The sequence below is a fragment of the Mobula hypostoma genome, chromosome 13 (assembly GCF_963921235.1).
Source record: "Mobula hypostoma chromosome 13, sMobHyp1.1, whole genome shotgun sequence".
NCBI classification, from domain to species: domain Eukaryota; kingdom Metazoa; phylum Chordata; class Chondrichthyes; order Myliobatiformes; family Myliobatidae; genus Mobula; species Mobula hypostoma.
The window spans coordinates 44,948,457-45,172,855 of NC_086109.1; the positions used below are offsets into that span (position 1 = coordinate 44,948,457).

Sequence of the window (224,399 nt, forward strand, 5' to 3'; positions counted from 1 at the left end):
CCTGAAGCCCATTACATTTATGTGATGTATTGTCAGCTTTCACACTATGATATGCTCTCTTGTGGCAGTTTGTACATTCCCCTTGTGACTGTATGGGATTCCACTGGGTGCTGCAGTTTCCTCCCACAGTCCAAAGTTGGTAGGCAAATTGGTCATTGTAAATTGTCCTGTGATTAGGCTAGGGTTAAATCAGGGGATTGCTTGGCAGAACGGCTTATTCCACGCTTTATCTCTAAATAAATAAATAATAAAATTTCAGGACTTCATATTCAATTTGATTTCTCCTACTTTGTGACATTCATTTTAAATGAGAGGTTAAAACATATTCTTTGGTCTTTGGCACATTTAGAGTCCTGTAATATATAGAAAACACTGCTGAATACCTTCATTGACAGCAGGAATTAGGTAAAGAATGCTGCATAGTCACACAGCCTTAACAATGAAAATATATATGTTCCACTTAAGGTAAGAGATGATGTGGTAGATGGAAGAATGTGCAGCTGACAAGAAAATGAATCTCAGGAGTCATATATGGTGATATTTACATATTTTGATAATAAATTTACTCTGATTAAACATCCTAACAGATTCAAGAATCCATGCCAGAGAACCCTCAACTGTCCAACCATTCCACTTTTAGTTCATCTCTAGCAAGTCTCCAAAATCACAAAGCTCTTATAATTGCAAGAAACAGCTTGTGAACACTTTGAAATTACCTGGTTTTCTGCATTAATTACTCACAAAATGTGATCTGATCTTTGTCCCCATAATAATAGACAAACACAATCTGCCTAAATAACACAAACAATTGTACTTCTCATGTATTTAGTGAACACATTGTTTAATTATTCCCTGTCGAGGCTGGAAAAAGTACATGAACCCTTGTATTTAATAACTGGTAGAACCGCCTTTAGCAGAAATAACCTCTACCAATTGTTTTCTGTAGCTGCTGATCAGACTTGCACAGCAGCAAGGAGGAGTTTTAGACCATTCTTCATACACAACTGTTTCAGTTCATCAATATTTTTGGGATGCCTTGCATGAACAACCCTCTTCTGCTAATGCCACAGCATCTCGGCTTGGTGAAGGTCTGGACTGTGACTTGGCCAATCCAAACCATGAATTTTCTTCTTTTTAAACCATTCTATTGATTCACTCTTGTGTTTTGTTTCATTGTCATGTTGCATCATCCAACTTCTATTAAGCTTCAGGTGTTAGACCGTTACCTTGACATTCTCCTGTAAAATGTCTTAATACAATTTTGAATTCATTGTCCCCTCAATGATAGCAAGCTGTCCAGGCCCTAAGGCAGCTAGCAGCCCCAAATCATGATGCTTCATCCACCATGGTTCACAGTTGGTATGAGGTTTTTTGGTGTTTTTCCTCCAAACATAGCAGTATGCATTTCCGCCAAAATGTTCAACTTTAGTCTCATATGTCCACAGAATATTGTCCCAGAACATCCAAGTGGTCTTTTGCAAACATTAGACATGCGGCATTCTTTTATTTTTTAAAGAGTAGTGATTTCCTCCATAGTGTCCTTCCATGAACATTCTTGTTCAGTGTTTTTGTTATAGTGGTTGCGTCATCAGAAACTTCAGCAAATTCTGGAGAATTCTGCAGGTCTTTTGCTGTTATCCTGGGTTCTTTTTCACCTCATCCAGCATTGCCTGTTGTGCTCTTGGTGCGACCTTTGCAGGATGCCCACTCCTAGGGAGAGTAGAAACAGCACCTGACCTTACACTCAGATCTGTGTCAAGCGTTCAAAAGCAGAGCTTAGAGCCAGTTTTCTCTGAGTTGGATAGTCCCCATAAGGGATGTATGAAAAGAGCTACTTTTTAATCAGGGCAGCGATCAAAATTTTGAAGGCAGTTTTTCTGAGTTGAGTGACAATCAGAAAGAGAGATTTGTTAGAAAGGGCCAATAAGAATAATTCAAGTGCAAGCAGAGCAGCCATTCTTGTGAGTGTGCCAGTGTTTAGAGTGGCTTTGGCTCATCAGGCCCAGGCAAGGTAGATTGCCTTATAAGTTAGTCTGTCTTAGTCATTATTTGTTCATTCTTCATCTGTTAGGGCATAGTAGATTAGTGAGAATTGCTCCAGGGGTAGTGTTTTATACACTGTGTGGGATGTGAGAAGTCTGGAGACCTTCAGTCTCCCAGATAACCACATCTGCACCAGGTGCACTGAGTTGCAGTGTGTAGTGGGACACAAGGAAAGGCTGATGATAGGGCGAAATTACAGTCAACAGAATGAGGTGCAATGTAAAGGTAGATAAAATCGTAAAGGGTAAATACGGGACTGAAGGTGCTTTATTTGAATGCACACAGTATACAGAATAAGGTAGATGAACTCGTAGCACAGTTACAGATTGGCACGTAAAATGTTGCAGGTCAGCGGTCCCCAACCACCGGGCCGCGAGGAAACGATATGATTTGGTGATATGAGTCAGCTGCACCTTTCCTCATTCCCTGTCATGCACTGTTGAGCTTGAACGCACGCGAGGTCATTACCCACGCGTCATCCGTGTCAGCGCGGGAAGGAGATCAACTCCTTAAATTTGCAAATGACAGCGGGCTAAAAAGTGTGTTTGACATAACATCTCTGCCGGCGTTCTGGATCAAAGTTAAGGCTAAATATCCTGAGATAGCCACGAAAGCACTGAAAACGTTGCTTCCATTTTCAACATATCTCTGCAATGAATGCAACGAAAACTAAATTGCGGAATAGACTGGACAAAAGGAACCCCCTTCGAATATCGCTGTCTCCCATCACCCCTCGATGGGACCGTCTTGTTGCAGGAAAACAAGCCCAGGGCTCCCACTGATTCAGCGATATTGGTGTGTTGCAATGATTTTATATGTTCATACGGGGAAATTATGTGCTGTGTGTTTAATATCCAAACGTTACTTAAAATGTTATGATGCTATTGACTTATGAGTGACTTATATAACCATATAACAATTACAGCACGGAAACAGGCCATCTCGGCCCTTCTAGTCCGTGCCGAACGCTACTCTCACCTAGTCCCACCGACCTGCACTCAGCCCATAACCCTCCATTCCTTTCCTGTCCATATACCTATCCAATTTTTCTTTAAATGATAATATGGAACCTGCCTGTACCACTTCCACTGGAAGTTCGTTCAACACTTACTTCAGGCTCCCCTGTCCTCCCCTGATAATTGACATCGCTATATTCATGCGAGGAAAATATGCGCTGTGTGTTTAATATTAAATTCGTTAGATACACCCTTTTAGAAACGAAATTGAGTGTATTAGCCACTTATCACCTATATTCCGGTAGTGATTAACAGCCCCCCCCCGAACAGAATCGCCAAAAAGGGTGTGTGTGTGTGTGTGTGTGTGTGTGTGGGGGGGGGGGGAAGAGGGGGATTGGCACGTACACGCATGCGCACTGGTGCCCGCGCAAGGCTTCATGGTCATTGTAGTCTTTCTCGGAGTAAACAACGAATGTGACTGCTACTCTTGTCCGTTGGCAATCCTACCTTGCCCCCGATCGGCCGGTCCGCAGTTCAAAAAAGGTTAGGGATCCCTGTTGCAGGTATCTCTGAATCATGGCTGAAAGAAGATTATAGCTGGGAGTTTAGTATCCCAGGATAAACATTGTATCAAAAGGACATGCAGGAAAGCAGAAGGGGTGCTGTTACTATGTTGGTAAAAAATTAAATCAAATAATTAGAGGCGACATCGGGTTGGGAATAATTGTGGATAGAGCTAAGAAACTGCAAAGGGAGGAGGGGGAGACCCTGATGGGAGTTGCATACAGACCCCCAAATAGTGTAAGGATATAGTTTATAAGTTACAATGGGAGATAGAAAATGCATGCCTAAATGTTACAATAGTCATGGGGGATTTCAATATACAGGTAAATCGGGAAAATCAGGTTGGGCTGGATTCTAAGGAAGGTAATTTCTAGATTGCCCAGTGGTTGAGTCCACTCGGGGATCAACTATTCTGTATTGGGTGTTGTGCAATGATCCAGAATTGATTAGACAGCTTAGAGTAAAAGAACCCTTAGGGGCAAGTGATCATAATATGATCAAATTTACCATGAAATTTGAAACGGAGAAGCTAAAATCGGCAGCATCGGTATTACAGTAGAGTAAAAAGAATCACAGAGGAGTTGGCCAGAATTGATTGAGAAAGAACACTGGCAGAATTGACAGTAAAGCAGCAATGGCTGGAGTTTCTGGAGGCAATTCAGAAGGCACAGGATATGTACATCCCAAAGAGGAGGAAGTATTTTGAAGGAAAGATGACTCAATCATAGCTAACAAGAGAAGTCAAAGCCAACATAAAAGCCAAAGAGAGAGCATATAATAGGGCAAAAACATAGTGGGAAGTGAGAGGATTGGGAAGCTTTTAAAACCAACTGAAGAAAACTAAAAAAGTCATTAAGAAGGTAAAGGTGGAATACAGAGGTAAGCCAAGAATATTGGAGAGGATACCAAAAATTACTTCAGATACCTAAAGTGTAAAAGAGAGGTGAGAATGGATATCGGACCACTAGAAAACAATGCTGGAGAGGTAGTAATGGGGGAACTAGGAAATGGTGGATGAATTGAATAAGTATTTCGCATCAGTCTTCACTGTGGAAGATGTTAGAATTATGGTGGAAGTTACAGGTGTCAGGTCTTGAAGCATGTGAAGTTACCATCACTCAGGAGAAGGTTCTTGTGTAACTGAAAGCTCTGAAGGTAGACAAGTCACCTGGATTAGATGGAGATGGTGTACATCGTCGGGTTCTGAAAGAGGCGGCTGAAGAGATTGTGGAGACATTAGTAATGATCTTTCAAGAATCACTGGACTATAGAATGGTGCCAGAAGACTGGAAAATTGCAAATGTCACTCCACTCTACAGGAAGGGAGAGATGCCACGCGTGAGACTGCTTAATATGCTAATAGTATTACAAGGGAAACTCTAGCATGGATAAAGCAGTGGCTGATTGGCAGGAGGCAAAGCATGGGAATAAAGGAAGGCTTTTCTAGTTGTCTGTTGGTAACTAGTGGTGTTCCATGGGGTTCTGTGTTGGGAATCATTATTTTTCTGTTATAGGTTAATGATTTGGATGATGGAATTGATGGCTTTGTTGCAAAGGTTGCAGATGATAGGTGGAGGGGCCCATAGTTTTGAGAAGTAGAGAGGCTACAGAAGAACCAAGACAGATTTGGAGAATGGGCAAAGCAGTGGCAGATGGAATACTGTGTCAAGAAGTGTATAGTCATGCACTTTGGCAGAAGTAATGAAAGGGTTGACTATTTTCTAAATGGAGAGAAAATACAACAAAGTGAATTGTAAAGGGACTCGAGAGTGTTTGTGCATGATTCTCTAAAAGTTAATTTGCGGATTGAGTCTGGTGAGGAAGTAAATGCGATATTTGCATTCATTTGAAGAGGACTAGAATATAAAAGCAAGGATTCAGACTTTATAAAGCACTGGCAAAGCCTCATTTGGTGTAATGTGAGCAGTTTTGGGCCCCTTATCTTAAAAAGAATGTGCTGAAACTGGAGAGGGTTCAAAGGAAGTTCATGAAAATGATTTCAAGTTGGAAAGGCTTGTCATATGAGGAGCATTTGATAGCTCTGGGCCTGATCACTGGAATTCAGAAGAATGAAGGATGAAGTGAGAGAAGAAATCGCTGGAGCAGTAGCTATGATCTTTGAATCCTCTTTGGCTGCAGGGGAGGTGCCGGAGGATTGGATAATGGCAAATGTAGTTCCCTTGTTTAAAAAAGGTAATAGGGAGAATCCTGGGAACTATAGACCAGTGGGGCTTACGTCGGTGGTCGCAAACTATTGGAAAGGATTCTTAAGAATAGGATCTACGAGCACTTGGAGAAGTACAGGCTACTCAAGGATAGTCAACATGGCTTTGTGAAGGAAAGGTCGTGCCTCACGAGCCTAATTGAGTTTTTTGAAGAGGTAACAAAAGAAATTGATGAGGGTAGGGTGGTAGATGTGGTCTACATGGATTTTAGCAAGGCATTTGACAAGGTCCCCCATGAGAGACTCATCCAGAAAGTCATGAGGCATAGGATCAGTGGAACCTTGGCTATTTGGGTAAAAAATTGGCTTAAAGGAGGAAAGCAGAGGGTAGCAGTGGAAGGAAGGTATTCTGCCTGGAGGTCAGTGACTAGTGGAGTGCCGCAAGGATCTGTCCTGGGACCCCTGCTCTTAGTGATTTTTATAAATGACATGGATAAAGAGGTGGAAGGATGGGTAAGTAAGTTTGCGGATGACACGAAGATTGGAGGAGTTGTGGATGGAGTTGTAGGTGGTTGAAGGTTACAAGGGGGTATAGACAGGATGCAGAGTTGGGCAGAAAAGTGGCAGATGGAGTTCAATCCGGATAAGTATGAGGTGATGCATTTTGGAAGGACAAACCAGAAGGCTGAGTACAGGGTTAATGGTTGGTTACTTAAGAGTATGGATGAACAGAGGGACCTTGGGGTTCAAATCCATACATCCTTCAAGGTCGCTGCACAGGTTGATAGGATAGTTAAGGCCTATGGAATGCTAGGCTTCATTAATGGGGGATTGAGTTCAAGAGTAGAGAGGTCATGTTGCAACTCTACAAATCTCAGGTGAGTCCACACTTAGAGTATTGTGTTCAGTTCTGGTCACCTCATTATAGGAAGGATGTGGAAGCTGTGGCAAGGGTGCAGAGGAGATTTACCAGGATGTTGCCTGGATTGGAAAACAAGTCTTATGAGGCAAGGTTACCAGAGCTGGGACTTTTCTCTTTGGAGCATAGAAGGTTGAGAGGGGACTTAATAGAGGTCTACAAGATTATGAGAGGCGTAGATAGGGTGGATAGCCAGTACCTGTTTCCCAGGGCATGAATAGCAAACACCAGAGGGCATATGTACAAAATTAAGGGAGGGAAGTTTAGGAGAGACATCAGGGGTAAGTTTTTTTACACAGAGGGTACAACATCGAGGGCTGAAAGGCCTGTACTGTGCAGTGATATTCTAGTGTCTAGTGAACTCATTGAAACCTATTGCATCGTGAAAAGGCCTGATGGAGTGGACTTGGAGAGGATGTTTTCTATGGTGGGAGAGTCCAAAACCACAGCCTCAGAATAGAGGGAATTCCTTTTAGAATAGAGATGAGAGAAAGTTATTTAGCCAGAGGGTGGTGAATCTGTGGAATTCTTTGCCACAGTCAGCTGTGGAGGCTATGTCTTTATAAATATTTAAGGCAGAGTTTGATAGATTCTTGATTGGTCAGGGCATGAAGGGATATGGGGTGAAGGCAGGAGGATGGGGCTGAGAGGAAAAATGGATCTGCCATAATGAAGTAACAGAGCAGACTTAATGGGCCAGGTGGCTTAATTCTGCTCCCATGTCTTAATTTCCTTCTTTTGTAGACAACTTTTCTTACTGTGAACTGATGCACACTCAGGTCTTTAGAAATACTTTTGTAGCCTTTTCCACCTTCATGAAGCTACAGTTCTTCCAACATGGTCCTTGGAAAGTGGTTTTGATTGAGGCATGGTGTACATAAACATCTTTCTTGAGAAGAACAGGCTCTGTTAGTAACCGGCACCTCCAATCTCATCTCATTGATTGGAACACCTGAGGTTCATATACTTTTTTAAACCTAAATAATTGTTTAAATGATGTACTCAGTATTGACAAGAAATATTACAATTGTTCATGTGTTATTAGTTTAGTCTATTATTGTGACTTAGATGAAGATCAGACCACATTTTATGAGTAATACAGAAAACCAGGTAATCACAAAGGTTTCACAAACTTTTTCTTGCAACTGTATATTACACTCCATAGATGTTAATGAACAGAGAAAATTTCTTCCCTTCACTAAATACTACAAATCAACATGATCACTTACTTCAAAGTGAGCTTCAGACTTAAGAATAGAAGATAAGATGAACACTGAGCTTCACATGACACCAACAAAGGACAACTAAATGACACTAATCATTTGAAACATATGACTGGCATCAGTCACATTTGAGAAACAATAATTTTAAAATAGGTAATTTTGTTTTTAAAGTCCAAGCTCTTGTAATATTATGCAACAATAGTCATCCAATCAAAAGAAAGAAGAAAAGGCTACAAGTGCTTGGGATTGTTATTGTTGTGTGTCTGGACAACAGTCCTTCCCTCCACTATTCAAAATGTGAACTTTTTAGGTAGTTCCAAGAGTATGCATTTCTTAGCTGAAAGACCCATTCATATATCCATGTGAATTCAACTAGCTATAAAAATGCCTGTAGGGACTAATCTCTATATAAACAAATATTCCCACCTGAATCAATGAAATACATCAGCTGGTTATTAAACCAGAACTAAGTTCATTTTGAATAACTTCTTAAAAGACCCTTTCCTTCAGATTCAGTGTTTGCATCAAATGAGTTTCTGAAATGTTTTTAAATGTTTCTACCTTTCTAGTAAAAAAAACTTACTCCAAACAAAGACAAAACATTCCAACCACATTTTATTTTGGTTAATCTTTATTTCAATTGCCTGGTCTTTTGAGGTAAGAGGCGTCATAAATGATCTTTATCATAAAGGTACAGGCCAAGAGACCCGACTTATCCACAAGTCACAGCGCCAGTTATTAATTTCACATATTACAAAAAAAGTTTTATTTCCACAAGTTTCTAAAAATAGTTATTTTGGCCACATGAGCCTGAACTATTTAATTATATTGGCTGGTTTTCAATAAAAATAACCATGTAGAAAAGAAAACTTAAGGAGCAAAAATAAATGATGAATGTGTTAACAGTGAAAGGTGTACTCTATGAGACAAAAGTAACAATACATCAAAGGATTGGCCCCTAGTGGTTGATAATCTGCAGAATTTCAGCAATTCTAGTGGGATTCTGAAAGAAACATTTGGAGACGTTAGAAACCTCTTCAAGTTCCATGCAAGTGACAACATTAAAATAATTCTGAAATTGTAGCTGTCAAAATTGTAACTGAATATAGAATACACACTGCAGAACTAAATAGCTATTTATGTCGTCTTTGAATATTTGTTGAAAGTCAGAAATGACACCACAAAAAATACCATTTTCCTACTTAATGTTATGCAATTTACAGAAGTTCATTTTTCCCAGCTTTCATGTGGAAGCTCAGTAGCAAGCTACCCTGCAAAATACTGAATCAAAAAACTCATTGTCCTGCAACTCCTGAGACATAACCAAAATGGTACCCATAACTCTGATTCAGTATGATTAACTAGAATATGAATGAAGTACCCTGCATGGGTAAGCATAACTGTTTCTGTTCCACTATAACGGGATCCTTTCCTATGGACATCATTACTAAATTGGATTCTTACTACTGAACACACACACACACACACCCACCCCTTGTAACTAACGTGGTAAACAAGGAAGATAGTCAGGGATGTTAAAGTTTTCAAAAAATTATCGTGGTGAAATTCTTCAATTAAATGGCACAGTTTCAAAGTCCTGAGTAGACACTTGTCAAGTTTCTGTAGATACTTTATTGAGAACACTATCGTGTTCAACCAGATTTAAAACAGGAAGTGCAAAGTATTTTCATTCGTCCATAGGACAGGTAGAGTTTTTCATGACCAGAACTCCAGTTAAATGAAAACAGTGAATATTAATGTAATTACTAATGTTCAGCTCCATTTTTACATCATAGTACAATTTATTTAAATTGTGAAACTTCATGTAGACAAGAGGGCAAGACGACCAGAGGCCACAGCCTCGGAATAAAATGACATCCCTTTAGGAAAGACATGAAGGGGAACTTATTTAGCCAGAGACTGGTAAATCTGTGGAATTCACTGCCACAGACAGCTGTGGAGGCCAAGTTACTGGGTATACTTAAAGCAAAGGTTGATAGCTGTTAGATTAGTAAGGGTGTCAAAGGTTATGGGGAAAAGGCAGGAGAATGGAGTTGACGTGGAATAATAAATCAGCCATGATCAATGGACTAAATGGTCTAATTTTGCTTCTACATCTTATGGTCTCATGAACATGCAGCAGAAACCCTATTTGTCTGGTTTGGAAGCATTGAGTTCAAGGGAATCCATTTCTATTTTATAAAACATTAATGGGAAACCTAGATAACCAGGAGTGTAAAGTTAATACACCAGAAGAATTCCATGTGTGAGAAAATGATTGAATGATGCAACGCTCTTTCAAATTAGAGGGTTTGGTCCCCGTATCGCTGAAAAATTAATGAGTTTGTTCTGCTACTATTAAACCAAATATCTGACAACACTCATTTTAAATCATCTACCACCAACTCCACTAAGAGAAAGCTCTATTGATTGTAGACAGTTCTAACATAAAACACATGCTTACAATGGGTTTTTTAAAAAAAACTTTTAGTACAAAATCAGTGCAAGCAGCATGTTAGAACCACATTTCGCAGGTAGTGCATAGCCTCATAAAATAAAGGGAACATACTTTTCTAACCCAAAAAAAACATATCAACCATACAACAGGCTTCTGTTTAGATAACAAACACAGTTTTAAAAACAAGAGACGCATAGCCTGAAAAAAAGTTTAGCAAAACATACATAATAAAGCATATTTATTGCATCTCCCACAGACATAATAACCTAATAATACTAAACAAGTAATTTCAAAAGGTTATTAACAATTTGGTTCCAAAACTAAATAAACCAATATTTATACTTAAATTAGTATTAGAGTCCATTAGACTAAAAACTTAAATCAATTTTCCAGGTTCCTTTTGCAATCATTGCATTAGGCTCATTACAAATATAAAGCTGATACATAGCTAGTTGGTGGAAGATCTCTTAAGAATGTAACAGTCAATTGAACAAATACAGTTGGTAATGAACCTGGAGAGCACTAATGTACAAATAAAACCATTTAGAGTCTGAAGTAAATCGTCAAAAAGTGCACAAATCAATTTCAGACTTTGTTCTATGTTTACATACTTCTACCATCAATCATCAATTACAGTTATTGTCAATGTGTAATTGTTTATCAATTGCAGTTTTTGATGAAAATAACTAGACAATAGGTAACATCTTATGGGAAGCAGTGGTATTGCAATAGGTATCCTAAGAATGATATTAGAATAGTACAAAAATACCAATATTACATGAATAAATCACCTTGCTTAAAAAAAAGTCCGAATATATTATCTGAATCCATTGGGGTCATCAATGAATGCTTAATGTTTCCAGTTAGTAACTCAGATGGGCATAAATGAAGAAATAAATGTCCTTGGCACTTCTTTCTGAATGCAGTCCTTCAGAAAAAAGATTTGTGGTTTGAGCAGACAAGTTATTTTATCTTTATTTTTCATTTTTCAGTCATTCAATCCTGCATTATCTTTTAGTACATGAAGATCAACCAGGGCAATATTTTGTGCTGGTGTGACTCAATATGACTCCAGGAAAACTAATGAGTGATATTTAAAAAATAAAATCTGGCAAAAGATTTGAACTGTTTTAGTAGTGAGCATATGCATCCATATTTTCCAACAGAATGTGCTTGTCCTGAATACATATTGATTTTTAGAGGTAAAGAGGTCTCAAATAACTTATGAGTGTGAAGTGCATCAGGGTATCATATCATATACAGTGAGCATAGGGCCCTCAACTCCTATTATATTTAATGAGGGTATACTCAAAAATGTCAAGTTTTGTATTGAATGGAGAAAACTACATCCCTATTGTGAAGTATGTATTTAGGGTCCTACAAATGTGAAGGATGATAGCAAAAGCATATAATTTAAGTTGCCCATTCCATTCTCCCACCCTACTCAGTAGCCCCCTTTAATACATTTTGTGATTCACGTTGCAAACAGCTGAATCACACAGCCCACCCACCCTCCCACGAAAAAAAACAATACACACACACACACACACACCAGATCCAATCTGAAGTGCACAATTTACGATTCTCAAGTTAAGTCATTTGGCAACTAAGTTTAATGGGGCTGATGGGATTAACAAGCTATATTTTCCACTTCTGATCTAACACCTCTGCTGAGTAATGATAGAAAATCCTTCAGCTTCAATATCTTCTACATTCAAGCCTTCCCAACTTTTAGGATGCATCCCAGCATCAGTGTTTTTGTCATGGTAACATAACCCAGAGTGAACATCTCTGGCAGAATAATTCTAAAGGAAGAAATCAAACAAACTGATGTGGAATTGAGAGCAAAATGGAATTTAAAAAAAAAACAGAAGAAAAAATGCAAGATTTTAGTCACTTGAAAGAGACAAAACTTAAATGGATTCAGACGGCATGATTTAATCATGAGTCATTATTACAAGCTCCTCAATCACTGTTCTTCTTCCCAATGTTAAAATCCTGAATTAGCACTTCTCTGTCTTCACTATGCTCTGCACCATATTGAATTGAACAAATAATTGGCTCTTACCCACACAATACTGCAAAACCATGCCAACTCCAGAGGGCATCCTCAACTTGGAAGATAACACAGACTTCAGAAATCCTTTTGAATTCTAGTCAGCAGACCCAGCCATAAAATTATATTAAAGCTGTAGCGATTAAATAAACAACAGAACAAAATACAAACATGGTAAATATTAACACTGGAATTTATTGTGGCTTTATGGAAAAATGTCCATTTATGGCTTAAACCACATTACGCTGGCTGATATTTAGGCTATTTATGATTCCCACTGTCAAATTTACACTGAATTTAAATTTAGTATGGGCTCTACTTTGGAACAAGTTTAAGGGTGTCAATTTCTGTGGCATCATGCAACAGCAAACATCAGCTTGAAAGCTGGATACATTAATCAAATCAGAAAATGTTGGGAATGAATCAGATCCAATAGGATCTGAAAAATCACACTAACTTTGAGGGACAACTAGAACTTAAATGTTTTGCATTTCAAATATTCATAGGTTTAAATTCTTAGTATTATCCATCAGTGAACTAATTCATTTTTTAATTGATGTATAAGATTCCAGTGTTGTAGCTTAAGACAGTCTGTCAACCAGTCAAGAAATTGGGAGATCTGCCTTAAGTCTTGCTTTACTAGCTTATTGAAGCAGTCCTCATTAAAATCATTTATGGAGCAAACTGCAGTATTTTCAGGTCCATTAGAATTCCACACATTCCAAAAATATTACAAGATTTCAAAGATTGCTTCAACATACAATGCAATAGAGAATACTGATGTATCCTTGTGCTAATGAACCACACAACAGAACACTAAACAGCACTAACAGAACATGTCAATTTTCCAAACTAGTAATTTTAATGAAAAGGCCAAATATAAATTTGTCAATTAATGTAGAACAATTTTAACCAAATATTTCATAACTAATTTATAAATTCATTGTTTTCATGTAAGCTATTTTTCCACTTAAAAAGCTTACGGCTATATTATTTCCCTAGAAGAGTCTTCATTATATAAATAGGGAGCTTTATTAAAATATGTAAATATCTTGCACTTTAACCACAGTGAGGAAGGAATGCTCATTAAAAAAAAATTATAAGCATATTAGATAGAATGTATGTAAATACAGACTGGGAGCCAAGTTCAATAAGGGGTCAGTTTTTCCCCAATCAAAGAATTTACAAACTTGCCCTCAATTGAATTTGGTCAGTGTGTATGGCTGTCATACAGAAATTTGAATAAAGTGACTTGTCAATTTAAATGAAATTCTTCCTCACTAAAGAATGAATTACATTTATCTAAGCACCTCATCACATTTCTGAGAAAATTCAAAGTGCTGCACACAAAGTCTTCTTGAAATTTTTTGTCTCTCCCCTCCCCCTCCCAACAAATGCTACAAGTCTATGTCTAGCTCTATAAATGTATGCACATTCTTACCCAAGCACTTCTTGGAGCAAGTCATTCTCTACAATAGACTGTTATACAATATAAGCTACACTTATTGTAGCAATTTTATAATAATTTCCATACCCTCTAATTATATAAAAATTAAGACTGACCAAACAGATTATGCTGTTAGGCTCAGCAAGCACAGTACCATTGGATAGTTCTATAAAATTTGCTTTTGACAATAGTTGTGTCTACTAAGCAGAGGTATTAATACTGTAACCAAGTTCAAATTACAACACATCATATTTATTGCAGTATGTCAGTAGTGTTGTAAATATACAGATTTTCATAATTCTTCAGCTGTAATCACAAAGTCTGTTCAGCTGATTTCAAATGAATCAGCTGCAACCATCCAACTGAAGAACAAATGAGGAGTACCTAGTTACAGATCTATTATGTATCTCAAGAAGACCTTTGATAAGAATCAATTGGCGTCATGAAGGTTAGTTGTGGGAATGGGGTGTCTGGGAGCACTATATTAAGCTGAATATAGAATGTGCAATGTTTGTCAATACATGTCCTTGTATATCTCTTGTAGCAGCGGATGCAATGAAGTGTCTGCTTCAGTTTTCTTAATCTTCTGAACAAGCTGTGCGTGCTCAGTGACCAGCTGGCGCAGGTCAGCCATTTTCTGGAGGAGCTTTGGAAAGAGGTATTGAGAGTCTGGATGGTTGGCTTGCAAGTGTAGGCTCAATGCTTGGAGAATGCTGTCCTGCATTTCTTCAATCTGCTTCACACTCATTAACCCAGGACGGTCTACATTAAAAGAGGAAAAATAAAACTTAAGACTAGTTTGTTCTCATTTTGTTTTGATCTGGATTGATTGTTCAGCTGAGTAGTGCCATATCACTCTGCTCCTTTCATAAGTCTTAAACTCTAATAAAAGGAGCCAAAAGGGATCAAGAATCTTAACACAATTTCCCGAAGCTGGAAACCAAGATAGAAATTAGAGGTGCAGCAAGTGCAGAGCAACCTTTTTTAAACAGATTTTGGCATTTGCTATTGAGAATTAAAAGGTCTCTAAAGGCATGCTATTGTTTGAATATAACAAGGAGGAGCATCCTATGCAGGCAGGTCAAAGGTATAGCTGGGAAATTAACCAGAGAAAAGAATGGTGCCGAAACCTCAGTGGAAGGCTAAAGAGTGAAAATAATGGATGGAGTAGAAATTCATAAGGAAGTACTAGAAAAGTTCACTATGCATAAAATAACTTAGTCTGGCTAGATGGACTGCAGAAGTCAAAACTGAATAGTATAGAAAATTTTATTAGTTTTTTTTAAGTTACACCCTTTTTATACATTTTCTTCCCTTATTTATGCCAACTTGAAAAATAAAGGTTTACAATGGAGAATAAACATATTACTTATTGTGGTGAATCTCTATAATTCTCCACTCTGAGGCTCCTACATGAAAATAAGAACAAAATGCAGAGTTTAACATTAAAAAATCTGTTAATGTCTTAATGAGGAATTGGCAGTAGACTGAACAACCTACAACTGCTTGCTTTTCCAATGTACTAAGATCATTAACCAGGAGCCACAGATTCCAGGTAAGGGATTAAAAAAAGGGATAGTTCTTAAGAGATTCTGCACATGCTGGAAATCTTGAGCAAAACACTCAAAATGTTGGAAGACCTCTGCAAGTCAGACCATGTTCGTAGAAGAATAGAAGAGAATAAATAGTTGACATTTTGGGCTGAGACCCTTCATCAGGACTGGACAGGCAGGGAGAAAGAAGCCCGAATAAGGTGGTGGTAGGGGAAGGAGCACAAGCTGGTAGGGCATTGGTGACACCAGCCGAGGGGAAGGTGGGGCGGGGGGGGGGTAGAATGAAGTGAGAAGCTGGTAGGTGATAGGTACAATAGGGAAAGGTCTGAAAAAGGAATCTGATATGAGAGGTGAGTGGACTATGAAAGAAAGGAAAGGAAGAGCGACACCAGAGAAGATGATGGGCAGGTGATGATAAGAGGGGCATCAGAAAGATAAACCTATTTAAGCAATGACCTGTTAGCATTTGGTTCATATTATTTGATGGTGCACTGCATAAAGATTCAGTTGTAGCCTTCAAAATTAATTAAGTGCTTAAAGGACAAAAACAACTGCAGAGATATGAGAAAAGTGTGGTAAATAATGGCTAACTTTCTTTTCAGAAGAACTGGTACAAGTTCAAAGGATGAAAGCTTCCTACTCAGCTGCTCTGTCAATAATTTTATGATGTGAAGGCTGTCACAGTTGCAGATCCAAAAGTTATTTCCTTACCTCCACATAATATAATGGTGGCTACAAACAGAGCCAAGTCACTATCATCCAGTTCCAAGGCATTGAACTTCACTGCGAACTCAAATTTGGGTTCCATAATTTCACTAAATGGCTTGCGCAGGCTCCTCAGGAATTCCCGAGTAACAAATCCATTTCCATTAGCCACAAGAAGACCATCTTTATTCATAATCGATGCCAACATGGCAAAAATGGCTTCATGAACACCATATTTTAGTAATGTCACCTGGTCATTTAGGTAAAGGTTTAAAAATTCAGGGATGCACTTGGCAAATTCAGTCAGTTCTCTTACTGTTTCAACAGTTGTACACTGGCAACGGTGGAAGACGTGAACTGCAATTTCTTTGTTCGGAATTCCATTTACTGATTGCTTCCAAACTAAATTTTTTTCAGCCTGCCAAAGAGTTTCCATATCATGAATAACAAAAGGCTGCATTCAGGAGAGAAAAATAAGAATTATATTTTAAATTTTAAGGAATTGAATAGAACTGAAAATACAAAACTGATGTTTCTATACAGGTCTGTTTCTATATATTTATTAATCAGTTCATGAGTGCTGTAGTATTAAAACAGTCATATTTTACTCAGGTTGGCACATGTAGCAGCAAATATCTACTGGGCATTAGAAGCATTACCAACACAAGAAACTACAGAAGAATTTTTAAAAAATAAAATAGGTACAAATTAAAAAGAATATTTAAGCAGCAAGTTATTTTCTGCAGCATGCATCTGTTTTTAATTAAAGTGAACATAATCCAATGAAACAATTTATTCAAATTGTGAAGTAAACTGGTTAAGAATAAAGAGGAAGGAAGCAATTCATAAACCTTCAAAGACCAATCAAAAGAGGCATGTCACTGACAACCATCAAAAAGTTAAGAAGAAAGAAGACACTGCATAGAAGACTGAATGGTGAGAAATGTTGAAGATGGTCAAATTGGCTTTCCTGCTCTTATTTTTAAAAAAAGCCACATCACTCTTTGTCTGTTTTCTGGCCACATGGTTTAACGTCTACTTCTCCCAAAAACAACTAGACCATCTTCAGAAATTCCACTGCTCTCTACACCTCTATCTACTGGCAACTTTCCTCCACTTTGTTTACATTGACAATAATGAAGCAACAGGTGAGCTCCCACATGCACAGAATGTAACCCTGATCCAGTTTCCACTGCTGTTGATCATCGTCACTGATAACTACAAGCTGAGTTCAAACTGATGCAAGAAGTAAGAAAGTTAAACATACTAACCTATATTCCTCATGTGTTGGCATTTGAGTACTGGTGCTGTGATGAAACAGTGTTGTAAATATCATTATTGCAAATAAAACATGTATTAAGTGGCATCAATTCTCAAAGCATAATTGCCAGTTATGTTGAAAACAACACAAACTGCAAAGAATATCCTAAAAAATTGTATTTAAAACTTACTAACTACGAAGGCCAATGTGCTAACATGTAGTGTTGAAGGCAAGACTACAAATTGGTACGGTATGGTATGGTGGTTGTCTCTCGGGGTCCGAGGAAGACTAAACATTGTGCAGTCATCTATGGATACGCATGTGGCTTTGAAGGCCGAAGCAAATGCGGTTACAGGTTGGACATGGAATGGCGATTGTTAGAACAGGTGCATGCGACAGCTTTGTGGCGTCAGTCTTGTGCTGCTGCAAGGCGCCGATTTCGGTCATCCTCCAAGTCAGATGCAGCTTTTCTGGTCAGGGCGTGCCACGCAGCCCTGTTGGCTGCGGACTCCTCAGGCTGTTGAGGCTGGAGGTCTGCCCATTTGATGTACGATTTCAGATTGTCTTTGCAACTTTTTTTGGGGCGGCCCTAATTGCAACTGCCATGCTCAAGCTCACCGTAGAGCAGCTGCCTAGGGATTCTTGTTTCACCCATGCAGATTACATGGCCAGTCCAGCATAGCTGGGCCTGGAGGATCCCTGCTTCAATGCTTGTGCTGTTGGCTCTGTCAAGGACTTCCTGGTTGGTGATTCGGTCCTGCCATCGAATCCTCATTATCGACCTCAGAGAGCACATGTGAAACTGCTCCATCTGTTTGATGTGCCTGCGGTATAGGGCGCAGGTTTCGCAACCGTACAGGAGATAGGTGAGGACCACAGCCTTGTACACCTTCAGCTTGGTTGAAAGCTGAATGTCTTTGTACTCCAGAACTTTGACACGGAGTTTCCCGAGTGCCTGGCTGGCTTTCTGGATCCTTGCTATGATCTCTTTGTCAAGGGATCTGTCACTGGAGATGGTGCTTCCTAGATACTTGAAGCTCTCCACATTCTTCAGGATAGTGCCATCGATGGTGATGCATGGCTGAGGAGAGTGACTGTTTGGTGCAGGTTGTAGGAGAACTTCTGTCTTACTGACGCTGATTGTCAGGCTGAACAGCTTTGAGGCTGTGGAGAACTTGTCGCAATCGTCTGCAGGTGATTCTCCTGGTGGGCCATGAGGGCACAGTTATCAGCAAACAGGGCTTCAGTGATGAGCCTCCTCAAAGCTTTGTCTTTGCAGCAAGGCGTCTCAGGTCAAACATTGATCTGTCTAGGCGATATCTTATATAAATACCCAGGTCTAGGTCCTTAACAACGTGCTTCAGCATTTGGGTGAAGAAGAGGTTGAAGAGCACTGGTGCTAGAATGCACCCTTGCTTCACGCCATTTGAGATGTTGAAAGTCTCAGATGGGGAACCATCTGAGAACACTTCTCCTGTCATGCCATCGTGGAGCAGGCAAATGAGTGTAGTGAATTTCTGTGGGCAGCCAAGCTTTCTAAGGATGATCCACAGCAAGTTTCTGTTGACCGTGTCAAACACCTTCATCAGATCAATGAAGACAGAATATAATGTCATGTTTTGCTCCAGGCACTTCTCCTGTATCTGTCTCACTGCGAAGATCATGTCGACAGTGCTGCGTTCGGGACGAAAGCCGCATTGCGACTTGGGAAGGTCCTCTTCTGACACTGCTGGAATCAGTCTGTTGAGGATGATACGGGCGAGGATTTTTCCAGCAATGGAAAGTAGTGAGATGCCTCTGTAGTTCCTGTAGTCGGTCCTTGAACCTTTATTTTTGTAGAGGGTGATTATTGTTGTGTCTCTGAGGTCAGGAGGCATCTCTTCTTCTTCCCAAATGCTAGTCAGGGCGCTGTGGAAAGCATCAAGTGATTCCTTGCTGAGTGCCTTGTACAGTTCAGCAGGTATTGCATCCTTGCCACTGCTCATCTACATGATAGCTTTCTTGACTTCATCTATCGAGGGAGGACCATCTAGTTCCTCATGAATAGGCTGTTGGAGATTTGGTCCAGAGCAGACTGGTCGACCGATGAAGGGCGGTTCAGGAGCTGGCTGAAATGCTCTTTCCATCTGTGTTGGATGCTCTCTTTGTCCTTTAGCAGTGTGGTTCTATCAGCGGACAACGGTGGAGATGAGCCAGATCTTGAGGGGCCGAAGGTCATCTTGATGGAGTTGAACAGCAGCTTTCAGTTGTTGATGTCGGCGAAACGTTGCATCTCTTCAGCTTTCCTATCCCACTACAGGTCGTGCATCTTGTGAATTTCCTGTTGGCATGGGCCTGAAGGGACTTGAACTGCTCTTTTTTGGGAATGGAGTTTGGGTCGTTTTGCCACTCCATGAATGCTTCGTTCTTCCTGGCCAGGAGATCTTTGATGGCACTGTCATTCTCTTCGAACCAATCTTGGCGGTTCTGGTCCTTGGGGCCGAGGACTGATTTTGCTGTCTGTCACCATCTCTCTAAACTGATTCCACTTCTGGGTTGGCCCACCAGTTAGTGGTCCGTTGGCAGACAGCTTCTCATCAAGGGTGGCCTGGAACTTGCAAAGATACAGCGGTTCTTGGAGTCTGGCGGTGTTAAAAGCTGTTCTGATGAACTTAGGGTGCTTGGGATGGTGGGGAGCAATACATAGCTTCAATGTGGTGCAGACAAGCCTGTGGTCAGTCCAGCACTCTGCTCCTCACATGCCTCTGGCGATGAGGACATCCGGATGTCTCAGCGACGTACCATATTGTAGTCGATCATGTGCCAATGTTTGGATATTGGGTGCATCCATGTTGTCTTGTACTTGTTCGCCAGCCTGAACACTGTGTTTGTGATGAGGAGGTTGTATTCTGCACGTTTGCTAAGGAGCAAGAGGCCATTGCTGTTCATGGTCCATATATGGTTATATTGCCAATACCATGTTTGCCTAGAGCCCCTTCCCAGCGACTGTGACTGCAGCCTACTCGGGCATTGAAGTCACCAAGCAGGATTAGTTTGTCGTTGGCAGGGACTGAGCAAAGAACAGAACTAAGGTCGGTGTAGAACTGTTCAGTGGTCTCGAATTTGCTGGTCACGGTGGGGGCATAAGTGCTGTTGCGTGACGTTTGTGGCTGAGGGGCAGACATAGCCACATAAGCCTTTCATTGATTCCCACGGGCAGGTTGGAGAGTTGTTTCAGGAAGCTGGGCTTGACTGCAAATCCAACTCCATGAATCCTCTCTTCATCTTGCGCTTTTCCTTTCCAAAAGAAAGCTGGTGGTTTTAGTCAGGGATCCTTCCTCCGCAAGCCTGGTTTCACTGAGGGCTGCAATGTCGATGTTGTAGCATGAAAGTTCCTTGGCAACGAGGGCTATTCTTCTTTGGGGTCTTGCTGTGTTCTCTCTGTCCAAGAGTGTGCAGACATTCCATGATCCTAACAGAAGTTTCTTTCTTCCCCTTTGAGTGTAACCACATTGGCGGATGAACTGCCAGCCGCGACAAACTGGCCTGTTATCTGTCTGTAGGGCAGGCAACGTTTAAGCCACCTTTTCTAGGCCTCGCCCTATCAAAGGGTGAGCAGTGTTGTCCTGAAAAGGGCTGCTCAGTCACCATTGGTGCTGCCGGACTCCCCTGCTGCCCTGGGTACAGAGAAGAACGACCACTTGTCCAAAGGCCGCCTACGTGGGGGTTTGTGACTACAACTCCCAGTTGTCACCTCCACCTGTTGCTTCGCCACTCCCCCATCGCCGTAGGATTTGTAGAAGACTAGTAGGAATTGGAATCTGGGAGATGAATGTTGCACAATGTAACCAGTGCGTGAAAGATATTAATGTGGAAAAGCCTTGCACAGAGACGATCCCACTCTCTCAGCCTCAGAAGTCAGGATCCAGTGGCACGAAGAATCGTTACGTCTGGCAACTTCCTTGGCTGCATTGGATGGCCGCGTCTTCTTAAGTGACCTGCCGCGCCCTACGCACTCCACAATGCACTGCTGCAATGCCTTCTCAGCCGTTGAACCCCCGGGGTTTCCTCTGCCTGATCCACCAAAGCAGCCTTTGCGTGCTGAGATGAGCAAATTCCTATCTCACCAAGGGTTTCCTATCTCACCAAAGGTACCCGTTGGCTACCTTCACCTGGTTTAGCTAGCCTGTCAAAGCCGTTGCCCAGGGTGTGGCCACTGTCGCATGCAAACAGCTAGGAGGAGCCACAGGTGAGAGCTGGGCATTGGTGGGGACCAATAGATGACAAGCCACTCCAAGGAGTGTGACAAGCCCCCATCTAGAGGTGCTACCCCTCCCATGCACCCCATGCACCTAGTGTTGAAGGCAGGACTGCAAATTGGAGGCTAAACAAATACTTTAAATTTACCAACATGTTAACAAAATATGGTACTGAAACACATAAATTAGTAGTTGAAAATTGATTAAGAGATAGGAACAGAGCAGCCAATGACCAGGTAGCTGAAAAGATTCAGGAAAGTTCTCTGCAAGCATATTGGCCGCCCAGAGTTGAAAGAGATAGGTCTGTTAAACAGAGCAGAATAACTGATCCCTTCCCAACTGCAGGTTTGGGCTGAGGATTACAATCCACACTACTTCTCACAAGATTTGTTGAGGGTGAGAGGGACTATTTCGGGTATTTGGTGAGTTTGAAAGGTTTAGATGTCCAAAGTTGTGCCACCAAATTAATTGATTTTTTAAGTTTGCAGTGAAGGCTTTGGGCACAGTGTGAGAAGACGGTTTAGAGACAGGGATGAGGGAAAGTTAGAGGCTGGGGCAGTAGAGGCAGTAAATAAAGAGTCAGGGGCAGGATTCAGTGGTTCTATGGTCAACAGCCAACAATCCCCATGAATGGGTGACAGGTCAGCAGGCACTGAGAATGAAGACGAGCAATCCCCATAGTCACTGACTAAGGTTAGCTAGCCCTGTGCACAAGGGTTGGTACCTTTCATTCCCCAGGTCTGCATGTACCAGGATCAGAGTTCCATACGGGCAGGAGGCGCAAGGGCTGGTGAGCCCCCCCGCCCCCCAATCCAGATTAGTGAGTCCTGGGGTGAGCCAGGAGGTCGAGGCACAGAGGTCAAAATTCCATGATCTAGGGACTGATAATCCACTGAGTCCTGGGGTTGATACCCTGAGGTCAGCAAAATGCAGAGGCTGAAGCCGGAAGTGGGCAAGTTCAGAGGTTGAGGTCCAAGAGTCAAAGCCCCTGGGTCAACACGTCTAGAGGTTGGAAGTCTGTGAGTCTGGGCCAAGGACTGGAGGTTGGGTGCCATGTCTGTGAGCCTGAAAATCCAGAAGCAAGAACTAGTAGTCGGTGGCCTGGAGGCAACCTGTCCTGTGAATGTGAGTGGGTAGGCAAGGATCTTGTTTTGTTGTTTTGTTCTGTTGATCTGCTGAATATGGTGGGCATAATATTGGCACTGGAATGTGCTACAACACATTTACGTTAATGCAAATGACATGTTTGTCTGTATGTTTTGATGTACATCTACTAAATAAATATACATAACTGAACCTGGTTGAAGCAAAATATTTTTGTAAAAAGAATGTAAGACCATTATTGCATCAGCAGCACCATTCAAGGAGGAGCCATGGATAACATAGAACATACAGCAGTACAGCACAGTACAGGTCCTTCGGTTTACGATGTTGTGATGACCTTTTAATCCACTCCAGGATCAATCTAAATCTTCCCTCCCACATAACCCTCCATTTTTCTTTCATCCATGTGTCTATCTAAAAGTCCCTTAAATGTCCCTAATGTATATTTCTCTACCACCATACCTGGCAGTGAGTTCCACTCACCTACCATTCCATATAAGAAACCTGCTTCTGACATACCTGCTATATTCCCTTATTGCCCTAAAATTATGCCTTTTGCATTTGTCATTTCTGCTCTAGGAAAAAGGTGCTGTCTTTCCACTCTATCCATGCCTCTTATCATCTTATACAAATAGATCACAATCTGCAAAAGCATTGCTGAAATAACAAGGAATAGGGTCACCTGAGAGACTGACATTTACTGTGTAAGACCACAGAGATACAGAGCAATTCCAATGAGCAACAACGGAACCCACAGCCAACTTGTCAGAGCAAGGGTAAGAGACCATATCACATGCAGAGGGCAAGCCTCAAAGGAATAAATTGTGTCTCATCATTTTTGTTAGGTATTACAGTGGATGTAGATTACTTAACAAGCCTGTTGTGATTATACCCAATACACCCATAATCTGTAGCTATTGTTATGGTCAAGCAAATGCCATCACTTACATTAAATGGAGTACCTTCAATGTACATGGATGTACACCTCCAAAAGTAGTAGGATTACAGATTCCTTGCAACCTTAATGTCTTATTCAATCTGAAACACAACTTCAGACTACATACAGTCTTCATCACAGGTACAGACTTCCAACTTTACCTTTGCTCCCAAGAAATTCCATTGTTTTTGAAGCCAACATATGTGCATTTTAATCCCCAAAATTAATAATCCAATTATTTCATTTTCAACTTATGATTTCCATTATATTCAATGTATCTAAAACTTTGCTGCAAATTTGCTGGCCCATTTATTTTCACTTTCATTCTTCACTAACCAAACTGCATCTGCAATTTTCTCAAGTTACCCGAAGCTCTCATTCCTGTCTCCAGTTTATCGTGCAATTACCACTTCACTTTACAGAAACAGCATGAGTTCGGAACTCAGAATTATACTTGCACATAAAGCAGCTGCTAAAGAAATGGACGAATTCTAGATATTTAATATTGATTTGAATTTAAGTAGACTAAAAGTTTATAGTAAATTCAAATAGCATTTGACAGTTTTTTTACCCCAGCCATTGCCACTAGTTAAAGATTTATTCTAATCTATTACAAAATCATGTTCTGAAGATAAAAATAATAAAGGATATACTTAATGCTACTAATCTTCTTCCAAAATTTTTTCAGGATTCAACAAAACCTCAACCATTCAATTTGGGTAGATGGCATACACATTTATATTGTTGAAAAACAGAAGCTAATTCTGGAATTCAGATGCTGGGAATGCTTTAGATCCAACTAAATTTTTCGTAAAACATAATCCCAACTTTTACTTCAGAAGAACACTTTTGGGAAATGTACACCTACTTACTAGCTTGAATTCTGACAATGGTCTTTCCTCACATTTAGAAGATTGTGGGTCCAAGTTCAAAACATCAGCACAAAATGTCATTTGATCCACTGGGGTAATGTTGACTCCTTGTAGAGTAATTCAAAAACTCATATTTCCTTGTTCTTTCCCCATCACCCTTCAAAAGACTCCCTCTCAAGTGATAACCCACTGATTCCCTCTCATTTCCTTTTGAAGGTGCTGATTGTACCACACTTAAAAAGTTCAAAGTGAATTTATTATCTAAGTACATATATGTCACCATACACTAGCTTCATTTTCTTGTGGGTATTCACAGTAACTACAAAGAAATACAATAGAATCAATGAAAACCACACACAACACAGACAGGCAAACAACCAATGTGCAAGACAACAAACTGCAAATATCATAAAAAGAGAGAAAGTAGTAACAGTAATAATAATAATATTAAATAAGCAACAAATATCAAGAACACGAGTTGTAGAGTCCTTGAAATTGAGTCCACAGGTTTGGGTGAGTGAAGTCATCCCCTCAGGTTCAAAGGCTCGACAATTGAGGGCTAATAACTGTTCCTGAACCTGGTGATGTGGGACCTGAGGCTCCTGTACCTTCTTTCCAATGGCAGCAGCAGCAAGACAGCATGGCCAGAATGGTGGGGTCCATGATGATGGACATCATTTGCTACAGGTGAATGAAATTATTCACACTGTTCAAGAGGGTACACGTATGTCACCATATACTATAGGGTAACAGATGTTTCTGAACCTAGTAATGTGAGACCCAAGAAAACATAGCTTGGATGGTGGAGGGGTGGGGGGGGGGGGGTCCATGAAAGCAGCATCCATCATATTGGGGCAGAACTCCACGTAAAAGTGCTCAATGGGTGGGGAGAGCTTTTCCTGTAATGGGCTGAGCTGTATCCACTGTGTAGGATTTTCCATTTCCGGGCATTGGTGTTTCCATGCTATGATACAACCAGTTAGGATACTCTCCACTGTGCCTCTATAGAAGTTTGTCAAACCTTTTGGTAACATGTTAAGTCTACACAAACCTCTAAGAAAGTAAAGGCACTGCTGTGCCTTCTTTGTGATGGCAGTTACGTGCTGAAACCAGGATAGATCTTCTGATATAATGCCAAGGAATTTAAAACTACTGACCCTTTCCACTTCTGATGTCCTAATGGGCCCCTTGCCTCTTCCTCCTGTAGTCAATAATTAGCTCTTTGGATTTGCTTATGTTCAGTGAGAAGTTGTTGTGGCACCATTCAAACAGATCTTCATCCTCCCTTCTATATGCTGATTTATTACCTTTGATTAGGCCAACAGTAGTGATGTCATCAGCAAACTTAAATACAGCACTAGAGCTGCATTTAGCCACACATCATAGGTGTAAAATGAGTAAAGCAGTGGGCTAAGCGCACAGCCTTGAGGTGCACTTGTGCTGAGGGTGAGTGCAGAGGAAATGTTGCCAATCCATACTGAATTGGGGTCTTTATGTGATAAAATTGAGGATCCAGTTGCATAGGGAGGTATTGAGGCCCAGTCTTGGAGCTTTGTGAAGAGTTGAGGGGATGATAGTGTTGAATGCTAAGCTGTGGTTAATGAAGAGAATCCTAATATTTGTACCTTCATTGTCCAGATGTTCCACAACTGAGTGAAGAGCCAATAAAATGCATTTGCTGTTGATCTGCTGTGCCAGTGGGCGAACTGAAGTGGATCCAGGTCACTCCTCAGGTAGGATATGGCCAACCTCACAAAGCACATCATCATAGTGTACGCAAACGCTTCTGGGTACGTTACCACATTCTTCTTGGGCACCGGTATGACATAAGCCTGTTTGAAGCAGGTGGATACCTCAGACTACTGAAGCAAAAGATTGGAAATATCCGTAAACACTCCAGCCAGTGATTAACACAGGTCTTCATTACTCGGTCAGGTATGCCGTCTGGGCCAGATGCTTTGTGGTTTCACTCTCTTGAAGGATGCTCTCATATCAGTTTTAGAGGCTGAGATCACAGAGTCACCAGGGACAGTGGGGATTCATGAAGGTGCCACAAAGGCACTGAGCTTATCTGGGAATTAAACCCTGTTGCTAAGTTGTCAAGGATTCCTCTGTGATTCAGTTTAGCCTGGAATTGCTAATTTGCTTGTGAGATAGCTTTCTGGAAGTCTTAACTATACATCTTGTACTTTTCTGGATCACCAGTTCTGAATGCCACTGATCTAACCCTTAGCAGATTTCGAATTTCTTGGTTCGTCCAGGGTTTCTGGTTGGGGAAGACGCGGAGTGATTTTGTTGGGACACATCTGTTCATGAGTGACTTTATAAAGTTCGTGACAGCTTTGGCATATTCATTCAGGTCCTTCGATGAGCCAGTCCTTGATCGTGGCACAGTACACTGACTCGAAGCAGTCCCATAGCCACTCCCGCCTCCCATGATCACCACTTTGTTGTCCTTACCTCTGGGGCCTTAATCTTTAGTCTCTGCTTATATACAGGTAGGAGGTCAGCCAGGTGATCAGATTTCCCAAAATGAAGTTGAGGTATGGGACTGTAGGCATTCTACCTATCATTCTAAGTGTGTTGGGTCCTCTGGTACTGCAGGTAATGTGCTAATGGTAGTTAGGCAGAGATTTCTTCAAGCTATCCCAGCTTAAGTCATTGGCAAGGATGAGAAATGTTTCAGGGTAGGCTGTTTCTTGTTTGTTAATCATGGCACTCAACACATGGAGTGCTTGCTTAATATCTGCCTGTGGCAGTATGTAAACTGTGGTCAGGATCACAGTGGAGAATTTTCTCATTAAGTAGAATGGTCGGCACTTAATCATTAGGTGTTTCAGGTCAGGAGAACAAGAATGCTTGGTATAATTGCAAGCAGTGGTTGGTCACCACCGCCCACCCCAATGACTCCAGATTAGCCAGGACTTCTTGGTGTCATACCTATATTTCATCAAATGCTGCTTTGATGTTTATTTTTTTATTCCATTCCTAACTCTTGACAACTTTGCACCTACATTTGTATAATGGCTATTAGATTGTACCCATTTATTTCTACTAGTGCCATTATTTTACCTATCTGGTTCGAATTACTCCTATTCCTCGCACACCTTATTCCTCTTGCATGCATCCTTTAACATAGAAACATAGAAAATAGGTGCAGTAGGCCATTCGGCCCTTCGAGCCTGCACCACCATTTATTATGATCATGGCTGATCATCCAACTCAGAACCCCGCCCCAGCCTTCCCTCCATACCCCCTGATCCCCGTAGCCACATTTTGTTTTACAAAATCCTGGTTAACCCCTTCCGTGCCAGATGCAGAGATTTGAACAGACGGATTCACAATACATCATCAAGATAGATCAGTCAAGTCTCTCAAAAGCAGAGCTGGAGGTGTATGCCTCATGATTAATTCCTCGTGGTGTACTAATGTGTTAGTGACGTCCCAATATTGCTCACCAGACCTGGAATATCTCGCAATCAAGTGCCGGACATTTTACCTGCCATAGGAGATTTAAGTGATCATTTTGGTAGCAGTGTACATTCCACCTCAGGCCAATGTCAAACGAACTCTAGACAAACTGAGCAATGTGATCAACAGGCATGAAACAGCACATCCTGATGGCTTCCCCATCATTTCAGGGGACTTTAACCAGGCCAGCTTGATAAAGTCACTAAATAATTATTGTCAACAAATCGTCTGTAGCACCAGAGGAAACAACACAATGGATCACTGTTACACCATCATCAAGAATGCCCACCATGCTATTCCACACCCTCACCTCAAAGTCTGATCATCTGGTTGTACATCTATTCCCTGATATAGGCAGAGACTGAAGACTGCAGCAGCAGTAATGAGAACCAAGAAGGTAGGGACTAGGGAGGCACAGAAGTGCTTACAGGACTGTGTTCGGGGAGCCACCTTCAAATCTGGATGAGTATGCCACAGTCGTTACCGACCTCATTAAAATCTGTGTGGATGAGTGTGTGCCTATGAGAACTTACTGTACATTCCCAAACCAAAAGCCGTGGATGAACCATGAGGTTTATCGTCTGCTGAGGGCTAGATCTGTGGCATTTAAGTCTGGCGATCCAGGTCTGTATTAAGAAAACCAGGTATGACTTGCAGAGGGATATTTCAAGAGCCAAAACATAAATCTGGGAGAGGTGAGAGACGATATTGGATACACGTCAACCCTGGCAGGGTTTGCAAGCCATTACTTCCTACAAAGCAAATCACACCATGAACGGCACTTCACTACCAGACGCCTCAACGCCTTTTATACTCACTTTGAAAGGGAGAATAATACCACAGCTATAATGTTCCCTGCAGCATCCGATGACCCTGTGATCTCATCTCAGAGGCTGACCTCAGGCTGTCTTTCAAGAGACTGAAGATTCGCAAGGCGGCAGGGCCCAATGAAGTATGTGGTAAGGCGCTGAAAATCTGTGCCAACCAACTGGTAGGGGTATTCAAAGACATTTTCAATCTCTCACTGATACAGCTGGAAGTTCTCATCTGCTTCAAAAGGGCAACAATTATATCAGTGCCTAAGAAGAGCAGTGTGAGCTGCCTTAATGACTATCATCCAGTAGCACTCACATCTACAGTGATCAAACGCTTTGAAATTGGTCATGACTACTTATACTCTATTCTTGGTTTGTGCAACTGTAATGAAACCCAATTTCCCTTGGGATCAATAAAGTATGACTATGACTAGATTCAACACCCATCTCAGGAAGGACCTGGATCCACTGCAATTTGCTTATCACAATAGGTCTACAGTAGACACGATTACAATGGCTCTGCACACAGCCTTGGAACACCTGGACAATCCAAATACCTATGCCAGGATGGTATTTATTGACTATAGCTCAGCATTTAACACCATCATTCCTACAGTCCTGATTGAAAAAGCTACAAAACCTAGGCCTCTGTAGCTTCCTCTGCAACTGATCCTCAACTTCCTAACCGGAAGACCACAACCTGTCTGGATTGGTAATAACATCTCCATCTCACTGACACACCTCGGGTGTGTGCTTAGCCCATTGCTCTACTCTCTCTACACCCATGATCATGTGGCTAGGCACAGCTCAAAAGCCATCTATAAATTTGTTGATGATACAACCACTGTTGGCAGAATTTCAGATGGTGACGAGAGGGTGTACAGGAGCGAGATATACCAGTTAGTTGAGTGGTATTGCAACAACAACCTGGCACTCAACGTCAGCAAGACCAAAGAGCTGATTGTGGACTTCAGAAAATGTAGGCTGAGGGAACATAAACTAATCCTCATAGATGGATCAGAAGTGGAAAGAGTGAGCAATTTCAAGATCCTGGGTGTCAATCTCTGAGCACCTAACCTGGACACAACATACTGATGCAGCTATAAAGGAGGCAAGACAGCAGCTATATTTCTGTGAGATTTGTTACAATATGATGCATCTTCAGATCGCAAATGGACTAGGGAACCCTGAAGGTACTGTGTCTCAAGGCAAATGCATCATCATGCAACTTTGAAACAACAGCTGCTCCAGACAGAAAGCGGAAAGATAACTTTTCTTATCAAAATCCAAGGACCTTTCCTGCCTCTGCAGGAAAAAGGACTATGTATTTATACTTGTTTACTGTAACAAGTAGTATCTCCCTTTCTCTATAATCACCCATCTCCTCTACCTTGTATGTTCCCAATTTGTGTAAGGAACTCAGACCGTCTGCTCAACTGTTTCTTCTAAAATCTACTTTTCAAGACAAACTTTCTCATTCTATCCATCATTTTCCTTCGTCCTTCACAGGCCAGGCTATTTTCAATTTCTTCTTGGCCGATTTCTGATATGTCTTCCTACACAAAATTATGTTCATCCAAAACTTCGCAGGTCCACATTCTAACATGCACTAACCCCTTCTTTATTAACTTATATTAACTCCCAAACCCTCTCAAAATTTACAGCTAGTTTTAATCCTTTTATAGCCTCATTCATCTATCTCTTTGTAATCTCCCCTAACATAGTGCCAACTCTGAACTCTCTCCTCCATCTTTGCTTCTGGCTTGTCATCACTCACCACAGTTCAGTCAGCCATCCCGGTGGAGTGTTCAATCATTTCCATCCTATTTTTCCCCCACATCTCCACCTCCAAGTGCCTCTTTAAAAGTGCTTCCATGGCCAAATCTTTACACCCTGTTCCAATGCAACTTTGTATCTATTTTCATTTGCCTAACCTTAAACACACAGGGCAAGTGCAAAACATGCAGGCTGGTGGACTGGTGTGAGAAAAACAACCTAAGCCTGAACATGGAGAAGACAAAGGAAATCATTGTGAACTTCAGGAAGGTGCAGATGAACCATTTCTCTCTGTGAATACATGGCTTCTCTATAGTGGGAGTTAAGTGCACCAAGTTCCTGGGAGTTCACATCATGGATGACTTCACCTGGTCCCTTAATATCGCCTCCCTGAACAAGGTGGCATAGCAGCACCTTCACTTCCTGAGATGATTGAGGCAAGCAAGGCTCCCACACCCCACACATCTTAACTGCGTTTTACAGGAGCACCATTGAGAGACTATGATACATCAAAACAAGAACGGTCAGGATCAGGAACAATTTCTTCCCACAGACCATTAGGCTTCTGAACTCCCAGCCATATCAGATTTGAAATGTCACTGATTAATCTGATCCGTACCTTACAATGTTTAATATTAATGCACTTTAGTTTGTTATTTACGTGTGATTCATCTGTAGATTTTATCTGTTTCTTCATAAGTTATTGTGTGTTATGTGTGGCATGTGTACTACTGTGCTTTACACCCTGGTTCAGAGAAACCTTGTCTTGTTTCTATATACATTATATATGTTATATAAATGTATATTGTTAAATGACAATAAACTTGGTTTCATTTGACTCAAGTACAAATACCTATCATAAAATTCAGGATGTAATCATCACATGGTCTGTACACACCAGCTGTGTGGTGAAAAAGGCATAACACAGCCTCTTTCGCTTCAGATGGCTGAGGAAGTTTGGTATGTGCCTTCAATTCCTAAGAACTTCCTACCGGAGCATAATTGAGAGCATCCTGACTGGCTGCATCACTGCCTGGAATGGGAAATGTACTTTCCTTAATCGCACTATTCTGCAGAAAGTGGCGTGAACAGCCTAGCGCGTCTGTGGTTGTGAACTTCCCGTGAGTCAGGACATTTACAAAGACAGGTGTGAAAAAGGGCCCGAAAGATCACTGGGGACCCGAGTCACCCCAACCACAATCTACTCCAGCTGCTACCATTCGGGAAACGGTACTACAGCATAAAAGCCAGGACCAACAGGCTCCGGGACAGCTTCTTCCACCAGGCCATCAGACTGATTAACTCACGCTGCTTTGAGTGTATTCTATGTTACATTGACTGTTCTATTTATTATAAATTATATGATACTATGATAGCACATTGCACATTTAGATGGAGACGTAACGTAAAGATTTTTACTCCTCATGTATATGAAGGATGCAAGAAATAAAGTCAATTAAATTCAGTTCTCTCCATTTACTTACAGGGTCTTTGGTAGCCTTTCCACTTAGGATATCTCGTGCTTTTTTCTTAGTCATATTGAAGTTCTTTAGATATGCATTATAAACATGCTTTGCCAGTGACTTTAAGTCAGCTATCTGTGGATTTTGAACTGCTGCTTCACCAGCTAGAAGTCCCGCAACTAGCTTTTTCTTCTCTGCTTCAGGCATTCGGCCAAAACGAATGGCTGTTACCAGAGAAAAGCAAACATTAGATTTGGCAAATAATTGACTTTGCTTTATTAAACTTGTATTCCTAATGATCCGGCTGGTCAGGAAAACAAAGTCTGTTTTCAACAAAGGGCAGGAATTGCATGCTCTGCTGCTATAGGATATTTCAACACAAAGTCATCAGCACAAAATGAAAACAGGCAGTCCTCCACACCGATATACCTTTCATTTTTGCAGGGACCAGTCATAATGGTTTACTGACAATGTCAGAGACAACACCAAAAATTATCAATGTACAGAAACTGGCTGATGGGACATATATTTAGAGATCCAGAGGATTAGAAAACTTATCCTCTAGAGGACTATAGAAAAGGCAGACGGACAAGGACTTAAGCATCTTAAGTATTCTGTCTTTCACAGACTAGTGGCAGCTAACTTTCAAATAATGAGAACCTTTACTGTGAAAAATCAGAAAATACAAAAAGCATACAGCATATCAGGCAGTACCAGTGGCAAGCAAAAAGTTTTGGATCAAGAGCCCTCCTTTTCAGAGCTAGATACTTGAAAGAACAAGTATATTTTATGCTTCAGGAAGGGTTCAGTGAATAGGAAAAATGGCTGTGATGGGACATAGATCAAAACTGTCAAAGTAACAACTACTTTTAAAAAAAAACAGCAGGTAGAAAATAACAATAAAAATAAAAAAGTGAAACGGAGGATGAGCCACCAGAAGTGGCGGAAATGAAGGATGATCCTTTGAAAGTGGAGGCTGGTGGGCCGAAAGGTGACAGCAAAGGAAATTCTCTACTTGTTCCTGCTCAGAGAAGTGGGTAACTAGAGTAAAGGCAGAAGAAATGCAATTGAGAGCCCCATCAACTAAAAAAGAGGGAAAGTCACAGTTACAGGGGGAAAAAGATCTTAAAAGGCTCTAGGGTGGATAGTCTCATCAGAGCAAATATGTTAAGAGTGAAATTCTTAGAGCAGAATGGGAGGAGATGAAAATGAAATATTAGGTTTTTATGGTAATTAATACCTAGATAACTTTGGACTGTACCCTGTCCTCTCCACACAGTTCTCTGCACTTTTCCAGTTCCAATGACACATTGGCTCATCACCTCTTACCACTATGCTGCGCTCTTCCAGTATTTTCGGTTTTTGTTTTAGATTTCCAGTGAGGCAAGGGGAGAAAGAAACCAGAGGACATGGGTTAAGGGTGAGGGGGGAAAAGTTTAAAGTGAACATTGGGGGGGCTTCTTCACACAGACAGTGGTGGGAGTATGGAATGAGCTGCCAGATGAGGTGGTAAATGCGGGTTCTTTTTTAACATTTAAGAATAAATTGGACAGATACATGGATGGGAGGTGTATGGAGGGATATGGTCCTTGTGCAGGTCAGTGGGACTAGGCAGAAAATGGTTCGGCACAGCCAAGAAGGGCCAAAAGGCCTGTTTCTGTGCTGTAGTTTTCTATGGTTTCTATGGTTTTTCTATTTCCAGTATCTACTCCAATGATCATATATGTCAACTCTGTTTCATCTTCAACTTGTATAGAACAATTTTCAAAACGCTAAGAATTGACCCCGTCTAAAGAAATTTGCACGTGACTCAAAAGTAAATTTTAAAACATAACATTAACAAATCAAAGGCATAAAATATTTAAGTTTTTTTAAACCATCTTACTGAATTTTAAAAAGTGCCATTATTTGTTAAATTAATCTATCCAGTGCACTACTAAGAACTAAAAAAATTGCAATTTGAAGAATGCTGGTTAATTGCTAGTTAATTGTACCATTAAACAAGAATAGACATGGCTTCTTTGAGAAGTTCAAAGGAAAACCTTTAATAATAGGTTAAAATTGTTAGTGTTCAAATCCATTGTGGACTTGCTCATATTTCTGTAATCTCTATCAGTCCCATTGACTCCCGATATCTGCATTTCTTCAAAACTGCTCACTTGTGCATCCCAATTTCCATTGTCTCATGACTAGAGGTTTGGATGACAATAGTTTAGTTAAACTTACTGTGTTTTTTTTTTAAGGTGAGAAATTACAAGGAATGAGGAGGAAGGAGCGAAGAACCAGTCAGGCATATTTGCTCCAGGCTAGGCTATCAAGGGAAGGCTGTGATAGACAGAGGTGAGTGGGTGAGGCCAAAGGAGGCAGGAAAGACAGAGGAGAGCACAGAGAAAGTGCCATCAGTCCTGGTGCTAGTTTGCTCTCCCACTCTCAGTCTTTCTACTGCTCCCCACACTGTGACTCTCAGGTGCTCTTGCTCTTCACCAAATTGATTGGATTAGGTGGCAGAGCTATTACTTTCAATCCTGGACCTTGGCAGGACAGTTAGGGTGAGTATAAGCTTTGCCCCCATCATGGGGTGGGGGGTAGTTGGTGAAAAGGGTGCATGGGAGATGAAGGTGTTGTCTGGGAATATGAATTTGATGCAAAGTATGTAGAAACATAGAAAACCTACAACACAATACAGGCCCTTCAGCCCACAAAGCTGTGCCAAATATGTCCTCACCTTAGAAATTACCTAGGGTTACCCATAGCCATCTATTTTTCTAAGCTCCAAGTACCTATCCAGGAGTCTCTTAAAAGAACCTATCATATCTGCCTCCACCACTGTCACCAGCATGTCAGAAGGGCAATGTCATAATAATCATTGAGGATTTTAACATGAAACTGGATTGGGAAAACCAGGCCAGTACTGGACCTCAAGAGAGAATTTGTAGAATGTCTAAGGGATGGCTTTTTAGAACAGTTTGTTGTTGAGCCCACTAGGGGATCGGCTGTGCTGGACTGGATGTTGTGCAATGATCCAGAGGCGATAACAGAGCTTAAGATTAACGAATCCTTAGGGAACAGCGATCACAATACAATCGAGTTCACAATGAAATGTGAGAGAAAAAAATAAAATCCAATGTGTCAGTATTTCAGTGAAATAAGGAAATTACAATGGCATGAGAGAGGAACTGGCCAAAATTGACTGGAAAGGGACAGTAGCAAGAAGGACAGCAGAGCAGCAATGGCTGGAGTTTCTACAAAAAAATGAGGGAAGTGCTGACAAGTGAAATCAGAGCCAAAGTAAATGCAAAAGAAAGGGCATACAAGGAAGCCAGAGCTAGTGGGAAGATAAAAGATTGGGAAGCTTTTAAAAACTTGCAGAAGGAAACTAAGAAGTCATTAGGAAGGAAAAGATGAATTATGACAGGAAGCTGGCGACTGATATCAAAGAAGATACTCAAAGTATATAAAGGGTAAAAGAGAGTCAAGGGTAGACATAGGACCAATACAAAATGACGCTGGAGATATTGTAATAAGAGATGCAGAGACGGCAGAGGATTTGATTGCGTATTTTGTATCGGTATTCACAGTGGAAGATGTCTGCAGTATACTGGACATTCAAGAGTGTCAGGGAAGTGAAGTTTGTGCAGTGAAAATTACGACTGAGAAGGTGCTCAGGAAGCTTAATGGTTTGAGGGTGGATAAATCTCCTGAATGTGATGGAATGCACCCTCGGGTTCTGTAGGAAATAACTGGAGAGGTTGCAGAGGTATTAACAATAATCTTTCAAGAATCGATAGGTTCTGGCATTGTACCGGATGACTGAAAAATTGCAAATGTTATTCCGCTATTTAAGAAGGGTGGGAGGCAGCAGAAAGGAAACTATAGACCTGTCAGCCTGACATCAGTGGTTGGGAAGTTGTTGGAATTGATTGTTAGGGATGAGATTATGAAGTACCTGGAAGCACATGACAAGATAGGTCAAAGCCAGCATGGTTTCCTGATAGGAAAATCCTGCCTGACTAACCTACTGCAATTAGACAAAGGAGATGCAGTAGACATGGTGTACTTGGATTTTCAGAAGGCCTTTGACAAGGTGCCGCACATGAGGCTGCTTAGCAAGAGAAGAGCCCATGGAATTACAGGGAGGTTACTAGCGCGGGTGGAGCATTGGCTGGTCAACAGAAAACAGAGTGGGAATAAAGGGATCCTATTCTGGCCGGCTGCTGGTTACCCGTGGAGTTCCACAGGGGTCGGTGTTGGGACCGCTGCTTTTTATGATGTATTCAATGATTTGGACTATGGGATTAATGGATTTGTGGCTAAATTTGCCAATGATACAAAGATAGGTGGAGGAGCAGGTAGTGTTCAGGAAACAGAGAGCCTGCAGAGAGACTTAGATAGTTTACGGGAATGGGCAAAGAAGTGGCAAACGAAATACAATGTTGGAAAGTGTATGGTCATGCACTTTAGTGGAAGAAATAAATGGGCAGACTATTATTTAGATGAGGAGAGAATTCAAAATGCAGAGGTGCAAAGGGACTTGGGAGTCCTTGTGCAAGATACCATAAAGGTTAACCTCCAATTTGAGTGGCTGCTGAAGAAGGTGAATACAATGTTGGCATTCATTTCTAGAGGTATAGAATATAAGAGCAGGGATGTGATGTTGAGGCTCTATAAGGCACTCGTGAGACCACACTTGGAGTATTGTGTGCAGTTTTGGGCTCTTTATTTTAGAAAGGATATACTGACATTGGAGAGGGTTCAGACAAGATTCACAAGAATGATTCCAGGAATGAAGGGGTTACTGTATGAGGAACATCTGGCAGCTCTTGGGCTGTATTCCCTGGAGTTCAGGAGAATGAGGGGGGCTCTCAAAGAAACATTCCGAATGTTAAAAGGCCTGAACAGATTAGATATGGCAACGTTATTTCCCATGGTAGGGGATTCTAGGACAAGGGGGCACAACTTCAGGATTGAAGGACGTCGTTTTAGAAGTGAGATGCGGAGAAATTACTTTAGTCAGAGGGTGGTAAATCTGTGGAATTTTTTGCCACGAACAGCTATGGAGGCCAAGTCACTGGGTGTATTTAAGACAGAGATAGAAAGGTCCTTGATTAGCCAGGGCATCAAATGGTATGGGGTGAAGGCAGGGAAATGGGGATGACTGGAAGAATTGAATCAGCCCATGATTGAATGGCAGAGCAGACTCGATGGGCCAAATGGCCTACTTCTGCTCCTATATCTTATGGTCTTATAATGATTTGTTTCCACTATAGTTTTGTGGATTCTTAAATAGCTGACAAACCAATGTGGGAACCACAGATTCTTCCACTGTCAGGGAAGGTGGTTTCTCTTTAATGCATTTGTGTAGATTTACTCTAAATCAAAAATTGCTTCCTCTTTTTACATTTTTTTTCTTTCTCTTCTGACAGCACAAGTTAATCAAGTTTCCACTCTCTTGAGCTTGTGAACCCAACTCTTACTTGCATTAATCAGAACCAGATAAAGCAAGAGAGATCATTTAAACCGCGGTCTTTCTGCTTCCAAATTCTTGATTTGAAAATCTGTTGAGATATTGTTGTGTCTTATATTTCTCTCTGCTCTTTGTAAAAATGTCTACTGACCATTGTGTGACATCCCTAATGCCAGGCACTTCTGGAAGCGACAATACTGGCACTTATTCCTGTTCTTTTTCTGAATCTTACAGTTGCGATCACATTTCTCATATTCCAGCTTCATGCGAATCGTTCTTCGGAAGAAACCCTGCAAGCCAAGTTTTAGTTCAAGTTTAAATTAAATCATTAGGATTTTAAGAGTAAACACATGATTATAAATACAGCAAATTATTAGATTATATTTAATGCATACTTAGACAACATTTTACTTTTTGTCTAACCAAACTGTCAGGTTATTCTTTTAAGTTAACTGTTTCCTGTTATCACCTGTAGAGAAAAATCCCACTTTGAAACATGTCTCTATACAAGGAACACATGACAACACTCGACAGTATTTTTTGTGATAATGCCTGAACTGTATCCATACAAACTTACAAAATTAGTGAGTTTACAAGCTTATCAGGCAATTTGTTGGAACCTACTGAAAAACTAGTGTATATCAACCACCTTTCTCATCTTATTGCTGTCATCTTTCATATATAAACCAAAGCCTCACTGGACTATTCTAGCTCAAACCCTAATACCCATACTAAAAACCTAGACTCTTGCCTCCATGAAAGAGATTCACATTTAGTTTACAGATTCACATTTAGTTTACAAACTAATTAACAACAAATGGTCTTCTCAGATTGAAGAAGGAATATGTATGCTTTTTCAAACTTGGATGCAGAAAATAATTCTTCATCTTATTTCTCTTGTCAAGTACTCAGATGCCACACTCCACCCCATTCCTTCTTGCTGTTATACTATAATTCCTCTCTTCATCATGTACAGCCCTAACTGGTACTCCTGTTTGCATTGTTTACTATTTCTGTTCCATTTCATCCTCCCAGTTGTCTCCTTTCCTATCTAACTGATCTCAACTCCTTGTTAGTCAGTAGATGCATTTTAATACTGAACAAGGTATTTGCATGGTGAATTAATTAGGGAATTAATTAACGGAGACAAAATTCACCAGTAATTGTACAGCATTAAACATGTCCATACAGTTAACATTCACCTCCAAATCACTTTGAAATTAAGTTCCTGTATGCTTTTGTATTGACCCACAACATAGTTTTCAGTCCTTCTGGGAAGGGAGGAGGAGAAACTGGCACTGGCTACCTCACTGAATAAACCACGAACAGGAATTGAGTAAACTGGGTCAAGGTTACTAGCCTTCACTCTACTGCTCACAAACTGTGTTTCTACATTGCTGTGTATGCAAGTCTGGCTGTGCCTGCATCATCATTCCCAAAAACAGTGAACAAACACAATAAAAAGACCAAGCTTTCAATTTAAGAGAGCTGTATTTGGGAACAATTAGAGTAAGACGCATGATCATTCATATGCAAGAAATTACCTTAAGGCTAATCTTTGGAAAGTTTGTGATTAAAGAAAAATACAGAAGAATAAATTGCAATATATTAATGTCCTCCTTTCATTGATGGCTACCAACAAGTAGAGTTTCTTTCTAGCAAGGTTAGAAAATATTAGCCACCATACAAACTTAATGTGTTCTCTGTACAAAAACTGATTGATCCGCTGTTTCCAGCTCTTTTTGTTTGTGGTTTAGACAGCTGAAACAAGGAAAGAGTCAAACAGCACTGAAACAGGCCCTTCAGCTCACTATGTTCAGATAATCTGTACTCATCTAAACCAATCCCAGTTACCAATATTAGGCCTGTTTGCAGAATGGAGAAGTGCAGCTAAATGAGGTAAGACCACCAAAGATCAGTTACTGCATTTACATGGGTTTCAAAATGAAGATATAATTAAAACCTAAAATGCTTTGAAATAAATACAAATTATTGCATATGCCTAAAAGAAATCACAGTGCTCTTGAAATTGTGTTAATCTTAGTAACGTGTGTATTAGATTAATTGTATCAGTTTTATAGGGCATTAGTGGTCACATCTAGAGTACCATAGATAGTATTTAACGTTATAATATTTGGTGCAGTTCTGAGAAAGTTCTAGTAATAACTCAAATGGATGTTGAACAGACTGGGCTATTGATTGATTCAGATAGGAATATTCCAATTGAGATTCCAGCCCCTCAAACCATGCCGGCAGCACCACTCCCGCCCACCAACCCTGCCCGCCCCACCATTTAACCCTAGCCTAATCACAGGACAATTTACCAATTAACCCTACCATTCCGTACATCTTTGGACTGTGTGAGTAAACCGGAGCACCCGGAAGAAACCCACGCGGTCACAGGGAGAATTTACAAACTCCTTACAGACGTGGCTTGTGTCCTCTAGACTTTGAACGAGCAAAAAAAAAGTCTTAACTGAAGATTCAGAGGTTTTGACAGGGCAGATCAAAATAAAGAAAACTTTATTTGTTACATGTACATCAAAATACAGAGTGAAATGTGTCGTTTGCATCAAATTAGATCAGTGAGATTGTGCTGGGCAGCCCCCAGGTGTCACCACAGTTCTAGTGCCAACATCGCATGCCCACAACTCAGTAACTCTAACCATACATCTCTGGACTGAAGCACCTGGAAGAAACTCACACGGTCACGGGCAGAACGTGCAGTCTCCTTACAGACAGTGGTGGGAAGTGAGCCCTGATCTTACAGTTGGTGCTACAATAACATTACACAAACAGCTAATGCTGTCCTCTACACTGCCCTGCCACCTCACGTAGAGAGGCTTCCTCTTGTGAGGCAACTAGGATCAGAGTCTTAAGATGCAATGAGGAACAGTGCGAAAGGTTAACAGAGATATGGAATCAAGAGCACAATTAGCTCAGTCATGCTATTAAATAAGGGAGCACACTTAAGGAACCTAGTGACCGTCTCATGCTCCCATTTCAATCATTTGCAAGTTCATAAAGGCACTCTGCAATTTCAATAGATGGGAAATCAATTGAAGAATTTATTAGATAGTATAGCTGCATGCGGCAAAAACAAAAGTCATATAGAATTTATAGAACAAAAACAAATTATCGGCCCAATTGGTTTCTGGCATTTTATAGTCCATGACAACCTTCCCCCACCTTAATTCATATAATCTATATAACACAGAACAAGAAATAAAAAGAAATCATACAATAAGCTAGCTTTTCTTTAATGTTATAGCTTTCACATCCTCAACGTGATAGCAAGTTCTACATTCAAACATCTGTGCAATTTCTCCCAAGTTCTCTGTTGGATAGCAATCTTTATCTAATATTTTAACCTCTACATTTGGACTTGCATTGATTTATCAATAAGCAGTATTAGAGGTATAATGTAGACACTAGGTGCTGCAGTAGGCATAACAGTGCCACAGTTAATTTTGATCGCTCAGTGCTGTGGTCCCAAGCTCAATGCTGACCTCAGGCGCAGTCTATGTGGAGTTTGCATATTCACAACTACACCATGTAGGGTTTCCATTGGATGATTCCATTTTCTCACTCATTCTAAAGGCAGGCTGGTTGGTTAACTGCCTTCAGTAAATTATCTCTTTGTATATTTTAACACTAAAAGGAATCAAAGTTCTAAAGACATAGTTCAAAGAAAATGTATTATCATATACAACCCTGAGATTTATTTTCTTGCAGGCAATCATAGTAAATACAAGAAACACAAATAGAATCTATGAAAGACTGCACCCAACAGAACGGACAGCAACCAGTGTGAAAAAAAGCAAACTGTAAAAATACAAAGAGAAAAAAGAAATAACAATAATAATAAATCAGCAATAAATATCAAGAACATGAGATGAAGAGTCCTTGAAAGTGAGTCCATGCGATGTGGAAACAGTTCAGTGATGGGGAGTTGATGGGTGTGTTAGGAAGAACAAGTTTCAGGGTTACAGGAAAATAACGAAAGTGAAAGAGTCTAATAAGATTGTTCCCTTGGGAGCTGGTAAAGATGTGATGGGGTAAATAGCTTCCTTCACCATGAGATACGATTGCCTTGTCCTCAGTTTGTGGTATTCATGTTTCTTCCTGACAGCTGATTCACAATTTGATGGTGTTTTGCGGTTTACCATTTAGCCTGTAGGCAACCAGTCCTGTTGTCTTTAAGTGGAAAATGCAAGAATCCCCACACTGCATGTGCAGCGAAGTTCAAAGTATCCCACATTACACCTAAATGGGAAAGATCTTTTCTTCTCCTCTGGACTTGGAATAACTTGCGGCCACTCCAGTTTGGTGGATTCCAATGAGGCTATTATGGGACCTGCAGTCTCTGTCATGGCTGAGACACGATGTGCTCATCAGGGCAGGGTGGCCATATGGGGCTACGTTTTCTAATATAATTTTATTGTAACATAGTATTTTTTTAAAATGTATTGCACTGTCCTGCTGCCGCAAAACAACAAATAATACACCTGATTCTGATTGGGTGATGTCTGTACTACCTGCAATTTACACTACTACACTAGACTTGTATGTGCTCCAAAGAACACACTGCAGGTTCTGAGTGCCATCCTAAGTGTAGTTTCTTCATTAAGAGTGGCCACCATCCAGGGATGCCCTCAAGTTGCTCGGGTTGCTACACTTTTTCCAAGGAGTCATTGAGAGCATCCTCCAATCATTCCCTCTATCAGATGGGGATTACTTGTCATACTAGAACCCAAAAAAGACTATATCTATTTCCAAGTGTCTAGCACTGAGCACGTGAATGATTGTTCTGCCCAAGAAGAGCCAAATGAAGGCAAGTAAGGCCTTAACATTAGGGATTTTGAGCTAGGAGTAAATGCTGATCTTAGTTTGCTCACCTTTCCAGTGAAATTGTAGAATTGTGCAGGGGTTACATCTCTCAAACACTTTGAGATGGCTACGCTAGATGGTCTATGTTTCAGAAGCATACATATAGACAAAGATCACTGCTGCACAGTAGACCATGATGAGCCTTTTCCATAGAAGACTAAGGCCTATGTGGGCACACTGAAGGTGATGAATAAATGTTCATCATTGTCTACCTTTGCTGTAAATAGCTCCCAAGACATGGGAAGCGGATTGCATTTTTCAGACTCTGTATCACTCTTGTTAAAGAGCAATGTAGTATAGCAGGGGCAGATTGGTAGACAACCTTTGTAGAAGTACAAAACCCCATTATTTTGTATGCTTCAAAAAAAAAGTCAATGATAACTTAAAGCTCAGTTTCTTAACCAGTATTTGTGTCAGTACTGCCTTTAGTTCACTACAAAAGTTGGGATGACCTTGGTTCTTAAGTAGAGACAGTGTTGGGTTCAACAGCTTCCCAGTGATCCTGTAGAGGAGATCCTGCATTGTGGTGAGAAAGTTTAGAAAGTATCCAAGGCAATATAACTGCATTCCAATATTTATGAAAGTGTCGTCATTTGGATACATAATATAACACACCTGCTTTAATTTCCTGACACTTTGTTATAACATCTTATTGCGTGGCATAGTAGAGAAACATTATTCATTGTTGCTACAGAATAACATCTATTCAACAACAGTAGTGTCTCTCTGCATTCCCAGTGGAAAATTAATGGAACAAGAACACAGGTACTCAAATACATGTTCAAGTAGTACTTACAGGGCTGCAATTTTTGTCAGTTTCTACCAAGACTAGTCAAGAATTCCAATGAACGCCACAGTACAAAGTATTTAATTGGCAATCTGTCACATATATGCAAGTTAAGACAGCAAGCATTGATGATACCACAAATAAACTAAGCCAGGTTTTGCCGCAAGAATTACTCTAACGAGGAGTGATAACTTTGAAACGTTTACATTTAGCTGATCCAGACTGTTTAGGTTTGAGGGTCCAACTGAGCACACACATTACCTTGAGTATGCATATGTGGTTTTGATTGTCAGACCATGTTCAGACTCCATGAACACACGTAAAAGACTCCTCCTCCTCTCCTCTCCCCACCCCACCCAATCCTGTGAGGGCCTCATATTCATACAACTTTAGGTTCATTGACACCAAAAACCTGTTGAAAATGGTAAGTACATTTACCAAATTTACCTGCTGTCAAACACCTAATGTCTAAACATTAGAATATTATAAAGTTTTTAACAAGAACAGGCAATTCAGCCCAACAAAGCTTGCCAAATTCCTACTAATTTGAAAGCCTCTAAGGTACTACTCTCAACTAGATAGTTTGCTCCATGTGCCCACACCTTGCTGTGCAAAGAAATGCTTCCTGATGTTGGCCTGAAATCTCCACTTAACTATGGCCCCATATCCTTGATGATGGATTAGTTTTGAAGTAGCAGCTGGCATCCTCTTTACTTATACTCTTTAATGATTTTGAACACTTCTATTACATCTCCTCTCATTGTACGGCTACCTAGACTAGAGATTTAATTCTTTCAATCTTTCTTCATAGCTCATGCCCTGCAGACCTAGAAGGAGTTTAGTCGCTCTTCTCTGGACTCTCTCCAGCGCCTTCACATCCCTCACACAATATGGAGCACAAGCTGAACACAGTATTCAAGGTGTGGCCTCACAAGCACATTATACAGCTTAAGGAGAACATCTCTTGAATTGAACTCCACTGAGTGCATTATATAACCCAACATTCTATCAGCCTTCCTAATTACTTCTGTACATTGTCTAGAGTTTGATGGTGATGAGTCTACCAGGATACCCAAATCCTTCTCATACAGTGCACGTTCTAACTCAAGACATCCCATTGTATATTTATATCTAATATTTCTACTTCCTATATGTAACACTTGAAATTTACTTACATTAATTTTCATCCGCTATTTATCTGCCCACATCCGAATTTTAGATCTAACTGTATTGATTCTGCCACCTGAATGTTATCAGCCCATCCCACTAATTTTGTGTCATCGGCAAACTTAACTAGTTCATTTGTTGTATGCTTATCCAAATTGTTAACACAAATTAAAAACAGCAATACCCCCAAAACCAATCCCTGTGGAACCCCACTTTTAACATCTTCTGAAATTCCAAGTAAATGATATCAACCACTCTATAGTTACCATAAATTTTAGTTGCCTCTTCATAGAACTCCAGCACATTAGTAAAACATGATTTCCCCTTTCTGAACCCATGCTGGCTTTCTGTTAACATGCCTGTCCTTATCAGCTGATTTTCCATCTGATTCTTTATTATTGGTTCCATTATTTTGCCTGTGATACATGTTAAGCTTACTGGGCTAGAGTTACCTGGGTCAGTGCAGTCACCCTTATTATACACTGCAACAACATTAGCCCACTTCCAGTCCTTAAGGATTTCACCAGTCTTCACTGACTTTTGAAAAATACATGTTGGGGGTCTGTATATATAAACACAGACCTCCTTAATTACCCTCGGATACTCTTGGCCCTGGAGATCTATTAACTTTCAGCCTTTTCAGCTGGAGCAGGACCTCACTTTCTAAGATCTCTAAGTCACTTAAAACAACTTTATTTTTCTCTACACTTACTGACATTTTGCAAACCCCTTTGCAGGTGAGTACTTCAGCAAAACACGAGTTAAGAGTATCTGCTATGTCCTTCTCTGCATAATTCAACACTGCACTATTATTTCTAATACACATAATTTCCTCCTTGACTTTTCTTTAAATATTGAAAAAAATCTCTTGGGATCAATCTTAGCATTATCAGCAATATCCTTTTCAACCTGCCTTTTGGCAATCTGAATTTCCCTCTTGACTATAGCTCTCATACTTTCATAGGCCCTATGGTTATCATCATTATTAATATTTTCTGTATTCCTTACATAGTTGTCTTTATTTCAATAGTTTTTATGTATACCTTTATTCATCCATGCCATTGATCTAGGTAGTGTCACCTAAATGACTCAATGGGATTTTCCTTATTACACCCAAGAAACTGCAGACGCTAGAACTTGGAGCAACTGTGTTGGTTGAGCAGCACCCATGGGAGGAAAGGAATTATCAAAGTTTTCCTCCAGCAGATTGTGTGTTCCTTCAGTCAGTCCTGATACAATAATTCCCAAGTCCCCGTTTCACTGGAGCTTTACAAATTACTAGATTTTCTGGGGCATATCCAGAGAGATCAACCATATTAAAATCCAGTTGAAGGCCATAAAAAAAATTTAACTGGTAAATAGCACAGGAGGACATCCTTCAGGTCATGTCATCAATCTATATTCTACTTAAAATATCTGAAATACCCAAATCAAAAAGAGTAGCAAGAATAGGTGAGCAGAACTTTGAGTGAAGTTAAGTTTTAACTTCACATTAATTGAACCTGACAATATTTAATTTAAGTATTAAAAACAGGAAATGCTGGAAAAACTCTACAGGTCAATCAGCATCTATGGAAAGAGAAACAGTTAACTTTTCACCAAAAGAGAGAGAGGAAAATAACTTAGTCTCAGTAACAGATGAAGTCGGGGAGGGTATTGCATGGAACAAAAAGAATCTCTCCAACAGGATGAAATATCGTGGCAGTTGAACAGTTATTTGTGTGGTGACTTGTTGATATCAGACAACCTGGCCTACTAAGACATAACATTTTCTTGTTTTTACATTGTCTTGATTGACGTTAAAATGTATATTATTTGCTGATGACACAACTATATTTTGTAGTGGGGAACATCTGTAACAACTTTTGGATACAGTGGAGAAAGAACTAAAAATTATAAAGAAATGGTTTGACACTAACAAATTATCACTGAATCCAAGTAAAACTAAATACATAATATTTGGAAACTGTGTACCAAACTCATATAGTAAATTTAGAATAAATGATGTTGAAATTGATAAGGTACCTGAAACAAAATTTTTTAGGAGTGGTAATAAATTAAGCTGGAAACCACATATAAATTATGTCAAAGCAAAAATGTCAAAATCGATTGCAATACTGTACAAAGTGCAAGATTTCTTAAATCAGGAATCTTTGTATACATTATACTGTTCACTTGTAGTCTCATACATGACTTACTGTGTAGAGGTATGGGGAAATACACACAAAACAAACACAAACTCAATTTTTCTACTCCAAAAGAAAATCATACGAACAGTACATAAGACAAGTTATTATCCGCCAACCAATCCACTACTTATTCAACTAAATATTTTAACATTCAGAGATTTCGTAGATTTTAAAATAATACAAATTACGTATAAAGTAAAAAAATGGACAGCTACCACAAAGTATCCAAAGGTTGTTTAAAATGAGAGAAAGTCAACATGATTTGAGAGGTACATGTATATTTCAAAAACAAAGGATAAGAACAAATGTAAAAAAAAATCACTGTATTTTAGTCAGAGGGGTGAATCTATAGAATAGTTGTAGTGAGAATTTAAAAACATGCACCACTCTTAAGTTTAAAAAATTATTTAAAAATAATTTAATGAACAAATATAAAATACATGATTTCAAATGAATGGGAGTAATGTAAATAAACGATACTTGGAATTGGATTTTGTGTTAAAAGATTACGAAATTTTTGGTTTTGATGTGATGATTGACGCCAAATATGTTGTTGTATAAGTAAGAGGGGTAGGCATAATAAGTTGTAGCTTCAGCCTACACCCGTTCGGTCTGTTTTAAAGAATATCCATGTTTCTTTTTGTTGCAATTTTGTCTTATGAAATCATCGTTGAAAATGATGCTTTTTGTTATGTTTGTGCTGACCGAAATAAATTTCATTCATTTTCAATACTTAATTAGGGATTGACTATATTTCTGTCGCTGAATGCAAGTATTTTACTGCAAAGCAACAAAGTGTGTTGAGAATGGCTGCGTTTTACTGAAGCTAACCAATAGTTTATTATGCATGGGAATTGCATCTTTCTTCTGCTTGGTATATTAGTCAGTGATTTTTTTTTCCTGTCTTTATATACAAATTCTAGTAAGTTTAACATCAACATTAACTGAGTAATATTTCTATAATGGCATGTTATATGTTACATACATCATAATCCACTGTACCTTACAACCTTCACAGGCATGTACTCCATAATGGAAGCCTGAAGCCTTATCACCACATATTCGGCACTCAACATTCACACCAGAAGTGGTGGCCTCCTCATTGCTAACTTTGGATTGTATAACTGGTGGACTTGCAGCTTCCATTACATCTGAGAAGGAAATATACCAAGTTGCAAAGTGAATTGTTTAAAGCAATAGAACAGCTACATCCCTTACTAATTATTAGTCTCATTTTTAGTTATTTCCTTCCTAGATTTTACAGCTGTGGAACAGTTACAGTACAATTGGAAACAAATTACTTTAAATTGTTTCCTGGAGTGAAAAAGGAGCCCTGCGTTAACTTGAGAATAACCATATAATAACCATATACCCATTGAGAATAGGAAGGGTATTTGGCAGGGAGTGGGGGGATGATGATCAAAATAAAATGACTCAAATGCAAAAACCTTTATTTTCCTAAATGAAATGATTTCTTAAGCCTGCAAGTTTACTTTGAACCACCGTTTTCTAAAACCCATTACGGTTGTAGGGACAATGTAATTCCATAAGATACAAAAGGCACTTTAAATACTAAAAGCAACTATACTAGATAACACAAAAGGAATAAAAATACAATAATTATTACTAATGAGGTACTTGATGAATACCTATACTTTGCTTCAGTATTCACTACGGAAAAGGACCTTGGCGATTGTAGGGATGACTTACAGCAGACTGAAAAGCTTGAGCATATAGACATTAAGAAAGAGGATGTGCTGGAGCTTTTGGAAAGCATCAAGTTGGATAAGTCTCTGGGACCGGACCAGACCAGATGTGCCCCAGGCTACTGTGGGAGGCGAGGGAAGAGATTGTTGATCCTCTGACAATGATCTTTGCATCATCAACGGGAACAGGAGAGGTTCCGGAGGATGGGAGGGTTGCAGATGTTGTTCTCTTATTCAAGAAAGGGAGTAGAGATAGCCCAGAAAATTATAGACCAGTGATAGAGATGGAGAAGATCCTGAGAGGCAAGATTTATGAACATCTAGAGAGGCATAATATGATCAGGAATAGTCAGCATGACTTTGTGAAAGGCAGGTCGTGCCTTACAAGCCTGATTGGATTTTTTTGCAGTTGTGACCAAACATGTTGATGAAGGTAGAGGAGTAGATGTAGTGAAAATGGATTTCAGGAAGGCATTTGATAAGGTACTCCATACAAGGCTTATTGAGAAAGTAAGGAGGCACGGGATCCAAGGGGACCTTGCTTTGTGGATCCAGAACTAGCTTGCACACAGAAGGCAGAGTGGTTGTAGATAGGTCATATTCTGCATGGAGGCCGGTGACTAGTCGTGTGCCTCAGGGATCTGTTCTGGGACCCCTTCTCTTCATGATTTTTATAAATGACCTGGATGAGGAAGTGGAGGAATGGATTAGTAAATCTGCTGATGACAGAAAGGTTGGAGGTGTTGTGGATAGTGTCAAGGGCTGTCAGAGCTTACAACAGGACTTCAATAGGATGCAAAACTGGGCTGAGAAGTGGCAGACGGAGTTCAACCCAGATAAGGGTAAGGTGGTTCATTTTGGTAGGTCAAATATGATGGCAGAATATAGTATTAATGGTAAGACTCTTGGCAATGTGAAAGATCAGAGGGATCTTGGGGTCCAAGTCCACAGGACACTAAAAGCTGCTGTGCAGGTTGACTCTGTGGCTAAAAGGGAAAAGATGAATTGGCCTTCATCAACCGTGGGATTGAGTTTAAGAGCCGAGAGGTAATGTTACAGCTTCACAGGGCCCTGGTTAGACCCCACTTGGAGTACTGTGCTCAGTTCTGGTCGCCTCACTACAGGAAGGATGTGGAAACCACAGAAAGGGTGCAGAGGAGATTTACAAGGATGTTCCCTGCATTGGGGTGCATGCCTTATGAGAATAGGTTAAGTAAACTTGGCCTTTTCTCCTTGGAGCGATGGAGGATGAGAGGTGACCTGATAGAGGTGTAGAAGATGATGAGAGGCATTGATCATGTGGATAATTAGAGGCTTTTTCCCAGGGCTGAAATGGCTAACACAAGAGGGCACAGTTTTAAGGTGCTTGGAAACAGGTACAGGAGAAATGTCAGGGGCAAGTTTTTTTTAAAAACGCAGAGAGTGGTGAGTGCGTGGAATGGGCTGCTGCCGACAGTGGTGGAGGCGGATACAATAGGGTGTTTTGAGAGACTCCTGGATAGGTACATGGAGCTTACAAAAATAAGAGGGCTATGGGCAACCCTAGGTAATTTCTAAAGTAAGTACATGTTCGGCACAGCATCGTGGGCCGAAGGGTCTGTATTGTGCTGCAAGTTTTCTATGTTTCTAAGATTATACATAGGAGTGGTGTCCCAAAGAGTGAGCGTGGCGAGCATTTTTATTTTTGCTGCTTCTAATGTGAACTATCATGATCATAAAAGAAAAAAAAGCCTTTAACTTTTTATCATCTTATATCACATTTCAGCAAGCTACAAAGCAAAAAATAAAGATACACCTATTCTGTTACAGCAATATGTATTCCCATCACTGGGATACTTTTTCATTGTACCCCTTTCATATAGTCCATATTTATCACTCTTGTTCTCAATTCCAGCAGTTCAGTTAATTACTGAAAACGTTGCAGTGGGCTCAGTATTATGTTCACTCAGCAAGCACATATGCTGACTTCAATCATGGAACTGCTGTACAATGCTCAAGAGAAGAAACTTCAATTTGTTGTCCAAATCAAAGTGATCTGATATTTAACATTCAAAATGATTGGTTAAACTAGCCTTGGAATTTTGCTACACATGCTAATATAGAGAGAATTGCACTTATAGCAACTTTTTGTTAAACAACTTTGTATATTTCTATTTGCAAAATTAATTGCAATCAAAAAGCTATTTTTGTTGCGTACTTCAATTAACCTGTACTGTTTACATGAAGCTTTTTGTACAACCGTAAATGCTATCATTTTATAAGCAGCAAATCAAATATACTGAAAGCAAGCTAAATGTATACAAATAAATGACAAGAACATACTTATTTGTAAATTCTCTTGAAATTGGAGCAGTATTAAAAATGATTATATAATACATGTCAAAACAATACCATGTTATTTCATTACCTGTTTGAAAATTGGAAGCTATTTCAGTATCTGGTCCCAGAGTTTCATATTCTGTGCTCTTCGAATCCATCCCATCATTCCCCTCTTCCTCAAAATCTGATGACACATCCTATGGCTTTTCCATGACCTACTACCCTCTTCTTTATAATTGGGTCTTGAGTCATCACATCCTTGACGTGTACATTGCTGGGACAAACGCAAAGTGACCACAGCCCGGATACAAAGCATTCATTAACCTGATAAGATAAAAAAAAGTTTTAAAACAAGTTCCCTTTGATAAATAAGTATCATTGAATCTGGGTTTGCACAAAGATGCAGTTCTTCAATGAGTAATACTTTCATTTCTTCAAATGTTCTGACTTTTCCAACCCTACTTTAGGCAAACATGTTAGTGCACAGTTCTAGCAGCCAGACTTATACTAATGCTCCGCACTAATCCCAACCTTACTATAAAACCCTATAAGGGGGGTGCTGTTGTAGTCTGGCGTACTGACCTCCACCTTGCCGAGGCACAGCCACAACTCACGGATACCTCTTATTTGCCCTTCAATCATGACCCCACTAAGGAGCACTAGGCCATTGTGTCCCACACCATCACCAACTTTATCCGCTCAGGGGATCTCCCATCCACTGCTACCAACCTTATATTTCCCACACCCTGCACTTCCCGTTTCTACCTCCTACCCAAGATCCACAAATCTGCCTGTCCAGGTAGACCCATTGTCTCAGCTTGCTCCTGCCCCACTGAACTCATTTCTGCACATCTTGACACTGCTTTATCCCTCCTTGTTCAATCCCATCCAACCTATGTTCATGACACTTCTCACACTCTGAATTTTTTCGATGATTTTAAGTTCCCTGGCCCCCACTGCTTTATTTTCACCATGGATGTCCAGTCCCTATATACCTCCATCCCCTACCAGGAAGGTCTCAAAGCTCTCCGCTTATTTTTGGATTCCAGACCTAACCAGTTCCCCTCTACCACCATTCTGCTCCGTCCAGCGGAATTAGTCCTTACTCTCAATAATTTCTCCTTTGGCTCCTCCCACTTCCTCCAAACTAAAGGTGTAGCCATGGGCACCCATATGGGTCCCAGCTATGCCTGCCTTTCTGTTGGCTTTGTGGAACAATCCATGTTCCAAGCCTATACTGGTATCTGTCCCCCACTTTCCCTTTGCTACATCGACGACTGCATTGGCGCTGCTTCCTGCACGCATGCTGAGCTCGTTGACTTCATTCACTTTGCCTCCAACTTTCACCCTGTCCCTCTCACTATACTCCTTGCCCATCCTCTGGGCTTCCCCCCCCCCACTTTCTTTCTCCATAGGCCTCCCATCCCATGATCCTGTCCCTTCTCCAGCCTCATATCCCTTTTGCCAATCAACTTTCCAGCTCTTAGCTCTATCCCTCTCCCTTCTGTCTTCTCCTATCATTTTGGATCTCCCCCTCCCCCTCCCAAATCTCTTACTATCTCTTCTTTCAGTTAGTCCTGACGAAGGGTCTTGGCCCGAAACGTCGACGGTACCTCTTCCTAGAGGTGCTGCCTGGCCTGCTGCGTTCACCAGCATTTTTTGTGTGTGTTGCTTGAAATTCCAGCATCTGCAGATTTCCTCGTGTTTGCGCTTACACTAATGCTGCTTCTGGAGAGCCTACACATTCTCCCTATGACTGTGCAAGCTTCCCTCATGTACTCCAACCAAGGCATGCCGACTGACTAAATGTCGACTGTAAATCACCCCTCATGCAGCTAAAAAATCCAATGGAGATTTTATGGGAATGTGAGCGAGAGCAGGTTAAAAGAAAATAATGAGAATGCTCAAAGAACTGGAGCGACCTTAAAGTTCCGAAGTGGCTCCTTCTAGGTCATAAGGAAATATGAATTTCTAAATCATGCCAAACTAAGCTGCATGCATGTGTAGGCATCAATTTTAATTAAAAAGATCTGCTCTGTGATTCCATGAAAATGCTGACAAAGCTTGTATTCTTTACAACTACACATTACCCAACATAATGATGCAATCACAAAGGCGGCACACCAGCAGCTCTACTTTGTTAGGAGTTTGAGGAGATTTGGTATTTCACCAATGACTCTAGCCGATTACTATAGGTGTACAATGGAGAGCATTCTGACTGGTATACCACAGCCTGATGTGGAGGCGCCAAAGCACAGAATGGCAAATTCAGTAAGCTCTAGCATAGGTAAAACCTCTTCACGATTGACGAGATCTTCAAGAGGTGGTGCCTCAGGAACATGGTATCCAACATTAAGGAATATCACCATCCAGAATATATGATTTTCTCATAACTATAATCAGGATGGAGATACAGGAGCCTGAAGACTCTCACTCAGTGATTCAGAAAGACATTTTTACCCTCTTTCATCAGATTTCTTAATGGTCTATGAACCCATGAATTCTACCTCATTATTCCTTGTTTTTTTTTTACTTATTTTTTGTAACATAGTAATAAAGTGCTCCTGCAAAAGGAATTTCACATCATATAAAAGTGATAATAAACTTGATTCTGAAACAAATATGTTTAAAGCGTGAATTTTAGTTACACAATCTGTATGAAACAAAATCAGTATATTCATAAGTAGAGAACAAGCTGTTCTTAAGAAAGAGGCAACAGGGCAAACAATAATAGGATTAGGCAGAGTTGACACATCTATGAAAAAAATCATGCTTGACAAATCATCTGGAATTTTGGAACAGTGGGTAGGCAGAATAGGCAAGGAATTATGTATTTGAAGGCCTTCAATGAAGTACCACACAAGAGATTCTGAAACAAAAGATATTGGGGTAATTTATTGCTGAAGATGAAGGATTACTTAATGGATAGAAAATAGGAAGAAAGTCAACCGGTCATTTTTAAACTAAAGGTTGTGAGCAACGGGATGCAACAGGGATTAGTACATTGTCCTCAGTTTCCACAATGATTCAGACAAGTAAAAAAATCTGAGGTTGCTGATGATACAAAGCTAATTGCAGTGTAGGCTGTAAGAGTATGGGAGGAGACTTCAGAAAGATATATAGATGGGCTAAGTGGCTGGACAAGGACAGTGAATTTTCAAGAATCACTAGATTCTAGAGGACTGCAAATATCACTCCACTCTTTAATGGAAGGAGGCAAAAGACAGGAAATTATAGGCCAGTTTGCCCGATTTCTGTGGTTGGGAACAGGTTGGAATCCATTATTAAGGATGAGGTTTTGGGGTACGGAGGCGCATGATAAAATAAGTCAGTCAGCATGGTTTTCTAATCTTGCCTGAAAAATTTTTTGCAATTCTTTGAGGAAATAACAGGCAAGACAGACAAAGGAGAGTCAGTGGATGCTGTTTATTTGGATTTTCAGAGACCTTTGACAAGATGCTGCACATGAGGCTGCTAAACAAGGTAACAGCTCATGGTATTTCAAGAAAGGTAAGAGCATGGATTGAAGGCTGATTGGTAGGAGGCATTGGGAGTAAACAGGGCCTTTTCTGGTTGGCTCTCAGTGACTAGTGGTGTTTCGCAGGGGGCGGTGTCGGGACCGCTTCCTTTCACATTACAAGTCAATGATTTGGATGAGAGAATTGACGTCTTCGTGGACAAGTTTGCGGACAATACAAAGATAGACGGAGGGGAAGACAGTTTGTGGAAGTAGGGAGTCTGCAGATTAAGAAAATGGACAAAGAAGTGGCAGGTGAAATATAGTGCAGGAAAGTGTATGGTTATGCACCTTGGCAGAAGGAATACAGGCCTAGACTATTTTCTAAATGGGGAGAGAATTCAGAAATCAGCAGTGCAAAGGGACTTGGGAGTCCTCCGCAATATTCTCTGAAGGTTAATTTGCAGGCTGATTCAGTGGTAAGGAAGGCAAGTGCAATGTTAGCATTCATTTCGAGAGGATTAGAATATATTAGGGCAAGATGGTGCCAGTGACCAAAAGCAACAGCAACAGCTTTCAAAACTACTGGATACTTCTGATTCTGAGCTGGGCTCAATTGGAGCTTGTGATTTCCCTTTAAAGAAAGTAGTTTTGGGCAAACTGGACAATCTGGCATTCTACAAATCTCCAGGGGGATTCAGTGTGGAGTACAGTTACGGCCGTCACTGGGAGTGTACGCCGCATCGATTCCTAATGGCGGAATATTAACCCAAGGTCGGCTCCATTACTCAGGCTGATTAAAGCATTGAGCAGGAAATGAATGGGTGTTCAGTGCTGTCTGCCTGCATTTCACTGGTCTCCCTCTCACTGCCACCAGTGGAAGGTGCAGAAGCCTTCAGTCCCACACTGCAAGGTTCGATCGACTCAGCGGCTCGTGGCTGCAAACCGACTTTCTGCTGCAGTTTGATGTTTATTGTCATCAGTGCTGAACACGCTTTACTATTTGCACAATTTGATCAAGGTGCTTCAGCACTGAACTGGATCTGCAGCCACTGACAGCGTTGAACTAACTGGCTCGGTGGAAATTGGCGTTACTCGCCTCAGCGGCTTGTGGCTGTGGACTCACCTTTGGGGACTCTACGGTTTGATATTTAATGTTGTGTCTGTTATTTGTTCACTTCTTGCAGTTTGCACGATTTGTTCTTTTTTCCCCCCCACACATCTCATGATATTGTGTGAGGGTTTTCTTTAAAAGGGTCCTATGGTGTTTCTTTGTTTTGTGGCTGTCTGCAAGAAGATGAATCTCAAGGTTGTATACTGTATACATACAGTGTTTGAATATCATTGTACTTTGAACTTTTTAAAAGCTGAGGATTTCTAAGGTCGACTGTACTTTGAGAGCATTGAGAGCAGGATGTGCTGATACTGAACAGGTCCAGAAGAGGTTCACTAGGATGATCCTGGGAATTAAAGGATTAACATATGAAGAGTATTTGATGGCTTGTAGTTGCTGGACTTTAGAAGAATGGGGAGGGGGGATCTCACTGAAATTTATCAAATATTGAAAGGCCTAGATAGAGTGGATGTTGAGAGGATTTCTCCTGTAGTGGGGAAGTATAGGACAAGGTACAACTTCAGAATACAAGGAAGTCCATTCAGAACAGAGATGAGGAGGAATTTCTTTAGCCATAGGGCGGTGGGATCTGAAGGAATTCATTGCCACAGACAGCTGCGGAGGCCAAGTTATTGGGTCCATTTAAAGCAGAGGTTGATAGGTTCTTGATTAATCAGGGTGACAAAGTTTACCAGGAAAGGGGGAATGGGGTTGAGAGGCATAATAAATCAGCCATGATGGAATGGCAGAGCAGACTTGACGGACCAAATGGCCTAATTATGCTCCCATGACTAATGGACATGACAATGGAATACAATACGGAAAACTGAGGTTCTCGGCTTTGGTAGAATCAAAATAGGAGGGCCAAGTAGTTTTAAATGGTGTTCAGAGGGCCTTAGGTGTCCTTGTACAAGAATTATTATAAGTTAATCAGCAAGAAATTTAGAAAATAAATAGAGATGTCTCTAATTATTTAAAGGCCCGTGGAGACTGCATTTGAAGCAGTGTTTGTAAGTCTCCTAAGCAAAGAAAGTATTTACTTCCAGCAATGGGAGTGCAATAAAGGTTCACCAGACTGCTGGTTTGCCAGATGATGAGAAATTAAGCAGTTTCCCTGCACTCTCTTGAGATTAGAAGAATGTGAAGCAATTCAGACACAAACTTGCACGTTGCAAACAATATTCAAAATACAACTGCCAGGCAGAGACTATGTCCAACATGAACAATGTTTAACCACCTACACTGGACATTCAATAGCATTTCCATTACCAAGTCCATTAAAATATACTGAGAGTCACTGATAGCCAAATTCTCAACTAGACTTACCACACAAGTACCAAATGTAGATCAAAAGCTGGGCACATCAGACTGAGCAAGACATATCCTGAGATCTCAAAGCTTCTACCGTCAAGACACAAAGATGTCACAGAACAGAATCCACTTGCCTGAGAGAGTGCATCTCCAACAACTCTCAAGAAGCTTAAACCATCCGGGCGAAAGCAGCCCACTTGATTTGTATTCCATTTTATTCCAGATTCATGTGATGAGTGCTACCCATTTGAAGAACAGAAATCCAGTGTCAAACACATGAGTAACCAGGTTGAATTGTACATATCTCCAGCCATCAAAACATAGAGAAGTGCTAAAAACATCCTCCTCAAGCCTGTGCAGTGAATATGGATCCAAAATGCGCTGGAATTTAGATATGACCAAATCAGATCTCCCACCCTAGTACAGGACACAGTATCAAGTCTTGCACTATAGCACTGAGAGATGATATCAACCTTGCGTCAGGACTCAACTTTACAGAAGCTGGAGCTGGCTTAAACATTGTGATCATTTTCATTCGAATGGGGTCACTGATTTTGAGTTAAGTGATTTATTTAATTCCTCCAAAGATGTTAATCACTTGAGTACATCAAGATGATATTAGAAGTTAAGTTAAAAGTTTTGATTAAATACAACTGTCACAGGCTTATTTGTGACTAAAATGTAGTTAGCTTTTCCACAAATAAATGTTGGATTTATGAAAATATTGAAAACGATGCAAAATATTAATATACTTAGTCCATGTAACCTGAATAAGTTTTAATTATACAAATCTAGAGTAGTATTTTTACCCCTAAAAGGGAATATTTTGTTAAGGTTTTCTTACCATCCTGTTATGGAGCACATTTGATAGACCAGATGGTTTTTCCAAAGTAATGCTGATGACAGTTATATCACAAAGTATATTTGAATCAAATTTCAGCACACTCATGAAGAGTGGTTAAGATCGCATATATGGGCATATGTTAACAATCCCATCCTAGCATGCTATTATATTCAACAATAACAAAAAAGATTGTGAAATTATTTATGTAACTCTAAGTATCTGTCAGCTACATATAATGTTAGTAATGCAATGACACTGATTTTTTTCCCTGCTAGAATTATAGGAGGATTTCTCAGATAAACAAATCTGCCAGTTTTAGGTTTAGTTCACAAAGTCAGCCAGTGATGTCTGTACAGTTGAGAGCAAGATGTTTCGAGAAGGAAAGCAATTTGAATTATTGTCTAAATCTAGACTGTATCCTCATCTCAAGCAAAGACAACATGCTAAAGTCAGAGTAAGCATTTGATCAAGACGAAAGTTAAAGTATTGTTAGTGAAAAATCACAAGATTGAGACCAAGTCTAATACCAAATGGAGCAGAACCACTATCAACTCTCTGCACTAGTAAGTCTTGTTACAACATCTTCCTCAAACTAGTAAAGCACATCCAATTGCACAAGGCCTGGCAACAATTATTATACTTTGATCTCTAACAATACAGTTTACACCAGCTACAGGATAAAACAATGAGCTCTTTTATTTCAAAATAAATATACAGTGGCATGCAAAAGTTTGGGCACCCCTGGTCAAAATCTCTGTTATTGTGAATAGCTAAGCGAGTAAAAGATGACTTGATTTCCACCGGGCATACTTGTTACTTAAAGATGACACATTTCTTTAATATTTTATGCAAGATTATTTTTTTATTTCCATCTTTTACAGTTTCAAAATAACAAGAAAGGAAAAGGGCCTGAAGCAAAAGTTTGGGCACCCTGCATGGTCAGTACTTAGTAACACCCCCTTTGGCAAGTATCACAGCTTGTAAACACTTTCTGTAGCCAGCTAAGAGTCTTTCAATTCTTGTTTGGGGGAATTTCACCCATTCTTCCTTGCAAAAGGCTTCTAGTTCTTTGAGATTTTTGGGCTGTCTTGCATGCACTGCTCTTTTGAGGTCTATCCACAGATTTCTGATGATATTTAGGTTGGGGGACTGTGAGGGCCATGGCAAAACCTTCAGCTTGCGCCTCTTGAGGTAGTCCATTGTGGATTTTGAGGTGTGTTTAGGATCATTATCCTGTTGTAGAAGCCATCTTCTTTTCATCTTCAGCGCTTTTTTTTTACATAGACTGTGTTGTCTGCTTCCAAAATTTGCTGGTATTTAATTGAATTCATTCTTCCCTCTACCAGTAAATGTTCCCCATGCCACTGGCTGCAACACAAGCCCAAAGTATGATCGATCACCCCCCCATGCTTAACAGTTGGAGAGGTGTTCTTTTCATGAAATTCTGCACACTTTTTTCTCCAAACATACCTTTGCTCATTGTGGCCAAAAAGTTCTATTTTAACTTCATCAGTCCACAGGACTTGTTTCCAAAATGCATCAGGTTTGTTTAGATGTTCCTTTGCAAACTTCTGACGCTGAATTTTGTGGCGAGGACATAGGAAAGGTTTTTCTGATGACTCTTCCATGAAAGTCATATATGTGCAGGTGTCGCTGCACAGTAGAACAGTGCACCACCACTCCAGAGTCTACTAAATCTGCCTAAAGGTCTTTTGCAGTCAAACGGGGGTTTCGATTTGCCTTTCTAGCAACCGTACGAGCAGATCTCTTGGAAAGTTTTCTTGGTCTTCCAGACCTCAACTTGACCCTCCACTGTTCCTGTTAACTGCCATTTCTTAATTACATTACGAACTGAGGAAACGGCTACCTGAAAACGCTTTACTATCTTCTTATACCCTTCTCCTGCTTTGTGGGCATCATTTATTTTAATTTTCAGAGTGCTGGGCAGCTGCTTAGAGGAGCCCATGGCTACTGATTGTTGGGACCAGGTTTGAGAAGTCTGGATATTTCTAAAGCTTTGAAATTTGCATCACCTGGCCTTTCCTAACGATGATTGTGAACAAGCCATAGCCCTAACAAGCTAGGTAAAAGTTATCTGAAAGCACAAATCTCTTGGGGTGCCCAAACTTTTGCATGGTGCTCCTTTCCTTTTTTTTTTAAAAACTCTAAAGTTGTACAAAACAAAAATAATACACTAATCTCACTAAAAATGTTGAAAAGAATGTTTCATCTTTAACATTATAACTTTTGGAGATCAGTTCATCTTCTACTCACTTAACTATTCACAGTAACAGAGATTTTGACCATGGGTGCCCAGACTTTTGTATGCCACTGTAATTAAGCTGTTTAGTAAGGATGAAAAAAAAATTGCTGGAATCCAGTTTTTACAGAGTAATGTCAAAACAAAAATGATCTTAAGACATGATTTTAAAATCCGTTCTACTTTTATTGTCATAACCAAGCCCATAGCAATTCATTTTACTGCCACAGACTATTCAAATCATGAACTTCTAAACATAGAACATAGCCACTTACAGCGCATTACAGGCCCTTCAGCCCACAATGTTGTACTGACCATGTAACCTACTCTAGAGACTGCCTACAATTTCCCTAGCGCACAGCTCCCTATTTTTCTAAGCTCCATGTACCTATCTAAGTGGCTCTTAAAAAGACCCTATTGTATCCGCTTCCACCATCGCCACCAGCAGTGCATTCCACGCACCCACCACTCTGTGTGAAAAACTTAACCCTGACAACCCCTTGGTACCTATTTCCAAGCACCTTAAAACTATGACCCCTTGTGTAAGCCATTTCAGCCCTGGGAAAAAGCCTCTGACTATCCACATGGTCAATGCCCTCATCATCTTATACACCTATCAGGTTAACTCTCATCCTTCGTCACTCCAAGAAGAGGCCAAGTACACTCAACCTATTCTCATAAGGTACGCCCTCCAATCCAGGCAACATGCTTGTGTAACATGATGTAAATCTCCTCTGCACTCTCTCTATAGTATCCACATCCTTCCTGTAGTGAGGTGACTAGAACTGAACATAGTACTCCAAGTGGGGTCTGACCAATGTTTTATGTAGCTGTAACATTACCTCACAGTTCTTGAACTCAATTCCATGGTCGATGAATACTAACACACCATAGACCTTCTTAACAACATTGTCAACCTGCGCAGCAGCTTTGAGTGTCCTATCGACATGGACACCAAGATCTCTCAGATCCTCCACACTGCCAAGAGTCTTACCATTTATATTATATTCAGTCTTCAAATTGGACCCACCAAAATGAACCACTTCACACTTATCTGGATTGAAGTCCATTGCCACTTCTCAGCTCAGTTCTGCATCCTATCGATGTCCCCTCTAACCTCTGACAACCCTCCAGACTATCCACAGCACCCCCAACCTTTGTGTCATCAGCAAACTTCCTGACCCACCTTTCTACTTCTTCATCCAGGTAAGTTGCATAAAAAAATCACAAAGAGGAGGGCTCCCAGAACAGATCCCTGCAGAACACCACTGGTCACCGACCTCCTTGCAGAATACAAACCATCTACAACTACCCTTTGCCTTCTGTGGGCAAGCCAATTCTGGATCCACAAAGCAAGGTCATCCTGGATCCCATATCTCTTTACTTTCTGAAGGAGCATTGCATGGGGAACCTTATCAAATGGCTTACCGAAATTCATATACACTACATCCACCGTTCTACCTTCAGAAATATGTTTTGTTACATCCTAAAGTAAAATACATCTTTAAATTATAGCTTCAAACACACGTTATAGAACCACATAATATGCTCCACTCCCCTCACAACACTTTCTCATTTTTGATGCCTGGTCTATTCCAAAGTTTATCTTGTGCATCATTGTAACAACTATTTTTCAAAAAGCTCTCCAAACAAGATTCTCAACTATGTCTAAAACCATGAGGAAAATTGTAACTAATCAACACCTCTAAAAACAAATTCATACAATTTTTGAGGGGGAATTTTGAGGTATCTGTTAAATAACATTTAAAATTAAGTAAATAAGTACATAGGGATTGGATAATTATGTCTGCGGGCAGGAACAAGCATGAACAAATTGGGATATAAACACCTACAATGGTTGGTATATAGGCTTGTATGCAACATTTTGGATCAGTGGAAATGGTCCAGAAGGGTTGTATGGAAACTATTATTACCATTTTTCTTAACAACTAATTTCATTACTTAGCCTAATAGGTTAGATTTACCACAGTACATAATTATCTATTTAAATGTTTATTTTCCTTTTATATCATCTCAATGTGTACTTAAGAATGTATAAATAATTGTAGTTTTATACATATAAAAAAATGGAAAAGGTTATATGTGTGAAAAAAGTACATGATAATTGTGAATTCCTTATCCAAATAAAAATTAAAAAAAAAATAAATTAACATTTAAAAAAAATATATATAAAATGATTGTAGTCTAACAAACATTAATATGCCCTACTTCTAAAGCAAAAGCTCTGCTGTTCAATAAGAATGAAAACCAATGACCATGACACATCAAGTACTACTATTAGCTTTAGCAAAATTCTAGGCTGTAACACTTAACAATTTGGCAATCCGCAGAAACTGAGAAACTATAACCCTCAGCAGTCCTCTGAATGTTTGTGAGGCTGAAAGACTCATATTTCAAATACGATACAAGTACTCATTCAAAAATAACAAAAAAGGTTTTATAAATAGTAATCCAGAACATAGAAGGTACAATGGCCTCTATTTTCTGAAGCTAATTTCTTCTCTGGCAATTTAAAATAACAGCAAAGAAAAACTAAATGAAATTTGCACATGCTAAGAATTTGAAATAAAAACTTAACTTGTTGGAAACGTGCAGCAGATCAGGCAACACATAGAAAGAAAAACAGTGTTAATGTTTCGGATCAGTGACCTTTCATTAGAACTTGGAAGAGTTATAAATCAAATACGCTTGAGATGGGAGAAAAAATCAAGGCAATGTCTTTGATGTAGTGGCAGACAAAGTGATGCCAATTGGTGGTGAAGGCTTGTTAATTGCATTTGATCTTTCTGGAGGAGAACAATGAAAACAGTGGATAGAAAATAATGTGCTTAAAACCTGAGATACCGAACACTATATTGCTGCAAAATCTGTAATTTTAAAAATGCTTGAAACACTCAAAAGGTGAAGCGTCAGTGGAGAAAAAAAACTGGAATTACCAATATACATTGATGGCTTTTCAACAGAACTATTCATTAAAGATTGGTTACGGAAATTGTTAAATTAAATATTAAGCCCTAAGAGCTATACTGTGCTGTTCCAATAATTAATCACATCTTCCACACACCAGCGATTCCAAAATGATTTTCCTTTATCTTAGTCATTACTTCTTCTTCACCATAGTTGACAAGGCTCTCAATTGCAGCCATTGCATTTTCTCTCCTCCCTTCAACAATAAGGTCTTTAACATTACCTTCCATCCCACCAGTCTCTCTTCATCGATAATTTACACCATATTCAATGCAATATCACATCAAACACAGTTTCCCTGCATTGCAAAGGACAGTTCTAGGGTTCCCTGATTTCATAGTTCACTTTCCCATCTCCATCAACACCCGCTTCCCTGCTACATGCCAATCCCCAATACAACTACATACGACGCAACTCTTACCCTTTTCTGTTTCCTTCCCCACCACTCAGGCACTATAACAACCCTTCCAGGTGAAGCAGCAGTTCACATACTTTTCTGCATTCAGTGCTCAAAATGTGGCCTGAAATGGAGAAATCAATTACAGATTCGATGGTCTACCATCATTCATTCAACACGAAAGATGATGAACTTTCAGTTGCCAATTTAATTCTCCCACCCACTTCCACTTTTCTTTGTACTTAGTCTCTTACGTTGTCCCAATGAGGCAAATGTAAGCTCAGGCAATGGGACCTTAGCTTCCCACAGGCATGTTATAGCCTTCAGGGCTCAACATTGAATTCAATAATTTCAGCTCATCAGCAGGACAGTGAGACCAACTTTAGTTTAACGTGAAAAGGAATTCCATCAGAGGAAAGCCCTCCCCACCACTGAGCACATCTACAAAGAGTGCTGCCACAAGAAAGCAGCATACATCAAAGACCCCCACCATCTAGGCCATGCTCTCTTCTCACTGCTCTCAATGGGCCTTAGGTCCCACACCACATGTTCAGGAACAGTTACTACCAAACAACCATCAGGCTCCTGAACCTCACTTCCCTCAACACTGAACTATGGCCTCACTTTCAAGCACTCTGCAATTCACGGCCTAAGAATTATTTATTTATTTATTTATTTGGGATTTGCAGTTTGTCCGCTTTTGCACATTGATTGTTAGTCATTCTTTGTTTCCATGTAGTTTATCATTGATTCTATTGTATTTCTTTGCTCCACTGTGAATGCCTGCAAGAAAATGCCTCAGGGTAGTATATGGTGACACATGCATACTCTAATAATAAATCTACTTTGAACTTTGAATGTTCACATCTTGTATTACAACATGGGAGGTGATTTTATCCAACCAGCCTATGCTGAGAGTCTCCTATAATGCCTATTCTCAGACTAATTTTCATAAACTATTTTCCTTCATACTCTTATCAATTCCCTTAGATTCTACCAATCCTCATGCAGTAGACAATTAACCTACCACATGCACAACTTTGGAAGCTAGGAAGAAATGAAAGTGTCTCAGGATACACACGAGATCAGGGAGACATACCAACAGGTCAGGAATAACACTAAATTGTTAGTGTTGAAGCAGCAATTCTATACTTACTATGCTGTTTCTGTGTCCAAAATGGCATATTTTGTTCGTATTTTTCTTCAATTCATATAGGTACTTTTGTTCCCTATTCACAGGGGATCTACAGTTTTGGATAAGCAAAGGTAGTGTAGTGGTTAGCACAACACTTTCCAGTACCAGCGACATAGGCTCAATTCCAGCCACTGCCTGTGAGGAGTTTGAACGTTCTCCCTGTGACTGCCTGGGTTTCTTCCCACATTCCAAAGACATACTGGTTGGTGAGGTAATTGGTCATTATAAACAAGTTCAGGTTAAATTGGGGGTTGCTGGCCAGCCCGCCTCGAAGAGTTGGAAGTGCCTATTCTGCACTTTATCTCGACAAATAAACAAACTGCATCCCTAACTTCAAACAAATTCTATTTACCTCCAAAACATTATTCTTTCTTTAAATGTTGGCAGTAAGTTGGATACTAATGATTATGAATTGTCATACTGACAATCAGCATATAGCTTCAAGTTAAAAGATATTTCTGATTTTGTATTCCCACTGACCACCCCTCCCCCCCGCAAAAAATCGTATTTTAATTTGCAAATTTTGTTGTACACCCTATTTGCAGTACAAAGTTATAATGTGTGCATGGCAGCCCAGCATGTGATCCAGCACAGCTGACAAGAATATGCAGATTAATCCAAAATTGTTCAAAAGCACTCTGGGTGATGTAGTAGCAAACAATCTGTGGTAAACAACAAGCTGTCGTAAATCTAATGGGTGATCTCATTAAAGTGTTGCTGATCAAAAACAACTAAGTTCAGAAGAGCAGGAGTCTCTACCTGCGATTTCAAATCATCACTGATGGCTTCTGTTATGCCACTGACAACAAATTATGGAGGTGAACTCTTAAACTTCAAAGACAAGGGAACAAATATGTAAAGGAAGTATATTTCAATGGTGGGAAGTAAACTGCTCGTAACTGCCTCATGATGAACTTTGGGGTCTGTAGTAAATTTTAAAAAGCACTAGCTATTCCATCTTGATTCTTCTTCAACCAACACACATCAAAGTTGCTGGTGAACACAGCAGACTAGACAGCATCTCTAGGAAGAGGTACAGTCGACGTTTCGGGCCGAAACCCTTCGTCAGGACTAACTGAAGGAAGAGCTAGTAAGAGATCTGAAAGTGGGAGGGGGAGGGGGAGATACAAAATGATAGGGTGCTTTCGAAGCCTTTCCATCAGTAACAAATGAAAAATGCCATCTGTCAATGTACAGACTGCAAGACTGAGTGGTCTGAGAGGACTGAGTATTCCAACCCACAGGTATGAACAAGGGAACATTATCACCTCCCCCGATGCCCCTCCTCCTTTCCTTTCTCCTATAGTCCACTCTCCTCCCCTAATAGATTCCCTCCTCTCCAGCCCGTTATCTTTCCCACCTGCTTTCTAGCTAGTCTTCTTCCTCTTTCCAGTCCTGAAAAAATGGTCTCGGCCCGAAACGTTGACTACTCATCTCCACAAATGCTGCTAGACCTATTGAGCTCCTCCAGCAATCTGTGTGTGTTGCTTTGGATTTCCTGCATCTGCAGGATTTCTCGTGTTTTTGAACGTCCGGTTTGGAAGCAGAAGGCGATGCCCTGTGAAATCTGCGCTTCCTTCAATGAGTCAAATTGGGTGGATTCACATCTGGCCAGATATTCATCCTCCCCGCAAATAAGCCGCCGCAGTGGGACAGATGGCGGTAAGTTTCAGGAGTTGGAAAGTTTCCCCAACGGGAAAGAATCCGCCCAGCAGCTGGAACGAAGCTCGACAAGTGAGGGAGGGGGAAGCGGAAGGGGTGTGGTGAACGTTAAGCGTTCGTTCATGTGGACTTCGCCCGTTATACACTCAATCCTCACTCCCGCTACCACATCAAACCCACCCTCACAATATTCTGTCTAACCTGCTGTTCGGAACACACGCCACAGCCCCGAGTGACAGCGCAACCCACCAACCAGCCGCGCCGCTGCCTCCGCCTCAGCCAATCAGCCCAAAGCAGCGGAGTGACTTCCGGCCGCACATCCGCTTGTTCCACAGCCTCAGCCCGGCTGTCCTGAGGCTTTCAATCATTCTTCCTGTTTAAAAAGATTTTAATAGCTGAAAAAAAATCCGATCCTCGGGACTCACTCGGGTCAATTCATTCAGCAAAACCCGAACTGTTCCAAATCCCTCGCGTACGCCGTTGCTTGGTCACTTTTAAAGCGGCTCAAAGTTCTCTCCCGTAATGTTTACGTGCGCAGCAGCCCAAGCGGTGACAGCGCCACTGACGTCATGCAGCGTGACCACCTCGCGCGATTTTTACGCGGCGTGACATCAGAGCTCGCGGCCAACGGGCGGGGGCGGGGCTGGGCTCGCAGCTTCGGGCGGATGCAGGCGCCACAGAAGGACAGGACATCATTCCTGCCTTAGGTATTAAAGGGCCTGTCTTTTTGTTATGCAAACTAGGGGATGACTCATAACATTCACAATGTACTGGGTGATCGGGTTCAATTCCCGCCGCTGCCTTTACATCCTTCCCGTGACTGCGTGGGTTTCCTCCGGTCGCTCCCGTTTCCTCCCGCAGTCCAAAGGCGTGTCGGTGGTAGGGCCATTGGAAGGACCTATTCCGCGCTGTATCTCAATAAATAAACCAATGATAACTTACTCAGATCCAGTTTAGCTACTTTATCAGTATAACAGGGTGCACAGTGAAACGTCCTTGAAATCATGCATGAGAATGATATACAACAATTTGAACCCTATTGCATATGCACTCTGTGCATTGTTAAATACAGCTGCAATCCTACAAAGAGTTGACATCCTTAGTGTGCGTTTAAAAGGAAGATTCTCACTTTACAATTTACTGGATGAAGTCAGGTGTACAAAATTGCACCTTATTTTCAATCTTCACCCGGTTCAGAATACTGGATCGTCTACATACCAATGTTTTAAACTCATCAACATTGTTCCTTGAACAAAATTCTACAAGAAAGCTGGAATTGTTTTGGATTAGAAACTGATTTTTGATTAAAATCAGAAAATATAAGTGTCTTGTATAAATTAAGAAAATAATTTGCCACTTACAATCTCTGGAAGTATCACACTATTGAATAGAAGTTAGCTTCAGCTGGGGATCACTAGTAACAAATAAAAATTTGGAGTCTCTTGTGTCTCCACATTTATTCTCAGGCCCAGGTGTGTCAAGATCTCCAACATATTTCCTTCCTTTACAACCAAATGACTGGTGAGAATCAGATCATTAGATCATTGAAATCAAATGTGGGAAGTTTAAGACATATAGAAAACATCAAATGCAGACTGTCTGAATAAAAGGTGGGTGTGCAAGATAAAGTAATTTTTTAAAAAAATTATTGGCTTTTCTCATGTTGAGCTGAATTTCTTTAGGTGAGTGTTGATACTTGCTGTTTGTATTTTTCTTGTAAAACTGCAGTTTCCACTTTGTAGTACAAAATGCTTTAATTTTTGTTCAGATTGGTTTATTGTGATTTAATTGTACACATTTATACAGTGTTAAGATTTCTACTGCTATGCTGTAATTGTTTCATTTTAGCAGTTTTCTGTAAAAGTTGTGTGTCCTGCTGGTAGAATGTTTTGATTTTGGCTAAAGATAAGGAGCCACGTTGTTCAACGTAGGAATGTTGTGTCACCCAATCAGGATGGTGGGATAAGGAGAAGGCTGTAGAGAGTTGGGCAGAGAGAGATTTGTGACAGACAGTTGTCAGTCTTGTGGTCTTTTGGTGGCAGTTGCGGAGAGGAGAGGATTTTGGAGCACAGTTGGAAGATTTAATCCGAAGGGGAGACCATAATACAAGGAGTGCTTCGTGAGACGAAGGAGTCCATGAAGGGAAGTTCTACCTGTGATTAGTGATGAGAATTCAGTGTCGTGAGTAAAGTGGTACACCCGACCATTACAGACACAATGTGTGCTCCAACATTTTGTGCATATTTAGACTGGTTCAATTGTAATGGGCCCTTTTTTTTCCCTTTTCTTTTTCCCTATTAACTGCTTGATAAAGTTGAAATTGATAAATATCCTTTCCTTATAAATTTTTACAGTGTATGATATGTTCCTTGCCTATCGATAGTTGTTTATGGGCAGTATTTACGCCACATTCACTCAAATTGAGGTTCCTTACGTCAGAATTCTGAATGTGCCTGTTTGGTTGAACACTAAATCATACCGACCCTAGACATATTGTTTATGGAAGGTGGTCTTTTCACCACTGAGTGACATGGCTGTTGGCAAAGTTAGCTAACGAGCTGAGTTAGTGTACGAGCCCTGGTGAGAGGGTTTCATTCTGTGGGGCTTTGCTTGGGGATTTCGGATGCTGTGTGACTGCTGTTTTAAGATTGATAGAATAGTTTTTGTTTTTAAGGCAGTGGTTAAACTAATGTTGGGGAAAATGTTAAGGTTTATTATGGATGCCACAGCGGTTAGGGTTTGGTGCAATTTGAAGTGGGTATCCACCAATAATGTTTGCGTTCTGAGCAGGGTGGATAATTGAAGTCCTAATGAACTGTTACACAGAATGCTGAGTTCTGTAAAAATGTTGGGAAAGTTATGGTGGTTGAACAGCATTTTGACCAATTGGCTGGCAGGGATGTCATGCTAGTCCAGACTCGCAGTGATGTGACTGAAGTTATGCTGCCCGATTCGTTAGGAGAACCTGGAAGGCTGGGGCCATGGGCAGTCCATATTATTAAGAGGGAATGTAGCTGAGGGTGAAGACTCTAAAGACAAGTTGTTTGCGTTTCTGTGAAGTGTTGAGGCCCTTGGTACACTAATGTTGATCTACCCGGATCCTGTTGAAAAAGATGAAGCTTCCATTATGTAGGAACAAATGCTACCATTGTGAGAAGGCTCGTGGGAGTGTGCACAAGAAATGGAGAGAACTTTTTGAAAATCTTGTTCATTCACCCGTGTTGAGAGCTGCTTTTGAGAAGGTGCAAGTTCCTCCTAAGCAGGATGATGAGCATAAACAAGGTACTGCGTGATACACCCAGTGGAAACCCATCGTGTTACATCCTGGGGAAGTTGCTAGAGTGACGGGAAACTGGAATCCCCGAATGCCCTGTGCTGAGGCCTTCTTGCTGGATGTGCCAGAGGATCCTGAAGAAGAGTCACGCTTACCTGCTGGGGTACTGGCGAGGCCTGAACTGCAGAAACCTTTGACTGTAAACACAAACAGGATGACCGTGATTGGCAGGAGCACCTTGGAGAGAAAGGGGTCACCTTCAGATGTGCGATGCCAATGCCGATGCCACATCTTTTCCTGGTGTATAGTTTTATGGTGAGAAAACCAGGAGAGAAACAGTGTCCTGGATCAGGAAAGTAAATAGCGAAGTCACTCTCCAGTACTCGAGGAATGGAAAAGGAGACTAACTGAGAAGATGTTGAAGCTCGAAGATGTCTTTTCTACTGAGGAATTTGAAATGGGTTGCTCTAAGAGCACTCGCCACACTATTAGGGTGATGGAGGACACTCCTTTCAGAGAGGGGTCTCAAAGCTTAGTACCACTGGAGGTGGAAGATGTTGGGCAGCATCTGATGAAACTGAAGGAAGCTGGAATTATCACTAAGTTGATGTGTCCCTATGCGTCACCCACAGTGGTGGTGAGGAAACAGAATGGGAAGGTACAAAGCAACACAAAATGCAGGAGGAACTCAGCAGGCTAGGCAGCATCTATGGAAAAGAGTAAACAGTCAACATTTTGGGCTAAGACTCTTTCAGGACCTGATGAAGGGTCTTGGCCTGAAATGTTGACTGTTTACTCTTTTCCATAGATGCTACCTAGCCTGTTGAGTTCCTCCAGCATTTTGTGTGTGTTGCAGATTTTCTCTTATATGTGATGGGATGGTATGAATGTGTGTTGATTATCAGGCACTGAACTGACATACAGTCCCCAACCAATATACCGTTCCAGAGAGTGAGGATGCTGTGACATGTGAGTGGAGCAAAATGGTTCAGTGTTTTAGATCCAAGGACTGGGTATATCAGATACCCCATGAATGAAACTGATAGAGAAAACAGCATTTATATGTCCATGTGGATTCTTTCTGTTTGAAAGTCTGCCTCAGGAGCACCTTGGAGAGAAAGGGGTCACTGGCTACTTTTCAACTTGTCATGTAGAAGACTGCTGGGGATATGAACTTGCTTGAGGTACATGAATGATCTGCACAAACCATAAGACATAGGAGCAGAATTAGGCCATTCAGTCCATCGAGTTGGCTCTGCCAGTCTATCATGGCTGATCCTGGATTCCACTCAACCTCATACACCTGCCTTCTTGCCATATCCTTTGATACCCTGACCGATCAGGAAATGATCAACTTCTGCCTTAAATATATGCACAGACTTGGCTTCCACCACAGTCTATGGTAGAGCATTCCACATACTTAACTACTCTCTGGCTTAAAAAAAACCTCCTTATCTCTGTTCCAAAGGGTTGCCCCTCAGTTTTAAGGCTGTGTCCTCTAGTTCTGGATACACCAACACAGGACACATCTTGTCCATGTCCACCTTATGTCCTTTCAACATTTGGTAGGTTTCAATGAGATTTCCCCACATTCTTCTAAATTCCAGTGAGTACATTTTGCCAAATGTTCCTCATATGATAACTCCCTTCATTCCCAGAATCATCCTTGTGATCCTCCACTGGACTCTCTCCAATAACAACACATCCTTTGAGATATGGGGCCCAAAACTGTTGACAATACTCTTAAATGCAACCTGACTAGAGTTTTATAAAGGCTCAGCATTATCACCTTGTTTTTATATTCTATTTCCCTTGAAATTGCATTTGCCGCCTTTACCACAGACTCAACCTGTAAATTAACCTTCTGGGAGACTTGCACGAGGACTTCCAAGTCCCTCTGTATCTCTGATGTTTGAACCTTCTCCCCATTTAGATAATAGTACACGCTATGGTTCCTTTTACCAAAATGGATTATCGTACATTTCCAATACTGTATTCCATCAGCCACTTTTTTGCCCTTTCTTCCAATTTGTCCAAGTCCTGCTGCAATCGAATTGCTTCCTCAGCACTACCGACCCTTCCACCTATCTTCGTATCATCTACAAACTTTGCCACAAAGCCATCAATTCCGTTATCTAAATCATTGAGAAATGTGAAAAGCAGCGGTCCCAGTACTGACCCCTGAGGAACACCAGTAATCACCGACAACCAACTAGAAAAGGCCCCTTTTATTCCCACTCGCTGCCTCCTGCCTGTCAGCCATTCTGCTTTCCATGCCAGTATCTTTCCTGTAACGCTATAGGATTTTATCTTGTTAAGCTGCCTCGTGTGGCACCTTATCAAACACCATCTGAAAATCCAATTAAATTCCATCCACTGCCTCTCCTTTGTCCACCTGGCTTGTTACTTCTTCGAAGACTCTAACAGATTTTTGTCAGGCAAGATTTCTTTTCACACAAACCATGCTGACTTTGACTTATTTTATCATTAGTCTCCAAGTACCTCAAAACCTCATCCTTGGGTTCTGCATAGGTACATTCCAATGAGACAGAGAAAGAATGGTAAGGTACAGAAACCGTGGTATACAAAGGCTGTTGATAATCTAGTCAAGAAGAAAAGCTTACAAAAGGTTCAAAAAACTAAATAATGATAGAGACCTAGAAGATGATAAGGCTAGCACGAAGGAGCTTAAGAATGAATTTAGGACAGCCAGAAGGGGCCACGAGAAGGCCTTGGCAAGCAGGATTAAAGAAAACCCCAAAGGCATTCTACAAGCACGTCAAGAGCAAGAGGATAAGACGTGAGAAAATAGGACCAATCAAGTGTGACAGTGCAAAAGTGCGTATGGAACCAGAGGAGATAGCAGAAGTACTTAATACTTTGCTTCAATATTCACTACGGAAAAGGATCTTGGTGATTGCAGGGATGACTCAGTGGATTGAAAAGCTTGAGCATATAAACATTAAGAAAGAGGATGTGCTGGAGCTTTTGGAAAGCATCAAGTTGGATAAATCTCCGGGACCAGATGAGATGTGCCCCAGGCTACTGTGGGAGGTGAGGGAGTAGATTGCTGAGCCTCTGGCAATGATTTTTGCATCATCAATGGGGACGGGAGAGGTTCAAGAGGATTGGAGGGTTGCAGGTGTTGTTCCCTTATTCAAGAAAGGGAGTAGAGATAGCCCAGGAAATTATAGACCAGCGAGTCTTACTTCAATGATTCAAAGTTGATGGAAAAATCCTAAGAGGCAAGATTTATAAATATTTGGAGAGGCATAATATGATTAGGAATAATCAGCATGGCTTTGTCAAAGGCAGGTCGTGCCTTACGAGCCTGACTGAATTTTTTGAGGATATGACTAAACACATTGATGAAGGTAGAGCAGTAGATGTAGTGTATATGGATTTCAGCAAGGTGTTTGATAAGGTACCTCATGCAAGGCTTCTGAGAAAGTAAGGCGGCATGGGATCCAAGGGGAAATTGCTTTGTGGATCCAGAATTGGCTTGCCCACAGAAGGCAAAGAGTAGTTGTAAATGGGTCATATTCTGCATGGAGGTCGGTGACCAGTGGTGTGTCTCAGGGGTCTGTACTGAGAACCCTTCTCTTCATGCTTTTTATAAATGACCTGGATGAGGAATTGGAGGGGTGGGTTAGTAAATTTGCTGGTGACACAAAGGTTAGAGGTGTTGTGGATAGTGTGAGGGCTGTCAGACGTTACAGTGGGACATCGATAGGATGCAAAAATGGGCTGAGAAGTGGCAGATGGAGTTCAACCCAGATAAGTGTGAGGTGGTTCATTTTGGTAGGTCAAATATGATGGCAGAATATAGTATTAATGATAAGACTCTTGGTAGTGTGGAGGATCAGAGGGATCTAGGGATCCAAGTTCATAGGACACTCAAAGCTGCCGCGCAAGTTGACTGTGTGGTTAAGGCGGCATACGGTGCTTTAGCCAACTATGGGATTGAGTTCAAGAACTGAGAGGTTATGTTACAGCAAGAGGACCCTGGTCAGACCCCACTTGGAGTACCGTGCTCAGTTCTGGTCACCTCACTACAGGAAAGATGTGGAAACTATTGAAAGGGTGCAGAGAAGATTTACAAGAATGTTGCCTGGATTGGGGAGCATGCCTTATGAGAATAGGTTGAGTGAACTCGGCCTTTTCTCCTTGGAGCAACAGAGGATGAGAGGTGACCTGATAGAGGTGTATAAAATGATGAGAGGCATTGATCATGTGGATAGTCAGGTACTTTTTCCCAGGGCTGAAATGGCTAACACGAGTGTGCACAGTTTTAAGGTGCTGGGAAGTAGGTACAGAGGAGATGTCGGGGTAGGTTTTTTTATGTAGATAGTGGTGAGTGCATGGAATGGGCTGCCAGCGACGGTGGTGGAGGCGGATACGATAGGGTGTTTTAAGAGACTCCTAGACAGGTACATGGAGCTCAGAAAAATAGAGGTCTATGGGTAACCCAAGGTAATTTCTAAAGTAAGTACATGTTTGGCACAGCATTGTGGGCTGAAGGGCCTGTATTCTGCCGTAGGTTTTCTATGTTATAATAACAGACTCCACCACTTTTCCCAACCACTGTTAGGCTAACTGACCTATAATTTCCTTTCTTTTGCCTTCCTCCCTTAGAGTAGAGTTACATTTGCAATCTTCCAGTCCTACAGGACCGTGCCAGAGTCAAGTGATTCTTGGAAGATCATGACCAATGCATCCGTTACCTCTTCGGCAACCTCTCTCAGGACTCTGGGATGTAGTTCATCAGATCCAGGTGACTTATCCACCTTATGACATTTCAGTTTGCCTACCATTTTTCCTTGTAATAGCAATGGCACTCACTCCTACTCCATGACACTCATTGACCACTGGCACACTGCTGTCTTCCACAGTGAAGACAGATGCAAAGTACCCATTAAGTTCATCTGCCATTTCTTTTTCCTCATTACTATCTCACCACCATCATTTTCCAGTGGTCCAAAATCAACTTCACCTCCCTTTTACTCTATGTAACTGAAAAAATATTTGGTATTCTATTTTACATTATTGGCTAGTGTGCCCTTATATCTCATCTTTTCCCTTCTTATAACTGGTTTAGTTGCCTTTTGCTGGTTTTTAAAAGCTCCCCAATCATCCAACTTTCCACTCTGTTGCTACCTTATGTGCCTTTTACTTTCCTTTTATACAGTCCTTAACTTCCTTTGTCAGCCACTGTTGCCTACACCTGCCATTTGAGAACTTCTTCCTCTGTGGGACGTAACTATCCTGTGCCTTGTGACCTATTCCCAGAAACTTCAGCCATCTGTGCTCTGCCAGTATCCTCCTCCAATCCACCTGGGCAAGCTCCTCTCTCACACCTCTGTAATTCCCTTTATTCCATTGCAATGCAGTTACTTGTGAGTTATGCTTCTCCCTCTCAAACTGCAGTATGAATTCAATCATATTATGATCACTGTCTCTGAAGGGTTCCTTTATGTTAAGCTCCCAAATAAGTTCTGGGTTACTACACAATACCCAATCTAAGATAGCCTTTCCCCAAGTTGGCAAATTGCCTCTCTTGCGATCTGACACCAACCTGATTTTTCCAATCCCCTTACATATTGAAGTCCCCCATTACAATTATGTCATTACCCTTATTACGTGCCTTTTCCAGCTCCTTTTGCAAACTCAACCCCACATCTTGGCTACTATTTCGAGGCCTATATGAATCCCATAATGGTATTGTCACCCTTGCAATTTCTTAACTCCACCCATAAAGATATAAACATTCTCTGACCTCGTGTCACCTCTTCTTAAAGATATAATTCCATTTCTTACCAATAGAGCCACACCACCACCTATGCCTGTCCTTTCGATAAAAGGATATCCTTTGATGTTAAGCTCCCAACTATGGCCTTCTTTCAGCCATGACTCAGTGATGCCCACAACATCATACCAATCTCTAGTTGCGCTACGAATTCATCCACCTTATTCCAAATGCTTTGCATATTTAAGTACAGCACCTTCAGTCCTGCATTCTTCACCATGTTGAATTTTGCCTCGGTGGTACAGTTGAACTCCTTGCTCTGCCTGCATTTGTATCCAATCTTTGGCTTGTCCTTCCTTCCATTCACATTACACCCATCATCTACTTGTAAACATGCTGGCTGATTCTCAGCTTTATCATCCTGGTTCCCATCCCCCTGCCATATTAGTTTAAACCACTCCCAACAGCTCTAGTAAATCTGCCCGCAAGAATATTTGTCCTCCTTGGATTCAAGTGCAACCTGTCCCTTTTATACAGGTCCCACCTGCCCCAGAAGACATCCCAATTGTCCAGAAAACTGGATTCTTGCCCCCCCCCACTCCAATTCTCCAGCCACACACTTATCTGCCACCTCATTCTATTCCTATCCACACTGTCGCGTGGCACAGGCAGCAATCCCAAGATTACTACTCTTGAGGTCCTGCTTCTCAGCTGCCTTCCAAACTCCCTATATTCTTTTCTCAGGACCCCTCCCTTTTTCTTCCTATGTCACTGGTACCAATATGTACCATGACTTCTGGCTGCTCACCCTCCCTTTTCAAAATATTGTGGATGCATCCAGAAACATCTCAGACTCTGGCACCTGGGATCTCATGGCATTTGGGTCTATTCTGGAGGAGCATGAGATGAGGCTACTGGAGGTGCTAGATCGTCTGAAGGCTGAAGGATTAGAATTGTCACTGGACGAGTGACAATTCTGTAAGATGCCTGTTTCCTCAATCCTATCTGCCTCTCCACCAATCTTTGTATCATCTGCAAACTTGGCAACAAAGCCATCTATTCTACCATCTAAATCATTCATATACAGCATAAAAAGAAGCGGTCCCAACACCAACCCCTGTGGAACACCGCTAATCACTGGCAGCCAACTAGAAAAGGATCCTTTTATTCCCACTTGCTGCCTCTGACCAATCAGCCAATGCTGTAACCATGTTAGTATCTTTCCTGTAATGCCATGGGCTCTTAACTTGGTAAACAGCTTCATGTGTAGCACCTTGTCAAAGTCCAAATATGCAACATCCACTGCATTCCCTTTATCTATCCTACTTGTAATCTTCTCCAAGAATTCCAACAGGTTCATCAGGCAGGATTTTCCCTGAAGGAAACCATGCTGACTTTGTACTATCTTGTCCTGTATCACCAAGGACTCCACCACTTCATTCCTTAACAATTAACTCTTAACATCTTCCTAACCACTGAGGTCAGGCTAACTGGTCTATAATTTCCTTTCTGCTGCCTTCCTCCTTTCTTAAAGAGTGGAGTAACATTTGCAATTATCCAGTCGTCTGGCACCATGCCAGAGTCCAATGATTTTTGAAAGATCATTCCTAATGCCTCCACAATCTCTAAGACTACCTATAAAAGAACCCTAGGGTGCAGTTCCTCTGATCTGGGTAACTTGTGTACCTTTAGGTCTTTCAGCTTTTTGAGCATCTTCTCTCTTGTAACAGTAACTGCACCCACTTCTCTTCCTTGACACACATCAGGCATACTGCTAGTGTCTTCCACAGTGAAAACTGATGCAAAATACTCATTTAGTTCATCAGCCATTTCCCTTTCCCCCATTATTTCTCTTGCCTCATTTTCTAGCGGTCCTATATCCACTCAATTCGCTTTTATTTTTAACATACTTGAGAACTTTTACTATCCACTTTGATATTATTTGCTAGCTTGCTTTCATATTTCATCTTCTCCCTTCTAATTTTTTTAGTTGCTCTCTGTAGGTTATTTAAGATTTCCCAATCCTCTATTTTCCCACTAAATTTTGCTTTGTTGTATGCCCTTTCTTTTGCTATTACAATAGCTTTGATTTCCCTTGTCAGCCATGGTTGTACTATTTTACCATTTGAGTATTTCTTCATTTTTGGAACACACGTCCTGCACCTTCCTCATTTTTTTGCAGAAGCGCATGCCATTGCTGCTCTGCTGACATCCCTGCCAGCAGCTCCTTCCAATTTACTTTGGCTAACTTCTCTCTCATACCACTGTAATTTTCTTTACTCCACTGAAATACTGCTACATTAGACTTTACTTTCTCCCTGTCAGATTTCCAGTTGAACACAATCATTTTGTGATCACTGGTTCCTAAGGGTTCTTTTACCTTAAGCTCCCTAATCACCTCCAGTTCATTCCACAACACCCAATCCAGTGTTGCTGATCCCCTAGTAGGCTCAACAACAAACTGATTTAAAAAGCTATCTCTTAGGCATTCAACAAACTCACTCTCTTGAGATCCATTACCAGCCTGATTTTCACAATCGACCTACATGTTGAAATCTCCCATGACTAACATAACATTGTCCTTTTGGCTTGCCTTTTCTATTTCCTGTTGTAACCTGTGGCCGCCCTCCCAGCCACTGTTGGGAGTCCTGTATGTAACTGCCATCAATGTCCTTTTACCCTTGCAATTCTTCAAATCAACCCACAAGGATTTAACATCTTCTGATCCTATGTCACATCTTTCTACTGATTTGATGCCATTCTTTACTAGTAGAGCTATGCCACCCCCTCTGCCTACCTTCCTATCCCCCCAATATAACGTGTAACCTTGGAGATGACCCCTGTTTAGGTTGTATTTGGTTATCAGTTGTCAAAGGAGTTTATGGCCCAAGCTGAGAAAAAACACTGTACCATACCTCTGCTGATGAGGGATTGGGACAAAGTGGGACTGAGGAACAAAGCTATACAAGACATGATTACAGTATATACACTTTGTAGTCACACACAGCACATTGTTATGACCCAGCACACAGGGTCATAACATAATATTAACACAAGTCCCTGAGTGGCAAGACCTGAACATTGAGGCCCTCGTTGGTTGGGGTCAACCGTGGGTCTTGTGTCTTTGATGTCTACGTGATACACAAGCCAGCACAGTACGATATCAAAGTTCAAAAGTTCAAAGTAATATTTATTATCAGAGTATATACATGCCATCACGTACAACCCTGAGGTTCTTTTTCTGCAGGCATACTTAGCAAATCTTTAGCTGTAAACAGGATCAATGGACACGAACTGTACAGATGTAGATATAAATAAATAGCAATAAATAAAAAGTATGAAATAACAATATAGAGTCCTTAAAGTAAGACCATTGGTTATGGGAACATCAGAAGTAGAATGAATATAGTTATCCCCTTTTGTTCAAGAGTCTGATGTTTGAGAGATAGTAATTGCTCTTCAACTTAGTGGTACGAGTCTTGAGGTACTTGTACCTTCTACCTGATGGCAGCAGCAAGAAAAGAGCATGGCCTGGGTAATGAGAATCTTTGACAATGGATGCTGCTTTTTGTACAGCAACGTTTCATACAGATGTGCTCAATGGTTGGGAGGGTTTTGCCCATGATGTACTGAGCTGAATCCTCTACCTGTTGTAGGATTTTCCACTGAAAGGTATTGGTGTTCCCATATCAGGCCATAATGCAGCCAGTCACCACACATCATAGAAGTTTGCCAAGGTTTTTGATGACATGCCAAATCTCCAGAGTCCTGAGGAAGTAGAGGCACTGTTGTGCTTCCTTTACAGTTATATTTATATGATGGGTCCAGGACAGATCCTCTGAGATGGTGACACCCAAGAATTCAAAGTTACTGACCCTCTCCACCTCTGATCCTCCAATGATTACTGACTCATGGACCTCCGGTTTCCCTATCCTGAAATCTACAATCAATTCCTTGGCCTTACTGACATTGAGTGAGAGGTTGTTATTACACCACTTAGCCAAATTTTCAGTCTCCCTCCTGTATGCTGATTCATCACCCCCTTTGATACTGCCCACAACAGTAGTGTCATCAGCAAAGTTTTATAAGGTGTTGGAGCTGTACTTAGCCATATAGTCATAGGTGTAAAGCGAGTAGAGCCGGGGGCTAAAGCACACATCCTTGTGGTGTTCCTGTGCTGACGGAGATTGTGGAGGAGACGTTTTAGCCAGTCTAAACTGACTGGGGTCTACAGGTGAGGAAATCCAGGATCCAATTGAACAAGGAGGTATTGAGGCCCAGGTCTTAGAATTTACTGATTAGTTTAGAGGGGATGATGGTATTAAACACTGAGCTATAATCAATAAAGAGCATCCTGATTTGCTGTCCAGATGTTCCAGGGTTGTGTGAAGAGCCAATGAGATGATATGGGGAACAAGCAGGCTCTCCCTCTCCATGCAACTGAGGAATTGGAACGAATGGCAGAGACCGATACAGTTTGGTACCAGCAGCGTTACAGGATTTGTCAGTCGGAGTTGAACTCATGTAGGACTACCTTAGGGATTCCAGCTCTGGATTTTCCTCGGGGTGTCATAGCGGGGGGCACTGGTGGTAGACCCAGATGCAAGACACAGACACTGAAGTACTAGAATCAGGACTTGACTAGAGAGCTGGGACAAGAACACAGACTTGGGCTAGGACATTGGCTGGGCAAGTGGGACCAGGACAAGGAGCTGGGAACTAGGAGCCTGGGCTTGGACTCCAAGCCAGAGATTGGACAAGGACCCAGAACCTGGGTCTTGACTCTGGCTTAGACCCCGGGACTAGGCGAGGACATGACATGGCTACAGGACTGGACATGGCTTGGGTTCTTCGAGGCGAGGACATGATAGGGCTTGTGTTCAGACTCTGAGCCAGAGACTGGACAAGGACTCAGAACCTGGGTCTTGACTCAGGCACAGACTCCAGAACTAGGCAAAGACATGACATGGTCTTGGGAGACAGGACTAGGCAAGGCTACAGGACAGAGTGAGAGACTGCTAGGCAAGATGAGGGAACTCCAGCACAGGACAAAGCACAGGGACAGGACAAGAACACAAAGCCTTGACTTGGTACTCAGGAACAGCCAAGCCTTGGTCTTGGGGAGCACAGGAACACAGAACCAGGACCCATCCAGGACTCCTACACAGAACATAGAGCCAGGACCCCTCCTTGGGAACAGGACTTGTGGCCAGGGCTCTACACAGAATGCTGAACATGCCAAGACAGTTCCCAACACTAGGTAGCAACAAACAGCCAGACCTACCTAGCAAAGGCATGGACACAGAGACAGTTCTAACTCAATGATAGACAGTTCCTTATCTTGACACAGCAGGGCTCTGGTCTCACTCTAGTGGTTGAAGTTGACCAGGTTGCAGGGCAAGGCTCCAGAAGGAAGGGGAAGGGAAGGGAACAGGTCAGCCTCAGGGTAACAGCAAAGACAGCCTGGCTTACCCAACAGAGGCAAGGACAGGAAGGGACAGATCCAACCACAGGGTAACAACAAAGACAGCCTGACTTACCCCACAGCAACAAGGGCAGGATATACTGACAAAACAAACCAACACCCACATGTAAACCCAGGGCCACTTATATTCCCGGCCCCAAGACGAGCATCAGGTGCCTACGATTAAGCCCAACTGAAACAAGGGACAGCCGGAAGACCCGGAGTCCGGACTTCAGGGACCGGACCATGATACCTGAAGCCTTCCCCATGAGTTGGTATAGCTGAAAGGCAATAAAGGTTTGAGATCAGAGCTTTCCCTCTCATAGATGAGCTGCCAACCATGGCTGACAAGCTCCATCTGCCTGAGGTGACTGGTTATAAGGCGCCAGTAACCTACTTTTGCCCATTATCCAGTCAGTGAAAACTGTTCCACAAGGCTTAGTAGCTAAGCCACACGTGAAGGCCAGGAGCTGGACTTGGTTGTCTGGGGCTATTTGAGAAGTGTGCCATTGGGAACATTTAATGGTTAATGGGAGATTGTCCCCTCTACCTCCCATGGCAGTAACAACCTTATGGGACCCCTGAAGATGGACAGGTAACATACAGTGCGAGGGGCATGTTATGTAAGACAGTATAATGATACTGGCACTACTATAATAAAGTACAGCATGGTATAAATGTGAAACTGCAGCAATAATAGATGAAAAGTGATCAGTGCAGGGTGAGAGTGGGTCTGAGTTGGGAGGGAGGGCAATCAGACAGGGTGTATATGTGTGCTGGGCGGCAGCATGAGGTGAAGAGGTCTAACAGCCTTGGGGAAGAAGCTGTTATCCAGTCTGACAGTTCTGGTCCTTATGCTACGGTAACTTCTGCTTGATGGCAGGAGTCGAAAGGATTGTGGGCAGGATGGGAGGGGTGTTTCACAATGCTGAAGGCACTGCTTATGTAGCACTTCTGATATGTATGTCCTGAATGGGAGGGATAGGGGAGACCCTGATGACGTTTTCAGCAGTCCTCAAAATCCTTTACAGGATCTTACAATGTGACGCATTGCAATTCCCATAACTGATGGTGATGCAGCTGGTCAGGCACTCTCAATGGTGCTTCAGTACAATGTGGAGAGAATGGAAGGAGTGAGGGAGCCTCACTTGCCTGAGATTCCTCAGAAAGTGGAGGCACTGCTGGGTCAAGAGGTGGTGTTAAGGGTCTAGGTGAGGATGTCATTTATGTGCAAGCCATGAAACTTGGTGCTTCTGATTCTTCCATGGAGTAGTCATAGGAAGTGGTCAGCCTGCACCTTCCTGAAGTCCACAATCATCTCATAGAACATAGAACATAGAATAGTACAGCACAGTACAGGCCCTTCGGCCCACAATGTTGTGAGGACTCTCAAACCCTGCCTCCCATATACCCGCCCCCCCCACCTTAAATTCCAACATATGCCTGTCTAGCAGTCTCTTAAATTTCACTAGTGTATCTGCCTCCACCACTGACTCAGGCAGTACATTCCACGCACCAACCACTCTCTGAGTAAAAAACCTTCCTCTAATATCCCCCTTGAACTTCCCACCCCTTAACTTAAAGCCATGTCCTCTTGTATTGAACAGTGGTGCCCTGGGGAAGAGGTGCTGGCTGTCCATTCTATCTATTCCTCTTAATATCTTGTATACCTCTATCATATCTCCTCTTATCTTCCTTCTCTCCAAAGAATAAAGCCCTAGCTCCCTTAATCTCTGATCATAGTCCATATTCTCTAAACCAGGCAGCTTCCTGGTAAATCTCCTCTGTACCCTTTCCAGTGCCTCCACATCCATCCTATACTGAGGCGACCAGAACTGGACACAGTACTCCAAGTGTGGCCTAACCAGGGTTTTATAGAGCTGCATCATTACCTCGTGACTCTTAAAGTCTATCCCTCGATTTATGAAAACTAACACCCCATAAGCTTTCTTAACTAACCTATCTACCTGTGAGGCAACTTTCAGGGATCTGTGGACATGTACCCCCAGATCCCTCTGCTCCTCCACACTACCAAGTATCCTGCCATTTACTTTGTATTCTGCCTTGGAGTTTTGGAGTTTGTCCTTCCAAAGTATACCACCTCACACTTCTCTGGGTTGAACTCCATCTGCCACTTCTCAGCCCACTTCTGCATCCTATCAATGTCCCTCTGCAATCTTCGACAACCCTCTACACTATCCACAACACCACCAACGTTTGTGTCGTCTGCGAACTTGCCAACCCATCCTTCTACCCCTGCATCCAGGTCATTAATAAAAATCACGAAAAGTAGAGGCCCCAGAACAAATCCTTGTGGGACACCATTAGTCACAACCCTCCAATCCGTATATACTCCCTCCACCACGACTCTCTGCCTTCTGGAGGCAAGCCAATTCTGAATCCACCTGGCTAAACTTCCCTGGATCCCATGCCTTCTAACTTTCTGAAAAAGCCTACCACGTGGAACCTTGTCAAATGCCTGACTAAAATCCATGTAGATCACATCCACTGTACTACCCTCATCTATATGCCTGGTCACCTCCTCAAAGAACTCTATCAGGCTTGTTAGACACGATCTGCCCTTCACAAAGCCATGCTGACTGTCCCTGATCAGACCATGATTCTCTAAATGCCCATAGATCCTATCTCTAAGAATCTTTTCCAACAGCTTTCCCACCACAAGCGTAAGGCTCACTGGTCTATAATTACCCGAACTATCCCTACTACCTTCTTTGAATAAGGGGACAACATTCACCCCCCTGCAATCCTCCGGTACCATTCCCGTAGACAACGAGGACATAAAGATCCTAGCCAGAGGCTCAGCAACCTCTTCCCTCGCCTCGTGGAGCAGCCTGGGGAATATTCCGTCAGGCCCTGGGGTCTTATCCGTCCTAATGTATTTTAATAACTCCAACACCTCCTCTCCCTTAATATCAACATGCTCCAGAACATCAACCTCACTCATATTGTCCTCACTGTCATCATTTCCCTCTCATTGGTGAATACTGAGGAGAAGTATTCATTGAGGACCTCACTCACTTCCACAGCCTCCAGGCACATCTTAACACCTTTATCTCTAATCGGCATTTCAGAAGTTTCACCAGATGTTCCTCCGTGCTCTGATGTCTGTCTCCATCAAATCAGGATTGTGCACAGCACCCTACTGGACAGATAACAGATATCATTCACCGGAGTGGCCACTGCAAGCTGCGTCATGCTGCAATCTTTTCCTCCCAAAGGAGTTCTAGCCTTATAGCCTCATAACTTGCCCTTCCCCAATTAAAAATTTCCCTGTCCTCTCTGATTCTATCCTTTTCCATGATAATGCTAAAGGCCAGGGAGCGGTGGTCACTGTCCCCCAGATGCTCACCCACTGAGAGATCTGTGACCTGTCCAGGTTCATTACCTAGTACTAGATCTAGTATGGCATTCCCCCTGGTCGGCCTGTCCACATACTGTGACAGGAATCCCTACTGGACACACTTAACAAACTCTGCCCCATCTAAACCCTTGGAACTAATCAGGTGCCAATCAATATTAGGGAAGTTAAAGTCACCCATGATAACAACCCTATTATTTTTGCACCTTTGCAAAATCTGCCTCCCAATCTGCTCCTCGGTATCTCTGCTGCTACCAGGGGGCCTATAGAATACTCCCAATAGAGTAACTGCTCCCTTTCTGTTCCTGACTTCCACCCATACTGACTCAAAAGAGGATCCTGCTACATTACCCACCCTTTCTGTAGCTGTAATAGTATCCCTGACCAGTAATGCCACCCCTCCTCCCCTTTTTCCGCCTTCTCTATCCCTTTTAAAGCACTGAAATCCAGGAATATTGAGAATCCATTCCTGCCCTGGTGCCAGCCAAGTCTCTGTAATGGCCACTACATCATAATTCCATGTAAGTATCCAAGCTCTCAGTTCATCACCTTCGTTATCTCGTTGGTCTTGTCCAGGTTATTGTGTTTACACCAGCCACAAGTTGTTCTACTTCCTCCCCGTATGCCATTTCACCATTGTTGATGATGAGGCCAACCACTATTGTGTGATCAGCGAACTTAATGATGTGGTTGGAACTGGATTTGGTAGTACAGTCGTGCATTAGCAGTGTGAACAGCTGCAAGCTGAGCATGCAGTCCCCAGGGGCACTGGTGCTCAGCGTGATAGAGCCAGAGATATTGTGCCAATACTGCTGTCTGTGGTCTCTTCATCAGGAAGTCCAAGCAGGAGGTGTTGAGAGCTAACATGGGCAGTTTTCCCACCAGCTTCTTGGGAAACTGAAAGCAGAACAGCATTGTGACCACCACTCCTTGGCCTTCAGCATTATCATGGAAAAGGATAGAATCAGAGAGGACAGGAAAATTTTTAATTGGGGAAGGGCAGATTATGAGGCTATAAGGCTAGAGCTTGCGGGTGTGAATTGGGATGATGTTTTTGCAGGGAAATGATGACAGTGAGGACAATATGAGTGAGGTTGATGTTCGGGGGCATGTTGATATTAAGGGAGAGGAGGTGTTGGAGTTGTTAAAATACATTAGGATGGATAAGTCCCCAGGCCCTGACGGAATATTCCCCAGGCTGCTCCACGAGGCGAGGGAAGAGGTTGCTGAGCCTCTGTCTAGGATCTTTATGTCCTCGATGTCCCCGGGAATGGTACTGGAGGATTGGAGGGAGGCGAATGTTGTCCCCTTGTTCAAAAAAGGTAGTAGCGATAGTCCGGGTAATTATAGGCCAGTGAGCCTTTCGTCTTTGGTGGGAAAGCTGTTGGAAAAGATTTTTAGAGATAGGATCTATGGGCATTTAGAGAATCATGGTCTGATCAGGGACTGTCAGCATGGCTTTGTGAATGGGCAGATCATGTCTAACAAGCCTGATAGAGTTCTTTGAAGAGGTGACCAGGCATATAGATGAGGGTAGTACAGTGGCTGTGATCTACATGGATTTTAGTGAGGCATTTGACAAGGTTCCACATGGTAGGCTTATTCAGAAAGTCAGAAGGCATGGGATCCAGGGAAGTTTAGCCAGGTGGATTCAGAATTGGCTTGCCTGCAGAAGGCAGAGAGTCATGGTGGAGGGAGTTCATTCGGATTGGAGGGTTGTGACTAGTGGTGTCCCACAAGGATCTGTTCTGGGACCTCTACTTTTCGTGATTTTTATTAATGACCTGGATGTGGGGGTAGAAGGGTGGGATGGCAAGTTTGCAGACGACGTAAAGGTTGGTGGTGTTGTAGATAGTGTAGAGGATTGTCGAAGATTGCAGAGAGACATTGATAGGATGCAGAAGTGGACTGAGAAGTGGCAGATGGAGTTCAACCCGGAGAAGTGTAAGGTGGTACACTTTGGAAGGACAAACTCCAAGGCAGAGTACAAAGTAAATGGCAGGATACTTGGTAGTGTGGAGGAGCAGAGGGATCTAGGGGTACATGTCCACAGATCCCTGAAAGTTGCCTCACAGATAGATAGGGTAGTTAAGAAAGCTTATGGGGTGTTAGCTTTCATAAGTCGAGGGATAGAGTTTAAGAGTCGCGATGTAATGATGCTGCTCTATAAAACTCTGGTTAGGCCACACTTGGAGTACTGTGTCCAGTTCTGGCCGCCTCAGTATAGGAAGGATGTGGAAGCATTGGAAAGGGTACAGAGGAGATTTACCAGGATACTGCCTGGTTTAGAGAGTATGGATTATGATCAGAGATTAAAGGAGCTAGGGCTTTACTCTTTGGAGAGAAGGAGGATGAGAGGAGACATGATAGAGATGTACAAGATAATAAGAGGAATAGGTAGAGTGGATAGCCAGCGCCTCTTCCCCAGGGCACCACTGCTCAATACAAGAGGACTGGCTTTAAGGTAAGGGGTGGGAAATTCAAGGGGGATATTAGAGGAAGGTTTTTTACTTAGAGAGTGGTTGGTGCGTGGAATACACTGCCTGAGTCAGTGGTGGAGGCAGATATGCTAGTGAAATTTAGGAGACTGCTAGACAGGAATATGGAGGAATTTAAGGTGGGGCGTTATATGGGAGGCAGGGTTTGAGGGTCGGCACAACATTGTGGGCCGAAGGGCCTGTACTGTGCTGTACTATTCTATTAACTCTATTATGACATAGGAGACACCGTTGTCCAGGTGGGGCAGGACTGTGTTAAGGGCGGAGGCTATGTCATGGTGAACCAATTTGAGTGCTATGTAAATTGGTAGTGGTCCAATGTGCTGGAAAATTGGATTTCACGCTGTTCTTTCTCTGCTGCTGGAAGCACTTTATACTGCTAATCCACTAATATCAAATAAAGAAGAGGAGGCACTTGGATTAATATAGCTTTTGTCCTCATTTAAATTAATTTATTGGATGAAAAATAAAATACAAATATGAAAACATGTTCTTTATAAATTCTTCACTGTGCTGAATCCTGATTTTGAAATGAAAACATAGTCAACTTTATTGTTGATGAGCATTTCAATGTTAAAATATGCTTATAAATTGTTTATTTTTCTAAAAGAGATTGCTATTAATGGTTGTATTTCTTATTTGCTTCCATTCGAAATTTCTTGTTAGGAATGGTGCAAAGCATTAGTTTTATCTATGTTTTATTATTGAATTAATAGTTAATGAAGCAACATATCTTTAATGAAAAGTCAACACTAATGCTAAAAATATGAAGTAAAATCAAAATATGCTGAAAATAACAGTAGTTCAGGAGCATCTGAGGCTTGGCTAATACGAGAAATCTTTTATCTATTATCAATTGCCTTATCTATCTATTCATGCATCTATGTGTTGGTGCATGGCCAAGTGGTTAAGGCATTCGTCTAGTGATTTGAAGGTCGCTAGTTCGAGCCTTGGCTGAGGCAGCGTGTTGTGTCCTTGAGCAAGGCACTTAACCACACATTGCTCTGCAACGACACCGGTGCCAAGCTGTATGGGTCCTAATGCCCTTCCCTTGGACAACATTGGTGGCGTGGAGAGGGGAGACTTGCAGCATGGGCAACTGCTGGTCCATTAATCAACAGAGAAAGAAACCTCCACTGTACATTGTCACGGGTGGTCCATACAACCGTGCCCAGGCCTGCACCCTGGAAACCTACCAATGCGCAAATCCATGGTCTCACGAGACTGAAGTATCTATCTATGCTGGTGCCTTTAGGGACCAATTGTTCCTTCATACTTATAAAAACCTGCCACTTACTGTATGTTCCCTTCACCCCAAAGCCATTACTTCACACTCTTACGGATTAAATCTCATTTCTTCTCTTTTCTGTCATCTGAACAGATCATTTTTCTGCTGAGGGTGCATGTTTTCTTTTGTCCAGTCAATCATTTGGCCTTTAGTTTTATCATCTGCCAACTTTCCTTTTGTTATTTACTACACTTAAGTCTTAACTATTAATAAATACAACAAGAAACAATGGGCTGATTCCTTGTGGGATGTCACTAGTCTTCTACTCACAGTCATTACTCTTTACTTCCTAGCACAGAGCCAGTGAACACCCTCCCTTAGATTCATGCATCTTTACTGTTTTTTAACCAGCCTGCTATGTAGGACCTTGTCAATGCCTTGCTGAAGTCCATATAGACAACTTTAAATGCACTTGTCTCATTGATCCTCCTTTTTACCTCTTCTAAAAGTCAAACAGGTTATTCAGAAGTGATCTTCCATAATAAAATCCATGCTTCCTCTCCATGATTAATCTGTCTTTTGAAATCAAACTTGTACTGTCACTAAGAGTGTTGATTACGTATAATTCAGTAATTTTTCTGCTGAGGGTAAACATAGTGACCTCTGTTAAATTTGTGGTACTGGAAGCTGGGTGGCCTTGAATAACACACACAAGTTGGAGAGGTGAGGAGACTTGCATTCTTTGGTAATGGAGCCTTCACAAATGCCTTAACCTTTGATAGTACCTTGTGAAGCCCTGAGTTGTTGATTACGTGGCCCAAAAATTCAATCAAAAGAACTCACTCTTGTCCTAGCCCATATTCCTTGAGTCTGTGTAATGTAGCATCCAAGTTTTGTAGATGCTCACTCTCATTTTTCCCAGTAATGAGTAAGGCATCCAAATAGAATGTCAACCCACTGAAGATCTGATCCATTACTCGCTGAAGAAGTGCAGGAGCAGAAGAGACGCCAAACGGGAGCCTCAGGTAGCTGAACATCCCTTTGTGAGTCACTATGTGTCTGGCTCCACATGCAGGTACACTTGACACCAGTCAGTCTTGCTAAATGTCCGTCCTCCAGCCAGTCCTGTAAAAAGCTCCAATGAGGGGAAGAGGGTATTGTTCAGATGTAAGAGCTGGGTTAATGATTACCTTGAAGTGTTCATAAAGTCTTAAAGACACATCCTTTTTAGGACACTTCTGTATGTTTCTTCAATACCATTTGTAAACCAGTTCTCCCACCCAGTGGATCCAGTGTCCAGTGCACTTCGTGCCCGTTGAGCTTGAGCTGCTCCAACCATGAGTGGCCCAGGAGTGCTGGGTGACCACCTGTGACAATGTACAGTGGAAGTTTCTTTCTCTGTTTGTTAATCTCCACTGTAACATGTGTAGCCCCCCTGGCCACCCTCAGGGTCACTCGGCTCGCTGTTGTCTAGGGAAACAGCCTTGGCCCCGCCAAACTGGGTAATTAGTTTGCGTGGATGCTGTGTGATGTACCCCACCCCGGCCAAATAAACAGACAATACACCAGCTACGATTAAATGATTTACAGTTTATAGATATTACTGGAACTATATAATTAATAGAGAATAAAATATAAAAGGAAAATAAAAGGCTCCACACTTATCAAAGTATCTCTTCATGCACCATTGGAGCTCGGGACCCTTCCTCTTCACCCTGCGACCCCTCGGACCACCTCGACCGGCCGCCTGGGACCAACAACGGTGGTCGACCAGATGCTCCACACGAGTCCGTCTCCATCTCCTCGCTGAACGCCCTGCCCAGGGTCCGACCCCGTTAGCGGACATCACAGCACCTGGTCCATTCTCTGTCTCTCTCTTCCGCCTTCTCTCCCAAAACCCCACGCATACAGTATCTTCAAGTACACCAAAACCATAACAACTATCCCAATTGGTTCATAACATCCTCTTATCAATAAAGGGATTCAACAAATTGCTAGCGGGAAGGGCTTTCCCAGCGTTTAACATAACAAAGAAGCATTCCCAAGTATAACATAACAAAGAAGCCATTTTAAATTTAACATACAAAAAAGAAAGACCCCGTACACTCTCCCCCCACCAAATAAAAGTCATGCCCTCATGACTTCTAAATAACTCGCCAACCAGTCCTACAGACGCACAACACACACATACACAGATACACACACTGACAGTGCTCCCCAAACAGTGGACCCTATGCCCGTCCCACGGGCGCTACATAGGCCAACCTATCTGGGAGCTTCTTAACCTTCCGAGACTTCTGTACCCCCTCACCTAAACCCAAAAGGCTCAGACACTATTAGGGATACCTCGGGCCTGCTTGCCAACTCCTCTCTCACTCAGGCCACCATTACAGCTTGGAGACCCCTGTCCCATGTCCGGGGCCCCACTTCTTTTCCTTCCCGATCCTGCCATAACTCAGACTGCCCACAGCTAGCCCTCCCCACTACACCTGACTCAGTGGGAGAAGGGCCAAAGGTCTCTTCCTCAATCATGGGGAAGTTAGCAAAAGGCAGCATGTACCATATGTGCAGCACATCATCCTTCAAAACCGTATTCTTCCTCATTCCCTCGATCGGTAGCTGCTGTTTAAGTTTCTCCAAACTGAAACATTTAGCCGGGGCTACCCCTTCAGCCTCCTGCAGTCGAGACGTCAGCTTCTTCGGGGACTCCTTCAACTCTCGCCACAGCCTCAGCAGTTCTGACTCAGGGTTCTTGGTCATCTCAATCTGGGACGCAGTTATCCCACCAGCTTCTTCCACACTGACCTGAAAAGCAACGGTTAAAGAATGTTCAGCCACCGGTTGTTTCTTCCTGTTGATGTCTTCCAGGTCAACCTTCAGTTTTTTCACTTCATTTAAACTCGCGATAGTCATCTTCAGGTTCCTTTCAAGCGTCCACCTCCCTTTTCCGAGATCTGTCCTCCATTTCTTCACCTCCTCAGGAGTGTAGTCAAACTCCCCTCCCTGGGCTCTCGGTTTTCTGCTGGCCTTAGTCAGAACACTTCCTTGATCTTCCCCAACTTGTAAGTCTTCGAATCTTGAGTTTCCACTGATCCCTTCGAAGGTGGGTCATTATTTCTTCTCGCTGGATTAATTCATCAGTACATGACCACAGTGTCGGCCCGGAATTCCATTGCTCCTTCTCCACGTTGACGAGTATAAATTCCAAGTCTGCAATGGTCGTCCCACAAACGTGGCACCCAGTCTCCGGCTGGCATTTCTGAGCACTCAGTTCAGCGGCGCAAGTCCCCTCTCTCCCCTGTGTCTCATTCAGATTGACAACCCGGGTTTCCATCCCCAGGCCCACCACCGTCTGTTCCAACACCAGGAAGTTCAACTGGTATGTCGGGTCATTTTTCTCACATTGCACCAAACTCCTCCGGCCAAAAACTCCTCCACGTTTGACACTTCGCTTCGGTCGCCCGGGCTCAGCCATTCGCCTCGCTTCATAATCCCCCCAGGCGAATCCAAGCTCTAGGCAGTCATCCACATACGCCAAAACTCCACACACCTTCACTTCCCGCATGGTCTTCCTCATGCCCCGCGGGAAGGATGCAGGGGCTCCGGATATGCCCTTGGGCATCTTTTCGGATCGGAAGAATCCTAGGGAACTAATAATAGCCATCATCGGCTCGACAGCCACACTCCTTGGGATCTGGCAACATCCACTCCTCAGATCCAGCACATTAAACCACGTCGCATAATCCGCACACACGCTGCCTTCATCTTCCACGCCGCTAGGGTCCAGTTGCCGCGACCTCTTTCTCACTGAGGTGTCTTCAGCGGTCAACTCCCCTCCCTCGTGCTAGTTCGGAGCATCTACTAAAAGGGTCTCACCCTCAGCTACTTTCCCCAAGCTGTACCACCGCTGGGGCTCATTTAAATTCAGTACCGGCTCAAGGCTGCTACACACATCCTCAGAAGCAACTCGACACGCTGGGTGCCCAGACAATGCCCCCATGAACTCCAGGGTCACTAACCAATCATCGTCTTCTGGATAACTACTGGGACTAGTACCCAAAATCTCCAGTGCCCTTGCAGTTGTCAAGGGTAAATGCTTCAGACACCGGTTGTAAAACGAACTGTACAACAACTTGACCTGCGCCCTGGGGTCAAGGATGGCTTTAGCATCGCTTCCCTCTATCCATACGACACCCTGGGGCGTGGTCCCTCTAAGCCTTCAGGAATAGGGTCTTTCCTTTGCGGAAGTTCATTGGTACATTGCTGGGAACGTGCTTCCCCGGAGACCCCAAGCCGTTCCCCCACTGGGGCTCCACTAAGTTTCCCGACATCTCTCTGATCAGCTGAACAACTGAAGGAGGGGCTGATGCCCTGAAATGATCCCCCTGGCACTGCAAGCAATTTAGCCGCCCTCCTCGCCAGAGAAGACACACTGAAAACTTTCCCCCCTCTTTCAAATAACTGACAGCTGTCACTACGGTGTAAGTGAACCTGACAGCTCTAACACCATCACCAGCCCGCCTACTCAAACTTTCAACCAATCCCTATCGCTCTCCCTCAACCGAGCACTGCCACTCATCTAACAACTGAGAGATCCGCTCCGCCCACGTCTCGCACGCCTCCGCCCCTCTTGGGGTGGACACTATCCCAAGCGCCAGGTGGAGCCTGCCATAGCTAGAACATTTATTTGCAGACCCTACCTCCAAATCAGACCACTCTTTCCTCTCTCTCCCAACCACATGGACAGCCCCGAGTGCCACCCGTCAATGCCAGCCTGAACTCGAACAAAGACCGCACACACCATGCATACAGCAATCACCAGCAAATAACCCACAGAGACACACATTACAGATTTAAACAGGGCACCCACACAGCATACTAGTAGACCCAATCCCGGACGAGCCCCCACAATGTAGTCCTCAGGCCACCCTCAGGGTTGCTCGGCTCGCTGTTGTCTAGGGAAACAGCCTCGGCCCCGACAAACTGGGTAATTAGTTTGCATGGATGCTGTGTGATGTACCCCACCCCGCCCAAATAAACAGACAATACACCAGATATGAGTAAATGATTTACAGTTTATAGATATTACTAGAACTATATAATTATTAGAGAATAAAATATAAAAGGAAAATAAAAGGCGCCACACTTATCAAAGTTCAATCTCTTCTGGCACCATTGGAGCTTGGGACCCTTCTTCTTCATCCTGCGACCCCTTGGACCACCTCGACCGGCCGCCTGGGACCAACAACGGTGGTCGACCAGACGCTCCACACAAGTCCATCTCCGTCTCCATCTCCTCGCCGAACGCCCTGCCCAGGGTCCGACCCCGTTAGCGGACATCACAGCACTTGGTCCATTCTCTGTCTCTCTCTCTCCCGCCTTCTCCCCCAAAACCCTGCGCATACAGTATCTTTTCTTTCTTTCTTTTTCAATCTTTTTATTAATTTCATAGAATGAAAACATAACATAACAATATTACAAATAGTAGGAGATACATTGTTAAAGTTAAAATAAATAATTATAAGACCAAATAGTATAAATTGACAAAACTCCTAATCGTGTAGAATAGGAATGAATAATACAAAGCAAAAAAACTGGGAAAAAAATGAAAAAGAAAAAAAACCCTATCCCCAAAATAAAACTAAACTAAACAGAATTAGTCAACTAAACTAAAGACTTGGGCAGTACTAACACTTAAAAATGGGAAAAAAGAAAACCTTAGTGTCGACGACTCCACTCCTCTCAACCAGCAGTACAGAGAGATAAAACAAGTTTGGAAATGGTCAACTTAAATCAAATGAAAATGCTGAATAAATGGCCTCCAAGTTTTTTCAAATTTATTGGAAGGGTCATAAGCCGCACTTCTAACTCCAAATTCAAACACACCATAGTTTGTGAAAACCAATGGAATACAGTAGGAGGGTTAATCTCTTTCCAATTCAGCAAAATAGATCTTCCAGCCATTAGAGTAAGAAATGCAATCATCCTACGTGCTGAAGAGGTTAGATAACTTGAATCTATCACTGGTAATCCAAAGATAGCAGTAATTGGGTGAGGTAATAAGTCTATATTCAAAACCATTGAAATAATGAGAAAAATACCTTTCCAATATATTTCCAACAAAGGACATGACCAAAACATGTGAGTTAAAGAAGCTATCTCACAATGACAACTATCACATATTGGGTTAATGTAATGTAAGAGTAGTAACGAGATAGTTTATCTTTGGACATATGAGCCCTGTGCACTACTTTAAACTGTATCAATTCATGTTTGGCACATATAGAGGATAAATTAACCAATTGAAGAATTTTTTCCCATTTTTCAGTCGGTATAACAATCTTAAGTTCTCTTTCCCAATCAGCTTCAAATTCACCAAAACCACAACAACTATCCCAATTGGTTCATAACACCTTCTTATCAGTAACGTGATTCAACAAACTGCTAGCGGGAAGGACTTTCCCAGCATTTAACATAACAAAGAAGCATTCCCAAGTATAACATAACAAAGAAGCCATTTAAAATTTAACAAACAAAAAAGAAAGACCCCGTACACATGTACTACTCCCCTCACTGGAACAACCTCACCAGTGCAAGGCTTTAAAGTCAAATTAACCTCTTCTGGGGTGAGATGATGCAATTTCTCCTTGTAAATTGTCTCTGATACCAGTGGTACTGTAGCACCCATGTGCCCCTATATCCTCACTGTGTCCCCGTCCAACATTAGGGTCACCCAATGTCCTGAAACAGATAAAACATACAAAGTTTCTTCAGCCACAGTGTGAGAGTCACTGAGTACATTCCCAGTGTGCTCCATCTTGTTCACATGTTCCTTTTTCATTTTCCAAATTCATTTTTCTTTGTTTCAGTGTTTTTGGTTGACAGTATCTTTTTACTTTTACAGGCTTGTTCAATATGACCCTTTTTGCCACAGCATTGGCAATCTAAATCTTTATACCAACATTCTTTTGCTGAATGTCCAATTTTGCCACAACGGTAACACTGATTGCCAATAGGTGTCTTATTCTTAAAATCATTAGAAACTTTATGAACTTGGGAAGATGCACTTAATACCTGTGCATCTTTAGCTGCCATCTCCATCGATGTACTAATCGTAATTACCTTCTGTAATGTTAATCTGTCTTCTGTAAGCAAATGTTTCTCAACTGCCTCACTACGCAGACTATTCACAAGTCTATCAAGTAACACATCATTCAGCGACTGCCCAAGATCAGTGTTCAAACAATTGCTTCAGCACTGCCACGAGCTGTGAAATAGACTCACCTTCCTTCTGATTCCTTTTATGAAATCTAAACATCTCAGCAATAATCAAAGATTTAAATGAATGGTGGTTCTTTAAGACTTTAATTATGTCCTCATAAGGCCTATCACCAGGCTTAGCAGGTTGCAGTAGACTGTGTAATAAATAAAATATTTTTGCACCCATTACAGTCAGAAAAGTTGGAACACAAGTATCATCTGCAGCGACATATCTTAATGATCATGGACTGGTGGCACTCACTCCCATAGTTGCCACGTGCTTGGTAAGATTGGTCATGTCCCACATCAAGGACATAATCCCAGCTACCATGGACCAGCAGCAGTTTGCCTGCAAGGCAAATAGATCATCTGGAGGTGTCACTTCTATCACCCTTCATACTGTCTTGGAATACCTGGTGCACAAATTCACTGATGTAAGGATGCCTTTCATTGATTACTGCTTGGCCTTTGACAACATAGTACTGAACAAGCTGACTGTCAAGCTCCACAATCTAGGTCTTGCACATCAACCAGATGGTGAAACTAGGCAAGTGCACATCCCCCCACCCCCCAACCCTGAGCAGTGGTTCCCCACAAGGGTGTATACTGAGTCCACTCTCTACTCTCCCTTCACCTGTGACTGCACTCCTGCTCATGCTACAAGCTCAATCATCAAATTTGCAGCTGACACAACTGTGATTGGCCTAATCACACACAGTAATAAATCTGCATATGAGGGGAGGTGCCGAAATTGTGTGATTGGTGCAGGAACCACAACCTATTACTCAATATCAAGAAGGCTAAAGAAATGTATGTTGACTTCAGGAAGACAAAGGATCCTGAACAAGCACCACTATTCATAAATACTAAGGTGGTCAAAGGGTCCCCAGATGAGCATCACTCTCTTGGTCCATCAACATAACTCCAATAGTAGGGAAGGCACAACAGTGACTATACTACCTGAGGTGCTTGAGGAGAGCTTATCTGCCCCAAAAAAATTGATGGCCATCTTTTATTGATGTTTGATAGAGCATACTGACATATGGAATGACAGTGTGGTACCCTAACTGCAGCAAGACAGAACATAAAGCGCTCCAGTGGATGATTATGATGGCTCAGCATATCAATGGGATTCAACTACCGGACCTGGAGACAATCTACAACTCTCGATGACTACGGCATGCTTGTGATATCATTATAAACCAATCCCATCTTAGACACTGTCTGATACAGAAGCATCTTAGCCAAGACAGTAAGACTGAAAACCAGCTTCTTCCTGAGCGCTGTTGTGCAGCTGAATAATGCCACACCCTGGCTTACCAATGGCCTTAGAGTGTTATGAACTATCAAGGCTACTTGTTGCATGCAAACATGGGATTTTTTTATTATTAAGCTGTACCATAAGCATTGTAAATATCTGTTTTGCACAGACAGGAGTAGCACTGCAATCTCATTGACTTAAGCAATGACAATAAAGTTCTATTCTGTTCTGTCATCTGAAATTTGATTTGCTAGAGCAAAATATTTAAATCTTTCAGTATACGAACTCTATTGCTCTGTCGTTTCATCATACAGCCATTTTCAAACACAATCACATTCCAAAAAAGTTAAGTAGACTTATCTCTCTCTCTTTCTCTCTCTCCCTCTCCCTCTCCCTCTCCCTCTCCCTCTCTCTCTCTCTCTCTCTCTCTCTCTCTCTCTCTCTCTCTCTCTCTCTCTCTCTCTCTCTCTCTCTCTCTCCCCCCCCCCACACCCCCCTCTCTTCTGTGTTGAAACTGGACAGGGTTCAAAGGAGGTTCACGAAAATGATTCTAGGATTGAATGGCTTGTCATATGAAGAGCTTCTGAGCTTCTGATGGCTCTGGGCCTGTATTCACCAGATCTCATTGAAACCTATCGAACGGTGAACAGCCTTGACAGAATGGATATGGAGAAGATGTTTCTTACGTTGGGAGAATCCAAGACCAGAGGGCACAGCCTCAAAATAGAGGGGTGTCCATTTAGAATGCAGTTACGGAGGAATTTCTTTAGCCACAAACTAGTGAATCTGGAATACTTTACCACATGCAGCTGTGGAGGCCAAGTCTTTATGTACATTTAAGCCAGAGGTTGATAGATTTTTGATTGGTCAAGACGTGAAGAGATAAGGGGGGAGAAGGCAGGAGATTGGGGCTGAGAGGAAAATTGGATCGGCCATGATGAAATGGCAGAGCAGACTTGAATGGCCCAATGGCCTAATTCTGCTCCCATGTCTTAAGGTCTTATGGTCACATTTGTTTTATTTAACCGTCCCATTCTTGTTCTCTCCCTTTGGGTTCTCCATTCAGCACACTTCCTGTGACTAGTTTGTCATGGTGTGTGGTGTCTTCCTATCAATCACCCACATTACACAGGTGGTATATGGCCAATGTTGCATACGGACTTGTCTTGCAGAAGAGAACAAAACAATAAATATCGCGTGAGGATCTGTCACCTTGTGGCCAGTTGTTATGTTTGTGCTACTGACTGTGAATAACACACACGAGAGACAGAAAGGTGCAGAGCAAACATGCAGCTGTTTATTTTGCTTGGAAGTCATCTAGCTAGAATGGCCTCTCACATCACGTTCAGTATGTAACACACAGGGAAGCTAGACAGCAACCTGTATGGGTCAAAATGTACATAACATATCGTAACATAACAACCTTGTGTGGTGAGAGTTGGGACTGTGGGGAATGGATGGGAATGTGGGGAGCAGATGGGAGTGTGGCAAGCGGAGATAAGACAATGCTGGAGGGAGATGGGACTGTGGGGAGGGGAGATGGGACAGTGCAGAAGAGATGGGACAGTGTTGGAGGGAGATGGGACCCTGGGGAGGAGATGGGACTGTGGAGAGGGGAGATAGGACTGTGGGGAGGAGAGATGGGACTGTGGAGAGGGGAGATGGGACTGTGGGGAAGAGATGGGACAGTGTTGGAGGGAGATGGGACTGTGGGGAGGAGAGATGGGACTGTGTTGGGGAGGAGATGGGATTGTGGGGAGGAGATAGGACTGTGGGGAGAGGAGATGGGACTGTGGGGAAGAGATGGGACTGCGGGAGGTGAGATGGGACTGTGGGGAGGAGATGGGGCTGTGCGAGGGGAGATGGGACTGTGGGGAGGAGATGGGACAGTGGGGAGCAGATGGGACTGTGCGAGGGGAGGTGGGACTGTGGGGAGGAGAGATGGGACTGTGGGAAGGAGATGGGAGTGTGGGGAGGGGAAATGGGACTGTGGGGAAGAGATGGGACAGTGGCGAGGAGATAGGAGTGTGGGGAGGGGAAATGGGACTGTGGGGAAGAGATGGGACAGTGGCAAGGAGATGTGACTGTGCGGAGGAGATGGGACTGTGGGGAGGAGATGGGACTGTGGAGAGGGGAGATGGGACTGTGGGGAAGAGATGGGACAGTGTTGGAGGGAGATGGGACTCTGGGGAAGAGGTGGGACAGTGGCGAGGAGATGGGACTGTGGGGGGTAGATGGGTGTGTGTGTGGAGGAGATGAGACTGTGGGGAGGAAGTGAGCCTGTGGGATGAGAGATGGGATTGTGGGGAAGAGATGGGACTGTGGGAAGGGGAGATGGGACTGTGGGGAAGAGATGGGACTTTGGGGAGGAAATGGGACTCTGGGGAGGAGATGGGATTGTGGGGAGCGGAGATGGTACAGTGTTGGGGGGAGATAGGACTGTGGGGAGGGGAGATGGTACAGTGTTGGAGGGAGATGGGACTATGGGGGAGAGATGGGATTGTGGGGAGGGGAGATGGGTCTGTGGGGAGGAGATGGGACTGTGGGGAGGGGAGATAGGTCTGTGGGGAAGAGATGGGACTATGGGAGGGGAGATGGATCTGTGGGGAGGGTATGGAACTCTGGGGAGGAGAGATGGGTTTATGGAGAGGAAATGGGCCTGTGGAGAGGGGAGATGGGACTGTGGGAGGGTAGATGGGGAAGTGTTGTAGGGAGTTATGACTGTGGGGAGGGGAGATTTGACTGTGGGGAGGAGATGGGACAATGTTGGGGAGGAGATGGGGCAATGTTGGGGAGGAAATGGGACAATGTTGAGGATATGGGACAGTATTGGGGGGAGGTGGTTCTGTGGGGAGGGGTGATGGGAGTCTGGGAGGGGAGATGGGACTGTGGGAGGAGATTGGACTGTGGGAGGGGAGATAGTACTGTGGTGGAAGAGATTGGACTGTGGGGAGGAGATGGGACTGTGTGAGGGGAGATGGGACAGTGTTGCGGGGAGATGTGACTGTGGGGAGGGCAGATCGGACTGTGGGGTGGAGATGGGACTGTGGGGAGGAGATGGAACTGTGGGGAATGATGGGACTGTGGAAGGAGATCGGACTATGGGGCGGGGAGATGGGTCAGTATTGGGGGGAGATGGGACTGTGGGGAAGAGATGGAACTGTGGGGAGTGGAGATGGGACAGTGGGGAAGAGATGGGACTCTTGGGAGGAGATGGGACTGTCGGGAACGGAGATGGGACACTATTGGGAGGAGATGTGACTGTGGGGAAGGGAGATGGGACTGTGGGTAGGAGATGTGACTATGGGGAGGGTGATGGGACTGGAGAGGAGATGGGATTCTGGAAGGGAGATGGGACTGTGTGGAGGAGATGAGCTAGTGTTGGGGGCGGAGGTGGGACTGTGGGTAGGAGATAGGACGGTTGAGAGGTGATGGGACTGTGGGGAGGGGAGATGGGTCAGTGTTGGGGGGAGATCTGACTGCAGCGAAGGGATGGGACAATGGGGAGGGAAGTTGGGACTATGGAGAGGAGATGGGATTCTGTGGAGGGGAAATGGGACTGTGGGCAGGAGATGGGACTGTGTGGCAAGCAGATGGGTCAGTGTTGGGGGGAGATGGGACTGTGGGGAGGGGAGATGGGACTGTGGGGGGAGATGGGACTGTGGGGAGGAGATGGGACTGTGGGGATGGGAGATGGGACTATGGAGAGGAGATGGGACCGTGGGGTGGGAGTTGGGACTGTGGGGAGGAGATGGGACTGTGCAGAGGGGAGATGGGACTGTGGGGGGAGATGGGACTGTGGGGAGGAGATGGGACTGTGGGGATGGGAGATGGGACTATGGAGAGGAGATGGGACTGTGGGGTGGGAGTTGGGACTGTGGGGAGGAGATGGGACTGTGCGGAGGGGATTAGGGACTGAGGACAGGAGATGGGACTGTGGGGAGGAGCTAGGACTGTGGGGAGGAGATGGGACTGTGGGGAGGGGAGATGGGACAGTGTTGCAGGGAGATGGGACTGTGGGGAAGAGATGGGACTGTGGGGAGTGGAGATGGGACTGTGGGGAAGAGATGGGACTGTTGGGAGGAGATGAGACTGTCGGGAACGGAGATGGGACAGTGTTGGGGGAGATGGGTCCGTGGGGAGGGCAGATGGGACAGTGGGGAGGAGAGGGGACTGTGGGGAGGAGATGGTACTGTGTTGTGGAGTAGATGGGACTGTGGGGAGGAAATGGGACTGTGGGGAGGGGAGATTGGACTAAGAGGAAGAGATTGGACTGTGGGCAGGGGAGATGGGACTGTGGGGAGGAGATGGGATTGTGGGGAGGAGATGGGGCAGTGTTGGGGAGGAGATGAGACAGTGTTGAGGAGGGGAGATGGGACTGTGGGGAGGGAATGCGACTGTGGGGAGTGGAGATGAGACAGTGTTGTGGAGGAGATGGGACTGTGGAGAGGGGAGGTGGGGCAGTGTTGGGGAGGAGATGAGAGATTGTTGGGGAGGAGATGGGACTCTGGGGAGGAGATGGGACTATGGGGAGGGTGATGGGACTGGAGAGGAGATGGGATTCTGGAAGGGAGATGGGACTGTGTGGAGGAGATGAGATAGTGTTGGGGGCGGAGATGGGACTGTGGGGAGGTGAGATGGGACTTTGGGTAGGAGATGGGACGGTGGGGAAGATGGGACTGTGGGAAGGGGAGATGGGTCAGTGTTGGGGGGAGATGGGACTGTGGGGAGTGGAGATGGGACTGCGGGGAGGGGATGGGACAATGGAGAGGGGAGATGGGACTATGGAGAGGAGATGGGATTCTGTGGAGGGGAAATGGGACTGTGGGCAGGAGATGGGACTGTGGGGCGGGCAGATGGGTCACTGTAGGGGGGAGATGGGACTGTGGGGAGGGGAGATGGGACTGTGGGGGGAGATGGGACTGTGGGGAGGAGATGGGACTGTGGGGAGGGGAGATGAGACAGTGTTGTGGAGGAGATGGGACTGTGTTGAGGGGAGCTGGGACTGTGAGGAGGAGATGGGAATGTGCGGAGCGGATTTGGGAATGAGGACAGTAAGTGGGACTGTGGGGAGGAGATGGGGCTGTGGGAAGGAGATGGGACTGTGGGGACGGGAGATGGGACTATGGAGAGGAGATGGGACAGTGGAGTGGGAGATGGGATTGTGGGGTGGGAGATGGGACTGTGGTGAAGAGATGGGACTGTGCGGAGGGGATCTGGGACTGAGGACAGGAGATGGGACTGTGGGGAGGAGGTGGGACTGTAGGGTGGAGATGGGACTGTGGGGAAGAGATGGGACTGTTGGGAGGAGATGGGACTGTCGGGAACGGAGATGGGACAGTGTTGGGGAGGAGATGAGACAGTGTTCGGGAGGAGATGGGTCTCTGGGAAGGAGATGGGACTATGGGGAGGGTGATGGGACTGGAGAGGAGATGGGATTCTGGAAGGGAGATGGGACTGTGTGGAGGAGATGAGATAGTGTTGGGGGTGGAGATGGGACTGTGGGGAGGTGAGATGGGACTGTGGGTAGGAGATGGGACGTTGGGGAGGAGGTGGGACTGTGGGAAGGGGAGATGGGTCAATGTTGGGGGGAAATGGAACTGTGGGGAGTGGAGATGGGACTGCGGGGAGGGGATGGGAAAATGGGGAGGGGAGATGGGACTATGGAGAGGAGATGGGATTCTGTGGAGGGGGAATGGGACTGTGGACAGGAGATGGGACTGTGGGGCGGGCAGATGGGTCTGTTGGGGGGAGATGGGACTGTGTGGAGGAGATGAGATAGTGTTGGGGGCGGAGATGGGACTGTGGGGAGGTAAGATGGGATGGTGGGGAGGTAGGGAGGATATGGGACTGTGGGGAGGGGAGATGGGACTGTGGGGAGTGGAGATGGGACTGTGGGGATGGGAGATGGGACTATGGAGAGAAGATGGGACTGTGGGGAGTGGAGATGGGACTGTGGGGATGGGAGATGGGACTATGGAGAGAAGATGGGACTGTGGGGTGGGAGTTGGGACTGTGGGGAGGAGATGGGACTGTGCGGAGGGGATTAGGGACTGAGGACAGGAGATGGGACTGTGGGGAGGAGCTAGGACTGTGGGGAGGAGATAGGGTTGTGGGGAGGGGAGATGGGACAGTGTTGCAGGGAGATGGGACTGTGGGGAAGAGATGGGACTGTGGGGAGTGGAGATGGGACTGTGGGGAAGAGATGGGACTGTTGGGAGGAGATGAGACTGTCGGGAACGGAGATGGGACAGTGTTGGGGGGAGATGGGTCCATGGGGAGGGCAGATGGGACAGTGGGGAGGAGAGGGGACTGTGGGGAGGAGATGGGACTGTGGGGAGGAGATGGTACTGTGTTGTGGAGTAGATGGGACTGTGGGGAGGAAATGGGACTGTGGGGAGGGGAGATTGGACTAAGAGGAAGAGATTGGACTGTGGGCAGGGGAGATGGGACTGTGGGGAGGAGATGGGATTGTGGGGAGGAGATGGGGCAGTGTTGGGGAGGAGATGAGACAGTGTTGAGGAGGGGAGATGGGACTGTGGGGAGGGAATGCGACTGTGGGGAGTGGAGATGAGACAGTGTTGTGGAGGAGATAGGACTGTGGAGAGGGGAGATGGGGCAGTGTTGGGGAGGAGATGAGAGATTGTTGGGGAGGAGATGGGACTCTGGGGAGGCGATGGGACTATGGGGAGGGTGATGGGACTGGAGAGGAGATGGGATTCTGGAAGGGAGATGGGACTGTGTGGAGGAGATGAGATAGTGTTGGGGGCGGAGATGGGACTGTGGGGAGGTGAGATGGGACTGTGGGTAGGAGATGGGACGGTGGGGAGGAGATGGGACTGTGGGAAGGGGAGATGGATCAGTGTTGGGGGGAGATGGGACTGTAGGGAGTGGAGATGGGACTGCGGGGAGGGGATGGGACAATGGAGAGGGGAGATGGGACTATGGAGAGGAGATGGGATTCTGTGGAGGGGATATGGGACTGTGGGCAGGAGATGGGACTGTGGGGCGGGCAGATGGGTCTGTTGGGAGATGGGACTGTGGGGGGAGATGGGACTGTGGGGAGGGGAGATGAGACAGTGTTGAGGAGGAGATGGGACTGTGTTGAGGGGAGCTGGGACTGTGAGGAGGAGATGGGAATGTGCGGAGCGGATTTGGGAATGAGGACAGGAGGTGGGACTGTGGAGTGGGAGATGGGATTGTGGGGTGGGAGATGGGACTGTGGTGAAGAGATGGGACTGTGCGGAGGGGATCTGGGACTGAGGACAGGAGATGGGACTGTGGGGAGGAGGTGGGACTGTGGGGTGGAGATGGGACTGTGGGGAAGAGATGGGACTGTTGGGAGGAGATGGGACTGTCGGGAACGGAGATGGGACAGTGTTGGGGGGAGATGGGACTGTGGGGAGTGAAGATAGGACCGTGGGGATGAGATGGGACTGTGGGGAGGCGAGATGGGATTGTTGGGAGGAGATGGGACAGTGTTGGGGAGGAGATGAGACAGTGTTCGGGAGGAGATGGGTCCCTGGGGAGGAGATGGGACTATGGGGAGGGTGATGGGACTGGAGAGGAGATGGGATTCTGGAAGGGAGATGGGACTGTGTGGAGGAGATGAGATAGTGTTGGGGGCGGAGATGGGACTGTGAGGAGGTGAGATGGGACTGTGGGTAGGAGATGGGACGGTGGGGAGGAGGTGGGACTGTGGGAAGGGGAGATGGGTCAATGTTGGGGGGAGATGGGACTGTGGGGAGTGGAGATGGGACTGCGGGGAGGGGATGGGAAAATGGGGAGGGGAGATGGGACTATGGAGAGGAGATGGGATTCTGTGGAGGGGGAATGGGACTGTGGATAGGAGATGGGACTGTGGGGCGGGCAGATGGGTCTGTTGGGGGGAGATGGGACTGTGTGCAGGAGATGAGATAGTGTTGGGGGCGGAGATGGGACTGTGGGGAGGTAAGATGGGATGGTGGGGAGGTAGGGAGGAGATGGGACTGTGGGGAGGGGAGATGGGACTGTAGGGAGTGGAGATGGGACTGCGGGGAGGGGATGGGACAATGGAGAGGGGAGATGGCACTATGGAGAGGAGATGGGATTCTGTGGAGGGGGAATGGGACTATGGGCAGGAGATGGGACTGTGGGGTTGGCAGTTGGGTCACTGTAGGGGGGAGATCGGACTGTGGGGAGGGGAGATGGGACTGGGGGGGAGATGGGACTGTGGGGAGGAGATGGAACTGTGGGGAGGGGAGATGAGACAATGGGGAGGGTGATGGGACTGGAGAGGAGATGGGATTCTGGAAGGGAGATGGGACTGTGTGGAGGAGATGAGATAGTGTTGGGGGCGGAGATGGGACTGTGGGGCGGGCAGATGGGTCACTGTAGGGGGGAGATGGGACTGTGGGGAGGGGAGATGGGACAGTGGGGAGGAGAGGGGACTGTGGGGAGGAGATGGGACTGTGGGGAGGAGATGGTACTGTGTTGTGGAGTAGATGGGACTGTGTTGAGGGGAGCTGGGACTGTGAGGAGGAGATGGGAATGTGCGGAGCGGATTTGGGAATGAGGACAGTAAGTGGGACTGTGGGGAGGAGATGGGGCTGTGGGAAGGAGATGGGACTGTGGGGACGGGAGATGGGACTATGGAGAGGAGATGGGACAGTGGAGTGGGAGATGGGATTGTGGGGTGGGAGATGGGACTGTGGTGAAGAGATGGGACTGTGCGGAGGGGATCTGGGACTGAGGACAGGAGATGGGACTGTGGGGAGGAGGTGGGACTGTGGGGTGGAGATGGGACTGTGGGGAAGAGATGGGACTGTTGGGAGGAGATGGGACTGTCGGGAACGGAGATGGGACAGTGGTGGGGGGAGATGGGACTGTGGGGAGTGAAGATAGGACCGTGGGGATGAGATGGGACTGTGGGGAGTCGAGATGGGATTGTTGGGAGGAGATGGGACTGTGTTGGGGAGGAATGAGACAGTGTTGGGGAGGGGAGATGGGACTGTGGGGAGGGAATGCGATTGTGGGGAGGGGCAATGAGACAGTGTTGTGGAGGAGATGGGACTGTGGGGAGGGGAGATGGGACAGTGTTGGGGAGGAGATGAGACAGTGTTCGGGAGGAGATGGGTCTCTGGGGAGGAGATGGGACTATGGGGAGGGTGATGGGACTGGAGAGGAGATGGGATTCTGGAAGGGAGATGGGACTGTGTGGAGGAGATGAGATAGTGTTGGGGGCGGAGATGGGACTGTGGGGAGGTGAGATGGGACTGTGGGTAGGAGATGGGATGGTGGGGAGGAGGTGGGACTGTGGGAAGGGGAGATGGGTCAATGTTGGGGGGAGATGGGACTGTGGGGAGTGGAGATGGGACTGCGGGGAGGGGATGGGAAAATGGGGAGGGGAGATGGGACTATGGAGAGGAGATGGGATTCTGTGGAGGGGGAATGGGACTGTGGACAGGAGATGGGACTGTGGGGCGGGCAGATGGGTCTGTTGGGAGATGGGACTGTGTGGAGGAGTTGAGATAGTGTTGGGGGCGGAGATGGGACTGTGGGGAGGTAAGATGGGATGGTGGGGAGGTAGGGAGGATATGGGACTGTGGGGAGGGGAGATGGGACTGTGGGGAGTGGAGATGGGACTGTGGGGATGGGAGATGGGACTATGGACAGAAGATGGGACTGTGGGTGGGAGTTGGGACTGTGGGGAGGAGATGGGACTGTGCGGAGGGGATTAGGGACTGAGGACAGGAGATGGGACTGTGGGGAGGAGCTAGGACTGTGGGGAGGATATAGGGCTGTGGGGAGGGGAGATGGGACAGTGTTGCAGGGAGATGGGACTGTGGGGAAGAGATGGGACTGTGGGGAGTGGAGATGGGACTGTGGGGAAGAGATGGGACTGTTGGGAGGAGATGAGACTGTCGGGAACGGAGATGGGACAGTGTTGGGAGATGGGTCCGTGGGGAGGGCAGATGGGACAGTGGGGAGGAGAGGGGACTGTGAGGAGGAGATGGGAATGTGCGGAGCGGATTTGGGAATGAGGACAGTAAGTGGGACTGTGGGGAGGAGATGGGGCTGTGGGAAGGAGATGGGACTGTGGGGACGGGAGATGGGACTATGGAGAGGAGATGGGACAGTGGAGTGGGAGATGGGATTGTGGGGTGGGAGATGGGACTGTGGTGAAGAGATGGGACTGTGCGGAGGGGATCTGGGACTGAGGACAGGAGATGGGACTGTGGGGAGGAGGTGGGACTGTGGGGTGGAGATGGGACTGTGGGGAAGAGATGGGACTGTTGGGAGGAGATGGGACTGTCGGGAACGGAGATGGGACAGTGTTGGGGGGAGATGGGACTGTGGGGAGTGAAGATAGGACCGTGGGGATGAGATGGGACTGTGGGGAGGCGAGATGGGATTGTTGGGAGGAGATGGGACTGTGTTGGGGAGGAATGAGACAGTGTTGGGGAGGGGAGATGGGACTGTGGGGAGGGAATGCGATTGTGGGGAGGGGCAATGAGACAGTGTTGTGGAGGAGATGGGACTGTGGGGAGGGGAGATGGGACAGTGTTGGGGAGGAGATGAGACAGTGTTCGGGAGGAGATGGGTCTCTGGGGAGGAGATGGGACTATGGGGAGGGTGATGGGACTGGAGAGGAGATGGGATTCTGGAAGGGAGATGGGACTGTGTGGAGGAGATGAGATAGTGTTGGGGGCGGAGATGGGACTGTGGGGAGGTGAGATGGGACTGTGGGTAGGAGATGGGATGGTGGGGAGGAGGTGGGACTGTGGGAAGGGGAGATGGGTCAATGTTGGGGGGAGATGGGACTGTGGGGAGTGGAGATGGGACTGCGGGGAGGGGATGGGAAAATGGGGAGGGGAGATGGGACTATGGAGAGGAGATGGGATTCTGTGGAGGGGGAATGGGACTGTGGACAGGAGATGGGACTGTGGGGCGGGCAGATGGGTCTGTTGGGAGATGGGACTGTGTGGAGGAGTTGAGATAGTGTTGGGGGCGGAGATGGGACTGTGGGGAGGTAAGATGGGATGGTGGGGAGGTAGGGAGGATATGGGACTGTGGGGAGGGGAGATGGGACTGTGGGGAGTGGAGATGGGACTGTGGGGATGGGAGATGGGACTATGAACAGAAGATGGGACTGTGGGTGGGAGTTGGGACTGTGGGGAGGAGATGGGACTGTGCGGAGGGGATTAGGGACTGAGGACAGGAGATGGGACTGTGGGGAGGAGCTAGGACTGTGGGGAGGATATAGGGCTGTGGGGAGGGGAGATGGGACAGTGTTGCAGGGAGATGGGACTGTGGGGAAGAGATGGGACTGTGGGGAGTGGAGATGGGACTGTGGGGAAGAGATGGGACTGTTGGGAGGAGATGAGACTGTCGGGAACGGAGATGGGACAGTGTTGGGGGGAGATGGGTCCGTGGGGAGGGCAGATGGGACAGTGGGGAGGAGAGGGGACTGTGGGGAGGAGATGGGACTGTGGGGAGGAGATGGTACTGTGTTGTGGAGTAGATGGGACTGTGGGGAGGAAATGGGACTGTGAGGAGGGGAGATTGGACTAAGAGGAAGAGATTGGACTGTGGGCAGGGGAGATGGGACTGTGGGGAGGAGATGGGATTGTGGGGAGGAGATGGGGCAGTGTTGGGGAGGAGATGAGACAGTGTTGAGGAGGGGAGATGGGACTGTGGGGAGGGAATGCGACTGTGGGGAGTGGAGATGAGACAGTGTTGTGGAGGAGATGGGACTGTGGAGAGGGGAGGTGGGGCAGTGTTGGGGAGGAGATGAGAGATTGTTGGGGAGGAGATGGGACTATGGGGAGGGTGATGGGACTGGAGAGGAGATGGGATTCTGGAAGGGAGATGGGACTGTGTGGAGGAGATGAGATAGTGTTGGGGGCGGAGATGGGACTGTGGGGAGGAGATGGGAATGTGCGGAGCGGATTTGGGAATGAGGACAGGAGGTGGGACTGTGGGGAGGAGATGGGGCTGTGGGATGCAGATGGGACTGTGGGGAGGGGAGATGGGACTATGGAGAGGAGATGGGACTGTGGAGTGGGAGATGGGATTGTGGGGTAGGAGATGGGACTGTGGTGAAGAGATGGGACTGTGCGGAGGGGATCTGGGACTGAGGACAGGAGATGGGACTGTGGGGAGGAGGTGGGACTGGGGTGGAGGTGGGACTGTGGGGAAGAGATGGGACTGTTGGGAGGAGATGTGACTGTTGGGAACGGAGATGGGACAGTGTTGGGGGGAGATGGGACTGTGGGGAGGGAAGATAGGAACGTGGGGATGAGATGGGACTGTGTTGGGGAGGAATGAGACAGTGTTGGGGAGGGGAGATGGGACTGTGGGGAGGGAATGCGATTGTGGGGATGGGTGATGAGTCAGTGTTGTGGAGGAGATGGGACTGTGGGGAGGGGAGATGGGACAGTGTTGGGGAGGAGATGAGACAGTATTAGGGAGGAGATGGGTCTCTGGGGAGGAGATGGGACTATGGGGAGGCTGATGGGACTCTGGTGAGGAGATGGGATTCTGGAAGGGAGATGGGACTGTGTGGAGGAGATGGGATAGTGTTGAGGAGGATATGGGAGTATGGGGAGGAGATGAGATATTGTTGGGCAGGAGGTGGGACTGTGGGGAGGGGAGATCGGACTGTGGGGAGGAGATGGGATTGTTGGGAGCGGAGATGGGACTGTGGGGAGGATATGGGTCTGTGGGGAGAGGTGATAGGACACTGTAGGGGAGGAGATGAGACAGTGTTGGGGAGGAGATGGGACTATGGTGTGGAGGTGGGACTTTGGGGAGGAGATGGGTCTGTGGGGAAGAGATGGGACGGTGGGGAAGGTAGATGGGACAGTGTTGGGAAAGCTGGTACTGCAGGGAAGAGATGAGACTGTAGGGAGGTGACAGGACAGTGGGGAGGAGATGGGACAATGGGGATGCGAGATAGGACTATGGAGAGGAGATGGGACTCTGGGGAGGAGATGGGTCTGTTGGGAGGAGAAGGGACTGTGTTGGGTCAGAGATGGGACAATGTGGAGCGGAGATGGAACAATGGGAAGGAGATGGGTCTTTGGGGAGGAGATGGGACTGTGGGGAAGTTAAATGGGACTGTGGGGAGGATATGGGTCGGTGGGGAGGGGTGATAGGACACTGTAGGGGAGGAGATGAGACAGTGTTGGGGAGGAGATGGGACTATGGTGTGGAGGTGGGACTTTGGGGAGGAGATGGGTCTGTGGGGAAGAGAGGGACGGTGGGGAAGGTAGATGGGACAGTGTTGGGGGAGATGGTACTGCAGGGAAGAGATGAGACCGTAGAGAGGTGATGGGACTGTGCGGAGGAGATGGGACAATGGGGATGCGAGATAGGACTATGGCGAGGAGATGGGACTCTGGGGAGGAGATGGGTCCGTGGGGAGGACAAGGGACTGTGTTGGGTCAGAGATGGGACAATGGGGAGCGTAGATGGAACAATGGGGAGGAGATGGGATTGAGGGGAGTGGATTAGGGACTGAAGACAGGAGATGGGACTGTGGAAAGGAGATGGGGCTGTGGGGAGGAGATGAGACTGTGGGGAGGAGATGGGATTGAGGGGAGTGGATTAGGGACTGAAGACAGGAGATGGGACTGTGGAGAGGAGATGGGGCTGTGGGGAGGAGATGGGACAGTGTTGGGGGGAGATGGGACTGTGGAGACGAGATGGGACTGTGGAGAGGAGATGGGACTGTGGGGAATGATGGGACTGTGGGAGGATATCGGACTGTGGGGAGGGGAAATGGGTCAGTGTTGGGGGGAGATGGGACTGTGGGGAAGAGATGGAACTGTGGGGTGTGGAGATGGGACTGTGGGAAAGAGATGGGACTGTTGGAAGGAGATGGGACTGTCGGGAACGGAGATGGGACTGTGGGGAGGAGATGGGTCTGTGGGCAGGAAATGGGACTGTGGGGAGGGGAGATGGGACTGTGGGTAGGAGATGGGATTGTGGGGAGGAGATGGGACTGTGTTGGGGAGGAGATGAGACAGAGTTGGGGAGGAGAGATGGGACTGTGGGGAGGGGAGATGAGATAGTGTTGTGGAGGAGATGGGACTGTGGTGAGGGGAGATGGGACAGTGGGGAGGGGAGATGGGACAGTGGGTAGGAGATGGGACAGTGGGGAGGAGATGAGACTGTGGAGAGGGGAGATGGGTCAGTGTTGGTGGGAGATGGGACTGTGGGGAGTGGAGATGGGACTGCGGGGAGGAGATGGAACAGTGTTGAGGAGATGAGACAGTGTTGGGGAGGGGAGATGGGACTGTGGGGGGGGGGAAGCAACTGGGAGGAGATGGGACTGTTGGGAGGGGAGATGGGACTGTGGGGAGGGGAGATGTGACAGTGTTGGGGAGGAGATGAGACAGTGTTGGGGAGGAGATGGGACTATGGTGTGGAGGTGGGACTTTGGGGAGGAGATGGGTCTGTGGGGAAGAGAGGGACGGTGGGGAAGGTAGATGGGACAGTGTTGGGGGAGATGGTACTGCAGGGAAGAGATGAGACCGTAGAGAGGTGATGGGACTGTGCGGAGGAGATGGGACAATGGGGATGCGAGATAGGACTATGGCGAGGAGATGGGACTCTGGGGAGGAGATGGGTCCGTGGGGAGGACAAGGGACTGTGTTGGGTCAGAGATGGGACAATGGGGAGCGTAGATGGAACAATGGGGAGGAGATGGGTGTTTGGGGAGGAGATGGGATTGAGGGGAGTGGATTAGGGACTGAAGACAGGAGATGGGACTGTGGAAAGGAGATGGGGCTGTGGGGAGGAGATGAGACTGTGGGGAGGAGATGGGATTGAGGGGAGTGGATTAGGGACTGAAGACAGGAGATGGGACTGTGGAGAGGAGATGGGGCTGTGGGGAGGAGATGGGACAGTGTTGGGGGGAGATGGGACTGTGGAGACGAGATGGGACTGTGGAGAGGAGATGGGACTGTGGGGAATGATGGGACTGTGGGAGGATATCGGACTGTGGGGAGGGGAAATGGGTCAGTGTTGGGGGGAGATGGGACTGTGGGGAAGAGATGGAACTGTGGGGTGTGGAGATGGGACTGTGGGAAAGAGATGGGACTGTTGGAAGGAGATGGGACTGTCGGGAACGGAGATGGGACTGTGGGGAGGAGATGGGTCTGTGGGCAGGAAATGGGACTGTGGGGAGGGGAGATGGGACTGTGGGTAGGAGATGGGATTGTGGGGAGGAGATGGGACTGTGTTGGGGAGGAGATGAGACAGAGTTGGGGAGGAGAGATGGGACTGTGGGGAGGGGAGATGAGATAGTGTTGTGGAGGAGATGGGACTGTGGTGAGGGGAGATGGGACAGTGGGGAGGGGAGATGGGACAGTGGGTAGGAGATGGGACAGTGGGGAGGAGATGAGACTGTGGAGAGGGGAGATGGGTCAGTGTTGGTGGGAGATGGGACTGTGGGGAGTGGAGATGGGACTGCGGGGAGGAGATGGAACAGTGTTGAGGAGATGAGACAGTGTTGGGGAGGGGAGATGGGACTGTGGGGGGGGGAAGCAACTGGGAGGAGATGGGACTGTTGGGAGGGGAGATGGGACTGTGGGGAGGGGAGATGTGACAGTGTTGGGGAGGAGATGAGACAGTGTTGGGGAGGAGCTGGGACTGTCGGGAGGGGAGATTGGACTGTGGGGAGGAGATGGGATTGTTGGGAGGGGAAATGGGACTGTGGGGACGGAACGTGACTGCGGGGAGGAGATGGGACTGTGGGGAAGGGAGATGGGACAGTGCTGGAGGGAGATGGGACAGTGGGGAGGGGATATGGGTCAGTGTTGTGGCGAGATGTGACTGTGTGGAGGGGAGATGGGACTCAGGGGGGAGATGGGACTGTGGGGAGGAGATAGGACTGTGGGGATGGGAGATGTGACTATGGAGAGGAGATTGGACTGTGGAGTGGGAGATGGGACTATGGTGTGCGAGATGGGACTGTGGGGAGGAGATAGGAATGTGCGGAGGGGATTTGGGACTGACGACAGGAGATGGGACTGTGGGGAGGAGGTGGGACTGTGGTGAGGGGAGATGGGACAGTGCTGGAGGGAGATAGGACTGTGGGGAGGAGGTGGGACTGTGGGGAGGGGAGATGGGACAGTGTTGGGGGGAGATGGGACTGTGGGGAAGAGATGGGACTGTTGGGTGGAGATGGGACTGTTGGGAACGGAGATGGGACAGTGTTGCGGCGAGATGGGACTGTAGGTAGGGAAAATAGGACTGTGGGGATGAGATGGGACAATGGGGAGGGAGATGGGGCTATGGAGATGAGATGGGACTCTGATTAGGGGAAATGGGACTGTGGGGAGGAGATGGGACTGTGCGGGGGTGATTTGGGACTGAGGACAGGAGATGGGACTGTGTGGAGGAGGTGGGTCTGTGGGGTGGAGATGGGGCAGTGGGGAGGAAATAGGACTGTGGGGAGGAGATGGGACTGTGGGGAAGAAATGAGACTGTTGGGAGGTGATGGGACAGTGTTGGGGGGAGGTGGGACTGTGGGGAGGGAAGATAAGACTGTGGGGATGAGATGGGACCGTGGGGATGAGATTGGACTGTGAGGAGGGGAGATGGGACTGTGGGGAGGAGATGGGACAATCAGGAGGGGAGATGGGACTCTGATGAGGGGAAATGGGACTGTGGGGAGGAGATGGGACTGTTGGGAGGAGATGGGACTGTGTTGGGGAAGAGATGAGAATGTCGGGAGGGGAGATGGGACAGTGTTCGGGAGGAGATAGGACCGTAGGGAGGAGGAGGGACTGTGGAGAGGGAAGATGGGATAGTGTCAGAGGGGATATGGGACTGTGGAGAGGGGAGATGGCACTGTTGGGAGGAGATTGGACTCTGGGGCATGGAGATGGGACTGTGTTGGGGAGGAGATGGGTCTCTGGGGAGGGGTTGGGTCTACGGGGAGGGTGATTGGACTCTGGAGAGGAGATGGGATTCTGGAAGGGAGATGGGACTGTGTGGAGAAGATGGGATAGTGTTGAGGAGGATATTGGGGTATGGGGAGGAGATGAGATACTGTTGGGGAGGAGGTGGGACTGTGGGGAGGGGAGATCGGACTATGGGGAGGAGATGGGATTGTTGGGAGCGGAGATGGGACTGTGGGCAGGAGATGGGACTGTGGGGAGGGGTGATAGGACACTGTAGGGGAGGAGATGAGACAGTGTTGGGGAGGAGATGGGACTATGGTTTGGAGGTGGGACTTTGATGAGGAGATGGATCTGAGGGGAAGAGATGGGACCGTGGGGAAGGTAGATGGGACAGTGTTGGGGGGAGATGGTACTGCGGGGAGGAGATGCGACCATAGGGAGGAGGTGGGACTGTGGGGAGGGGAGATGGGACTGTGGGGAGGAGATGGGACAATGGGGATGCGAGATAGGACTATGTAGAGGAGATGGGACTCTGGGGAGGAGATGGATCTGTGGGGAGGAGAAGGGACTGTGTTGGGTCAGAGATGGGACAATGGGGAGCAGAGATGGAACAATGGGGAGGAGATGGGACTGTAGGGAGGAGATGAGACTGTGGGGAGGAGATGGGATTGAGGGGAGTGGATTAGGGACTGAAGACAGGAGATGGGACTGTGGAGAGGAGATGGGGCTGTGGGGAGGAGATGGGACAGTGTTGGGGGGAGATGGGACTGTGGAGACGAGATGGGACTGTGGAGAGGAGATGGGACTGTGGGGAATGATGGGACTGTGGGAGGATATCGGACTGTGGGGAGGGGAAATGGGTCAGTGTTGGGGGGAGATGGGACTGTGGGGAAGAGATGGAACTGTGGGGTGTGGAGATGGGACTGTGGGAAAGAGATGGGACTGTTGGAAGGAGATGGGACTGTCGGGAACGGAGATGGGACTGTGGGGAGGAGATGGGTCTGTGGGCAGGAAATGGGACTGTGGGGAGGGGAGATGGGACTGTGGGTAGGAGATGGGATTGTGGGGAGGAGATGGGACTGTGTTGGGGAGGAGATGAGACAGAGTTGGGGAGGAGAGATGGGACTGTGGGGAGGGGAGATGAGATAGTGTTGTGGAGGAGATGGGACTGTGGTGAGGGGAGATGGGACAGTGGGGAGGGGAGATGGGACAGTGGGTAGGAGATGGGACAGTGGGGAGGAGATGAGACTGTGGAGAGGGGAGATGGGTCAGTGTTGGTGGGAGATGGGACTGTGGGGAGTGGAGATGGGACTGCGGGGAGGAGATGGAACAGTGTTGAGGAGATGAGACAGTGTTGGGGAGGGGAGATGGGACTGTGGGGGGGGGAAGCAACTGGGAGGAGATGGGACTGTTGGGAGGGGAGATGGGACTGTGGGGAGGGGAGATGTGACAGTGTTGGGGAGGAGATGAGACAGTGTTGGGGAGGAGCTGGGACTGTCGGGAGGGGAGATTGGACTGTGGGGAGGAGATGGGATTGTTGGGAGGGGAAATGGGACTGTGGGGACGGAACGTGACTGCGGGGAGGAGATGGGACTGTGGGGAAGGGAGATGGGACAGTGCTGGAGGGAGATGGGACAGTGGGGAGGGGATATGGGTCAGTGTTGTGGCGAGATGTGACTGTGTGGAGGGGAGATGGGACTCAGGGGGGAGATGGGACTGTGGGGAGGAGATAGGACTGTGGGGATGGGAGATGTGACTATGGAGAGGAGATTGGACTGTGGAGTGGGAGATGGGACTATGGTGTGCGAGATGGGACTGTGGGGAGGAGATAGGAATGTGCGGAGGGGATTTGGGACTGACGACAGGAGATGGGACTGTGGGGAGGAGGTGGGACTGTGGTGAGGGGAGATGGGACAGTGCTGGAGGGAGATAGGACTGTGGGGAGGAGGTGGGACTGTGGGGAGGGGAGATGGGACAGTGTTGGGGGGAGATGGGACTGTGGGGAAGAGATGGGACTGTTGGGTGGAGATGGGACTGTTGGGAACGGAGATGGGACAGTGTCGCGGCGAGATGGGACTGTAGGGAGGGAAAATAGGACTGTGGGGATGAGATGGGACAATGGGGAGGGAGATGGGGCTATGGAGATGAGATGGGACTCTGATTAGGGGAAATGGGACTGTGGGGAGGAGATGGGACTGTGCGGGGGTGATTTGGGACTGAGGACAGGAGATGGGACTGTGTGGAGGAGGTGGGTCTGTGGGGTGGAGATGGGGCAGTGGGGAGGAAATAGGACTGTGGGGAGGAGATGGGACTGTGGGGAAGAAATGAGACTGTTGGGAGGTGATGGGACAGTGTTGGGGGGAGGTGGGACTGTGGGGAGGGAAGATAAGACTGTGGGGATGAGATGGGACCGTGGGGATGAGATTGGACTGTGAGGAGGGGAGATGGGACTGTGGGGAGGAGATGGGACAATCAGGAGGGGAGATGGGACTCTGATGAGGGGAAATGGGACTGTGGGGAGGAGATGGGACTGTAGGGAGGAGATGGGACTGTGTTGGGGAAGAGATGAGAATGTCGGGAGGGGAGATGGGACAGTGTTCGGGAGGAGATAGGACCGTAGGGAGGAGGAGGGACTGTGGAGAGGGAAGATGGGATAGTGTCAGAGGGGATATGGGACTGTGGGGAGGGGAGATGGCACTGTTGGGAGGAGATTGGACTCTGGGGCATGGAGATGGGACTGTGTTGGGGAGGAGATGGGTCTCTGGGGAGGGGTTGGGTCTACGGGGAGGGTGATTGGACTCTGGAGAGGAGATGGGATTCTGGAAGGGAGATGGGACTGTGTGGAGAAGATGGGATAGTGTTGAGGAGGATATTGGGGTATGGGGAGGAGATGAGATACTGTTGGGGAGGAGGTGGGACTGTGGGGAGGGGAGATCGGACTATGGGGAGGAGATGGGATTGTTGGGAGCGGAGATGGGACTGTGGGCAGGAGATGGGACTGTGGGGAGGGGTGATAGGACACTGTAGGGGAGGAGATGAGACAGTGTTGGGGAGGAGATGGGACTATGGTTTGGAGGTGGGACTTTGATGAGGAGATGGATCTGAGGGGAAGAGATGGGACCGTGGGGAAGGTAGATGGGACAGTGTTGGGGGGAGATGGTACTGCGGGGAGGAGATGCGACCATAGGGAGGAGGTGGGACTGTGGGGAGGGGAGATGGGACTGTGGGGAGGAGATGGGACAATGGGGATGCGAGATAGGACTATGTAGAGGAGATGGGACTCTGGGGAGGAGATGGATCTGTGGGGAGGAGAAGGGACTGTGTTGGGTCAGAGATGGGACAATGGGGAGCAGAGATGGAACAATGGGGAGGAGATGGGACTGTAGGGAGGAGATGAGACTGTGGGGAGGAGATGGGATTGAGGGGAGTGGATTAGGGACTGAGGACAGGAGATGGGACTGTGGAGAGGAGATGGGACTGTGGGGAATGATGGGACTGTGGGAGGATATCGGACTGTGGGGAGGGGAAATGGGTCAGTGTTGGGGGGAGATGGGACTGTGGTGAAGAGATGGAACTGTGGGGAGTGGAGATGGGACTGTGGGAAAGAGATAGGACTGTTGGAAGGAGATGGGAATGTCGGAAACAGAGATGGGACAGTGCTGAGGGGAGATGGGACTGTGGGGAGGAGATGGGTCTGTGGGAGGAGATGGTACTTTGTTGGGGAGTAGATGGGACTGTGGGGAGGAAATGGGACTGTGGGCAGGAAATGGGACTGTGGGGAGGGGAGATGGGCTTGTGGGTAGGAGATGGGATTGTGGGGAGGAGATGGGACTGTGTTGGGGAGGAGATGAGACAGTGTTGGGGAGGGGAGATGGGACTGTGGGGAGGGGAGATGAGACAGTGTTGTGGAGGAGATGGGACTGTGGTGAGGGGAGATGGGACTGTGCGGAGGGGAGATGGGTCAGTGGGTAGGAGATGGGACGGTGGGGAGGAGATGGGACTGTGGGGAGGGGAGATGGGTCAGTGTTGGTGGGAGATGGGACTGTGGGGAGTGGAGATGGGACTGCGGGGAGGAGATGGAACAGTGTTGAGGAGGAGATGAGACAGTGTTGGGGAGGGGAGATGGGACTGTTGGGGGGGAAGCAACTGGGAGGAGATGGGACTGTTGGGAGGGGAGATGAGACAGTGTTGTGGAGGAGATGGGATCGTGGTGAGGGGAGATGGGACTGTGGGGAGGGGAGATGTGACAGTGTTGGGGAGGAGATAAGACAGTGTTGGGGAGGAGCTGGGACTGTCGGGAGGGGAGATCGGACTGTGGGGAGGAGATGGGATTGTTGGGAGGGGAAATGGGACCGTGGGGACGGAACGTGACTGTGGGGAGGAGATGGGACTGTGGGGAAGGGAGATGGGACAGTGCTGGAGGGAGATGGGACTGTGGGGAGGGGAGATGGGACAGTGTTGTGGTGAGATGTGACTGTGTGGAGAGGAGATGGGACTGAGGGAGGAGATGGGACTACGGGGAGGAGATGGGACTGTGGGGATGGGAGATGTGACTATCTTAGAGGAGATTGGACTGTGGAGTGGGAGATAGGACTGTGGTGTGCGAGATGGGACTGTGGGGAGGAGATAGGAATGTGCGGAGGGGATTTGGGACTGACGACAGGAGATGGGACTGGGGGGAGGAGGTGGGACTGTGGGGAGGGGAGATGGGACTGTGCTGGAGTTAGATGGGACTGTGGGAAAGAGATGGGACTGTTGGAAAGAGATGGTACTGTGTTGGGGAGTAGATGGGACTGTGGGGAGGAAGTGGGACTGTGGGTAGGAGATGGGATTGTGGGGAGTGGATTATGGACTGAGGACAAGAGATGGGACTGTGGAGAGGAGATGGGGCTGTGGGGAGGAGATGGGAATGTGGGGAGGGGAGATGGGACAGTGTTGGTAGGAGATGGGACTGTGAAGAGGAGATGGGACTGTGGGGAATGATGGGTCTGTGGGAAAGAGATGGGACTGTTGGAAGGAGGTGGGACTGTCGGGAACGGAGATGGGACAGTGCTGAGGGGAGATGGGACTGTGGGGAGGAGATGGGTCTGTGGGGAGGGGAGATGGGACTGTGGGGAGGAGATGGGACTGTGTTGGGGAGGAGATGAGACAGTGTTGGGGAGGGGAGATGGGACGGTGGGGAGGGGAGATGAGACAGTGTTGTGGAGGAGATGGGACTGTGGTGAGGGGAGATGGGACTGTGGGGAGGGGAGATGGGACGGTGGGGAGGAGATGGGACTGTGGGGAGTGCAGACGGGACTGCGGGGAGGAGATGGAACAGTGTTGAGGAGGAGATGAGACATTGTTGGGGAGTGGAGATGGGACTGTGGGGGGGGGAAGCAACTGGGAGGAGATGGGACTGTTGGGAGGGGAGATGAGACAGTGTTGTGGAGGAGATGGGATCGTGGTGAGGGGAGATGGGACTGTGGGGAGGGGAGATGTGACAGTGTTGGGGAGGAGATGAGACAGTGTTGGGGAGGAGCTGGGACTGTCGGGAGGGGAGATCGGACTGTGGGGAGGAGATGGGATTGTTGGGAGGGGAAATGGGACTGTGGGGACGGAACGTGACTGCGGGGAGGAGATGGGACTGTGGGGAAGGGAGATGGGACAGTGCTGGAGGGAGATGGGACTGTGGGGAGGGGAGATGGGACAGTGTTGTGGTGAGATGTGACTGTGTGGAGAGGAGATGGGACTGAGGGAGGAGATGGGACTACGGGGAGGAGACGGGACTGTGGGGATGGGAGATGTGACTATCTTAGAGGAGATTGGACTGTGGAGTGGGAGATAGGACTGTGGTGTGCGAGATGGGACTGTGGGGAGGAGATAGGAATGTGCGGAGGGGATTTGGGACTGACGACAGGAGATGGGACTGGGGGGAGGAGGTGGGACTGTGGGGAGGGGAGATGGGACTGTGCTGGAGTTAGATGGGACTGTGGGAAAGAGATGGGACTGTTGGAAAGAGATGGTACTGTGTTGGGGAGTAGATGGGACTGTGGGGAGGAAGTGGGACTGTGGGTAGGAGATGGGATTGTGGGGAGGTGATAGGACACTGTAGGGGAGGAGCTGAGACAGTGTTGGGGAGGAGATGGGACTATGGTGTGGAGGTGGGACTTTGATGAGGAGATGGATCTGTGGGGAAGTGATGGGACCGTGGGGAAGGTAGATGGGACAGTGTTGGGGGGAGATGGTACTGCGGGGAGGAGATGGGACCATAGGGAGGAGGTGGGACTGTGGAGAGGGGAGATGGGACTGTGGGGAGGAGATGGGTCTGTGGGGAGGAGAAGGGACTGTGTTGGGTCAGAGATGGGACAATGGGGAGCGGAGATGGAACAATGGGGAGGAGATGGGTCTTTGGGGAGGAGATGGGACTGTAGGGAGGAGATGAGACTGTAGGGAGGAGATGAGACTGTGGGGAGGAGATGGGATTGAGGTGAGCGGATTAGGGACTGAGGACAAGAGATGGGACTGTGGAGAGGAGATGGGGCTGTGGGGAGGAGATGGGACAGTGTTGGGGGGAGATGGGACTGTGGGGAAGAGATGGAACTGTGGGGAGTGGAGGTGGGACTGTCGGGAACGGAAATGGGACAGTGCTGAGGGGAGATGGGACTGTGGGGAGGAGATGGGTCTGTGGGAGGAGATGGTACTGTGTTGGGGAGTAGATGGGACTGTGGGGAGGAAATGGGACTGTGGGCAGGAAATGGGACTGTGGGTAGGGGAGATGGGACTGTGGGTAGGAGATGGGATTGTGGGGAGGAGATGGGACTGTGTTGGGGAGGAGATGAGACAGTGTTGGGGAGGGGAGATGGGACTGTGGGGAGGGGAGATGAGACAGTGTTTTGGAGGAGATGGGACTGTGGTGAGGGGAGATGGGACTGTGGGGAGGGGAGATGGGACAGTGGGTAGGAGATGGGACTGTGGGGAGGGGAGTTGGGTCAGTGTTGGTGGGAGATGGGACTGTGGGGAGTGGAGACGGGACTGCAGGGAGGAGATGGAACAGTGTTGAGGAGGAGATGAGACAGTGTTGGGGAGGGGAGATGGGACTGTGGGGGGGGGAAGCAACTGGGAGGAGATGGGACTGTTGGGAGGGGAGATGAGACAGTGTTGTGGAGGAGATGGGATCGTGGTGAGGGGAGATGGGACTGTGGGGAGGGGAGATGTGACAGTGTTGGGGAGGAGATGAGACAGTGTTGGGGAGGAGCTGGGACTGTCGGGAGGGGGGATCGGACTGTGGGGAGGAGATGAGATTGTTGGGAGGGGAAATGGGACTGTGGGGACGGAACGTGACTGCGGGGAGGAGATGGGACAGTGCTGGAGGGAGATGGGACTGTGGGGAGGGGAGATGGGACAGTGTTGTGGTGAGATGTGACTGTGTGGAGGGGAAATGGGACTGAGGGAGGAGATGGGACTATGGGGAGGAGATGGGACTGTGAGGATGGGAGATGTGACTATCTTAGAGGAGATTGGATTGTGGAGTGGGAGATGGGACTGTGGTGTGCGAGATGGGACTGTGGGGAGGAGATAGGAATGTGCGGAGGGGATTTGGGACTGACGAAAGGAGATGGGACTGTGGGGAGGAGGTGGGACTGTGGTGAGGGGAGATGGGACTGTGCTGGAGGGAGATGGGACTGTGGGGAGGAGATGCGACTGTGGGGCGAGCAGATGGGTCAGTGTTGGGGGGAGATGGGACTGTGGGGAGGGGAGATGGGACTGTGGGGGGAGATGGGACTGTGGGGAGGAGATGGGACTGTGGGGATGGGAGATGTGACTATGGAGAGGAGATTGGACTGTGGAGTGGGAGATGGGACTGTGGTGTGCGAGATGGGACTGTGTGGAGGAGATAGGAATGTGCGGAGGGGAATTGGGACTGAGGACAGGAGATGGGACTGTGGGGAGGAGATGGGACTATGGGGATGGGAGATGGGACTATGGAGAGGAGATGGGACTGTGGGGTGGGAGTTGGGACTGTGTGGAGGAGATGGGACTGTGCGGAGGGGATTAGGGACTGAGGACAGGAGATGGGACTGTGGGGAGGAGCTAGGACTGTGGGGAGGAGATAGGGCTGTGGGGAGGGTATTAGGGACTGAGGACAGGAGATGGGACTGTGGGGAGGAGCTAGGACTGTGGGGAGGAGATAGGGCTGTGGGGAGGGGAGATGGGACAGTGTTGCGGGGAGATGGGACTGTGGGGAAGAGATGGGACTGTGGGGAAGAGATGGGACTGTCGGGAGGAGATGAGACTGTCGGGAACGGAGATGGGACAGTGTTGGGGGGAGATGGGTCCGTGGGGAGGGCAGATGGTACTGTGTTGTTGAGTAGATGGGACTGTGGGGAGGAAATGGGACTGTGGGGAGGGGAGATTGGACTAAGAGGAAGAGATTGGACTGTGGGGAGGGGAGATGGGACTGTGGGGAGGAGATGGGACTGTGGGGAGGAGATGGGACAGTGTTGGGGAGGAGATGAGACAGTGTTGAGTAGGGGAGATAGGACTGTGGGGAGGGAATGCGACTGGGGAGTGGAGATGAGACAGTGTTGTGGAGGAGATAGGACTGTGGAGAGGGGAGGTGGGGCAGTGTTGGGGAGGAGATGAGAGATTGTTGGGGAGGAGATGGGACTATGGGGAGGGTGATGGGACTGGAGAGGAGATGGGATTTCGGAAGAGAGATGGGACTGTGTGGAGGACATGAGATAGTGTTGGGGGCGGAGATGGGACTGTGGGGAGGTGAGATGGGTCTGTGGGTAGGAGATGGGATGGTGGGGAGGAGATGGAACTGTGAGAAGGGGAGATGGGTCAGTGTTGGGGGGAGATGGGACTGTGGGGAGTGGAGATGGGACTGTGGGGAGGGGAGATGGGACTGTGGGGGGAGATGGGACCGTGGGGAGGAGAGGGGACTGTGGGGAAGAGATGGGACAATGGGGAGGGAGATAGGTCTATGGAGATGAGATGGGACTCTGATGAGGGGAAATGGGACTGTGGAGAGGAGATGGGACTGTGGGGAAGAGATGGGACTGTTGGGAGGAGATGGGACTGTCGGGAACGGAGATGGGACAGTGTTGGGGGGAGATGGGACTGTAGGGAGGGAAGATAGGACTGTGGGGATGAGATGGGACAGTGGGGAGGGATATGGGGCTATGGAGATGAGATGGGATTCTGATGAGGGGAAATGGGACTGTGGGGAGGAGATGGGACTGTGCGGAGGTGATTTGGGACTGAGGACTGGAGATGGGACTGTGGGGAGGAGATAGGGCAGTGGGGAGGAAATAGGACTGTGGGGAGGAGATGGGACTGTGGGGAAGAGATGGGACTGTAGGGAGGTGATGGGACTGTGTTGTGGGGAGATGGGACTGTGGGGAGGGGATGGGAAAATGGGGAGGGGAGATGGGATTCTGTGGAGGGGGAATGGGACTGTGGACAGGAGATGGGACTGTGGGGCGGGCAGATGGATCACTTTTGGGGGGAGGTGGGACTGTGGGGCGGGCAGATGGGTCAGTGTTGGGGGGAGATGGGACTGTGGGGAGGGGAGATGGGACTGTGGGGGGAGATGGGACTGTGGGGAGGAGATGGGACTGGGGAGGAGATGGGACAGTGTTGGGGGGAGATGGGACTGTGGGGAGGAGATGTGACTGTGGGGAAGAGATGGGACAATGGGGAGGGAGATAGGTCTATGGAGATGAGATGGGACTCTGATGAGGGGAAATGGGACTGTGGAGAGGAGATGGGACTGTGGGGAAGAGATGGGACTGTTGGGAGGAGATGGGACTGTCGGGAACGGAGATGGGACAGTGTTGGGGGGAGATGGGACTGTAGGGAGGGAAGATAGGACTGTGGGGATGAGATGGGACAGTGGGGAGGGAGATGGGGCTATGGAGATGAGATGGGATTCTGATGAGGGGAAATGGGACTGTGGGGAGGAGATGGGACTGTGCGGAGGTGATTTGGGACTGAGGACTGGAGATGGGACTGTGGGGAGGAGATAGGGCAGTGGGGAGGAAATAGGACTGTGGGGAGGAAATGGGACTGTAGGGAGGTGATGGGACTGTGTTGTGGGGAGATGGGACTGTGGGGAGGGAAGATAAGACTGTGGGGATGAGATGGGACCGTGGGGATGAGATGGGACTGTGAGGAGGGGAGATGGGACAGTGGGTAGGAGATGGGACGGTGGGGAGGAGATGGGACTGTGGGGAGGGGAGATGGGTCAGTGTTGGTGGAAGATGGGACTGTGGGGAGTGGAGATGGGACTGCGGGGAGGAGATGGAACAGTGTTGAGGAGGAGATGAGACAGTGTTGGGGAGGGGAGATGGGACTGTGGTGGGGGGAAGCAACTGGGAGGAGATGGGACTGTTGGGAGGGGAGATGAGGCAGTGTTGTGGAGGAGATGAGACAGTGTTGGGGAGGAGCTGGGACTGTCGGGAGGGGAGATCAGACTGTGGGGAGGGGAGATGGGACTGTGGGGAGGGGAGATGGGACTGTGGGGGGAGATGGGACCGTGGGGAGGAGAGGGGACTGTGGGGAGGAGATGGGACAGTGTTGGGGGGAGATGGGACTGTGGGGAGGAGATGTGACTGTGGGGAAGAGATGGGACAATGGGGAGGGAGATAGGTCTATGGAGATGAGATGGGACTCTGATGAGGGGAAATGGGACTGTGGAGAGGAGATGGGACTGTGGGGAAGAGATGGGACTGTTGGGAGGAGATGGGACTGTCGGGAACGGAGATGGGACAGTGTTGGGGGGAGATGGGACTGTAGGGAGGGAAGATAGGACTGTGGGGATGAGATGGGACAGTGGGGAGGGATATGGGGCTATGGAGATGAGATGGGATTCTGATGAGGGGAAATGGGACTGTGGGGAGGAGATGGGACTGTGCGGAGGTGATTTGGGACTGAGGACTGGAGATGGGACTGTGGGGAGGAGATAGGGCAGTGGGGAGGAAATAGGACTGTGGGGAGGAGATGGGACTGTGGGGAAGAGATGGGACTGTAGGGAGGTGATGGGACTGTGTTGTGGGGAGATGGGACTGTGGGGAGGGAAGATAAGACTGTGGGGATGAGATGGGACCGTGGGGATGAGATGGGACTGTGAGGAGGGGAGATGGGACAGTGGGTAGGAGATGGGACGGTGGGGAGGAGATGGGACTGTGGGGAGGGGAGATGGGTCAGTGTTGGTGGAAGATGGGACTGTGGGGAGTGGAGATGGGACTGCGGGGAGGAGATGTGACTGTGGGGAAGAGATGGGACAATGGGGAGGGAGATAGGTCTATGGAGATGAGATGGGACTCTGATGAGGGGAAATGGGACTGTGGAGAGGAGATGGGACTGTGGGGAAGAGATGGGACTGTTGGGAGGAGATGGGACTGTCGGGAACGGAGATGGGACAGTGTTGGGGGGAGATGGGACTGTAGGGAGGGAAGATAGGACTGTGGGGATGAGATGGGACAGTGGGGAGGGATATGGGGCTATGGAGATGAGATGGGATTCTGATGAGGGGAAATGGGACTGTGGGGAGGAGATGGGACTGTGCGGAGGTGATTTGGGACTGAGGACTGGAGATGGGACTGTGGGGAGGAGATAGGGCAGTGGGGAGGAAATAGGACTGTGGGGAGGAGATGGGACTGTGGGGAAGAGATGGGACTGTAGGGAGGTGATGGGACTGTGTTGTGGGGAGATGGGACTGTGGGGAGGGAAGATAAGACTGTGGGGATGAGATGGGACCGTGGGGATGAGATGGGACTGTGAGGAGGGGAGATGGGACAGTGGGTAGGAGATGGGACGGTGGGGAGGAGATGGGACTGTGGGGAGGGGAGATGGGTCAGTGTTGGTGGAAGATGGGACTGTGGGGAGTGGAGATGGGACTGCGGGGAGGAGATGTGACTGTGGGGAAGAGATGGGACAATGGGGAGGGAGATAGGTCTATGGAGATGAGATGGGACTCTGATGAGGGGAAATGGGACTGTGGAGAGGAGATGGGACTGTGGGGAAGAGATGGGACTGTTGGGAGGAGATGGGACTGTCGGGAACGGAGATGGGACAGTGTTGGGGGGAGATGGGACTGTAGGGAGGGAAGATAGGACTGTGGGGATGAGATGGGACAGTGGGGAGGGAGATGGGGCTATGGAGATGAGATGGGATTCTGATGAGGGGAAATGGGACTGTGGGGAGGAGATGGGACTGTGCGGAGGTGATTTGGGACTGAGGACTGGAGATGGGACTGTGGGGAGGAGATAGGGCAGTGGGGAGGAAATAGGACTGTGGGGAGGAGATGGGACTGTGGGGAAGAGATGGGACTGTAGGGAGGTGATGGGACTGTGTTGTGGGGAGATGGGACTGTGGGGAGGGAAGATAAGACTGTGGGGATGAGATGGGACCGTGGGGATGAGATGGGACTGTGAGGAGGGGAGATGGGACAGTGGGTAGGAGATGGGACGGTGGGGAGGAGATGGGACTGTGGGGAGGGGAGATGGGTCAGTGTTGGTGGAAGATGGGACTGTGGGAAGTGGAGATGGGACTGCGGGGAGGAGATGGAACAGTGTTGAGGAGATGAGACAGTGTTGGGGAGGGGAGATGGGACTGTGGTGGGGGGAAGCAACTGGGAGGAGATGGGACTGTTGGGAGGGGAGATGAGACAGTGTTGTGGAGGAGATGAGACAGTGTTGGGGAGGAGCTGGGACTGTCGGGAGGGGAGATCAGACTGTGGGGAGGAGATGGGATTGTTGGGTGGGGAGATGAGACAGTGTTGTGGAGGAGATGGGATCGTGGTGAGGGGAGATGGGACTGTGGGGAGGGGAGATGTGACAGTGTTGGGGAGGAGATGAGACAGTGTTGGGGAGGAGCTGGGACTGTCGGGAGTGGGGATCGGACTGTGGGGAGGAGATGAGATTGTTGGGAGGGGAAATGGGACTGTGGGGATGGAACGTGACTGCGGGGAGGAGATGGGACAGTGCTGGAGGGAGATGGGACTGTAGGGAGGGGAGATGGGACAGTGTTGTGGTGAGATGTGACTGTGTGGAGGGGAGATGGGACTGAGGGAGGAGATGGGACTATGGGGAGGAGATGGGACTGTGGGGATGGGAGATGTGACTATCTTAGAGGAGATTGGATTGTGGAGTGGGAGATGGGACTGTGGGGAGGAGATAGGAATGTGCGGAGGGGATTTGGGACTGACGAAAGGAGATGGAACTGTGGGGAGGAGGTGGGACTGTGGTGAGGGGAGATGGGACTGTGCTGGAGGGAGATGGGACTGTGGGGAGGAGGTGCGACTGTGGGGCGGGCAGATGGGTCAGTGTTGGGGGGAGATGGGACTGTGGGGAGGCAAGATGGGACTGTGGGGGGAGATGGGACTGTGGGGAGGAGATGGGACTGTGGGGATGGGAGATGTGACTATGGAGAGGAGATTGGACTGTGGAGTGGGAGATGGGACTGTGGTGTGCGAGATGGGACTGTGGGGAGGAGATAGGAATGTGCGGAGGGGATTTGGGACTGAGGACAGGAGATGGGACTGTGGGGAGGAGATGGGACTATGGGGATGGGAGATGGGACTATGGAGAGGAGATGGGACTGTGGGGTGGGAGTTGGGACTGTGTGGAGGAGATGGGACTGTGCGGAGGGGATTAGGGACTGAGGACAGGAGATGGGACTGTGGGGAGGAGCTAGGACTGTGGGGAGGAGATAGGGCTGTGGGGAGGGGAGATGGGACAGTGTTGCGGGGAGATGGGACTGTGGGAAAGAGATGGGACTGTGGGGAAGAGATGGGACTGTCGGGAGGTGATGAGACTGTCGGGAACGGAGATGGGACAGTGTTGGGGGGAGATGGGTCCGTGGGGAGGGCAGATGGTACTGTGTTGTGGAGTAGATGGGACTGTGGGGAGGGGAGATTGGACTGCGAGGAAGAGATTGGACTGTGGGGAGGAGATGGGACAGTGTTGGGGAGGAGATGAGACAGTGTTGAGTAGGGGAGATAGGACTGTGGGGAGGGAATGCGACTGGGGAGTGGAGATGAGACAGTGTTGTGGAGAAGATAGGACTGTGGAGAGGGGAGCTGGGGCAGTGTTGGGGAGGAGATGGGACTCTGGGGAGGAGATGGGACTATGGGGAGGGTGATGGGACTGGAGAGGAGATGGGATTTCGGAAGGGAGATGGGACTGTGTGGAGGACATGAGATAGTGTTGGGGGCGGAGATGGGACTGTGGGGAGGTGAGATGGGTCTGTGGGTAGGAGATGGGATGGTGGGGAGGAGATGGAACTGTGAGAAGGGGAGATGGGTCAGTGTTGGGGGGAGATGGGACTGTGGGGAGTGGAGATGGGACTGCGGGGTGGGGATGGGAAAATGGGGAGGGGAGATGGGACTATGGAGAGGAGATGGGATTCTGTGGAGGGGGAATGGGACTGTGGACAGGAGATGGGACTGTGGGGCGGGCAGATGGATCACTTTTGGGGGGAGGTGGGACTGTGGGGCGGGCAGATGGGTCAGTGTTGGGGGGAGATGGGACTGTGGGGAGGGGAGATGGGACTGTGGGGAGGGGAGATGGGACTGTGGGGGGAGATGGGACCGTGGGGAGGAGATGGGACTGTGGGGAGGAGATGGGACAGTGTTGGGGGGAGATGGGACTGTGGGGAGGAGATGTGACTGTGGGGAAGAGATGGGACAATGGGGAGGGAGATAGGTCTATGGAAATGAGATGGGACTCTGATGAGGGGAAATGGGACTGTGGAGAGGAGATGGGACTGTGGGGAAGAGATGGGACTGTTGGGAGGAGATGGGACTGTCGGGAACGGAGATGGGACAGTGTTGGGGGGAGATGGGACTGTAGGGAGGGAAGATAGGACTGTGGGGATGAGATGGGACAGTGGGGAGGGAGATGGGGCTATGGAGATGAGATGGGATTCTGATGAGGGGAAATGGGACTGTGGGGAGGAGATGGGACTGTGCGGAGGTGATTTGGGACTGAGGACTGGAGATGGGACTGTGGGGAGGAGATAGGGCAGTGGGGAGGAAATAGGACTGTGGGGAGGAGATGGGACTGTGGGGAAGAGATGGGACTGTAGGGAGGTGATGGGACTGTGTTGTGGGGAGATGGGACTGTGGGGAGGGAAGATAAGACTGTGGGGATGAGATGGGACCGTGGGGATGAGATGGGACTGTGAGGAGGGGAGATGGGACAGTGGGTAGGAGATGGGACGGTGGGGAGGAGATGGGACTGTGGGGAGGGGAGATGGGTCAGTGTTGGTGGAAGATGGGACTGTGGGGAGTGGAGATGGGACTGCGGGGAGGAGATGGAACAGTGTTGAGGAGGAGATGAGACAGTGTTGGGGAGGGGAGATGGGACTGTGGTGGGGGGAAGCAACTGGGAGGAGATGGGACTGTTGGGAGGGGAGATGAGACAGTGTTGTGGAGGAGATGAGACAGTGTTGGGGAGGAGCTGGGACTGTCGGGAGGGGAGATCAGACTGTGGGGAGGAGATGGGATTGTTGGGAGGGGAAATGGGACTGTGGGGACGGAACGTGACTGCGGGGAGGAGATGGGACAGTGCTGGAGGGAGATGGGACTGTGGGGAGGGGAGATGGGACTGAGGGAGGAGATGGGACTATGGGGAGGAGATGGGACTGTGGGGATGGGAGATGTGACTATGGAGAGGAGATTGGACTGTGGAGTGGGAGATGGGACTGTGGTGTGCGAGATGGGACTGTGGGGAGATAGGAATGTGCGGAGGGGATTTGGGACTGACGATAGGAGATGGGACTGTGGGGAGGAGGTGGGACTGTGGTGAGGGGAGATGGGACAGTGCTGGAGGGAGATGGGACTGTGGGGAGGAGGTGGGACTGTGGGGAGGGGAGATGGGACAGTGCTGGAGGGAGATGGGACTGTGGGGAGGGGAAATGGGACAGTGTTGGGGGGAGATGTGACTGTGTGGAGGGGAGATGGGACTGTGAGGAGGAGATGGGACTATGGGGAGGAGATGGGACTGTGGGCAGGGGAGATGGGACAGTGTTGCGGGGAGATGGGTCTGTGGGGAGGAGATGGGACTGTAGGGAAGAGATGGGACTGTCGGGAACGGAGATGGGACAGTGTTGGGGGGAGATGGGACTGTAGGGAGGGAAGATAGGACTGTGGGGATGAGATGGGACCGTGGGGATGAGATGGGAGTTTGGGGGGGGGAGATGGGACTGTGGGGAGGAGATGGGACTGTGCAGAGGGGATTTGGGACTGAGGTCAGGAGATGGGACTGTGGGGAGGAGGTGGGTCTGTGGGGTGGAGATGGGGCAGTGGGGAGGAAATAGGACTGTGGGGATGAGATGGGACCGTGGGGATGAGATGGGACTGTGAGGAGGGGAGATGGGACTGTGAGGAGGGGAGATGGGACTATGGGGAAGGGAGTTGGGACTGTGGGAAGGAGATGGGACTGTGTTGGGGAGGAGATGGGACTATGGGGAGGAAATGGTATTGTGTGGAGGGGGAATGGGACTGTGGGGAGTGGGGATGGGACTGAAGGGAGGAGATGGGTCTGTGGGGAGGAGATGAGAATGTCGGGAGGGGAGATGGGGCAGTGTTCGGGAGGAGATAGGACCATAGGGAGGAGATGGGACTGTGGGGAGGGGAGATGGGACTGTGGGAAGGAGATGGGACAATAGGGATGCGAGATAGGACTATGGAGAGGAGATGGGACTCTGGGGAGGAGATGGGACTGTGGGGAGAAGAAGGGACTGTTTTAAGTAGGAGATGGGATAATGGGGAGCGGAGATGGAACAGTGGGGAGGAGATGGGACTGTGTTGGAGAGGAGATGGCACTGTAGGGAGGAGCTGGGACTGTGGAGAGGAGATGGGGCTGTGAGGTGGAAATGGGTCTTTGGGGAGGGGAGATGGGACAGTGTTGGGGGGAGATGGGACTGTGGAGAGGAGATGGGACTGTGGGAGGATATCTGACTGTGGAGAGGGGAGATGGGTCAGTGTTGGGGGGAGATGGGACTGTGGGGAAGAGATGGAACTGTGGGGAGTGGAGATTGAACTGTGGGGAAGAAATGGGACTGTTGGGAGGAGATGGGACTGTCGGGAATAGATGGGACTGTGGGGAGGAACTGGGACTGTGGGTAGGAAATGGGACTGTGGGGAGGGAAAGGGACTGTGGGGAGGAGATTGGACTGTGGGGCGTGGAGATGGGACTGTGGGTAGGCGATGGGATTGTTGGGAGGAGATGGGACTGTGTTGGGGAGGAGATAAGACAGTGTTGAGGAGGGGAGATGGGTCTGTGGGGAGGGGAGATGAGACAGTGTTGTGTAGGAGTTGGGACTGTGGGGAGGAGAGGTGGGATAGTGTTGGGGAGGAGATGGGACTCTGGGAAGGAGATGGGACTATGGGGAGGGTGATGGGACTCTGGAGAGGAGATGGGATTCTGGAAGGGAGATGGGACTGTGTGGAGGAGATGGGATAGTGTTGAGGAGGATATGGGAGTATGGGGAGGAGATGAGATACTATTGGGGAGGAGGTGGGACTGTCAGGAGGGGAGATCGGACTGTGGGGAGGAGATGGGATTGTTGGGAGCGGAGATGGGACTGTGGGGAGGTGAGATGGGACTTTGGGGAGGAGATGGGACTGTGGGGAGGGGAGGTAGGACAATGTTGGGGAGGAGATGAGACTGTGGGGAGGAGATGGGACCGTAGGGAGGAGATGGGACTGTGGGGAGGGGAGATGGGACTGTGGGGAGGAAATGGGACAATAGGGATGCGAGATGGGACTATGGAGAGGAGATGAGACTTTGGGGAGGAGATGGGACTGTGTTGGGGAGGAGATGGGACTGTAGGGAGGAGATGAGACTGTGGGGAGGATATGGGATTGTGGGGAGGGGAGATGGGACTCTGGGGAGGAGATGGGACTGTGGGGAGGGCAGATGGGACAGTGGGGTGGAGAGGGGACTGTGGGGAGGAGATGGGTCTGTGGGGAGGAGTTGGTACTGTGTTAGGGAGTAGATGGGACTGTAGGGAGGAAATGGGTCTGTGGGGAGGGGAGATGGGACTGTGGGGAGGGGAGATGGGACTGTGGGGAGGGAATGCAACTGTGAGGAGGAGATGGGATTGTTGGGACGGGAGATGAGACAGTGTTGGGGAGGAGATGAGACAGTGTTGGGGGGAGATGGGACTGTGGAGAGGAGATGGGACTGTGGAGTGGGAGATGGGACTGTGGCGTGGGTGATGGGACTGTGGGGAGGAGATGGGACTGTGCGGAGGGGATTTGGGACTGAGGGCAGGAGATGGGACTGTGGGGAGGAGCTGGGACTGTGTTGAGGAGATGGAGCTGTGGGGAGGAGATGGGACTATGGGGAATGATGAGACTGTGGGGACTGGAGATGGGACTGTGGGGAAGAGATGGGACTGTTAGTAGGAGATCGGACTGTCGGGAACAAAGATGGGACTGTAGGGAGGGAAGATAGGACTGTGGGGATGAGAGATGGAATTGTGGGGAGGAGATGGGACAATGGGGAGGGGAGATGGGACTATGGAGAGGAGATGGAACTCTGAGGAGGGGAAATGGGACTGTGGAGAGTAGAGGGGACTGTGGGGAGGAGATGGGTCTGTGTTGGGGAGGAGATGGGACTATGGGGAGGGGAGGTGGGACTGTGGGAAGGAGATGGGAATGTGTTGGGGAGGAAATGGGACTATGGGGAGGAGATGAGACTGTGGGGAGGAGATGAGAATGTCGGGAGGGGTGTTGGGACAGTGTTCGGGAGGAGATAGGACCGTAAGGAGGAAGTGGGACTGTGGAGAGGTGAGATGGGATAGTGTTGAAGGGGAGATGGGACTGTGGGGATGAGATTCTGGAAGGAGATGGGATATTGTTAGGGAGGATATGGGAGTATGGGGAGGAGATTAGGTACTGTTGGGGAGGAGTTGGGACTGTTGGGAGGGGAGGAGATAGTGTTGGGGAAGAAATGGGACGGTGGGGAGGGGAGATTGGACTGTGGGGAGGAGATGGGACTGTGTGGAGGGGAGATGGGACAGTGTTGGGGAGGGGATGAGACAGTGTTAGGGAGGGGAGATGGGACTGTGGGGAGGGGAGATGGGACAGTGTTGGGGAGGGGATGAAACAGTGTTGGAGAGGGGAGATGGGACTGTGGGGAGGGGAGATGGGACAAGTGTTGGGGAGGGGATGAGACAGTGTTGGGGCGGAGATGGGACTGTGGGGAGGAGATGGGATAATGTTGGGGAGGAGATGGGATTGTTTTGGGGCGGAGATGGGACTATTGGGAGGGGATGAGATAGTGTCGGGGAAGAGATGGGACTGTGGGGAGGGGAGATGGGACAGTGGGGAGGAGATGGGTCTATGGGGAAGGGAGATGGGACAGTGTTGGGGAGGAGATGAGACAGTGTTGGGGAGGAGATGGGACTGTGGGGAGGGGAGATGGGACAGTGTTGGGGAGGGGATGAGACAGTGTTGGGGAGGAGATGGGACTGTGGGGAGGGGATGGGACTATGGGGAGTGAGATGGGACTCTGGAGAGGATATGGCATTTTGGCGCGGGGAGATGGGACTGTAGGGAGGAGATGAGACTGTGGGGAGGAGATGGGACTGTGGGGAGGTTAGATGGGACTGTGGGGGGGAGATGGGATTATGGGGAGGGAATGGGACAGTGTTGGAGAGGGGATGAGGCAGTGTTGGGGAGGGGAGATGGGACAGTGTTGGGGAGGAGAGGACACTGTGTTGGGGAGGAGATGACACTGTGTTAGGGAGGAGACAGGACTGTGGGGAGGGGTGATGGGACTGTGGGGAGGCGATGGGACAATGGGGATGGGAGATGGGACTATGGAGAGGAGATGGGACTGTGGGAAGTGGAGATGGGACTGTGGGGACGAGATGGGATTATGGGGAGGGGATGGGACAGTGTTGGGGAGGGGATGAAACAGTGTTGGGGAGGGGAGATGAGACTGTGGGGGTGGGAGATGGGACTATGGGGAGGGAGATGGGACTGTGGGGAGGGGAGATGGGACAGTGTTGGGGAGGGGATGAGACAGTGTTGTGGAGGAGATGGGACTGTGGGGAGAAGAGAGGACTATGGGGAGGGAGATGGGACTGTGGAGAGGATATGGGATTTTGGTGCGGGGAGAAGGGACTGTGGGGAGGAGATAGGATAATGTTGGGGAGGAGGTGGGATAGTTTTGGGGAGGAGATGGGACTGTTGGGAGAGGATGAGATAGTGTTGGGGAAGAGATGGGACGGTGGGGAGGGGAGATGGGACAGTGTTAGGGAGGGGATGAGACAGTGTTAGGGAGGGGCGATGGGACTGTGGGGAGGGGAGATGGGACAGTGTTGGGGAGGGGATGAAACAGTGTTGGGGAGGGGAGATGGGACTGTTGGGAGGGGAGATGGGACAGTGTTGGTTAGGAGATGACACTGTGTTAGGGAGAAGATGGGACTGTGGGGAGGAGATGAGACTGTGGGGAGGAGATGGGACTGTGGGGAGGTTAGATGGGACTGTGGGGGGGAGATGGGATTATGGGGAGGGGATGGGACAGTGTTGGGGAGGGGATGAGACAGTGTTGGGGAGGGGAGATGGGATAGTGTTGGTTAGGAGATGGGACATTGTTGGTTAGGAGATGACACTGTGTTAGGGAGGAGATGGGACTGTGTTGGGTAGGAGATGGGACAATGGGGAGGAGACGGGACTGTGGGGAGGGGAGATGGGACTGTGGAGAGGATATGGGATTTTGGCGTGGGGAGAAGGGACTGTGGGGAGGAGATGGGATAATGTTGGGGAGGAGGTGGGATAGTTTTGGGGGGGAGATGGGACCTTGGGGAGGAGATGGGACTGTTGGGAGGGGATGAGATAGTGTTGGGGAAGAGATTGGACTGTGGGGACGGGAGATTGGACTGTGGGGAGGGGAGATGAGACTGTGGGGATGGGAGACGGGACAGTGTTGGGGAGGGGATGAGACAGTGTTGGGGAGGAGATGGGACTGTGGGGATGGGAGATGGGACAGTGTTGGGGAGGGGATGAGACAGTGTTGGGGAGGAGATGGGACTGTGGGGAGGAGACGGGACCATGGGGAGGGAGATGGGACTGTGGAGAGGATATGGGATTTTGGCGTGGGGAGAAGCGACTGTGGGGAGGAGACGGGACTATGGGGAGGGAGATGGGACTGTGGAGAGGATATGGGATTTTGGCGCGGGGAGAAGGGACTGTGGGGAGGAGATGGGATAATGTTGGGGAGGAGGTGGGATAGTTTTGGGGAGGAGATGGGACCTTGGGGAGGAGATGGGACTGTTGGGAGGGGATGAGATAGTGTTGGGGAAGAGATGGGACTGTGGGGAGGGGAGATTGGACTGTGGGGAGGAGATGGGACTGTGGGGAGGGAAGATGGGACAGTGTTAGGGAGGAGATGAGACAGTGTTGGGGAGGAGATGGGACTGTGGGGAGGGGAGATGGGACAGTGCTGGAGGGAGATGGGACTGTGGGGAGGGGAAATGGGACAGTGTTGGGGGGAGATGTGACTGTGTGGAGGGGAGATGGGACTGTGAGGAGGAGATGGGACTATGGGGAGGAGATGGGACTGTGGGCAGGGGAGATGGGACAGTGTTGCGGGGAGATGGGTCTGTGGGGAGGAGATGGGACTGTAGGGAAGAGATGGGACTGTCGGGAACGGAGATGGGACAGTGTTGGGGGGAGATGGGACTGTAGGGAGGGAAGATAGGACTGTGGGGATGAGATGGGACCGTGGGGATGAGATGGGAGTTTGGGGAGGGGAGATGGGACTGTGGGGAGGAGATGGGACTGTGCAGAGGGGATTTGGGACTGAGGTCAGGAGATGGGACTGTGGGGAGGAGGTGGGTCTGTGGGGAGGAGATGGGGCAGTGGGGAGGAAATAGGACTGTGGGGATGAGATGGGACCGTGGGGATGAGATGGGACTGTGAGGAGGGGAGATGGGACTGTGAGGAGGGGAGATGGGACTATGGGGAAGGGAGTTGGGACTGTGGGAAGGAGATGGGACTGTGTTGGGGAGGAGATGGGACTATGGGGAGGAAATGGTATTGTGTGGAGGGGGAATGGGACTGTGGGGAGTGGGGATGGGACTGAAGGGAGGAGATGGGTCTGTGGGGAGGAGATGAGAATGTCGGGAGGGGAGATGGGGCAGTGTTCGGGAGGAGATAGGACCATAGGGAGGAGATGGGACTGTGGGGAGGGGAGATGGGACTGTGGGAAGGAGATGGGACAATAGGGATGCGAGATAGGACTATGGAGAGGAGATGGGACTCTGGGGAGGAGATGGGACTGTGGGGAGAAGAAGGGACTGTTTTAAGTAGGAGATGGGATAATGGGGAGCGGAGATGGAACAGTGGGGAGGAGATGGGACTGTGTTGGAGAGGAGATGGCACTGTAGGGAGGAGCTGGGACTGTGGAGAGGAGATGGGGCTGTGAGGTGGAAATGGGTCTTTGGGGAGGGGAGATGGGACAGTGTTGGGGGGAGATGGGACTGTGGAGAGGAGATGGGACTGTGGGAGGATATCTGACTGTGGAGAGGGGAGATGGGTCAGTGTTGGGGGGAGATGGGACTGTGGGGAAGAGATGGAACTGTGGGGAGTGGAGATTGAACTGTGGGGAAGAAATGGGACTGTTGGGAGGAGATGGGACTGTCGGGAATAGATGGGACTGTGGGGAGGAACTGGGACTGTGGGTAGGAAATGGGACTGTGGGGAGGGAAAGGGACTGTGGGGAGGAGATTGGACTGTGGGGCGTGGAGATGGGACTGTGGGTAGGCGATGGGATTGTTGGGAGGAGATGGGACTGTGTTGGGGAGGAGATAAGACAGTGTTGAGGAGGGGAGATGGGTCTGTGGGGAGGGGAGATGAGACAGTGTTGTGTAGGAGTTGGGACTGTGGGGAGGAGAGGTGGGATAGTGTTGGGGAGGAGATGGGACTCTGGGAAGGAGATGGGACTATGGGGAGGGTGATGGGACTCTGGAGAGGAGATGGGATTCTGGAAGGGAGATGGGACTGTGTGGAGGAGATGGGATAGTGTTGAGGAGGATATGGGAGTATGGGGAGGAGATGAGATACTATTGGGGAGGAGGTGGGACTGTCAGGAGGGGAGATCGGACTGTGGGGAGGAGATGGGATTGTTGGGAGCGGAGATGGGACTGTGGGGAGGTGAGATGGGACTTTGGGGAGGAGATGGGACTGTGGGGAGGGGAGGTAGGACAATGTTGGGGAGGAGATGAGACTGTGGGGAGGAGATGGGACCGTAGGGAGGAGATGGGACTGTGGGGAGGGGAGATGGGACTGTGGGGAGGAAATGGGACAATAGGGATGCGAGATGGGACTATGGAGAGGAGATGAGACTTTGGGGAGGAGATGGGACTGTGTTGGGGAGGAGATGGGACTGTAGGGAGGAGATGAGACTGTGGGGAGGATATGGGATTGTGGGGAGGGGAGATGGGACTCTGGGGAGGAGATGGGACTGTGGGGAGGGCAGATGGGACAGTGGGGTGGAGAGGGGACTGTGGGGAGGAGATGGGTCTGTGGGGAGGAGTTGGTACTGTGTTAGGGAGTAGATGGGACTGTAGGGAGGAAATGGGTCTGTGGGGAGGGGAGATGGGACTGTGGGGAGGGGAGATGGGACTGTGGGGAGGGAATGCAACTGTGAGGAGGAGATGGGATTGTTGGGACGGGAGATGAGACAGTGTTGGGGAGGAGATGAGACAGTGTTGGGGGGAGATGGGACTGTGGAGAGGAGATGGGACTGTGGAGTGGGAGATGGGACTGTGGCGTGGGTGATGGGACTGTGGGGAGGAGATGGGACTGTGCGGAGGGGATTTGGGACTGAGGGCAGGAGATGGGACTGTGGGGAGGAGCTGGGACTGTGTTGAGGAGATGGAGCTGTGGGGAGGAGATGGGACTATGGGGAATGATGAGACTGTGGGGACTGGAGATGGGACTGTGGGGAAGAGATGGGACTGTTAGTAGGAGATCGGACTGTCGGGAACAAAGATGGGACTGTAGGGAGGGAAGATAGGACTGTGGGGATGAGAGATGGAATTGTGGGGAGGAGATGGGACAATGGGGAGGGGAGATGGGACTATGGAGAGGAGATGGAACTCTGAGGAGGGGAAATGGGACTGTGGAGAGTAGAGGGGACTGTGGGGAGGAGATGGGTCTGTGTTGGGGAGGAGATGGGACTATGGGGAGGGGAGGTGGGACTGTGGGAAGGAGATGGGAATGTGTTGGGGAGGAAATGGGACTATGGGGAGGAGATGAGACTGTGGGGAGGAGATGAGAATGTCGGGAGGGGTGTTGGGACAGTGTTCGGGAGGAGATAGGACCGTAAGGAGGAAGTGGGACTGTGGAGAGGTGAGATGGGATAGTGTTGAAGGGGAGATGGGACTGTGGGGATGAGATTCTGGAAGGAGATGGGATATTGTTAGGGAGGATATGGGAGTATGGGGAGGAGATTAGGTACTGTTGGGGAGGAGTTGGGACTGTTGGGAGGGGAGGAGATAGTGTTGGGGAAGAAATGGGACGGTGGGGAGGGGAGATTGGACTGTGGGGAGGAGATGGGACTGTGTGGAGGGGAGATGGGACAGTGTTGGGGAGGGGATGAGACAGTGTTAGGGAGGGGAGATGGGACTGTGGGGAGGGGAGATGGGACAGTGTTGGGGAGGGGATGAAACAGTGTTGGAGAGGGGAGATGGGACTGTGGGGAGGGGAGATGGGACAAGTGTTGGGGAGGGGATGAGACAGTGTTGGGGCGGAGATGGGACTGTGGGGAGGAGATGGGATAATGTTGGGGAGGAGATGGGATTGTTTTGGGGCGGAGATGGGACTATTGGGAGGGGATGAGATAGTGTCGGGGAAGAGATGGGACTGTGGGGAGGGGAGATGGGACAGTGGGGAGGAGATGGGTCTATGGGGAAGGGAGATGGGACAGTGTTGGGGAGGAGATGAGACAGTGTTGGGGAGGAGATGGGACTGTGGGGAGGGGAGATGGGACAGTGTTGGGGAGGGGATGAGACAGTGTTGGGGAGGAGATGGGACTATGGGGAGTGAGATGGGACTCTGGAGAGGATATGGCATTTTGGCGCGGGGAGATGGGACTGTAGGGAGGAGATGAGACTGTGGGGAGGAGATGGGACTGTGGGGAGGTTAGATGGGACTGTGGGGGGGAGATGGGATTATGGGGAGGGAATGGGACAGTGTTGGAGAGGGGATGAGGCAGTGTTGGGGAGGGGAGATGGGACAGTGTTGGGGAGGAGAGGACACTGTGTTGGGGAGGAGATGACACTGTGTTAGGGAGGAGACAGGACTGTGGGGAGGGGAGATGGGACTGTGGGGAGGCGATGGGACAATGGGGATGGGAGATGGGACTATGGAGAGGAGATGGGACTGTGGGAAGTGGAGATGGGACTGTGGGGACGAGATGGGATTATGGGGAGGGGATGGGACAGTGTTGGGGAGGGGATGAAACAGTGTTGGGGAGGGGAGATGAGACTGTGGGGGTGGGAGATGGGACTATGGGGAGGGAGATGGGACTGTGGGGAGGGGAGATGGGACAGTGTTGGGGAGGGGATGAGACAGTGTTGTGGAGGAGATGGGACTGTGGGGAGAAGAGAGGACTATGGGGAGGGAGATGGGACTGTGGAGAGGATATGGGATTTTGGTGCGGGGAGAAGGGACTGTGGGGAGGAGATAGGATAATGTTGGGGAGGAGGTGGGATAGTTTTGGGGAGGAGATGGGACTGTTGGGAGAGGATGAGATAGTGTTGGGGAAGAGATGGGACGGTGGGGAGGGGAGATGGGACAGTGTTAGGGAGGGGATGAGACAGTGTTAGGGAGGGGCGATGGGACTGTGGGGAGGGGAGATGGGACAGTGTTGGGGAGGGGATGAAACAGTGTTGGGGAGGGGAGATGGGACTGTTGGGAGGGGAGATGGGACAGTGTTGGTTAGGAGATGACACTGTGTTAGGGAGAAGATGGGACTGTGGGGAGGAGATGAGACTGTGGGGAGGAGATGGGACTGTGGGGAGGTTAGATGGGACTGTGGGGGGGAGATGGGATTATGGGGAGGGGATGGGACAGTGTTGGGGAGGGGATGAGACAGTGTTGGGGAGGGGAGATGGGATAGTGTTGGTTAGGAGATGGGACATTGTTGGTTAGGAGATGACACTGTGTTAGGGAGGAGATGGGACTGTGTTGGGTAGGAGATGGGACAATGGGGAGGAGACGGGACTGTGGGGAGGGGAGATGGGACTGTGGAGAGGATATGGGATTTTGGCGTGGGGAGAAGGGACTGTGGGGAGGAGATGGGATAATGTTGGGGAGGAGGTGGGATAGTTTTGGGGGGGAGATGGGACCTTGGGGAGGAGATGGGACTGTTGGGAGGGGATGAGATAGTGTTGGGGAAGAGATTGGACTGTGGGGACGGGAGATTGGACTGTGGGGAGGGGAGATGAGACTGTGGGGATGGGAGACGGGACAGTGTTGGGGAGGGGATGAGACAGTGTTGGGGAGGAGATGGGACTGTGGGGATGGGAGATGGGACAGTGTTGGGGAGGGGATGAGACAGTGTTGGGGAGGAGATGGGACTGTGGGGAGGAGACGGGACCATGGGGAGGGAGATGGGACTGTGGAGAGGATATGGGATTTTGGCGTGGGGAGAAGCGACTGTGGGGAGGAGACGGGACTATGGGGAGGGAGATGGGACTGTGGAGAGGATATGGGATTTTGGCGCGGGGAGAAGGGACTGTGGGGAGGAGATGGGATAATGTTGGGGAGGAGGTGGGATAGTTTTGGGGAGGAGATGGGACCTTGGGGAGGAGATGGGACTGTTGGGAGGGGATGAGATAGTGTTGGGGAAGAGATGGGACTGTGGGGAGGGGAGATTGGACTGTGGGGAGGAGATGGGACTGTGGGGAGGGAAGATGGGACAGTGTTAGGGAGGAGATGAGACAGTGTTGGGGAGGAGATGGGACTGTGGGGAGGGGAGATGGGACAGTGTTGGAGAGGGGATGAGACAGTGTTGGGGCGGAGATGGGACTGTGGGGAGGAGATGGGACTATGGGGAGGGAGATGGGACTCTGGAGAGGATATGGGATTTTGGTGCGGGGAGATGGGACTGTGGGGAGGAGATGGAATAGTTTTGGGGAGGAGATGGGACTGTTGGGAAGGGATGAGATAGTGTTGGGGAAGAGATGGGACTGTGGAGAAGGGAGATGGGACCATGGGGAGGAGATGGGACTGTGGGGAAGGGAGATGGGACAGTGTTGGAGAGGAGATCGTACTGTGGAGAGGGGAGTTGGGACAGTGTTGGGGAGGAAATGAGACAGTGTTGGGGCGGAGATGGGACTGTGGGGAGGAGATGGGACTATGGGGAGGGAGATGGGACTCTGGAGAGGATATGGGATTTTGGTGCGGGGAGATGGGACTGTGGGGAGGAGATGGAATAGTTTTGGGGAGGAGATGGGACTGTTAGGAAGGGATGAGATAGTGTTGGGGAAGAGATGGGACTGTGGGGAAGGGAGATGGGACCATGGGGAGGAGATGGGACTGTGGGGAAGGGAGATGGGACAGTGTTGGAGAGGAGATCGTACTGTGGAGAGGGGAGTTGGGACAGTGTTGGGGAGGAAATGAGACAGTGTTGAGGAGGAGATGAGACTGTGGGGAGGAGGTGGGACTGTGGGGAGGGGAGATGGGACTGGGGAGGAGATGGGATTATGGGGAGGGGATGGGACAGTGTTGGGGAGGGGATGAGACAGTGTTGGGGAGGGGAGATGGCACTGTGGGGAGGGGAGATGGGACAGTGTTGGGCAGGAGATGAGACTGTGTTGGTGAGGGGATGGGACTGTGGGGAGGAGATGGGACTGTGTTGGGTAGGAGATGAGACTGTGGGGAGGGGAGATGGGACTCTGGGGAGGAGATGGGACTGTGGGGAGGGGAGATAGGACTGTGGGGAGGAGATGGGATTATGGGGAGGGGATGGGACTATTGGGGAGGTGATGAGACAGTGTTGGGGTGCGGATATGGGACTGTGGGGAGGAGATGGGACTATGGGGAGGGAGATGGGACTGTGTGGAGGGGAGATGGGACATTGTTGAGGAGGAGATAGGACTGTGGGGAGGGGAAATGGGACGGTGTTGGGGAGGGGAGATGGGACTGTGGGGAGGAGCTGAGGCTTCAGGGAGGAGATAGGACAGTGTTGTGGAGGAGATGGGATGGTGTTGGGGTGGTGATGGGACTGTGGGAAGGGGAGATGGGACAGTGTTTGGGGGGAGATGGGACTATGGGGAGGAGATTGGTCAGTGTTGGGGAGGAGATGGGACAGTGTTGGGGAGGAGATGGGACTGTCGGAAGGGGAGATGGGACAGTGTTGGGGAGGAGATGGGACTATGGGGAGGAGATTGCACGGTGATGGGGAGGAGATGGGACACTGTTGGGGAGGAGATGGGACTGTGGGAAGGGGAGATGGGACAGTGGGGGAGATGGGACTATGGGGAGGAGATGGGACAGTGTTGGGGAGGAGATGGGACTATGGGGAGGAGATTGCACGGTGATGGGGAGGAGATTGGACGGTGATGGGGAGGAGATGGGACTGTGGGAAGGGGAGATGGGACAGTGTTTGGGGGGAGATGGGACTATGGGGAGGAGATTGGACAGTGTTGTGGAGGAGATGGATTAGTGTTGGGTATTTTGTATGTGTTACATAAAAACTGCTGGTGACTCCATTTATTTATTTCCTTTTGCATAATACTGAACACATTCTTTCTGCACCACTCTTGCAGGCATGACTGATGGAAAATTGATGATCAGAGTGCTTCAGTTTCCCCCCATGCTTTCTTCAACAGCTGCAGATATATCCAGTGATTTATCTGCTTTCAAAGTGCTAAAACATTTCATTTTATTGACTTATCTTTATTCTATTTAGTAATTCACACATTTCGTCCTTAACTGAATTATCAGCAGAGTACACTTCTTTTTGTAAAGACAACAGCAAAAAAAAACCACTACTCATAATCCACTGCTGCTAAACATGTTACTTTTCATGGTCCCTAATAGTCCCTACTCTTTCCTTAAATATCCTCCTGCTCTTTATATCCTTACAGAACATTTTGTATTTGGATTTTCTTTTATTTTACTTGCTAGCATTTTTTCTGCTTCCACTTTGCTTTCCTAATTTCCTTTCTACTTTCACCCCAACACGTGCCATATTCTTGTAGGCTTTCTGCAGTATTAAACTCTTGAAATCTGACGTAGACTGATTCTACTTCCATGGGTTGCTGTCATCCAGGGGGTGTTCAATTTGACAGTCCTGCCACTTCTCTTTGTGGAAGTATAAACCCTTTGATTCTTTTGTTTAGATATCTTCCATTTTTCTGAGATTGATTTATCACGCAATAACAAATTCCAGTCCACTTTTGTAAAATAATTTCTCACCCAGAGCGAAATATGTCTTGCCCCAATTTAGAATTTTATATTCCTTTGTCTTTCTACTATCCTTGTACTATTCCATAACTATGCTATTCTCAGAAGTAAGTTAGGATCACTTTTTATCTTACCTGAAAATTCTGTAACTAGTAATGCTAACCTGCCATTTCTGTCCCTTTTTAAGCAAGGTGTTCATAATAGCTACAATACCAATGCCTTCAAGCTATGATTGCAATAAGCTTCTTCACTTAAGCATTTATTCTTAGGATAAGGATGTCCTACTTCTACTACAGTTCTGTGGCTTTTCAAAGTTCAGACTTTGAGGTGGCTGATCAGGCAAATGTCAGACTAGCAGTTTCTGACACCCGATATGTGTAAGGCCTAGTTAGTAAGTTTACAGATGGCACTAAAATAGGTGATTTAGTGGACAGTACAGAAGGTTATCAAAAATTATAAGGGGGATTTTGATTAGCTGAGTAATTGAACCGAGGAATGGCAGATTTGAGTTTAATTCAGATAAGTGAAAAGTCTGGCAGTTTGAAATCAAGGTAAGGTCTTTCACAGTGAGTGGTAAGGTCCTGGTGAGTGTTGTAAAGCAGAGGGACTTCGGGTGTTCAGGTGCATGGTTTCCAGAAAGTAGAATTGCAGCTGGTGAAGAAGGTTTTTGGGTCACAGGTCAGGGCAATGAGTATGGAGCTTTGGAGATCATGGTGCAGTTGTACAAGAAACTGGTAAAGCCCACCTGGAATACAGTTTTCACATTTCGTTGCCCTGCTGGGGGAAGGATGCTATAAAAATAGAAAAAGCGCATAAAAAATTTACAAGAGTGCTGCCAGGACTTGAGAAACTGAGTTATACGGAGAGGTTGAACAGGCTAGGGCTCTTCTTGTTTCCTTGAAGCTTAAGTCAAGGAAAAGTAATCTTTTAGAATTACAGAACATCATGAGGAGTTTAGATTGACCGATTGTATTCAGTTGTTCTCCCAGGGATGGGAATCAATAACTGGAGGTCATATGTTTAAAGTGAGAAGGGAAAGAATTATTAAGTACTTGAGGGGCAACTTTTATTTTTACACAGGGGTGGTATGTATGTGAAATAAGCTGCCAGAGGAAGTGGTTGAAGAAGGTACAATAACAACTTTTAGAAGACAGTTGGACAGGTACTTGGATTGCAAATGTTTTCAAGGTTATGGGCCAATTACTAGCAAATAGGACAAGTTTGGATGGGCATCTTGATTGACATGGGCAAGTTGGGCATAGGGCCTGTTTTTATGCTGTATGACTGTATAGTTGAGAAGGAACTGCTTGGTGGTCGTTACATCATTGTACATTCCATCTACCATTTATACTGAGCTCATTGTGCTCCTGATGAATAGACATGAGGAACTGCTGATGAATACACAAATGGGTTCTCTGCTTTTCCTTCTCCATTTCCCAAGTGGTTGCAGATGTTACGCTTTTTCAAGGATACTTGGAGAATCTCCCTGAAATGTTCCTTTGACCACAAGTAATTTCTTAGCACAGTATATTGAGAGTCTAATGTCAGGCATGGGAATGACACAGCCTGAACACTAGAGGTGACTGGACCTCTGTGCTAGGTTTGACTCTCACTGAGATGCAGGGCACTGAATTTTTCAAGCAAGGAGCAAAAGTTCTCCTTGGCCAGAGCAGCTTCCAGGGTTGGTGCATGACGATGATGATTGTTGCGAGCTGGTTCCATGTTAGGGTGAATCAGATGTGCACTTCTTCCATGGGAAATGGCTTAGATACCAGGCTCACTCATTTGTCACGAAAAAGCTCACCCCATAGAGACAGTATTTTCCCCTTCCAAAGAGGGTGGCCCTAATGCCTTGTTTTTTAAGCTGGTCATCTGCCCGTTGTGCCTCACTTAGGGCAGCAATATCAAAGTTGAAGCTTCTACTGCAAGTTTTCAGGTTACAATAATGGAACAACATTTAGATTTATCATGATTGGAGCTGCTTATCAACATCCTGACTTTCCATGTCCTAGTTAAGTGAAGAAGAGATTCAAGATTCAAGTTTATTTATCATTGAACTATATGTTCATTAACATAGGGCAAGTTTGCATTAACTTGCATTAACAACCAACACACCCAAGGGTGTGCTGTGGGGGCAGCACACAAGTGTCATCACACATTCCAGCGTCAACATAGCATGCCCACAATGCTTGGCAGAACAACACAGAACACAACAAAGCTGAACAGAACAAGCAATAAAACAACAACCGCAAAAGAAGCCCCATTCCTCCCTCCCACCCACATACATACACAAACTCCTAACCCCAAGACAGTCTGTATTCTTCAGCCTCCAGCCTCCAGCAGAATCTGATTCAGATGCAGACACACATTGGTCCTTCCACTGCCGCAGTGCACTTGGATATGCAGACCAGGGCTCTGGCCAAAAGGCCTCTACTTCTGGACTTCTAAACTGACCCTTGGGCCCTGATTCTCGGTGTCAACCATTGGACCCACCAGGTGTTGAACTCCAGTCCCACTGATTCACGAACCCAGGGTGTCATTAGACGTTGTCTGTATGGAACTCTGACACTGGAACTCACCCTGAGGAAGCCATCAGCCTTCTCCACACTGCTCCGACATTTGACCTTGTCCACACTGCTCAAACCTTTGACCTTCTCCATACTGCTCCGACCTTTGACCTTGTCCACACTGCTCTGACATTTGACCTTTTCCACACTGCTCTGACCTTTGACCTTCTCCACACTGCTCTGACATTTGACTGGATATATCAGCCCTGCACAAGATGGCCTATGTCTTCATTGCTGTCCTTCAAATGCAGAGCAGAGATTTAAGACTAGCCTGTCCACTAGTTCTTATATATCTCCCAAATCTTTGTTCCTAAAATCCTAATCTGACCCCTAACTCCCCTCTCTATCCCCGAAACCAACTTCACAAATCAGCAAACCCATGAAAATTAACTGAAACTGAGCCTCAGCCTCAATGGTGGTCGCAGCTCAGCATCATCTTGAGCCCATCGTATATGACATCTTTTCATGTTAATGCCAATGCAGCAGAGCCCGGTCTCCAGTTACCTGGAACCCTTTCGTCAATAGTACATGGAAAGTCACGACCCTCATGAGCAGCCCCGGTAGTAACATCAGCTAGCACACATACTTGACAGAGTGAGGACTAGGGTCTGGTGGCAAGATAGTTCAGAATGCCTGGACAAAAGGTTCTGCTGCATGGGTATTAACACACACAGATATGAGAGCCTAGACACCTGTCAGCACCCACTCATGCAGGTGGGCTTCTTCCATTGTATCCTCACTTTCCCCCTCCCTCACCAATGCATGTCTTGATTCCTTTCACCCTGAACTTTCTGTCATGAAATCTTTGCTCCTTTGTCTCTCTCACTCCCCCTCTTTCTTGAACCTTGCCTTTTGCTCCATCTTCCTTTCCTTGCTCCCCCATTTTGATTCTCTGCTCTAAACGGCCTGCACCACCTTCCCAATCTCTGTCCCTTCCCTCCTCCTCTCTCAGTCTTCAATCCTGAGAAAAACCATGTGCAGTATTGCAGAGCTTTTTTCCTCAACAACAGCCCATGACAGAGTGCATGGTGGTGGAAGACAGCAACCTTCAGATGGCTGGCTGGTGCTGTAACTTAAGGAATGCTACTGGGGCATCAGAGCAGGGAAGTGAGCTCATGGAGACTGTGGTGGGGACACCTCTATTTCAATTGTCTTCTCGGCCCTTATCCTTCCCCTCTTAAATCCTTCGTTAGCCTATCAGTCATTTGCTCTCCACTCACTCTGGCCGTCCCTCACTTTCCAGCTGCTGGTTGCCCAGCCTGCAGCCTGGCTTATAGCTTCAAGTTAGCACTCACTCAGCAGTTGGTAGCCCAAAGGTAATATATATCAATAAACTCAGCTAGACTCCTTTTCTGTGTGGCTTCCAACCTATGTTCCCTCTAAGCTGTGCACGTGTGAGCGCTCACACACGTTTTTCAACCAGCACACAAAGGAAATTAATGTGCACACAAAAGGTTAGTTACCTAAAGTAATGTAGTAATTAATAATTATACTTACTGAAAATAATCTTTTAGCTAAATGTTTCTGTTAATTAGTTAGTCAGTTATTCAAATACCACAATGCACGTCACTAATTTACGTTCACCTCACCTTTCCTGTTCTGGTTTGTACAGCTGCATCATGGCGAAGCCATCTTTGGCGGACAGTGTTCATATCATAAAGTTTACAAAGATCTGTTTCAAATCCTGTAGATAGCTTACTAAGTTTTTATTGAAAAAGATCAGTCAAATGACCCTGTGGCTAAATACTGTCACAAGAAATTGATAAACATTACATACAAAGTAGCTTCACAGGTTTTAAGTGATTGTGATGAACTGGCTGCACTGTGCAAAATTCTGCAAAAGAGTGGCCTGACACCACCGATTGGTTCACTTCGTTTTGCGCCAGGCAAAATCAACAAGATAAGAAAGCAGTATCTGGGAGACAATGTTTCGTGGAGTGAAGTTTTGCTAAGCAAACAACGTGAAGAAAACGTCACAGTAGATACAACCTCGCTGTTGACTTTTATAAATAGTCTTTGTGTTCATTTAGAAGAAAGATTTCCTGAAGATGAGGTACAAGAATGGTCAGCTTTTGATTTCTCCGCAATTGCAGATTGTGACTTCACATTTGGCGATGAACAAGTTAATGCCTTATGTCTAAAATTGTGATATCATTCTGGAGGAACACTGTATCATTTTTTAATGCATGCATTTCTAAATGACAATAAATGAGGACTGAGTATCCTCATAAACTAATCTAAAAAAGTCATGATTTTCTAGCTGAAAATACTGTAATAGTTAGACAGTTTAATGGTTTCAAATTTTCCAGCCAAGAAAAAAATAAATCCAAACTGATTTCAAACTTTGCTCAAATGGTGGCATTTGTACTTCAAAATGAACAGTTTTGCAACCTTGCACAGTTGATGGACATTGGGGGGACCTTTCTTGCGTCTAGTGCGGACTGTGAGCGAGGTTTTAGCCTAATGAATCAACTCAAAAACAAGCTGAGAAACTGTCAAGGTGAATGTCATTTGGACATGTTAATGAGAATCAAAAGCCATCAGTTGGATAGAAGTTCTATTAGTCTAGATAGAGTTTACAAAGAATGGGTAAATGCCAAAGACAGGAGAGAAAAAATAACTGAGTGACTTAAATATGTATGTTATTCTGTTGTTATTCTGTCCAGTTTTATGTCAAATATTTTGTAAACCGACATAAACTCTGCCATGTGTGCATTCAGTGCGCACATACTTTTGTCACAGGAAAAAAATTTGCACAACATAAGATTTTTGCGCTCACTGGCTAATAAAAATTAGAGGGAACATTGTTTCCAACCATGTACCGCCACCGACATTCTCACTAAATTTCTGCCTTCCAGTTTTAGCTTTACTTTGTTCTTGTTTGCTTCTTTGGTGATTATGCCATCGCACTGCTAAGCTAGTTTAAGCCCTTCCTCACAACACTTCTACCTGTAAGGAAAGTTGGCCCAGCCCTCATGTGGTGCAACCCTTCTGCTCTGCACCAGACCCACAATTTGTAACACTAATTTCAATGGCCTGAGAAGCTGACGTCTTCTCTCCTGCACAATCTCTCCATTCTCCTAATTTTGTCTCACTGGCTTTTTTTTTTGAGGTCCTCTCTTTCCTAACCCCTAAAAATCTGCCTGCAGGATCTTACAGCATGTTCAACCTATGTCATTGTTACTAATATGTCCTATTAGATCTAACTGTTCAACCTTCAACTCCAGAAACTTCTGCATTAGCTCATATAAACCCTTGATCTTGGCTCCAGGGAACCAACTTTAGAAATATACATTTCAGGAACTAGTACCCCATCATTCCTATTTTTATCTGATTATATCTAATATATATAAGAATGAAATAGACTTACAATCAAATTACTTCGCTTTAATACATGCCAATTCAACACTTTAATTTTCCCAGTGATTTGATTAAACCAAATTTTCGTTTAACTCTTCAAGTCTGGATACTTTCTGAGAAGGAGTTTCCCAAACTGATTTTAAAAAAATAGTTTAAATCAAGCAGAAATGTCTGGAGATGGAGAAATAAAAATAAATTCTGAAAAATACGCAAACATGAGGAAATCTGCAGATGCTGGAATTTCAAGCAACACACATAAAAGTTACTGGTGAACACAGCAGGCCAGGCAGCATCTCTAGGAAGAGGTACAGTCGATGTTTCGGGCCGAGACCCTTTGTCAGAAAAATAAGGAAGTTGGCTGGAATAGAAACAGAGACATAGAAAACCTACAGCACAATACTGTGCCGAACATGTACTTACTTTAGAAATTATCTAGGGTTACCCATGTACCTATCCAGGAGTCACTTAAAACACCCTGTTGTATCCGCCTCCACCACTATCGCCAGCAGCCCATTCCACGCACTCACCACTCTCTGCATAAAAAACTTATCCCTGACATCTCCTCTGTACCTATTTCCAAGCACCTTAAAACTGTGCCCTCTCGTGATAGCCATTTCAGCCCTGGGAAAAAGCCTCCGACTATCCACATGATCAATCCCTCTCATCATCTTATAAACCTCTGTCAGGTCACCTCTCATCCTCCGTAGCTCCAAGGAGAAAAGGCCAAGTTCACTCAATCTATTCTCATGAGGCATGCTCCCCAATCCAGGCAACATCCTTGTAAATCTTCTCTGCACCCTTTCTATAGTTTCCACATCCTTCCTGTAGTGAGGCGTCCAGAACTGAGCGCAGTACTCCAAGTGGGGTCTGACCAGGGTCCTACATAGCTGTAACATTACCTCTTGGAATGCTGCATATCTGAAAAAAAATTGAATTCAATCAAGCCCTGCAAGTCACAATATGTCACAGTGGAAGATGAGTTGCTATTTCTCAAGCTCACAATGATCTTTGAACAAAAAGAGACAGGTCAGAGTAGAAGTGGAATGGAGGATTAATGTAGCCTGTGGTTGTAAGCTCATGGTCAGAATGATTTAATCTGTCTTTGGTTCACAACACACAGAAAAACATATTATGATAGCCCAATTAAATTTTAAAAAGTGTAAATGCATTGCTGCTGCATCTGGCAAGACAAATAAAAAGGCAGGAGTTTCATTTCAGCTCTTGGAGTCCGAAGAAGATGCCATGAAAGGGGAGTCAGTATTGATAGAGGGGGATGACTGAACCAGAATCAGACAGTAGGAATGGTCCTTTTAGAAAGCTGAATAAAGAGGGGAGGAGATGAGCCCAGTAATATCACACTGCAAGTGTCAGAAATTATGGGAGGTGATTTAACTGGATGCGGAGGCTGGTAAGATAGAATATGAGAACAAGGTGAATCCTGTTCGTGCTCAAGGTGGACATAGGCAATAAGAATAGTAGCTTGGGAAATGAAATAGTCATGGTTGAGAGTCAAGTCAACCGTGGTGGAAGGGAAACCACAGCTGAAGAAAATTCAAGGCTTACTTCTGTGGAAAGTGACGTCATTAGGACAAATGAAAAAAGACATCGAGACTGGAAGGATGGAATAGAGGTCTTTTAGGAAACAGTTTGGAAGGAAGTGTGGAAGTTAGCTGCAGGGGTCCATAATCTTTGCTAGCCTAACCCCTGAAATGGAGAAAGGGAAGGGAAGAAATAGAAATTGACCAGGTGAAACTGCAGTAGTAGAGATGAAATCTCTGTCGGGGGAACCAGCACATATACTAAGTGCCATTTCAAAAAAGGCAAGGCAATGCCTCTACTTTCTTCAAAGTTTGTGCAGGTTCAGCAACTCACCTAAACCTTTCACAAATTTCTATAGATGCACCATGTAAAGTATCCAGACTTGTGTCATGGCCTGGTATGGAAACACCAAAGCCCAAGAATGGAAAAGCCCACAAAAAGTGGTGGATACAGCCCAGTACATCATTGGAAAGCACTCCCCACCACTGAGCACACCCACATGGAGCGTTATCCTGTCTGTCTACCACCCACATCACCTGAATCCACCTCTTGCTTCGTCCTTTTGACACTGCCTGTCTTCCCTCTTTTCATCCAGATGATGAATCTTGACCTGAGATGTTGACTGTTCATTTCCCTCCACAAATGCAGCCTGACCTGTCGAGTTCTTCTGGCATTCTTATGTTGCTGAAAATGAGCCAGCTGGGGCTAAGAAACTGGGAGCGGTTAAAGTAGAGGAGAACATCGTCAGTGCCATTGGAATGGTTGCAAAGTTGCAAGTTGAGGTTATTGTTCTATGTACAAATACGTGCAATGAAAAACGTATTTGCAACAGCATTACAGACTCAATATTCACAAGAAAAGAAAACTAAACATAAATCAATAAGTTGTACAAAAACAATCAAAGTTCATTGTAGGGCAAAGTAGTCAAAGTGGTCATAGCGTTGTTGTACTGAGATAGTGATTAGGGTTCTGCAGGTTGGTTCAGAAACTGAATAGTTGAAGGGAATTAGCTTTTCTTAATGATGGTGGTATGGAACTTGAGGCTTCTTTGCTTCTACCTGATACTAGCTGTGAATAGATAGGATAGTCTGAATAGTGGAGACCTATGATGATACAAGTTGCCTCATGCAGATACTTTTACGATGGAAAGGGATGTATGTTCAGCTTCTTGAGTTCCTGCACTTTTAAATTGCCATATCAGACCATGAAGAAACCAGCCAGGATACTTTCACAGTATATCTGATGAAGTTTGTTCAAGTATTCAGTGACATGTTAACCTCCTTAACGTTGTAAGAAAGTAAAGATGGTGGCACGCCTTTGTTGTGATTGCACCTACGTGCTGGGCCCAAGTCAGGTCATCTGATTTATTAACACCCAGATGTTGTAAGCTGCTGACCCTCTCCACTGCAATTCACCAATATAGATGGGTGCATATTCTTCCTTCTTCCTCTTCCTGAAGTTAATAATCAATTCTTTAGATCTTTAGTTTAGAGACAAGGTGAGGAGAGAAATTATGCACGTGGATGAGAGTACACTGAAAAAGTTGGTCTAACAAAACAATCCAGTTTGAAGAAGATAACTTTGCATCTTTGGAGAAGTTGTAGATTTGAGGCACGGGGGAGATCTTCAGTGGGAATTAGATCAGAGGTTGTATAGGAGGCAACATTCTGTAATCCAGAAGGAGATATGAGTATTAGAAACATGCTTACATCTACTGTCAGCAAAACATCATTTCTCCAAATAACAACAGCACTAGCCATGTTAGCAGATTTGATGAACATTTTAGTGTTTATCCTTAATGTGAAAAGTACTGCAAGTTCAGAGTGGTAGGTTGGAATGAGTAGATGATGTGAGAAAAAGTAAGGAGTGGTAGTTAGCAATGAATAGATCTGGAGAGAGTATGAGTTCAGACGAATCAGGTCTGATCGAAAAACTTCAAAATCTGGGCTTCGTACCTCCCTCTGCAACTGTACTCTCAATTTCTTCTCTGGAAGACCACAGTCTCTGTGGATCAGAAATAACTTCTCCACCTTGCTGATAATCAACACTGGCACACCTCAAGGACGTGTGCTTAGCCCATTGCCATATTATCTCTACACCCATGACTGTGTGGCTAGGCACAGCTCAAATGCCATCTATAAATTTGCTGACAACACAACTATTGTTGGCAGAATTTCAGATGCTGACGAGAAGGCGTACAAGAGCGAGATGTATCAGCAAGTTGAGTGGTGTTGTGGCAACAATGTTGCACTCAATGTCAATAAGACCAAAGATTGTGGACTTCAGAAAGGGTAAGGAACACACCAGTCCTCATAGAAGAATCGGAAGTGGAAAGTGTGAGCAATTTCAAGTTCCTGGGTGTTAACATCTCTGATGATCTATCCTGGGCCCAACATATCGATGCGGTTACAAAGAAGGTACAACAACGGCTATATTTCATTAGGAGTCTGAGGAGATTTAGTAGATCATCAAAGACACTCACAAATGTCTACAGATGTACCATGGAGAACATTCTAACTGGCTGCATCACCGTCTGGTATGGGGGTACACTGCACAGGATCAAACTAAGCTGCAGAAAGTTGTGAGCTCGGTCAGCTCCAGCATGGGCACTGGCCTCCACAACATTCAGAACACCTTCAAACAGCAGTGCCTCAAACAGGCAACATCCGTTATGAAGAACCCATCACTCAGGACATGCCCTCTTCTCATTGCTACCATCAGGGAGAAGGTACAGGGGCCCGAAGGCACACACAGTGATTCAGGAACAGCTTCTTTCCCTCTGCCATCAGATTTCTGAATGGATATTGACCCCATGAACACTATGAACACGAGCTCACCACTTATTTAATTATTTACCTGGTCCATTTCTGATACCTCCCTCCCCTTTCTTGATCTTTCTGTCTCTATCTCTGGAAATAGCTTACCTATTGATGTCTACTATAAGCCGAGGGACTCTCACAGCTACCTGGACTATTCTTCTTCCCACCCTGTCTCTTGCAAAAATGCCACCCCCTTCTCGCAATTCCTCCGTCTCCGCCGCATCTGCTCTCAGAATGAGCCTTTTCATTCCAGGACAAGGAAGATGTCCTCCTTTTTTAAAGAAAGCGGCCTCCTTTTCTCCACCATCAACTCTGCTCTCAAACGCATCTCCCCATTTCACGCACATCTGCTCTCACTCCATCCTCCCGCCACCCCACTAGGAATAGGGTTCCCCTGGTCCTCACCTACCACCCCACCAGCCTCCGGGTCCAACATACAATTCTCCATAACTTCCGTCACCTCCAACGGGATCCCACCACTAAGCACATCTTTCCCTCCCCCCTCCCCCCCCTCTCTGCATTCCGCAGGGATCACTCCCTACGCGACTCCCTTGTCCATTCGTCCCCCCCATCTCTTCCCACTGATCTCCCTCCCGGCACTTATCCTTGTAAGCGGAACAAGTGCTACACATGCCCTTACACTTCCCCCCTTACCACCATTCAGGGCCCCAGACAGTCCTTCCAGGTGAGGCGACACTTCACCTGTGAGTCGGCTGGGGTGATATACTGCGTCCGGTGCTCCCGATGTGGCCTTCTATATATTGGCGAGACCCGACACAGACTGGGAGACCATTTCGCTGAACACCTACGCTCTGTCCGCCAGAGAAAGCAGGATCTCCCAGTGGCCACACATTTTAATTCCACGTCCCATTCCCATTCTGATATGTCTATCCACGGCCTCCTCTACTGTCAAGATGAAGCCACACTCAGGTTGGAGGAACAACACCTTATATTCCGTCTGGGTAGCCTCCAACCTGATGGCATGAACATTGATCTCTTTAACTTCTGTTAATGCCCTCCTCCCCTTTGTACCCCATCTGTTATTTATTTATTTATTTATTTATTCATTCATTCATTCATTCATTCATTCTCTCTCTCTCTCTCTCTCTCTCTCTCTCTCTCTCTCTCTCCCCTTTTTCTGCCTCTGTCTCTGTCACTATACTCCTTGCCCATCCTCTGGGCTTTCCCCCTCCCCTCTCCCCCCTCCCCCCTTTCTTTTTCCCTAGGCCTCCCGTCCCATGATCCTCTCCCCAGCCTCATATCCCTTTTGCCAATCAATTTTCCAGCTCTTAGCTTCATCCCTCCCCCTCCTGTCTTCTCCTATCATTTCAGATCTCCCCCTCCCCTTCCCACTTTCAAATCTCTCACTAGCTCTTCTTTCAGTTAGTCCTGACGAAGGGTCTCGACCCGAAACGTCGACTGTACTTCTTCCTATAGATGCTGCCTGGCCTGCTGCATTCACCAGCATTTTTTTTGTGTGTGTAGCATAATGCTCTATGTTTTCATGGGCTTAGAACAAATTATAATTTTTACTGATTAGTTTTCACAGTAATGAAGTTTGAGTTATTGCTTCAAGTTTTGGCTGGTATTTCATAATGTTTGAGCATTGGAGGAACTCAGCAGGTCAGGCAGCATCTATGGAAACAAATAAACAGTTGAAATTTTGGGCCAAGACCCATTCATTTCCATAGATGCTGCTTGATCTGCTGAGTTCCTTTTGTGGGTGTTGCTCTGGATTCTCAGCATCTGCAAAATCTTGTGTTTATGTTTGTAGCTGGTGCTCTATGTCAGTGAGACCCAGCGTAAATTGGGGGACAGCTTTGTCGAGCACCTCCACTCCATAGCCAATCATTTCAATTCCTCTCCCCATTCCTGATCCGACATGTTGATCCATGGTCTCTTCTTTTGGCACGATTAGGCCATCGTCAGATTGGAGGAGTAACACATCATATTCCACCTGGGTAGCTTCCAGGCTGATGACATGAACATCGATTTCTCCTTCGAGTAATTTTTTTACCTTCCCCTTTTCTTCTATTTCCCCACTCCGACCTCTTACCTCTTCTCCTCACCTGTCTATTACCTCCCTCTGGTGCCCCTCCTTCTTCCTTTTCTCCCGTGGTCCACACTTGTCTCCTATCAGATTCCTTCTTCTCTGCTCCTTTATCTTTCCCACCCAACTGGCTTCACCTATCACCTGCTAGCTTTCCTCCTTCTCCTCCCCCATTCTTTTTATTCTGGTGTCTTCCCCCTTACTTCCCAGTCCTGAAGAAGGGTCTCGGCCTGAAATGTTGACAGTTCATTCATTGCAATGGATGGTGCCTCACCTGCTGAGTTTCTCCAGCATTTTGTGTATGTTCCTCCGGAATTCTAGCATCTGCAGAATCTCTCGTGTTTCTGTTGGAATATTGCTGCTTTACTGGATGTATGTCTGTGTTTTGTGCATATTGCTTTATTTTTCCCTGTGTACCATTTATATGTAGCATTTGCTTCTGTAAGTGGAAAGAAATTCCAGTTTCCCTTCCTAATGTGACCTGTTTTTATTTATATATTCACAGTACAATTCCAGTACTGATAAATAGTTCCTGTTCCGCTTTAATGATTAAATTTCTTGCTTTTTCCTTTTTCTATTGAATGAGCAATCATTTTGAATTGTGTCAAATAGCTTTAAATCGTCCAAAAGTAAAGAATATCTTTGCTGTGGCTAAGTAATAGCCTGTGCATACACTGAGGACAAGCTCACTGCTCTCCCCTCGGAACACTGAGTCTGCAACACTCTGCTTTAGTACCCCAATATTGGCTGGCCTTCGCAAAGTTTTTACCTGATTAGGGTCCCAGGAACTGTTCAAGTGAAGCAGCATTTTACTTGTACAGTATTTGAGTTTACTAGAGTGTATCTATTGCTCATATTTCAATCGCTGGTTGGGAGACCACATGTGATTACTTTGCTGATCACCTCTCTTCAGTTCACAAACATGACCTCAAACATATGGCCACTTTCCATTTTAATTGCCCATTCTAATGGTACTCTAAGTACTCTGTCCTCAGTTTCTTGTACTACTCTGATGATGCTAAATGGAAGGTCATACAACAGATGAGATCTTGCAATTTGGCAGATTGCAATTTTCTTGCCTAATGTAGATGACAGTGAATTCAGATCATAACCATTTATATTTTTTGAACAAATGTAAATAGTCTGTTCTTACTAGTTTCATTCTTTGGAATCAACAATCCTGTCATCTACCTGCTGAACAGAGCCTACTCCCATTTGGATAAGCAGAGCAACACTGAGAGTATTATGTTTTTTTGATTTCGGGTGCCTTCAATACCATACAGCCCTCATTGCTGGCGGAAAAGCTCCACTCAGCACAGGATGCACTTCCGTTGCATCCTGGATAATGGACTACCAGACTGGCAGATGTTACATCATTAGCAACAATGAATATAGAATTCAGTCAGGTTTTAAAAACAAACATAAACATTTATTAAACTCTGCTCAACAATAGTGAAAAGTATTCAAACGGCTAACTTAACTGGAAGTTAACTGCTTTACAGCAACTCTGGAACAATTCTTAAAGGGGTAAATTTGAACAGAGTCTTAAAGTGGTAAATTCTAACACAGTCTTAAAGTGGTAAGTTCGAAGGACCAAGTGATTTACACAGTCAATAAGGAGAGCGTCTCTGGAAATGGATTTCTTTGACTGTTGACCCCATCCAAAAGATTCACGATGAAGGAAATAAAACGGCTTAAAGGAACTGACCTTTTCCTGGCAAATGAACACTGCACAAACCCTCCTGTTCTTACAGGGGTTATCTCAGATGCAGACCACTATTTCTGAACGAAGATTCAATAAGGTCGATCCTTTATGAAACCACCGAACGACACCAACTTTATTCAATCCTTCGGGTTCCTGTACGTTAGCAAGGTCTTCACTCTCCAATACTAGACTTACAGTAGGAAGTAAAACTCCACTTTAAAACAAAACTGCGTCATGTGACGAATACGCAGCATAACGGAGTAACTGATGAATTAAACACCAAACTAAACTGCGTAACAACGGGGGTTTCCCTTTTATATAGCTGTAGGGAACATGTTGTCACATGACCTCACACTGGCGGGAAAATTACATCACCCCAGCATCATAAGACCATTACATCATGCTCACAAGATACTCAATTACATCATGGTCATAAGACAGTCACAAGATACCCACGAGGTATGTAACACAGATCACAGTTTCGTGCGGCTTCAGAGCTGTGTGTCAGACATGGCTATAAGCAGCACTGGGGCTCCACAGGGGATGAGATTAGCTCCCTTCCTGTTTACTCTGTATACCTCAGACTTTAGATAAAACACCGAGTCATATCATCTGCAGAAACTCTCTGATCAGTCAGCAATAGTTGGGTGTAAAAAGGGAGGATGGGAGGATGAATAGAGGGCCCTGGTGGAGGGCTTTGTCAAATGGTGCAAGTTGAATTATCTGCAGCTCAACATCAGTAAGACAACGGAGATGGTGATGGACTTTAGGAAGACTAAGCCTGCACTGCTTCATGTTACTATTAATGGTGAGGACGTGGATGTGGTGAGGACCTACAAGTATCTGGGGGTGCACCTGGATGACAGACTTGAGGGGAGCAGCAACACAGAGGCTGTGTACAAGAAGGGACAGAGTCACCTCTACTTCCTGAGGAGACTGAGGACCTTTGGAGTATGCAGGCCTCTCCTTCACATGTTCTACCAGTCTATTGTCACCAGTACAATCTTCTATTCAGTGGTGTGCTAGGGTAATGGCATCAACACATTGATGCCAACAGGCTCAATAAACTGATTAGAAAGGCTGGCTTTGTTATAGGAGTCAAACTGGAGATTGTGGTACAACAAAGGACCCTATGGAAAATCCTAGCAATCATGGAGAATATTTCTCACCCTCTGCATGCCACCTTGATTGAACAGAGGAACACTTTCGGTAATAGACTAAGACCACTGCACTGCTCCAAAGAGCTGTCTATCAGGTCATTCTTACTTTCGGCCATTAGCATTTATAATGAGTCAACCTATAGCCAGGGAAATGATGACCCCCCCCCTCATGTTAAACTATTTGAGGTAACTTGTTTTTTCTCTTTCTTTCTTCTCTTCTAATAGATGTCATACTGAGTCTCCGCAGACTCCTCAGGAAGTAGACGTGTTTCTGTGCTTTCTTGCACTTACGCTGGACCCAGGATAGGTCTTCCGAAGTAACAACACCAAGGAATTTAAAGTTGCTAAACCTCTCCACCTCTGAGGAATGGACTCACGGACCTCTAGTTTCCTTCTCCTGAAATCAACAATCAGCTCCTTGGTCTTGCTGACTTTGAGTAAGAATTTGTTGTTATGGCATCACTCAGCCAGTGGTGACAACAACTGGAATGATCAGTTGAGTTCAAAGTTCAAAATAAAATTGTTATCAAAGCACATACAGTACGAGAGTATATACTACCCTGAGATTCAGTTTCTTACAGGCATTCAACAGTAGAACAAATAAATACAACAGAATCAAATAAAACCTACACACAAAGACTGATAGACAAGCAATGTGCAAATACATAAATAAATAATACTGAGAACACGAGGGTAGAGTCCTCGAAAGTGAGACAATAGGTTGTGGAATCAGTCCAGTGTTGAGCTGAGTGAAATTATCCACACTGGTTCGGGGGGCTGATGGTTGTAGATAATAACACTCAGGTTGGAGGAGCAACATCTTATCTTCTGTCTGGGTAGCCTTCAGTCTGATGGCATGAACATCGATTTCTGGAACATCAGGTAATTCCCCACCCCCTCTCCTTCACCATCCACCATTCCCATTTCCCTCTCTCACCTTATCTCTTTTCACCTCCCTCTGGGGCTCCTTCCCCTTTGCTTTCTTCCATGGCCTTCTGTCCTCTCCAATCAGACTTCCCCATCTCCAGCCCTGTAACTCTTTCACCAATCAACTTCCCAGCTCTTTACTTTCACCCCGCCTTCCCCTCCTGGTTTCACCTATCACCTTGTGTTTCTTCCTCCCCTCCCCCACCTTCTAAATCTGACTCCTCATCTTTTTTTCCAGTCCTGCTGAAGGGTCTCGGCCTGAAACGTTGACTGTACTCTTTTCCATGGATGCTGCCTGGCCTGCTGAGATTCTCCAGCATTTTGTGTGTGTTGCTTGGATTTCTCTATTTCTTCTGAAAATTTAACCAGAAATGTTAACAACTTTTAGTTCCCTAACCGAAAACCACAACTCCCTTATAGTAACAATGATGTCTTCTTCCGGAGTTATTAATAGTTCTTATGCTGCAGTGTTTAAAATGCTTTATGTATTCACATCCATATCAACAGTTGTAGTAGTGTGGTCACTCCAGTCAAGTGTGATGTTCTCCTATTGGTGGATCTTCAGGTACTTATTCTGGGACGTTAGGGCGGATTCCCTTCATGGATGGAGAATATCAGTGTGTGACGGTTTAACACTGGGAGGCTGGTGTTACAGGTGGCCAGCACACAGTCCTTGAGTCCTTTGGCACGGAGTGCGAGATGACTGGAGATCTTTCACTGCTGCAGCCTTCCTCTGCAGCCTTACTACAGCAGTGATGTGTCATCATCTTCCGCCAGCTTTTTGTCTGGGACCTTCCCCTTGACCTCACCACCATGGGTGACCCCGCGAGGAGTTAAGCATCAGATCGCTAAACTCCAGACAGCATTGCTCTCAGGATCTCAGGAGCATGTTAGCTACTTTAATCTTCCTAACATTGTCCTCACTGTTCTTAGTTGCTGGTTATGTAAAACATCCTAGTGGATGGTAAAGGTGAGCATGTGTGTGTGGCCTCCGTCGGTCGTGGTCGACCATGGGTACTGCGCCTCTGGTGGTCGCTGGTTTGTCGAGCAGCGTGGACTGTGGCTATTGAGGCTGATCCTGGAACGGCAGGCTCTGTCACAGTTGCTGCATGTGTAGGGCGTCGTGGAACTGTTGTGAGCATAGAGAAAGAAAAGATCAACAGAATCAGAATATCAACAACAAAATCTGTAACATGAGAGAACATACTTCACACAAAGGGAGAAACTATAAAACAGTGCACATTTCTTCCTGTTCTTTCCTAAATTTATCCATACATACATTGGGTTATAAAAAGGATGCTTTTGTTTTTTTTTCTATTTGTTTGCCTGCATTGTATACCATAACATTTTTAATTGGCTGGCAGGATAGGTAGATACTTGAAATAGGAAAACTACAAAATGCACAATTCATCTGCATAATCTTCCAACGAAAATTCTTTCTTTCCTTTGATTGTTTACAATGTTTTTGAAGTCACAATATTCTTTAAAATATTAAAAGTAGTACACAGTTGAAGAGTGTTGATAATGCCTTTATTCCTCTCAACCGAATCATCATTAGTCTGCATTCTGGAGTCTGCTACACACATGGCAATATTACCTTGAGTACAGCTCCCTCTGTTGGATTCATAAACAATTAGAACATAAAGGAGTAGCGTGCCCTCTGAGTTAGGCACACTTGAGCAGATCAGGCCATTCAGTTCTTCAAACGTGATTTGCCTTTAATATGATCTGAACTAGTCTTTTGCCTCAACACCATTTTCCTGGCCTATCTCCATATCTCTAGATCTCACCAAAAAAAGTTCATCTCAGTTTTGAACAAATTAAGTGGCCATTGTCTTCCAGGTTAGAGAATTCTGAAGACTGACAGCACTTCAAGTGGGAAAAAATCTTCCCATTTCACTCATCAGGGCATGACTACACAAGCAGTTTGATTGAAGCACGACTGCGCAAGCACATGGATGTCAGCAGTGAGAACAGCGAGCAGAATTTAAAAGGAGACAGCCGTATAGAGCAGGCGCACGAGGAGCGGGCGACAGAGTAGAGGGAGAGTAGGAGGGCTTTGGCTCAACAGGGCTTTGGTGATAAGGGGTCGAGGCGAGGTAGGTTGCCTGTGTAGAATGCTGACAGGAAGTATGTGTGTGAGGCCGGTGTTCTGTGCTTGGTGTCAGAAGTGGGAAGTCCTGGAGATTCCCAGCCTCCCGGATGGCCATATCTGCACCCGGTGTGTCGAGCTGCAGCTCCTTTGGGACTACGTTAGGGAACTGGAAGTGCAGCACGATGACCTTCGTCTGGTCAGGGAGAGTGATAGAGAGGAGCTATAGGCAGGTAGTCACACCGGGGCCTGGGAAGACAGATAAGTGGGTAACAGTCAAGCGAGGGAAGGGCAGGAGAGGCTAGAGAGCACCCCTGTGGCTGTACCCCTTGACAATAAGTACTCCTGCTTGAGTACTGTTGGGGGGGGAGCCTACCTGGAGGAACAACAACAGTGGTCACACCTCTGGCACAGAGTCTGGCCCTGTGGCTTAGAAGGGTGGCAGCAGTGACAGGGGACTCTATAGGTAGGAGGTCAGACAGGCGATTCTGTGGATGCAGGAAAGAAACATGGATGGTAGTTTGCCTCCCAGGTACCAGGGTCCAGGATGCTTCTGATCGCATCCAAGATATCCTGAAGATATCCTCACATAGGTAGGAAAAGGGAAGAGGTCCTGAAAACAGACTGTAGGGAGTTAGGAAGGAATTTGAGAAGCAGGACCACAAAGGTAGTCATCTCAGGATTACTGCCTGTGCCACATGACAATGAGTATAGGAATAGAATGAAGTGGAGGTTAAATGTGTGGCTGAGGGATTGGAGCAGGGAGCGGGGATTCAGATTTCTGGATCATTGGGACCTGTTTTGGGGCAGGTGTGACCTGTACAAAAAGGACGGGTTGTACTTGAATCCCAGGGGGACCAATATCCTGGCGGGAAGGTTTGCTAAGGCTGCTGGGGAGAGTCTAAACTAGAATTGCTGTGGGGTGGGAACTAAACTGAAGTGACAGAGGAAGAGGCGGTTGACACACAAAGAGAGAAAGCTTGGAGACAGAGCGAGAGGGAGGATAAGCAGGTGATAGAGAAGGGACGTGCTCAGACAGAAGGTTTGAGATGTGTCTATTTTAATGCAAGAAGTATTGTGAACAAAGTGGATGAGCTTAGAGTATGGATCAGTACCTGGAGCTATAATGTGGTGGCCATTACAGAGACTTGGATGGCTCAGGGGCAGGAATGGCTACTTCAAGTGCCAGGCTTTAGATGTTTCAGAAAGGACAGGGAGGGAGGCAAAAGAGGTGGGGGTGTGGCACTGTTGATCAGAGATAGTGTCATGGCTGCAGAAAAGGTGGATGCCATGGAGGGATTGTCTACAGAGTCTCTGTGGGTGGAAGTTAGGAACAGGAAGGAGTCAATAACTCTACCAGGTGTTTTTTATAGACCACCCTATAGTAACAGGGACATCAAGGAGCAGAAAAGGAGACAGATTCTGGAAAGGTGTAACAATAAGAGTTGTCGTGATGGGAGATTTTAATTCCCCAAATATCATATGGTATCTCCCTAGAGCAAGCGGTTTAGATGGGGTGGAGTTTGTTAGGTGTGTTCAGGAAGGTTTCTTGATACAATATGTAGAGAAGCCTACAAGAGGAGAGGCTGTGCTTGATCTGGTATTGGGAAATGAACCTGGTCAGGTGTCAGATCTCTCAGTGGGAGAGCATTTTGGAGATAGTGATCACAATTCTATCTCCTTTACCATAGCATTGGAGAGAGATAGGAACAGACGAGTTAGGAAAGCGTTTAATTGGAGTAAGGGGAAATATGAGGCTATCAGGCAGGAACTTGGAAGCATAAATTGGGAACAGATATTCTCAGGGAAATGTACGGAAGAAATGTGGCAAATATTCAGGAGATATTTGTGTGGAGTTCTGCACAGGTACGTTGCAATGAGAAAGGTAAAGGATGGTAGAGTACAGGAACTGTGGTGTACAAAGGCTGTTGTAAATCTAATCAAGAAGAAAAGAAAAACTTACGAAAGGTTCAAAAAGCTAGGTAATGATAGAGAGCTAAAAGATTATAAGACTAGCAGGAAGGAGCTCAAGAAAGAAATTTGGAGAGCCGGAAGGGGCCATGAGAGGGCCTTGATGGACAGGATTAAGGAAAACCCCAAGGCATTCTACAAGTATGTGAAGAGCAAGAGGACAAGACGTGAGAGAATAGGACCAATTAAGTGCGACAGTGGAAAAGTGTGTATGAAACGGGAGGAAGGAGCAGAGATACTTAACGAGTACTTTGCTTCAATATTGACTACGGAAAAGGATCTTGGCAATCATAGGGATGACTTACAGTGAACTGAAAAGCTTGAACATGTAGATATTAAGAAAGAGGATGTGCTGGAACTTTTGGAAAGCATCAAGTTGGATAAGTCACCAGGACCAGATGAGATGTACCCCAGGCTACTGTGGGAGGTGAGGGAGGAGATTGCTGAGCATCTTGCGATGATCTTTGCATCATCAATGGGGACGGGAGAGGTTTCAGAGGATTGGAGGGTTGCAGAATTTGTTCCTTACAAGCCTGATAGAATTTTTTGAGGATGTGACTAAATACATTGATGGAGGTAGAGCAGTAGATGTAGTGTATATGGATTTCAGCAAGGCATTTGACAAGGCACCCCATGTAAAGCCCATTGAGAAAGTAAGGAGGCATGGATCCAAGGGGAAATTGCTTTGTGGATCCAGAACTGGCTTGCCCACAGAAGACAAAGAGTGGTTGTAGACTGGTCATATTCTGCATGGAGGTTGGTCACCAGTGGTGTGCCTCAGGGCTCTGTTCTAGGACCCCTACTCTTCATGATTTTTATAAATGACCTGGATGAGGAAGTGGAGGGATGAGTTAGTAAATTTGCTGATGACACAAAGGTTGGGGGTGTTGTGGATAGCGTGGAGGGCTGTCAGAGGTTACAGCAGGACATTGAAAGAATGCAAAACTGGGCTGAGAAGTGGCAGATAGAGTTCAACCCAGATAAGTGTGAGGTGGTTCATTTTGGTAGGTCAAATATAATGACAGAATATAGTATTAATGGTAAGACTCTTGGCAGTGTGGAGTATCAGAGGGATCTTGGGGTCCGAGTCCATAGGACACTCAAAGCTGCTACACAGGTTGACTCTGTGGTTAAGAAGGCATAAAGTACATTGGCCTTCATCAATCGTGGAATTGAATTTAAGAGCCAAGAGGTAATGTTGCAACTATATAGGACCCTGGACAGACCCTACTTGGAGTACTATGCTCAGTTCTGGTCGCCTCACTGTAGGAAGGATGTGGAAACCATAGAAAGTGTGCAGAGGAGATTTACAAGGATCCTGCCTGGAGTGGGGAGCATGTCTTATGAGAATAGGTTGAGTGAACTCGGCCTTTTCTCCTTGGAGCGACAGAGGATGAGATGTGACCTGATAGTGGTGTATAAGATGATGAGAGGCATTGATCGTGTGAATAGTCAGAGGCCTTTTCCCAGGGCTGAAATGGCTAACACTTGAGGGCACGGTTTTAAAGTGCCTGGAAGTAGGTACAGAAGAGATGTCAGGGGTAAGTTTTTTTTTATGCAGACAGTGGTGAGTGCGTGGAATGGGCTGCCAACAATGGTGGTGGAGGCGGATTTGATAGGGTCTTTTAAGAGACTCCTGGACAGGTATATGTAGCTCAGAAAAATAGAGGGCTATGGGTAACCCTAGGTAATTTCTCAGGTAAGGACATGTTCGGCACAGCTTTGTGGGCCGAAGGACTTGTATTGTGCTGTAGGTTTTCTATGTTTCCATGTTGTATGTTTCTATTTCAGTCCTAAATGGCCCATTCCTTATTTTAGGCTGTGACTTCTAGTCCTAGATTCCTCAGCCAGTGGAAACGCCTTCACTGTATTCACCACGTTGATCACTCCAACACTGAAGGGAGTCAATCTTCCAAACCCCAGAATTCAGTTTTTCCCCACCTGACAGATCTGTCATCCCTGTGTCAGTCTGAAACCTTTTGCTCTGCCTTATCAGACTGGCACCATGACAATAAGTATATCATTTTTAAGTAATAGGAAATAATATATAAATGTAACATTTTCAAGATACTCATGGATTTAAGCCCAAAGAATGCTCTTCTTGTGGAACAAATGCTTATATGACAAAAATTGCCTAACACATTGTGGAAAACTGCATTCTGTAGGATATCTTTATCTGCAAAATGGTATCTGCCTAATTTCTATGAATAAATACCACGGTGGTGTAGCGGTTAGTGCGACGCTATTACAGCTCGGGGCATTGGAGTTTGGAGTTCAGTTCTGGTGTCATCAATAAGGAGTCTGTATGTCCTCCCTGTGGAATCTGAGGGTTTTCTCCAGTCCTCCGCTTTCCTCCCACAGCCCAAAGATGCACCAGTTAGTAGGTCAATTGGTCATTGTAAATTCTCCGGTGATTAGCCTGGGGTTGAACCGGGGCTGCCAGGTGGAATGGCTCAAAGAGCTGGAAGAGCCCATTCCGCGCTGTATCTCTAAGTAAATAAATCACAAACCCTTCAACTTTGCCTCAAAATCTGGGTCAGATTTCAGCAACACAAATTACTCAACTTTTTGGCAGCATTGAATCTGTTGGCAGCAAATTGAAGTACCATAAACTATAGGAGTAGAATAGTAGATCAGATTCAATAACCATTGAAATTGAACAGCAGTCTTTAACTGTTAACCAGTTTTAATTTATACAGATAATAATGTTTTAAGATAATCATATATAATTTACCTTTGGTATTGCAGCTAATGATAAGCAGAGCAGAAGTAATTGCATAGAGATTGAAAAGTAAACTGGCCACAGCATTGCGGGACATTAGAATGTAGAATGACTGACATGTTGTCAATAGAACAGATTCAAAGGACAAGCTATTTTCAGTTCAAGTACTAATTTGAACATAATTTGACAAGGTGAGAGAATATAGTTGAGAAACGCAACACAATAGAATCAATTGCTTTACAATTTATGTTATCATTGCATTCACATCTGAATTGCTGCCATCTTTATCACAGACTTGTCCTGGAATTAGTCCTGGAAAAGTTGCTTCAGTCTATTTCACCCTACATCCAGAAATTGTGATAGAAGCCTGTCGGTGGAGAACTATTTCAAAAAGTGAATATATCTTCAAATATTCTAAATTGAAGTGTTATTTCTACGTTTTAAAATCAATGAGTTGCCTGTTAACTACTCTGCTGTAGTTTTCTGTGGATGTACTACCAGAAGAGGGGAAACAAGTAGATGTCACATGTTTGGGTTTTCAGAATGCTTTCAAAACGATTCCATCAAGGAATTTGGTCAACAAGGTTAGAGCACACTGAACTGGGGATAGGAAATGAACGAATACTGACATGATTAAGAACTGGTTATCAAACAGTGTGGGAATAAATGGACCATTTTCAAGTGGGCAGGCTGTGAATAGTAGGGTACTTCAAGCATTATAGATGACCAGAAGGGGAAGCTGGAAGAAAACACACCAGTTCTCATTCAGGGTTCAGTAGCTTAAGATTCAAGATTGTTTAATGTTATTTCCTGTACACAAGTGTAAAGGAGAATGAAATATAGGGTGTCCCCCGCTTTTCGAACGTTCGCTTTACGAAACCTCAGTTACGAAAGACCTACATTAGTACCCTGTTTTCGCTTTCAGAAGGTTTTTTTCACTGTTACAAAAAAAATTCAGCGCGCGATAAAAAATTCAGCGCACGAAAAAAAGCAGCGCGCCCCCCGAGCAGTCGCTCTCCCCAGATTCGGAACGGCATTCTCACCAGCATTGCTTTAACACGAGCCTGTGAGCAGCCGTTTGCAAGATGAGTTCTATGGTGTCAGAAAAGCCTGGAAGAGCTCGTAAGGGTGTTAAACTTAGCGTAAAACTAGACATAATTAAGTGTTTCGATCGTGGTGAACAAAGCAAGGACAAAGTGAGTTTGGCTTGTGGAAGCTGACGAAGATGATGTTGAAGAGGTTTTGGCATCCCATGACCAAGAACTGATAGATGAAGAGCTGATGCAATTGGAAGAGGAAAGGATAACAAGCGAAACCAAATGAGTAATCATAAAGTACGACTTTAATTTTGAAAGGGTACGTAAGTTTAGGGGATATTTGCAGGATGGTTTGAGTCCTTACAAATAACTGTATGATAGAAAAATGCGCGAGGCTCAGCAGTCAAGCAAGCCTTCCACATCAGCCACAGCAGACGACGAACCTTGACCTTCGACATCGAGGCGGGCAGTCATAGGAGAAGATGAGCTGCCTGCCCTGATCGACGATGAGATGACATCCCCGTGTCCCACCACCCCAACACCCGGGCCCCGGACAGATACTGTACCGACTTGCAGAGAATGCAGCAGTAGCCGGGAGGCACACAGCACATCTTTAAGAAAAAAGCCAAAATAAACATGCTAATTAATTAGGTGTCGCCCCAGACGTAATTGTCGGCCCAGATCAGAGGCGATGCAATCGGCAATCGGCACTGATCTGGGCCTACAATTACGTGTCGGGCAGCATGTAATTAATTAGCATGTTTATTTCGGCTTTTTTCTTAAAGATGTGCTGGGTGCGTCCCGGCTACCGTTGGACCCCTGCGTGCTTCACGGCAATGTATCAGCCGGTGGCCCAGAGAGTGGGGGCCACTGCACCACTCAGCCTGCAACGACTCAGTCTAACACACCATCATCAGTGTGCTCTGCACTGTCCCGATTCCGGTAAGTGATACTACACTGTATGTACATTATTTCTACTTTATATCAGCTGTGTATTTCTATGTGTTATTTGGTATGATTTGGCAGCTTCATAGCTTAAAGGTTACTGGAGAGTGCTTGCACCGTGATTTTGCCAACAGCGCTTGCGTGAGATTTTCGCTACGGAGATCTGTGCCGGCAATGATTGTGGAAAAGTATTTCTACTTTATATAGGCTGTGTATTTATCATATCATTCCTGCTTTTACTATATGTTACTGTTACTTTAGGTTTTATGTGTTATTTGGCATGATTTGGTAGGTTATTTTTGGGTCTGTGAACACTCACAAAATTTTCCCATATAAATAAACGGTAATTGCTTCTTCACTTTACGACATTCCGGCTTACGAACCGTTTCATAGGAACGCTCTACCTTCAGATGGCGGGGGAAGCCTGTAATTGTTACTCCAGATCCAATTCAGCAGCAAAAAAACACAAAAGATAAAGAAGAAAATAATAGTTTTTTTAAAAAACAGATATAAATTGGTAAGATAATTTATATACATAGATTGATTGTATGTCCTGAAAGTGAAACCAGGCTGTACACAAGGTGACCGACAAGAAATAATAAAGTAGTGGTGGAGTTTAGGGGTGGAGGTGTTGATCAGCCTTACTGCTTGGGAAGGTAACTGTTATTAAGTCTGGTGGTCCTGGGGTAGATGCTACATAACCTCCTCCCTGATTTGAGTGGAACAAACAGTCCATGAGCAGGGTGAATGGGATCCTTCATGATGTTACTGGCATTTTTCTGGCACCTTTCTGTATATACGTCCTCAATGGTGGGTAGGCCGGTGCCAGTGATGCTTTGGACCTGTTGGAGAGTCTTCCTGTCTGCTGCAGTGCAGTTTCTGTGCCAGGTAGTGATGCTGCTTGTTAGGATGCTCTCTACTGCACATCTGTAGAATGATGTGAGTATAGATGTGCAAAGTTCAGCTCTCTTCAGCCTCCTCTGAAAGTAGAAGCTTTGGTGAGCTTTCCTGATTGTGTAGAATGTGTTGTGGGGTTATGAGAGACTGTACGAGATGTGCACTTCCAGAAGTTTGAAATTGCTTCCAGTTTCTCCTGCTGTGCCCCTGATATAAAGGGAGAGGGGTGGTGTCAGTGGTGCAAGTTCTGCTAAAGTCATTGATCATCTTCTTTGTCTTGTTGACACTAAGAAAGAGGTTATTTGCCCGGCACCAAGCCCTGAGCTCTTCCACCTTCTCTCTGTAGACTGTCTCATCGTTGTTAATGATGAGCCCCAGCAGTGTTGTGCCGTCAGTGAACCTGTTGTGATTCCTCAGGTGTTTGGCTATGCAGCCATGTGTGACCAGAGTGTACAGTAATGGGCTCAGCTCACAGCCCTGGAGGACACCCGTATTGAGGAAGATGGTCAGGGAGGAGCGGCTATATCTCCTGACAATCTGAGGTCTGTTGGTTAGGAAGACCAACACCCAGTTGCACAGTGGTGTATTTAGACTGAGGAGCAGGAGTTAGTTCACCAAGGTCTGTGGGACAATCGTGTTGAACGCCAAACTGAAATCCAGAAACATCTTTCTGACATAAGAGTCTTTGTTTACTCGGTGTGTTAGGGTCAGATGCTTTAGGTTCCTGGGATCAACACCTCCGAGATTTTGGCCAACACAATCACAAAGAAGGTATGCCAGCACCTCTACTTTGTTAGGAGTTGGAAGAAATTTTGTGTGTTTTCAAAGACTTTTCCAAATTTCAATAAATGTAGAGTGGATCACAGTCTGCTACGGAGACCTCAAAGTACAGGACAATAAGAGGCTGAAAAGGATCATAAACTCAGCCATCACCATTAGCATTCATGGCTATGGACCCTTGGCATCCAGGACGTGCACTCTTCTCATTACTACCATCAGAGAGGAGGGACAGGAGCCTGAAGACCTACGTCGAAAATTGAGAAAATTGAGAAACAGCTTCTTTCCCTCTCCCATCAGATTTCTTATCAGTTCATGAACACCATCTCATTTTTGCTCTGTTTATTTATTTTGTAATTTACAGGGATTTTATGTATTTGTCGTACAACAACAAATTTGATATCCTATAAGGTAGTGATAATTAAACTGATTCTATTCTGAAACAGATGAATAAGGGAGGAAGATATGAAATGGCTTCAAGGCGACCTTATCAAACTAAGGAAGCTGACAAGAATAGGGTAGTTGGAATGTAATGCAGAAAAATGAGGTCATCCTCATGAAGTACATCAAAGAAAATCAGAGTATTTTTTTAAATGATGAGACAGTGGAAAGTTTTGATGTTCAAAATGCCCTGGAAATTGTGCATAAGTCATTGAAGGCCAAGAGGATTTGAGTATAGGAGGATGGAAGTCTTAGTGCAATTCAGATTCAGATTTATTTATCACATGTACGTCAAGTGTACAATGAAATGTGGTGTTCGTGTTAACCAGATCACACACAGTGAGGGCAGCTGGCATGTGCCACCACATATCCTTGCACCAATACGGCACACCCACCCTGCTTGGCTGAACCACACAGAATGATACAAAGCAGAACATACCAAAGGGCAAAGCCACACCAGGCCAGAACAAGCCCCACTCCTTCCTCCCACGCACAATCACAGTCCTGTAAGCCCAGACGGTCCACAGGCCATCTTCAAGCTCCAGCCTCCTGTGGACTCGTGGATTTGACAACATTAAGCCTTCCACTTCCCCAATAGATTGGCAGACCCATTGGGCCTCAACCTCAGGATTTTCAATTGACATTCAGACTTCGATCTGAAGTTCTGATCAACGTTTGGGCTTTGATGTTTGGTATAGATGAGGAATGCGGTAGTCTTAGTGGATTCCACAGTGAAGGGAACAGACAGGAGGTTCTGTCGGCCTGCTAGAGATACCCACATGGTGTGTTGTCTCCCAGGTACCAGGGAACGGGATGTCTCGGATCGGTTGCAGAGTATTCTGAAGGGAGAGGGTGAATAGCCTCTCATTGGTACACATTGGTACCAATGACATAGGTAGAAAAAGGGAGGAGGTCCTGAAGAGAGAATTCAGGGAGTTGAGTAGGAAGCTGAAAACCAGGACCTCCAGGGTAGTAATCTCAGGATTGCTGCCTGTGCCCCATGCTAACAAGCACAAGAGTAGCATGATCAGATATATTAATGTGTGGTTGAGAGACTGGTGCAGGGTAGGGCTTCAGTTTCCTGGATCTCTGGGGCCTCTGCTGGGGGAGGTACGACCTGTACAAAATGGACAGGTTACACCTGAACCCAAAGGGGTCGAATTTCCTAGTGGGCACATTTAATGGAGCTATTAGGGAGGGTTTAAACTAATTTGGCAGGGGGATGGGAACCGGAGTGATAGGGTTGAGGAAGGGGAAAACAGAAATAAATCAAAGATAGCATGCAACAGAGATTATAGAAAGGACAGGCAGGCTTAATCACAGCCAGTGGCTTGAGTTACAGGGCAATATAGGTGTGGTGCAGTTAAAACAGAAAGCAGCAAATACTGGACTGAGAGTGTTGTATTTTAATGCACGCAGCATAAGGAATAAAATGGACGATCTTGAAATTCAGCTACAGATTGTCAAGTATGACGTTGTGGCCATCACTGAAACTTGGCTAAAGGATGGCTGCCATTAGGAGCTCAACATCCAAGTATAGATCATGTATCGGAAAGATAGGTTAGTAGGCAGAGGGGGTGGTGTGGCCCTGTGTATAAGAAATAATATTAAATCATTAGAAAGAGATGACATAGGATCGGAAGGTGTAGAGTCTCTATGGGTTGAGTTAAGAAATGCCAAGGGTAAAAGGACCCTAATGGCAGTTGTATACAGGCCTCCAAACAGCAGCCAGAATGTAGATTACAAATTACAGCAGGAGATAAAAAAAAAGGCGTGTCATGATAATCATTTGGGATGTTAACATGAAAGTGGATTGGGAAAACCAGGCCAGTACCGGACCTCAAGAGAGATCATTCGTAGAATGTCTAAGGGCTGGCTTTTTAGAACAGTTTGTTGCTGAGCCCACTAGGGGATAGGCTGTGCTGGATTGGGTGCTGTGCAATGATCCAGAGGTGATAACAGAGTTTAAGGTTAAGGAACCCTTAGGGAACACTAATCACAATATGATCAAGTTCATATTGAAATTTGAGAGGGAAAAAATAAAATCCAATGTGTTGGTATTTCAATGGAATGAAGGAAATTACAATGGCATGAGAGGGGAACTGGCTGAAGCTGACTGGAAAGGGACATTTGCAGGAAGGACAGCAGAGGAGCAATGGCTGAAGTTTCTGCGAAAAATGAGGGAAGTGCAAGACAGATATATTCCAAATAAGAATAAATTTTCAAAGGGAAGAAGGACACTGCGTGGCTGACAAGTGAAGTCAGAGCCAAAGTAAAAGCAAAAGAGAGGGCATACAAGAAGCCAAAGCTAGTGGGAAGATAGAGGATTGGGGAGCTTTTAAAAACTCGCAGAAGGAAACTACGAAGTTCATTAGGAAGTAAAAGATGAGTTATGAAAGGAAGCTGGCAACTAATACCAAAGAAGATACAAAAAGATTTTTAAGTATATAAAGGGTAAAAGAGAGTTGAGGGTAGATATAGGACTAATAGAAAATGACGCTGGAGATATTGTAATGAAAGATGTAGAGATGGCAGAGGAACTGATTGCGTATTTTGCATCAGTCTTCACAGTGGAAGGCATCTACAGTATATCGGACATTCAAGACTGTCAGGGAAATGAAGTATGTGCAGTGAAAATGACGACTGAGAAGGTGCTCATGAAGCTTAGTGGTCTGAGGGTGGATAAATCTCCTGGACCTGATGGAATGCACCCTCGGGTTCTGAAGGAAGTAGCTGGAGAGGTTGCAGAGGCATTAACAATGATCTTTCAAGAATCGATAGATTCTGGCATTGTACCAGATGACTGGAAAATTGCAAATGTTATTGTGCTATTTAAGAAGGGTGGGAGGCAGCAGAAAGGAAACTATAGACCTGTTAGACTGACATCAGTGGTTGGGAAGTTGTTGGAATCGATTGTTAGGGATGCGATTATGGAATACCTGGAGGCACATGACAAGATAGGCCAAAGCCAGCATGGTTTCCTGAAAGGAAAATCCTGCCTGACTAACCTACTGTCGTAAGGAGGTGGCTAGGAACGGACCCAAGTGCAAGACACAGACACTGAGGTACTAGGGACAGGACTAGGATACAGGGTGAGGGCAAGGACATGGACACGAAAACTGGGAACCCAGAACAGGACTGGACAAGAGAGCTAGGAGCCCGGGCTTGGACTCCGAGCCAGAGACTGGACAAGGATCCAGTACCTGGGTCTTGCCTCTGGCTCGGACCCCAGAACCAGGCAAGGACGAGGCTTGGCTGGCAGGCAGACAAGGCTGGAGTCTTAGAGACTTGAGGCGAGGCTTGGCAGGAGGCAGAAGGCTGGAGTCTTCAGGCTTGAGGCTAGGCAGGCTCCTCCTGGGCAGGGCACGGATCACCACCCGATGGAGGGCAAGGGACAGGAAGGGACAGGACCAACCGCAGGTAACGGCAAGACTGCCTGGGGATCACAAAGCCGAGGAAAGAGGACCGGGTCGAGACAACAGAGACTTTTGGAGAAGAGGAGTTCGGTGGGTAACACTGTTCCACCTGACCGGAAGTACACCGAGAGCGGTAAGCGGCGTGAAGGAGTGGGGTGCTTACTGATCTGGCTAACAACGGATGGTGCAATCCAGGGTATATTACGATCGAGGAACTTGTTTGCAGACTGGATATTGAACTTTTTACTGTTGGACTTCAGCCACATTCCACCGTGATACAACACTTGGCGGCACGGGAGGTCGTTCCTGCCTGTGGCCATCGAACGTGCAGCTCCTCCCGTGGAGGGTCAGACACCCTGAGCCAATAGACTGGTCCTGGACTTATTTTCCATTTGGCATAGTTTTGCATTTTGTTGTTTGATTGTTGGGGTTTTTTGTATTGCTATATTTACGCTATTTATTTGCTATATTGCTCTATTCTTGGTTGGTGCGGCTGTAACAAAACCAAATTTCCCTTGGGATTAATAAAGTATATCTATCTATCTTACCCGACGGAGGCAAGGGACAGGAAGGGACAGAACCAACCGCAGGTAACGGCAAGACGGCCTGGCTTACCTGGGCAGAGGCAAGGGACAGGAAGGGAGCTAGGTACAGGGTAGCTCCAGGACAAGACTGCAGGTGAGACGAGGCGAGAGTTACCAGCAAGACAAGGCAAGGCAAGGCAAGGCTTCTGGCAAGGCAAGGTGAGACAAGAACTTCAAGTGAGGTGAGAGTCACCAGCAAGACAAGGCAGAGGAAGGGATACAAGGCATAAGGACAAGAACAACCCAGCCCCACACCCTGGTCTCTGAAGGTATTTATGCAGCCACCCCCAACGAGCATCAGCTGTCTGAGTTAGAGCTCAACAAGAACAGAAACAGGGTAGACAGGAAAACCTGGAGCAAGGGTCGATGGACCGGACCGTGAACCGGAATACGGACTTCACGGACCGAACCATGACACTTACTGCAATTTTTTGTGGAAATTACAATCAGGGTAGATGAAGAAGATGTTGTGGATGTGTTGTACTTGGATTTTCAGAAGGCCTTTGACAAGGTGCCGCCCATGTGTCTGCTTAGCAAGATAAGAGCCTATAGAATTACAGGGAAGTTACCAGCATGAGTGGAGCTTTGGCTGGTCGACAGAAAACAGAGAGTGGGAATAAAGGGATCCTATTCTGGCCGGCTGCTGGATACCAGTGGAGTTCCACAGGGGTCAGTGTTGGGACCGCTGCTTCTTACGATGTATGTCAATGATTTGGACCATGGGATTAATAGATTTATGGATAAATTTGCCAATGATACAAAGATAGGTGGAGGAGCAGGTAGTGTTCAGGAAACAGAGAGCCTGCAGAGAGACTTGAATAGTTTAGGGGGATCGGCAAAGAAGTGGCAAATGAAATTCAATGTTGGAAAGTGTACGGTCATGCACTTCGGTGCAAGAAATAAATGGGCAGACTATTATTTAGATGGGGAGAGAATTCAAAATGCAGAGGTGCAGAGGTGCAAAGGGACTTGGGAGTCCTTGTGCAAGATACCCTAAAGCTACCTCCAATACCTCCAATACCTCCAATTTGAGTTAGTGGTGAAGAAGGCGAATGCAATGTTGGCATTCATTTCTGGAGGTATAAAATATAAGAGCAAGGATGTGATGTTGAGGCTCTGTAAGGCACTTGTGAGACCACACTTGGAGTATTGTGTGCAGTTCAGATCTTATTTTAGAAAGGATATACTGACATTGAAGAGGGTTCAGAGAAGATTCACAAGAATGATTCCAGGAATGAAAGGGTTACGGTATGTGGAATGTCTGGCAGCTCTTGGCTGTATTCTTTGGCACTCAGGAGAAAGAGGGGGATCTCGTAGGAACATTCTGAATATTAAAAGGCCTGAACAGATTAGATATGGCAAAGTTATTTCCCATGGAAGGGGAGTCTAGGACAAGAGGACACGACTTCAGGATTGAAGGATGTCCATTTAGAACAAAGATATGGAGAAATTACTTTAGTCAGAAGGTGGTAAATCTGTGGAATTTGTTGCCATGAGCAGCTGTGGAGGCCAAGTCATTCGGTGTATTTAGGGCAGAGTTCTTGAATTGCCAGGGCAACAAAGGGTATAGGGAGAAGGAAGGTGAGTGGGGATGACAGGAAGAATGGGATCAGCCCATGATTGAATGGCAGAGCAGACTCAATGGGCCGAATGGCCTACTTCTGCTCCTACAACTTATAGTCTTATAAGACTCGCCGAAGCTGATAATTGAGAAACCTGGTTGAGGACCTGAACCCGAGACCTTGAGGTCCAGACTTGCCAAGGATAGGACCCTGAACAATAGGCCTTGAACTTCCAGTCAGCCAATCCGCATACCCAGGAGGCAAGGGGGGGGTGGTTACTGGCCCTCATGCCTCCTGCCCATATGGTACTCAGATCGCAAAGCTTACGGAAGGGTCAAAAAGCTAGATAAACTAGAAAACTGATGACAGAAATCTAGAAGATTATAAAGCTAGCAGGAAGGAGTTTAAGAATGAAATTAGGAGAGCCAGAGTGAGCCTTGAGAAGGCCTTGGCGGGCAGGATTAAGGAAAACCCCAAGGCATTCTACAAGTATATGAAGAGCAAGAGGATAAGACATGAAAGAATAGGACCAATGGAAAAGTGTATATGGAACCGGAGGAAATAGCGGAGGTACTTAATGAATACTTTGCTTCAGTATTCACTACGGAAAAGGATCTTGGTGATTGTAGGGATGACTTGCAACAGACTGAAAAGCTTGAACATGTCAATATTAAGAAAGAGGATGTGCTGGAGCATTTGGAAAGCATCAAGTTGGATAGGTTACCGGGACCAGACGAGATGTACCCCAGGCTACTGTGGGAGGCGAGGGAGGAGACTGCTGAGCCTCTGGCGATGATCTTTGCATCATCAATGGGGATGGGAGAGGTTCCAGAGGATTGGAGGGTTGTGGATATTGTTCCCTTATTCAACAAAAGGAGTAGGGATAGCCCAGGAAATTATAGACCAGTGATTCTTACTTCAATGGTTGGTAGGTTGATGGAGGAGATCCTGAGAAGCAGGTTTATGAACATTTGGAGAGGCATAATATGATCAGGAATAGCCAGCATAGCTTTGTCAAAGGCAAGTCTTGCCTTATGAGCCTGATTGAATTTTTTGAGGATCTGACTAAACACATTGATGAAGGTAGAGCAATAGATGTAGTGTACATGGAATTAAGCAAGGCATTTGATAAGGTACCCCATGTAAGGCTTATGGAAAAAGTAAGGAGGCACAGGATCCAAGGGGACATTGCTTTGTGGATCTAGAACTGGCTTGCCCACAGAGGCAAAGAGTGGGTTGTAGACAGATCATATTCTGCATGGAGGCCGGTGACCAGTGGTGTGCCTCAGGGATCTGTTCTGGGACTCCTACTCTTTGTGATTTTTATAAATGACCTGGATGAGGAAGTGGAGGGATGGGTTAGTAAATTTGCTGATGACACAAAGGTTGGGGGTGTTGTGGATAGTGTGGAGGGCTGTCAGAAGTTACAGTGGGACATTGATAGGATGCAAAACTGGGCTGAGAAGTGGCAGATGGAGTTCAACCCAGAATAGTGTGAGGTGGTTCATTTTGGTAGGTCAAATATGATGGCAGAATGTAGCATTAATGACAAGACTCTTGGCAGTGTGGAGGATTAGAGGGATCTTGCAGTCCCAGTCCATAGGACACTTAAAGCTGTTACGCAGGTTGGCTCTGTGATTAAGAAGGCATACCGTGCATTGGCCTTCATCAATCGTGGGATTGAGTTTAAGAGCCAAGAGGTAATGTTGCAGCTGTATAGGACCCTGGTCAGACCCCACTTGGAGTACTGTGCTCAATTCTGGTTGCCTTACTACAGGAAGGATGTGGAAACTATAGAAGGGATGCAGAGGGGACTTACAAGGATGTTGCCTGGATTGGGGAACACGCCTTATGAGAATAGGTTAAGTGAACTCGGCCTTTTCTCCTTGGAGCAATGGAGGATGAGATGTGACCTGATAGAGGTGTACAAGATATTGAGAGGCTTTGATCGTGTGGATAGATAGAGGCTTTTTCCCAGGGCTGAAATGGCTAACACGATAGGGTATAGTTTTAAGGTGTGTGGAAGTAGGTACAGAGGAGATGTCAGGGGTAAGTTTTTTATGCAGAGAGTGGTGAGTGCGTGGATTGGGCTGCCGGTGATGGCGGTAGAGGTGGAAGTGATAGGGTCTCTTAAGAGACTCCTGGATATGTACATGGAGCTTAGAAAAATAGAGGGCTATGGGTAAGCCTAGGTAGTTCTAAGGGAAGGACATGTTCAGCACAACTTTGTGGGCCAAAGGGCCTGAATTGTGCTGTAGGTTTTCTATGTTTCCAATGAGATTCACTGACTTGGAGGAGCCTCTAGCCCTTGGCATCACTGGTCTGCTAGCCTGACATCTGAACAGTCCACGTTAAACACAGATTGTTGGCTTAGACTCTGGCCTGTCCTCTAATTCACCCGCATCCCGGTCCCGAAACCTTAACTTGACCCCTAACTCCCCTAGCTGTTGCCTAAACCACCCCAATGAACCTGTAAAAACTAAAGCGTCAACTAAATCTGAGCTGCAAGCTCGATGGAGATGGCAGATCAGTGTCATCTTGATTGGCAGTATGGTCTTAGTGACATTGTGGCTGGATTACGTTGTGCAGATTTGATCTCGTTACCTTGAAATGATGTAGCTGCCATAGAGGGAATTCAGTAAGTATTCACTAGTTCCAAGGATGCCAGGTCTGAATGGAGATTGAGTAACCTAAACTCAGGTACTTCAGAGTTCCGAAGAACAAGAGGAGATCTCATTGAGGCTTCTACAAATCTTCCATGGCTATTTCCTCTGGCTGAGGTCACAGTTTCAGACTAAAGATCGGTGGTTAAGGAATAAGATGAGGAGACAGTTCTTAGTTGAATCTTTGAAACTCTCTAATTCAGAGGACTACAGAGGCTCAGTCAATGAGTTAATCTGAATCAGTGACTGAGTGCTTTCTGTTTGATCAGGAAATCGGGTTCTTTTGAATTGTGCTGGGAAACAGCTTTGCGTTAAACTATCAGCAATGATCTTGATAGGTGGCAGAGCAGCCTCAGAGGAGAAGATCACCCAGCCCTGCTCCTATTTCTTATGTTCTTGTAGAGGATATTATTGTCCACTGTAGTATACTAAATTGTATTTTCTCTCGGATTTTTACTTTTTCTGCATTATGCAGGAAATTTATTATTCTTGTGTGTGATGTTTGGTAAGTTCTATTGCCTAGAAAATTTAGTACGTGCAATACGGTGGGGCTGAATGGCCAATGATCTGCCGCACAAAATTCTAGTTGAAAATTAAATTGACAACAGACTTGTCAGTTTTCACTCTTGTGTGTCCTTAGGGGATATTAGGGAGTGAGGCATCACTGCCAACACTGTGTCACTGGGGATGGGAGAGAAGCACTGCTGGGACTCGTATATTGAAATTGCAATGGGGGTGAGGTTAATATTGAAGACCAGAAGCCAATGGGCCTTTAGGGGCAAAGAGCCTGGGGTCAAAGTGGGGACTGGTTTGGAACATAGCAAAGGTAGGGGCATTTGGAAATGTAGCATATTGGAGGGATTATAAGTTTGGAGGACTATCTAAGGAGTTGGGGGTGAGGGCTTGATGTTTCTGTAAGTGAGAGGGAGAATGATGTTGATCACTAATTTATGTACAAGGCAGGCCTTCCAGACAAGCACTATAATTTTATTGCCAGATTTTCCCAGAAAAGGCCCAGGTTCGCCAAGGATAATGTGTCCCTGCTCCTACTATCCTCCAAAAATAAAATTTACATGGTGAACGATGTCATTCCATGTGCTCATGAATCAAGTCACAAGAGTGACTCATAACATTAAGTACCTGGTTTAATGTTTGCACTGAAGTAAAATGTATTATTCTACTTTACTTGTGGAAATAAATCAATTTGTGTTTATGATTAGAACCAGCATTATGATTTTCCAGACATATACATGTGGAAACCATGTATTTAGGAGTGATGAACATTTAACAGATGGACTATTTTTGAACAAGATTCCTCTTTCTCCCTGTATATATTACTGATATCAAACGTGCTTGGCAGGTGTATGATTAAAATGAGTGACAGATTGTCAGATGTTGTATTATACCAATGCTAAAAGAAAACTCTGCTTTGAGTTCTGTGCAGGTGTATGACTGAGAAGGGAAAATGACATGCTAAAATCTAATATTTCACAATCTGCTATTAAAAATATAGCTGCTGATATGGTTATGTGATCTCAGTAAAATTTTGCATATTGCAGTACGATACAGGAAACAAGAACTATCTGACTCTGACCACAAGAAACATCAAGTTTCCTGAAGTTTACCATATTTATCCACACCCTAGAGCCTACTGCTAATTCATTTCCGCATTTGGTTCTAGCGAGCCAGCAATCATGTTTGCAGTGTGTCGTTTGCTCCCTAATCCATTGCTGACAATTGAAGCCAGATGAACACAAAGCTAAGATCTATTGATTTAGAGCGTTATCAAAATACAAACAAAATGCTAAAAATGCTCTTACGTTTCAAATCAAACTTTCTACTCATAACAACTGAAATAAATTTAAAGTTGCTGAGCATTTAGTAGGTTAATTGGTCATTGTAAATTGTCCCATGATTATGCTAGGATTAAATCGGGGGTTGCTATGCGGCAGGGTTTGAGAGGCCGCAGGGGCCTAATAAATAAAGAAGAAGGTGCTACATGAATAAAAGAAGGAATCTGTTATAAGACCATAAGACATAGGAGCAGAATTAGACCATCTGGCCCAACTAGTCTGCTCCGCCATTCAATCATGGATGAGCCTTTTTTCTATCTCCTCCTCAACCCCAGTTCCCAGCCTTCCCCCTGTAACCTTTGACCTATCAATCTTTGCCTTAAGTACACCCGATGACCTGGCCTCCACAGCTGCAGGTGGCAACAAATTCCACAAATTCACCACCCTTTAGTAAAAGAAATTTCTGTGCATCTCTGTTTTGAAAGGGCGTCCTTCTATCTTGAGGCTGTGCCCTCTTGTCCTAGACTCTCCCACCATGGGAAACATCCTTTCCACATCGACTCTGTCTGGGCCTTTCAACATTTGAAAGGTTTCAATGACATCCCCCCTCATCCTTCTAAATTCCAGTGAGTACAGACCCAGAGCCATCAAATATTCCTCGTATGAGAACCCTTTCATTCCTGGAATCATCGTTGTGAACCTCCTCTGGACCCTCTCCAATGCCAGCACATCTTTTCTAAGATGAGGGGCCCAAAACTGTTCACAATACTCAAGATGAGGCCTCACAAGTGCCTTATAAAGCCTCAGCATCACACCCCTGCTCTTGTATTCTAGACCTCTTGAAATGAGTGCTAACATGATATTTGCCTCCATCACCACCGACTCAAACTGCAGGTTAACCTTCAGGGTGTTCTGCACCTGGGCTCCCAAGTCCCTCTGCATCTCAACTCCCTGAATTTTCTCCCCATTTAGAAAATAGTCTGCACATTTATTTCTACCACCAAAGTGCATGACCATGCATTTTCCAGCATTATATTTCATTTGCTACTTTCTTGCCCATTCTCCTAATCTGTCTAAGTCCTTCTGCATCCTACCCATTTCCTCAACACTACCTGCCCCTCCACTAATCTTTGTATCATCTGTAAACTTGGCAACAAAGTCACCTATTCCATCATCCAAATCATTGATATACAGCATAAAAGGAAGCGATCCCAACACCGACCCCTGTAGAACACAACTGGTCACTGGCAGCCAACCAGAAAAGGATCCTTTTATTCCCACTCGCTGCCTCTGACCAATCAGCCAATGCTCTAACTACGTTAGTAACTTTCCTGTAATACCATGGGCTCTTAATTTTGTAAGCAGCCTCATGTGTGGCAACTTGTCATAAGCCTTCTGAAAGTTCAATTATACAACATCCACTGCATCACCTTTATCTACCCTACTTGTAATCTCCTCAAAGAATTCCAACAGGTTTGTCAGGCAGGATTTTCCCTGATGGAAACCATGCTGACTTTGTACTATCTTGTCCTGTGTTACCTAGTACTCCATAACCTCATCCTTAACAATTGACTCCAACATCTTCCCAACCACTGAAGTCAAGCTACCTGGTCTATAATTTCCTTTCTTCTGCCTTCCTCCTTTCTTAAAGAGTGGAGTAACATTTGCAATTTTCCAGTCCACTGGCACCATGGCGGAGTCCAATGATTTTTGAAAGGTCACTTTTACTGCCACCACAGTCTCTAAAGCTACCTCTTTCAGATCCCTGGGGGTGTATTGTGTTTGTGCAACTACATATCAATTAAATAAAAGCACGCACACGGTAGATGGCTTTAACTGGTGTGTTCACATTGCAAAGAGAGAGGGACATCAATATGTAGTCAACTGATCAATGCACATAGGTAAGTTATCTGTCCATACATAGTGCTAAGGGGAGTCATTGCTTTAAACGAAATAGATCCATACATTACTCTTCCTCCTCTAGAATAATGCAACATAAAACTGTATATATACAAAATATTCAATTTCCCTTTCACAAACCATATTCAAATAAACTCGCTTTCACAATAACGGTCCATAATTAACTTCACTATACTAAAGATTCAATCTTCTGAGTGGCGCTGTATTTCTTTCAAGGTAGCATCTCTGGACTGTGAAGTGGCATCAGGCTTGACTGGTGTCTTGTCAAAGACAACGTTCTCTGCTGTAGGTGTCACATTGCTGTCAGTGACATCATCATCACTGGGAGGTAAGTCCGCTGGCTGTATTGTGTTCATCTTGGATGGGTTCTTCAGTTGAGCATCCAGTATCTGGCCCACATGATGTCTCCATGTCTGATCTTCAACATCCACTGTGTACATCACTGGTCCAGTTCTTGTAGCTATCCTACTGCGTGTCCACTTGTCTTCTCGGTAATCACACGCTGGGACCTCCTGTCCAATCTCAAAGCTCCTTGCTGCTTCACTTGCAAGTAACTGAGCAGTTTATTCTGCACTTCCCTCTGAAGATCTGGTTTCAGGGGGTCTACGCGAGATCTCAGGTTCCTGCTCATGAACAGCTTCCAGGTGTTTGATTTGTCACTGCATGAACAGAGTTCCGATCCACAAAAAAGAAGTTGCCCATCTTGTGCTGTAGAGAAATATCCCCCTTGTCCATTGCATTAATGGACTTCTTGAAGGTTTGGATAAACCTTTCAGCTAACCCATTCATTGCTGGCTGGAGAGGAACTGACTTGAAATTTTTGATGCCATTTTTCTTCATGAATAATCTAAACTCTTCTGACTTGTTTTGTGATCCATTGTCACTCATAGTTTGTTCTGGTAAGCCATTTCTGGCAAAGATAGTCGTCAGAGCGGAGGAAGTCTTTTCTGATGTGGTCGACTTCATTGGTATAACCTCCAGCTACTTTGAATGAGCATCCACAGCAATCAGAAACATAGAGTCCATGAATGGCCCAGCAAGATCAATATGTACTCTTTTCCATGGTGACACCGGCCACTCCCACAGGTGTAACGGTGACTGTGAGGGTGCTTTTTGAACTTTTTGGCATCCTGAACAGCTTTTGGCCAAGTTTTCAACCTGTTTATCTATTCCCAGCCACCACACATAGCTCCTGATGTGAGTCTTTGTCTTGACTGTACCCAGGTGTCCTTCATGCAGATTCTCTAACACCCTGGTGTGCAGTTTAGAGGGAGTCACAACACTGGATCTGCACATCAGTGTTCTTTGACATACCAACTGTTAGTCTCATCTCACTGAGTACTCTGGAAACATAGGGTCACCATGGGCTGGCCATCCTTGCATGGTGACGTCATAGACCTTTGACAATGTGGGGTGATTCCTTGTTTCTCTTTGTATTTCAGAATTTGCTATGGGCAACTGGTCCACCAGTGTGGTGTGGAACACTTCTGCTGGGTCACAGAATGAAGACTTCCTTTGCGGTCGCCAGCAGTGGAAGATGTGACAAGCCATCAGCATTGCCGTGTTGTTTGTACCCTTGAACTATATCTCATTAGAGTGGGCTCCTAGGAACAGTGCCCAATGTTGTAACAGGGTAGTTATCATCTCTGGAGTTCCCTTCCTGGGATTGAAAATGGACACAAAGGGCTGGTGATCTGTCACTAGTGTAAAACTTTGTTCATGGAGGTAGTGGTGGAACATACTAGACTAGGGGCCTCTCGGACAATCTGTGTGTAGTTGCCTTCTGCGCTCATCAGCGAACTTGAAACAAACACAATCAGGGTCTCCAATGCCATAAAGGAATTGATGGGCAGGGATGGGTTATAATGGTGAACAGTTCATCGGATGTTATTAGTCTCTTTGTTTCCGTGAATGCTTTTTCACATCTTTCTGACCACTCCCACTTTGCCTCTGTCAGCAACAGTGTGTTCAATGGGTGCAGCACTGTCTCACTGTTTGGGAGAAATCGCTGCTGGTAGTTCACAAGCCCAAGTGTTGTGACACATTTTCCAGTTTGGGTGCCTGTAACACTGATTCATTTTTCTCTTGTGACTTACGTGAGCCCTGTTTGTCCATGACATGTCCACAATATGGGATTTCATTCTTGAAAAACTCCCATTTCTCTCTCTTTGCACAAAGCCTGGTGAGCATTTTACCAAGGCTCTGGAAATGCTCTTCATCACTTTTGCCAATCACAATGATCTCGTCAAGGTAACATTGTGTTCCTGGGATATCTTGGAGCACTGGGTCCATTGCTCTTTTCCAAATTGCTGGAGCTGATGCGACGCCAAAGGCAAGATGATTATACTGGAACAATCCCTTGTGAGTGTTAAACATAGAAACATAGAAACATAGAAAATAGGTGCAGGAGTAGGCCATTCGGCCCTTCGAGCCTGCACCGCCATTTATTATGATCATGGCTGATCATCCAACTCAGAACCCAGCCTTCCCTCCATACCCCCTGACCCCTGAAGCCACAAGGGCCATATCTAACTTACAAGGGCCATATCTAACTTTGTTGATTGTGAGGAACTTCTTGCTTGATGCCTCAATCCCCATTTTTAGATAGGCTTGTGATCTTTGAAAACCTTTCCCCACCTGCTAGAGATGCAAAAATATCTTCTACTTATTGCTGGGGATACTGCATAGTACACAGCACTGGGTCGATGCTCGCTTTGAAACCCCACATATGCAGATGACTCTGGCCTTCCCTTTCTTGATCACCAGAACAATGGCCATGGCCCAATCACTCCACTTGACCTTGGAGAGAATTCCAGACGCTTTCAAGCTCTGAAGTTCAGCATCCCCTTTAGGACATAGTACGTAAGGCTCTGGCGCACTCGATGGAATCTTGGTGTTGCTGCTTCATTCAATTCAATTCTGGCCTTCATGCCTTTGAGTTTCCAAAACCCTTCTCAAGCACCTTCTCATTAGCATTAAGCAGCTGCAACAGACTATGGTTAGTGCTGCTGTTTGGGCTGCAGTTGCCTGTTGATGACACAATGAGAGCTCTGATTGTGTGTCAGTCCCGTTGGATTTTTCTCAACCATTTATGTCCAAAGAGTGCTGGCCCTCCACTTTTCGACACATAAAGCCCTAACTGCTGTGCTTGGCCTCCATGGGTCACATTCACTTCATTTTGCCTTTGGGAATCACTTTTTCGCCTGTGTAGGTCTTTAGGGTCTTCTTTAATGATAGCTTTTAAACAATCCATTGTAGTCAGCCTCGGAAATTATAGACAAAGCTGACCTGTATCCAGCACCATTTTCAGTTTTACAGCATTGTGATCCGGATGGATTTGTGATCTGCTTCAGTTATACTATGCAGTTCTAGGCATGCAAGTTCACCTTTGTCAGACTCAGTGTTGTCTGATTCTGTTTTACATTCGGTAACGTTATGCATTTGTTTAGTTTTGTGTTTGAAACTTTTCACTTGGTTGTGCTTTTTGTCTGTCTTGCCATTCTCTCTTCTACTGATGGTCCTGTATGACCATAGATGGAGTTAAGACAAGATGTGCCAAAATGGCAAACCAATAAGAAAGTGACTGATGCAATCAGTGCAAATGGGTTAATTCAGTAATGTTGGCAATTAACTGTACCAATTTGAAGTTTAACTTATTTTCACCTCTGATTATAACCTACTGCAAGACCTTCTGAAACTTGTGAGTGAGGGTAATTAAAAACTCAACAACTCTACTTCCTCTAGATCAGGGGTAGTCAACCTATGGCCCACGGGCCAGATCTGGCCCGTGAAGGTATTTTGACTGGCCCGTGAGCAAATATTGAGATACTGTGCTTATCTGGCCCGCGAGCGATTTTTCCTTATTCTGAGTGTTTCACGCGACCACACTGATGGACATGCATGGCGTCTTGTTACACTGGCCCCAGGTTCCGTTTTGTTCCAAACCAAACACTGGTATATACGAATGATGGGAAGGCAGACTACCTTTAGTGTAGTGTATTAGACACTCTCCATATTTACAAACGTTTGTACATGTGATACGATACTTGTTCAATAACTCGTGTTTCGAAATCAAATCAAAGAAAAAAAATTCTGATGGCAATGAATGCAAAACGCAGGAAGGTAGACGCTGAGTGCCGAAAGAGCAGTGAAGATGAAGGAAATACCCGTGCCAGCTACGAACTCTCAAAACGGATTGCAGAAAGATGAAGCCTTTTACAAATGGAGAGTTTGTCAAAGAATGTTTACTGGCAGTGGCGGATATTGTTTGTCCTGAAAAGAAATCTTTATTTGCATCTATCAGCTTGTCAGCAAGAACAATCGCACGACAAGTTGAAGAAATGTCAGCAGATGTTAGAAGTTGTTTAAGGGATGCCTGCAACGAATTGCATTTTTTTTCAATTGTGCTTGATGAGAGTACAGAGTTGAGAGACACTGCTCAACTTGCAGTGTTTGTGCGAGGAGTGACCTCAACTTTTCACATTTTTGAAGAGTTTATTCAATTAATTCCTATGAAGGACACAGTTACTGGAACAGACACTTTTGAAGCTTTGTTGAAAATGATGTCAGAAATGAAACTTAATGTGTCGAAGCTAATTGGCATCACAACTGATGGGGGACCAGCAATGGTGGGACAGAAAAACTAAACTGAGTCTTTGATTACTAATTGGCATCCTTGGTTAAATACAAATAATTTTCTAGCATGTGTTATTCATTAATTTGAGGGAAAACATAACTAGATGTATTTAAATGGATAATTTCCATATTTCAAGTTTTTAATGGCATTTATCTGGCCCACCATTCACTCAATAATACGCGATCTGGCCCACAGAGGCAAAAGGGTTGCCGACCCCTGCCCTGGACTAAAGAACTGACAGTTTTTCTGACTTGCTGTGAATCAAAATTAGATAATTTTTTGAAGAAGAAACTGTACACATTTGTTTTCTTTTGGACCAGCAGAGCTATATTCCATGTGGAAGTTCCAAAAGAGAAAAATGTCTTTACTAACAATATGATGATTGTGCAAAGAAAAGAAGGGGAGATTAAAAGAGAGAGCTTCTGAAGAGCCTCTTAAGATTTCCAATTAAAACCATGTTCTAAGCAAGTCTGTTTTAGTTTCTTGATAGCTCACTAGTTCTAACATATTTAATGGTTAACAATAGTCTGTTTATTTTTTTCCCTCGCTACTATTTGGACTCAACCAGAAATCAGTAATCCTTTATTTAAGATTCCAGGGGCTAAACACTGAGTGTATTGTGAGTGAACAGAATAAAGTGTTTGTGGAGATTGTTTATATCTGTGACCTGAATAAATCTAGTTTAATTTAGAAGTTAAGAAACAGACAACAGTAAAAAGTTTAAAAAATATTTACAGATGTTTAGAGATCTGAAAACCAATAAGAAAATGTAGGAAACATGAAAGAGACTGTATATATTAAAGGCTTGATAAAACATGTGGTGAAAAATATTCGAAGTTTTGTGCTACTCTGTCTTTTCAGAATTTGCTTGACCTGGTGTAAATTTCAATCAATTTCTTTATTTTGCACTGTAAAGTGTGAATTCAACACTGGAACTTGGTACTCATAGCCCTCAGAGTGCAATAATCTTCCACGTATGTTCTCTGTGTAGGCAGCCTGTGTAGAGTCTCAGCACTAGCCTTTTGACTTCGTGGATGAAGTCAGGTACGTGGGGGTGGGGGAGAACCATTTGACACTTTTATAATTCAAATAAGTTGTAGGAAGAGATCTGGAAAGATCAAAAGCAGCAGAGGCTCAGCAATTATTTAGAGTGTGATTTGTGATTGAAATCAGATGACTATTTCTAGCAGTTCATGCAACAATGTAAGGGTAAAGACTATACATTGTAATATGTAATATTTAGAATGGAGTTGCCATAGAGGGAGTACAAAGAAGGTTCACCAGATTGATTCCTGGGATGGCAGGTCTTTCATATGAAGAAAGACTGGATGAACTGGGCTTGTACTCGTTGGAATTTAGAAGATTGAGGGGGGATCTGATTGAAACGTATAAGATCCTAAAGGGATTGGACAGGCTAGATGCAGGAAGATTGTTCCCGATGTTGGGGAGGTCTAGAACGAGGGGTCACAGTTTGAGGATAGAGGGGAAGCCTTTTAGGACCGAGGTTAGGAAAAACTTCTTCACACAGAGAGTGGTGAATCTGTGGAATTCTCTGCCACAGCAAACTGTTGAGGCCAGTTCATTAGCTATGTTTAAAAGGAAGTTAGATATGGCCCTTGTGGCTACAGGGGTCAGGGGGTATGGAGGGAAGGCTGGGTTCTGAGTTGGATGATCAGCCATGATCATAATAAATGGCGGTGCAGGCTCGAAGGGCCGAATGGCCTACTCCTGCACCTATTTTCTATGTTTCTATGTTTCTATGTTTCTATGTAAGGTACCTAACATGATTCGTTTTCTATAATTAAGTGGGTTAGTTTAAGAGTAGTTTGTGGCAAAGCAACTCAGAACTGTGAACAACAGGAATTCTGCAGATGCTGGAAATTCAAGCAACACAGATCAAGGTTGCTGGTGAATGCAGCAGGCCAGGCAGCATCTCTAGGAAGAGGTACAATCGACGTTTCAGGCTGAGACCCTTCGTCAGAACTGTGAAATGCCGTAGAAACACAGAAACATAGAAAACCTACAGCACAATACAAGCCCTTTGGCCCACAATGCTGTGCCGAACATGTCCCTACCTTAGAACTACCTAGGCTTTACCCATAGCCCTCTATTTTTCTAAGCTCCATGTAGCCATCCAGGAGTCTCTTAAAAGACCCTATCGTTTCCACCTCCACCACAGCCACCGGGTGCAGCCCATTCCACGCACTCACCACTCTCTGCGTAAAAAACTTACCCCTGACATCTCCTCTGTACCTACTTTCAAGCACCTTAAAACTATGCCCTCTCATGCTAGCCATTTCAGCCCTGGGGAAAAGCCTCTGACTATCCACAGGATCAATGCCTCTCAATATCTTGTACATTTCTTTCAGGTCACCTCTCATCCTCCGTCGCTCCAAGGAGAAAAGGCTGAGTTCACTCAACATATTCTCATAAGGCATGCTCCCCAATCCAGGCAACATCCTTGTAAATCTTCTCTGCACCCTTTCTTTGCGGGAAGTTAAGGACACTACCAATGCCTTAACAACCATGCATGCAGAAAATGTATCCAGCTGCAGCTATTGGCTACACCTATTACAGAGCTGGAGCTGCAGATGGATTCACAGTGGATCATCCATCATGCTTAGATCAGCATGGACTACATATTGGATGACATGATCACACTAGGGATAAAGGCTGTGTGGGCAAGAAGGGAATTAGTGACCGTCTGGAAAAGTGGAGGCAGGCAGGAAGTGCAACAACTCCTGTGGCCAAACTCCTCTCCAACAGGTGTACGGCTTGAATATTGTTGGGGAGGAAACGCGGCAAGAATCAGCTCAATGTCACATTGCAGGCTCTTCTGTACAGAAAGGAAGGGTAAGGAGTAGGAGAACTATAGTGACAGAGGACCGATTAGAAAAGGAACAGTGAGGCATTTCTGCATCTGTAAGCATGACTCCAAGATGATACGTCTCAGAGCGACTGCTGAGCATCTGAAGTGGGAGGTGAACACCTGGTGGTCATGATGCATATTGAAACGATCAACAGATGTTAGAAAAGATGATCTGAAGGAATGAAGAGATGTTAAAAAGCACTAGCTGAGAGGTCAGGATCTCAGGATTAAATAGAACACAGAACAGTACAGCATAGGGGCAAGTCCTTTGTCCCACAATGTTGTGCCAAACCAACTAAAGAATTAAAAAAAATCCAAAAACTAATGCCTCCGACCTACACAGTGTCCATATCCCTCCATTTTTCTCATATTCATGTGCCTATTGAAACTCCTCCTAAAAGCTTCTAGTGCCATGAGCTAGTGAGAATAAAAGCAAGGGACTAGGTCAGATGAGCACATGCCCAGAGAGGTGATGAGGGAGAGATGGAATTAGACTCCTGGAACACTGGAACCAGATTGGGGAAGGTAGTTATATCCAGCAAGACTGGGACCAAGGAGACAGGGGGAGTGGGTTGTCAGAGAGGGTTGTCACAGAGTTGGAAAGTTATGCAGGAAGGGGGAAAGCAGAAGTGGAAGACAGAGAAATCAGGGGCAAAAAAGCAACTTTGAATTACAGTGTTAAAGAAAGCTGCAGGGCTAAGAACGTTAAAATATCAAGCCCAAATGCAATGTGTGTTAATCTGATGAGCATTCACAATTAACTAGATAAATTAATCGCACAGATAGATTTAAAAGGAGATAATTTACTAGGGATGACAAAGACATGGTTGCAGGGTCACTAAGGGTAGGTACAAGACGTCGCGACGGATTCAATATGGGCGAAAAGGAAAAGGAAGTGGGGGGGCGGTGTTGCTAGTTAAAGAAGACATTTACACAATAGCAAGGAAGGATATTAGCTCAGATAATGTGGCTGCTATGTGAGCAGAGGTAAGAAATACCAAGAGACAGAAAATAGTAGTGATGTATTTAAAAGGAAATTAGTAGTAATAAAAAAATGTACTGGTAATGTGGTAATGTGGCAGAAAAAGCAGGAACATAGTCCCGAATTTGGATGATCAGCAATGATCATATTGAATAGTGTATAGCTTTAAAGAGTCAAGTGGCCTACTCCTGCTTCTATTTTAAGTTCAGTATCTTGACAGGCTTATGTCATCAGTAAATGTGGCCAAGCATCATAGCTACAAACTTTTAATGTTGGTGTGTAGCAGCATAAGTACAAAACTGCCCAATGAGTAATGGTGAGTGTAACTGATATAATTGATTTCTTCAGGGGCCAGTGTTAGAACAAGGGCTGATTTTAAAGCAGTTATGATCTGGACGTGTGCATAGACATAACATTTGAAGGTAATGTGAATTTCAAAATTATGAAAACAATGTACTGGTGAAAACATATAGTTGGTGAAAATTCAATAGGAAGAATGAGGAGGCAATATGTAGCCAACAATATAGTTTAGGAGATGCATGTAGATGCAGAGCAGCACATAAATAAGTCTTTGGTGGTGGCAAGACAGTCAGATGCAGCTACTTAAAAAATAATACACATAGGTTTTAAACATGCACAAAAAGAGATAATGCTAAATTTTATAAAATATCAGTTAAAGCTTAAATGTTTAGTTCTGGGTACAATGATTGAAGAAGGAATTAAAAGCTCTGTAAATATGCGGAGAGGTTTACTGGAAAGATATCATTCGTTCATATTTCTCTGTAGAAGTTAGAGGAATTACGTAAATACAAAAGATTGAGCACAGATTTGATCAAGGTGTTCAATATCATGAACACTTTGACATACAAAATAAGAAAACATCCCCATTAGTAGTTCGTCAGAGGAAAATAAACTAGAGATTTTGACAAAAGAAACAGAAGGTGTTTTTGTTTTCTTTCATGAAGCTTCTGGTGATCCAAATGCTCTGCATGATAGTTTGTTGAGATAATTTAGTGGTAAAGAGAACTAGACAAAGACTCGAAGCATTAGGAAGTATTGAGCTTTGAAGAAAGATCAGGGGAGTAAAATTAGTAAGGTCAACAGCCAGCACAGGAATGATAGGCCAAAGAGACTCTTTTTTGTTTCATTCTTAGAGTTTGAAGATATTTTGGATAAGATGGTTCAGCTTCTAAACTGTGCACCTTTAAAAAAAATCCTTACATTGTAAAAGATTTTGATCTCTGGCTCTACCATATCAGTATATTGACACAACTTCAAAAAACAAGTTTCTGTATTATAATTTCATTTAAAAGTTTTATTCAATTTATGGCATGTCTCCAACAGTCAATTGTTATCCATAAAGCTCTTTCCCATCCCCCTACCAAATTTTCTCAAGGTGTTATACACGTCAGTAAGGTACTTACAAATCCAGTGGACCTTCCAGAAGACAAATGCTCCTACACTAAGCTGAAACTCTAGTGCACTACAGGTCTTGAAGTAGTATTGTTTTCACACAAACTATTGTTATGGTCTGAGTAACATTGCCACCTCAATGGCAAGAAACGAGCTTTTGGCAGATCACCATCTTCTCAGTCCCTGGGGCTGTCATGTTGCTTGTATTTCATGAAGGACTATAATTCAAAGGTACTTAAATGGATGTTGAGCACTAAGGGCTATTTGAAGATTTTAAATGCATTATATAATTTATTTTCTTTGTATCTGTATCTGAAGAAACCTAGGGGAATGTGTTCAGAGATGTACCCATTCATTCACATTTTAATTTCCAGCAATGTAATGCTGGATACATTTCATTCAACTTAAAGTTGTCTTTAATTCTTTGTTAAGCATAAGCGTTTACACCTTCTCATCCATTTCAATCAATTATACAGGAACTCTCTTTCAATCTCTGGAAACAGAGCTTCAATATTTCTGATTTTCATTCACATAGTTATTAATGTCCAGAGATTGAAATGCCGTCAGCGGTTTCTTGTCACAGATCTGTAGTCAAAACTGATACCATCCCTGACTAAATAGGTTAAGGCATCACATCACAGAATACATAGTACCTTCTAAAAATAAAATTTAAAAGAAAAACAAACGATAATTTTTGCAAAGGAAACAAAAGGCCGAAATTTATTTGTCTTTCAGAGATGTTTTGAAAGCATTTTATTTACAATAAATTTGCAATTACCATACACAATCCCATACGGAAACTCAAATTACAGTTTCTGTGGGTCAAAGATAACCTGGGATGCAGGTCAGCTGGTGGTTACAGGATTCCCTGTGAATATGGAGCAGCATAAACTGGCCAGACGGGATGCTGGAAACACACATCAAGGAGCACAGGAGGTGGATCAGTTAGGGTTACCCGGAGAAATCGGCCGTAGCAGAACATTGTATTCACACTGGCCAAAGGACTGACTTCGATGGCACAAAACTACTCTGCTGAGCCAATGGCTTTTGGGACCACCTGGTAAATTAATCCATTGAAATAAAACTAGGGGATCAGAATTTTAACAAAGACAAAGTTCTTACTCTAAGTAAGAACTGGAACTTGATTGTAAATATGGTGGGAGAGTGCAAACCTGATTGGATGAGGACTAACCAATCAAGAGGGACGAACGATGGGGATATAAATACCACTGGACTAGATACGTCCAGGCATCATCCCTGATGAAGATGGTGGAGTTTGTCATTGAAACACTGGTCATAATTGACACCTGTACCTGGCTGGAAGCCCAAGAAGAGTTTATTTGTCAGATAGGCTGGAAAAGCACTAGGTACTTTTTTTTAGAATTAATTACTTGAAATGCAGGAGCACTACTGCAGTAGCGTAGTCAAGAATGACAGCTTTATCACACGTTTAACCCTAACCTTAAATTAAATGAAGTGAACGTTTTGTTATTTTCAAATAGTCCCTTTACAACATTACACGAATGCTAAAAGTTCAAAAAAATTATTCATATCTGGTAGTGTCTTCACGGTGGAAGACACTAACACTATGGTGGAAGCTCCAGGGGTCAGGGGTCAGGGGTCATGAAATGTGTGAAGTTACCATAATTAGAGTGAAGGTTTCTGGGAAACTGAAAGGTCTGAAAATTGATAAGTCACCTGGACCAGATGGTGTGCACTCCAGAGTTCTGAAAGAGGTGGCTGAAGAGATCGTGGAGACATTAATAATTATTTTTCAAGAATCACTAGATTCTGGAATGGTTCTGGAAGACTGGAAAATTGCAAATGTCACTCCACTCCTCAAGAAGGGAGAGAGGCAGAAGAAAGGAAACTATAGGCCAGTTAATCTAACCTCAGTAGTTAGGAAGACATTGGAACCGATTATTAAGGATGAGGTCTCAACCTACTTAGAGGCACATGATAAAATAGGCCATAGTCAGCAAGGTTTCCTCAAGGGAAAATCTTGCCTGACAAATCTGTTACAATTCTTTGAAGAAACAACAACATCAGTTGATGTTGTTTACTTGGAGTTTCAGAAGGCCTTTGACGAGGTGCCACGCATGAGGCTGCTTAACAAGCCATGAGCCCATGGTATTACAGGAAAGAATCAGACATGGATAAAGCAGTGGCTGATTGACAGGAAGCAAAGAGTGGGAATAAAGGGAACCTTTTCTGGTTGGCTGCTGGTGACTAGTGGTGTTCCACAGGGCTCTGTGTTGGGACCGATTCTTTTTACGTTATATCTCAGTGATTAGAATAATAGAATTGATGGGTTTGTTGCTAAGTTTGCAGATGATATGAAGATATGTGGAGGGGCAGGTAGTATTAAGGAAGTAGAGTGGCTACAGAAGGATTTAGACAGATTAGGAGAGCAGGCAAAGAAATGGCAGATGGAATACAGTGTCAGGAAGTGCATGGTCTTGCGTTTTGCTAGAAGAAATGAAAGGGTTGACTGTCTTCTGAATGGAGAGAAAATACAAAAAATTGAGGTGCAAAGGTATTTGGGAGTCCTTGTGCAGGATTCCCTGAAGGTTATTTTGCAGGTTGAGTCTGTGGTGAGGAAGGCAAATGCAATGCTAGAATTCATTTCAAGAGGACTAGAATATAAAAACATGGATGTAACGTTGAGACTTTATAAGCACTGGTGAGGCTTCACTTCGAGTATTGTGAGCAGTTTTGAGCCCCTTAGAAAGGATGTGCTCAAACTGGAGAGGGTTCAAAGGAGGTTCGCAAAAATGATTCCAAGATTAAATGACTTGTCATACGAAGAGCACTTGATGGCTCTAGGCCTGTATTCACTAGAATTCAGAAGAATTAGGGAGACCTGATTGAAACTTATTGAATGGTGAAAGGCTTTGATAGAGTGGATGTGGAGGGATGTTTCCTGTGGTGGGAGAGTCTAAGACCAGAGGACACAGTCTCAGAATAGAGGGGCATCCTTTTAGAACAGAGGAGGAATTTCTTTAGCCAGAGAGAGGTGAATCTGTGGAATTCTTTGCCACAGGCAGGTATGGAGGGCACGTCTTTATGTATATTTAAAATAGAGGTTGATAGATTCTTGATTGGTCACGGCATGAAAGGATTGGGGCTGTGAGGAAATTTGGATTGGCCGTGATGAAATGGCAGAGCAAACTCGATGGGCCAAATGGCTGAATTCTGCTCCTGTATCTCATGGTTTTATAAATTAGCGAATAGTTTCTGTTCACAGAAATGAGAAAACATTGCTATTTATGTGTTTGCAAAAATAATTTTAAATATCCCACTTTCCAGTCTGGTACCTTTTAGCATCCAAAAAAATGTGGGCATGGGCACCACGGCAGCATAGCAGCTAGTGTGACGCTATCACAGCTCAGGAAGTCAGAGTTCAGAGTTCAATTCTCACGTCTTCTGTAAAGAGTTTTGTACGTCCTTCCCGTGGAATGGGTGGGTTTCCCCCAGATGCTCCAGTTTCCTCCTACGGTCCAGAGATGTACTGCTCAGTAGGGTAGGGTTAAACTGGGAGTTGCTGAGCCTATTCTGCACTGTAGTTCTAAATAAAAATAAATACTGCCCATAATATTTTGTACTAACCTGTTAGCTTTGCATACACCCATCTCAAACAGCACTCATCCTTCACAAAGCTCATTTATAGTCATAGTCATAGTCATAGTCATACTTTATTGATCCCGGGGGAAATTGGTTTTTGTTACAGTTGCACCATAAATAATAAATAGTAATAGAACCATAAATAGTTAAATAGTAATATGTAAATTATGCCAGTAAATTATGAAATAAGTCCAGGACCAGCCTATCGGCTCAGGGTGTCTGACCCTCCAAGGGAGGAGTTGTAAAGTTTGATGGCTACAGGCAGGAATGACTTCCTATGACGCTCTGTGCTGCATCTCAGAGGAATGAGTGTGTGCTCAGTGTGAGCTCATTTCAGTGTGTGCTCATAAAGCAACTAGTTTGGAAAACCACCTGCTTTAAGCTGAATTGCACTTCTAAACAATACATCTGCAAAATCAAAAATACAAGGGGTGATTGATAAGTTCGTGACCTAAGTTAGAAGGAGTCAATTTTACAAAACCTAGCACATTTATTTTTCAACATAGTCCCCTCCTACATTTACACACTTAATCCAGTGGTCGTGAAGCATACAGATCCCTTCTTTGTAGAAGTCGGCATCTTGGACCTAACGTAGAAGGAAATGAGTTATACAGCTCTCGTTACATGCATGTGCAGTTCAACTCTTTGAGTGATTATGCAGAAAGTTTGAAGTGAATAACTCATCTCCTTCTACCTTAGGCCACAAACTTATCAATCACCCCTGCTGTGGACCACTTTCTGGAGGTCCACATAGGAACAGAATGCGGCCATTCAGCCCATTGAGTCTGCTCCACCATTCCATCATGGCTGATTTATTATTCCTCTCAACCCCATTCTCCTGCCTTCTTCCCATAACCATTCACACCATTACTAATCAAGAACCGATCAAGCTGTGCTTTAAATATACCCAATGACTTGGCCTCCACAGTTGTCTGTGGCAATGAATTCCACAGATTCACCTCCTCTGGCTAAAGAAATTCCTCCTTATCTCCATTCTAAAGGGACGTCCCGCTATTCTGAGGCTATGCCCTCTGATCCTATACTCCCTCACTACAGAAAACATCTTCTCCACATTCACTCTATCCTAGGCCTTTCAATATTCAATAGGATTCAATGAGATTTCCCCTCATTCTTCTAAACTCCAATGAGTACAGGCCCAGAGCCATCAAATGCTCCTCGCACATTAATCCTTGCATTCCTCGAATCATTCCCGTAAATTTCCTCTGTATCTTCTCCAATGCCAGAATACATTGTTTTAGATAAGGGGCCCAAAACTGCTCACAATACTCCAAGTGTGTTCTGACCGATGTCTTATAAAGCCTCAGCATTACATCCTTGCTTTTATTGTTGAGTCCACTCAAAATTAATGCTAATATTACATTTGCCTTCCTTACAAAAAACTCAAACTGCAACTGCAAGTTAACCTTTAGGGAATCTTGCACAACAACTCGCAAGACCTTTGCACCTCTGAGGTTTGAAATGTTTCCCCGTTTAGAAAATTGTCCATGTCTTTAATCCTTCTACCAAAATGCATACACTTCCCTACACTATACTCCATTGGCCACTTTTTTGCCCAATCTCCGAATCTGTCTGAGTCCTTCTGCAGGCTCCCTGCTTCCTCAATACTGCCTGCTCTCCCCCTATCTTTGTATTTTCTGTAAACCTAATAATAAAGCTATCAATTCTCCCATCCAAATCATTGATGTATAACAAGAAAAGAAGTGGTCCCAACACCAACCCCTGTGGAACACCTCTAGTCACCTGCAGCCAATCAGAAAAGGCTCCCTTTATTCCCACTCTTTGCCTCCTGCAATCAGCCAATGCTCTACTCATACAGATATCTTTCCTGTTATACATGGGCTCTGATCCTGTTAAGCAGCCTCATGTGCAGCACCTTGTCAAAGGCTTTCTGAAAATCCAAATAAACAACCTCCACAGACTCCCCTTTGTCTATCCTGCTTGTTATTTCCTCAAAGAATTCCAACAGATTTGTGTTTTTCTTAAACTGTAAAACCCCGTAAAGATTTCACCCCTGCACCATGATATGTACTGTCTATCAGGTTTGCAATGAAATTTTACAAATACATTTGACCTTGCCTATCCAAAAAAAAAATACAATATCATACATTCCTTACCAAAATCCCCTCCCCACCTGCCCCCACTTAGTATCCCTATTAAACTTGGAAAATTCATACAAATTAATTTTAATTATAACTCGGAAAATAGTCAGCTTTTAAAATACTAGTACTACCAACTATAGTTTTAATAGTTCCTGATGATTATAGTATTCTAGCTTTAAAATGCAAAGTATAAAGAGGCTATATTTATTTCTTCAGAACAATGCCTCCAGTTCCAGCCTTTAGGGACTGAATAGTTCCTCTGCTCTGTCCTTATTTGCTTTGCTATTCTGCCAGCTCACAATAAAAGAAAATATCATTTTGAGGTTTGCATCTGACGTATTTAAAGGTTAAACTATAAACACAAAATAATTTGGACCAGTTTCCTTATTTTACTTCACAATACATTATTTTAAAGGCACCAAGGATGGATTAGTTGTTAGCACTCTCATTTGTGAAGTAGTTTCATTGTGAACTGAATTATTATAAATAATTTTGTATTGATTTTTTAAACATACGTGTGTTTTAGAAGGGCATACCGTTATTCTAAAACAAATTAACAAGGTACTCAATCTAAGCCTAGGGTTAAATGTACAAAATACAATAACTGCCATTTATGACTATGTAACAATTAATACATTTCACAAAAATAAGTTGTATACAATGTGATTTCAAGCATTTCTAAAATGTATAAGGGGTATAAGCAAGTATCAGTTTTGTGCAGAAGTTAAAGATTTGCAGATACAACTCAAGAACCTTGAGCACAAAGGCTAGCCTGACATTTCACTGCAGTTGAGAATGTCCTATATTGTCCAAAGCATTTGCCTGGAAATTAGATTTCACCTTTGACTTTGGTGTGCGAAACAAATGCTGTTTGCAGCAATATTGCACAAATATATTTTGACAAAAGAGATGTGAAATAGCTCACACAATGTTAAAAATAGCACTGTGCTAAAACAGAGCTAACTCACAAATTTCCCAGTTACTCCAGTTTACTGGGAGAGGCCAGGCAGAAAAACACGGCTCACTGCAGTTCCAGAGCAGCTGCCACAGAGTTTACGTGGGAGAGACGTGGCTTTTTTCATGGTTTCAAACATGTTGGTGGTTAAAGAAAGATATGGCATGCAACTTCCAATGATAATGGATACCAGCAAGTGCTGGAAAACGGAGTTAATGGTTGGCCAAAGGTCATTGTCTTTTGTGGGATGTTGGAAGCATTGCGATGGAGGAGTCAAAGGGCAGCAATTTGATTTAATTCAATTGAAGTTACGTCTCTAACTTTGATTACTAGTAGTGCCTGAAACTTGTTTGAAGAACCCTCCTTTAAAGCTTACGATGACAACAACACATTACTGAAACATACTTTAGCTGTGAGTTCCTCACAAAAGGCTACCTGAACTAATATCTTTTGGCAATACTCTAAACAAGCATTTTATTAGAAATGAATGATGTTACATCCATATCCAACATAAAAAAAACATTAATGGCACACATACTTAAGGACACAAATTGTCCATTTGTAATTATTCAGACCCAAACAATATGAGTGTCCAGGAGATGTGGTAATAAGCACGCAAGCACAACAAGGTATGTGATAGTAAGGGAGAGGAGGTGTTGGAGTTGTTAAAATACATTAGGAAGGATAAGTCCCCAGGGGCTGATGGAATATTCCCCAGGCTGCTCCACAAGGCAAGGGAAGAGATTGCTGAGCCTCTGGCTAGGATCTTTATGTTCTGGTTGTCCATGGGAATGGTACCGGAGGATTGGAGGGAGGCGAATGTTGTCCCCTTGTTCAAAAAAGGTAGTAGAGATAGTCTGGGTAATTATAGACCAGTGAGCCTTGTGTCTGTGGTGGGAAAACTGTTGGAAAAGATCCTCACAGATAGGATCTATGGGATTTAGAGAATCATGGTCTGATCAGGGACAGTCAGCATGGCTTTGTGAAGGGCAGATCGTGTCTAACAAGCCTGATAGAGTTCTTTGAGGAGGTGACCAGGCATATGGATGAGGGTAGTGCAGTGGCTGTGATCTACATGGATTTTAGTAAGCCATTTGACAAGGTTCCACGTAGTAGGCTTATTCAGAAAGTCAGAAGGCATGGAATCCAGGGAAGTTTGGCCAGGTGGATTCAGAATTGGATTGCCTGCAGAAAGTGGTGGAGGGAGTACATTTGGATTGGAGGGTTGTGACTATTGGTGTCCCACAAGGATCAGTTCTGGTACCTCTACTTTTCGTGATTTTTATTAACGACCTGGATGTGGGGGTAGAAGGGTGGGTTTGCAGGTTTGCAGATGACACAAAGATTGGTGGTGTTGTGGATAGTGTAGAGGATTGTCGAAGATTGCAGAGAGACATTGATAGGATGCAGAAGTGGGCTGAGAAGTGGCAGATGGAGTTCAACCCAGAGAAGTGTGAGGTGGTACACTTTGGAAGGACAAACTCCAAGGCAGAGTACAAGGTAAATGGCAAGATACTTGGTAGTGTGGAGGAGCAGAGGGATCTGGGGGTACATGTCCACAGATCCCTGAAAGTTGCCTCACAGGCAGATAGGGTAGTTAAGAAAGCTTATGGGGTGTTAGCTTTCATAAGTCGAGGGATAGAGTTTAAGAGTCGAGAGGTAATGATACAGCTCTATAAAACTGTGGTTAGGCCACACTTGGAGTACTGTGTCCAGTTCTGGTTGCCTCACTATAGGAAGGATGTGGAAGCATTGGAAAGCGTACACAGGAGATTTACCAGGATGCAGCATTATGATCAGAGATTAAGGGAGCTAGGGCTTTACTCTTTGGAGAGAAGGAGGGTGAGAGGAGGCATGATAGAGGTATACAAGATATTAAGAGGAATAGATAGAGTGGACAGCCAGTGCCTTTTCCCCAGGGCACCACTGCCCAATACAAGAGGACATGGCTTTAAGGTAAGGGGTAGGAAGTTCAAGGGGGATATTAGAGGAAGATTTTTTCACTCAGAGAGTGGTTGGTGCGTGGAATACACTGCCTGAGTCAGTGGTGGAGGCAGATATGCTAGTGAAATTTAAGAGACTACTAGACAGGTATATGGAGGAATTTAAGGTGGGGGTTATATGGGAGGCAGGGTTTGAGGGTCAGCATAACATTGTGGGCTGAAGGGCCTGTGCTGTGCTGTACTATTCTATGTTCTATGTTCTAAAGTAACTTAAAGCTAATTTATTATCTTAAATTAGAAACCACAAATAAACCACAGAAAATACTATATAACAAGTCACAAAGATTTCTGCAAGGCTGAAGGATTTCAGGACTCATGATTCATAGTCACCACTTGATTGTTGCTGTTGTTAGAGAAACTCTGAATGCCAACTTGCTCATGAAATCACCCCTGGGTCCTAGACACCAATCATGAAATCACCCCTGGGTCCTAGGCAGTGATCATGAAATCACCCCTGGGTCCTAGGCAGTGATCATGAAATCACCCCTGGGTCCTTGGCTGAAGTCCAACAAAACCAAGAAAGGCAGCCCAATATATTCACCAGTTTCACAAGGCAGAGAGACCAAGAGACAAATTCCTTGAACTTTTGTCTCAACACAGCTTGACTTTTTTCAAGCACATCCTGTGTCCATTAACACAATCCTCATAAATCAATTAACTATTGTAATGGTCACTCGTCATCCATTAGTCTGCCAAAGTTTTGGATACAACATTCCTTTGGACTTACAAAAGTACATTAATGTTTACTTATAAGCGATAAGCCCAAATCCAAAAGAATCAGTCATGCTAACCTGTCAGACATTCACATTTTAATGATGCCTGAGACTAAGGAAGAATCCAGCTACTATCAGCAAAAATTCTACAGACATTAACAAACCTAGTGTGCTTACCTTGTACAGACACTCTACATGCTGCAAGCACAGAATGAGTTAAATTCTCATTTTGATCTTCCAGGCATTCATCCAATGTTTTTCAAAATCTAATGTGACTCATTACACCCTTTGAATGTCTGACGCTTTAAAGACACATAGAATTCTTCTTTCTGCTTAAACCGAAGAATACATATCAATATCCCTTGGATGATTAAACTAATGTTATCCCAATTATTTATCCCGATTCTTGCTCCCTGCTTATCACTTTCTGGCCCTGTAATCCTTCTGAGCATCTCTGCCCCAACACTCTGTTCTTCATCCGAGGCCAAAGACCAGTTCTAAGAGGCTCTGGGTGAGGGAATATCTGGAATCCCAAGCACTGAAGGATTGTTCCTGCTGGGACACTTCAATACTAGAGCTGGAGCTGACCACAAAGCATGGCCTTCTTGCCTTGGACATCATGGCGTCGGCAAGATGAACAAGAACGAGCAGAGACCGCTAGAGTTGTGACGCCATCATAGACTGTGCATCAGCAACACCTATTTTCAGTGTAAGGAATGGCACAAGGTCTCCTGGAGACATCCATGGTATCACTGGCATCACCAGGCACAGGGACCTGAACAGTGTCCTCAGCACTCGCAGTTACCACAGTGCAGACTAACACAGACAACTCCCTTGTTGTCTGCAGAGTGGGGCTAACACCAAACAGATTCTATCATTCCAAGATGAAGGGCCGATCTCGCATCAACACGTGCTGGACAGCGAACCCCGACAGAGTACAGCAGTTCACAGACACCTTTGAAGTCACAATGAAGAACAGTTCTGGTGACGGTACCTCTACTGACTCCAAGTGATCACAACTCCGTGATGCCCTCTACAGCTCAGCCATAACAGCATTTGGGAAAAAGGAACACAAGAACGCAGATGGGTACGAAGCGCACTGGGAAGAAATGGAGCAAGTGACTGAGGCCAAGAGAAAAGCCCTGCTGGACTGCAAGCAAAACCCCTGCACCAGACACACGATGCTGCACAGCTGCTAGAAACCAGGCGCAGCAAACTGCGCAATCTTGTGCAAACAACCACGGGCTGAATTTGTGCAGCAAAACCCAATCAGCTGCCAACAGCGGGAAGGCAAGAGAGATGTTTGACGGCATCAAGTCAGCATCAGGCCCTTCAGCCATCAATACAGCCCCACTGAAGTGGGAAAATAAAATGGGTAGTCATCAGGGACCAGAGCAAGCAACTTGAACATTATCTGGAGCTCTATGCAATCCAGAATATAGTGACTGAGGCTGCCCTGGAGGCATTCCTTGACTTGCCAGTCATGCAAGAGCTTGATGCTTTGCCATCAATGGAGGAGCTCAGCAAAACCAATGACTGTCTCCCAGTAGGAAAGCCCCAGGGAAAGATGGAATTCCACCTGAAGTCTTGGAGAGTGGGAAGCCTGCACCACCTACACGAACTTCTGTGTCTATGCTGAGAGAAAGGCCATGTCCTCCAAGACGCCAACTTCGTCACACTGCACAAAGACAAGGTAAACAGCATTGAACGTAACAACTACCAAGGCATCTTTCTCCTTCATATCAATGGGAAATGTTCACCAACATCCTCTTGGCACGACTACAATGCCTTGCATCCAGAGTCCAGTCAGAGTCCCAGTGTGGGTTAAGAGCAGGCATGTCTACAGTGGACACGATCTTCTCACTGCAGGAGAAGTGTCAGGAGCAGCAGAAACCACTGTGAACAGTCGTCATTGATCTGACCAAGGCGTTGGACATGAAACAAGGTTGTGACTGGGCACTGACCTTCTTTGGGATTTTCTTCTCCATGCTCCTTCACTATGCTTTCGCAGACTGCACTGAAGGCATCTACCCTCACACAAGAGCTGACGAGAAGCTGTTCAACGTCACCCGCATGTGCTCCGAGACCAAAGTTAGGACAGCCCTCATCCGCCAGATGAAGTTTGCAGATGATGCAGCACACTGAAGGGTGACTCCAACAACTGATTAACTGTTTCGTCCAAACCTGCAAAAGGAGTCTGGGTTAACCATCAGTCTGAAGAAGACAAATGACATGGCCAGGGTGCAGAACCTTCCCCAGACATCACTGATGGTTTCTCTCTTGATCTAGTTGGCTCCTTCACCTGTCTGTCTCAGACAGTCCTGCTGAAGGGTCTCAGCCTGAAACATCAACTGTACTCATTCCCATAGATGCTGCCTGGCCTGCTGAGTTCCTCCAGCATTTTGTGTGCACACTTTGATTTCCAGCATCTGCCAATACTCTTGTTCGTTAATAAAGCTAATCACTTTAGCTTTACAACATTTTCTCACATTTATAGGTCCCCAATTAGCACGTATCACATAAGATAGGTTTCCCAAAACAATAATATCATTTTCACAAATCACATGGTTATCTGTGGCCTGTCAGGTCTCAACAGAAGTCCGACATCCAACAAAACACAAGACAGGAATTAAAACAAAGAGCATTCCAGCAGGAACCTTTAAAAACAAAAGCAGAGATATAGTTAGAAATATTTCCATTCCTCCTTAGTCAGTTTACTTCATCCACACAACCAGGACGGGTCTGTCCTCATACCATAACCCAATATTTATTTCCTTGTCTGTCAGTAATAATCTCACCCTCCACTGAAGGGGAAGGCCATAAGACTATAAGAGATAGGAGTAGAATTAGGCCATTTGGCCCATCAAGTCTGCCCTACCATTTCATCATGGCTGATCCATTTTCGCTCTCAACCCCATTCCCCTGTCTTTGCCCCACAATCCTTCAGGCCCCAACTAATCAAGAACCTATCAAACTCTACCTTACCCAATGACTTGGCCTCCACAGATCCACCGCCTTCCAGATAAAGAAATTCCTCCTCATCTTGTTCTAATGGATACTCCTCTATTTTGAGACTGTGCTCTCTGGTCCTAGACTCCCCACTATATGAAATAGCCTCTCTACATCCATTGTATCTACACCATTCAACATTCGATGGGATTCAATGATATCCCTCCTCATTCTTCCAAATTCCAATGAGTACAGGCCCAGAGCCATCAAACACTCCTCATATGATAACACTTACATTTTCAGAATCATTCCCCAAAACCTCCTCTGAATTTTTTCCAATGTCAACACACCTTTTCTTAGATAAGGGTCCGAAACTGCTCACAATACTCTAAGTGAGGCTTCACCAGTGACTTATAAAGCTTCAGCATTACATCTTTGCTTTTATATTCTAGTCATCTCAAAATGACTACTAACATTGCATTTACCTTCCTCACCATTGACTCAATTCAAGTTAACCTTTAGGGAATCCTGCATGAAGACTTCCAAGTCCCTTTTGCACCTTGGATTTTTTAATTTCTCTCCATTTAGAAAACAGTCTATGCTTTTATTCCTTCTACCAAGTGCATGACTGTACACTGACACTGTATTCCATCTGCCACTTCTTTGCCCATTCTCTTAATCTGTCTAAATCCTTCTGCAGCTTCATTCCTTCTTCAACATGACATGCCCCTCCACCTGTCTTCATATCATCTGCAGACTTGGCCACCATACCATCAATTCTGTCATCCAAATCATTGACATACTGTATAAGATAAAAAGAAGTAGTCTCAACACCAGTCCCTGTGAAACACCTCAGAAAAGGCTTCCTTTACTTCCATTATTTGCCTCCTGCCAATAAGCCAATCTACTATCCATTCTGGTATCTTTCCTGTAATGCCATGGCTCTTGACCTGTTTTGCAGCCTCATGTGTGGCACATTGTCAAAAGCCTTCTGAAAATCCAAGCACACAACATCCACCAATTCTCCATTGTTTATCTCACTTATTATATCCTCAAAGGATTCCATCAGATTTGTCAGGCAATATTTTCCCTTAAGTAATCCATGCTGACTTTGGCCTATTGTGTCTCCAATTACCCTGAAACTTCATTCTGAGCAAACAGCTCCAACATCCTTCCAACCACTGGGGTCAGGGTAACTGGTCCGTAATTACCTTTGTCCTGCCTCCCTCCCTTCTTGAAGAGTGGAGTGACATTTGCAATTTTCTCATCCTCCAGAACCAGGCCAGAATCTAGTGATTCTTGAAAGATCATCACTAATACCTCTAAAATCTCTTCAGCCAATTCTTTCTAAACACTGGGGTTTAGTCCATCTGGTCCAGCTGACTTATCTACCTTCTGACCTTTCAGCTTCCCAAGAACTTTCTCCCTAATAATAGCAGCTGCACTCATTTCTACCTCCTGACTTTCTCAAACTTCTGGCATACTGTGAAGACGAATGCAAAATAGATTAGTCCTGACGAAGGGTCTCAGCCTGAAACGTCGACTGTACCTCTTCCTAGAGATGCTGCCTGGCCTGCTGCGTTCACCAGCAACTTTGATGTGTGTTGCTTGAATTTCCAGCATCTGCAGAATTCCTGTTATTTGCAAAATACTTATTTAGTTCTTCTACGATTTCCTTGTCACCATCCTACTTTGCATCAACCTACCTTTAGAATGCTTCTTCCTTGGGATGTATCTATCCTGCACCTTCCAAATTTCTCCCAAAAACTCCTGCCACTGTTGTTCTACCATCATCCCTGCTTGTGTCCCCTTCCAATCAACCTTTCAGACCCTCTCTCATGCTTCTGTAGTTCTCTTTACTCCACTGTAATAGTGATACCTTTGACTCCAGCTTCTCCTCAAATTGTGAGGTGAAATCTATCACATTATGATCACTGTCTCCTAAGGGTTTCCTTACCTTAAGCTTGCTAATCAAATCCAGTTCATTACACAATACCCAATCCAGAATAGCCTTTCCCCTAGTGGGCTCAACAAAAAGCTGCTCTAAAAAGCCATTTTGTAGGCCTTCTACAAATTATCTTTCTTGGAATCCAGCAGCTACCTGATTTTCCCAATTTATCTGCACTTTGAAATCCTCCATGACCATCACAACATTGCCCTTTTGATATGTGTTTTCTATCTCTCATTATGTTTTGCAGCCCACTGCCTGTCTACTGCTCAGAGAGCTGTATATAACTCCTATCAGGTTAAAAAATTTCACAACACATCCCAGTGCTAATAAACGTCATTCTGATTCTTTTTACTCTTGCACTTTCTTAATTCTACACACAAGGATACTACATCTTCTAATCCTGTGTCACCTCTTTCTAAGGGTTTGATTTCAGTTTTTTTTACCAACAGAGTCATTCCATCCCCTCTGCCTACCTGCCTATCCTTTCAATACAGTTTGTATCCTTGGATGTTACACTCCCAACTATGACCTTCTTTCAGCCACGACTCAGTGATGCCACAACATCATACCTGCCAATCTCTAACTGTGCTACAAGTTCATCTACCTTATTCCCTGTACTGTGTGCATTCAAATATAATGCCTTCAGTCCTTTATTTGTCACCCATTTTTGATTTTGTCCCCATGTTACACTGCAACTCATCCCACTCACTGTAAATTTGTCCCATGATCTGCCTGTCCTTCCTGACAGTCTAACTGCACACTTCATCTACTCGTACACCAACTGCCCATCCTCAGCACAAACACGCTGACAGGTAGATCACCCATGCTCTACCTCTCCCTTGCAGAACTGAACGAGCTCTGTATCAGGGCATTCAGTTGTGCCATCAGGAACAAAATGAATAGATTGTCCCGTCATTAACAAAAAGGGAATGAAGGGGTGGTTGTTCATACTATGCAAGCACAGGGAAGGACAGGTAACCATCTAGAGAAGGTATGGCAGGAATAAGTAAACAAATTTGCTGTTTTAATAGGCCATTTACTTGTTCAATCAGACCACTGACCTGAGGATAATAAAGGACATGGAAGACCCACCATACAGACAGCCCATTCTTGTATCCTCCAACCCGAAACGTGCGAACGATTGAATTTCAAGGATTTCACTGTATGCAAAAACAAGTTTTAGTCCGCAAAGAGTACCAACCTGATTAGCTTTAACAGTAGTGACTGCCATCAAAAGACCCGAATAAATATCGGCGAGGACGTACTGAAATCACTTCTGTAAAGGAAGGGGATGGACGTGATCTATTCGCCAGATCAGAATCGGGGCACACCCACGGTGAATGACAGTGAAGGGTCTTGTTCAAAGCTGTCGGTCCTTAACTTCTAAACAAGTCCCTACCGCTGTACGAGTTATACCAGTCGGAAGGAATAATCCCCATTATCTAATCCACAGCACAGTACCCTGTACCCCCCAATGACCAGAAACCCCTGGGCTGGCAGCTAGATGCCATCGTGTCAACACAAGTGAGCTTGTCAGCAATGCTGTTAAATCTTGCCATCAGTTCAATGGGCGTTGACATGGTAAACTGCAATGCGCAGCTCCAAATGTCCCCCATAACTCCGGTCCCCATAAGGGATGCCCCATAATGTATAAAACTGCTGGTTCCACCGGGGCAACCCGTCCATTAGCAATAGTCAGTGTAAATAAGGGCTTCTTCGGTTTCATGCATAATGACAATACGCACCGCTACAAGCTTAGCATGCTGACTAGACTCGTCAGAATGAGAGGCAGTAGCCTTCTGACAACGACGGCCACGCTTCCATATCGCTGAGCCGTCGGTGAACAAGGTGTACTGTTGTCGAGCAGGAGGTAGAAGATCAAAGGGAATGCCCCACGCTACAGGCGAAGCTTCGACTGGAGTAGCTTCGGGCATGGAAGGGGTAGCCTGAGAGGATTCAGCAACCATATACTGTTCTACTTCGACCTGACAATTGAACGCTAACTTTTGTGTGAATGTGTTAGAGAGTACCCATCCCGTAATGGGAAGGTCAGTGTGGAGAGAGACAAGACCATCCCCCGCCTATCAAAGCCCTGCAGCAGGCAAGAAGCTGTTTCTCAAACGCAATGAATCTAGTGACAGTACAGTATCAGGAAGCTTTCGGAGCAGAAACCCGGAGGGATATTCTTTCCTCCAGACTTCGCTCATAGGCTCCAGACAGCCACATCATTTTTAACCGCAATCTACAGCTCCAGGAGAAGGCCACAGCGACCGCCTTCTTTGCAGCCTCAAGGGTCGATTGCTGCTCCGGCCCTATACAAAACTAAATTTATTTTTGGTCACCTTGTACAAAGATCTGAGGAGCTGAGTCAAATGGGGGATGTAGTGCCGCCAGTATCCCAAAAGGTCAACAAAGCGTTGGGCTTCTTGTTTTGTCATAGGGGGTGCTATGTCTAGGATCTATCCTATCGCCCTTAGTCCATTGCATTCCCAGAAATCGAACAGTCATAGCTGGGCCCTGTACTTTATCGGGGTTAATTTCCCATCCCCTCAATCGTATGTGATTAATCAAAGTTTTAAGCGCTTCGGAAATCTCTTCTTCGGAGGATTCCCGCAATAGTCCGTCATCTTTAAAGTGATGCGGGATGGGGCACATTCACACAAATCCTGTGCCACCAGACTACCTATGCAGGACTATCCACACATTCCTTTGAGGCCGTGTAAAGGTGTACTGATGGCTGTTCCATGCAAAAGCAAACCGATCTTGGGACTAGTCCGCAGCAGGGATGGAGAAGAAAGCATTATCAATAACGGCATAATAACTGCCAGCTCCGCTAGAAAGGCCCTCAATCAGGGGCATAATGTCTGGAACAACGGTGGCCAACCGATTTAACTGGCGATGGTGAATGGTTGGTCATACGCCTTGAACCATTAGGTTTTCAAACAGGCCTTCGGGCGAATTGTAAGGGGATGAGACAGGACAAGGAACCGCAGGTTTAAAACGGACTCGGCGGTCTCATTAATCCCTCCAGGGTACGATATTGCTTGGCAGGTTCCTACTTGGTCTTTCTAACCAGAATGGACACCTTCCCCTAATACCAAAAGCAAATTTGTCTGAAGGTGTCGTGACAGAAGTTCCCATTAACAAATCAATTCGCAAGATGTTTTCAGAAGTTCTCCGGGAGAAGAGCACGGGGTCAGGCCGAGATCCCTCGCTAATGTCGAGCGGTCCTTTGTTCGTACAGCGTCTGTACCCGATGCCCCAAGTCCCTTGAGTATACACTCGCTCCCCTGAATATAGATCTGGATTCCCATGTAAAATAGTAACCTCAGCTCCAGGGACTATCAGGGCGATTCACAGCTGCTTATTACCGTGTGATCACCAAATGGCCTCAGGTCTCCCTCTGGGACGCTGGATAGCACCAGCGGCCATCCCGGATCCCTGGTGATACCCTAAATCGAAGATCTGAATAACCGCCATCTGGGGTCCAATTCACCCAAGTCCGGGTATAGCCGAGGAAAGTCCTGCTGTTTGGGATTAACGTTACATTCCGGTGTAGGGGCCGGAAAGATGGCCAGCCCCTTCCTCTGCACTATCGAACGCAACCCATCAGGGTCACACTGCTCACAATTAAACTCCTAAAGAACACCAGCATATACACCGTCATTTCCCCCCTTCTCCAGCCCTGCCTTCACCGAGGATAGAAACACTTCTGGCCTCTATGATGGGAAGAGGGGCTCTTTGATACCGGATACTGGGGCACCCCTAGTTCCGTTCAGCATGCACCTAGATTGTTCCTGCTGCTGCCGGGATTTAAAAGCAGCCTTAACCTGCACCCGTTTCCGATCTAATCTGACACTTCAATCTGGGCTAATAGATTGCTAGTCTCTGCAACAGTCCGATCCTCAGATTACCCTAATGGAGTCAGCAAGATGCCTCCCCACCGTGAGGGTCCCCATCGAGTGCACACACCAAGGGAAAAGAGGACAGCCTCAGGAACATTAAGACATTGTGATTATAAATGGTAGATTGCGTTGCCCTATGATGAAGGCGTGAAAAAGCCTCTAGGGGCATTTCTGGGGACGAGGCGACACACTCCAATCCAAGGGGGCAGGGTAGTGAGCACGGACAACTCGCTTGTATGACCACTGCGCACAGGGAGTGTTCAGCCCTGTCAGCCTGAACAGACCACAATTCAGCCAGGACCAATGGTTCCATCGTTAATGACCCTAACTGAATCACTCATGCACAGTAAAAACCAATGGGAGCCTTCTAAATCCCAAAGGCGGGCGAGCCAGCTGGGCAAGGATATCCCTGGCCGCTGACACAGGCTTTGGGCTAAATCCTGTAACCGTGGTGGTGTCGTTCCGAATGACGGTCTCAGTTGTGGTCGGGACAGCCGCTGCAGCTTGATTTTGTTCATCAGCATTCCGGCGTTCTGAAATTAAACGCTTCATCCTGAGAGCCCATGCGCTGGAGACGGAGGAATTGAGAGAAGGGAATGGCAATTTTACAAGTAACAGGGTGGGAGGAGGCTTAGTCCAGGGAGCCGTGAGAGTCCGTGGGTTTGTAATAGACATCAGTAGATAAGCTGTCTCCAGAGATAGAGAGAGATCGAGAAAAGGGAATTCCTGAATTTCACTGAACTCATGTCTGTATACCCCGACTCTGTTTTATTCCCCCTTGTTCAGTCCTTCCTACCTACATCCCTGACACTTCACACGCTCTGGATCTTTTCAATGACTTCAGGTTCCCTGGGCCCCGTCATCTTATGTTTACTATGAATGTGCAGAGCCAAGACACCTCTATCCCCCACCATGAAGGCCTCAAAGCTCTCCATTTCTTTCTGGACACCAGGCCCAACCAGTTCCTCCCCACCACCACTCTCCCCCACCCCCCACCTATAGGAAATTGTCCTCACTCCAAGTAATTTCTCCTTTGGCTCATCCCACTTCCTTCAAACAAAAGGTGTAGTCATGTGCACTTGCATGGGTCCCTGCAATGCTTGCCAGCTGGTCGGCTGTGTGGAGCAGTCTATGTTCCAAGCTACAATAGTTTCTCGATCTCGCTGTCTCCAGCGACAGCTTACCTACTGATACCTATTACAAACCCATGGACTCTCAAAGCTACCTGGACTATACCTCGTCCCTCCCTGCTACTTGTAAAAAACGCCATCCCCTTCTCTCAATTCCTCCGTCTCCGCCACGTTTGCTCTCAGGATGAGGCTTTTCATTCCAGAACGAAGAATATGTCCCTCTTCTTCAAAGAAAGGGGCTTCCCTTCCTCCACCATCAACACTGCCCTCAACTGAATCTCTTCCATTTCACACAGGTCTGCTATCACCCCATCCTCCTGCCACACTGCTAGGGATGGGGTTCCTCTTGTCCTCCCACCAAACCACCAGGCTCTGCAACCAGCACATAATTCTCCGCAACTTCCTCCATCTCCAACGGGATCCCACCTCCAAGCACATTTTCCCTCCGCCCCCTCTCCCATTCTGCTTTTCACAGGGATCATCACTAAGCGACTCCCTTGTCCGATCTTCCTCCTGGCACTTATCGTTACAAGCGGAACAAGTGCTATACCTGCCCCTACACCTCCTCCCTCACTACCATTCAGTCCTTCCAGGTGAGGCGACACTTCACCTGTGAGTTTGTTGAGGTCATATACTGTGTCCAGTGCTCCTGGTGTGGCCTCCTGTAGATCGGTGAGACCCGACGTAGATTGGGAGACCGCTTCACCGATCAGTGGCCACGCTTTTAAATTCCACTTCTCTACTGTTGTGATGAGGCCACATTCAGGTTGGAGGAACACCACCTTATATTCCATTTGGGTAGCCTCCAACCTGATGGCATATGATCATCGATTTCTCAAACTTGCGGTAATGTCCCTGCCCCATCTTCACCTTTCCCCATCCCCTTTTCGCTCTCTCACCTTATCTCCTTGCCTGCCCATCACCTCCATTTGGTGCTCCTCCTCCCCCCTTTCTTTCCTCCATGACCTTCTGTCCTCCTCCATCAGACTCCTGCCCCCTTCCCTAGCCCCGTCTCTTTCACCAATCAACTTCCCAGCACTTTACTTTCACTCCTCACCCTTCAGGTTTCACCTGTCACCTTGTGTTTCTCTCTCCCCTCCCCCACTTTTAAAATCTACAAAAATTATTGTGTATGAATTATTGACAATGTTGATTGACATTGACTTAAGTTTCTTCTTCAAACCAATCCAGTCAATGATTGTTTTAATCATGTAGGAACATTCATGTTCTCAGCTGTCCAAAACCAAGAACAATTACTTTAGCCTGGGAATCATGCTGTAAGAGATTTATATTTGAAAACTCAAAGAGCATTCAATGAATGCGGGTGGGAACCAAATTGGAGAGACTGGGGAAGAAGCAGTTGGCTCAGAAATCGAGAAAGCTTGGAAACAGTGTGTGAGGGAGGATAGGCAGGTGATAGAGAAGGGACGCACTCAGACTGATGGTTTGAGATGTGTCTATTTTAATGCAAGGAGTATCGTGAACAAAGCGGATGAGCTTAGAGTGTGGATCAGTACTTGGAGCTATGATGTTGTGGCCATTTCAGAAACTTGGAAGGCTCAGGGACAGGAATGGTTACTTCAAGTGCCAGGTTTTAGATGTTTCAGAAAAGACAGGGAGGGAGGCAAAAGAGGTGGGGTGTGGCACTGTTGATCAGAGATAGTGTCATGGCTGCAGAAAAGGTGGACGTCATGGAGGGAGTGTCTACGGAGTCTCTATGGGTGGAGGTTAGGAATAGGAAGGGGTCAATAACTCTACTGGGTGTTTTTTATAGACCACCCAATAGTAACAGGGATATCAAGGAGCGGATAGGGAAACAGATCCTGGAAAGGTATAATAATAACAGAGTTGTTGTGATGGGAGATTTTAATTTCCCAAATATCAACTGGCATCTCCCTAGAGCAAGGGGTGGAATTTGTTAGGGCTAGGGGTGGTATTTGCTAGGTGTGTTCAGGAAGGTTTCTTGACACAATATGTAGATAAGCCTACAAGAGGAGACACTGTACTTGATTTGGTTTTGGGAAATGAACCTGGTCAGGTTTCAGATTTCTCAGTAAGAAAGCATTTTGGAGACAGTGATCACAATTCTATCTAAATAGGAGAGCATTGGAGAGAGATAGGAACAGACAAGTTAGAAAAGCGTTTAATTGGAGTAAAGGGAATTATGAGGCTATTAGGCAGGAATTTGGAAGCTTAAACTGGAAACATATGTTCTCAGGGAAAGGTATGGAAGAAATGTGGCAAATATTCAGGGGATATTTGTGTGGAGTTCTGCGTAGGTATGTTCAAATGAGACAGGGAAGTTATGGTAGGGTACAGGAACTGTGGTGTACGAAGGCTGTAATAAATCTAGTCAAGAAGAAAAGAAAAGCTTAATAAAGATTCAGAGAGCTAGGTAATGTTAGAGATCTAGAAGATTATAAAGCTAACAGGAAGGAGCCTAAGAAGGAAATTAGGAGAGCCAGAAGGGGCCATGAGAAAGCAAGAGGATAAGACATGAAAGAATAGGACCTATCTGTCATACAAGGGTGATGGAAGTGGACCCAAATGCAAGACACTGACACTGAAGTACTAGGAACTGGACAATGTTTATTAAGAATGCTAGGGAAGCCAAGGAGTGAGGACAAAATGATAAAATGAAGGTAGATGAAGAGTGACAAACTGGAAAACCTGGACTTGGTCTTGACAGGGAACTCAGGTCATGTCTTGGGACTCAGGTCTTGGCAGAGACGCTGTACCTGGGTCTAGACTTGGCTCTTGACTAGAACTAGGACTTGGCTTGGACTGAACTTGGACTTGGACTTGGAACTTGACTCTTGACTTGGACTGGCTCAGACTTGACTTGGACGCAGGACACAGTACACCGAACCGGGGCTCCTCCTTGGACACAGGACATAGAGCCGGGACTCTTCTTAGACACAGAGCACAAAACACTGAGACCGTTACCCCCTCAGGGTAGCGGCAAATGGCCAGACCTACCCAGCAGAGGAGGGACCACAGAGAGACAAAATCACACAATGATAGACTGTTCTCTATCTTGTCACAAAACGGCTGCAAGTAGTGGGTAAGCACTCGGCATGGCCCAGGAACTACAGACAGCGGCTCTAGTCTCACTCCAGTGGGTTAACTTGATGGGGATTCTGATGACGTTACTAACGAGGACGGTCTAGCAAGGAATCACTGGACCCCAGAGCTATTTATGTTGCCAGTCTGAAACGAGAATCAGATGCCTCAATTAAGGCACCCAACGGGACAAGGGAAAAACAGAATAACCGGAGTATGGAATCCATAGACTGGACCGGACCATGAACCGGAATGCGGACTTCACGAACTGGACCATGACACCATCAAATGTGACATTGGGAAAGTGTGTATGGAACCGGAGGAAAGAGCAGAGGTACTTTATGAATACTTTAGTATTCACTATGGAAAAGGATCTTGGTTATTGTAGTGATGACTTGCAGTGGACTGAAAAGCTTGAGCATGTAGCTTTTGGAAAGCATGAAGTTGGATAAGTCACCGGGACTGGATGAGATGTACCCCAGGCTACTGTGGGAGGTGAGGGAGGAGATTGCTGAGCGTCTGGCGATGATCTTTGCATCATCAATGGGGACGGCAGAGGCTCCGGAGGATTGAAGGGTTGCAGATGTTTTTCTCTTATTCAAGAAAGGGAGAAGAGATAGCCCAGGAAATTATAGACCAGTGAATCTTACTTCAGTGGTTGGCAAGTTGATGGAGAAGATCCTTAACATTTGGAGAGGAATAATATGATTAGGAATAGTCAGCATAGCTTTGTCAAGTGTAGGTCGTGCCTTGCAAGCTTGATTGAATTTTTTGAATATGTGACTAAACACATTGATGAAGGAAGAGGTGGTGTAGATGGATTTTGGCAAGGCATTTGATAAGGTACCCCATGCAAGGCTTATTGAGAAAGTAAGGAGGCATGGGATCCAAGGGGACATTGTTTCGTGGATCCAAAACTGGCTTGCCCACAGAAGGCAAAGAGTGGTTGTAGATGGGTCATATTCTGCATCGAGGTCGGTGACCAGTGGTGTGCTTCAGGGATCTGTTCTGGGACCCTTACTGTTTGTGATTTTTATAAATGACCTGGATGAGGAAGTGGAGGGATGTGTTAGTAAGTTTGCTAATGACACAAAGGTTGGAAATGCTGTAGGTAGTGTGGAGGACTGTCAGAGGTTACAGCAGGACATTGATAGGATGCAAGACTGGGCTGAGAAGTGGCAGATGGAATTCAACCCAGATAAGTGTGAAGTGGTTCATTTTGGTAGGTCAAATATGATGGCAGAATATAGTATTAATGGTAAGACTCTTGGCAGTGTGGAGGATCAGAGGGATCTTGGGGTCCGAGTCCATACGACGCTCAAAGCTGCTGCGTAGGTTGACTCTGTGGTTAAAAAGGCATATGGTGCATTGGCCTTCATCAATCGTGGAATTGAATTTAGGAGCAGAGAGGTAATGTTGCAGCTATAGTCATACTTTATTGATCCTGGGGGAAATTGGTTTTTGTTACAGTTGCACCATAAATAATTAAATAGTAATAAACCATAAATAATTAAATAGTTGTCATGTACCCCATGATGGGAATCAAGAACCAGCAGAGATGGAAAACACTTTGGAGTCCAGTATTGCTATAAACTAATAATGTTTATTAGTAACTACGCAATACAGTAATATCAATGTAAATAAATCACACAGGTTAGCAATGATTGTATATAAAAGTAAGTGTGGAATATTTATGTATGAAAACCAAGCTTCTTTAAGTCTAGGGGTAAAAAGATACAGTCTACGATGTTGAGTAAAGTTCAGTTCAGTTCAGTTCGAGGTATTTAGTTGAGTAGTGTTGGAGAGGGAGAGTGAGAGAGTGAGTCGAGTCTTCAGGTGAGCTGATGCCGTCGATCTTCTCGTCGTCCTCCGAAATCCTTTACAAGTCACCGACTGTGACTTTAACCGGGGGACCAGTCTCCTGTGGTGGAGCTATCACCCAGGCGAGGGTGGACACATAGACAACTCCCCACCAGTCAACCCCTTCTTCACCACTGGAATAGCAATTTGGATCGATCCGCCTGATCAATCCTCCAAAACCCACTTTCTCTGCAGGCACAACAATACTCATTCAGAGTCCAGATCATGTGTCTGAGGTCTGTATCATCTGACCTCCCATTTATTTCACCAGGCTGAGCATCACCTGTCATTCAAAGAGTCCCTCCTTCCTTTGTCTGCAGAGAAATGCAAGCAGGCAACAAGTCCTTGAAAGTAACATCAACAATCTGCTGAAAATCATAACATCGAGTGTCCATTAAATAACACTGCCTTCGGTCACCATAGCAACTTACGAGCCGCTCGGTGCTGGCTCCAACTCCAACTCAGTGAAAATCCAAAGTTACTTCCAATGCCTTGAAGTGACAGTCCAACTGTTAATCTTCATCTCTCTCTCTCTCTCTTCCAAACAAACCATCAATGATGAATGTCTCTCTCTGTCTCTCTTCAAACAGTTAATAGGGGCACTCCTGGATCCCCTCACATAGTAATATGTAAATTATGCCTGGAAATAAGTCCAGGACCAGCCTATTGGCTCAGGGTGTCTGACCCTCCAAGGGAGGAGTTGTAAAGTTTGATGGCCACAGGCAGGAATGACTTCCTATGACGCTCAGTGTTGCATCTCAGTGGAATGAGTCTCTGGCTGAATGTACTCCTGTGCCCACCCAGTACATTATGTAGTGGGTGGGAGACATTGTCCAAGATGGCATGCAACTTGGACAGAATCCTCTTTTCAGACACCACCGTCAGAGAGTCCAGTTCCATCCCCACAACATCACTGGCCTTACGAATGAGTTTGTTGATTCTGTTGGTGTCTGCTACCCTCAGCCTGCTTCCCCAGCACACAACAGCAAACATGATAACACTGGCCACCACAGACTTGTAGAACATCCTCAGCATCGTCCGACAGATGTTAAAGGACCTCAGTCTCCTCAGGAAATAGAGACAGCTCTGACCTTTCTTGTAGACAGCCTCAGTGTTCTTTGACCAGTCCAGTTTATTGTCAATTCGTATCCCTAGGTATTTGTAATCCTCCACCATGTCCACACTGACCCGCTGGATGGAAACAGGGGTCACTGGTGCCTTAGCTCTCCTCAGGTCTACCACCAGCTCCTTAGTCTTTTTCACATTAAGCTGCAGATGGGACCTTGGTCAGACCCTATTTGGAGTACTGTGCTCAGTTCTTGTCGCCTCAATACAGGAAGGACGTAGAAACCATAGAAAGGGTGCAGAGGAGATTTACAAGGGTGTTGCCTGGATTGGGGAGCATGCCTTATGAGAATAGATTGAGCAACTCCGCCTTTTCTCCTTAGAGCAACATAGGAGGAGAGGTGACCTGATGGAGATGTAAAGGTGATGAGAGGCATTGATCGTGTGGATAGTCAGAGGCTTTTTCCCAGGGCTGAAATGGCTAGCATGAGAGGGCACAGTTTTAGGGTGCTTGGGAGTAGGTACAGAGGAGATATCGGGGTAAGTTTTTTTACGCTGAGTGGTGAGTGCGTGGAATGGGCTGCTGGCAACGGTGGTGGAGGCGGATATGATAGGGTCTTTTAAGGGACTTTTGGATAGGTAGATGGAGCTTAGAAAAATAGAGGGCTTTGGGTAACCCTTGGTAATTTATAAGGTAGGGACACGTTCGGCACAACTTTGTGGGCCAAAGGGCCTGTATTGTGCTGTAGGTTTTCTATGTTTCTATGCTTCTAATATGGATAAACACTTTTGTTTTTTTTTGTGGAGAGAACTGGGTTATAGGTGTTGGTAAAAAGAACTCAAAGGCCATAGCCGATGGAATTGGGGTGAAAGACAATAAAAACACAATCCAAGGCAGACCGAGAGAGAGTAGCTGATCAGACATACTTTAGTGGGAGTTCCAGAGAGCATATGGATAACATTTAATGTGAACCCACCAATGATAAAAAGGTGTGATGATAGACAGTTTCAGAAGGGATACAGGAGACATATAGATGGAAATGACATTTTATTTTATTTAAGGACACAATGTGGAACAATGAGTTGCACCTCCCAGCAGCCCACCTATTTAACCCTAGCTTAATCACAGGACAATTTACAGTGAACAATTAACCTATTTAACCCTAGTTTAATCACAGGACAATTTACAGTGAACAATTAACCTATTTAACCCTAGCTTAATCACAGGACAATTTACAGTGAACATTTAACCTACTAACTGTACATCTTCGGACAATGGGTGGAAAGGCCATGCTTTCATGGGGAGGACGTACACACTCCATACAGAGGACACTGGAATTGAACTCTGATCGCCAACGCCCTGAGCTGTAATAGCCTTGTGCTAACTGCTACGCTACTGTGGTGCCCTTAGGGTACAATATGGAGTGATGCAAAAGTCACTTTAACAGTCCTTACTATTAGATGAGTAATTGAAATTTGACAGAAGGAAATAGCATTAGAAAATAGAGCATGTCTGTGAATTAGCAAGCTGTTTTTAAGAACTAGCTGTACTTGATATTGCACAATAAACTTTGCAGTAAGTAATATTTCTACATTGTAATATTAACCAGTTTTCAAAAAACTCAACAGCATTGTTTCTCAGCACCTTACAATCCAAAATAGATTTTATCTGGAGTTAATCATCGTGCCAAACATTTTCAAGAGAATTGGCTCCATTTGTGAAAGAAGTCTGTATTCTTCCAGTGCCTTTAGATGCCTGCTGCGGGTAGTCCAAGTCTCAGGAACAAAGGCAGCAGGCATTACTCCCACCCAGGAGATGCTAGTTTTGAGCCATGAAATTGAGCGAGCACATTGAATGATCTTTGTCATTGATGTCTTTCCTTGCCTTGAGGTGACTCCTGATAAATGGGACTAACCGTGAACTTATGCTGTCAGAGGGCAGTGTGCGGCAGCTTGATTAAAAACTTTGTCTTGCTGATGTTGAGTGCAAGTCCCACCCTTTCATATTGTCTTTTATGAAAAAGTCAATAATGGCTTGGAGCTGAGCCTCCCAATACTAACGTCTTCATACCTTTGCCTTGCTACTGAGATTTGGGTGAATTTGCTTCTGGGACATTGTCACCAAAGGTTGAAAGTTCTCCATTAGTTCTTAGGATGTGCTTGTGGAAAGATTGCTGGAGGTGAAGAGCATTATTTTGACAAGAAAGATTGTGAAGAGACTTTGGACAATGTCATCAACCTGTGAGATGCTGGGACAATTTCACTAACCTGTCTGATGACGGGATCGATGTCACTAACCTGACTGACGATGGGATCAATGTCACTAATCTGTCTGATGACGAGATCAATGTCACTAACCCATCTGATGATGGGATCGATGTCACTAATCTGTCTGATGACGAGATCAATGTCACTAACCCATCTGATGATGGGATCGATGTCACTAACCCGTCTGACGACGGGACAATTTCACTAATCTGTCTGACGATGAGTTCAATGTCACTAACCTGTCTGATGATAGGATGTCACTAACCTGACTGATGACGGGATCGATGTCACTAATCTGTCTGATGATGGGACCAATGTCACTAACCTGTCTGATGATAGGATGTCACTAACCCGTCTGACGACGAGATCAATGTCACTAATCTGTCTGATGATGGGACCAATGTCACTAACCTGTCTGATGATAGGATGTCACTAACCCGTCTGATGACGAGATCAATGTCACTAACCTGTCTGATGATAGGATGTCACTAACCCGTCTGACGACGGGACAATGTCACTAACCCGTCTGATGACGAGATCGATGTCACTAACCTGTCTGACGACGGGATCGATGTCACTAACCCGTCTGAGGACGGGATCAACGTCACTAACCCGTCTGACGACGGGATCAACGTCACTAACCCGTCTGACGACGGGATCAACGTCACTAACCCGTCTGACGACGGGATCAACGTCACTAACCCGTCTGACGACGGGATCGACGTCACTAACCCGTCTGACGACGGGATCGATGTCACTAACCCGTCTGATGACGGGATCGATGTCACTAACCTGTCTGACGACGGGACAATGTCACTAACCTGTCTGATGACGAGATCAATGTCACTAACCTGTCTGATGATGGGATCGATGTCACTAACCCGTCTGAGGACGGGATCAACGTCACTAACCCGTCTGACGACGGGATCGATGTCACTAACCCGTCTGATGACGGGATCGATGTCACTAACCTGTCTGACGACGGGACAATGTCACTAACCTGTCTGATGACGAGATCAATGTCACTAATCTGTCTGACGATGGGATCGATGTCACTAACCCGTCTGACGACGGGATCAATGTCACTAACCTGTCTGACGACAAGATCAATGTCACTAACCTGACGATGGGATCGATGTCACTAACCTGTCTGACGACGGGACAATGTCACTAACCTGTCTGATGACGAGATCAATGTCACTAACCCGTCTGATAACGGGATCGATGTCACCAACCCGTCTGACGACGGGATCGATGTCACTAACCTGTCTGACGACGGGATCGATGTCACTAACCTGTCTGACGACGGGATCGATGTCACTAACCCGTCTGAGGACGGGATCAACGTCACTAACCCGTCTGACGACGGGATCAACGTCACTAACCCGTCTGACGACGGGATCAACGTCACTAACCCGTCTGACGACGGGATCAACGTCACTAACCCGTCTGACGACGGGACAATGTCACTAACCTGTCTGACGACGGGACAATATCACTAATCTGTCTGACGACGGGACAATATCACTAACCTGTCTGATGACGAGATCAATGTCACTAACCTGTCTGATGACGGGATCAATGTCACTAACCTGACGATGGGATCGATGTCACTAACCTGTCTGACGACGGGACAATATCACTAATCTGTCTGACGACGGGACAATATCACTAACCTGTCTGATGACGAGATCAATGTCACTAACCTGTCTGATGACGGGATCAATGTCACTAACCTGACGATGGGATCAATGTCACTAACCTGTCTGATGACGGGATCAATGTCACTAACCTGACGATGGGATCGATGTCACTAACCTGTCTGACGACGGGACAATGTCACTAATCTGTCTGACGACGGGACCAATGTCACTAACCTGTCTGACGACGGGACAATGTCACTAATCTGTCTGACGACGGGACCAATGTCACTAACCTGTCTGACGACGGGACAATGTCACTAATCTGTCTGACGACGGGACCAATGTCACTAACCCGTCTGATGTTGTGACCAATGTGAGTAATCTGTTCTTGCTGGTTTTGTTGTAGAACAGATGGTTAGAATAGTGGCTTGTATGCCGTTTATGCTGATTCCAACAAAAACAGTGTATTCTTAAATCATAAAATTCACACTAAATAAAACACTAGTAATGATTTACAGATACCGGTAACTTGCCTAACTCATTATCTTTGGCTGACAAATATTGATTGGTATCCAATTGGCTTATTCGTATTTGTAATCAGTTGAATCCGAGGGGGACCAATATCTTGGCGGGAAGGTTTGCTAAGGGTTTTGAGAAGAGTTTAAAGTAGAATTGCTGGGGGGTTGGAACCGAATTGAAGTGACGGAGAAATGGGAGGTTGGCTCACAAATAGAGAAAGTTTGGAGAGAGTGTGAAAGGGAGGATAGGAGGCGATAGAGAAGGGACGCGCTCAGACCGATGGTTTGAGGTGTGTCTATTTTAATGCAAGAAGTATCATGAACAAAGCGGATGAGCTTAGAGCGTGGTTCAGGACTTGGAGCTATGATGTTGTGGCCATTACAAAGACTTGGATGGTGCAGGGGCAGGAATGGCTACTTCAAGTGCCAGGCTTTAGATGTTTCAGAAAGGACAGGGAGGGAGGCAAAAGAGGTGGGGGCGTGGCATTGTTGATCAGGGATAGTGTCACGGCTGCTGAAAAGGAGGAAGTCATGGAGGGATTGCCTACGGAGTCTCTGTGGGTGGAAGTCAGGAATAGGAAGGGGCCAATAACTCTACTGGGTGTTCTTTATAGACCACCCAATAGTAACCGGGACATGGAGGAGCAGATAGGAAGACAGATTCTGGAAAGGAGTAATAATAGCAGGGCTGTTGTGGTGGGAGATTTTAATTTCCCAAATATTGATTGGCATCTCCCTAGAGTGAGGGGGTTTTAAATGGGGTGGAGTTTGTTAGGTGTGTTCGGGAAGGTTTCTTGACACAATATGTAGATAAGCCTACAAGAGGAGAGGCTATACTTGATCTGGTATTGGGAAATGAACCTGGTCATGTGTCAGGTCTCTCAGTGGGAGAGCATTTTGGAGATAGTGATCACAATTCTATCTCCTTTACCATAGCATTGGAGAGGGATAGGAACAGACAAGTTAGGGAAACGTTTAATTGGAGTAAGGAGAACTATGAGGCCATCAGGCAGGAAATTGGAACCATAAATTGGAAACAGATGTTCTCAGGGAAACGTACAGAAGAAATGTGGCAAATGTTTAGGGGATATTTGCATGGGATTCTGAGTAGGTACGTTCCAATGAGACATAGAATGGATGGTAGGGTACAAGATCTGCGGTGCACAAAGGCTGTTGTAAATCTAGTCAAGAAACGGAGGAAATAGTGGAGGTACTTAATGAATACTTTGCTTCAGTATTCACTATGGAAAAGGGTCTTGGCGATTGTAGGGATGACTGGCAGCGGACTGAAAAGCTTGAGAATGTAAATATTAAGAAAGAGGATGTGCTGGAGGTTTTGGAAAGTATCAAGTTGGATAAATCACAAGGACCAGACAGGATGTACCCCAGGCTACTGTGGGAAGGGAGGGAGGAGACTGCCGAACCTCTGACAATGCTCTTTGCATCATCAATGAGGACGGAAGAGGTTCTGGAGGACTGTAGGGTTGCGGATGTTGTTCCCTTGATCAAGAAAGGGAGTAGGGATAGCCGAGGAAATTATAGGCCAGTGAGTCTTACTTCAGTGGTAGGTAATTTGATGGAGAAGATCCTGAGAGGCAGGATTTATTAACATTTGGAGAGGCATAATATGATTAGGAATAGTCAGCATGGCTTTGTCAAAGGCAGGTCGTGCCTTATGAGCCTGATTGAATTTTTTTGAGAATGTGACTAAGCACATTGATGAAGGTAGAGTAGTAGATGTAGTGTATATGGATTTTAGCAAGCATTTGACAAGGTACCCCATGCAAGTCTTATTGAGAAAGTAAGGAGGCATGGGATCCAAGGGGACTTTGCTTTGTGGATCCAGAACTGGCTTGCCCACAGAAAGCAAAGAGTGGTTGTAGACGCATCAAATTCTGCATAGAGGTCGGTGTCCAGTGGTGTGCCTCACGGATCTGTTCTGGGACCCCTACTCGTTGTGATTTTTATAAATGACCTGGACCTGGAAGTGAAGGGATGGGTTCATAAATTTGCTGATGACACACCAGAGGTTGGGAGCATTGTGGATAGTGTGGAGGTCTGTCAGAGGTTACAGCGGGACATTGATAGGATGCAAAACTGGGCGGTGAAGCGGCAGATGGAGTTCAACCCAGAGGTGGTTCATTTTGGTAGGTCAAATATGATGGCAGAATATAGTATTAATTTTTAGATTAGATTATGAGGACACTTGTTTATTGTCATTTAGAAACCACATAATTATAACATATAGTTACAACAGTGCAAAGCAATACTGTAATTTGATAAAGAGCAGACTATGGGTACAGTAAAAACAAGTCTCAAAGCTCCGATAGCCTTATCATCTCACGCAGGCGGCAGAAGGGAGAAACTCTCCCTGCCATGAACCTTCAAGCGCCGCAAACTTGCCGATGCCGCACCATTGGAAGCACCCGACCGCAGCGGACTCTGAGTCCGTCCGAAAACTTCCAGCCTCCAACCAGCCCTACGACACCAAGCACCATCCTCTGCCGAGCGCTTTGACCCTGCCCTGGCCACCAAGCAACAAGCAAAGCTGAGGACTTGGGGGCTTCCCCTCCGGAGATTCTGGATCACACAGTAGTGGCAGCAGTGAAGAAGGCATTTCAGAAGTTTCACCAGATGTTCCTTGGTACTCTCATGCCTGCCTCCATCAAATCAGGATTGTGCACGGCATCCTACTTGACAGATAACAGACATCATTCACCGGAGTGGCCGCTGCGAGCTGCGTCACGCCGCCACCTTCTCCTCCCGCCGACAGGACTGACTCTTGGCAGTGTGGAGGATCAGAGTGATCTTGGGGTCCGAGTCCATAGGACACTCCAGGCTGCTGCGCAGGTTGACTCTGTGGTTAAGAAAGCATACAGTGCATTGGCCTTCATCAATCGTGGGATTGAGTTTAGGAGCCGAGAGGTCATGTTGCAGCTATATAGGACCCTAGTCAGACCCCACTTGGAGAACTGTGCTCAGTTCTGGTTGCCTCACTATAGGAAGGATGTGGAAACCATAGAAAGGGTGCAGAGGAGATTTACAAGGATGTTGCCTGGATTGGGGAGCATGCCTTATGAGAATAAGTTGAGTGAACTCGGCCTTTTCTCCTTGGAGCGACGGAGGATGACAGGTGACCTGATAGAGGTGTATAAGATGATGAGAGGCATTGATCGTGTGGAAAATCAGAGGCTTTTTCCCAGGGCTGAAATGGCTAATACGAGAGTGCACAGTTTTAAGGTGCTTGGAAGTAGGTACATATCAGGTGTAAGTTTTTTTTACGCAGAGAGTGGGGAGTGCGTGGAATGGGATGCCAGCAATGGTGGTGGAGGTGGATACAATAGGGTCTTTTCAGAGACTCATGGAGCTCAGAAAAAATAGAGGGTAATGGGTAGCCCTAGGTAATGTCTCAAGTAAGGACATGTTCGGCACAGCTTTGTGGGCCATAGGGCCTGTATTGTGCTGTAGGTTTTCTATGTTTCTATTTCACCAGTAAAGCTATCTCTTATACAGACAAATATAGATATAAATGGCAGAGTTTTGGTTTTAACCATTTTTTCCCCAAGATTTACTCTCGCTG

General features: G+C 45.9%; 1 protein-coding gene and 1 long non-coding RNA gene across 4 annotated transcripts; one reads left to right on the forward strand and one right to left on the reverse strand.

Moving 5' to 3' along the window:
- Positions 1-11,854: 11,854 nt before the first annotated feature.
- LOC134355564 (peroxisome proliferator-activated receptor delta-like) lies at positions 11,855-66,158 on the reverse strand. Its single transcript, XM_063065607.1, has 7 exons — positions 65,977-66,158; positions 50,636-50,871; positions 47,525-47,673; positions 37,641-37,779; positions 32,047-32,249; positions 16,095-16,542; positions 11,855-14,592 (listed from the first exon to the last, which is right to left on the reverse strand). The coding sequence occupies exons 2-7, from the start codon at positions 50,703-50,705 to the stop codon at positions 14,345-14,347; spliced, it is 1,257 nt and encodes a 418-aa protein (XP_062921677.1). The 5' UTR covers positions 50,706-50,871; positions 65,977-66,158; the 3' UTR covers positions 11,855-14,344.
- A 261-nt stretch (positions 66,159-66,419) lies between these two features.
- On the forward strand, positions 66,420-158,453 carry LOC134355566 (uncharacterized). 3 transcript variants are annotated; one of them, XR_010020125.1, is made up of 4 exons: positions 66,420-66,482; positions 67,242-67,385; positions 73,685-73,823; positions 157,631-158,453. It is a non-coding gene; the product is annotated as an uncharacterized LOC134355566 (long non-coding RNA). The 3 variants fall into 3 exon arrangements; XR_010020124.1 differs by lacking the exon at positions 157,631-158,453 and adding an exon at positions 96,408-97,083; XR_010020126.1 differs by lacking the exon at positions 157,631-158,453 and adding an exon at positions 95,654-96,201.
- The last annotated feature ends 65,946 nt before the right edge of the window (positions 158,454-224,399 follow it).

Coding starts and splice junctions, on each gene's coding strand:
- LOC134355564 (XM_063065607.1), bottom strand. CDS start 50,705: ATGGATTCGAAGAGCACAGAATATGAAACTCTGGGACCAGATACTGAA. Junction 47,674..50,635: donor AGCTTCCAATTTTCAAACAG/GTAATGAAATAA, acceptor TTTCCTTCTCAG/ATGTAATGGAAGCTGCAAGT. Junction 16,543..32,046: donor GAAAGGCTACCAAAGACCCT/GTAAGTAAATGG, acceptor TCCTGAATGCAG/CCTTTTGTTATTCATGATAT.